Genomic DNA, 262010 nt, shown 5'->3' with positions numbered 1-262010 from the left:
AGACATTAAGAAGAGAGATAGGAGGGCAGGGACACAGGCCAGCACATACAGGCACAGAGAAGAAAACAAAGCCAGGAAACACACCAGAGAAATGGGGAACACACCACACACCACAAGAAAGAGGGAGAACTGCAAAATCACAAAAAGAAAGAGAAAAAGCAGTAGTAGAAGAAGAGAAAGGGAGCCAGAACAGGACAGAGAAACAGAGACAAGAGAAGCAATACAGGGAAACAAACAAACAGAAGCGCAGCAGTGTGAGAAACAGAGGGGGCAAGGGGAGGGACAGAAAGGGCGCAGGGCGCAGAAAAGCGGATTTGGGGCCCCGAGGGCCTGAAACTGCCCGCACCTCTTGCTGTCAGCCAATTCAGACGCTTCTTTCTCCTTCTCTCTTCCTTTCCTTTTCTCTAACTCCAGTCACTTGGCTGTTTGCCACCTAAAAGAGGGTATCTCACAGCTCTTCAGAGACAAGATGTCCTAGACACATGGCCTTGCTTGCTCACGCACTACACATCCGTTCCATGCTTTGCGTTACACGTACAGACCCTGCGCTGCATGCTGGGGGTCTAGGCTGCTGGACGCTACAGAGACAAATTCTTCATCACACGGAGAGGCAGCTACCGGACGGATAGCCTTTGGTTTCTTCTTTTTTACCTTTCTCTGGCCTCGCCAGCTTCAGCAGCTCCTATCCAGAGCTAACAAGCGTTCCGCCCGTCCGTCTTCATGAAGTGCCACAAAGACAGTGATACTGGACAGAGACAAACCATGCAAGCCTCAGGCGACCGCAGTCAACAGCATTCTCCAAGGAGGAAGCACGTCCTCTGGGAGAGCAAACGAATCAGCAGCAAGCATTACAACCACAGATTGACAGTACCCAAAGCCTCTCCTGCTGCAAGAGCATCTGGAGATGCCTCTCTTTCCACGGACTGCTGCTAACAGCACCTGCGCTAAGAGAGAATCCAACGCATTTGATGGCCAACTTAGAGACTTCAGGACAGGGCTTGTGAGCAGCCCAGGGCTACAGGACAGGATTCAGGGGAGGTGCTGGAGCTGGGGGCAGATGCACAGGACCAGCGGCACTCAGGGCACCTCAAGTGGAGCTGTGCTGTGTTGGGGGAAGCACCTGGCATCTGTGCCTGCAGTGGGGTCTGCCTCCTTCCCCTCTTCCATTCTCTCAGCTCTCGGGTAACTCCCCGGGGCTGCCCTCACCCGGCTCCAGCAGACCGGGACCCTGCCGTGGTGGGCGCTTGGAAGCTTCCCCTCCCGCCAGCCCCAGGCAGCCGGCGGGCAGGAGACAGCCCCGCACCTGCCAAAGGGTCTCCCTCACCTCACTGCTGCTCCTGGCCCCCACCCGCCCCCGGGCAGCGCCCCCCGCACACCGCCCTGCCGCGGCACTGGCAGAGGAGCTGCTCTGTCCCTGTGCAGGACTGGCACACCAGTTCTGTGCTTTGCACACCGAGCGCCCGCCAGAAGCGTGCCCGTGGGGCAGCAGCGGCGTTTCCTTACCGGGAGGCAGCAACGAGCGCGGCGGCACCGCACCGCAGCACCGCATTGCCGGTACCGGCGACCGGCAGCGAGCAGCACGGCAGCGCCTGTGTGGCTCGCACCTGCAGTACCGGGTTTGGTTCGCCAGGCGGCAGCACTGAGCACGGGCGAGTGCCAAACCCCGCACGTGAAGCGCCCCAGAGTGTCTCTGTTCAGTCGGCTTGAAGCGCACAGCAAACCACACAAAAACGAGAACAAAACTACACCGGGGCCGCAGTAGTAGCACATGCTCCACATAAGCCCGAGAGCAATGCGGCGGCGTGGCAGCAAAAACTAAACCTACCTGCACGCACTGGCAAACACAGGATGGGTGCTCGGCACTGGGTGCGGAAAGACTACACCTCCCAGGATGCTCCGCGGAGCCATCATGGCGGACTAGACGCCTCGTGCCTCAAGACTTCAGCTCCCGGCATGCTCTGCGAAGCCATAACGGCCAACCGCCAGCCCTGTACCCCAGGACTACAGTTCCCAGCATGCCGCACAAAGCAGCCTTTCCTGCGGGCACAGCGTTACCCCTGCACCGAGCGCCACTGCAGAGCCTCGCAACCCCCAGCGCGGACGCTGGCAGCCCCCACCGCTGACTGCAGCACGCCGCAGCACGGCCGCGCCCCCGCCACTTCCTGTACCCGCACACAGACCGCGCCAGCCCGGCTGCTGCGCTCCTCGGGGCTTTTTCCGAGACCCGCCGGTCCATTGCCCGGCCCCGCTCACCTTCTCCATCGCTGCAGGCGCAGCCGCAGCCCGGCGGCGCTCGGCGACCGCTCCACGCCCCCCGTGGCTCGCACTGGCCCCTCCACGGCCACCCGGGGCAGGGCAGCACCAGCCCCTCCAGCAGCACCCACCCCTTTACAGGGAGGGGCCGTCTCCATCACCCTCACTGCCCGCACCTGGGGCTCCTCCAGCCCCAGCCCACAGCTGGAGCCCGGCAGGAACTGGGGGCCATCGCCTGACCCCCACACTGCATCACCTCCTCCCCTGGGCTCCTCACAGCCCCTGGCCCCATACAAAGGGAGCAGAAACGCAGCCATGAAGTCAAAGGAGACAGCGAGTGTTTATTCAGTCACGCACATAAGTCCGAGCAGCGAGTCTGCTCTGGAGCTTGCAGCCTCTGATCCCCGCTCCATGTCCCCAGGACACCTTGGCAGTCATTCCAGGAGCCACGCTTGTCGGATCAGTGGGAAACATACGGTCAGTCGGCTGTCTCCTGGAGCACCAGGCTGCTGGGCAGACTTGGAGGCTGCCAAAAACAAAGAGCAGGGTGCAGAACACTACAAGAGAAAAGAAAAGAGGTAGCTTGCCAGATAGGGGGGTGTAGTGAGAAAGCACGAGGCAGGGAACAGGATAGCGAGAAAAGGATGGGGACAAGGAGCCTGACAGAGGTGGGCAAAGAAGCAGTGGAGAGAGAGGAAAAGAGGCAGCAGAAAGAGGGAGAGGGAGCAGAACAGAGACCAACAAAGAAGGATGGGGAGCAGGATGGAGATGCAGGAAAAACCTGAGCTGGGCAGCATGACAGGGAGGGAGGTAAAGACAACTATACACAGGAAGCCAAAGCAAGAGAGTGATGGAGAAAGATAAAGCCATAACAAGAACAGGGCAGAGAGGGAGGAATGAAACAACAGGGACAGGGAGCCAGGATGTCAAATGTTGGACAAAAAAGCTGAAAGCAAGGGGACAACACAAAACAAACCATACAGCTATATGCTAGAGGGCAGAGAGGGAAGAATTAAGAAATAGGGACAAGGAGCCTGAAAAAAAAGACAGAGCTGGAGAACAAATGCATACAGAAAGAACAGGGGCGGAATTGAAAATCAGGTGCATCGGGGAGCCAGAGACGGCAAGCTGGATAAAGGAGAAAAGCGACAGGCTAGAGGGCACAAAGGGAGGAAATGGAAAACCAGAGACTGGGAGCTGGACAGAGAGAGAGGCAGAAATTAAATGGGCAAGTGCGACAGGCCACAGGGCAGAGAGGAAGCAATGGATAAATACGGACAGAGGACCAGACAGAACACAATGTGAAATAATAGGAACAGGACCAGCCTACAGGGAAGAGGGAAGAATTAAAAAACAGGGACTGGGAAGCTAGACAGAGTGACATGGAGAAACAAAAAAATATCAGTGACGGCTTACAAGACAGATAGGGAGCCGCAGGCAGAGAGAGATGGAGGGGAAACAATCAAATAGCGTGCAGCTGCAAGACAGAGAATGTAGAATTTAAACTGAGCATTACAAGCAGGTGGGCTAGCTTTGTGGATTTAGCCCCTAGCACCCATCACTGTGCAGAAATTACAGAAGTAAATACCTCTGCTCTGTGCGTAAGCCTGGCATACTGCGCACTGGGTAAACAAACCCAGATTTGGGACAGCAAGAGGGATAGGGAGCAGGACAGAGAGATGGAATGGGAAAGGAAAAAATGCTGGAAGGCTGAACAAAGGCAAAGAGAAACAAAGACAGAAAGCAGGGCACGGGAATGGAAGCAAAATAAAAAAGCAATGGCCTGCAGGACCGAGACGGAGAAATTAAAAAACAACCATGGGGAGCAGCACAGAATGACAGAGAGAGAATAAAAGGACAGAGAGCAGGACAGCTCTGGAGGAAAAAAAAATCAACTGTCATGAGCACTGAGAGAGAAAGAGCAAGAAATAAAAAAGATAGTGAGGGAAAGAGAAAGGAAAGAAGAGACACCCAGCTGAACAGGGGAATGCAGTTAGAAAAGACAGGAGAGCAAACGGGACAGAGACAGAAAAACAGAAAATAAAGTGGGAGGAAGCAGGGCAACAGGACAAAACCAGGAAAAAATAGGAGTGAGATCTGGACAAAAAAGGGGAAAAAAGCACTGACCAAGGAAAAGAGACAGAAAGAGGGACAGGGAGAAGGCAGAGAAAAGAAACAGCAGCAGCAGGATGGAGATGGGAAAAAAAACATCAACCTTAGATTGTCAGGAGGACAGAGAAGAACGTGAATACAAGCAAGGATCGGAACAAAGGAACATAGCGAGAAACGACACGACAGGTCACAAGACAGACTGACAGACAAAACACAAAGAGAGAGACTGTGTACTCGTGAGAAGCACAGGGGCTGGAGAAACTTAGATCTTGAAAGGGCTACAAAGGCACATCAACTTAATGAAACAGGCCAGGGAACAGCATGAAGGCCCAGAGACAGCAAGGGATGAACAGGACGGAGTGAGAGGCAGAATGGAAGAAAAACCGCAACACCAAGCAAGACAAAGGATAAAGCAAGAAAGGGAAGGGAGGAGAGAGACAGAAAGGCAGGGACTCAGAGCAGCACATACAAGCACAGGGAGGAAACAAACGCCAGAAAACAGATCAGAGAAACTGCAAAGAAAAAAAGATAAGGATGCAGACCAGCATGAAGGGAAATACAAGTTTAAAACAGTGGGGAAAAGGAAGGAGAGCGAGGAGAACAAGAGCCCTGACAGAAAAAGAAAGGGAGAAGTACAAGAAGAGAGAGAAGGGGAAAGAGAAAGACGGAGAAAAACAGAAAAAGAGAACAAGAAGAGAGATACAGGGAAGCCAAGAAAAATCACAGCAGCGTGAGAAAGAAAAAGGGAAAGAGAGGCAGCTGGGGGAGGGCCAAGGAGGCCCTGAGATGGAGAGGAGGGGAGAAGGGGCCCCGAGGCCTGGGACTCACCGCAGCTCTCGGCGCTCCAGGGAGGGTTTGCCAGTTCAGACCCTTCTTTCTCTGCTCTTCCCTTCCTCTTCTGTCACTCCAGTTGCTTGACTGTCCCCAACCTAAGAAAAGAGGGGGATGCGTTACAGCTCTTATGAGACAAAGCTCCTTAGAAACGCAGCCTCGCTCACCCAGTACTTGACCGTGCCCACTTTTTAAATTATGTGTACAGACCCTGCGGCGCTCTTTGGCGATCTAGCCTGCTGCGGCCTTCAAAACGGGATCTTCCTCACCCAGAGAGGCAGGCTGTCTCTTGCACGCAGCACAGGCAGCTGCCGGTCAGACGGCCTTCAGTTACGTCTTCCGGAATACCGATCCACAGTGACAGGTGGCTGCCTTCGTCCGACCGGACTGTGCACCAGCTTGCGGCTTTGCCACCCCCTTGCCCTTGAGAGAGTGGCTACCTGGAGCGGCTCCACAACCACTGCTGCCCAAAACAGCAGAGGAAAAGGCACTAAAAAGCAACGACAAAGAACAAAGACAAACTGTCAAGACACTAGGAATGACATCGACAGCCTAAAGCATCAGCCAGGCAGGGCTTGCAGCTGACCTTGTGCCGCGGTTTAACCCCAGCCAGCAACTGTGCTCGCTCACTGCCCCCGACCCTGTGGGATGGGGAGAGACTCAGAAAGGTCAACGTGACAACTCTGGTGACTTGAGATAAAAACAGTTTAATATTAAGGAAAAGAAAAACAACCACCACTGGTAAGGAAAAATGGAACAAAAGAAAAATACAGCAAAAGAAAACCCAAGATATGCAACTGATACAAATGAACACACTTGTAAGTTTCTAATGAAAACATTTAGAGTGTTTTCATTTTAGAATGGAAACAATCTCCATAAAAGTTGGGGGTGGGGGGCACTGGGCAAGTTGGGGAACACAGGCAGCGCCCCAAGGATCCCGAGACAGAGGGGTTATGGGGAGGCAGCGCCAAAAAGGGGGGCGTCGAACAGGGACACAAAACAAGAGTGCAGGGCACGCAACGGGCAAAACACAGGGGAAAAAAAACTCACAAGGGAGGAAAACCTCACACGGTGGGGGGGGTGTTTTAGTGAAAAGCATTTGCAAGTGATACAGGGAATTAACGGTCTGCTAAATATTGCTTGATTTAGAAGACTGACTATCTGCATACTGCTTGATTTAGGAGACTGACTGTCTGCTAGACAATGCCTAACAATCCTGTTTGCCTCGAAACTCACTTAAGCTTATCAGGGACTGGTACTTGACAAGAAACTGGTATTCCTCAAGGACTAATATGTCAAGCAAAGGACATGATAACAGGAGTCGTTAAGAAACTGCTGAAATCCCCAAGTGAAAGGAGAGCATGGGTGAATGAAGTTCATCTAGAGGAAGATCAGACCCCTGAAGAAGTAAACGACCACCAGAGACAGATCTGAAATGCTAACGCAAGTGGTTTTTTAATAACCCCGCCTCGCTTATGCACATGTATGTCTGTATTGTGCAATCCTAGGAATGTGTGTACCTGCACCGGATACATTTTTGGTAAAATGTGCTGTCAGTGTGCGTGCTTTTGGAGAAGCAATCCCCCACGCACCCGGTGCCAAATAAACATGCCTGCTTTATAACTCTCTCCGAGTTGTAGAGTTTGATCCACGCGTCAGGAGGGCTGAGAAACACAGAGCGGGACTGCGGGGACGGATACGAGGGAGAGACGGACACGCAAGGACAAGGGGTACGTGTGGGAAGAAAGGTGCGTAAGGATGACCTATAGCAGGGAGTCCACGCAGGACAATCCACAGCATGTAACTCACCCGGCATAACCTGCACAAGATGACCCACACCGGACAATGGACCCACACTGCGTAATCCCCAGCGATAACCCCTCCGTCTCCCACTGGGTCACACCAACTTTCCCCAAATTGAGTGGCTTTTTTTTTTTTTTCCGTGTCCAGAATATACAAATTACTTTCCCATGGCCAGACCATGCTCCAGACCACACCTCATTTGATTTTTCTTGTGTCTGAATATTTAGTTAAAAGACTCCAGAAGGAAAATCGCCCCATCCTTAACGTTTACTTTAAAAATCCATGCGGCAAGTCCCTTAGGAAAAATGCAGTCACGCATCATAGACGTACCTCGTCCTTGCAGACCGCTACGGCTCCTTTCCATCCATCTCGTACTTTCACGGCCAAGGAAAGGGCAACCACGGTGAAACGCTGGCAGCAGACATTCAGCAGAGAGAGGGAAAAACCCCTTAGTTTAAAGCTAGGCAGGAATCTAAGTCTTCCTTTTCGGGTGAGGTTTCTCAGGACTAAAACCACGTGAAGGACAGAGTATTTTGCAGCACCTCTGGTACAGCTGTTGATACCGGCCTTTAAAGCTTTTGCATTTTTCAGACACCCGGGCCTTTTTTTGACTCATTGGCAGCTTTAGTTTCACTCGAACCGCTGTCCTACATACAGGCAGGGGACAGACGCAGATGCCTACATACATTTTCTCAACCCTAAGTACAGCCGAGATCTCCTCACCCTCTATGTGCCAAGTTGAATATTTGTTAGTTAAGGAGCACAGCAACACTTCTGTCCTCGTGAACTGCCTCCGAGCAGAGGAGGGCTCTGGGATTTCCTGGACGCCAGTGCTCCCGCTTTCACTGTCAACTCCGCACGGCCACCCACCGGAAAAAAGGCCTCAAAATAACGAACGTCAGACAATTGCTGCCACACCAAAAGTGCCAGCACTGAAAGCTCGTGCTGCTCCTCGCCAGCCCTTGCCAGCGCCTCTACAGGCCCACAAACATTATCCAGCCTAGAGACTGCATAAAAGGCAGACCGCCCCAGGCTGCAACACTCTTGCCCAGCGTACACTGACCAGTAACGTCTCCCCCTTCACCTTCCCAAGAGAGACTGTTCCCAGGGAGCCCTCTTCCTCCCATCAATTTACTACACCCTCCCTGCAGTTTTCAACCTTGTTCCCTCCTCGGCTGTGGTCCCTCAACTTAGCTCTCAAAGGGCCAGAAATCAGATTCCATCCTCAAAAGAACAACCCCACGCTAACTAAGACGGCGCTGTGCTCGCCCAGCTCCTCATCACCATCTCAAAAAAAAAAAAAAAAAAAAACCCCAAAATAAAACCTACCAAACAGCACCGCCCTTCAACATCACACCACTTACCACCAGTCTCTTCTGTGGCACTCTCCTTCTCAAAAGCGCCGCAGTGCTCTGCTCACCGGCTCCACTCATTGCCAAGAAGTCCGACGCCGCAACTGCCGCTCGTGGTGCTTCAGATGCTGAGAGACGCAAAGCTCAACTTACTTTTTCTGGAGTCTAGGTAGAAAAAAATAGGTGTCATACCAAGCTAACTAGGAAAGTATGTCATGACATGCAATAACATTATCAAAAACTACCTGCTTTAGCTTCCTACAAGAAAACAAATGCTCCAGGGTTACGCTTCATTTCCAGCAAGACCATGCATGCTATCTAACTTCTACCACAGCTACGTTCTGGACAGGGCTGAATGACAAATGTAGCAGAACGTGGTGGCTCGCACACGTGGCCGACAGAGGCACGGAGCTCCTGGCACTGCGTCCTGGTGTCTGCTCTGTCAGGGAGGGCTCAGATGGACCAGCCACTCCTTGCTGGAGGCACCTGCCTGTGATTCACTCCTCAGTCCCCTCCAGCAGCCATGCCCAGGCGGCCCCCTTTACAGCTGGAGGCCCCTCATACAGCAGGGCCAGGGCCAGCCCCACCCTCAGCCTCACTGGACCCATCTGGGGCTGCCCCACCTCCAGCCCCAGCTGGAGCCCATCAGGAGCAGGGGCCCTTGCCAAAGCCCCACAGCACATCACCCCCTTCCCTGTGCCTGTCCTCAGCCATCAGCTCTGCACCCAGGGGCTGCAAACACATCCAGGGGCACAGAGGAGGTCACAGACAGTGAGATACAGAACAGAAAAAAAAAAAACAGTGACAGTACGCAAGACAAAGAGAGAGAGAAAGAAAGATAAGAAAAGAAAGAGAGAGATAGAAAGGCAGAGGCACAGGGCAGGCATGCAGAGGCGCAAAGAAAAGCAGGCCAGAAAACAGGCTGGAGAAATTAGTTGGGGGGAGAATACGGATGCAGATCAGGACAAAGAGATGGAAAAAGGCAAAAACAGCGACGGGCTGCAGGACAGAGATAGAGAACAAAAAAAGGAAGGAAAGGGAGCAGAACAAAAGTGCAGGGATAAAAACAAAAGGAAGCGATAGAACAAGAGATTTAAAGTGAGAGAAAAAGGGTGAAGAGCATACAAGAATAGAGAGAAGAGGAGAGGTAGAAGGAAACAATAACAACAACAAGAAATCACAGCAGCTTGGGAAAGGTAGGGGTCACGGGAGCGGCAGGGAAGGACAGGGACGCACAAGAGAGGAGGCAGAGCCCCAGGGGCCGGGGACTCACCACAGCTCTCACTCCCGGCACTGCTGGGAGAATCTGACAGGTCAGATGCTGCTTTCTGCTTCTCTCCTCTTCTGTAACTCCGACCACTTGGGTGTCCTCCACCTAAGAGAATACGTGGGTGTCTTACAGCTCTTAGACAAAAAGCTTCCTAGACACAGTCTCGCTCGCTCATGCACTACGTGGCCGTACCGTGCTTCAGGTTCCACGTACAGACTGCAGTGCGCACTGGCGGTCTGGCCTGCTGAAGAGTACAAAGTACCTCTCACCCGGAGAGGCAGGCTAGGCTCTCTCTGGCCTGCAGCGGGAGGCAGCTCTGGCTGGCTGGCCTTTGGTTTCTTCTTCTTTACCTTTCTGTGGCCTCTCCAGCTTCAGCTGCAGCAGCTCCTCTCCACAGGCAGTAAGCGCTCCATCCGTTCATTTTCGCTCCCGCACCGCCAGGAGAGCGCGGCCGGGCAGAGACAGCCCACACAAGCCTGAGGCGAGTGCAGTCAACAGCATTCCCAGGGGAGGAACGGACAGCCACAGCCTCGGCACAGCCTCTGGGAGAGGGAAAGAAGAAGCAGCGACCGTTATTACCGCACACGGCCCCTGGCCGGAGCGCCTGCTGCCGCAGGGGATTCTCCAGATACACTGAGGTCCCCCCTCGCAGCCTTCAGGGCAGGGCGTGGCCCGGTGCTACGGGACAGGCTTCAGGGGACGCACCGGAGCGGCGGGCAGCTGCACGGGGCCGGGGGAGGCTCGGGGGGAGCTCTGGCGAGCTGGGGAGGTGCCCGGCGTCTCCGCCCGGGAGGGGGGGCCCCCTCCTGCCCCTCTTCCCTTCTCTCTGCTCTCGGGTCACTCCCCGGGGCTGCCCTCGCCCGGCTCGGCTCCGAGCGGGTGGCTTGAGGCTCCCCGGGCGGGCAGGAGACAGCGCTGCAGCCACGAAAGGGGCTCGCTCACCTCACGGGTGCCCTCGGTACTCACCCGTCACCGCCGCCGGGACCCGCCAGCCGCACACCGCCATGCTGCTCCCGGGCACAGCGCATGCGCAGTCCGAAGTCAGTGCCTGCCAGGAGAAGGGCAGAGCAATGCACATGCGCGGCCGGGGCCCGGCACCCGGGCATGTGCGTTCGGGCGGATGAAGCTGCCAGGAGAAGGGCGGGACAACGCGCATGCGCGCCCGGGGGCCAGCTCCCGAGCATGCGCATTCGGGTGGCTTCAGCTGCCAGAAGAAGGGCAGAGCAATGCGCGGCCATCAACTTTTGGAAGACCATGCTGGGCTTGGGTGTTTGGAAGGAAATTGACTTGAGTTTCCTCTTTTTTTTTTTTTTTTTTTTTTAAGAGAGTGAAAAATCTTGTTGCTGATGACTTCTACTGTCAAGTACATCATCTCTGAAGATCCACTCTGATAGGAAGTTCATAAAATGTAACTTCTTTGAATGAGAAAGATTTCCATTCTGGAAGATCTCTTTCCGACTGAAGTCAAAAGTTACACACTGCAGGTTAAGGAAAAAGGGCATCACTGAAGCAGCACCTCACCAAAACCACATCAAGACTCACTCTTGTCACTAGCGACAAGGCTGCTATCATTTTTTGGGAAGCCTGGGAAAACACATGGAAGCAATGCTGATTTGTCCTGGTTTGTCCACATCTCTTCTTCGACCCTGATTGCTTTTAGTACAGACGCTAGCATCTCAGTAAGGTTTGAGTACTACTACAAAGATATTTTTAAAAGTTATGGACTGAAATAGCATAAAGCTTTTATCATGAAAACAAAGTCTGTTTCTTCTGACCTCTATGAACAGTTTCTTTCCTCTTCTACTACAAAGTTATTTTCACAGTATCATTTAATAGTAAACACACAGAAACAGAAGATTACGCTTTCAGGAAGAGAAAATAAACAGAGGGAAGTAAGTTTTGCATAGGCACAACAGGCTCCAGGACAGACCTTATTTTATTTTTAGTACTTGTGTTAAAATAGTTCATAGAAAAACTACAGGAGAGTTGGCACATTAAGAATGTTAACTTAACCTGTCCACACTACAGGTACCTTCGGAAAAACGCTGACACACCTTGTAGATGTACCTTGTACTTGCAGACCACTATAGATCCTCTCCATCCATCTTGTACTTTCAGGGCAGAAGAAAGAGTGACCAGAGTGAAATGGTGGCAGTCAACATTCAGCTGAGAAGGGAAGAAAAAAAAAAAAAAAAAAAAAAAAACCACAACAACAAACCCAAAACTTTAGCATAAAGCTGGGTAAGAATCTAAAGCTTCCTTTTTGGGGGAAGGTTTGTGAAGACTACAACTGAGCGGAGGAAAAAGTATTTTGCATCACCTTTGGTACAATTGTTGATACCAGCCCCTAGAGCTTTTGCACTTTTTAGAGAACTGTGCCTTTTTTTGACTCATTGGCAGCTTTAGTATCACTAGAACCACTTTCCTAGATACATGCAGGTGACAGACACAGATACCTACACACATCTTCTCAAGCCTACATTTAGCCAAGATTTCCTCCCCCTATACAACCCAAGTTGACTATTTTTGTAGAGCAATCCATCTGTCCTTGTGAACTGCCTTGTTGCAAAAAAGGAATGCTTTTTGTCAGGCCATTTCTCCAAATGGTCAAGATCTTCTAAAACTGCAGTCGTGCCACCAAACCTGCTTAGGGTCCCCTCCCAGCTTTTGACTGTCCTTAGATTTAACAGGCTCATGCTCAATTCCATCTTCCAACAGCAACAAGGTGGCACGCTCTCAGACCTGGAGCACAACTCTACGGATGTCCGCACACACCTCGCTGTTTTGATGAGGAGCCACTGAGCGTCCCTGCGAGCACAGCCGCAGGCACCGCAGCAATTTCACCTACACCAATTTCAACAACCCCGCAGCAGCGACAGCTTCAGAATATTTAGACCAGAAACAAGGGAGAAAAATAAAACAGCTTCATCCTGTGCACAGGAAAGTAGCAGAGATGGAAAAGGGTCACCATTCATAGCACTTACAGAGAACAGGTATTCTCCCTCCACTCCTAAACCCACCTGTCAGCTCTAAACATCACAGCACTGCTGTGGCCACATCGAGAGCAGGGAACAACAGCCCGGCCACTGGGCATTCTCGTGACAGGACACGAGTGGAGGGGCCTGTTTTGCCACACACAACCCCGAACCTCCTGAAAATTTACGTTTACCAAAAATAGCCATTTGGAACATCTTGCCAAACAACATTTGGCAATAAAACTTTGTTATTTATGACACACACAAAAGTTTTTGTTAACTCACTATTTGATTCCTGTTATTGTTCTTCCTCCATAAATTCTACCCGTTGCATTCTACCTGCAGCCAACTTATTCACTACTGGTTCAAGCTTTTAAATGTGCTGGTATTACCAGCACTTTTACACAGCCAAGTAACTTAATTGCTCTTTTAAAATTATCCAAACAAAAATTAAAAAAGAGAAGCAGCAGCAAAGAGCTCTGCACACTGGCACCAGTCTACATTGCAGTCAAAAAAAAAAAACAAAAAAAACCCACACCACAACAAAACAACCCAAAACTCCACACCAAACCACATCACATACCAAAAAAAAAAAAAAAAAAAACCACCAAACCAGAAATCATGACATTGTATCTTTTTTTTTTTCTTTTCGAGCTCATCTCTGTCTCGGCACATTGTCTTGTCAGAGCATGAAGTCCAGATGTCCTGTATCTCGATGACATTTGCATGCAATTAATACATGTTCTCAAATAGTCCAGATCTGTAAGACTGGCATTATTTTTGTGGTTTTAATAATCATAACTCCATCTTACCAACTTACTTATAAATTTGTAAGGAAACTAACTTTTAAACACAGTCTCTCCTTGAGGAAGAAAATAATGATTCAACGCTCCCAACCACGCGGGAGTGGTGGGGAAATTGAAGAAAGTGAAGACAAACAGCAGCAACATTAAGTGAAATTTGGCTTTAATTCTGATGACGTACTCAAGCGACTCTCCAAGTCTACACCTCAGTCCTAAGAATAAGCAGTCCTTTTTTGGAAGGACAAGATTTTTTTTTTACTTAAAAGTCCTAAAATGAAGACTCCGCTGAATACAATGTGGATTGAGCCACAGGACAACATGCCATAAAAAATAAAATCCAAATAAAAATCAGGTTCAAATATCAGTTTCCATCATGTTTCATTCATCACATTCCTACTATCACCTAGCTGCTCAAAAATTAACCACACTGACACCAATATTACTAAAAACCGAGTTACACGTATAAAAATAAAAGGCTATTTCCACCTTGCCCATAACATCAGTGTGAAACAACAGGAGAGAGCACTTGTCCCTAAAGCAGGTAACGGGCAGCTCTTACAGCAGATGAAAGTTCATTCCTTTACCTGAAAGGAAAACATTCGTAACTACCAACGGGCCAATTCAGAAATGAGGCGCATGCTCTCTTACCTGCAGTTTCCACCAGCTTTTCCGCACCGGCAGCAAATTTGCCTTTTCCACGAGTTTGATGTGGAGCATCTGTGGTGCCCGAGCTCACAAGTGTTTCTCCCCGCTCCCCCAGCCCCACACGCGTGTGACCCCCTGGGCAGCACGGGCAGTCAGCCACGCGGGATTTGCCTCACCTGACGCAGAAGGCGACACTGGGAAAAGAGGAGGCGAAAAAGAGAGCGGCAGAGGCTGCCCGGCCCCACGAGGAGCAACCGGGGACGGGACGGGGCTGCCCCTGCTTCCCCCCAGCCGGACACGGGCTCGGCCCCAAAACCCCCCGAGGACCCCGGGGCAGCGCTCGGCCTGAGGCCGCTTTCCCCGGGAGGGCAGAGCCCGGCCCCGCCCGCGGAGGCCCCAACCAGGGGACCCCCCACCCGAGACCCGCCGCACCCGCAGCCCCTCACCCGCCCCGGCGCGGCTGCAGCTGCCCCACGGCCCGGAACGGGACGGCACCCAGGAGCCGATCCCGCCACCGCCCCTCTAGGACCGCGCTGCCGCTTCGGCCCCGGGCCCGCCCTCTCCCGGACCGCCCCCGCCCCGCCCTCTCCCGGACCGCCCCGCAGCCCCTCACCCGCCCTCTCCCGGACCGCCCCGCAGCCCCTCACCCGCCCTCTCCCGGACCGCCCCGCAGCCCCTCACCCGCCCTCTCCCGGACCGCCCCGCAGCCCCTCACCCGCCCTCTCCCGGACCGCCCCGCAGCCCCTCACCCGCCCTCTCCCGGACCGCCCCGCAGCCCCTCACCCGCCCTCTCCCGGACCGCCCCCGGCCCCGCCCCGCCCTCTCCCGGACCGCCCCCGGCCCCGCCCTCTCCCAGCCCCGCCCTGCCCGCCCCCGGACCGCCCCCGGATACGGCGAGGCGGGGCAGGACGGAGGGCTGGAAAAAGTAGAAAACTGAAGGGCAGAGAGAGAAAGAAAGGTGCAAAGAAAAGGACAGAGAGGGCAAGAGCGGCAGCGACGAGGAGCCCTGCAGAGATGGAGCAAGAGAGCGCAGGGCCGCGGAGCAGGCCGGGGCGGGGGAAGGGGAGGAAGAAGAAAGGAGCGATGGTGACAGGGCGCACACAGACAAGGGACGGGCAGGGAACAGGACAAAGGGCGTGAGAAATAAAGAAAGGGTCATCTCTGTTCCAAGAGACCAAGAACGAAAAATAAAACAAACAGCACCGGGCTGGAGGAAGACAGAGGAAGAGAGAAAAGGGCCAGGGAGCAGGACAGAGGAGCACAGAAAGGGAATCAAGGGAGAGCCAGCTAGACAGGGAGGTACAGCAAGAAGCGACCAGACAGGTAGTGGGACAGAAAAATAAAGACAGAAAAAAAACGGGACAGGGAGCAGGACAGAGGTGCAAAAAGAAGCATTGGGGCAGAAGGATAGAAAGATAAAAGAGACAGAAAGAAGGGAGATAGGGGGTGAGAGGGGAGAAGGACAAGGAGCAGGACACATTGTCAGATAAAGATAGGGACAGGGAGCAAGACAAGATGATACAGAGAAAGAAAAAAGGGACAGGGAGGCAGGATAAAGTGAAAGACAGGCAAAACCAAGAGACAGGTAGCAGGACAGAGATGGAGGGGGGAAAAGCCTAGGACAGGCAGCAGGACAGATAGATGGAGAAGGAAAAAAACAGCACTGGGCAGAAATGACATAAGGAAAAAAAAAAAAAAAGTGACAGGGAGCAGGACAGAGTGACAAAGAGGGGGGAAAAAAAAAGCCAAACAAAGAGGGAACCAGTCAGAGAAACTGAGGGAAAGACAAGAAGGACCGAGAAAACAAGAGAGATAGTTAGAGGGGTACGGAGAAGAACAGAGAGGTGGAACGAGAAAGGAAAAAACAACGAGATGCAGAACAAAAAGACAAGGACAGAGAGCAGGACAAAGGGAAGGAAGAAAAAAAAATAGCAGTGGGCTGCAGAACAGGCATGGAGGAATTTAAGAAAATAGACACAGGGAGCACAACAGGATGACAGAGAGGAAAAAAAAGAACAGAGAGCCAGACAGCACTGGAGGAAAAATCCAACTGTGATGGGCAGTGAGAGAGAGAGATATGGAGAAAGAAAAAAAGAAAATCAGAGGAAGAGAGAAAAGAAAGACGGGACAGACAGATGCACAGAGCAATACAGTTAGAAATGGTGGGAGAGGGAATGGGACAGAGAGAGAAAGACAGAAAAGATAGTGAGAGAAAGCAGGGCAGAGGGACAACAAGAGAAAAGAAAAAAAGGGACAGGGATCTGGACAGAGATAGGAGAAAAAAGCAGCACGGGCAGAGGAAAAGAGACAGAAAGAGCAACAAGGAGCAGGGCAGAGAAAGAAAAATCAAGGTAGCAGCATAACGGAGGTGGAGAAAAATCCCGGGATGGTCACCAGGACAGAGAGGAAAATGAATATGGGCAGAGAGCACAACAAAGGCATATAGAGAGAAATGTCATGACATGAGACAGCCCCGCACCAGCCAAAGGGGCTCCCTCACCTCACTGCTGCTCCTGGCCCCCACCCGCCCCCGGGCAGCGCCCCCCGCACACCGCCCTGCCGGCTGCTCTGTCCCTGTGCGGGGCCGGCGCTGCAGTTCCGCGCTTTGCGCGCCGAGCGCCCGCCGGCAGCGCGCACGTGGGGCGGCAGCGGCGTTTCCTTACCGGGAGGCAGCAACGAGCGCGGCGGCACCGCATCGCCGGTACGGGCGGGCGGCGGCGAGCAGCACGGCGGCGCCTGCGCGGCTCACCTGCAGTACCGGGTTTGCTTCGCCAGGCGGCAGCACTGAGCACGGCGGCACCGCGCCGCAGCATGGCACGGCCGGTACGGGCGGGCAGCAGCGCGCCGTCCCACGTGCAGTACCGGATTTGGTCGCTGCGCGGCAGCAGCGCCGCGCCTGGAGTTTTCCCAGCGGGAAGGCCCGCCCGCCCCCCGAGCCCGGGGTCAGGCCTTGGGGGAGCCTGCACCCTCCAACCCCCCTGCTTGGTGGGGCAGGGAAAAAGCCGTGTGCGAGCTGGGAGCCCCGCGGGGGTGGGACAGAGCCCCAGCAGGGAAGTCCAGGGGGGCCTGGCTACCTGTGTGCTCCCGCTATGGGAGGCAGCCCTGCTGCCGGGCCAGTGCTCTCACCTGATGGGTGAGCTCCAGCCTGGACAAACTGCTGTGCAGCTGCCTCCCAGAGGCGGCTACAGGTACACAGAAAGGCATCTGGTCCCTAAAGCTGCCTGGGAAGTTCTGTGAGCCCTGGCACAGGGCTAGGACCCAGAGGACACTGCAGTGCTGGGGGCTGCAGGGAGCCACTCTTGGGGAAGGCTTGGGTCACAGGTCAGGTTGAGCCAAAGGACCTGCCCCGCCGGGTGTAAAACCCATCTGGCTGCAGAAGGAGCTGATGATCTGTTCCTGCCACTGTCCCATCTGGGCGTGAGGCAGTCCAGGCTTTGGGGTGAGGCTGACCCCATGCTACATCTCTCTCAGGCTCTTGGAGGGATTCAGTCTCTCAGGCGAGCTAGAAGAGCAGCAGGTAGGGACACCTCGGTGACATCACAGCCCTGCATCACACCAGCACTCCACCCCACTGTGGGTATCAGCCTGGCACTGCAGTCACCCAGAGCAAGGGCCCCAGGGCTTTGGGCATCCTACTGTAGCACACCAGCAGCTTGCCATCCTTCTGAGCAGGTCAGGGATCTCAGTCCCAGAATTACAGATGGGCTGAGATTGGCAGGAAAACAAGCTGATCGACCCCTCCCTGCTCAACTGGGTCACCTGGAGCCCAGGACCACATCCAGGTGGCTTTTGAATAGCTCCATGGAAGGAGACTCTACAAGCTGCCAGGGCAGCCTGTGCCAGTCACTCAGTCACTGTCATAATGGAAAAGGGTTTCCTGATGTTCAGAGTCACCTGCATTTTGGCCTATGGCCATTGCAACAGTGGCTTTTCCCCAAGTGCAACATTTGAGCTTGGGCAGGACAGGGTGCCCCTGCCAGAGGCTCCTCCATCCAGGGTCACAGAGATGTCACTCAGGGTCTCCAGGCTGGGTGAGGCTCAGTTCCAGCTCTATTCTTAATGTATCATCATTAATCTAGATACAAAAGAAAATACAGACTGTTTTGGTAGCTTCTGTGAGGGAGCAGCAAAGACCAGCTGCTCCCCAAAGGATAGGGATGGCCAGGAGGCACCCCAGCACCAGCAGTACCCTCACTGGTAGGGTGCAGTCCCACAGGACCTGAGCACAGTGGGCAAAGCCAGGGCGGGTAACTGGGTCCATTGACGGCCACAGCAAGGGGTGAACCGAGTCCAGGGTCCATCAGGAGCGTGGGGCTAGGGGTAAGCCACAACATACACCCAAGGGGTCCACCCAGGAGAGAAGCTGCCTACAGCACAGATGCAAAGCAGCCATCCAGGAGACAAGGCTGCAGAGGAGCACAGCTACAACAGAGCTGAGAGGACAGAGGGCTCAGGGCTGAGCACAGCTGGGACTCCTGTGGGGTGTGGGGCCAGGTGAGGCTGCTCAGGGAAATTAAAGCCTATTAATGCCCTCCAGTTTCTGACAACTTTAAAATCAGTCTAAAAGTCAGTTTACACTGAATAAGCTCATTTATTACTCCCTTTCAATAAAGCAAGTGAGCTTACAGAAAACAGTGCCATTCCACACAGTCTGTAGCTAGATGACTATTATCCAGGGAAATACAATCTGAAGTTACCCTTCCTGAGATCTTCATGGCTTTAGAGCTACTCCCCTTTGCTCAAAAAACACTCAGAGGGAAAAAAAAAAAAACAAACAAACAAAGCATACCATGCAACCAGAAATAATGCTGATGACTACTTCACTGAGAAAAATACAGTTTTGATCAACATGAAGAAAAGTTAAACGCCCTGAGCAGAATTATCCGATATTGATTTCCCACCCATAATAACAGGGTTCAGGCACTGAGCAAGCCTGGCCTTATGGGTGCCAGAATCGCCCAGTGATTCCTACCTGGTTTCTCTTTCCTTCTTCTCTGAAGCTGGGAAAGCCCCTGTAAAGCCAAGTAAGCAAAGATGTAGGAACAGCCACAGCCAATACCTTTTCAAGAAACATTCTCCAGAAGAGCATGCTGGAGGTATCTGTGCGCCTCACCCGCCACAAGTGCCTCCAGCAGCCACAAAACCACACCCCCAGAGAGCTGGCTGCTGCGGGAAGGGGGTGTTACCGGCCCATTAAATGGTGGCACTCACCTGCAATTAGACCTGCTGGGAAATGTCCTCACAAAGGGGATAATTAGCACACCCTAATTGTTCCCACTCCCTCTAGTGCTATAAGGGTATTGCTAGAAAATGTCATTTTACTCTGCCCAGGAAGACAGTCTCTGAGTGCTTAAAGACTGTTTTCTACACCTTCAATGCTGGAGGTTGCATAAGCAACATGGGACAGAAAGAGAAAAAACCAGTGAGTTATAATTATGTTAATGTAAGAGCAGCTTAAAGCACTGGTCTGCATCAGGTGGGGCCAGGAACAGAAATAGCCAAAGCTGGCTCTGGGAGCACAGAGGCCAGGCAAGACCCACTCACTTCTCCCATCTGGCCTTGCCCCACCAAGTGCCGTCACTGGTCCCAGCGGCGTGCTGAAACTGTCCTCAGAGTCCTCCTGGGCTCCTCGCAGCTTTTGCATCTTTCTGCTGGGGAACAACCTGATCCGTCGAGATGGTCTAGAGCGCCCTAAGAATTTCAGATCACTTGTGGCAAAACAGGTTGCAGCTGGCTTTCAGGAGAAAGGGCCCTTCTCCCTGAAGGTGCCTTGAGTTTGGGTCTCTCTAGGAGGCAGGTCTTGACACTGGATTGAACCACCATCTTAATGCAGAGACGTTAATTAAAACAAGCAGCCAGGACCACACTTAAAACCACTCAAGTCATACCTGCCTCTGCACGGCCCGAGTTTCTGCTTTGTCTCTTTCATTTACCAGCGTACATGCCAGGCATAGAGCTTGCAAAATTGCTCAGTCCTGCTTTCTGCACAGAAATCCACAAATTTGGCTGCCTCCTCTACCAACTGCTTGGGAATAAAACTGAAAAACCCCACACAGTTGATTTTGATGGCTTTTAAACTTGCATTTCTCCATTTCTCATTGTGACAAGATTCTCCAAGCTTTGCCTAAAAATAAAATATCATTGAGGACAAAAGGGTTGTTTCTTGTAAAAGTATCCTCTCCCTCTTCAGGTTTCTGCACAGTCAAGAAAAGCTTAAATATCTATATGTGTGGGTGGGCGTATATACTCTCTCTGTATATGTATTTATTGACATGATATGGACACAGTTTTTCGTCGCTCCTAAGCAATTTCCATGCTTCGGTGACGAGCAGTGATCCAAGCCAGCAGCCAGCCAGCACGTGCACTGGCGGCCATAGGATACCCCATGCTTTTCTGGTTTAAGGTCAGCCTGGGGTGATCCTGCCAGCACTCAGGCTCACATCGCTTAGTGGTTACAATCTGTGAGTTTTCTGTTCACTGCGTAACCATCTCTAATTCCTCCCACCGGGAACTTTGCTGCAAACTGATTATTTATTAGTATCCTTTGGGCGTTTTTCTAAGGTCACCTGCTTTTTACAGCCAGAGCACTGAACAGCTTTGCCTTCCCAGCCTAATTTATTCTTGGCTTCCCCATCCAGGGAATGAGCAGCAGGACGATGGCATATAACACCCCACGGCAGGGAAGGGGTGGCAGAAGTCAGATCTGGCATCCAGCACCCAGAAGCAGTACCAGAAATGTTTTCCATTGCCTCCATCCATCCATCCCAGGCCCTGCCGATTTGGGTTCCATCAGCACTGTGGCTTGCTGGGAGCAGCATATCCACCCCTCGCCCTAGCCCCAGGCGTTTAATGGCTCTGCTGGTTTTGGAAGGAGGTCTAAACTGCATTTCCTTCTCCTGCTTCAGCACCTGCAGCTCTGCTGCTGGCCCTCCTCCCTCACTTCCCCTTCCTCACCCTCTGGATGGTGGCAGCAGCCCTGCCCAGAGCAGCACCCACCGAATGGCGAACATGGCTTGTTCTCCAGCTGTGGCATTTGCTCATTCCCCATGGCAGTCAGAAAGGAAATTTTTATTTTCTTTTTTTTAACCTCTCAGCTGGGTGCAGCAGACAGGTTTTGCCTTGCTCTGCCACATCTCGTTCACTGTGGGACGAGATGGCTCGCAGCAGCAGGCACAGCACAGGGAAGCCCTGGTTTCCATTTGGGAGCTGCTCCTGCATGGTGGAGAGCCACAGCAGATCTTGTCTGCCCCATGAGGCTTCTCTCTTCTGATCCCAGAGGCCACAGCTATCACCAGCCATGGCTCTCCACCGGGGGCCACCACTTAGGCTTAGAAGTTGGGTGGCAGTGAAACCTCAGGCTAGATTTTGGGTGAGGCGACCTCACAGCCTGCTCTGAAATGCAGATGGCTCCAGCTTGGTGTGGGAGCCTCCAGCACCAGGCTCCCCACAGCAGGGTTTTCCAGCTACTCCAGGGCCCAAGCCCCACACTGAGGCCAGCAAGGCCATCCTCGATGGTGTTCTTGCCATCCCTTCCACCTCGCTCCTGGTGTTATCCTGGCAAAAGCACGTGTGTCTATGCCCCGCCCCCCCCACTCCATCACAGCTCTCGCTTCAGGCTCATCCTGTGCCAGAACTGTCCTGCAAAGAGGAACTAACCAACAGAAATAGCAGAAGTGAGCCTGTCCATATGGAAAGAGTAACAGCTTTCACAGCAGAAGCTGCTTTAACTGTTTAGTCCCCAAAATCTGCAACAGCTGCCCCATGCTGCTGAGACTGGGGCCCAGCCACATGCCAGCATCCCTTGGCAGAGTCGGCTCAGTACTACTGGGACCAGCTACCCTTGGGGACCAGCAATCCCGAGCAGGAGGTGCTTTTCCCAGCTGGGGGCACTGCAGACCCTGGGGGGAGGCTGCACAGGGCCCTAACGTAGATGTCGGTATGGAGGACAGGGACACCTACACCATGGACTGGCCCCTGAGGGGGGACCTCCAAACCCACCAGTGCCTGCACCAGGGTCTCAGGCAGCCTCTTCCCCAAGAGAGAAGGGAGACCATCATCACACTGTCCCCCACGCTGAAACCACACTGCACCAGCTCCCCACTTCCTCTCCTTGCCTTTGCTGCGGAGGAAAGCCTTGGAGTCATCAGCAAAAGCCCACGTGACCAAGGCCAGATCTCATGCCGTCATGTGAGCGGGACCCCAAGGCCAGGGACAGGTCCCTTGCGTGGCACGAGGGAGCCAGGCCCACCCAGGGGCAGGGGGGGACTCATCTAGGGGAGTCACGCAAGCACTGACCAAGGGAGATTCACACGGTGAAATTCCCTGGGCACAGGGAAGAGCTGAAGGAGAGATTTCTCCCTGTCCCATCCCAAGCAGAGCAACTTTCATGGGGAGAGGGAGCTTTCGCAACAGGGAGGCCATAAGCTCGGGGCACCTCTACTTTCTGTGCCCCACCCACTTGTCTCAGGTCCACTCACTCATTTCTCACATTCATCAGTTTCACTTCTCCTTTCCGTTTTGTTTATTCAACACCCAAAAGGAGGAACCACGCAGCAGCTGCACCTCCAGCCAGCTCATTTCTCCAGCTGCCACCTTGCTGCTCAGACGTCTGGTGAGGGCTCTGTACCACTTCAGCCATGGGCTGGGTGTTTTGGGGGGTCCTGCTTGCCTGGGTGTTGGTGGCTTGGGTGAGAGGGGCTGAGCAGTTCCAGGAGCTGGCCTCCTCTGCGGGGTTTCCAGACTGCCAGAAAGCCCTGAAGCTCCCGAGTCTGGAAGTCTTGCCAGGTGGGGGCTGGGATAACCTCAGGAATTTGGACATGGGCAGAGTTATCAACCTGGGCTACTTGCTGTGCAAGACCACAGAAGATGGATCTTATATCATCCCAGATGAGATCTTCACTATTCCTCGCAAGCAGAGCAACCTGGACATCAACTCTGAGATCATTGAGTCCTGGAAAGATTACCAAAGCATCACCTCTGCGTCCATCAACCTGGAGCTGTCCCTCTTCTCCTCCATCAATGGCAAATTCTCCTCTGACTTCCACCGGACCAAGACCCACCAAGTGAAAGACCATGCTGTCACCACCCGAGTGCAAGTCAGGAACCTGGTTTACACTGCCAAGATCGACCCAGGGGCAGTCCTGGACAAGGGCTTCAAGAAGCAGCTGCTAACAATTGCCAGCCACCTGGAGAACAACCAGACACGGATGGCTGATTTTCTGGCTGAGGTGCTAGTGCTTAACTATGGCACCCATACCATCACCTCCGTGGATGCTGGAGCCAGCTTGGTGCAGGAGGATCAGATCAAGGCAACCTTCCTGAAGGACAGCTGGGCCACACGGAGTGCTGTCACTGCCTCGGCTGGCGTGGCCTTCCACAGCATCATCAGTGTGAAAAACGAGGAGTTCCTGGGCATCAGCTCTGGCTTCACTAAGCAGTATCTGGAGAACCGCACCAACTCCAGGGTAGAGAGCATCGGCGGGACCCCCTTTTACCCAGGCATCACCCTCAAGACCTGGCAGGAGGGGATCAAAAACCAGCTGGTGGCTCTTGACCGCTCAGGGCTGCCCCTGTACTTCTTCATCAACCCCAGCACCTTGCCAGAGCTGCCTAGCCCCACAGTGAAGAAGCTGGCCAGGCGAGTGGAGATGGCTATCCGCCGCTACTACACCTTCAACACCTACCCAGGCTGCACTGACGCCACCTCACCCAACTTCAACTTCCATGCCAATGCCGATGATGGCTCCTGCGAGGGTGCCATGACAAACTTCACCTTCGGAGGAGCCTTCCAGGAGTGTGCTGGGCTGGCCGGCCCTGACACTGGCACGCTGTGCCGGGGGCTGGAGCAGAGGAACCCACTCACTGGGGCTTTCTCCTGCCCCACCACCTACACTCCAGTGCTGCTGAGCGTGCAGGAGCGGGAGGAAGGCCACAGTCATCTGGAGTGCCACAACAAGTGTATCCTGGGCATCTTCTGCCACCGTGAGTGCCAAGATGTCTTCTGGCTCTCCCGCGTGCAATTCAGCACCTACTGGTGCGCTACAAGTGGGTCAGTGGGCCCAAGCTCGGGATACCTCTTCGGGGGGCTGTTCAGCACCCGCAGTGCCAACCCCATCACTGGTGCCCAGTCCTGCCCCTCAGGGTACTTCCCACTGAAGCTCTTCGATGAGCTCAGGGTGTGCGTGAGCCAGGATTATGAGGGGGGCAGCCAGTACGCGGTGCCCTTTGGGGGCTTCTTCAGCTGTCAGGCAGGGAACCCCTTGGCGAGGGGGCACCAGGGCACTGCCGAGGACCCTCATGCCAAGAGCTGCCCCCCAGGCTTCAGCCAGCACTTGGCGCTCATCAGCGATAGCTGCCAGGTGGACTACTGCGTCCAGGCTGGCATCTTCACAGGGGGCTCGCTGCCACCTGCCCGCCTGCCACCCTTCACCCAGCCCCCCACCAACCTGCCAGCCATCGACACTGTGCTGGTGAGCAGTGGGGAAGGGGACAGCGCCTGGGTCAGGGACAAGCAGAGCCGCACATGGCGGCTGGCCCAGCCAGAAGAGATCCGTCACGCGACCGAGACGGTAAGGGGCTGGGGGCTGACGGGGGGTGAGGTGGTTGGCATCACCGCAGCAGTCCTGCTGGGGCTGGCCACCATCCTGACGATGGTCTGCTACAGCCGCCGGAGGTACAAGGCGAGGGGTTATCGCTCAATGGGCGAAGGGGACAGCCTGGCCGCTGTGAGCCCTGAGGACAGCACTGTGCTGAGCGTGGGCGAGGCGTACCAGCAAGAGCCAGAGGGGCTGATGGCATGAGTGTGTGCTCGCCCCCGCAGTTGCCAGGCGATGCCTTGTGCCCCAAACCCAGGCAAAGCCTCCTGCCCACCCCCCGTTTCCAGAGGTAAAGCTGCATAGCACCACCATTCCCCTGCCCCTCACCCCCTGGAGCTGAGGGTCCCTGTCCTCACAGAGGCCCCAGGCTCACCCCTCTGTGGGGCGACACATCCTCTTGCCCTCCACCAGATCCCCAAGCTCCAGCCTCAAGCACCTGGCAGGCTCCACAGCCTTCAGACAACCCTCTTCCACTGACCTCAAAGGCAAACTCCCAGGGCCAGCCCATCATCAGGATGCACCACGATATCCTTCTGTCAGCCCCTGCATCTCCCCCCCTCCAACCAGTCTGGGGGGTCTGCTCCTTCAGAGAAAACCTAGTTTCCCCTCCACTGCAAGCCATGCCCCAAAACCAAGAAAGGGGACCCAACGCCCTTCTAACAAGCCTCTGGGAGAAGGAAATCCTGAGCACAGCCATCATCTTCCATCCAAGCTGCCCCCCAAAGCCAGGGGAAGCTGTGCAACACCCCCCCACACCTTCTCCAGCACACAGGGACACCAGCAAGACTCAAGCGTGTCCACGGTGGAGACTTGCTACTTGTAAAGACATTGGGTCAGGACGCACGCTGGCGCTTGACTCCTGGCAACAGACACGCAGCCCTCCACACCCAGAGAGCCCGCCCAGCTACCGCAGGCACCCAGGGCCAGCGCAGACACCAGGAACGCCTCCCCTCGCGAGAAAGGAGGGACGGAGGGGCCCCACGGAGACATACGTGGGGTTAGTCACTGATTTCTGCCCACTGTAAGCGGAGGGCAACACCTGTCCCCGTGTATATCTATTGCCATAGATATACACACGCATGCACAGAGGTACGGATCAGTTTTATTTCAACCTGCAACTAATTGCTTAGGCAACATGGCATTAAAAAAAAAAAAAAAAAAATCGTGTTGCTAAAGGACTCGATCACCTCAAGAGCCATCAGGCCGGCACCTGGGGAGGGTGGGGGGACCCTCTCCTTCCTCTCCCAGATCACAGGAGAATTTTGCATAGCTCCAGCCAGGCTCTTCTGCAGTGGGGGAAGCCTGGGGCTCAGGTGGAGGAGAAAGCACACTGCAGCAGCTACCCTGCCCGCAGAGCCACCAGAAAAAGGAGTTTTCCTGGGGAAATAGGTTCTCCCTTGAGGTAGAAAATAACATCCCATGCTAAAGACAGCTGGGGAGAAACTGGTACAAAAGGGCATCAGGGGGATGAGGGGGTGCCTCCTCGCTCACCTGGCCACACAGACGATGACAGACAGAAGACAACAGACAGGCCAGGCCGTGCAGGGACAGCGAGCGTCCTCTGCCATCCGCTTTATTTACTCCCATCCCCACTCCTCCGTGGGGCTGCTGGCTGGAGACGATGCACCCCCCAGGCTGGGGAGAGGAAAAACAGGGACAACAGAACGATGCACAGCAGGACAGGTCCCCTTCCCACACCGCCATCCCCTGGGACAGAGAGCAAGGTGATGCCCACAGGAAAACCAGAAGGGCAATGCAATCAAACAGGCTAGAAGGCCCCAGCCCCCACTCAGGGAGCAACAGTGCAGGGTGGGGAGCAGCCTGGGCAGTGGCGGGTGCTGCCTCCAACCCCACTCTCCAACCCCGGGGGGTCTTGTGGGACAGGGGCATGAGCTCAGTCAGCCCCCAGCAATGGGGAGAATGCCCCCAGGGCAGCCCCCAAAGCCATGGGGACTCCCTGGCACCTCGTCACAGATGGCTCCGAGGGACCCTGTGAAGTTCCCGAGGGGCTGGAAGGGACCCCAAGATGCTATGCAATGCCCTCGCCGCCCCCCCATCACCCACACTCCCCTCCCCATGCCAACCCCCCCTCGCCCCAGCCCAAAACCGCTGCACCAACCCACCGCCAGCCAGCCACCTCCCACCCCTCGCCCCCTAGGGCCTCCCTAGGGCGCTCTGGGGATGGTACTGGGACCCAGCAGGAAGGGGAACAGCTGCCACCCACACTTGTGCCTCCCCACAGGGACCCACAGGTGACAGCCCAACCACGGGGCACTGGCCACTTCTGGGGGGCTTCCCCACAGCAGGGGAGCGGTGCTGCCCCTGTCCTGTCCCATCCCGCACCTCGACTGCCCCTGGGCTCAGGCCCCAGTCTGGCCACAGCATCGCATTCTCCCAGCTCCCAAAACACCACCACCTATATACATATATACGACAAAACCCCAAAACACGAGGTATATAAAAATTCAACAAGGGGACACCCCCATACGAACAGTTCAAGGAACTCACTACGGGGTGGGAGGGATGGCAAACAGGCCAGAAAACTCACACCCCCGCCCCTTCCTACCATCCAGCAGCCCTTCCTTGGCATGGGCGGGGGGCAGCCCCGACGAGGGGACCCTGCAGGGCACAGCTCACACAGCCAAGAGAAGAAGGGGGCACAGTGCTGGGTGGCTGGCTGAGGCACAATGGGGTCCCCCTCAACTTCTGTGGACTCAGGAGACCAGTAGGAAGTTACTGGACAGGACAAATGAACAAACAGATGGTTGAGGGACGAGGCAGAGCGAGGGGGACTCCCATGGCCCCTGCTCTCACCCAAGAGCAGTCCCAGCCCCACGGGGGTGTTAGGGGTGTCGGGCCAGGCTGCGACCATTCGATGGATGAGGGAGGGGAGCCTGGCGCCCCTCCAAGCCCTCAGCACAGCTAGGACAGGACACCAGCTGGAGGGGATGGCCAGGCCAGCATGAAGCCCCGCAGCTCTGTGGGAGGAGGCTCCCTCCCCATGGGCGCAAAGGGGACGGCCAAAAGGACCTTCTCCCGCGTTCCCAGCCAGCCTGGGGATGCTCCCACTGGGCAGGTGCCACCGGGAGCAGAGGGCTCCAGGTGTCCCCTGCAAAGCCCCCAGGCGAGTTTCTCCAGCAGCCTTATCCTCGGGGTGGGGAGTGGGGAGGCACAGGCGCCTCTTCCCTTGGCTCTGTGCCACGGTCTCAGTCCTTCTCCTGCGCCAGGCTCTCCTCCGTGATGCCCTGGGCCGCAAGCTCAGCCAGGACATTGTCCAGGTAGTTGATGTCCGGGTAGCCGTGGCCGGTGAGGTTGGAGCCAAACTCTGTCTTGTGGTGGATCTCGTTCCAGATCACTGTGTCTGACTCGCCTGTGGTGCTGGAGGTCCCGATGGCAAAGATCAAGCGCCGGTCCCAGGCTACCAGCAACAACTTCAGGACCTGTGGAAGGAAGAGAAGGGGTAGGCAGCAAGGAAAACGTCAGAGGGAAGCACCCACTTCTGCTCTGGCAATGTGGGCAACCCACAGCCACAGCCAAGCCCTCCCACGGAGTTTGGGATCCCAGCATGGGGTCCTACTCCAACCAAAACAGCGGGACCAGGCTGCAGAACTCCCGCAGCACATGGGAACACCACTGGACTCCTGCAGAGCGTGCCAGATGGGCTTCGGGGGAACCTCCACCCAGATTTGCCTGTAAAAGCTCGTTCTGCTTTTCCTCGCACTCCAAATAGCTGCTCGCTCCCTCGATACGCCCCTCAGCATGCCTTGGCCAGCTCAAGCCACCCGGCTGAGCCCCTCACCTTTCTGCCCTTCTCGCTGTCCGGCAGGTAGCAGTGCCGGGGAAAGCCGCGGGCGGTGAAGCTCTTCCCGGGGTTTGGATGCTCCGGTCCCTGCAGCGTGTGGAGTGGGAGAGGAACAAAACCCTTTTGGAACTCAGAAGGATGCTGTGGGCACAAGGTAACCCCCCTGTCTCAGTGGACTCAGAGCTGCGCACTGCTGTGCTGGGTGGCCATGCTCCAGCACAGTGGCCCTAAACGCCACTGTCCTCCCTACCACCAAGCAGACGGGGCCAACGCTTTCATCCCCAGACCTCCCACAACATCCTTACCGACACAGAGATCCCAAGATACCATTGAACTCGCAGCCCTGAGTCAAGGCATGAGCTGGAGCATGACCCAGGCCACCAGCCCTCAGAGTGGACTGCCCATGTACCCCTCCTGCCCCGGGCATAGGACCAGGCCACACCTGCACCCCCGGGGGGATGTTGTAGATGATGCGGATCGTTTTGCAGTCAGAGTGGCCAGGCAGGGCGTGAGGGATGATGTGATACTCCATCTTCCCCGGGGGCTGTGTCCCAGTCTTCACCCCATAGATGGTTTTGCAGGTGGGACACTGCAGGCTCCCATCCTGAGCGCAGGAAAAGAGGGGAACGTAAGGCAATCAGTATCGCCCAGCACAGCCAGACGGGGCACTTGGTTCCTCAGCAGCACTGAACGCCGTTTTCATCATGAAAATGGTCATTTCAAAAACACTCAAGAAGCTGGGGGCAGAGCTGGGAGAATTTGCTATGGCGACCCAACTGTAACAAAAAAACCTGAGGTCTGCATTTCTTTTCCTCATCAGTTTTCTAGTCCTTGCTACTTTCCCTACCTCTGTTTTGGGTTTGTTTCCCCCCCACCCTGCCACGAGAGGGAAAGATAATGAGTATTAAAAAACCCCAAGCAATGTGAAACACATTTTCCTGGGAATGCCAAGCACAAGGGCCATTTGCAGGGGGTTCAGGAAAGCCCACCTGTGTTGGAAAAGCACTGCCTGGCACCAGATGCCAGGTAGCTCTGCTCAAACATGCAGGGATCAAAGTTCACCGCCACTAACCCTGGGAAGGAAAGCAAGGATGTAAAATTGGGCACAGTAGGGGGAAAATCTCCCACACAACCCTGGTTTCCGATTTAGCAGTCCCAAAGCGCTTGCCGTTGATAAAAATTAAACTCTCTGTCAGGGCAGGGAGGTCAGAGCCCTCTGAGGCAGGAGGACTTGAGCTCCGTCTCACTGAGGGCAGGCGGTGCTCAGCACAGGCTCCCAAGCTGGGGGCTCGGGCACCCCCTGGGGCTGCAGTCTGGCACCTTGTTGCCGTTGTTATACATGGCGACCAGGCAGTGGAGGTGGAAGACGTGGCCGCATTTCACCAGCTTCCCCACTAGGTCTGGCTTGATGGCCGGCTGGGGCCCCTTGTAGCCAGAGGGTGCAGAGAGGCGCTCCATGCAGATGGTGCAGTCCTGCGTGGAAGGGGAGGAGAGGGGTCAGACGAACAGACACCGCTGGAGCCTCGTCGAGGACACGCAGCCATGAGCTGCCCTTGCCCAGGGATCAGCACCCACTCCTGGTGCCGTGCCATCACCCTGGGCCACCGCAGGGGCTGGCCAACACATGCATGTGGCACACAGCCCCTTCTTTGGAGGGGGATGGGGACAGGGCACAGCCATGAGGGGCAGCAGCAGACCCCTGCGCAGCACAGGGGCGCCGCCTGTGCCCTCAGTCGCTCCTCCCACAGCAAGGCACCCCAGAGACACCCCAGCACAACCCCCACTGCTCGCACCTCATCTGGTGGATGCCGCACCTTCTGCAGGTATTTTTTCAGTACCTCCTCTGGGGTTTTACCTGTGGGATAGCAAGAGTCAGAGGGGCTGCAGGGGAGCACAGGGGGAAACCCACTGCTGGGGGCAGTGGGAGGGGACACACACAGATGAACCAGGTAGGAAAGGCAGGACAGGAAAAGGAGCCAACTGGCAAAGTGCCTCTCACCCTTCTTGGCCTGTTTCTTGGTGGTCTTGCGGCAGGTGTGGGAGATGCCAGGGATGGACTGGATCTCACTTTTGCTGACAGGCGGAGGGTGCAGCACCAGCTTGGGGGGCCGTGTCAGGCAGACGGGCAGCCCAGCCGCACTCATTAGGATCCCTGTGATCCCTGGGTGAGGGGGTTCAAAGTGGCACTGAGGAACCAGCGTCACCCCAAACCCCAGATGTTCCCCCAAGAACCATCCCGCTGGAGCTGACTCCCTCCCGGGGAGGCCAGCAGCTGCGGGCACCAGATGCTCCGCTGTGGGCCCATCCTCACCTGCCAGTGCTGGGTTGACGGGGCTGGAGCCAGTGAGGTTCTTCACAGGGACAGTGGGGACCCTACAAGGAGCCAGCAGAGACCACGTCAGGGCCAGCAGCAGGCACCCACATCCCTGAAGCCCCCAGGGGCCAGCCAGGGCCAGACAATAGTTGCCTGAGCAACTGCACAGGCCCTGGCTGGAAACAGAGAATCCCCTGACAGGGCAACGTGCCCCCTCCTCGTCCCACCACCGCCTTTTCTCTCACTCTTCAGAAACCGTGCCTGCATCTCCATTCACAGACCCTTTTTGTCACCACTTCCCGGGCCAGTCTGTTGTTTTTTTTGTTTTGGGTTTGGCTTTTTTTTTCCCCCTCTTTTCTCCTATGGCCACGTCTCTGCCACAGCTCTTCCCCCCCTTGGGGCTCTCTTCCATGGGAAAGTTTCCCGGCAGGTCAGGAGCAGAGGGAAGGGGGAGGATGGAGAGGGACAGGAAAGAGGCCAGGCTGCGACAGAAGGCTGACGGCAGAGCCAGACAAAGGGGAGAAATGGGCTCATTAAATGCCCACCTCCTCGGGAAAAAAGTGCTTTTGGAAGATGGGGATCTGGAGAGAGCCCTTCTCATAGGGTCTGAATGGCTTTTCTTTAGGCCTTTCGCAGCCCCCCAACCCATCCCCTGCCACTAAGAGAAAGAGCAGCCTCAGACTCCTCATTGAGATGCAGGAGCCACCCCATCCCTGCTCCAGCCCCCAGGCACCCACGGGTAGGGCAAGGGGCTCAGCAGAGCCCTCCGCCCACAGGAGGTCAGGGATTGCTGAGGTCCACCTCCCATCAGTCTCAGAGGTGACAGCACCCCCACAGCGGGAAGGCCCCCAGGGGCTGCAGCCCCTCTGTGCGCCCTGGGGCGGGGGGGGAATCCTGCAGGCTCTGTTCTCCCCCAACTACTCTCTTGCTCGTGCACGGCAGGACTCACCCAGCAATGAGCACGCGGGACTGGGCGATGGCCAGGCGCTGGAGGTGGTTGCGGTTCAGGGTGCCGAGGCCAGGACGGGATGCCTTGCCACTGCCTGCGCCAGGGGGGCTGGTGGTGGAGCCGGCCGAGCTCAAGGCGGGCGTGCTGGCCGCCTGTCGCCGTCCCCCTTGGGCTGCCAGCGGCTTCAGCGAGCCACGTACTGAGGCCATACCATCGGGCGCCTTGGCCCCTGGGGCCGGCACTAGGGCTTTGGGGGCGGTGGGTGGCACAGGGGGGGCTTTGCGGGGCTGCAGGGTGGCAGTGCCAGGGCCAGCGGCTGACACGGTGGCTTTGACACTCATGACCAGGAGGCACTGGGGACACGCGCAGGCAGGGACTGGGGGGGGCGCCGCTGCCCCAGGGCTGGTCGGCCAGGACTGCGACTTGGGCAGGGTGCCCGAGACCAGCGGGTAGACCATGTCAAGGCGGCGGCGGACGCGGCGCTTGCGCTGGGTCTGACGATTGATCTGGCCCATAGTGGCAAAGTCGATGACGTAGCAGAAGCCAATGGCGCTGAGGTCCACCCAAGGGTGCTGCTTCTCGTAGGCGCGCTGGATGGTGATGCCCACGTCCATGTCATAAGGTGTCCACGACCCGCTGTCGTTCTCCCACTCCCACACAACTCCCTTGCCTGGTGCTGACGATGGGTCATAGTAGCTGCGCCGGACAGGACGGATGGTGCCTGAGGGAGGGCGAGAGATGCTGTCAGACCCCGGAGCCAGCACCCACCTGTGAGCAGGGAGCGAAACCACCCCAGTATGCCTCGTCAATGCCGTTCGGCACGGGGACAGGATGGCTTCCCGGCTCAGTTGTTGTCCCTGTCCTGCCAGGGGACCAGAGTGCCTTAGGCTGTAGCCTGCAAGCTGCCCTGCCACCAGTGCACCCAACGGGCCGGGGAGCCCCTGGGCTGTATGTGCATAGCGCTGGGCCGGACCCTTGGCGTGACAGGGTTGAGGGAAGGGCAGATTTCACCCCCACTGGTCTACGCTGGCAGCTGCCCTCCCAGCCCCAGCATGTAGCCGCTCAGCCCTGACGGGGAAACACAGAGCGACAACCTTGGCCACTCCAGCCTGTTCCCAGGGACTCCCTGCGGGAGCCTGATGAAACCACGCATGTAGGCACCGGGCTCCTGCAGTGCCCACCACGGTCCTGTTTCCCTCTCAGCTCCGGATCGGGACGGGGGAATAACAGATTTAAGGGGCAGCTCTGAGCCCTGCAGCAGTGACATGCATAGGCACCTGTGTGTGCAAGGGAACATAGCTTGCACCAGCCCCAACGTCAGCAGCTGCTAAAGTGGCCCACGACAAAACCCCAGCCTGTAGCACAGGAAAAAACCCCGCAAGGCTGAGCAAAGGAGTCTGAGCATGGCCCTGTACCCAGCTCCTGCTCCCCATCAGCGAGCGTTAAGAGCGGGATGAGAGCACAAAGCACAAAGGCTTTGTGGCTCGCATCCTTGTTTTTGCTAGGCGTTTCCCTTCCCACTGCTCCCAGTTGACTAGGACGCAATCAAAGCATGGATGCAAATTTTGGAAACTCCTACAATGAGGAGAAAGCCTTCCTCTTTGGGATGTTTCACAGCACAGCAGGGCAGGCTGAACGTGGCTGGTGTCAGCCTCAGGGTCCCATCACAAGCATGCTACTAGCGCCTGGAATTGCTTGGTTCACAAGTGGGATGAGCTCACAAGCATCACTACCTCCACGCTGTTCTGCAAAACCCCACGGCTCGACCCCGCTGCCAGCGGTACGCACAAGAAAGCTCAAAGAGAAGAAATAATAAGCCTGCTTCTTTGGCTTTTCACCACGTGTCTTGCAAAGCCTGCAAGAATTTCAGTCCCTTTTCACCCCCACCTCTCCGCTGGGAGCAGCCACACCACCCTGTCCCCACACAGGACCACCTCCCACAAAAAAAGTGGGCTGAAAGGGAAAAGCTGTTTACTAGCACTAACAATGGGCACACATCGAGCACCCTGCTATCAAGAACGGGGCGCAGCTGCACCCCAGGCAAGCCAGGCCACTCCCTCCCATCCTGCGAAGGGGCACCCGGGGGAGAAAAGCCACCAGCGTTGGCAGCACAAAACGGGGCTGGAGGGTAGCGGAGCAGTGATTTATTCTAATCCGGCATGAGGTGGGGAGGGCAGCAGCGGTGGCATGTGGCATCTGGCGGTCCCCGGGCGGCGGTGTGGGAACGCGATGCGTTCCCCCAGCCCAGCGCAGCCAGCCGGCCTCCCATTCAGCAGAGGAAGAAAAGGGACAATAGCTATTCAGGGCCTGCCAGGGTCGCGACCCCCCCAAATCAGAGCTGTTTAATGACCCAAAATACCAACATCCCCAGCAACCCAGGGAGACAGAACAATCCTCCTTTCAGGCCTCCTTCCCCTGCAACAACAGCCCTCAGAGGCTGGCCCCCGGCCCTGCCGCAGAGATCCCTTGTCCCCACATCCCCAGGGCAGGGGAGGGTCCCCGTCAGCCCCCAGGGCTGCTGGGGGAAGGAGAACAAAGAAAGGTGTCCAGCACCCCGCTGCACCCAGTGCCCCTTGTCCCAGGGACAAGGGATGTTGGCTGGTCCCCTTCCCATGGCCATCACAGGGGTGTCAAGGGGGCACAAATCCCACGCACCAACCTCTCCCCCACAGGTGCCTCACCCCACATCCCAGACACCCCCAGGGCCATATATGCCCCATCACATGGAGGGAATCCCTTCACACCCCCACCACCCTGGGAACGTCCATGCCTGCTCACTGCCCCCCCCCCCCCACCAAATACTCCCCTTTACCTCTCCAAGTCACCACCCTGGGGACCCCTCCACCTGCCAGTGCCCGCCTTGAGCATCCCCCAACCTGCTTGTGCCCCCACCCTGGGCCACCCTCATGGGCTGCCATGACCCAGGGCAGGATCTGGCCCCCAAGCGCGGTACAGCACCGGGCCTTTGGGGTTGATGGCAGCTCAGAGGTAGCACAGAGGGAGCCAGACATGGTGAGGCACGGCCCCGACAAGGGTCAGCAGGGGATAGGCTCCACGCACAAATGGACTGCAGGCTGGAAAGAGGAAAAGGCCGCAGAGTGCAATAGGGCCCAGGAGGAGCCTGGGCAGCAGGACCGCCCCTGAAACACACAAGCAGGGTCAGGCAGCGTGGGATACAGCAAGCACCTGGGGACCGAGCAGGATGACATAATGTGAGCTGGGCAGCAAGGAGCAGAGCTGTGCGATTCGAGGGTAGGCAGAGCAGGGTGGTGCAAGGCAAATACAGATGCAGTATGGGACCAGGCAATGCAATCCAGGATCAGGCAGTATAATGCAGCGCGGCACCCAGCAGCACAGCGCAGTACAGCCAGCAACGAGACAGCAGAGCAGTGGACGGGATGTAACACAGGGCAAGGCAGCACAACGCAACATGGAACTGCGAAAGGCAGTGCAGTACAACCTAGCTCCAGACCAGGCAGTGCAATGCAGTCTGGGATCCGGCAGCACAGCATTGTGCAACACTGTGCAACGCAATTCCAGGTCAGGCAGCACTGTGGAACACCGGACCTAGCAGCACAGCTCAACCAGTGCAATGCAATAGGGGACCTGGAAATCCAGATCAGTCGCGCCAGGCGGGAAAGCACCTGACCGGGCAGGGCAGCACGGGGCCTGGCACCACAACCCTGAGCAGCGCGGAGCGACGAGGGACCGGGTCGGGGCAGCCCCGGACCGGACCCGGCGGCACAGCGCGGTGCCCCGCGAGTGCCGGCCAGCGAGCGCGAAGCGGCGCGGCAGCGGGCAGGGCTGGGCTGGGCCGGGCTGGGCGGCGCAGCCCGCTGCACCGCGGCTCTGGAGCGGGGAGCGCTGCGCGATGCCAGGCCGGGACCCTCGGGCAGCGGGGGCCCGGCAACGCCGCGCGGCGCCGAGCAGTGCCAGCCCAGACCGGGCAGCCCGGTGCGAGGGGCAACCAGGCAGGCCAGGCAAAGCGGCGCAAAGCAACGCAACGGCAGCTCGGGGAGCCCGGCGCAGGGCCCAGCCAGGACAGCCGGCGCAGGGGCCGGCCGTGCGGCGGCCGCCGCGGGCTGACTTACCGGTATCCTGGCGGAACTGGTGCATGGACTGCAGGTCGATGATGTAGGGCGCCAGGCGGCTGTCGGCCTGGCCCAGCACCACGCTGCCGCCCGCCCGCGGCCCGGCGCGGGCCACCGCCTCGATGTGGTGGCTGACGGCCGGGCTGTAGGGCCGCCACCGCCCGTGCTCGTTCAGCCATTCCCACACCACCACGGCCGAGGCCAGCAGCATGGCTCCGCCGCCCCGGCCCGCCGCCTCCTCCGGCTCCGGCTGGCCGCCGCAGACGCCCCGCGGCCGCTGCAGCCCGCCCCGCTGGCACTCGCATGCTCGGCGCGGCGCGGGGCTCTGCCCACCCCCGCCCCGGGGCCGGCCGCCGAGCGGGCGCGGAGGCGAGGCCGCCCCTCAGCGCCGCGCGGACCGCAGCGCCGCTCCCCGGGCGGCGGCGGCAGGCGGCTGGGCCCCGCCCGCGCTGGGAGCGCGGAGGGGCGGGACCGCGCCCCTGACGTCATCGTGCTCAGCCCCGTGCCCGGCGGCCCGGGGAGGAGAGGGTGGTGCGGCCGGGAGAAACCATTCCTGTCTTGCCGGGGGGGGAGAGCAGCGCGGCGCGGCTCGGCTCTGCGCACACCGCGGACCCCATACCCCGTCCCAGGACCGCCGGCGCCCCGCGCGCCCCCACCCGGCACTCCTGGGACTCCCTCAGTGCCCCCTGCAGCCCCACGCTGCCGCCCAAGGACCCCCCAGCGATCCCCGCACCCCTAACCGAGGCTGCAGCCCGGGTGCTGCAGGGAGACCCCCGTGTGCACCCCCCGCCCCACCCCGGCAGCAGCGGCGGTCAGGGTGCCGGGGGAGCCGCGTGCCCGACCCCAGGCCGACCCTCGGGCCGGGTCCCCGAGACAGGGGAGGGTGGCCCGGCAGCTCCAACCACCCCTTCCCGGGGCGCTGCAGGGACGAGCCCGGTGAGCTGCCTCTGGCCATGGCCTGTCACGCATAAAAAAAAATGGGTTCCAAGCCCGAAATCGCCAACCGCCTCGAGGGGCACCCAGACCATAACCCCCGCTCCAGTACCCCAGCTCTCTCAGCTGCCTGCCACAGTCCAGCTTCGCTGGGAAGTGCTTTTTGGGGAGATGTCATTCAGCTTCAGGCTGGTGTGAGGCTGCAGATCCTTCAGGACGTTCCTCTGACTTACACGTGCCTTGGCGGCACAGTGGCTTTGCTGCGCAAACCGCAACTGGTGCAACCAAAACCCACATGCACCCACTGGCGCTGTGAGACGGGCACCTCCGCTTTATGGGGACTCCCTGGGACCAGAGCAGCTGGTACTGGCCCTTCCCCACAGCCGCAAAGAGGTGTTAATCCTGAGCTGATTCTTCCACTGAGCCCCACGAGCAGCATCACAGGGCAGCCCTAAGCAGCAGGATGTCCGCAACAGGCCAAAGGCCAGCATCAGGTCTCATCTCATCTAGTGCTCCTGTGCCTGCTGTGCTCAGACACACAAAACACTTATCTTCTTGGATATTAAACAAAACACTCATCATTGCTTGGTTCCGGGAGAACTGCACTAATTCCATCCGTGTCCCACGCCCGTGGGTTTCTCAGCACTGGCAAATCCCCCGTTCCAGGGTCCGTATCAGCTCAGGGGGTGACTCATCCCCAGGACTCGGGATGCTGTGGAGGCAGGTGCAGCTCCTCTCCCGATAAACCTGTTTGCGAGGCACTGGTCAGCCTCTGGAGTGCCTACCAGCAGCGCTTCTGGTGAGAAACCATTAGGCAAGATCTAATCAGAGGGGAAAAAAGAAAAGAGGCAAAAAAAGAGGAAGATACCAGTGGGGACTAACTGAGGTGGTGCCAGCTGGTGAGTGCCGTGATGAGAGAGGAGGCAAACCACAGAAGTTCGAGCAAATCTCTCCTTCTTCCAGCTCGCCCTCGAGGGCCACGCCTGAAGCGCATTTTCCTGCAAGAAGGGAGGGCTCCCAGCCCTTCCCAGGAAGGCAGCATGATGGCAGAGAGCCACTCCTCTTGGTTTTCACCTGCCTCTTTGGGGCAGACAAGTGCATCCAAGGCCATGATGGGGAAACCCAGGGAAATCCTTTTTGCTGGCTCAGGAGGGAGGAAAAAGTTTTCCTGCTATTAAAAAGGAAAGTGTTGTTGAACACCCCCCCCCCCACCCCCCAGTCTGGCTCAGGATCAAAGTCAGGAGCCAGTGCTGCAATGCTGGTGCAGGACGGTGCAAGGGGATGGGTGAGCTGGTGGGACTGGCACAGCTAAACTCCACCTGTCCTCTGTGCACAGTGGGCGAGGGGTGAATTCCTTCTCTCCCAGCACCCGGAGCTGATGCCAGCACCCAAGCATGGGCATGCCTGAGGTCAAGGAGCAGCCTCGGTTGGCTTAAAACCTTTTCAATCCCACAAAGCGTGCCTAACTCAACCATGTGTTAAGCCCAAGCATTTATTCTTCAAAAGTAAATTAATCCATTAATCCAGATGGTTTGGGTGGCTTCTTCCCTGCTGCAATTCGGGAGCGCAGCCTCCCTCCGCCCCTTGCCCATTCTGACCAGCATGGCAAACTCTTTCTCTCTTCCCAAAGCACAATCTCGGATGACTTTTTGTTGCGTTTTTAGTTTGCAGGAGGCCATTTGGGGTCCTCAGTGGCGTCAGCCACATAGCTAACGATTGTCCTCCCCTCACGCTCTTCATCTCTGTCTCCAAAATCATCAGACGTCACCACCTCTCTCCTGCATGGTGGGAGCTTGCCGGCAGGGAAAGCTCAAGACCTGGAGCCTCTTGCTCAGCCAGACCGTGGAGGTTTGGATCATGGTTTCCTTTTTCACGTTGTTTTTGGTTATGGTAGCCATTTAAAAGCATTGCGGGTGCCTTGCGAACACAGACACGCCCAGTGCCGCTGGCAAAATAGCAAAGAATGAAGAAGGAAGGCTGTAAAAGTGGTGATTTATGCTAATCAGCACAGGCCAGGGAAGCCCCTGTAGCAACATCATCGTCCGCCTTCAATCCCCGTTGCTGCTGCGACTCCTGGAGCACGGTTGCAGCAGGCTGAGCTCAGCTCGCAGCACCGCCAGCAGCTGATCCGGAAGGATCGCATTGCAGGGACCCGTGCCAGGGCTGGGGCCGGCTCCCTGGCCATGTGAAGGTCACCTCGTACCCGGGCTGCTGTGGTGGGTTCTGTTCTGTGGGAAGGAGCCTGTTCCCGCCTGCTGGGGTTGTGAGGTTCGGAGACAGACATGCGGTGTTTGAGATGTGCTTGCCTGCCTTTGGGAAGGTGAAGGGCAGCGGGTGGGCGAGGATGTGAGCACCAGGCCGCTGCTGAGCACGAGGGTGCAAGGGGAGAAAAGCAAACCGGCTTCAAGCACACAAAGCAGACAAGACTGGGAGAGAGAAATCCTTGCTGGGAAAGGGACTCACTTTGACTAATCCTGAAAAAATAAAGGCCAAAAATTGTCATTCCCAAACACAGGGAAGCAGAAACATTGCAAATAATCCGGTCTGATCCGCAAAGCTGAGGTCAGGCAATAGGCGGCGATGAAGAAGGTGCACATTCTTACACTTGGGTGTCACCCACAAATAAATGGGCACCACCAAACCACCCTTGCCCCAATCCCACCGGGCAGCCCCAGCCCCGTGGCCTTGCTTGTCCCAATGTGGCGGGTGGGGTGGACACTGGGGGCCCTTCCTTGTGCAGCAGCCGCCCCCCCCACTCCGCCTCCCATGCCCGTGCTGACGCCACTGGCGCCAGGGCAGGCACTGTGCCCGGCCCCCCCAGCACCCGTCCAAACAAAGCCACTTTGTGCAGGGCTGGCCAGGGACGTCCCCAGCCTCCTCCCTACTCGGTGCCCTCGATGCCCCCCCCCCCCCCCCCATGTTGCCTTCCCTCTCAGAAGTCAGGGAGGAAGGCACAGCCACACCAGGACGAGGCACAACCCACCTCCTCCTCAGACTCCTGCCACCTCCACCTCCTTCATTCCCAACTCCTTCATCTTCCCCACGGCCTCCCAGCAGGCCCCATCCACCGCAAAGCTCTCACCCCACCAGGATCGACCCTTCCCCGAGGTGGGAATGGGGCAGCCCAGGCTCTCTGGTGAGGTTGAGCCCCACTGTCCCACCTCCCCCAAGAGGTCACGTCACCCTGGTAGATTTCCCAGCCCTTTTATTCGCTTGGCAGTCAGCGGCCATCACATCCATTCAGCAAGAAAACCACAGCCTGGGCAGCTGTGAAACCTCACGGCAGTGCCCTTCACAGGGTGAGTGATGTGATTGGGGCTGTTTAATCCACTGTGCTGGTTCCAGTCCCAAAATAACCCCTGAAGACACAAACCTTCTTGCAGAGGGTCTTCTGAATCACAGCCTTCAGTTAAAAGATCCCCTCTGTTAACCTTGTCTGAGCAGCTAAGAAATCCCCTCCTGATCATACGCCCACACCCCTCCCCACCCCGAAAAAGCCCCCAGACAGTTAAAGCAGAAATTCAATGTGCGGAAAATGTGAGCTGGGCAGGAGAAGAGAGTCCACGCGAAGGAGGCGAAGCCTTGCATCTTGCAGCTGGGGGGCCGGTCCCAAGACTCGTTTCACCAGACGGTATTTTTCTGTCCCTTTCTTGCCTCTGCAAGAGCCCCGAGGCAGCTTCTGTCTGCCAGAGGCAGCATCTGGCCATGGCAAGCTGGGCAATGGCTACATTTCACAGACAAGGCCAGCACCGCCACAGCCTGCTGGGGTGACCAGCAAAGCCGCTTCCCAGCGGGATCATTCCAACCTCCCAGCTGGCAGAGCCCCAGCCACCCTTGAGGGTCTCCCCGCCTGGGGATCCCCATGCCCTCTGAGGTGGAGTGCGGCCTGTGCCTCAGTTTCCCCACAGGGAAAGGGGCCCACAGGGAGTGGCATCAAAAGCATAGGGGGGCCAGGGGTTAATGACATGGTCATTTCCATCCACCCCCCACCCTGAACAACCCCCTTTGCTGTCAGCAGCCCTCCGCATGGCTGGGCAAGGAGCCCCCTGCTATGCCCCTGCGGGAGCCAAGCCCCCCCGGCCCCGCACCTGCCTTCAGGGGCTCTCAGCTGGGCCAGGGGCCGAGCCGCTGCCCAGGCTGGGCTTGGCGAGCTGCCGCAGGTCCCGCGCAGACCTGACAGCCCACTGGGCCAGCTCCCGCAGCACCCCCAGGCCCCGCAGCTTCCTCTCAAACAGGCCGAGGTGAGAGAGTGGCGGGGCGGCAGCCCCCTCCTCGCTTGGGGGCCCACGGCTCTCCAGCTGCAGCAGCTCCTCAAGGTGGTAGGCAAAGGCGGAGACCTGGAGCAGGACGGCCGCCAGCGCCGGGCCCAGGGCAGCATCGGCCTCACCCAGCTGCTCCTGCTGCTCCTCCAGCATCTGCGCCAGCAGGGCCCGGAAGGCCCGGTACGCCGCCAGGTTCTCCAGCAGCCGTTGGGTCCCCGTCTGCTCGTCCCAGCGCTCCACCGCTGCCGCCGGCACCCCCTCCACCGCTGTCACGCTGACTGAGGCATCTAAGCCCTGCCGCTCCACCTGCGGGGCGAGAGCAGCCGGGGATCAGCGGTGGCAGGAGAAACGAGGGGATCCCCCTGCCCTGCCCCTCCCAGCACTGGCTCCGGGGAGCCTGGCTGAGCTTCAGTGCCGGCCAGGAAGCATTTGAGGCAGCACAAGGCCAGGTGCTGGAGGTTCTCTGGCACCACCGAGGCCTGGATACCAGCAGCATTTCATCCCCGGTCTCTGCCACGGGCCAGAGCCCTCCTGCCCCGGCACAGCTGCCAGGAGCCCTCCAGACCCTGGTAGTGGCAGCCACCCCACCAGTGCTCCCAGCCCCACAGGCAGCTGGAGGGAGCAGGGCAAACTCACATAGGTGTCCAGGAGATCGACGACATCCGCGCGCATCTTCCCAGCCAGGCGGATGCCTCGGGTGCACAGGTCGTGGCGCCGGAGGGCGGCCGAGGAGCTGTCTGCTGCCGCCATGGCCCAGGCAGCTGTCACGGGCACCAGGCTCGAGGCACAGCGCCTGCCCGGCCCAGGGAGGACAATCCCTTGCTGAGCTGGTGCATTCCAGCCGGGAGCTCCGCTCACACGTCCGCTGGCCTGGCTCTCCCCCTCTTCCGCGCCTGAAGCCTGGCACGACACTGCAAATTCCCGCCTCTGGGATCAACAGCAACAGATTATTTCCCTAATTCCCCCATGCTTTGCTACTCCAAGCACCTTGCCCAGAACAGTCTTGCCCAGCAGCAACAGGATCCCAGCCCCAGCTCTGACCCATTCCTCCCTCTCAGCCACGCAGCACGCTAATCCCCCCGGCTCACGCCAGAGTGCGGGAAAACCGCTGCCGGGAAGAGGCAAGCAGAGCCCCAGCGTTGCTCAACGTCTCAGCCCAGGCCAGGCCTGCGCAGGGCAGAGAGCTGCAGGCTCGCGAGGGAGGGACGGAGGGGCGCCCCCGGACTGGAGATCCAGACTGGGCTGCAACCCAAACCACAGCAGAAGGCTGTAGGGGCCTGTCCTGGCCCGCTCCAGCCCTTCTACGCCCCCATAGCTGCATGGGGCTGGGTCCCCCAGCTCTAACACCCCCTTCCCACAGGGTGAGCCAGCCACCCCAGGGCAACGCCGGCCACCTGCCACGGGTGAGCTGCATGCCCCAAGACAAGAGCAGCCCTTTCGGTTGGTTTGTTTTTTTTCCTCAGGACATTTATTTTGGTTATGTATTACCCAGATTAAGAGAAAAAAAAAAAAACAAAAAAAACCAAACCAAAACAAAAAAAAAAAAACAACAAAAACCAAACCAAACAGGACCTGAAAAGCAGTTTCCCTTTAGTATCACAGCACACAGAGTCTTGCCCCAGTCTGGCTCAGGAACCGCCGCAGCTCCCCAGCCCCCAGGGCCGGTGGCCAACCCAACACCGCCGTTGCCACCTGGTGGCTACTACAGAAAGCGCTGCCGAGCTCCGGGAAGCCCCGGGCCCGGCTGGCGCAGCCCCGGGCCCAAACACTGCGTGCGCCCCAGGGCCACCGGAGGGCACAGCCCTCGCGCGCTCTCCGGTGCACCGAAGGCAGGTGAAGGGCCCTGCCCCCCCTCCCTTCTCACGCCAGGAGGGAAAAAAAAAAATAAATACAGGGAAAAAATACAAAAAAGTTTATTGCAAACTACTACAATAATTTATTGAAGCAAACTGCATGCGAGTGAAGGAGCAACATGGGGGGAGGAGGAGCTGCAGGAGCGCTGTGTCAGTTTTAGGGTTTCAAAGGGGAGTGGGAAGGGAGCTACACCAGTCTCTCCTGCACGAGGGGTTCACAGGCTGCGGTTAAAGGACAGACAGGCAACTGGCTGAAACCAGAAAAAGAAAAAGGAGAGCTAGGAGAGGTGTGCGCAGGAGAAGGTGGGGAGCGGCAGGGATCAGAGGTGTCTGGGCTGGGAAGCACATGAGCTGCTTGATCCTGCATCCCAGAAATGCACCTGCTGGCAAACTCTTTGCTCTGCTCAGGGCAGCTGGGGCAGACGCAGGACGAGGCAGCTTCTGTCACCTCCCAGCCAGGTGCCACTGCATCACCAGAGGTGAGCAAACCCTTCACCCAAATGCATTTTAGTGCCGTCCCTCAGAAAACAAAACCCCAAGTTCTCCGTTTAGTGTTCTGTGCAAGGCTCTGCCACTCCGCACCTCCCACGGGGCGCGGGGGCAGGACACACAAAGCAGCTCCAGCAGCGCTATCTGCAGTGAGCATCGGGATGATGTGGCCAGCCCTCGCCACACGAGTGCTGGGATCCAGGCCAGGAGATGTGCTGCCACACAACGTGGCTCGGCCAGCCCCAGGTCTCCTGGGACAGAAGTCCCACTCTGCTGGGGGGTGACACCATCAGTCAGGTTTGAACACTTCCCCTTGTGCCATTTCTCTTTAGTTTGCCAGGGGAGGGGACTGGCTGGCCACCTGAAAGCTTCCCACAGGCAATCACAATAATTCGATCCAAGCAAGAACCTGGATCGTCCCGACCAAGTAAACTGGTTTAGTTTAACACAGTACCACCGCAGACCTGACATGCACTGTCCCAGGAGACCCACGTTCAGGTATGCTGGGCCCTCATCCTTATCTCCTGGAGAGGCTCATGGCTGGACACATCTCCTGCAGGCACAGAAGCCAGACTGCTGCCACAGTGCAAGAACGTGGGATGCCCACACCCAGGGCATAAGACACCATGGTTGCAAACTGTTCACCCACAAACTGCCCTGTCACCAGAAGTGTTTCAACTTGCTCTGACAAAGATATCAGCGTAAGGGGGGAAGGGAGGGGGCAAATCAGGACAAATGGCCCAATAAAAGCTGTCAGGCTTGGGCCACAGCTGGATTTCCAGGCAGTGTAGGGGACAGAGCGGGTGTTTAGAGTCAGTTTCCTGTAAAAAGTTTCCAATTAAATTCCATGTTTTATTGTCGTTCTCCAGACCCCAGCAACCCAATTTTGCCTAGCTGCTGTGTGCTACAGACCAATTCAGCTGACCCTGTGCTCGGACAAGATGCTTCAGCTCTGCTCCTAACCACATAAACCCAACTGTAAAAACCAGCAAACAAAAAGCCCAGGTTATTCTTCACCTCTTCCAAAAATACTACGAATTCAAGGCCACTGAATCTCCACACAAAGTTTCAGATCAGAGCAAAAAGATCCAAGTCTCCATAGCAGACACACGTCCTATGTAAACTTTTCCAAGGGCTCAGAGCTGTCCTAACTACACCGGCAACACAAACCGCCACATTTCATGGAAAGCAGGGGTGGTTGGGCAGAAAAGAGCAGCTTTGAGAACACTCCCTGCCCCCAAAATGTGGGGAGAAGCTGACAGCCCCTTAGTCCCGCGTCAGTCTATTGCCTTGCATAAACAAGCCCGAGACAACCGTACCCAGTCCTCGCTTCTGTATTGCTGCTCAGACCTGGAGAGGAGAGGCAGACTTGGACGAGGAGCACAACATCCCCCAGCAGCAAGCAGCTCACAACTGACTTAGGTCATGAGAACAAGTTCCTGGCTAACGATGTTACTCCCTGAAAGGCTAGGGAGCAAGGGGGAGGCAAAAAGAGCACTTAATGCAAGGAGCTCACCTTGACCTGGGAGGGTTCCATCACTCACCTCATCCTCCTGCTAAAAGACCGCTGCAGAGACTTCCCCTGCAAACAGGCTCTTCTTCAGGGGCTCTCCCTCTACTCTGGAAAAGCTGTGAGAGACATCTGACTCCGGAACACTGCCTTCACCTCAGCTCTCCCAGCCACTGTTACGATGGCACAACGTGCACCCTGCAGCTCGCTAGTGCGAAGGAGCCTATGGAAAACAGCCTGAACCCCTTCTACCCCACCCCCTAAGAACACACCTAAAAAATAATCGACCCTTTTTTAATCAATAAATAAGGAATCTTGTTACCACAACACAAAAACGAAACATGTTCAAAGTGCAAATTACTGTCGTCAAACTAGGATGCTCCTCCTTGCCTCTCCCACGCAGGGCTCCCGTAGCCCCCGGGCCTCTCTAAGCAAACATGATCTATGAGCCAGGGCGTTCCCTCAACTTCCTGCCAGAGCTGGAGCAGAGGAGCGCAGTGGGGAGAGGGACATGCGCCATTTCACAGCTCACCCTGCTGAGGGGGCCTAAAGTGCCAAGCCGAACTCCCAGCCCTGGGAGGAAGAATGAGACTGCAAGGATCAGAGTGCAGCGGTGCATAGAAGTTGGGACCAGGGGCGAGACTGAGTCTTGAGAAACTTGTCTGGAGCACATCAAACGCTTTCTAGTGTGCGAGTCGGGCTACGTGAAGGTGCCAGAAAGGCATCTGCTTTGGGTAGAGTGAAGAGTTTCAGCAGTCCCCCCCTCCCTTGGAGAAATCCCTCACTCAGTCCAACTTGCTCTGGTAATGGCAGCACGTGCCCCTTCTACAAAGGAGCAGTGAGAGAGAGAAGTGCTTGGGAGAAAGAGGATGTGCTGTGATCGACACTGGCAGGGAGCAGACCCTTCGGTTATTTACTAGTATTGTAAGTTTTGTTTAGCTTTTCTCTCTTTCAGTAAGTGTCTGGTTTGTTGGTTTTTTTTTTTTGTTTTTTTTTTTTTAAACTCCTTTTAAATATAGAGTCCAAACCGTCCCAGCACCCACATGCTCCCCCACCCACTAGGGTCCAGTGGAGTCTGAATCTTCAACGAGCACCTCTGTGGTGGCTCCCAGGATCTCTGTGTTCATCACCAGCCCCTCCGGGTTTGTACTGCTGCCGCCGCCCACAAAGAGCTTGCCGTCAGCCACCAGGCTCACGCGCTCCGCCCCACCGCAGTATGTCTTCGGCATCCCCTCAGGGTTCAGCAGCAGGCAGTCTGCCGGGGCAGCACTTCCCAGGGGGTCGGGGAGAAGGGGGAGGCCCTGGCTGTCGGTTGGCGGTGCGATGGCCTCAGGATTAGCGCCCAGGATGTCGGTGCTGGTGATCAGGGCACCTGCGTTGGCAGCCAGAGCTTCAGCAATAAGCACTTCAGGATGGCTCTTGGCTTTGTGGGCCACGACGCTGTCCTTCTTCTCAAATTTCTTGCCACAAATGTTGCAGGAGAACTGGTAGAAGGAGTCCGCATCATGCTTTTTCATGTGCCAGTTGAGGGAAGCCTTCTGCCGGCAGGTGAATCCGCAGATCTCACACCTGGCAGGGGAGAAAGGGGAGGTCACGACAAAGGGACATTCCCACATGCTTGTGGGGACAGCAGTAGGAAAGAGATAGCCCAGGAGAACAGCATGGGCTCACTAAAACAGCATGTCACCATAGCTCCAGCTCTTCCAGTTCTATTTGCAGAGGGCTTACATACCTCAGATCTCTACTGAGATACTGCCTCAAGGAGCAGACGAAACAAGTGGCAGCTCAAACACTCCTACAGGTGTGCATTGAAGGAGAGCTGGGACAGCCAGAACAGGTTCCAGTCCTGACTTCAGAGCTGCCCCTGCTCTCGGTGCAGTCCAAGAACAGGTGCATCCAAGGGTCCCTCAAAGTAGGAGAGCAAGAGACAGGCAGAGGTACTCACTGCAAGGGCTTCTCGCCTGTATGGATCATTCGGTGCACCGCCAAGTTATGAGAACTCTTAAACGCCCGGGCACAGTACTCACAGATGTAATCCCTTTGATCTAGAAAGCAACACCAGTTGGAGCATTACTCTCCCGCAGACCTGCTCCCTTTACCAGCTCTCACATGTTGCAGCTAAAGCTGCCCAAGAAGTAGCAGAACTAGAAGTGCTGAGAGGCCAGCAGGCAATAGCAAAGGAGGAGGTGTCCCACACCACCACAGCAGCTGATCTGGAAACTCTCCTAAGAGCTAATTATCCATTCTGACCAGTATCGAAGGACTGGCAAATTAGGATGAATCTTGGCTTGGTTTATTTCTCTACAGAACCCCTGAGTGATACTTGCCAGGGGGTAAACTGAAAACTCCATAGGCTATTTCTTTCATTTCCTTAAAAGATGGTAGTCCAGAAGGAAATAATACCCTGCTGCTGCAAGTCTATGCCACCTGCCTTCACTTCACCCTCCTAGAGGCTTTGCCATTTTTTCCCCCTCTCTGTTCACTGACCCGAGAGGAGTTTCTATTTCCCAACTCCCTGTACCTGTGTGGTGTTTGGCATGCCGCAGGAGCTGCTTCTGGAGTCGGAAGAGCCGACCACAGGAGGGATGAGGACACACATATTTTTTCTTCAGCAAGTGCTGGTACTTTATGTGATGCTGCAAAGGAAGAGTGAAAGGTTGTAGACTCTCTCCTTACACGGTTAAGAGAACAGCTGAAACGCATCGATCCCAGATGGCCCTTCAGCAGGCCACCAGACCCCAATCACTGGCAAGACACCCTTATGTCACAAAAACAAAGGGTTTGCTCTCCATCGAGAGAAGAAAACCAAACAAAGACGGACATCTAGCAACAGGACAGATACATGTGTCCACAACTGGCCACAATTGATCAAGTCTACCAAAAAGACAGAGTGAGAAAGGAGTGCTTCAGTGCCAGTGGAGGACGCCTGTTCCAAGTGGCTCTTCCCTGCCCTCACATATGCCATTCAGGAAAAATCTCAACCAACCTGCAGGTAACGTGGGTGAGCTAAGACTGTGCCGCAGCCTTCCATCTCACAGCGGACATACTGTATCGGAGGCTTCTTCCTGAGAAGTCAGTAAGGAAACAGGCAGAGTGGTTAGCTGATGCACCTGAAGCCAGGGCAGCAGCAAGATAAATGAGTGCAAGTGCAGCTCAGTGACGTGAAAGCAAAGGGTTACTACTGCCCCAATATTCCTGTTTGGGCTATGCTGATAGAGACTCTGATAGAGACTCTCCTCAGAGCTGAGGAAACCCCAGGAGACAGAGTTCCCAGAACCTTATCACCGGGCAAGGCCAGGCTAGGGATCAAGTCAGAAATTGGTGGGGAGAAGGCTAGTTCAGTTGGAAGAAATCAAACCTGGAGAAGAGAGGAAGAAGGAGGAAGGAAAGGAGAGGCATGCCTTTTTTTTTTTTCTTTTTAAGGCAGATTTCTATACTGCAAGACAGATGGCTTTGAGACAATCAAGATCTCTACGTAGGACACAAGGGAAGCAAGTCTTCAGAAGAGAACTGAGTAGAGCGGATCACTTACCTTCTCTTGGGCAGCCTTGGGCTCTTGTCATCCTTTCTCCTCCTTCCCCTCCTGCAATAGGGTTATAAAAACAGAACTAAAAGAAGCTTCTTTACATTGGTAGCGGGCAGAGTTTTTGAAGTGTATACTATAAAGCAGGAGCATGCTATAAGAAATACTACAGAACTCTCTACACTTTTAGGCTGAAAGGTAACACCTCACCCAGCAAGTCAGCTGCTCTGGCGAAACACCTGAAGAGTTTCTAAGGAAATGCTCTTGTAAAAGACAGCAGGTTCCCTAAAGAAGTTAAGTAAACAGGCCTCCATGCAAATTGTCCCTGCACTCTGAAGAACTGCAACATCACGTGGCAGACTGCTCCCTGTGGAGCTGTGGTCCCCATGTTTCTGATACCTGGGTGAAACCTTTTTCTGCCTGACATTTGGTGGCATGTAGCAGACCTCAGATCACCCTGCCTCTGCCAACGTAGTCAGGCTGTGGCTGCATGACTACCTGCTAGGTCTAGTATACAACACATTTTTGAACACAGCTGCCTAGCTCGAGTGTGTCTCGGCCCACCATTCACAACTATGTAGATACCAGTAAACGGGTATCAGACAGCCACAACCCAGCAGGCTGCAGTCAGAAACTACTAACTCTTCTGCCACAATGGAGTGAGGAAGGGCTATTAAAAAAAAAAAAAAATCCAACCAGGCATCACATGCTTCATATTTTTCTTTGAAACCTGCAACTGTCCAAACAACTTGCAACCTTATAATTAAATTCATCCCTTTCCAGGCTGCACATCAGCACATTCTTCTCTCCTAAGTTTCTGCTGCAGACAGTTAGCAAGCTATTGCCTCATTAACTGCAAGCCCTAGAAAAAAATCAATCAAGCTCAAGCTGGAGGCAGATTCAGAGGAAGCAACATTCTTGAGAAATAAATGCTTCATGTGGTTTACTCTCACAACCTCTCCCATATCCCAACGCATTTTTTATAAACACTAATTTTGCCAACACAGCCCAGAATTGATGCTCTGCTCTGTTGGGTAATGTTTCACACCACATGAAAAACATCAATCTACAGGACTAGTGAGAATGGGATTAATGATCTAGCAGCTATTTTACAGTCCTCTGAATTAACTATAGCAGCTTATACACCTGTCAAGAAAAAAAAAAAAATTATGCTTTGGCTGAGCAGACCTATACTTACACGTAAAACGCAGCTCCCAAGCAACAGCTCTGCCCAGAACACTGTGCCTGCTTGATCGTATTGTGGCAGAGACACTTACAGTAGATTGATGGAAGTCTGCTCTGGACTGTACTGACGCACCTTTCTGACAGCAAGACCACGCCAGTAACATGCTGAACAGGAACTCAGCATTCAAGCCAATCCTTCAGAAGAGACCTAAGTTTTATTATCCACAAAAGTAGTGCCTAATCCAAACAACACAACCACAAGCCTCAAAAAGTTCTCAACATAACAGCATCCTTACCCCTCTCCGATGAAAGTCAGCTCTGCAGCTAATTAGAAACAGTAAGAGAAATTAAAAGGAAGGTGTGCAGAGCCCCACAGCACAGACCAGCAGAGGGAGCCCCCTTTGTTCCAGCTGCTCACAGAGGAACTCAAGTACAAAACCTGCTTTTCTCTTCCTCCCTCACACAACCCCAAAGAACAGGACATAAATCTGATCTACCGCAGCTGCCAGAAGGAACGCTTCAGTGTTCAGCTCCAGTGACGGCATATGCAAAGGCTGCAAGTCTCCACTGACATCACTAGTGACTGACTAAGTAGCAAAAGTTTGTTCTTTTATTTCTCCAAAATGAGGGAGAAGATAGACATTTTTCCTGAACTCTGGTATGCTAGTCCCAAATGTACAAAGAGGACACTTACCACACAACACATACAAAGTATTCCCGTGACTGCCTCTAGGCACGCAACAGAAGAGACTCTGCCTTCTCAGACTGGCTTTCTAATACAGCCCAATCCACTTCAGACACCACAATATAAACCAATTTTAAGAGTGCTCTAAAGTATTTCACACTGCGTGGCCATATCCAGGTAGGCTGACTAAACCATGGTATGGAGAAAACCCCCTCCACTTAAACTAAATGAAAATACCAACTCTTTATTTTTCCTTGCTGAACATACACAAGACACTAGGAAGCAGGACTTCTGTCAGAACAAAAGGTTCTGCCCTATTATCTTTAAGACCCAGAGGAGGGGGGAAGTCAACAACAAAACACTGTTGTACACTAGCAAAAACGTAAAACATACAATACAGACTGCTACACGTAACTGCAGAGTCTTACTCACTTCCTTGGCGGTTCTTCATCTTCCCGAAACTCACTCTCTTCTTTCACTTCTACTTTAATCTCTTTCTGTTTCTCTTTTTCCTCCTTCCCCTTGCTAGCTTTTCTCCTTTGCTTTGGCGCTTCTCTACAAAGATACAAATACAACGTATTACTTCAACACTCTTCCCGTTGTCTGCTTTTTACAAAGATTTAAGCAAGACCTGGATCAAAATTCAGGTCTACTGATCAAGTTCCACTTCCAAGCAGAAGTATCAACAAGGATTAAGGAAGAACCTGGCAGCCAGCAGGGCTCTAGAGGCTTTAGTCTGTTAGAGAAGAACAGTCCCGAGAACTGTAGGCAATATTTAGAAAACACTGTCCAATGGGAGCCATTCCACCTTCGCAACGAGCACAGGTTCTTTGGGTTGTATTAAGCTCATTCAACTAAGACATCACAATTTTTTTTTGGTCTAAAAACACACTAAGTACAGAATCCAGTATACTTCTCTAGATGGGGCTTGTAGGTTTCATCTTTCGGATCATCTTTGAAGGGAACTTCTTCCTCACTGATGAGCATCTCCTCCTCATCATCACTGCTGGGAGAAAAGGAGAACAGAAGGCTTAAGCACTACTGCAAGAATATTCATGTCTCACATCCTAGGATGGGAAAGACACTAACGCAGCACTTTCTCATCCAGCATGACTGGGGAAAGCTAACAGCTTGCACTGACTAAGGAGCATGACGACAGCCAAAACAGACAGGCTAGGCAGAGCAGTCTCCTCTTGTGAACCCCCCTAATTACAGCATCTTCTCCTGAAGGAATAAAGCCCAGATCAAATCTTACTATCAGTTTCTCCAAAACATCTCCTTATATCCACATTCCATCTGCAATCCAGACTAAAAACACAAAGATCTGGGTCTGAACAAGAACAGAGCTACTATCCATCCCACAGATCCTTCCACTGAAGCACTTATTTTGAAAAAACTCAGGCCCCTATTTTCTCTCCTTGAGACACTAAATAGTAAGAAATACAACAAAATAAAGAGTTTCCTACCTGACTGCAGCTGGGGACCGACGCTCTTCTGTGACCTCTGAAAGGAAAAGTCACCATTAGGTTTCAATCTGTGTGCGTTGCAGTGAGCTCATCTGTCTCATCAGTGCCAGGAGTGCTGGTGGCAGAAGGCACTCATGACCAAGTGGCACCATGCCTCTACCAGCCACAGTCTGCACGCAGCTCACAAAGTTACACTCACATCCAGCTCCCTTCAAAGGTTCCCAGGACCTGACTGTCTCCAGGCACTTTCATGCCAAGCTTCTCACGTACCGTATTCAAGCTGGTCTGTGTTTGGCTCTGACTTGCAGATGAGCTGCAGGGAACCGGTCTTGGATCTGGAGGCACGCGAATTCTCAGTGTCACGCTGGCGGGCCGCAGTGGCTGACCTGCTGCTGCGCCAGCTTCTGCTAGGCCTAGCTGTGCTGACAGGAGCGTCGTGACTGAGGACACTGGAAACTTCCTCCTCTTCCTTCTCTTCTTTGGGATCTGAAACACCCATTGTAATCTCTTTAGTAATAAAAAGCATAACACTCATCATTAATTCACACTCCTCTCTGTTGCACAATGTTGAATACATAACTGCCCTGTCTACTCTGACAGGGAAACCCACTACTTCCTACAGATTTGGAGCGTGGCTCTGCCAAGCCAGGCAGGACACCCCTTACCTCAGCAAGCCTTCACTTAAAACTCTCATCACATTTCCTACTGCCTCTAAGTAAAGACACAAATATTGTAAAACAGCTTACATTTACCTCTGATAAAGGCTTAGAAAATTATGACTTGTTGGCTCTGATCTCCCCTAAGCACTGCAAAATAGACACTCATATACCTCAGCAACTGCCTTATGAAAGACTAGCTGCAAAACTGGATCATGTTAAAAGCAGTGTTTGCAGAATCCCCCAAACACATATTTAATCAGAACTGTACACCTGGTAATAACCCCGAGGAATCTGAGCTGGATGTTTCCGGTCTTATGCTAGAGCAAAAAAGCATCACAAGCACTGTTCTCCTGAGGCCTCTGCACTCATTTATAGCTTCTACAGGTGGGTTTTTTTGGCTGATGGTTGATCTCCAAATGCGTTCTGGCAATGTAACAGAATTGGCTAAAATGTCTATGTGAGCAAGTTAATCCCTTAAAAACTAAAATGCTACGTACAGTTCACTCGATCTCACTTTTTGGTGCTTGCTGTGACACTAGGCCTTAATGAATTCCAGCGCCTTCTGAAATTTCACAAGTGGTGTGCTGAAGAAATTAATTCCAAGCAGCTAGCTATGCTCAGAGCTCCAGGTCTGCCACAGCACTCTGCAGGGCCTGTGCTCTAGGCCGAGCTTGGATGCACTCTTTTTACCCAAACACATTTACCTACTGTCTAGTCTCAGGGGTGTTTCTGCTGCCTGAACACCAGCCAGCAGTGCCACTGAGATGCCTGGGAGGTCATCAAGCACCTGCTGGCAAAGTCAGTGGACAGTCCTCTAAGGACTGGCTGGCTGGCAAGCAGCTCCACTACGCTGGGAATCCCCGTGAAGAGCAAACTGCACGCCCTGGCAGCGAGGGAGGTCCACAGCATCCCGGATGCCCCTCAGAGAAGCAGTCAGGAAACAGAGGAACACTGTTAATGCCCTTTACTCAGCACTCATTAGACTGCATTTGGATTCCTCCTCCAGTTTTGGACTCCCACCACAAGATTATCGTCAACGTGCCTGAGCAAGTCCAGAGGGGACCACCAGGAGGGCTAGGGACTGACACACACAACCTGTGAGATGAAGCTGAGGGAAACATGCTTACTCAGCCTGGAGGACAAAAAAACCTAGGGGGGCACAACAGCAGCCTTAAAATGTACAGGCCGGTTAACGAGCAGACCCGACCTCCTTGCTGAGATGCACAGCAGGGAGATGAGGGGCAGTGGTCATCAGCTGAAACAGGGAGGTCGATCTGGATACAAGAAAAGCATTTTTCCCTCAAGAGGACAGTCAAGCACTGGAAGAGGGGCCCAGCAAGGCTGTGCAGCCTCCATAGAACCATAGAATGGCTTAACTTGGAAGAAACCTTCAAAGCCCATCCAGACCAACCCCCCTGCCAGGAGCAGGGACATCTCCAACCGGATGAGGTTGCTCAGAGCCCCAGCCAACCTGACCTTGAATGTTTCCAGGGACAGGGCATCCACCACCTCTCTGGGCAATCTGTTCCAGCATTCCACCACCTTCATCGTAAAAAAAAAATATTTTCTATATCTAGTTTGAATCTACCCTCTTCTAGTTTAAAATCATTGCTCCCTGTCCTATCACCACAGGCCCTCCTAAAAAGCCTGTCCTCATCTTCCTTCTGAGCCCCCTTTAGGCACTGGGAGCCGCTCTCAGGTCTCCCCGGAGCCTCCTCTTCTCCAGGCTGAACAGCCCCAGCTCTCTCAGCCTGGCCTCACAGCAGAGCTGCTCCAGCCCTCTCAGCATCTGCGTGGCCTCCTCTGGACCCTCTCCAACTGGTCCGTGTCTGTCCTGTACTGAGGGCCCCAGAGCTGGACGCAGTACTCCAGGTGTGGTCTCACCAGAGCAGAACAGAAGGGCAGAACCTCCTCCCTCAACCTGCTGACCACGCTTCTTTTGATGCAGCCCAGGATGCGGTTGGCTTTCTGGGCTGCAAGCACACATTGCCGGCTCATGTCCAGTTTTTCATCCACCAGCACCCCCAAGTCCTTCCCCACAGGGCTGCTCTCAATCCCTTTACCCTCCAGTCTGTATTGGTACCCGGGCTTGCCCCATCCCACACACAGGCCCTTGTACTTGGCCTTGTTGACCCTCATGAGGTTCACGTGGGCCCACTTCTCAAGCTTGTCCAGACCTGACTGGAGAAAGCCCTGAGCAACACGATGTGAACTCTGTGTTGAACAGCAGGTGGGACCAGAGACATCCTGAGGTCCCTCCCAACCTGAAATCTCTAATTTTGCATCAAGCCTTTTGAACCAAATGATCCTTTTACTTCTAGTATATAGTTTGCTTGCGTGACTCATTCCCCAATCCTCGATTAACAGGGTGGGAATAATCAACATTTAACTGAAAAAAATCTGACTGGAATATAGGATGTGAGGCATCACAATTTCTTTGTAAAACAGCAACCAAATCCAATGTCTTCCATGTATAAAGCCCACTTCATCACCAGAGCAGGAACTATGCCTTCTTTTTGGCCTCCTGGCTTAGCAGATCTCAAGGTGAACTATGACTGCTTTACATTTTTAATCCTAATTGTGAACATCTTCAGTTTTTTTAAATGCTAAATTGTGTCCAAAGACACCTGAAACCATTCTCTAGAAACTTTCCCCTCAAATGCTGCCAGTGTTAGCACACACTGCTGCTCCTGAAAGAGGTTTCTTCCCTCGGAAGATCAGGCATTCAGCTGATTTCTTGCCAAGAACTAGTATTTTAAATATTAGACTTCAGGAGTTGAAATAGACTTTCCTCAGAATACATTTCTACAAAGTACACCACTCACCTAGCAATTTTCCTTAATTTCTCTGAAATGAAGGTGTTTAACACGCCTTTCCCCACAATTTCTCTTTACTTCTTCCTCTACTTCAGCACGCTTACCTAACAGATTCATTGCATTTTTATATGCTGTGAATACCTACATACTTCCAAAAAGCCCCACAGTTAGAAGCAGCATAAAATATTTGATATCTCAAAGGAAGGAAGGAATTAGGAGATGTCTGCCTCTCCCAACTGACTACGCAAGGACCTCACAGCTATTTTCAGCACTGTCTTGGGTACCACACTTCACCTGGTTAAACCCAGGTCCTCTGGATGAACACAACATCGCCCCCCTCCTCTCACAAATGTCTCTGTGCAGAAAGCCACACTCCTCAGATAGCAGGATTTGGATAATGGCAGAAAGAAGCAAGGGAAACAAGATAGAAGGAATAAACATTGCTATTATGGATAAACAGGCTCTGATTTTCCAAGAAAAAAAAGATGCTGCTTGATCCTCTTGAGACTGAAACATAGGAAAACTTAAAATTAGAAAGGCTGTAGTCAATTCTGCATTTAAAACTGTATAAACCTGTCAACACCACTAGCTCTGGCTAGCCACAATTTCTCTGGAAGGTTCCTGTCCTCCCAGAAGACACATGGAAAATGGATTACAGGCCAACATCCTGCTATGTCCTTGCAGGTGTCAACAGTGGTGATGGACACCACTCATGGAGAAGAACTCAGATTCCAGGAGGACAAAAGAATACAGGAGATACAACAGGTATCGAGGCACCCCTAGTGCAAAGCAAGAAGCAGCACCAAGCACCTGTTTTTCAGATCAGCTGCTGCATAGCGGATGACGTGCTTTCCTCCTGGCAGAGTCTGCTGGCCAGTTGGTACACGCAACCTCAGGTTAAGACCCAGCGCTGCTATCTTTTGCCTGAATAGCATTTCAGGGAGAGGGGGCAACAGAAGCCGTGACTTGGCAAAATGAGTCTGCCACAAAACGCCCAGGTGCCCTCATCTCCGACACTGACATTAATTATTATCCACCTGGCCCCACAGCCTCTGCAGAAGTTAGTTTCAGGAACTGCATGAAAGACACGCAGATGCCTGCATCCTACAGGAAGGCATTCAAGAGAGACATGGAAAATCCACTTTCTGAAGCGCTACCAAGCCTTTTGATCTTTTGGTTCCTGTTATTCTTCCTACCTTGAACTCCCCCGTAAGTAAGTCACTTCACAATACACAGCTTTCTTTCTGAGGTACTTTCACCATTCTGCTGACTCTTCCCAACAGCCTTTAAACATAACAGTGTCCAGGGCAGAAAACACATACCCAGCGTTTGAGTGACGATACACAATAGGCATCGAATTTCCTTTAAGATTAAGATTAGTGAAGAAAACACCAGTCACTGGAAGAAGGGACAAGAAAAGGAAGCTTGAGAGGAAACCAACTACAAAGTTGGTTTAATTGTTTAGACAGCCCAAAGACAAGACTCTGGGCACTGCTCTGCTCCCAAACAGAGCTTACCCCAGCACACTCCATCTTTACTCAGCACGCTCGTCAGCACAAATTCCCATTTCAGACATGCAGCAGAAATGTATTCTCATTCATACTCTAATTCTGCTGCTGGAGCACTGCATGCAGAGTTACCACACCAGCGAAAGTTTCTCTACCTTAGAGCCCACATCATATTTTTCTACATGTACCAGCAATGCTACAAATTGAAACAAAAGAGAAAATACCAAAGTTTGTTCACTGTCTCCCAGACCAAGAGATAAATTCATCCGCATGAGTCTCAAATTCCTCCCTATAGCATAAATCCACTTTGCAGGTGGGATACTTGCAGGAAGCCACGGAGACCAGCACTCGTGCTCTCTCATGCTTTGTTTCTTACCTCATCTGCAGCCGCATCACTCCCTGGTCCCGCAGCATATGCTTTGCAAGAGACTGTTCCAAGATCACGGTGCTTACTGCTTCATTTTTACATGTGTCTGGGTAACTGACAGCAAGCCAACGAGGGCCTGAGCAGTAAACATGCATATCCCACAGCTGACACCTCCCCAACCTTCTTTCCAAGCACTGAAGGAAAACAAAGTCCCAGGCACATATCAATTACTCATTGCAAAGAGCAGCAAGAGAAAGTCCAAAACCATTGCTTTTACTTCCTGAAGAAGCAGTAGTAGTGCCTTCATCACCGGACTTGCATGACCATGCTGTGCCTGTCCACCGCTCTCCTCCTACCCCTGTTCTGCTAACAACCAGTGGATGCAGTGGCTATGCTGCTCTGTATTTTGGGAAAGAAGCGGGCAGCCAGAGAACGGAGACCTAAATTCCCATTCCCTGCAGGAAGGTGTGCACAGAAGTAATGCCAATACAGATGCCATTTTGCAAAGTTGGTGGGACATACTGCTGTGGGCAGGTCTCACTGGGGACAAAGGATGGAAACCCTCTAGAAGCACAGCTTCTTGCTTCTGCTGCTTACGGCAAAACTTGTAGACGTGGCATACACCAGCCTTCTATAACTAGTCCATCGCGATGCACCAGTCCTGCCGTATTGGCAGCTCAAAGACCCACTCAATTACTCCCAGAGGTGGGAGTTGTTTGGTACTCCCCATCTACTTCTACCAGTCATACTTGTTCAGATGTCCAAGCTTTTACTGATCAACCCTCTTTCAACCTGTAGCTCAGAGGTAAGCTGGCTGCAATAGATTCCTCTATTTTTCTGACATCACAACAGTAAAATACCCACACCACTTTATCGATCCTTGATGTACAGAAAAATTAAACTTTTAACTGTTACAAACTAATAGTTTGTTGATTACTAACAAGAAATTTTCTAACCTTCGATTTTTAAAGCACTTGAAAGCATCTCACTAACCCTGCAAAGTAGACTGTCAGAAAATACCCATGTACCGTTAAGTGAAAGGAAAATAAACTATGAATTATTAAGTTACAGAACAACTTACAAAAACAAATGCACCACAGACTGCGATTTAGACTTCACATAGTAACCATACAACTGATAAGGCACTGAACATACAATTTGGTAACGGCACAGACGAAAACAAAACACAGGAAAAAAAATCCTAGCGTAAACTTCTATCCAAATACATTCCCCCTCCCCACCCCACATACAAAAAGCTGTGAAATCACACATGTGAAAGACAGGAAAATCCTCATAGGAGTCAAAGTAGGTCTGGACAATCAGAGTTATTTAAATTCAGGCCATTTTTATAAGGCTTGATTTTAAGTAATGAAATTTCCCTCTCAAAACACCGATAAGGGAAAGCAGTCATTACCAAAGAAGCATGAAGCTTTAAGAACACAAATAATGAGGTATAATGTGACTTATCTATGCTACAAAACCATACAACTAGTCTTAAAGTTTTCCATCTTTCCTAAATCTGTGGAATCTTAGTTTTTCTAGCAGTTAAAAGTGGACTGCTACAGAGCAAGCTTGTATTCCCCACTCGTTTCGGTACACGCTCATTGAAGAAACAGCTCTCTGGCCTCCCCTCTCCCCTGAGCCTTCAATCACAGCTTGAAAGCCACGGCGGTGGAAGAACGGCTGCAACACCAGCCACTGCAAAGGGCAGTCCGGGAGCCTCATTTGGAAAGATGGGGCAGGGGGAAGTATCGTGGCCCAAACCACCAGGATAGTCCTCTACATGCGTGAACAGCTAACAAAAGCATTCCACGTGTGACTGCCTCTCTAACACATGCTTTCTACAACCATGTGCTGAAGCAGTGTGTAAATAGTGCTGGTGTCATCCTGCAGCCCACGCTGATTCGAGAGCCAAAGAGGTGACCCTTCACGCACACGACACTACATCTCTCTTGAGCACAACTTCAAGTAAATAAAGGCTTCATGTGGCCCCATTTTACCTCTCCAACAAACTCTTATTTCCAGCTTTTAACAGCAGTGTACCTACGTGTACTTAAAGAATTATACTGGCTCTTGTTCTTATAATTGCAAAAAAAAGCATGAATATCAGTGTGAAGTTGCAAGATTAAAACATGCAAGAGAAATAACTTGCATAAACAAGTGTCCACAGCTGCGTGACACAAGCAGAGCAACGCTAAGACACAGAGATTCAGTAACCTGAGTGTTCACTCATAACAAATCATATTTGTGCAAACGCTTCCAAATCCACTCACTCCATTCTTCCTGGGGGAGAAATAATCTTGCAGCCTGCAGCTCTGAAACCTCAAAGACCAAGCACTTATGTTTTGGGAACAGAGTGAGGCAGGGGCTCTGCCACTAAGTACAAACCTGGCATCTCTGTACTCAGCCGCTACTCCAACACTGCCTCCAGAATAGCTATGCAGCCTGGTTTTTCAGCTTTAATCAATAAATTGAAAGATTTCATTCAAACTCTTGAAGAGGTTACCAAACAGCAGAGGTAAAATTCTACAAAAAATGTGGAGAAAGCCAGAAACCGGTTTGGGTGTAAAATTAAATTGGAGAAGCAAGTCTTGCTTGACCGCTAACATGACTTTAAGAGTCACAGCAAGCACTGTCTTTTCAGTTTGGTGACAGAAGGACATGAAATATATTCATTAAATCTATATTCAATAATTAAAATTATTCAGGCCTAATTAAAATGAAAGTTATTTCCACAAGAATATTCAGTGTCGTGGGAAGTCAAATGTGAATTACACTACGCAGTCTGACTCTAGTTACATGAATTCATTTTTAAGCTGAGATTAAATGTTCTACTTATGTAACTAATATTTCTACAGAAACACACTAGGGAAATACCGCAATTGCATGACTAAGCAGACAAGACAGGAAATACAATCGGTACAGCTGACTTTGCAACTGCGCTCACGCACACGAGGACAGTAACAATCGCACAGTAATTCTGACACAATGCACACCTTCGACTTTAACCTTCCTGTAATCTTCCCATCAGACCTGCAGTCAGACCTTTGTGCCTCCCCTCCCAAGTGAAGGAGCAGAAAAGCCCTCTGATCGCAGGGCACTACACAGACAAATGTAAAACTTGGCAAGACACTTCCACTGTTCCAGCACCTCGGTTAGAACCGATAGCACAAATTTAGCCGTGGCGGTTCCTGTCACCTCTAAGCTTTCTTTACCAACAGCAACACTAGTCACTTTACTTCAAAATATCATCCTAAACACAAGGCGACAAAACTCACCGAGCAAACTTTGGCACAGCAAGTTTTTCACTGGTCTGACAGACGCACAGGATGTGCCACCAGGTATCCCTCACTTCCACAGGCCATTTGCCCTGTGTACAGGGGCTAGCAGTAACGGCTGAGCTCACGCACATTCCATGTTCTAAATTGCATTTAGTATTTTACAGTAAAGGATAACAGCACAATGCAAATCACCACACAGAATTAAATTCTGTGTCAGAACTTATGCCAGTAACTGCTAGCACTAAATTCAAAGCCTTCACCAGAACAGCCCGGCAGTTTTACTTGATTTCTTCCTCAACTCAGCTCCACCCAGGGGTGAAACGGAGAATGGTATTTTAGCTTCCAGAATTATGGAGGAATCCTACCTACCAAAAACCCTGTCGTGCAAGGAAAGCTGCACTTCGCTTACACCTGATTGGGCTTCTTCAAACATTTCATGCTAAAAGCCAGAAGAAGGGGCAGTGAGAGGGAAGCTCCTCTCCTGCACACTGCATGATCCGTCTGAGAAAGACGCCATTCAGTTTCCCTGTCTTGCCCAATAAGCACAAGCGTGCAGCAAGGACTTCATCCAGTGCACAGCTGGGACACAGAAGTGCAGCGTTCTCACTTCCACGTTTTTAAAGAAGAAACGAACAAACAAAAAAAATCACCAAGGCAGATTTCCTTTGGACTAGAAGTAGTCATCACATCTCCGTGCCAATTTCCACGTAAACGTTCATGCCATCTGTTTTGGCTGCAAGTCTAATCGTAAGAAAGAGCTCAATAAATTCAATAAATACTTATTCCACTCTCATATTCAAGGACAGCTGAATCTCTCACAGCCTCAAGTTAAAGTCTAAAACAGCTAGAGTGTACAGAACCACCACACATGGGAAATTTCAGACTGACGTTTGCCATTTCCAAGCATGTCCTAAGAAACTGGGGTAAAAATGGGACTGTTCTGCCTGTTTTCCACCACTACCATGTAAGTATTTCTGCTTAAGAGTATCTAAAACCCTGAGAATCACCATTGAAATGTGATGTTAACACTATATGCCTATTGGCGACACCATGCCTTTTTACACATTTCAGCAACTTTCCTTTGGCCTAAAAGGCTGAAGCCCTGCCCACCCTTCACACAGTAAGGTAAACGCACACGAGTAGGGTCTGTGCTAAACACACATTGGTTAATTCTGCTTTGCTCTGCAAAAATACACCTTGCCAGCTAGAACTGTGACAGATTTCAACATCTACATGGAATAAAGCTATAGACTTGTAGGAATAAAGGTAAAGGGTTACAGAATCACAAGAATAAAGGCAGCCTTCAAGACACAAATGCCTGCAAGCAGGACCGGAACAGCTCTAGCAGAAAAGTGAATTAATTTGCACAGGTGTATGACCTTCTTTCCTCACTATTTCGTTCTGTGACAATTCTCTAGCTAGTACCAGATCAAAACCAACGCTACACAAAGCCTTTTACTTGGAACTGTTTCGGAAGTCATCACTGGCTAAGGAGCAAAGCCCTCTTTTTATTTTGTACAAGGAGCTGTTAAACAGATGCACAGAATTCACATAGTTTGCACTGCAAGAACAGAAGTTCTGCTCCTGGTCTCAGCTCCCTACAGCTGGAGCTACTCTCTCCCCTTCAGAACTTCTCTTTTATCTCTGAAGACATAAGCATAAGAAATTCACCATCCACTAAAGCTAGAAAAGGACAAGTGAAAATATTTGAATACTCTTATTTCCACGTTTTTCACATGTCTCTTCAGGACCTACACCTGTATTTATGACAGCAGCAGAACGGAGATGAGCCCAGCTTTTGCCAGCCACTCAGGAGGGGTGTGCAACAAGAGCTGTCAAACTGCGGTGCAGCGCAGTCTCAACTTCTGATAGCAAAGTAACACCCTAGTGGTTATTTGGAATAGTAAGTTTTTGCACACTGGGCACGTGCAAACTCCACCAGCAGCTTTTTGCAGTTTCACAATCTTGAGGGAGACCTTGGAAAGAAACTGCATGTCATCAAGCAACAAAACATTCTTTAAAAGGAAGATCCAACCCATGTTTGGCTACCTTCATGGGAAAGCCCTGACTTTCTGGATGGAATAGAACAGTAGGAGTAATTCAGCTCTTACCTTTACCAGCTGCTTTATCTGCGCACCTGAAAAAAACACAAAAGGCAAGCATAAGAGACAGCTTCTATGGCACGGTGGCAGAAACCAGAAACTGAATGACGTGGAGAATGAGCCCTAACTCCCAACTGTGGGCAGACCCATCGCCCTGTTTCTTCTCAAATTGTTGGTTTCAACCCTTCCATACCAACACAGATTATTTCATACACAGAAACCTTACGTGAACTAAAATAATATATCAGCAAAAGCCCAGTCTCGCCCATAATAGTTATGTCTAAATCAGAAGGACTTTGTCTTAGAACAAGGGTGCACATGGCTAGTTTCCTACTCCAGAAATAAACCAGCAGTCAGACGCAATCATCTCCTCATGGGAAAATAAATCCTATCTTCTCCTTCACTGAGACTTTTGGCATACGGAGCCAAAACAAGCTGGGGACCGAGCAGCACCGCAGAAGGCGGCAGCTATCCCCGAGGACGCTGCACAGCAGGAGGCTCGCACAGGAGGCACTTACGGTTTCGCTTACAACCGAAGGCACGCCTGCTGCAATCGCTGCTCTTCCTGGCAAGGGACCGGTGAGGCCGGCCACGGGTCGGCCCGGAACAAAGAGACGGAGGCGCGGGGTGCCCCGCGGCTGGAGGCGGGCCCTGGCCCTAGGCGCCCCTCGAGCGGAACGGGGGAGAGGCCGCCCGCCATTCCCCCCCCCGCCCCCGGCCCCGACCCCGCGGAGGGCAAGGGCCAAGCCCGGCGCCGCAGGGCACTCACCCGGCCCGGGGGGCCTTCTTGGCTGCGGGCGGCGTCTCGACGGCGGGCTGCTCAGCGGCGGGCCGGGCCCCGGGGCTGCTCCGCCGGCGCCGGGGATACTCGGCCTTACGGCGGCGGGAGGCGGCGGCAGCGGCTCCCCCTGCGGTCGAGGCTCGGCCCCGCTCCCGGCCGCCCCTCAGCACCCGGCTGCCGCCGGACTCCTCCCCCTGCTCGGCGGCGGGCAGCGGCGGACGACGGCGGCCCGAGGACGGCGGCCTCTCTGCCGCTGCCGGCGGGCCCTGGGCGGGCGGCTGCTCCTCGGCGCCCTCCGGCTGCTCAGTGCCCGCCGGCATCGGGGCGGCGAGCGGCGGGCCCGCGGCGGCTGCGCGCTGCTCCTCCCTCCCTCCCGCCTCAGCCGCGCCCAATCACCGCCCCCTTTCACGCGGAGCCGCGACGCGACCCACCCTCTCCGCGCGCCCGCCAACCCGCGGGCGGGAAGCGACGGGTGGCCCCGCCTCGCGGCCCCGCCTCCCCCTGCTCGCGGCCCTCCCGCCTTCCACGGCCGCTCGCGCGCCACCCGGCCAATGGGCAGCCCGGCTGCGGCGGGGCCCGTCCCCCTGCTGCCTCGCGGCCAACCAGCGGGCCGCTCCCCGCGCGCCCCGGGCGTGCGCCACGCCGCGCAGGCGCCGCTGGGGCCGCCGCGCTCGTTCTCCCGCTTCCCCGCTCCCCCCTCGGCCGGCCCCGCTGCGGCCCTCGCCCGAGCGCGGCTGCTTTGGCTGCCGCTCCGCCGACCCGCCGCCCGGCTCGCCCGGCCGCCGCCGCACAGCCCTTGGCGCTGCCGAGCTCCCTACCGCCGCCGCTGCTCTCGCCCCTCCGGCTGCCCCGGGTCCCCTCGCCCTGCGGGCGAGGCCTGGCAGGTGAAGCCGCTGGCCCCGCGCCCCGAGCGGCCGCTCCCTGCCGCGGGGCTGCAGCGCCGCTCGCGGCTCCGGCGAGGCCTGGCGGCGGGGCCTCCTTTTGGCTGTCGCTTCTCCTTTAAGAAAAAAAAAAACGCCCCGTCGGGCGGCGGGTGAAAGTCGGTGACAAAATGGCGGCCGGCGCAAATCGGGCGGGGCTTGGAGCCATTGCCCCGCCCACTTCCGTCCAGCCTCCGCGCATGCGCGCTGCCTGCCGGGAGCTGTAGTTCTCGCAGGCGGCGGGAGGGGCGCGGCCCGGCCCGACGCGGGGCGCGCTGGGAGCGGACACGGCCCCTGGCCCGGCGGGGGTCCGGCCCGGGCGGTGCCGCTGCGGCCGCAGCGTCTCGGTGACTGACGAGCTGTGCCAGGGAGCGGGCCGCAATCTCGTGTCCCAGTCTCCACTCCGTCCCCTCTGCCCGGCGTCAGGGCCGGAGCCGCGATGTGGGCCGTGTCAGCGGCTGGGTGTGCTCTCAGCCTGGCCGGATCTGTCCTCCCCATTGCTGAGGCTGCCTCAGGACCCAGAGAGCCACCTCCGGAACCTGCCACGGAGCCTTTGGCGAGCTCCAGTACAGCCAGGATGCTTTTGGAACCAAAATCTCGAGAGCTGCCTCTCTCACTGGATGCAGCAGTTACCTCAAGTCGAATGCCCCCTCTGCCAACGGTCCTGGAACAGCTGCTGTCACCGCTCTGTGAAAGAGTGGACCCTCACCCCACCCTGCCAACAACGATTGTGACTCAAAGCTCTGCTGCATAACCCAGCTTCCATGTCCACTGTTTGTTTCAAGGATGTGCAGTGCCCTTCTGGGAAGAATGTGCCACCACAGCAGCAGAACAAAGTGCTCTTTATGCCCTCTCTACAGACAGAAAAAATAAAAGGGAATTCAAAGAGTCTGAGGCATTTAGCTTGTAAATCACGTTTGGTAAACTGATACTCATCAGTGAGATGACTCTGTCTACTTTTTATTTCCTCTCTCTTTTGAGTTTCAAGTCCTAAGCTTTCTTATGTATGACTATAAAACAAGAGTGTGTCCAAATCTCCGTTCCTCAGTTCCTGAGAGCGCTCTGATAAACCATCTTACTGTGGAGAATTGCATATGGTCTGATCGCCCTTGGCAAAGGCACCAGGCCGGGAGGAGGAGGAGTACATCCTAACATGAAAGTTAAAGAATGAGAAAAGTTCAAGATACTCACACAGGGATTCCTCCTGTCTCTTCCAGACCAAGGCAAGAGGCTGCCGGTTCAGCCCGCTGCAGAAGCTGTGGCAGCGTGCCTTCTCAGCGGGGGCATTTTGTTAAAGGCAGTGTACACCCCTTCTCCGGAGTTGGGTACCTGAGTGATTGGAGGCTCCTTTTCAGCACAGAGACAGTTTGGCTGGCTCTTGCTTTTTGTCAGTCCAATGTGAATCTCTTTGTTTTCTTTCAATTGAAATGTTTTTCTCTCTTCTCAAGAGAGAAAGCTCAGCAAGAATTTAAGTAATGTCTGCTACTGCTGTTTGTAGTTTAAGTGGCTGAAAATATTATTTCTCTCCCCAAGGACTTGCATAGCTGGAAAACTGATTAATATCACTTTACAAAGTAACTGTTCTGCAGTTAATCCAAACTTTCTGCTGTGAAGTGACCTTGCATTTATTCTTACATAAAATAAATTTTATTTCAAGCTAGAGAGTCTCGATGTGGGAAGTTATTCTCAAGTCACTGTTGCGATTGATTTCTCCTGTGTAGACAAGGCATGGAGTTGCTTAGTTCTTGTTAAAATAGGTTGGTTAAACCACTGTGCGGAAATACAGCTCAGGTCAGGACACAGCTCAGTGTCGTGGTTTTGTTTAGTGGGGGGGGGGCTAAGGTGGTAGCTTCTGTAGGAAACTGCTAGAAGTCGCTCCCCTTTGTTCAGTGGACTCGGCCGGGCCTAGGGCGGACCCGCTGCTGGCCAAGGCCGAGCCGATTGGTAGCAGAATGTCCCGTGATAACGCCTCTGCGATAACGTATTTAAGAATGGGAAAACAGAAAAAAAAGAGAGAAGAGAAGATGTGAAGAAGCTGAGCGGGGGCAGAGGCGCAGAGGGGGAGGCGCAGGCCTCATGGGCCTTGCAGGCCTCACCCTCTGGCCTCTCGCCAGGCAGCCGACTGGGCCCGACTCGGTCCAGCCCGGCTGCAGGAAGTGGAGAGGAGATGAGAAGTGAATGAGATGTAAAAAAGATCCTGAGAGACACCTACCAGCCTGTTGTGAGGAACGGCTGCAGATGCCAAGGTCAGTTCAGAAGGAGGGGGAGGAGTAATGCGGCTCCTGGCCAAGATTCCCCTGCAGCCTGTGGTGAAGACCATGGTGAAGCAGGTTGTCCCCCTGCAGCCCATGGAGGCCCACGGAGGGGCAGAGATCCACTTGGAGCCCGTGAAGGACCCCGTACCGGGGGAGGTGGGTGCCTGAAGGCAGCTGTGGCCCGTGGAGGGCCCGCTGGGACAGCTGTTCTGGAGAGACTGTACCCGTGGAAGAGATGACCCACGCCGGAGCAGTTCCACGAAGGACTGTGGCCCGTGGGAGGGACCCCACGCTGGAGCAGGGGAGGAATGTGAGGAGTTCTTCCCCCGACCATGAAGCAGCGGCGTAGAACAACATATGATGAACTGACTGCAACCCCCATTCCCTCTTCCCCCCTGTGCCGCTCGGGGGGGGAAGGTAGTAGAGATAATGTTAAGCTTGGGAAGAGGGAGGGGTGGATGGAGGTTATCTTGTTCTCTGTCTCATTATCCTGCTGTTTGTAGTAATAAATGAATAGTTTTCCCCAAGTCGAGTCTGTTTTGCCCGTGACGGTAACTTTAAGGATTTCTCCCTGTCCTTATCTCAAACCTTGAGCCGTTTTTCCTTATATTTTCTCTCCCTATTCTCTCGGAGTGTGGGGGGAGTGAGAGAGAGACTGCGTAGTCTGGTCCGATCGGGGCTGAACTACGACACTCAGTCATTTGCATCTCTTTGGCTTGTGTTTTATACTGCAAACGTTTATTGTACAGAGTTACAGCTCCAGATACTTGTTTACACTAGGGCTCACATTATCATTGGAGGGGGAGAGTAAATCACCGAGAAATGTAAAAATAACCTGAAACCTACTGCGGACAGAAAGGTTCTCATATTCGCAGAAAGATGGTGTGTTTTAACCCAACCTAGCAACTAAGCACCATACAGCCACTTGCTCACTCTCCCCTGGTGGGACAGGAGAAAGAATCAGAAAAAAGGGAAAATTTGTGAGTTAAGAAAAAGACAGTTTATTAAGCAAAGCAAAAGCTGCACATGCAAGAAAAGCAAAACTGCTTCCCATCCGCAGGCAGGCATCCAGCCATCTCCAGGAAAGCAGGGCTCCATCACACGTAACAGCTACTTGGGAGGACAACCGCCATTGCTCTGGACATCCCCCCTTCCTCGTTCTTGCCCCAGTTTATATGCTGAGCATGACGCCGTATGGTCTGAGATGTCCCTTGGGGTCAGCTGTCCCGGCTGTGTCCCCTACCACTTTCTTGTGCACCCCCAGCCCGCTCACTGGTGAGGTGGCGCGAGGAGCAGAAAAGGCCTTGGTGCTGTGTGAGCATCACTTGGCAATAACGAGACATCTCTGTATTGTCAACACCGCTTCCAGCACAAATCCAAAACACAGCCCCACACCGGCTGCCATGAAGAAAATCAGCTCTCTCCCAGCCAAAACCAGCACAAAAGGGAAGTGTCTGATGCAACGATCTGCACTCTGACTTCCAGCCCAGAAGCCAAGGAGCTTGGGGGTTTGTACGAGTCAGGAGCTCCCTGGACAACCTGCTGGCCAGTTTCTTCCCTATCCAGCCCCAACTCGTGGTGGCTCTCAGCTCCCTTTGCCCCAGCCTCTGCCCCCGCTTTCCGCCACTGCCTGTCACACGTGGTGCAGAGCACACAACCCACAAAAGAAAAACCCCGAGCGACAAACCCCAGCCCTGGGCTGAGGAGCGGAAGTGAAAGCCTGCGCAGCTCAGCCTGCCAGCTCGCCACCCTGCAGGCGCTGGCCCAGCCCCAGGCCACCAGGACCTTGCGCCGAGGCAGGATGGAGGATTTAGGTAAGTGGGGCCCCTCCCGATCCAGTCCCGTGTCCAGGCTTGGCACAGGGGCGTGCTTTTGGTGGCTCAGAGGAGCCTTGTCCTCCCACTACCCCAGGGTCAGATGGGGATGATGCAGAGGGGCAGCAATGGAGCCACGCTCCTGCCCTGCCTCCTCCACCTCAGGGGACGAACGGGGCCCAGGTAGCCAAAGAAGTACTTGACCGAAAATGAAGAGTGCTTGAAGGCAGGAAAGGGGCCACGGCAACGATGCAATCCTGACTGCACGCACAGCGCCAAGCAGCCCAAGGGTGCAGCACAACGTCCAAGGGTGCTGAGAGTCATCCCTGGCCTGGGGTGGGGGAGGTGAGGTCAGGGAAGCTGCCACCCTGCGGGGGGCTTTCCCCTTGTTTCCTGACGTGAGGGCAGCGGAATGCTGAGGGACGGCCAAGATGGCGAGGTGAAAGCAGAAAGAGAGAGGCTTTGCCCTCTCTGCAGGAAGCACCGCCCCGGGTGTGCAGAAAGCATGGAGGTTTAGCTCTTCTGGTCCAGGGCTTGTGCCGGGACAAATTTAAGGACTGGTGGATGTCTCTTTGTAAGCTAGAGATGGCATGCAGGGGAAGCAGGACCCTTGGCACCAGCGGTCCCCCACGCTGTGCGGTGCAGCAGGTGCATCCTGCACTGGGGACGGGGGCTCCAGGCGAGGGTGCTCAGGGCCAGCGCAGCCCCCGGGGCCCTGGCACCTGGCCAGCAGAAGCTGCTGCGACGCTGCTTTTGCTCTTGAGATTGCAGGAGCAGCACGAGACGCCTTGGGAGGGGTGCAGAGCAGGGGTGGCAGCCAGTGGCGAGGGTGCCTGACCCACGTCTCTCCGTGCAGACGCTTTGCTAGCAGAACTGGAGCAGAGCTCTGGCCCAGCCTCCAAGGACTGCATGCTGCAGGTGCCAAGCCCCCGCAAGCAGGATCCGGCCACAACCCCAGCCCTCTGTGGCCATGAGCCACTTGCCTCAGCGACCCTGAAGGTAATGCCTCAGCACAGCAGGGCTGGCGGCTGAGACCCTGCTTGGCTTGTGATAGGAATGGTGGTGCCAGGCAGGCAGTGAAAGGTGCCAGGGAGCATCCTGTGGGCAAGGCCGCAAAGGTTTGTCCTTCCAGGTGCAGCTGCTGCCTCAACCTCAGCCAGTGGGAGAGAGTTTGAAGACAGAGTACAGGTAAAATGCAGCCATAGCGGGGCAAAACCACCTGGGGCTACCCTTTCCGTCGCTTGGAGTCATGCTCCCAGGTCACCTAGCCTCCTGCATGTCTCCCAGAAACCACGTCCTTCCGTGAGCTGAGGCAGGAGGCCGTATCCTGCAGCGCTGCTGGGGTGAGGCTGAGCTTCTGGCAGCTCCCTCCTCAGTGCGGGTGGCCACCCCTCACTGGCATGTCCCCTGTTGTGACCTGTGGGGAATGGGCAGCATCTGGAGGGGTCTCGGTCCCGGGCACCCGCCAGCCCCTGTGTGAAAGCTGCAGCGTCCCTCATTCTCTGCTGTGTCCAGCAGTCGCACACCGGCCCTGCAGCCGCTGCTCCCCTCGCCCCCACCCACGGCAGCCGCCCAGCAGCTGGATGAGCTCCTGGCTGACCTGGGCCACGTGCAGAGCAGGGTGAGCCTTGTCCCATGGGAAAGGAGGTCGGGGGCCTGGCCCCGACCCAGCCCTCACCCTCCTCCTTCCTGGCAGCTAGCGGCTGCGGGCCAAGGAGCTGTGGTTCCAGCAGAGCCCTCGCTGGACAACATGCTGGGCAGCCTCACCCGGGACCTGCAGGAGTTGGGCATCACAGCCGCCCCGACTGGGACCTGCGCTGCCTGCTGCAAGCCCATCGCCAGCAAGGTGAGCTCCCGCGCCTCCATCCTGGTGCCCCCTCCTCAGCTCACAGCATCCCCTGGAGCTGCTCTCACTGCCCCCCTCATCTCCTTACAGGCGCTCACGGCCCTGGGTAAAGCCTGGCACCCCGAGCACTTCACCTGTGCCCGCTGTGGGCAGGAGCTGGGTGGCCGGCCCTTCTTTGAGCGAGGCGGACAGGCGTACTGCGAGGAGGACTACCACCAGGCCTTCTCCCCCCGCTGCGCCTACTGTGCCAGCCCCATTCATGAGGTAAGCCCCCCGCCTCGGCCTCCCACACCACCCCCCACTGCCACCAGCCGCCTCACCTTGCCTCTTCCTGCAGAAAGTCCTCACGGCCCTGGAGCAGACCTGGCACCCCGAGCACTTCTTCTGTGCCCACTGTGGGAAGGTGTTTGGAGATGACGGTATATCCTGGGGAACAGGCATGGGGCTCCTGCCCCCACAGCGGGTGGGGTGTCCCCCCGATAGCCCAGCCCTTGGCCCCGCTGCCCCCACAGCAGGTGGGGTGTCCCCCGATAGCCCAGCCCTTGCCCCCGCTGCCCCCACTCCAGGTGTCCCCCCCATAGCCCAGCCCTTGTACCCGTTGCCCCATCTGACAAGCCCCCATGGTCCTTCCCTTGCCTGCCTTCCCTCCCGTCCTGGGCATTCTCATAGCCATGCCGCACTGTGAGCCTCCCTGGGCGGGTGCCCATCCCAACACCCTCCATGCAGGTTTCCATGAGCGGAGCGGGAAGCCATACTGCCCCCAGGACTTCTTGGCCATGTTTGCCCCAAAATGCCAAGGCTGCGAGCGCCCTGTGACGGACAATTACCTGTCAGCCCTGAGGGGCGTCTGGCACCCCGAGTGCTTCGTGTGCGTGGTGAGTGGGCAGCAGCCCGGCAGGGACACAGATGTGAGTGCGTCCCCAAGTCCAAGCCAGCCTTCCTCATCTTCCTCCTAGGAGTGCCTCAGTGGCTTTGCCAGCGGCTCCTTCTTCGAGCTGGAGGGTCGTCCCTACTGTGAGCTCCACTTCCACCAGCAGCAGGGCAGCATCTGCCACGGCTGTGGCCGCCCCGTGACCGGCCGCTGCATCACAGCTGCAGGGCGCAAGTACCACCCTGAGCATTTCATCTGTGCCTACTGCCTGGGCCAGCTGCACAAAGGCACTTTCCACGAGCGCGGCAACAAGATGTACTGCCAGGCCTGCCATGACAAGCTCTTCCTCTGATCCCTGGCCCCCCAGCCCCGACCCCCTCTCCCAGCCACCCTTTCCTGCCTGGCTGAATGCCCCCAGTTTGTCCCCACCATCAGTACCCCAGGCATCACCCCTGCTGAGCCAAACATGCCTTGTATTGTCCCACCCGTCAGCGTCCCTGGCATTGGTCCTGCTGAGCCCCATGGCCCCAGCCTCTGCCAAGGCAGACATCCAGGCCCTCATTCCTTGTCCCCCTCCTCCCAAGACATTCCTGGCATTGTCCCAGCCAAGCCACATGTCCTGGCATTGTCCGCTCCCCCTGAAGCAATAAAACACCTGGCCCTACCTTTGCTCGGCTCGCTGGCAGCTTTGGGGACAAGCGCAACGCAAAGTGGGAGGCCTGGAACCCCCACAGTCTCCAGCTCCCAGGGTGCTGCCAGCCAGGGGTGACCCTGCCCCAGCTGCCTTGCCCCTGCAGCCCAGCCTCCCCGGGGGAGCCGTTCAAACTCCAGCCGTGCCGCACCGCGCAGGAAACCAGCACCAGCCCTGCAGCACACGGGCCTGCGTCCCACTACGACAGGATAAAACGCTGCTCCACACCCTGCTGAAACCTTCCCAACAGCAGCTCAGCCTCAGTAAAAAGCTGGTTTGAAACAGAAGCCAGACAGCTGCTTCCAAAAGCTATTTCTACAACCTTACAGAATCTCTTTCTGTATTTATTCTCACACGCAGACACGGGTGAAAGCAAAGTGAGGTAACACGGTGCTCCAGCCCGGCTTGGCTGTTCCCCAGGAAGGGACGAGCATGCCTGCGGGCCAGCCGTGCTCTGCCGGGCAGTCCCTGCCCCTGAGGGCTCCCCAGCCCGGTTCTGAAGGACGCACTCAGCACTACAGAAGTTACGGTATTTCTTCACATACGCAGAGTCCACAAGCCACCAGGCAACATTCAGGGAACGGCTTCCAGCAGGAAGACCCCATGCCCCGTGAGAGGGAGGGCTCTCACAGACCTGCTGGGGAGCCCCAAGCTCCTCCTTTGGTGCATAAAAAGCAATGTTCTGGTGCTTTTACTATTTCCTCCCATCTTTTGCTAGAAAGAGGAGGAAATGTCACTCCAGCCCAAGAAAAGCTTTGCCACAAAGGGCATCGTTCAGAGCCACACACAGCCAAGCATCACTCCAGAGCACAGCCCTGCCCCTGGAAGACTCAGTCCCACCTGCAAAGCTACAACAGCCAGGGCGGCAGCCTCAGGTGGAATGCACACAGACACACTTTAAAAACTTTATTTATATAAAAAATCATTTTGTTTTAAAAGCGTTACAAGAGTGTGCACAGGAATCAGACAAGGAATGGCTTGTGCTCCCCGCTCCTCTCCTCCCGAGCCCCACTCCCTGCCAGGGCAGGGGAGGAGAGAAGGGGGAAGCTTTTTTTTTGGTTCATTTGGAATTAAAAATTAAAAAGGAATTAGTGTTTTATATATTTAAAGGAAAAGAGAAGAGTTAGACCCCAGAACAAAACCAAACTGAGCTGAGGTGGGGCTGGAGCCAGGAAGGCTCAGCCAGAGCCAGGAGGCGCAGCCGGAGCGGAGGAGCAGGCAAGAGCAAGGCACCAGTTCTGCCCGCTGCAGCCCCTCTGCTCCCCATGCAAGCCTGTGGTTCGGAGGGAGCCCCGGGCTGCGGAGGACTCCCGCTCCAGTTTGCGGCCTCCTACAGAGGCTTCCAGTTGCACAGGGAGCCCGAGGGCTCCCCAGGAGATCACAGCACTTAGATGTGCCCCCCCCACCACAGCGGAGAGGAGGAGGATGCACCCGTCCTGGCTCCTACCCAGCCCAGTCTCCCCAGGACGTGATGCAGACGAACCCTGCACCCTATCAGTGAGGGCAGGGGGGCTGGGATCCCCCCCCAAACAGGCTTCCAGCCCCACTGCAGACAGTTAAGGCCCCTGGCACGGGAGGGAAGTGCTCAGCCCTGCCAGAAGCCCAGGAAAGACCCCTTCCCCAGCAGAGAAGCCAGACAGTACGATTCAGAGCTATTTCACAGTGGCAAAAGAAAGGCACATGTCAAGAGAAAGTCAGAGGCGCACCGCCGCGGACAGCCAGTGCGCCGGGGTGAGGGGGGATCCTGGCTCCACCTGCTCGCTGCCCTGCTCCTCACGCCTGGCACACAGTGCACCCCAAGAAGCCTGCCTCTCCCCTAAAGCCCTGCCGCATCTCCTTCCACAGGGACCCATTGCCACCCGTGTGGGGAGGCCCATCCCAGGCCCCCCACGTAAGGATCCCTCCTCACACAGCCACCGGGTGGGGGACAGCGGCCCCACACCGACCCCTCTGCGGGATCCAGAGCCAGATCCCCCTTCCCGTGCCCCCGAAGCCTCATCTAGAGCAAAGTAAGAGAAGTTATTGCTGGTTTTCCTTCCCCTCACCCCCCATGACTCCAGCCTCCCTCACCCTGGTCCCGCCGCCACCAGGGAGGGATGATCCCATTGTCCCCATGGCCCTGGCCGAAGGGTGATCCCACACAAAAATATATCCTATAGGCAATAAAACAAAATTAAAAAAAAAGGCGACAAGTGAGGTCCCAATCTCTGTCCCTGCAGACGTCTCCAAGCAGAGAGAAGGCATGGGAGAGAAGGCAGTTCCTGGTCAAGGCAGAGTCAGTGTCCTTTTGCAGCATCCACGCCAGACGATCCGGCAGAGCCAGGCAGGAGGGTTTTACTCTCTGGAGGAAGGAGGCGATGGAGTACAGGGAGGAAGAGCTGTCAGGTGAGGTGACCCAGAACGTGGAGGTGCAGAGGTCTAGAGGAGGCAGAGTGGCCCAGGCTGCCCCAGAGGACCAGGTCCCGTTATTTGGCTGGCTAGTTGGCACAAACAGTCCAGCAAAAAATCCAAAAATAAGACAAGGTAAAAGTCGGTCCATCCCACCATGAAGAGTTATATATATATTTATATATATAATATATTATCAACCCAGACTGAGAGGAGGCAGGGACGGCAGCTAGATCTTCTGCTGTGGAGAGAGAGTAAGAGACATTAGGACACCCAGAGAGGCAGCGAGCAGCGCAGCGCAATCATGGCCCCGATGGAGCAGGCAGCAGTTTCAGGCAGCAGCTATCAGCAGAATTTGGCTGGGCAAAGCACCCCTAGTAGCGCAGCAGGATCTGTCACCGCTGTTCAGACTGGGCAGGACACTGCGGGACATACCGACACAGGGGAAAACACGGCCGCATCCTCCTCCGCCTCCTCTACCTCAGGCTGCGGTTCCTGCCCCTCCTCCTGCTGCAGACACACAGGGGTTAGTAGGGGGAACAAGCGGGGGGGCGTGTGGGGGGTGTTAGTTGTGGAAGCCCAGTTCTCCCCTCCTCCTGCCAGCCAGGACAGCGATGTATCGTCTCCTGCAGCCCAGTCCTGCTCACTCCTCCCTCGTTAGGAAGAGCTGCTCACCATCAATGGCGCTGCCTTCACCGGCTCCAGATCTCCGAGGTCACCAGATCGGTCCAGTGTCCTGCTGTGGTCCCTCTCGTTGAGTGTGGAATAGTTTTCTGGAGAGGAGAGAGGACAGTCAGCCATGTCACCTCCACGGGAGGCAGTACCATTCCCGTAGGAGATGCGAGCTCTGCCCCCGCCCCGCACACCAGGGAGGCAAGATGCCCCCCTTCCAGTCCCTCACCTACCTGGTCCCATGTTGCTCATCTGGATCTCTTCCCGGGAGGACTTCTTGTCTACAAACATCGGAGAGCAGATCAGACACAGCCCCCACAGCCACGAGCAGTGGAGGAAGCACTGCCCACCCCAGCTAGAGGAGCCCAGACCCAGCTGCAGCCACAGCACTGTTGACCCAAGGATGCTACAGATCCGTGTTAACGGCACGCACCGTCTCTAGCCCTGAGGGACCACCTACAGCCCAGGCTGGTGGCCTGGTGTGAGCCGCTGTGGCTGCCAAGAAAGCCAGGGCTGAAGAGCAGGGAGGGGACAAAGGCCAGCAGTTCTAGGTAGACACAAGGTGGAAGGATGACAGTGGGGAAGGTGCTGAAGGAAAGGCACATACCTGTTTTTTGGTTCCTGTCAATGAGAGGCAAGGTGCTGTCATCAAACGAGTTGCCTCCCTGGGTCCGAGAGGCATTGCTCAGGTTCACCTGGGACACACAGTGACCACTCACACCCTGGCCCAGACGCTCCAGACACATCAGCACACGCCTCCAGCCCCCAACACCAGGGCAGACTCAGGACCCCCCCCACAGCCCCCGAGCAACTGGACGGTGCTCCAGAGCCCATGGCTGCACCCACGGAGAGCAGAGGGGGCCTGCCTGGACTGGGCTGAGGCAGCACCCAGCCCAGATGCAAGAAGAGTCTAAGCTTTTGAAAAAGAAACCGAGCCCTGGAGAACCTTGTTCTTCAGCACTGCCACAGCGGCTTTTAGTGCTGGAAGCTTTCCTGCCTGCAGGTCTGCACGCTTATGTGTGGGACACAGGACTTAAACTGTTTCCTCCTTAGTAGAGGCTTCCTGCTGGCCACCTGCTGAGAAATGGCAGAGGGGACACCTTCAAGGGTCTCCAATCCCACCAGCAACGTTAAGAGCTGAAATCCAGTACTGCTGAGCTCCAGGAACACCCTTCTCCCTACTGCAGGGCCCCACCTACTGTCCTAGCCACAACAGGGCATCCCCATTCCCCAATCCTCATACCTGGAAATCTGACTTCTTCCAGCCTTCCTTCTCCAAGGGCTTCCGCAGCTCTTTATATCCCCAGACTGTCTGCAACACGAGGGCAGCTGCTCGCACTTCTCTCTCTGAGCGGTTCCTAGAAAGAGATGAAGGAAGAGGAAGCCTCAAGGAAGCTCCTGGAGAAGCTCCTCTCTGCCCTTTGCATTATCCTTCTAGTAGAGCCTACCCAGATTTGTTGATCAGCACCAACTTCTCAATCCCCTGCGTTTCCCGCAGCTTCTTGGCAGCCTCAAGGTTGTCTACAATTACTTCATTGATAGTGTTGAGGATTGACACCACTGTGTCCTCCGAGAGGTTTTTGGCTGGGGTCTGCTGGCCTCCAGGCAGGTTCTTCACTAGGTTGGGGATGGCGTGTTTACCTGGGAAGGGGAAAAGCTGGGCGTGAGCAAGGAAGGAAGAGGACTGCAAGAGTGAGGAGGGGAGGTGGGGGGAAAATCACTGCAGAAGGATCAGGGACAGGCAACCAGTTTTGATGTCCCTCTCAGTGGAGGTCAGCACATGGAACTCTGGGAGAGGAGCAGTACACAGATGATGGGCTGATGCCATGCCCACTCACCTCCTCAGCTGCCAAGATCAGGAGGAAGTTCCTGCCTAACCTGTATGGACACGGAGAGTGTGATGTCCTCTTCTCCACAGCACTCACCTATCAGCTCTTTGTTACGCAAGTCAACAGCCAGGTTGCGTAAGGCTCCAGACGCTGCTTTCACCACTCGCTCGCTGTCGTGGGTCAGGAGGTCAGCAATGGCAGAGAGTCCCTTCTCCTGGCGCAGCGCCGAGCGGATGTAACGGCCGTACTACAGGGGAGAGGCAGAACACCGGAGTGTAACCTGGGCAGGCGCAGTCTCTCCCTGCTTCTGAGGAACAGCTGGGAGCCTTGCCACCCCTCCTCATCTTGGGAACCAAGGTTCCTGGCTCCACCCATGCTGAGACAAACTGCAAAGGTCCCATCCCACCCTCCTGCAGGCCAGGCGAGCACGATTTCCCAGATTTCCACACACACCAAAGGAATGCAGGTCAAGGGGCTGGGGAGCAGTCCCTAACCTTCATCCTCTGCCCCCAGCCTATGGAAGGGAAGGAGCAGCAGGGAGCCATCTGCCAGCAGGGACACAGACAGGCAGCCTACGGGAAGACGCAGCTGGCAGGAGCACAGAGCCCTTAACAGCACAGGAGAGACCTGGTCCACACCTGAACTGAAGTGCTGCTCAGTGGTATCTTCTTGGGCAGTGAGCCACGCACGAAGTAAACAGCCTGGAACAGCAGAGCCTTGGCCATCTGCAGCTCCCAGCTCCCCCAGACCGCTCCCCGCAGCACAGCTGAGCGTGGGCACGGCCAGCCCCAGGGGCACTCACCGTCCAGCTGCCTGCGCACAGGTTCTGGATGGCTCCTGCCGAAGCCTCTAGGATGGCTGGAGTCTTGCTTTCCTTTAGAAGGGAGATGTATATGCGGACCACTTCTGGCTGGAAGAGGAGCTCGTAGCCTGCCAGAAGAACACAGGTAGGAAGGACTTACTCATGGGCTCTGCTAGCAGCTGACTCGTTCAGAGGCGCACCGCGGGGCAGACGAGGCTGAAAGCTTTCGCCCAGATTCACTGCTGCATCCTCGGGAGGCTCCATCCTCGGCACAGAGGGGCCAGGCTGCCCCACAGTACCAGGTGCCCCAGCATCAGCCCTGAGAAGGGCTGCTGCCCAGGCCCCAATGCACCACTGCCACTTAGGAGAGGTTTGGGCTGAGTCACAACATGCTGCCATCAGCAAGGAGATCTCAGTTTTGGTACAACACCTGGCTGAGAAGCACCCAACCCAGGCAAGGCACATGGTGGGGCAGCAAACCTGGCAGCCAGGCGCTGGGGCAGCAAAAGGCTCAGCCTGCACTCTCAGCAGGAGGAAGGCAAAACACCCCAAGCCAGTGCTCAACACCACATTGAAGCAGCTCTGGTTCAACTCATCCTCAGAGACTGTAAGCATCAGGTCTCCAGCTGCCCACCACCATAGAAAGGCAGGGATCAGGCCTTCAAGCATTAACTCTTTGGCATGAACACGTGTCCAGAAGTGCCCTCTAAAGCAGCAGTGAGACTGTAGTTACAGTCATGAGGCAAGGCTTTCCATCTTGCTCTTTCTCCTCAGCAGTGGTGAAGGATGTCCCCAGCTGCCAAAGACAGAGCAGGTGGCTTCTTGGGCTTCCACCACAGATGGGTGCTGACTCTTTCCACAGCCCAAGTCAGCCTGGGGAGCCACCACGGCATATCTGAGCTGCTCACAAGGTCAGGTATGTCATAAGTTCCCTTGCGATTCTTCTAGCTTGACTCTTCATACTCCTAGGAACCAGGGTCCTCCTAGGAGCCACAAGGTGTTTTGGGGCAGAAGGCGCTCAACTCAAGCCCTGGGCTACGACCCACCGCTTGGCCAGCCAGAGATGGGCTGTGACTCACAGCCCTCTAATCAGCGAGACGCTTGTCCCCAGAGGCTTCTTGCAATGACCCCTCCTCATGCTCACGCTGAGGACGCTTTAAGGCAAGGATTTTTGGCTTTGAGTCTTGTCTGTTCTTCATGCCCAGGAGAGAAGAGCAGGCAAGAGGGCAATTGTGCTGAGAAGTCTGAAGCCACCGTGGAGGGCTGCCCTTCCTAGGGACTGAGGGACAGCACAGTGACACAGCCCTAGGGCACAGTTCCCTCTGCAGCCCCAGGAAGCCTGTCTTGAGGCAGTGTTGATCTCCTCCAAGTGCAAGAAGCATCCTCACAACAGTCTGTGGCAGAGCTAGTGTTTTAACAGGCACGTGAGCAACCAGAAACATACCTCCTCCAAAGCAACCCTCTGCTCATTTGAGAGTCACTTCACGGGAAAGTCAACTCTGTTCAGTCCTCTCCTGGACTGCTTGTAGAGCAGCAGCCCTGCACAAACACCCCGAGGAACATACCTTTGGCTGGAGTTGTTCTTTTGGGAAAATCCACTGTATCAACACCCGGGTCTTCTGGGAGCTTTTTACCTTCAAAGGGCAAGCAGAGAGGCATAAGACACCTCCTGTCCTCACCCATCTCAGCCCAACAGCTCTTTGCCGCTTGCTACGAGGACAAGCTCAGAAGTGAGCTGAAGCTAAGCTACCAGCATGTCCCAGGAGGGGACAAAGGCGTTAGCCACACTGCAGGCAGTACGTGCCCAGCTGGGGAGGGAACAAAGAGAGCCAGAGAAAGCACCCAATCAAACCACGGAAAAATTAAAACCGAGAGCACACTCACCTCTGGAGAACCATTCGTCTATTGGCGAAGCGGAGAGAAGGACAGGAGAGAGGGGAGGCAGGAGGAGAGAAGTGCCGACAGCATCATGGGCCAGATCATTTGGCAAGAAAGCAAAGGGAAGGGGCAACACAGGAGAAAAGGGAAGGTGTGGAGTTAGTGGACATCTATCCATCACCGTCCCACCACCGCAGAAACCCACCATTAGCTTGTGTCAAATGCTTTGGGTAAGCCGAGCAGTAGCTCCCAAAGCCAGGGGAGCATGGACCACCGCGTCTCCAGAGAAAGGTGCAGTTTAGCCTTCACACAAGAGACGCCAGCGTAGCAGCACAGAGACTCCAGACCACCCTCAAGTTCCTCTGTAGCAGACATGCATTTATCCCACCTCCCTCCAACGCTGCTGCCACCCAACGAACCTTTGCCCTTCTTGGCACCAAAGCAGCTGGCAGCATGGGGCCCAGCGTTGTTGGCAGGAGCCAGAGGTGTCTCCTGGTAGCGCTCAGCATGGGGGATCTCACGGTGGACTTGGTAGGACAAGTTTCTCAGCAGGCACACACAGTTCTCCACCAGCTAGAGAGAAAGTCAGACAGTTTGACTTGAAGCAGCACGTGCCCATCCCGCGTCTCTGAGTGAGGGCCTCATCACAGTTTGCAAGCCAGAGCCAGGCCAAGTGGGGCTGAACTGGGACCAGGGGGACGCACCGCTCCATCTCAGATGGAGCTGGAGCACAGCCCCATCCCAAAGCAGGCATGGCCAGCTCTGCTGGCATGAGTTCATACTCTGCTGGGCCAAAAAAAAAAAAAAAAAAGAAAAAAATCTCTCTGGCATAGCACAAAAGGTGCAAGGAAAGTCTCAGGGAAAATTCAAGCCAACGCCTCATTAAGTCAGATCAGGGAGCCCTGAGCCAGGCGACACCAGGGTGGATATGAGTGACACCACCAGAGCCATGTTGGAGGGCCAACATTCCTACTGCAAACTGCAGGCTGAGTGAGGTCAAACAGGACCCAGATCACTCCCACACAGGCTCCTCCTTCCACAAACAGAGATCACGGAAAGGCATGAGCCTGGACAGGGTTTCCCCAAGCTAGTCTGTCAGACCAAACCCCTCCCTGGTGACGGTTCCCCCCATCCATCTGTCTTGGGATGAACCCAGAGCCAGCCACCACGAACAGCAGAGCACTGCTAGAGCTGGCTGACACGGGCAGAGCTCTACCTGTGCCCCAACAAAACCCTTACTGTGGTACCTTGCTGTCAGAGTCCTTCTGGCCAATCTCAGACTGGACGATGTAGATCAGGGCATCCACCAGCCCATCGCACTCCCGCAGCTTCCGACGGGCCTCACTCCGCTCCGAACTCACGTTCCTGGCAGGCAGGAGAGAACCATCACAGGAGAGACAGCTGAGGGCAGGCAAGGAACAGCCCGCACCCAGTAGAACTCAAACCAGAGAAAAGCTCCTGTAGCTCCCCTCCACTGAGAGGGACACCTCCAGAATCAAGGACTGTGTCACCAGTAGCTGCCCCAGGAGAGCAGCTCCTCTGCAGACCTCCCCTGGCAGCCCCAGGAAGCTCACTGCAGCAGCCAGGAGCACTACAGGAGCCCCAACCCACGCCAGCTCTCGGCCAGCAGCTGGTAGCCCACCCCCCGTACCTAAGGCAGCCAGCGGTGTTGGTGAGCACTGACTCCCACTCGATATGGCGGGGTTTTGAGTCTTCGTTGGGCTCTCGCTCCCAGCCCGAGCGGGGAATGACGACCTCATCGGTCAGCGCATGTAGTGCATGATCCACAATGGCCATCTTGATGGAGTCATGCGAGGACAGGTTCCACAGTGTTCCTGCAATGCCACAAGTGGAAGGTGATCAAACCATGAAGGCCTGAAAACCTGCACCGTGCACCCCCTGCCCAACAGATTAGCCCCTCCTCTCCTCCCTGGAGCTACTACCTGTGATGACTTCTGTCAGGTCCATGTCATGGGCCTTCCGCAACAGGCGCACCAGAGCAGGCACTCCATCGCAGTTCTTGATGGCAATCTTATTGTCTTGGTCCTTTCCGAAGGAGATGTTCTTGAGGGCTCCACAGGCACCATAGTGCACCTCTTTCTTGGGGTGGTCTAGCAATCCCACCAGCACGGGAATGCCCTTCAGCTTGCGCACCTCTGTCTTCACCTTGTCGTTACGGTAGCAGAGGTGCTGCAGGTAGGCGGCCGCGTTGGACTTGACAGCATCCAGCCGGAAGCTCAGCATGGCTATTACCTCCGGCAGCTCTGGCTGGCGCCAGTTACCCGGGGCCGGACCCCCCTTCCGCAGGCTGTCCAGGCTAGCCAAGCTGCCCCTCTCGTGCTGAGCCAGGGGAGCCCAGTAGTACCGGTCAGGGGCCACTTCATCCACCAGCATGTCTTCATAACTCCTAGGAGAGAAGGCAGCAGGCATCAGCACAAGCCCTAGACCCGAGGGGGACACTGTGCCCCCCCAACCCACCAGAAGAGGGGCTGAAGTGCACACAGTGTCTAGACACCACCACCCTGCTGGAGCGCGCCGGGCAGGCTGGCAGCAGAGCGGTGTCAGAGCACCCTCCTGCTCCCCAGGCAGGGTCTGGCTGGAGCTCACAGCTGCAGGAGGCCACCTGCCACGCGTCCCCTGGCCCGCTCAGGAAGGGACTCTTGGTCCCCAGGAGAAGACAGCCTCAACACTTTCCCACCCACCGGGTTTAGCCTTGGGTCAGAGGCTGGATCCTGATCTCCATGTAAACGGCAGGGATGCAGGCACTGGTCCCAGAGGCACAAAAAACCCATTTGGGCCAGCAGCCACTAGAGGGCAAGTTCATACCACGACAGATGGCCGGGAGGACAACTCCCCCGGGGAGCTCCCGCAGCGCTTTGTGGGCACGAGCGCCCAGAGCCCAGTTCCAGGCTACCCCGTTCTCCGCTGCACCTCCTCGCTGTATCCAACACGGCACCGCCACCCCAGCTGCCCAGTAAGCAGCCCGGGACACGCGAGCTGCTGCCAGACCAAGCCACTGCCGCTATTCCAGAGCATCATGGCTAGAGCAAAGATTTTTTTTCTCCAGGATGGGGCTCAAACTCTTTTGCGTGCAGATGCCCGGTGATACACACAAGCTGCACTGCTGCCTGGGGGACAGGCTCAGTCTGGCATCAAGAGACCCTCGGGCTCCAGGGAGCAGCCCCGCTGCTCCCAGCTCAGGCACGGGGAAGAGCTGTGTTCCCACACTCCCTGCCCTGGTGAGGAGCGGTTCACCCACAGACCTAGCAGCTCTGGAGTGAGCCCCAACAAGCACACAGAGATGTAAGAAAGTGCAATCAGTCCCCTGTGTGCCAAGGTGACATTTACCACCACACAACATCCTGGATTCTACCCGATTTTTGGAGTCACTGGCAACACAGTTCTTCCCGCACACAGGCAAAGGAACCCAGCGATTTCCAACAGAAGGGGATGGGAGATGACTTGGCCTGACCACTGCTGTCACCCCTGCCGTGCCCGGGCACTGGGGATGCACAACCAAGGTCCAAGATGAGGTAGCTCTGGCTCACACCTGTCCTGCGGACTGCTCAGCCACCTCCTGAGCTTCCAGATCGGGCGCAGGCAGCCCCCTGCCCCTGAGCAGGCGGGGAAGTTGCAAAAGACGGCAGCAAGTTCTGCTCCTTATGCCACCACCTCCCCTGCAGCCTCAGGTACAGCACTCGCCAAAACCACCAGCTCCACGCGGCAGCCGTTTCACAGCCACATCCCTCCAGGTGCCGCCGCACAATGCCCACATGGCATCGCCACGAACTGTGAGCCTGCCTTTCGGCACGTCCCAACGGGGAAACGTGCTGCTTGCCGCTCAGCCTGGCTACTAAGAGATGTCGAGGAGTCCGGCTGCTCAGGGTGGTTCTTCAACCACCAAGACAGCCCTGCAGCAGGACAAGGCCAGAGCCCCACAGCAGGACAAGGCCAGGGCGAGACCCAGCCCCGTGCCGGCACTGCCGACAAGCCACCCGACGCTCGTCAACAAAGCCGGCAGCCGACCTCACTCTCCTGCCAGGCCTCACGCACCCTGAAAGGGAGCTCCTGCCCAGCCAAGAGGGTCAGTGCTGGACCCCCCCTGCCCCTCCCAGTGAGGCAGGGCTGGCAGGGAGCAGGGAACACCCCCTGCGCTGCTGCTGAACCCCATTCCTCTCTTCCCTTGCAGAGAGGAAGCCCTGAGAAGAGCCACAGGAGAGGGGGCTCGCATGCTTTGCGGCCAATGGCAGCCAGCACACGCTGCGTCTCTCGGCTCAACGCGTTCTGTCTCCCACGTGCCTGGCAAGCTGCCTCCCTGAAGGAAGTCATTAACAGCCAGGCCCCCACTCAACACAAACATCTGAGACACAGGGGGTGCTGATCTCTCCTGTTCCCATTCCTGCATGCTGGGCACGGATGGTAACTGAGAAGGCAGAGGACAAGCCAAGCTCAACAGTGCCTGGATTCCACAGACCGCTGCGACCTTTATCAGTCTGCCTGGGGAGGAAGAGCCTGCTCACAGGCCACACCAACTCATCTTCCGTACCCCGCACGACAAGGTGACATCTCCGCCAGGGCTGCTCCTTGGCCATGCCTGGAAGCGGGACCTTTCCCTCTGCTGTGACCTAAGTCCCCTGGTCTCCCACACAGCTGCAGCTCCTGCAACTGGCTCCTGTAACCCCTGTCCTCCATGACCTGGAGGAGCAGAAGGACCACAGACACCACCCAGTCCAGCAGAGAGGACTCATGATCCCAAAGGCCAAGCAGTTCAGACCGGGCCATCCAGGGAGGGCTCCTGCCCCCATGTGCTGGGCAGAACACAAACCCAGGGAAGGTTTGCAAGCCAGAGCCTTCTGTCTTGACTGGCATTCGCTCCTCCACAGCCTCAGCTCGAGCACAGCAGCCACAGGTTGGACGTGCTTGCTTAACCCCTTCTGCCTAAGCTGCTCAGCGAGGGGCTAGCCACCATGGCCATGCGCCCAAACTGCTAACGCTGGCTTCTCGCAGGCTGCTGGAGCCAGTGCAGGCAGCGGGGCAGGTGCCTCGCCTGCCCTCCTCTAGCCAGCACAAGCTTCACAAGGCGAGGCGGGCCAGGGAAACCAACGAGGGTGAACAACTGCCCGGACCGGTTCGGCACAGCAACAGAAACACTGCGTTGGCACAAGCAGAAGAGCACAAAGCTCCTCCTTTAGTTCCTTCACCAGCCAGGAGCTACCCTGGATGCGAGGTACATGCCTCCAGAGGGGCGGATCTCCGGCAGAGGCTGGCAAGAGCCTCCCTCCCCTCAGGTCTCTCCACCTGCCTCCATTTTACACCTAGGAGCTTAAGCATCTTGTGCTCAGCCTCACCTGCCCCCACCCCGGCACTCAGGAGATGTACATCCACCCTAACCTGCGGACCCAGCCCCCTCCTCACCTCTGGGACCCAGGCTCAGCCCCTTGCTCCGTTCCTACCTCACTGCCCTGAGCCCTCCTCCAGCACCTCCCCAAACCCTGCAACAGCCCAGGCAGCGGGCAGAGCAGGCCGAGTGGCTTGAGCAGGCAGTGGCGGTGTTTCTGCAGGACACAGCTGGCACCAGGAGTCATGGCCTCAGGCCTGTAACACCCCAGGACGCCCAGCCCCATAGGCAGGGCAGGTACACCCCCAAGATCCCCGCTCCAGCTGCCCAAGGGAGCCACAGGCTGGTGGGCAGCTGCTCAACAGCCAGGCTGGAGGAGCTGCCGATCACCCGCAGACAAACCAAACGAGGGGAAAAGCTGCTGCTGCCAGACAGGTCGAGCAGCTTCTCCTGCCCCGGGGCACTGCAGGGCTGAGCCTCACTCCCCCAGCCCTCGCTCCCTGGGGCTGCTCTCAGCTTGGCGAGAGCACGATCATGAGGACGCGGGGCTGTGCCAGCAGCCTGCGCCAGGCACGGGTCCCAGCAGGGTAAGCCCGGCTGAAGCGCGGACGAGCCTGCCGTCCCACTGGCAGGACGGTGGCACAGAGAGGGAAGGCCCCGGAGCTACAACCAACCGCCCAATGGAACTTCTTGCTGCAGGACCACGGGCTCAATTAGCCCCGAGTTTTAACCACCAATTAAGCAGACAATTAGAAGCGGATGCAAGTTTTCTCCTGCATGAGCCGCATGTGACTCAGCTGTGATCCTCTTTCCTCCAAAGAGGGTGAAGTTAAGCAGACCCCACAGCCTGGTACCTCCTGGCACGTACCTGAGCCGCCGCCGAGGGTCAGACGGGGTCCCTGCCCGCCTGGCTGTGCCGTAGTCAGACACGAGCCCGTAGTCCACGTCTTCAAAGCCCACACTGCGCTGGTCATCCTCCAGGCCATACGGCTCAGGGTGGAAGTGGTTGAGGTCCATGTTGCTGCCCCCAACACGCACTTGAGGCTGGGGGCCGTAGATGTCCTGGCGGCTGGGGGCCCGGTAGGTGTCCATGGAGGGGCGGTAGCGCTCATCAATGCGGGTGACGCGAGACAAGCTGCCATAGCTGTGGTCGCTGCCCGGGTAGCCGTCCTCGTAGGGGCGGCCATAGCCGTCAGGGTAGTGGTAGTTACGAGGGAGCGTGGCTGTGCCCGGCTGGCTCAGGTAGCCACCGGGGCCCCCATTGCCGTTCTTGCGGAAGTTCCTGTCCATGGTCTGGACGTAGTTGCTGGTGACTGGGGAGGTTTCCAAAGGTAACCCATCAGGCCCCACTGGCACCTGCTGCACTGTCCGAGTGGTCACGGTCTTCACCACTTTCTTCACCTAGAGGGATGGACGCAGGACACACTCCCATCAGGAAATCCACCACGCCCCTGCATCCCCAGATTCCCTTTCCAGCCCAGCATCTTTCTCCAGGCAGATTTCACACCCCATTTCAGCTCACAGCATGGCAAGCGGGCAGACACCATGGCTGTAGCCCCCTAGCCACCAGTGTCCTTGGCCAGAGCCCTGTCCCTTCATGCTCTCCCCAGGTCTGTACCGTGGTCTCTGTACGCCGGGTTGTCCCATCATCTGACGTCTCCACAGACACAACTGACATGGCCCCTTCTGGGTCCTCTTCCATGGTGTATGTCTCCTCCACGATCTGGCCCGGGTCCTGCATCCTGGGGATCGTGCTGTACAAGAGGTGGCTGTGGTCCTGAGCAGAGCAAGGGACAGGCAGTCAGCCCCCCACCGCCACGGGCCTCCCTGGAGTCAGCTCACCAAGAGATCTCACCTCTCAGGGGCCCCCGATTTCCTCTTGCATGGGAGGAAAGGGGCTTTCCACCCAAAGCCCCTTCAAGCCAGGGCGGCCACATTAGAAACGTGAGTCTCCCCCTCCCAGCTAGACCGGGGACACTGAAGCCCCCTCCTCACACCCCCCACCTGGCAAGCAGGCTGCCCGCAGCCAGAGGGCTCAGCTCCCCTTACCTGCGGCCCGTTGAGCTTCAGATCTGGATATTTCTGCCTTTCCAGGTCAGCATCGCCCAGGAAACGGCCGTTCTGAAACACAGCACCACAGCAGGCCTGTTACTGGGCCGACCTCCTGCTGCTGGGATTCCATATATCCATTGCCCTCTTCCCCGCCAGGCCCCGAGCAGGCCATCCCCTGCATCCCACAGGGACACCCAGGGCATACCCCACACGTCGCTCCAGGAGAGCGGCACGCTCCTCAGGGGCCTGTGTGACATGCAGCAAGTCAACCCCGTTCTAGCCCGGGGAAGGGCTGGAGGACACACCCTTCAGCACCCTCCAGGCATCCCAGCTCTCCTGCAGTGCCCACACGATCCTGGTGGAACGGCCAAGACCCCTCCCTGCTCCCCAGAACGGCGGCCCTGGAGACCTTCCACATTTCCTGATGCAGGAGCCACAAGTGACATCCCAGAGGCCCCCCGGGATTGCAAGGGAACAGCGTGGATGCTCGACGGCTGATTCCAGACTGCTACCGCTTGACTCTCTTGCGTTCCTCCTCCGCCCACGCCTTCCTTCCCCCGACCCACACGACTCTCCTAGCACCACCACCTTCCACAGCTGGAAAGGCACCTGCCTTCCCACCTGCCAGAAAGGCACAACACCGAGCACCCCTCCCCAAAACAGAGCCTGGGAAAGTGAGAACAGGAGTGAGACCTCCGGCCAAGGCAGACAAAACCACATTTCCAGCCCTGAAGAGAAAAAGAGATCCCTCCCAGCCCTGGCCTGGCTGTTTTGAGGATAGACCGAGACTCCAGCGACCAGCCCACCGAGACACACGCTCCCCACAGCTGTACACCAACTCCTGCATCTGGGCCACCTTCCAAGAAGCTGAGGAGCAAAGATGCCCAGGTACTGAACACAGACAGCCTCAGACTTCCACAGAACCAAACCAGAGCTGACCTGGTAGCAAGACCCTCCAGGCTGGCTCCTCCTCCCCAGAAGACCCTGGCTGCCGAGGTAGGTTTGCACATTCCCCATCACTTTCAGCCCCAGCGCACATACGGCACCATCACTGCTACAAGGGCAGCCTGGCCCTCCTCCACCTCGCACGCCCAAGGAAGACCAAAGAAAGGGAGCCGGGCTGACCCCAGCGAGGCAGGATTGACACAGACGGGGGCTCGGGGAGCCTCCACACCCACCTCTGCTGAGGGGGTTTTTTACCTGGTGCCGCCGGGTGAGCGTGCCGTTGGCCAAGCCCGGGCCGGCGTCCTGTGGAGAGACCCGGACTCGTTCCAGTTGGGCTGAGACATGGCGCCGTTCCTCCTCGAGCGCCCGGGTCAGCTTCTCGAACTGTGCCTCCTGCTCCTTCACAGAGGCAAGGATGCTGGCGGTCGACTCCACTTCTGAGTCGTCCATGGGTGACGGGTGCCCAGGACGGGCAGGGTGGGGGCAGAAGGCACAGGGAGGCACAAGCGGAGGCGGCTTGGTGTCAAGGTGAGGGGAAGAAAAGTGACCCAGAAGGGCAGGAGCCCCTCTCTTCACTGCACACGATTTGGGGGAGGAAAGGAGGAGAGGAGAGCGGTCAGAAGAGACTGATTTTGTTAAGGCAGGTTCTCAGAACAAGAAAAAAAAAAAATCTTGTGTCATTAACACCCATTCCCACCCACCACCAGAGAGCTGGCAAGAGGGTCTCAGGGCAGCATGGCCCCAGGCATGACTCAGACGCTCCTTGCTCCAGCATTTAAGCTTGGAGAAGTACCACTCTGGGGACAGAAGGCCCTTCCCCATCACACCAAAGAGCTGGGGTTGAGCCAGGTTCAGAAGAGCTGCTGTGTGCTGGGAGCCTCCCTCTTCCCACACGGGCCCTCCTCAGGCTGCAGGAAGACTTCCCCCTCAAGGTAAAGCTGCCTGCAGCCAGCGGCAGGAGGGGAGGGTGCATCCCTGGGGCAGAACAGGGGACGCTCCCACAGATAGAGAAGTGGCCCACATCCCATTATTTCCTCCAGGAAATGGCTGAGGGAGAGGGGAGTGTCTCTTATCTGCTCCTTCCTCCCCAGAGTGATAGGAGGTAGGGACACAGCCCCAGGTCCACAGCTCCTTCCTACCCAGGAAAGGGGATGAAGTGGGGCAGGATGCCCCTAAGGGGGACCCCGTGAGCCCCTTTGCTGCCAAAACTCAGCACCCTCCAGGTTCTCACCAGGGCTCTCAATGCTGCAGTCACCCCAGGAGGTCCTCAGCCCTCAGATCTAGGGACAGGCGTCAGCTTGGACCCCTCCAACATCCCCTCCCAAAGGAGGACAGCGAAGGAGCACACCACAATCAACACATTTTGATAGAGAAAGGCAATGTTCTTCCATACAGACCTGTTAGAGGAGGAAGTTCGGGTTTGATTGGCAAAGGCGTGGGACAGCCAGGTCTAGACGCAGAGAGCCATGGGAGAAACAGCCCAGCCACCACAGTGAGGAAGCAGAAGGGAAGAGAGCTGCAGGGACAGCAGGAGGGGTGGGAAAAAAAATTACAGGAGTGAACTCAAAACAGAAGGCAGAGCAGGCAACAGACTGAGGAAATGAGCTCTCCTCTCCCACTCCCTCTTCTCTGGGACAGAGCAGTGTCCAGAGAGGGCCGGGGGGGGGGGGGGGGGGCCGGCAAACACAGCACCGTTCCTACAGCAGCCCCCCAGCTCCCTGGAGACCCCACCATCTCCAGCTGTTCTTCACCAGTGGGGGAACGGCACAGGCGGAGAAGGGAGGCGAGGGCTCAGCCCTCTGCCCCCTGCGCAGCCCAGCCGAGTCCCAGCAAGCCCGCCAGAGGTTTTCCCAAAACTGTGCAGTCACGGCAGGCATGTGGGGACTCGTTCAAGCCAGGCAGCCGGCACAGAAGCTGCTTTCCCACGGTCTCCAGCATCAGCTCTGCCCATTCCCCAGGTGCCACCGCCCCGCGCGGCTGTAACAGCGACCTGGGAGCGAGAGCATGGCAGCGTCACCCCTCGCAGAGCCCTGTCCCCTCTGCTCCCACAGCCCCGCTCTCCCTGCCGCTCCGGTCCCAGCCTGCAGCAGATGCTGGTTCAGAGCAGCTCTGAGCAGGGCTTTTGGTTTGTTATTTGGTTTTTTTTTTTGGCTGTTTTTTTTTTTTTTAAACAATTTCCCACACTATCTCAAGTGTATCCAGATCAAACCCTTCCTGAAATGCCTCCCCCATTCGCAGACAAGCCCACTCCTCCCCATGGCTCTGCCCCTCTGAAGCTTCCGTCGGACACAGGCAGCCGGGCGCTCCTCAGACCCCGCGGCACCACCGCACAGCCCAGCAAAGCAGGGTGGATTTTTTCCAAGTGCTCTGGAGGCCGCCTGCAGCACGTATGAACATCTGGTCACTGCCACCCTGTAATCTGCCTTCCTCAATAAAAACCCAGTTCTGCTCGTACCCAGGCGGCGCCCAGCAGGAGACGAAGCCGAGGCACATGCACACCCGCTCCAGACCACTGCAGCTCCCCGCGTGGGCTGGGATGCTCGCCGACCAGTCCACACCCCGAGAGGCAGGCAGCCCACTACTCTTGGCTCAGGAGCCCAGACACAACTCCTGGCTCACGCACGCAGTTCCAGTCCTCCCACCTGGCAACAGGTATGCCCTACGGCTTTTTCCAACAGATTGACTCCCAAGCCTTGTATGGGAATGCAGGGACGGCTCTGACCCTTGCTGTTCGGAGGCCTCCCCTGCCCCGCGGATTTGCAACGAGATCATGTGAAGGAGAGGACTGGTGCCTCCTAGAACAGTGCTGACACGTCCCAACTCTCACCCCGAGTCAAACACTCCCCATCTCTGGTGGGCACCTACCCACTTCAAGCATGGGCACGGATCCTCCGCCTTCTGGGACTCGCTGAAGGCCACTGCCAGCCCACGCAGACACCACACAGGTCTCCTCGCCACATCCCAGACATCTCCAGTTGGTCAGGGGATGGTCCTATCACCCACACACCCTACGCAACTGGAGCATCCAAAACTCCAGCCGGAAGCCCCACCGGCTTGTTGCAATTCGTTTCCAGAGTGGTATTTCACCAAGCCCTTTTAAAGAGAGGAACACACTACAGAGAAAAGATCCTCCATGACACGACCTTGCCCAAGTAGCTGTGCTGCTATGTAACAGCCTGTCCTCAATCTCTCTGTAGAGCAGGCAGATTTTTGGGGCACATGAGGATGGAGCCAACATCCTGGCTTCAAAAAGAGATTTAGCTGACCCCCTGCTCTTCTGAACAGGCTGGCTTGCCTGCCAGCAGCCTCAGTGCCGAGCAGCAAGCGCAGCCCAGCAGCATTCGCCTCTGCGGGAAGGCACGTAGAGGAGAGCCACCCCAGCAGATTCCTGCAGTCCCGCACGGCTGCCAGGCAGGCCTCGCGCAGCCAGCAGCGCCTCCCCGGCCCAGGGTCCCCACCCCCGCGTGTCCCCTGGGAATGCGGCCCGGAGAACATGGAAGCTAACAATGAAACTCGTGGGGCCGTGAAGGGCCCCAGATAAGGGGCGAGAGCAGCTGTGAGGCTGTTTCCTTCCTGTACCTTCCACAGGGAGTAAACACAACAGCAGGGGAAGGAACAGGACAGGTCCCTCGCGCGCCAGCTCCCCTTCTCTTCTTGCACTCACAGACGCTCCTCAGCCCAGGCAGGAGGGGCTGCAGGGACAGGCACAGACCCCGTTACCCCTTGGGCCACCATGCCAGAGCAGAAGGCCTCAGGGAGAGGAGGCAGCGAGGGGCTCCCAGGGAGCCTCCGGCAGAGGGCAGCCAGGGGAAGGGCTGGGCCGGGGTCCTGGCTGTGCGGAGCCCGTGGCTCTGCAGAGCCACGCACACCAACCCGCTGGTGCTCCGGAGTGGCCCCCTCAGCGTTTCCCACAGGACCAGGCCATGTTAAGCAGTGGGGCAGCAGCTCTCCGAGAGTCTGGAGACGGCCCTGCCTGCACGACTGCCACTCCTGCCCTGAACAGCGGGCACAGCTCCATCATGGGCAAGAGGTGCCAGCAGAGCAGGGAACCTGCTGCCCGAGGGGGCTCTCCCAGCTCTCCTCCTGGGGCCTCGGCCATCAGGACACCATCTCCCTCTGCTCTCAGTCCAGCCATCTCGCTTCCATTGATCCGGGGTCAAACACATAATTACCGGGAGGCAGCGCCAGGTCCAGAGCGGTTACAGCAAGCGCTGTCCCCAGCTCTCCCCGCAGACACACGCCAGCGCCATGGCTGGAGCACAGCCGTTCCCCTGCAGCTGGCTAGCACACAAACCTCAAACAGCCACTCAGCCCTGCACCCTCCCCTCCATGCAAAATCTGCCCCAGATCTCTCCCGCAGCGGCTCACGTGCCAGCACTTCAGGGACAGGAGCTTCCTGGGCACGGCACAGCCCCCCACGCCTCCTGATGCCAGCCTGGGGCACCAGTCACCTTCGGAGCAGGACAGGAGGGGAGGGAAGACGAGAGCCTCGGCCAGCAAGCTGCTTGCAACAGCTCGAAGCCAAGTACGCCAGATCCCGCAAGGGTGAAATTCCAGGGATGGCTTTGCGCCCGTTCCCCCCTCCTCCTCCCCAGCCTCTGAAGATACAGCTACAGAGCATTCTTCCAAAGCCAGACCCTGACCATCTTTGAGGATGGCTGCATGGAAGCCTTTTCATCATGAGAGAGGCACTTGCTGACACACCCATTACTTAAAAACCCCAGTAAGCCAAAAATATTTCAGCTGACTTGGTTCAGGGCAAAACCAAAAGCCTGAAGACAAAACATACCCCAGAGCAGCCCCTGCCCTAGGGCAGAAGCACCACCAGAGCACTTTCCCTGGGCCGTCAGCAGGAGGGGACCCCCATGGACCGACACAGCTGCCCAGAAAGCTTTACATCCAAATCCCTCTGGCCTTACCTCATCGCCAGCGTCCCAGCACCAGCACAACCCTGTGCTGTGCCCAGAGGCCCAGAAATCAGAGCAGGTCCAGAGACAATCCAAAGTGCGGCACCTTTGGAGAAGAGTCCTCTTGCTGACAGGGAGGCAGCCACGAGCTGGGCTGCACGCGCAGAGCTTCCCTCCGCAGGTACCCACCACAATCCTCCTGGCTGGACCAAAGGCTCGGTAGCAGCCAGAAAGACACCCCAAACCCTGACCAAGCTCCCCAGAGCTCTTTCACTGGGGGCAGCTTTGACATGGCACGTGTTTTCCAAAATCCCTTGCCCCTGCTTCTCAGGGAGACGGCCTTTCCTCAGAACAAATCCTTTGCCTGGAAAAAGGATTTCCAGGGCCAAGCCACAGCTATACCCACCCAGGTTCACCTGCACCCTCCTCTGCCAGGGATGGAGTTCAGGCCTCCGAGGCTCCCCACCAGAAGTACGTCCCTGCCAGACACCGATTAACCCCAGGTCCCAGACCAGGGCGGCAGACGGGGAATTGCACACCACAGGCCGGGGAGGACAGACAACATCCAACAGACACAGGCAAGAGGCTTGACAGGCAGGGCCCGCTGCCGCGCAGGGCATCTTCAGCACGCAGCCCTCTGCCTGGGTCTTTGCAAGGACCTGCTCCAGCCCTGCTCCGCGTCCCGACTCCCCAGAGAGCTCTCATCCAATGGTCCTAGGACCGCTGGAGCTAGGGATGGAGGACTTTGGGCAAAGCTCAACCCAAGCACCTACAAAGCCAGAAACCACCTCCGCCACATCAGCCCTGTCCCAGCTCCCTGCTAAGGGACACACCAGGCGCCCCCTCCCAAAGGCCTGTCCCGCCAGGCAGTGGGGACAGGGGCACGTCGGCTCTGTGAGTCCTGGCCCTCCCGCAGCTCTACTCCTTGTGTCCCCCCGGCACCTGCTAAGCAAGCAGCAAGGTCTGTCACCCAGCCTCCCCGCTGCTCTGCAGCAGCACAGCCCTTCTTCTCCAGCTCATCACCACCAGCCGTGACCAGAGCCCAGAGGGACCCAGCCCCTCACCTGGGCTGGCCGAGCCCCTGCGGGGACACCAGGAGCTCTGGGCTCCCAGGCCAGTCCCACCCCCTCGGCCAACAAGGGATGCACTGCCCAAGGAACTCGCCCTTGCTCCAGCATAGCCCCCAGTACTCACTAGACAAGAAAAATGGCAACAGTGCTCAAATAATTTGCTCTGCCTTATCAATCTGAGGGACTCTGAGGACAGCCAGCCAGCTGGCTACCCGCCCTTCAAAAGCAAACATCAACAGCTCTCGGCACCAGACCCCCTGTCCTCGAGAGACAGAGGAAGCAACAAATTCTCCTGGTTCCCGTTGCCCGTCATGGTGCACTTAGGAAAAACAGAAACCCCATCAATAATTCAAGCCTGCAATTGTCTGAGCACTTGCAGTACATTACACTTGCTTGCTCTGCACAGGTTCACAGCCCTGCTAATTCACCACAGGCTTCTGGTTAGTCTCAATTAGCTAAAAAATAAATGACCCAACATCTCTGGCATCTTTCCACCCCCTGAGCACAGGGTCCAGGCTCACACATCAGACCTCAGTCTGCCCAAGGCAGCAAGCACCAACACCAGCAAAAAAGGTGCAGCAAGCTAGCAGGCTACTCGAGGGAGAGCCCACGGGCCCACACTCACCCCCATCTCGTTTGCTTCTGCGTCCAGCTCAGGAGAGCACAACAGCCCTCAGGCCCCGGGGAAGCAGGAGAGCTGATGGTGGCAGCAGCTCCCGCGTCCCCGCGCGGGCCATGGGGAGTTTTGGCCACGGCTGTCTCTCCCATGACCCCAGAGGCAGCAGCATGCCCACACCGCCAGCTCCCACTGCGGACCAGGGAGGGACCCCCCGCCCGGGCAGATGCATCCCTACTCCCAGGTAGCGCGAGCCACCTTGCTCACGCTCCCCAGCCTGCTCCGCCCAGACCCCGCCAGCCCCACTCCAGGCGAGAGCTCTCCCACCTCCGGCCGAGAGCTTCAGCTGCCTCCCGGCCCAGCCCCGCCGGGAAGGGCTCTCCCCGAGGCCGGTCACAGAGCACGGGCGACACGGACTTTGGACAGGCTGGCGGCCGGGAGGGGGCTGCTCCCGCAGGCGGGTGGGACACCGCCTTGGGCACCGACCTGCCCCGGCCCAGCCCCACCTTTCTCGGGAGAGCCGTGCTCAAGGCGCCTGGCCCGGCCAGAGCTGGGCGGGCGAAACGACAGGAGCGGCTGCCTCGGGCGGCAGCAGGAAGGGAGCTGCTCGCCTGTTCGCTGCACCCAACTGGTTGGGCCAGCGCAAGATGGCCCCCTGGTCTACCTTGCCCACTGTTCCTGGCGCGGGGACGACTGCCACATAGCCCCGCTGGGACACCCCCCTTCAGAGGGGGGTCACCTGCCCAGATGCAAGCAGGACACGCACCCCACCTTGCGAGGGAGCGGGCCAGCAGCCAGCACAGGGCGATAAGGAGGGGAGATAAGGGCAGGGCGCGGCCGCTGCCGGCTGGAGGGGAAGCACGCTGTGTTGCTCCCCAAAGCGAGGGCAGGGGGCCCGAGAATGCACCATACCGATCGGATCTGGAGGAGGGGTCTGGACGCAGCTGGGGGTTGCTCAGAGTGGGCAATCCCCTGGGGAAGGAACCTGTCCCTGGCCCAGCCGAGGTCACCAGATCCGTGCCGTTCGCCGCGATGAAGAGGGAGAGGCAGCTGAGCAGGGCCAGCACAGGAAAGGAACAGCGCGGGGTCGCCACAGAGATCAAGGCTTGTTCTGCTGGTATGCTAGCAATCCGGCTGCGGGGCAGCTGTCCTCCTGGGCACGCAGAGGGACACTCACCCCTCTCCCTGAGCACGGCCGGGACGCAGCACAGGGGGAGCTCCTTCCCTCCTGCCCAGGCCGGAGCGAGACGTCCAGGCAGGCTGGGAGAGCTGCCGACCCTCCGCACCAGCCAGGGAAGCGCTGCCCTGCCCCACCGGCTAGAGGGAGCAGCTGGCACCACGGCGAGCAGAAGGGAGACCGAGCTTTCCACAGTGCTTTCGGGGAGGAGAGGACGGGCGTCCCTCCCAGCAGGGGAGCAGCCAAGCTGCCGGGCTCCTGACAGACACCGTCCACCCGCAGCCCCGAAGTGGGACGGCTGAGGGGCCAGAGCCTTCCTGATGGCAACGCCCCGCTGCATCCAGCCACCCCAGGACACCCCGAGAGCCCCCCTCCCGCTGGGCACTACTGCGTGGGTCCCCGCCACCCAGGGACAACAGCAAGGCAGGGGTCCCTGCCGCCCCTCCACACCACACAGGCACCAGCCCCGCGGCACGCAGCCCTTGGCCCAGGAGATTCACATGTTGGGAGCCCCTCAGCAGCACAAAGGCCGCTCTCTGCTCGCTGTGGGAATCCGCAGCTGAGCGCTCGGCGGGGACAAAGGGATTTCAGAGGCGCATCCCTAGCCAGCCGCCCCCCCCCCGGCGATCCCGCTTCCTGTCACAGTAGCCCAGGCCTCAGGGGCGCAGCAGCACAAACACCCAGCGCCGGATTCTGGGAACATGGCCAGAGCATTCCCAAGGCCAGCCGCGCTCCGGCGGCCAGCAGGCTCCCACTTCGCCCAGGCTGCTCCCGGCCCCGCGCAGGGATGGGCACAGCCCCCTGGCCTTGCCACCACAGCCCGGGCAGGATGCTGGGGCAGCTCCCCAGCTCCTCACTGTGCCCAAGGTGGGGGACCCGGGACATCCCCAGGCCCAGCGCTGAGCCCAGGCCGCAGCCCCGCCAGCGCCTCTGCCCTTCACCCTGTCTCCCGGCACCCACCGCCCGGCTGAGCTTTCCCATTCAGCTGCCGCTCTCCCACAGCAAAAACAAACACCAGCCCAGCTCTGCGGAGATAAGGCTGCGCTGGCTGAGCCAGGGAGCAAAGTCCCCCCTGTTAAATCGTGGGCCACGAGAGCACCTGGCCAAGCGGAGGGATGGGGGCACGGCCCCCTGTCCCGGGGCAGACCAGGCTCCCCAGGAGCTCACACCCGCAGCCCGGTGGCCGGCATTCCCAGCAGGATTAAGGGAAGCCCCCCCCCTCCATCAGGCCACAGGTACAAGCACCTGCAGCCAGCTGCTGCCCCAAACAGCCCCTGTCAGCACAGCCTGGGACACTGCAAGACGACCAGCCCGGCACCCGGCCACACAGATTCAGGCCCCCTCCCCAGCACAGAGCCCCCGCCACAGCCCCGCATCCCTCTTCCCAGGGAAGCCACTTGAGATCACTTCCTCTCCCGACACCTGCAGCCAGTGCACAAAGGCACGGGGACTGGAAGCGCAGTGGGAACCGCACGACCGGGCTCCTCCGGAGAGCCCCCCGCCCAGCCTGCGTTATCCGCCTTCCCCTCACCAGGGAACCACGCCCAGGAACATGCAGAAGGGCAGGAGCCCAGGGCCCCCCACCCAACCCAGCAACCCCACTGGGGCTCTCCCTGTCCAGGGCGCCCACCCCTCTGCCAGAGGGGCCACGCACCCCTCCCCTCCCCAGGCCGAGCAACCGGGCAGGCGAAGCGGCAAGGAGGGAACTACCGAGATTAAGCTAAGCTGCCCTTGACGCGCAGCCCGCAGGAGCAGCCCGGGAGAAGCGGGACCCCCCTGCCCTCCCCTTGCCCCAGCCCAGACTCCCCGAGCAGGTAGGGCAGCCGGCAGGCCGAGTCACGGCACGAACCACCCAGGGGCCGGGCTGAAAACCCCAGCGCCTTTCGGCATGACCTCATCAGGTGTCCTGCTCTAACTGCCTGCCTGCGTCTGCGCCCGGAGAGACCACGTCAAGGCCTCTGCCAGGAGGAGTAACAAACAGGCGAAGGAAAGCCACCGCAGAAGCATCACGCTGAATCACAGACAGGGGTGGGGAAGGGGGCTGCTGCCCTGTGGCCATGCTGCGGCAGGGTGACGGCGAGTCCCTCACAGCACTCTGAGTCCCCTCAGTCCCCGTGGCCAGGCAAGGGGCACGGTGGGCTGGCACGAGCCAGTGCTCCTGCACAGCAGCGAGGGACAAACAAGACAGCAGGCCAGGCCACGCTCAGAGCAATGGTGGGACTTCATCCTACCCCAGGCCCCTGCCCAAACTGTTTGCTGGTGCCACATCTGGCTACTGCTCCCCCAACCTGCTTGCTGAGAAGCGGCTTCCCAGGCTCCTGCGCGAGCCAAAGGGAAGGAAACCTGCATTTCCTGGTCAGACAGGAGATGACATCGTGACTTCCATTTCCCGTAGGCTTCTAAACACAACGTCCTGGCAAGGGCCGCTCCCCACCACCCCCAGCCTGCATCCAGACACCCTGGAACCAGGCCGGGAACACCAGGCACAGCCACCACCGCTCCCCCCGAGCTTCGGCCTGTTGTTCCAGCCAGGAGGCTGCCATGGTCCACCCAGGAGACCAGATGCCTGGCCAGCTTGCTGGAGGCGTCCTGCCCCCGGAGAATGCATGCAAGGGCCCCTTATGCATGGTGGTATCACATTCCTGTCCAGAGCTGCGAGTATCCTACAAGCAGAGGGTGGAAGGTGCTGTTTTCCAACCCCACGAGGACATGGCTGTGCCCACCGTGCCCTAGAGATGGGCTTGTTCTCTTGCAGAGCACGACATCTGCTCACCAAGACCGCAAGTGAGCGCGCACATGTGCTGCCACTCTCCGGTGTCCCCTCACACACCTCATCTGCTTGTTTGCACAACTTCACCGGCCAACGGGCACACACAGACAGGGCCACCTGACACTTTGCGGTGTTCCCAAGGCTCCCAGAGGCAGGACAGGGACATCTCTGGGAAGCTGAGCCACGAGCACCCCTCACGGTGCAAGACTGCTGCTGCAGCTTTGCTCCCCCGGCCCGTCCATCTGCTCTGTCCAGGGCAGCTCCTGTCACTACCCAGGGAAGGAGAATAGAGCAGGGAAGTGGTTTTCCACCCAAGCCAGCTGCTGGAGACCAACACTGAGCAGAGATCAAGGGAGAGCACGTTTCCCCATTTGCCACACCACTGTGCTCTGGAGGGGAGCCGCAGGGTCCCGGGAGCTCCCTCCCGCAGGTAAAGCGGAGATAAGAAGAGAAGCAGAGAGGAAGGAGGGCTACAGAGCCAGCCGCCCCACATCAGAGAGGATTTCTCCCAGAAGCAGCCCCAGGCTGTCCCCCTCCTCCCCCGTCAGACCCCGGTTAGCACGAGGCGGGATGACACCTCTCTTCCCCCAGAGCAAATCAGCCTGCCCGCAGAGCCGGGCTCGGCAAGCAGCGCTGCGTGCAGCAACACGCTCGCAAGAATGCGTTACTCCACTGGGCAAGGGGCCTGCCAGCAGCATGCAAACACGACCGGTGACCCACCCTTCCAGGTCGGAAAAACTCGTCTTTGCAGTTCGACGCACTCCCTCCCACCCATCGCAGCTACCCACGCGCGCAAGCTGCCCAGCACCGCCACCTCCCCTTTCCTACTGGGCCAGGAGAGGAGCTGGGAGCACCACTGGGGAAGCAGCCCAGAGATCCAGGAGCTCTTCTCAGAAGAGACCAGCCTGAGTGCCATGCGAGACAGGGGCAGGGAGAAAATGCGTCAGCTGAGGACAGCAAGACACCTTCCTTCTCCCAGCCAGGGTGGGAACTGGTTCTCCATCTGCTCTGAGGCTACCAGCTCCCACACTGGGCCACCTCGCTCCCAGGAGGGAGCCCACTCCCCTTGCCCCAGGTAATCACTCTCCTAACCAGAGGTGCTTCCGCAGTTGCAAAAGCTGCGCGAGATGAGTGGGGAGAGCAATTCAAGGAGGTGCTTCTGCAGTTGCCAAAGCCCCGTGAGGTGAGAGCAGACACTACCCTCCTCTTGCTGCCTGCTCCCTGCCATGTCCCAGTGGCTCTCCACACCCCACACAGGGCAGGCAGCCCTCCTCTGCACTGCCAGCTCTCAAGGAAGCAGCAGAGGCAGGCAAGGCTCACGCCACTTCCAGGTTCCTGGTGCCCAGGAGGGGCCGGCAGCAGGAAGCCGGTGAACTTTGAGCAGCGTTCGCTGTAACTGGGGCCAACGCCCAGAGGAGCAGGAGCAGTTGGGGCTGGGATGGAGGCACGATAACAGCTCCTGCCCTCGCATGCACGAACCCAGCATGCCGCTGCCACTGAAGCCAGCCCACCCAGTGCCAGTGCTGAAAGCCATGCCCTGGAGCTGCCCGTGTTTAAAAAGCACTCGCAGGACAGCACCACCACCCCAGCCAGGCTGTCAGAGTCGTTCTTACGGCTCGCCCCCTCACCCTGACCTGCTCAGACCCTTCCCTGCTTGTGCTGGAAAGTCAGTCGCTCCCGGCCCAGACTAGACCCCACCAGGACTGTTCTGCCAAGCACTGCAGCTGGCATGCCTGTCGCCTACCGACACCCCAGCAGCACCCCACAGTCTCAGGGCCACCTCCACCTTCTGCCACACCAAAAAGCCAGGGCTGTGGTTTCCCAAAATAACCACTGCTCACCCATCAGCACAACCATCTGGGCAATGAACGGTTAAAACTGAACTTACGGTGGCACTGGCATTTTTGGAGTGGGTAAGAGCTCTACAGCACAAGGTTAGGGACACGAGGACAAGCTCCTGGCATCCACTACTCCTCTGTCACTGTCCCCTTGCAGGGAAGCTCATCTCCCTGACGGCAGGGGAAGCTGGCGTGGAGGCTGCCTGCAGGGCAGCTGACACTGTTCATTCCCACCTCAGCCCACGGCCCATGCACGCCGGGCGTCCCGCTGCCAACCTCCGACCTACAGCTGCTCGCTGCTCGGGGCTGGAACAGCAGATGACAGTAGAGGTGACAGGCACGCTGGTTAAGGGTTCACCCTGTCTGGCAGCTTGTGCTCCTTAGTCACCAGTTTGCCCCTGCGCTCAGCAGCCACCTCATCACACCCCTCCAATGCCATGGGGTTTGCACAATGAGGAAGCAGTGTTCCTCCTGGGGAAAACTCTCGCTTCCTCCACGGGGAAAGGGAGCAGTACTGCCGCGGGATCACACAGCACCCACCGCCAGCCCAAAACCCACTCAACAGGCTGAAGTCACACGGGAACCTGACGGAGCAAATTAATCCACAGGTCGGCAGCCACTGGCCAGCCAAAGCACGGGGACAAGCACGCCTGTGCTGAACCAGCAGCAGGCAGTGCAACACCAGCAGCCTTCCTGGGCGGGCAGGAAGGCAGATTAGCAACAAGCACAAGACAGGCAGGAGCCAGACAGACTCACCAGCCTGCTGCTGGGAGTTTCCAGTACAAGAAGTGGCTCTAAGAAACAGCTCCCCCCACAAACAGCCTCCCCGGATGGTAAGAAGCAAGGAGAAGGCTGTGGCCACCTTGGGGAACTCGAGGACTTTGGTCAAGAGCCCATAAATCCAGCCCCTTTCCAACAGCCTCGCGCCGAGATGCATTCCTGCACTCTGTGCCAGAGGACAACCTCCTCCGCCGGCCAAGCCCTGTGTCACACACGGAGGAGCCACCTGAATCACCCAACAAGTTTGGGTTTTGTCACCGCATCCAGGCAACACCTGTTGCCTTTTATGGACTCAAACCAGCTTCACAGTTCTGCTTCTCGCTGTCAGCAAGGCAGGGACGGGGGAAAACAACCATGCTGCAGAGACCTGGGTTCGTAGAGCCAGGAGGAGAGCCTGTACCTCCCTGGAGACAGGACCACCGCAGTCTTGGGAAGGGCTCTGTCCTTGCCAGCAGTAAATGAGAGACAGCTACAAGGGGTTGTTGGGAAGAGAAAACGAGATTTAACCAGCACTGTCCCCTAAGGTCACAGACACTGGTGAGCTATTTTGAGAAGCCAACAGCCTTCCAGGCATGATCCAAGCTATGCTATTATATTCTGGGCGTCCTGAAGCCACCCCCCACACAGATACAATGGACCAAGGTCTTATCTCCACACCAGAGGCTGGAAGGGGGAAGAGATGAGAGGCAATCCACGGGCAGAGACACCGGCTGTGCGGTCTTGGCTTCACCACTCATCTGACTTCCAGCCCGTCTTTAGGGAAGGGATGGCCCCAAGGGCTCCTCAACCAGAAAGATCGGTGCCTGACCTCCAAGTCGGAAGGGAGGAGGCTCACCCCTCTGCGGCAGACCAGCACGCTCCACTAAGCAAGAGCTTTCATCCTCCCACCCCTTCCAGGAAGGCTCCACACAAGATTCCAGCAAATGCTGCGCATCGCAAAGGACAGTTGTTTGCGTGCAACAGAGTCCTGGCCAAGTTCAGTCAAGTGGAAGGAGAAAAGCTTTTTAAAAACTGCCTTTTCTTTTTTTTTTTTCCTTTAAAGTGCATGACAGGTAAGAGAATCTGTCCCAAGAAAGCACTGGGAGCAGGATGGAGCAGGCAAGGTAACCGTGGGGAAGACTAACAATTCCAGCTCTTCCCAGCACACAGCTTCCCACAGACCTGGGGAGCGCTGCCCTGCTCCTCCGACCGGACCCCGAGCAGGCTCTGCAGATCTGTCACGCAGAGGAACAAGTGCTGCGGGCACTGGAGACAGAAGTCAGCGAGTCACCAGCCAGCCGCTCACCCCCACCTCACCACATCCAGGAGAGCTTCTTGGAGAAGGAAGAGCAAGGCACAGAAATGGAAGCCTCAAATGCAAGCTGTGACCACTGACCATAGGATTCCCAGTATACCAGGGTTCCAGAGGTGCTGAGCTTTCCCTGCTCCCTGCAGAGCTCAGGACAAGGCCGTTCACAACTCCACACCGAGAACAGAGCAGCTGAGTCCAAAAGCATCCACACAGTGCAGGGGGAGATCAAGCGGAACTGCAGGCAGCTGTAGTTAGATACCACCACGACGCTCCACACGCACGCGGACACTCCCCTTCTGCTCACCCGTGGCCGGGCAAAAGTCTGCGCAAAGCTGGGTGCCACAGCCCGGGGACAAGAGCCTTCAGCGCTGCCACGGGCTCCCCAGGCCTCCCAGATAACGCCCTGTTACCCCCACGGTCACCGGCTCCGCGGAAGGGCCTGGGCAGCGAGCCCTTGCCGGAGAGGGAGGCACCTCCAGGAGGTCCACCCCTCTCTAACAATCAGAGGAAGCTTTGTTGTCCAGGCTCCCTCACTCAGAGCCCAGGGACGCAACGGAGGTGCCCTGCCACCCTTCTGCGCGGCGGGCAGCCCGCCTGTGCCCCCCAGGTGCCAGAGGCCCTCGTGGCGGGGAGCCACCCAAACTTTTGCACACTCACCCCAAGACACTCTGCTTCGCGGCGCTCCGAGGAGGAGCGGGAGCGCCCACGCTGCGGGACACGGCAGCGCCGCAGAAGGTGACCGGCTCCTCGCACAAAAGGCGCCGGGCAGCGGAGGGGCAGCCGAGCTGCTGCCAAACGTCAGCGCCAGAACAAGCGGCAGGGCCCGGCCTCGCCCAGCAGCGCGGCCCCGGCGGAGGGGGCTCCGGGCCGTGTCCGGGCTCAGAGCTGCCCGCTCCCCCCGCGCACACCAGCCCCCTCCCCGCCAGAACAAAGGCGCCGGCAAACGGGACACCGCGGGACAAGCCGGTGCTCGGCCGGGACGGGGCCGCCTCAGCACACCCGTGGGGCTGCCGCCGGCCCGCAGAGCCGGAGACCCGGGCCGCGCCCCGGCGGAGACGCCACGGAGAGGCCGAGTGCCGCCCCCCGTCCCCGCACAAAGGGAGCGGGGGGGCCCAGCCGGTGCCGGCCGCGGGAAGCTGGCACACGGGCTGCCTTTGTTCCGGGCGGCGAGAGTGGCGGGCCGGCACCGGGCGGGGAGCGGGGCGGCCGCCCGGCCCAGCCGCCTTTGTGTCGCTCCCCGCGGGCGCCCGGGCCCCGCCAGCGCCCCCGCCAGGGCCGGGCACCGCCACTCCGGCCGGTCCCGCGGGGCGCGGCCCCGCCTGGCATCGGGCTCCCGGGCAGCGAGGGGTCTCCAGGGACCCGGCCCCAACCGGCCGCGGCGGCAGAGTCCGGCCGAGCCTCGGCCCCGCCGGGAGGGCTGTGGGGAGGGCGAGGGCAGGGCCGGCCCGGCCCGCCTCCCCCTCCTTCCCGCCGCGGGGGCGTGCGGCGCCCGGCTGGCGCCGGCCCGCACCAGCTTCCCCCCCACACACACTTTCCCCGGGCAGGCGGCGGCGGGGACGCCGAGAGCGGGACTCACCGTGGCCGGGCTCCTCAACGGCTGGCGGGAGGGCGGTCCCGCCCCGCGGCGGCGGCGCGGCCGCCTGGCCGGCTCCGCGGGGACCTGCCGCTGCGGCGAGGCGCCCGGAGAGAGGCGGCAGGTGCGGGCGGCGGCGCGGGTCCCCGCCGGGCTGCGCGGTGCCGGCGCGGGTGGGAGCGGAGCAGTCCGGGAGGGTCGGGCCGGGCCTGGCCGCGCCGTGCGCCCCGCGCCGCTCCCGCACCTAAAATGGAAGTTGCTCCGGCGGCGCGGGGGGCGGGGCGGGGCGGGGTGGGGCTCCGCCCCCCTGGCGTCACGCGCCCCGCGCCACCGGCGGGCGGAGCGCCGTGGCGGCCGGTCCCGCAATGGCGGCGGCGTTCCCGCGGGTGGGGGGGAGCGGGGCTGTTCTCAGGGGGTCTTTCCCAGCGGGATTTGAACTCCGTGGGGTCTGTCCCGGTGGGATCTGTCCCCGTGGGATCTGTCCCTCGTTGGGTCTGTCCCGGTGGGGTCTATCCCTCGTGGGATCTGTCCCGGTGGGATTCGTACCCTGTGGGATCTGTCCCAGTGGGATCTGTCCCTCGTGGAGTCTGTCCCGGTGGGATCTGTATCCTCTGGAGTCTGTCCCCCATGGAGCCTGTCCCGGTGGGATTTGTCCCCCGTGGGGTCTGTCCCCCGTGGGATCTGTCCGTCGTGGGGTCTGTCCCCTGTGAATGCTGTACCCTGTGGGGCCTGTCCCGGCCCCTTGCGTGGCCGAGGCCGCGTGGACAGCCGAAGGACCACAAACACAGGGCAGGGCTGGCGCGAGCCGCGTGAAAGCATGGATAAGTGGGGGGAGGCGTGCGGTGGGGAAGGCGTGGGGGCTCAGCGCGGCCCTGCGTTAATGGGGCCTTTCATAGCAGACGGGGAAAGAAACGCCAACACAACCCAGCCAGGGCAACCTCGCTCCGCCTGACCTCCACAGCACCAAATCAAACGGTGCCACCATCCGTGCTGGTGCGGAGAAACAGCAGCAGGGGAACGGGGAGGAAATTTAAATGTGAGGTTTAATAATTGCAACTAATCCAGCTGGAGAAATGTAACTCCAGAACGAGTAGCGTCCCAGGGCCTGCTGCCGCCACTCCACAGCTACGGGATCAGAGCCGAGCTTGGGCGGGAGGCTGCTGCCAGCACCCTGGCACCTGCGCCTTGGTGCTGGAGGATTTCCCCTTCCCGAGGGAGGCGAGAAAGTGATGCAGACCCTGCCCCTTCCCGCGTTCTGTGCCACTCACCTGGGAGAAGTCCGGATCCAGGTGACAGTCCAGGGATCCACACCCCGAAGGTGACAGTTTTCTCCCTCGTCTCTGGCCTTGGGCTGGCGGGATTCAGGCGCTGCAGAGGATCCTGCCTGCTCCCGATTGCCAAACTATTAGTAAGATAATGACAAGAGGAAAAGAGTTGAGGAAGGTTTAGGGTGGGGACAGGTGATTCTTGGGGTAAATATGCATTGTGAGGTGAGGCGAGGAGGAGGTGGGGGAGATGTGATAGCAGCCCGTGAATGTTTGAAGAAGGTAATCCCCCAGCCGGGGGTGGGGTTTGCCAAGGGTGGCGCAAAAAGGTCTAAGGAGGAGAAATGGGATTCAGTGCATGTGAAGGGCACATTTAGGGAGATTATCGCAGCGTGGGACCCCCAAACCCTCCCTGATGTTTGATTTGTAAAGCAGATGATCCAACATGCTGGCTGTAAAGAGCAGGGAGAGCTGACTTCTCCATCCCACAGCGGGGAACTGAGACCTTCTCCCAGCATCCCTTCATCCTTGTTGTCACCCAAAATGAGCGAGTCAGGCTACTCTCAGCCCCATGCCTTGAGTGAGAACTGCTCCCAGATCACAAATAATCCTTGTCTGCCCTCCGCTCCTCTTCGCCCACACGAGAAGGAAGGTGGGTGCATCTCCTGAGTCTTGGGGACAAGGAAGGAGAAGAGGTGTTCTCACAATTTGTTCTGGGAAGAAGAGTCCTCACTTGCCTGTCCCAGGGGCTTCTGACACCTCCAAATGGACAGCTGTCCCTCGGGGAAAGAGCATCAGGGACACCTTGCTCCTCTGTCCCAGCACCGGTTGCCACGACAGGTCCTTAAGGATTTGGACAACCGGCTGTCGGTAGGGCAGACGCTCACACAAACCCTCTGCCCTTGGCAAAGCAGGGCTGAAACCAGCACAAACCTTGGGCGCTGGCACAGGGGAGTCAGCAGGCAGAGCTATTCCACATCAGCTCGGCCCGTAAGTGGATTCCAAGCATGGCCTCCAGTGCCCCTCCTTACCCTACCCTATCGCTGCCCGAATTACCTGGTCCCTCCGCCCCACCTCAAGGAAGGTGGGTGGCCAAGAGCAGGGTGCATGTTGTGCCGTGGCCTGTGCATAAAAGCGTGGGAGACGCAGGTCCCAACGCATGGCGGGGGAAGCGCAGGGCAGATGGCTGCCCCTGACACACAACAGTTAAGGGGCTGCTGGGGCGGTGCAGAAAGCCCGGGACAGCCTTCTGCTGTGCCTGGTACACGGCTGCATTGTTGCTATTTCAATCAGCCCAGAAATTGAACAGCCTTTAAAGTCGTTAGTTTCTTCAAAGATTAAACGCGCTGCTGCGAATGCGCCTCTCCTGGCTCCGGGTTGGAGCTGGAGTCAGACCTCTTTGAAGCCGGGCAGGTGCCTCTTGTCCCGAGGGCTGCAGGATGGAGCTGGACAGGGTCTATCAAGCGCATTGTCAACTCCAGCTCCTGATTCAGCTCTGCCCCGGCAGCTGCCAGAACACCCAGTAACACGTGCTTACTTTCGGAGGCCGGCTGAACCCTGGTCCTCTGGCTTCGGCTCACCCAGCGCCAGGTCACGCTCTTGTTTGACTATAGCGACAGTGGCAGAGTCGTCCATCCCACTGCTTCCTGGGAAGAAGAGATCTGTTACTAGCATGGGAAAATTTCCCCTCTTTTACAGTAATTACGTGTAATAACATCTCGCACATCCCCTTTTATCCTACAGCGCTGCTGATGCCTTATCCAGATGAGCGGCGCAGAAAACGCAGCTACCACCGGAACAGAGCAAGACGACTTGTTTACAAGACAGAGCAGTGCTCCTTGGCGGTGCAGGGCAGGAGGAAGGGGAGGCTGCCGTCTCCAGCTCCAGCGCAGGCGGTTCAGAGAGATGGCCTGCATTGTTCTAAATCAGGATAACAAGGCACTTCCGCAGCCCCTTTCCTATGGGAATCCCAACAGGTTGTTGTCTTCCCCCGCATGAGGGGAAGTGTGGCACCAGGGGGGTGAAACAACTCATCTGTCGGACGCAAGCGTTAAAGGCGAGGAGGGAAGTTGGGGCTGCTGGAACTTTTCAGCCCTAATTCAAAGCCATCGGGCAATAAAGCAAGTCCAGAGTCCACCCTGAGACCTTCCCGGAGCAGCGTCTGGCAGCTCCACACGCTCGGCATGGCACTGAGTCAGAGGAAAGCGTGGTGCCTGCCTCCCGCCTGCCTCCCGCTGTGCCCGGGCTCTCCCGCGCCTGCAGACCGGCCCGCTATTAACCTTTGACGCCTGACCTGGCTGCATCCCCTCGCGCCCCTGACTGCCAAATTCCTGTTACATCTTTTGCCCTGACTTGCAAATGACCGAAGCATGCATAGAAATCTCCTTCCCTCCCAGCCCCTCAACGATCTCCCTCCCTCCCAGCTACTTACGGTCTCTTCTCTCTCTCCACCTCCAGCTCTTTTCCCAGCCATGGGCCCCTGCTCTCATCCTTCCCTTCTGTGGCAGCTGAGCAAAGTACGAGAATGGGGAAACAGAGGCAGCTCCTGCACGGCACTGTAGCAACAAAAGCAAAAGGGGACATTGGTGGAAAACAGCCGCGACTGTGACTGAGACACAAGACAAGCGTTTCCTTTCTCCTAAAGAAACCAGCTCGGAATCTGCTGGTTTGAGGGCTTGAGGGACACTGGGAAGACATGACTTGTCCCGTGGGGAGGCCTCTCATCCTACCAACTGCAGAGGGAGCCCGGATAACCACGCTTAGGCTATCTCCAGACTGAGCTACCTTCCCTTCCCCTCCCCAGTGAATCCCACCAGGAGATAAACCTCGCCTGACATTCCCAATCCACTGAGTCACCCAGGGCTGTGCCCAGCCACCCGCCAGGCGCCTGAGTCCCCGCCTCAGCAAAGCAAGGGCTGTGCCTCAGGTAACCGGCTTCTGAACACCTGAAGGTGGACAGAAAGAGTCATGGTCTTACATGTTTTTCCGGTGTGGCGGCAAGGGCTACGCTCATGTATTTTTAGGCATCAAATATGGACGTCGGTGTTTAAAGAGAGGGGTCAATGGGACAAAAGGGTGTCGGTGCTTTTTCCAGTGAGGATTATTTGGCTTTGGGTGCTAGTAAAAGTCTCACTAATAAAAGGCCTCTTTTGTGTATCTACAAATGGGAGTGTTTCCTGGCATTGCCAGATCGTATATCAGTAAATTTTAAGGGCAGCCTTTCCGTCTCCCTTTGCAGCAGGGTTGTACTGGCACCGGCTGAGCTTGGACGAGGGGAACAAATCCTGTCCCCGAGCCAGCACCAAAGGTTCAGGCTTCTCCAGTACTTGGCATGTTGCCTCACCTGCTGATTGCAAGGGGAAGTCCTCTGATACCAGCGCCTTGCGATTCTGTAATTTTGCTTCACGCTGGCTCCAAGTCTTTCCCTTGACATCTCTGCCCTGGTTGGCTCACCCAGCTGGAAAACTATTTCCACTGCTGATGCCCCCCAACTTGCAGGCTCCCTGTCAGAGCACTCGCTTGCACCTCAGCCTTGGCTGGACAGGAAGGGGTTTTCCTCTCAGCTTCGCTTCTGATCCCCACTCAATAAACTCCCCCTCTGCTTACTCTGCCACCGCAGCATGGTTGGGGCCCAACACCAAATATTACACAGCAGCAGGGAAGTCCAGAGGGCTCACCATGTCCTAGGGACGTCTCTTCTGTAGGGCTGCTGAAGGTGCTTCCCATGGGGAGTTTTCCAGGGATTGGACCGAGGGCGCAGGGGCTGACGTGGACCCGCAGGCGGATCACCAGGCCGGGGACGGATTTAAAAACACGAGGCATCACTAACTGGGCTCTGAAATCAGCAGGCAGGCCCCTCAATCCGTATCCAATCCATCCGCTGCCAGTGAATTCAAGCTTTCCAAGTGAAAGCTCCAATCTTGTAATTCCAAAAGGTCGCAAGGGGCAGGGGCACAAACATCTCTATTTTTCTTCTATTTTTATGAGCATATGATAGCACTTTGATATGAAATGACTTGTTTTGCTGTCTCCCTCAGTATTTACGGCTGGGCTTGAAGCCACGCGAGGTCAGTGGAAAGACTGTAACTAACCTCAGCAGCCGCTGGCCCAGACCCGTCATCAGGCACTTTCATTCTTGGTTTGCATCCATTTTGCATGCAGCAAAAAGGGAGGAAAAAAACCCCACTCTCACATGTCAAACCAGATGAAAATCCATCTGCAAAGCCACGGAAAATGTCAGGGGATGATACTGCATTTGAAAACTTTGCAGGTTTGAAATCTACGGCGTCGTTTAGACTCCTATTCTTCTGTAGTTCTTGAAATTTCCACCCACTTTGGTTGTTTGTAAGAACAGCTAATATCTCCGGGCAATCGGGCTGGGATTATTATAATTGTTGTTCATGTCTGTGGAGTGACTGACGCAGATGTTTTTACAATGGATGCTTTATAAAATGACAAAATACTTCCAAACTAAGTAGGCAGCATCGCTTGCATGAAGGACGGCTTCCAAAATACCCACCATCAATCTTTCCTCTTCTGCCCGCTGTGTGTGTGTGCCCCACTCCTCCCGAGAGGCGTCAGCGAGCCGCGAAAATGCCATTTCTCACACACAAGGCCACAATAGATTTTGAAAATCCAAAACAAGGCCCGGCTCTGAACTAATGAACCCCAGTGCCACCCTGCCAGGAAGAGCTGCTCTGCACAGTTACTCATCTTGTGCGCTCCAGGGCCGTAGCGACAGCGACCAGGAGCGGCACAGAGCTCTTTCCTCAAATTACGGCTTGGCTGTCTCGTCTCTTCCCGCAGAAGCGAGGGCAAAGGCCAGGAGGGGCTGCGCCCCGGCCCCGTGGGGCGGTGGCACGGGCCCGCTCCTGCAGCCCGGCACCTTGCGTGCTCCGAGGCCAGGGGCTGCCCCCAGCGAAAGCCCTGGTGGGGCACCCTTGGCAACGAACCCCGGGCTGTTCCCTGCGGGCCGCTGGCCCGTGTGGAGGCACCGCGGCCGGCGGAGGGCCGAGGGACAGGACCGGCGCCCCCCCCGCCGGGCCGGCCGCGGTACCGGAGCTCCGCCTCGGGCGCGCCCCCGCTGCCGCCCCGCCCCGCTCGCGCAGCCGCCCGCGCAAGGAGCCCCCGCGCTGCGCCAGCACCCCGCCCTCGCGCCCTTCCCGCCGCAAGCCCTTGCCGCGCGGCCATTGGCTGGCAGGGTGCGATTGGTTGGCGGGACGGGCCAATGGCGGAGCCGCCAGGCCACGCGAGGCGGCGGGCGCGAGGCGCGCGCATGCGCGGAGGAGGCGGCGGCGCAACGGCCTACCGGCGTGGCCGCGGGTGCCGACCCCCGGCCTCTCCTCGGCCTCGGGCCCCCGCGGCGGCCGCCTCCGCACCCCGCCGGCAGGTAGGCGGCGGGCGAGGGCCGGGCCGGGGGCCTGCGGCCGCGCCTCAGACCGGAGGCGGGCTCCAGACGCGCCTGGTTTTCCCCCAGAATCGCCGTGGCTGGTGCCCTCTGGTGGCCGAGCGGAGGCCCGGGGGGCGGCAGGGGCCCGCGAGCCGTGGCGCAGCGCGGTGGAGCTCTGCGTGGCCGTTGCAGGGGCGTGGGCGCTGGATGGGTACGCAGGCAGCCCCGCAGGCGTGCAGGGCTTTGCACAGCCGTTGCACAGCAGTGTCTGTGGGGCACTGCAGGCACATGGGGCTTGGCACGCTGGCTGTGCAGCTGTGCAGACCATTGCGTGGCTGCATGGGTGATCCAAAACACGCCTGCACCCGTGCTCCTGTGCAGGCCCTGCGGCATGCCAGTCCCAAACCTATCAGGCCAGTCCAAACTGTGGCAGGTGGGTGCAAATGATCTCCATGTCCTTAGCGCTGTGCTGTCTCCGCAGGGTGCCCATGGGCTCTCCGTCAGCCACCCCCAGGCTGCTCTACCGCAGCACCCGCTTGCTCCGCACGGCCTTCCAGCAGCTCCACCAGCAGCAGCAGCGAGCAGACGTCTTCTGCGACGTGGTTCTGCAGGCTGAAGGTGAGAAGGCAGCATGGCCCACAGAGGTGCTGGTGCCCCCAGGGAGGATGGGGAAGAGCAGAGGGGGCTGCAGGGCGGTGACAGCCGCTGTTGCATTGCAGGTGAGGCAGTGGTGGCCCACTGCTGTGTCCTCTCCGTCTGCAGCCCCTTCTTCATGGAGCAGCTGGGCCGGGAGCTGCCCCCCCGGGGTCGCAGGGTGGTGCTGGAGCTGGGGGGCCTGAAGATCAAGGCGCTGCGTAAGCTGGTGCGCTTCCTCTACACCGCTGAGCTGGAGGCCACACAGGAGGAGGTGCAGGAGGTGCTGGCAGCTGCCCGCCGCCTCCGTGTCACTGAGCTCGAGTCGCTGCAGCTCCAGGGGGGACGCCTGGTGCGGCCAGGACCTCAGCGGCAGCTCAACCGCTCCTGCTTGCGCTCCCTCCAGCACAGCTCCCCCGTGGTGGCGGGTGGCAGGGCTGAGCCCGGCGGTGCTGGCGTCCCCCCTGGGAGCGCTGGTGTCCCCCCGCAGGGGCAGCCATGGTCTCCAGGGACCACGCACCCCAGCCCCGGCCCTGTGGGGCGGGTGAAGCTGCGGAAGTTGGACAGCGGGGGCTGCTGGGAGGTGGTGCGGGAGAGGCAGCCCCCCACCGCGCCCGGTGCTGTGGCAGCAGGCAATGAGGGGATGACGGGACGGCAGCCCCCAGCGGGTGCGGGCGCAGTGAGGGGAGCGGGCAGGCGCTCTCCACCCCGGGCAGCCGGGAGGAAGCAGGGGCAGGTGCCTCCCCCGCCCCAGCAGGGCTGTGCGCAGGCGATGCCACTGAGGGTCCCCCCAGGTGACCCCGACGAGGAGATAGACGTGGGGACGGTGGAGCCATGCCTGCCCCCCAGCGCCGTCTGCGTCAGGCCCTGCCCCTCGCCCGAGCTGGATGAGGAGGTGGACGTCCTCACCTAGGAGGGGGCCGCCTCTGCCCCCCTGCGGCTGCCCGCGCTCAGGGCGATGCAGGCAGGGCTGCCCTCACCCCAGGCTGCCTGGCAGTGAAATAAAGCACTGGAGGCGGCAGAGCTGCGCTGTGGGGCTGCCAAGCTTTATTGGGGAACAGCGGGGGACAAGGGTGGGTGCAGGGGGAGCCAGGGGGTCCGGCGGTGGCTGCCCGCAGCAGAGCTGCAGCATCGGAGACGGGACTGGGGCTGGCAGGTGCCCCCCACTTCGTCTCGCCTCTTCATGGACGCTCGTGCCACGGGTGCCGGTCCCGGCTTGGCTGCAGGAAGAAGGCAGTCGTTCTGTGGTCTCTGTCCCTGGTCCCCGTCCCTGTCCCGTCCCCGCTCACCTGGCCGCCGCCTCTACGCCAAGCTGCTCTTCAGGGCTTCCACCACGGCCTCCGGCTGGGGGAACTTCAGCTTGCGGGGGGGCCCCTTCCTAATGCCGCTCCACAGCTCCACGGCTGCGGAGGACGGGGGAAGAAGGGTCAGGGGTGCCGGGGAGCCCCCCCGCCGGCCCCCGGCCCCAGCACTCACTGCTGCCGTCCTCCTTCACCAGGGACACCTCGAAGCTGTTCCTGCGCGGCTGCCGGGGGTTGATGTCCACGGGGAGGTGGGCCACGGCCCCGCGCAGGGCCTCGCTCACCGCCGCCGCGTTGCGCCCGAACACCCGTCAGCTCTTGCTGGGGGGACGCAGCGGGGCTCAGCACCCCGGGGCGCCCCAAGGACCGCCCCCCCCCGGCCCCCCGGGGCGCAGCCCGGCTCACCAGTGCTCGATGACGACGCGGGGGCCGGTGCCCCCCGGGCTGCCCTCGCCCTGGGCGCGCGCCCGCTTCTGCGGAGCGCCCGCCTGTTCCGGTGCCTCGGGCGCCGCCGGCTGCCGGGCCCCGCGCTTCCTCCCGCGGGGAGCCATCCTGGGGAGAGCCGCCACGGCGGTGTGGGGCGGCCTGCGCACGGCGCGGGGCCCGGGGACCCTGCCGCGGGGCGGGACCGCAGGGATCGCGCTGGGGGGGGAACCGCCGGGGGGTGGAACGGGGAGCGGGTGGGGAGGGGGCGAGGGCAGAGGCTGGTGCGCGGCAGGAAGGGGGCCCTGCGTGCCGCTCCGGGGGGACGGGGCTCGGGGCGGCCCCGCTGCGTCCTACCTGCCGCGCCGCGCCGCGCCGACCACGTGCCGGGAGCGCGGGACGCCGCGCCGGCCCCTGCCACTGGGGCGGGGGGACGGGGTGCGGCGGGGGAGGGGAGAGGCTCAACGACGCTCTGGAGCCCACGGGCCGGGGGACCGGGACCCCCCTCCCTCCTCCCCGCCGCGCGGCTCCGTGGGAGCCCCTCGCCCTTCCTGGGTCCGCGGTGGCAGGGGGCCCGGGTAACTCCCTCCCCCCCCAGGCGAACTCAGTGGTTGCGCCCGCCGCCCCCCCTGCGCCGTGCAGCCAGCCCCGCGGTGCTAGCCAATCATAGCGCGGCGCCGTCACAGCGGCCCCGCCCCCGGCGGGCACGGGCACGGGCACGGGCACAAACCATTTATTGTCAGCGATGAGGATGGGCGATAACCGGGGCAGGGTCTCTCCTACTGCCCGCACCGGGGCCCTGCTCTCCCGGGGCTCGCCGGCACCTTCCTCCGCCGGGAGCGGGCCCCGGGCAGGGCCAGGGAGGGGGGCAGGCCCCGCGGGGCCGGTGCCACCAGGCTGGCGGTGACGTGGCGATGGGTGACAGCACGGGACAGCTTCTACTTGTCCTTCTTGGTCTCCCCATCGGGGTGTCCGGCGGCTGCCTGCATCCCGGGGGGCTCCTCGGGCGCCTCCTCCCGCGGCTTCGACTGCTTCTTGGCCTTCTGGTAGAGCTCGTTGAGGTTGAACTCCCGGATCACGTTCTCCTGCAGCCGAGGGGCAGTGTCAGCACCCCTGGGGACCCCTGGTCCCCTCCTCCCGAGGCACAGGCGGGCTGTCGAGCCCTATCCTGCCATGGAGGCAGGGGGGTAGAGGGCTGGAACGTCCCACTCACCTCAGAGAAGGTCCAGGACACTGCCCGGCCCTTCTTGTCAATCTGTGGTCGGCGCATGATCTCTGTCCCGCCCTGGAAGAGGATGAGGGTGGGAAGCTGCTTGGTGAGGGGCGAGGTGCTGACCTTGTACCTGTGGCAGGAGTGGGAGAGACCAACGATGACCCCCAGGCAGCTGGTGGGGGCCAGGGGGCTCCCAGGGACTCTGCCCCAGCACAGGCTCTGCTGCCCAGACCATCTCCCCCCAGACCTGGTGCCGACGTCCGTGTACCGGCCGACGTCCACCTTCCCAAACTGCAGCCCCGAGCAGTTGTACCTGGGGAGGACGGGGACACGTGGCTGCGAGTGCTGGGGGCAACCGTGGGGCCGGAAGCAGGCCCTGGCCCCAGCCCCACAACTCGCCGAGGCCCCCCCGCAGGCGCCGCTCACTTGAGAGAGAGGTCGGCAAAGATGGGGGCGAAGGACTGGCACTCGCTGGACCAGTTGGCGAAGAACTCGACGATCCAGGTCACCCGCTTGTCCCGGTCCAGCTCTTCCTGCCGCAGGGGCATGGGGCTTACCGGGGCACGGCCGGCAGAGCCGCCCCACGCGCCCCGGGAGGCGATACTCACATCTATGGTCTTGTCGCTGAAATACTTGATGTACTCGGGGCCCATGTAGAGAGGGGGCTTGCAGGTCATCAGGAACACTGCAACAACAGCGCCCCTGAACCCCCTGCCCCCACAGCACCCGGAAGGCCCAGGCTGGGTTTGGGACGAGGCTCCTCCCCGCCCAGAGCAGCCCAGGGGAACCAAGGCAGAGCGAGCCCTGGGACAGGCAGCTTCCGGAGCCCCCCCGAGCCCACGGAGACTCCTTACACCTGCAGCCTCCTCCAGCAACGGAGCCCCAGGCCAGCCCCACGGCACGAGGGAGCTCTGGAGCACAGGACAGGCAGGGGCAGCGGGTGGCCGAGCCATGCCAAGGGGGCACTGCTGCCGGCCCCGGTGCTACGGGGCCCCCCGGGCGGGTCTCACCTATGCAGAGCGTGAGGTAGAGCAGGCCCATGCGGATGTCGAGGCGGAAGAAGAGGATGGCATTCGCCACTTTGCTGAACATGAAGATGTTTCCGATGTGCTGCTCCACGGTGACTGGGGAAGGGAGAGAGGGGCGGGAGAGAGGGGCAGAAGATGGGGCCGGATCCCCCCAGAACTCCGGGGCGGATCCTGAGAGCGGGACGGATCTGTTCCTCCAGATCCCAACCCATCCAGCTCCTTGGGATAGGAGGACCCGTGAGCAGCCCCTCGGCCCCTCGCACCCACCCCACCGCACAGGCCCCAACTCACTGGAGCGTCGGTTCTTCATCATGACGATGGCGCTGAGGAACATGAGGATCTCCACCTCCCGCTGGGACAGGAGAGACGGGGTCAGCGGCAGGCACCCACGGGACGCTGCAGCTGCCCAGCGCCGCCGGGCTGCAGAGCCTGGGAGCAGCCGCCAGCGCCTGCTGCAGCCCTGCCGCGCTCGGGCGGCCAGGCGGTGCCCGGCCCGGCCTGGCACGGGGCCGAGTGGCCGCGCCAGCTCCCGGCCTCCTGGCGCTCCTTGCTCTCCCAACTCCCGCGCGGGGACCAGCAAGGAGACGGGGCTGCCCCTGCAACGGCGGGCGCGGCCTCCCATCCTCGCCGGTGCCCGGGGAGGCCCTCAGCGGCGGGACGGCACCGGCACAGCGGTGCTGGCTGCCGGGCTTCCCCGCTCCCTCCGCGGGGCCGGCGCCGCGGGCCCAGAGGAGGGCCCGGCCGGGACCGCGGCGGGCAGAGCCAGGGCGCGGGCCCGGGGGGCGCCGGCCCAGAGTGGGGCCAGGCCCGGGGGGTGCGGGGGAGGCCGGGGCCAGGCCCGGGGCCGCGCCGGGACAGCCTCACCCAGTCGAAGTCGCAGGGGTTGCCGTCCTCCCGCTGGGAGGGCAGCCCCTGGCAGAGCGGCGGGACCTTGCGGACGAGCAGGAAGGCGGTGGCGAGCAGCGCGGACAGCGGGTAGTACGGCCGCGCCAGCCAGCGGCACAGCCCCGGCACCGAGTACAGCAGCGCCAGCAGCGGCGCCACCACCGCCATCTTCGCTGCGCCCGTACGGCCGCCCCCTCCCGTTGGACCGCTCGCCTGCGGGAGGCGGGACGTCTTTCCCGCTGACCAATAGCGAGCGGAGGCGTCAGGCACCTCCCACGCGCCGGCGGGCCAATGAGGGGGGAAGAGAGACGCGGCCAATCGAGAGGCTGGGACTGAGTCTCCCGTAGCAACCGGGGCGGAGGGCGGGGCCTGGGTGGCGTTCGGCCAATCGCGGCAGGGCGGGGCGGTGGGCCGGCCCCGCGCGGGGCACGCCGGGAAGATGGAGAACTTCTCGGCGCTGTTCGGCGGGGCCGAGCCGCCGCCCTCCGCCGCCGCCGCCGCCCTGGGCTTCGGGCCCGCCAAGGCGCCAGGTGCCGGAGCCGCGCCGCCCCCAGCAGCCGCCGCGCCGCCGCCGGGCGAGGACGCGGCCCGCAAGGCCGCCGCCGGCCCCTTCTACTTGCTGCGGGAGCTGCCAGGTGCGGGGCGGGACCGCGGCGCGGGCGCCGCGCGCCGCGCTCGGCCAACCGGCGTGGCGGAGCGGCGGCACGTCGGTAGCTGGCGGCGCGACGGGCCAATGAGGGGAGAGAGTGTGGGCGGTGAGGCGCGAAGTGACAGCACGGCGGGCCAATGAGTCTCTAGGGGGCGGGGCCAAGCGGCTCTGTGGCGAGTGGGGAAATGGGGCCTTAGGGAGGCCGGGCCGGGCCGAGCGATCCCCAGGGCCGCGGTGGGGAGCGGGGCCGGGGTGGGGAGGGCATCGAGACGGGGGCGGGGGGTCCCGGTACTTGGGCAGGGCAGGGGAGCGGGGCCCGGGGGGGCCCTGATGGGGGCGAGGAAGGCGAGCGGGGCGAGGGGCCTGGCAGGGCGGCAGCCCCGCCCCACCCCACCCCCTCCCCGCGGCGGGTGGCTGGCGCAGGCACCACGGAGCTGACCGGCAGCACCAACCTGATCACGCACTACAACCTGGAGCACGCCTACAACAAGTTCTGCGGCAAGAAGGTGAAGGAGAAGCTCAGCAACTTCCTCCCCGACCTGCCCGGCATGATCGACCTGCCCGGCTCCCACGACAACAGCAGCCTGCGCTCCCTCATTGAGAAGCCCCCCATCTGCGGCAGCTCCTTCACCCCCCTCACCGGCACCATGCTGACGGGCTTCCGCCTCCACGCTGGCCCGGTGAGCCCGAGGCTGAGAGCGGGGGGGCGGCCGCTTGGGCCGGTGGCAGCGGGCTGCGAGGTGCCCGGCCCGGCCTGACCAGCCCCGTCTCCTCTCCCCAGCTGCCGGAGCAGTGCCGGCTGATGCACATCCAGCCGCCCAAGAAGAAGAACAAGCACAAGCACAAGCAGAGCCGCACCCAGGATCCCGTCCCCCCAGGTAAGGGGCTGCACCTCGCTGCCGCAGCCGCCCCCGCTTCCATCCAGCCCCAGGGGATACCCAGCTCCTCCAGCGCTCTCGTTTCTCCAGAAACCCCCTCGGACTCTGACCACAAGAAGAAAAAGAAGAAAAAAGAGGAGGATCCGGAACGGAAGAGGAAGAAGAAAGAGAAGAAGAAAAAGAAGGTGGGTGGGGAGAGCTGAGGTCTGACTGTGCCCACCCTCGGGGCCGTCTGGTGGCGAGCTCGGTCCAAGCAGCAGCAGGCAGGGAGCCACTGAGCGGCCGTTCCCGGGGGTGCTCTGTGGAGCAGGAGGTCTCACGGGGTGCGCGTCTGTCCTTCCTCCGCAGAACCGGCACAGCCCGGAGCACCCGGGAGTCGGCAGCTCCCAGGCCAGCAGCAGCAGCAGCTTGCGGTGAGGCTGCACCGGCGCCGCCCCAGGGATCCCCCAGCCGACGGGAACGGCCCTGACTGACCTGGGAGGGACTCGGCCCTCCTGCAGTGCTCGGCAGGGGGGCTCGGGCTGGCCTGTCCCCCCCGGCAGAGAGGACACCCCGCAGCCTCCTGCTTGCAGCGTGCAGCCAGCCGGGACCAGGGGACAGGGACTCCGCTGGCACTGGAGTTGCTGACCTCGGCCTTTTATACCAAAACAACCTGGTGCAGCGGGGCCTCTCTTTTTTAGTCACCTTTTAATTAAAGTCTCTGCTCTGAGGAGGGGCTGGTGGCAGTGGCTGCTGCAACCCTCGGCCGTCACAGCAAGGTGTGACGCTGAGACTGCGGGAGCCCATGGGGCAGGTGGGATCGGCGCGGCCCCGCACGGCGCAGCCCCGCCCACCGTGGCCTGGGACGGAGGGTCGTGGCTGAGCCCCCGCCCCAGCTCCCAGCCGGTCCCCTCCCCGCTCCTGCCGAGCAGGGCTGAGGGGGAAGGGGCAGAGCCCAGGGCAGGGGGCTCCTCAGTTTTGGCTGCTGGGCTGTTGAGGGGCTCTGTGCTCGTCTGCCCCTCACGTCCCAGGCCTGGCGAGGACAGGAGTGACCCTGAAGCGGCACTGTGTCCCCACACAGTGGTGGCTACTGACAGAGCGCCCGGGGCTGCTCTCGTGGGCACCGGGAGGTCACGGCGCGGTGCCAAGGTCGTCCTTTTGTCCCAGCGTCTTGCGCAGGAGCCTGAGCCTCACCAGCTACTGCGACACCTTCCCCAGAGCCATTTTCCTCACACCCTGAAAAAAAAAAACAAAACCCACCTTACCTCTGTGGGAGCAGAGTTTTCCCAAAAGCACCGTGAGGCAGTGTCTCCCCAAAACGGGGCCAGGCTCAGCTCTCCCTGGGCCCGTTTTCTTCTCCCCCTTGAGAGGAGGGCAGGAAGGCCGAGACCGTGAAGGACAGGGCTCCGCCGTCCCTGGATGCTAAAGAAAGCACACGCATGCCTGCTGGGGTGGCTCATTAAATATCCTTTTATTCCTCGTTTTTAAAATGGCTAATAATAATAAAAAAACAATGGCGTGGCTCTGCGGAGGCCACAGGAGAGATATTGCCGTAGAGAAAGAGTCAAGTAGTGCCTGAAGTTTCGCAGGCCCCCACGCGGGGTGGTTTGCCCGGGCAGGGGTGGGGGACAGGGAGCGCTGGGCTCCTTGGCTGCGTTATTTTTTGGCATGTGATGAGAAAAATATTGCTTTACAGGGATGCGCCCTGCTGGCCTTCCTCTTCCCCGAACGGAAATAAAAACAACCGCATGACAGCAAGAGAACCCTATCAGACCCATTTAAAAAAAAAAAAAAAAAGCAACAAAAGCAACACCCCCCAACACAAACCCTGGGAAACATGACAAAAAGAGCAAACAGGGCAGGTGGGGAGCGGCCGGCACCCGCGGGTGTCTCCGTGCCCGCCAGCACCCGCGGGTGCCAGCTAGTGGTTGCCTGCGAGCCCTTCCTCAGGGCCTCCTCCTCCCGGGCTGCGGAGGCCGCAGGAGGGAGGGCTGGGCAAGCAAAGAGCCGGGGAGCAGCGCGTCCTCGGCCGAAAGCACCTTGGCCTTTGGTGGGGGCCAGAGCACCCCAGTGGGGCGCTCGCCGTCCCACGGCCCTGCTTCGGGTGGGAGAGCGGCACCAGGCACCCGCCCCAGCTCACCCCACGGATGCAGGAGGCGGCCCCGGCCCCACAGCCCTCTGGGGACGGGGACGAGGTAGGGCCCAGGCCCGGGGCAGGGAACAGGTAGTTTCTTCCTCTCTCTGGGCAAGATATATAATTTCTGGGTTTTTTTTTTTTTAATATTTATATTTTTATATATAGATATTTATATATACACACACCTGGTAACTCAGAAAGAGAAAAAAAATAGAATCCGTAACAATAATAATAAAAAAAAGTATTCTGGTTTAAAAACAATCCATTCCTACCATGCTAGGCGAGCGATTGATTGCACAAGGCCCACGAGCGGCCGGCCCAGCCGAGACGGAGCCCGGGCGCCAGGCTGCGGCCCTCCCCGAGCCCCCCGTGCCCGGCCGGGTGGCTGCCCACCGCAGTCCTCGGCGGGCGGGGGACAGCAGCCCCGCTCGGGTGTGCGTCAGCCCCCCCGGTCCCAGGGAGCGGCGCAGAAAGAGAAGCAGCGGGGGCCGCCTGCCCGTCTCCCCCGGAGTCCGCAGAGCGCCCGGCCGCAGAATGTCCCCCAGGGCCGGCGGCTGCCAGCGGCTCTGCCCCTCATACCGAGATCTCGTAGGTGGTGCCCCCCACGCCGGAGACCTTCTTGACTCCTCCACGGGTGGGGCTGCTGAGGGACACCTGCCCCGGGCCCGGGGGGGTCGCGCCCAGGCTCTTGGGCTGCCCGTTGGACTTGCTGTAGGCTGTTCTCATCTGCACCTCGTCCCTGGGAGGGAAGGAAGGACGGACACGGGGCATGAGGAGAGGGCGTGGGGTGCGGGGCAGGACGGGACCGGGGCGCTGCCGTCACCCCCAGGCGGGGGCCCAGCATCCAGCGCAGCCACAGCCCTGCCCTCCCCATGGACTGCAGCACCCAGTGCCACCCAGCTCCCCGAGCGGCCCGTGAGGCGCCCCGTGGGGGCGCGGGGGGCACCAGCTCTGTTCTGGGAGCTGGAGGCGAGGTTCCTCGCCCTTCTGCAGGCTACGCGCAGCATCGCTCCCCAGAGAGGGGGCGTTCCGTGCTCCCGGGGGGTGGGCAGGGGAAGGAGGGCTGGAAGGGGTGCCAGGCAGGGAGGGGACACGACAGGCAGACCCCCTGCTCGGCGCTGGGGCGAGGGCCCCTCTGTGGGGCCGCTCCGTGCGCGAGGCAGCCGCGCCAGTACTTACTTTGGTGGCAGTAAGGGCTGCAAGGCCACCTCCTCCGTCTCGGGGACGCTGGCCTGAGACGCTGGTTTTTGGCTGCTGTAAGACACGGATTTGCCCAGGTGGGGGGCGGCGGGCTGGTCGGGGGAGCCGAGGGAGCGCACCCGCAGCGCGTGGGGGGGCTCGGGCTTGCCGAAGCGCGGTGGGGCCGGGCGGGTGAGTGGGTTCTTGCCCAGGGGCGAGCGCTTCGAATCGTCCGAGGAAGAGCTGGTGCGCGGGGCGTTGCTGGAGCCCGGCGTCGACTGGATGCCCGAGTCCGCCAGCCCCGCGTCCTCCTCCCTGCCCGGGGCCGGCGGCTGCTGCAGCAGCTTCTCCCGCTCCTGAATGGAGGCCACGATGTGGCGGGAGAGATTGTCATAGCGCACGGGCGAGGGCTCGCGGGGCGGCGCGTGCTTGGGGGAGAGGGCGCCGGCGAAGCGGCCGTGCAGGTCGGTCTCTCTCTGCTGGGCGATGCGGGCCGAGAGGAAGGGCGAGGTGTAGCCCACCGGCGGGTCGGGCTCCGGGCCCGCCTGCACCGACTCGAAGTCGGGGCTGTCGGAGGGCGTGAGCAGGCTGTCGTACGACAGGCTGCCGTTGCGCGTCTGGTTCACCAGGCTCTTGTAGGAGGTGGAGGTGGTGCCCTCCGAGCGGATGGACTGCAGGTGGCCCATCTCGAAGCCCGTGCCCTGGGCTGACTTGAGGCTGGAGGAGCGGGAGCCGCTGGAGAGCGGGTCAAAGTGAAAGCTCTTGCCGAAGGTGGGCGAGCGGAAGCTCTCGGGCTCCAGGCTCGGCTCCGAGCGGTAGCTGGGCTTGCGGCTGCTCTCGCAGATGGAGTTGGGCTCCTTCAGGCTGTTCACTCGGCTCAGCTGAGGGGCAGACACAGCCGTCACCCACGGGCAGATGGGGTCCCTGCAAAGCCGCCAACGCCCACCCCGAGCTCTCCCCCAGCCAGCAACGTGGCGGCATCCCCTCGCGGCCGGGCACGGGCTCACCTTGGCGCTGGTGGAGTGGGGCAAGGCTGCCGAGCTGCTGCTGCTGCTGTAGCCGGGCCGGTACTTGTACATGGTGGGGGTCGGGGGGCTGTCCTTGCCTAGCAAGCTGCTGTCTGCGGGCGGGGAAGAGAGAGAGACGCTCAGACAGGCGGCAGCTCTGCAGGGCTGCGCAGGGGAAGGGACGCTGCGCGGAGCCCTGCCCTCCCTTCCCAAGAACCGGCTCTGAGCCTGGGGCAGACGGACCAGGGAGGCGGGGGAGAGAGGGATGGGCTCAAGGAGAGGCGCACCGGGGGCGGACGAAACGGAGCGGGATGGAAAACATGTCCCCACGGCAGCGTGCTCGGGGCTGACGCTCCCAGGCCGTGCAGCGGCCCCGGCTGGGTGCCACCCTGAGGTCGGCAGGGCGTGCGCCGCACGGAGGCGTCAGCGGGGCCAGGGCCGACAGACGTGCCGCAGCCCTTCTCACGCAGCAGGGCCAGGCAGTGCCGCGTGCCGCCGGGGCACAGGGAGAGCTGCAGAGGCCTGCGCGCTGCTGCGGGAAGCGGCTGCTTCCAAGCTCTGCCCTTCACATCCCACCTCTCTTGCCAAGCCCACGCAGGCGGCTCCGAGCGCTGCTCCGGCGGCGCTCAGGGAAGCGGGGAAAGCGAGTCATGCAGGCTGCCGCAAACGTGCTCTCTGCTGCCAGGCACGGCCTGCCACTCCTTCGCCTCTTTCGTCCGGGTGATGCTCCTGCCTGCAGCACGGCAGCCCGCAAGCCTGCCCGTCGCAGGCCGCTGCGGCTCACAGCAGCTCCGGATGAGCACTGCGCTGCCTCGGCTCGACCTCTGGCTCCTCTCCGACGGAGCAGAGCCGGCTGCAAGCATCCCACAGGCTTCTCCGAGCGACAGGGGCCACAAATACCAGCCCGGAGTGGTGCTGATGTGCTTCGGGGCTGCCCTTCAGCCTGCTCCACCTACGGCCCCGGCTCCTGGTCCGCCTGGCGCAGCTCTGGGCTCCCCTCCCAGCGGCTGCCTGGGCCCGGCGTGCCCTCCTTACCCTCGGTGGTGGCCAGGGTTAAGTGTGTCCTCAGGCCCGTGTAGCGGCTGAGGTCTGGCTTAGGTGGGGGGGGTGGTTCGGCGTCAGCAGACTGGCTCTCCGTCACCTCCAGGCTTCCTTTGGACTGCAGAGACAAAGCGCAGAGGGAGGGTCAGAGGGGCGCCAGGGCCCCGGCCCCCCCTTGGCAGGCAGGGAGCGGGCAGCGGCATTCGGGGGCTCCCGCTGCCTCCCGGGCCATCCAACCTACTGAGCGCGGGAAGGCGGCACGTGCCTCAGGTGCTGGGGAAGGGGGACCTCCGAAGGACGCTGCAAGGGGGAGGGATGGGACGGGGAGGGCAATGGAGGGTGCAAAGCCTCATGCAGTCACTGCCGCATGGGAGGGACGTGGTTTCCGTCCCGTGGGGACACAGAACGAGATGACACAGAGTGGGGTGCGGGATGCGACAAGGCTCACTCGGTTCTTTACTCACGGATGCAGGCTCGCACCCCTGGGCTCCAGGGAGGGCCCCCGTGCAGGGCCCGCCGATCCCCACCTTCCTCACCTTCGTCCTCTTCAGCTCTGTCTGGATACCGTTGTCCATGATCTTGACAGTGATCTGACCGTCCGACACCTCGGGCCGCAGGAAGGGGGGTCTCACCAGCACCGTCTGCTCGGCCTTCGGGCGCCCGAGGTACCTAGGGAGCAGGGCGGAGGAGGGTCAAGGCCGGGAGCCCCGGCTGGGGCGGTTTGCCCGGGTGCTGGGGGGCACCGCCGCGCTGAGCCAGGCTCACCTGGGGGCCGGGGAGCTGCAGAGCACCCGGCTGACGTTCTTACAGCAACCATTGGTGAAGGGGTTGACACCGCCGCGGAACTTGCCCGTCACCTGCGGGAAGAGGAGAGTCGCAGCGTGCGGGGGCAGCAGGGCAGCGGGTCAGGGTGCTCAGGGGTTGTCCAGCTCAGGGATTGTCCAGCTCGCTCACGAGGGTCTCCAAGGACAGAGACACTTGGCGATACCCCCCCTTTTCCAGGTCCCCGTTCCGGTGCCGAATGACCCTCCAAGGAGAACAGCCTTTCCCCAGCGTCTAACCGGAAGGAGCCGTGTTTCGAGGCCTTCCCTGGCCTCAACCCAGCCCGTCCGTGTCTGCCTCGTCTCGGGGAGCCCCAAACCGTACCAGGTGTGGCCTGGCAGGGGCTGGCGGCCCCGCAGACGTACCTGTTCGTTGGTAGTACGGCCCCTCGCCACGAGCACCACGTGGAACCCCGTCAGGCCAGCGACAGGGATGAAGAATAAGCCGGCCACGCACATCACCACCATCCTGTCGGCAGACAGCTAAGGAAGAGCCGCAGCCCCGCTCCACCGCACGCCATCCCCAGCCCCACCAGCGCCCTCCCTCCCTGGCCCCGCTCCCGCAGCCTCCCGGGGGATACGTGACTGCCATGCGGACGCCGGAGAGCTCCTCCACCTGGTAGAGGACGTAGAGCAGGCCGAAGCCGAACACCCCCATGATGTGCGTGGTGAGAGACAGCAGGAAGAGGAAGAAGTAACGGTAATTGCGCCGCCCGATGCAGTTGTTGACCCAGGGGCAGTGATGGTCAAACTCCTGTTGAGGGGAGAAGGCACAGTGAGGGGCTCGGCTGCCAGGGCCTCCCGCCAGCGCTGGGCACTGAGCTCCACGGGGAAGCGAAGAGGCCGAGCCCGGCAGTTCCTCACCTCCACGCAGTTGTCGCAAACGCTGCAGTGGGAGCAGCGCGGCGGCCGGTAGAAGCGGCAGGTCGCACACCATTTCATGCGCACCTGAATCCCCTTGATCTCCACCGTCTTGTAGAGCGGAGCTCGGAAGTCGTCCTCCTTGTCCTCGTCCTCCTCAGCTGACGGGAAACCCCAGCACAGCCAGGCGTCAGGGCTGCCCGGCACCGCCCCCCCGTCACCAGGCCCAGCTCACCCAGCACAGCGGCCAGCCAGGGACCCCCAACACAGGCGGAGGAGTAGGGGCGCTCCCAGGCCCTGCTCCGAGACCCCGACACCCGCCTGAGCCCCCGGTACGTGACATGGGGGGCCAGGATTCACGCTGCTCCCGCCGCCTGCCCCTACGGGCCAGGTGCTGACCCCACAGCTCTCGTCCCTGCAGCGTGCCACCACCCCACCCCACCCCACCCGCACGGGGCAGGGAGGGCTCTCCTCCAGCCTTTTGGGACCGGGTGACCCTCTGCACCTCGCAGAAGGGTGGGAGGAGGAAGCTCTGGCTGAGGCGCTTGCCAAGCAGAGCCGGACTCACCTCGCGGGAATATGCCAGGGTCCATGAAGGTGGCCATGCTGAAGTTGGCCAGCACGAAGAGGAAGATGACGGCATTGTAGACGGGAATGGCCGGGGAGACGTACAGGCTGAGCCCCGGGCACCTGCAGGCATGCACGCACTGAGGCAGCAGCCCTGCCCCACGGGCCACTCCTCCGGCGCCCCCCGCTGCCCCTGCTCCCGCAGGGGCCCCGGCAGGCACCACCGAGCCCCAGCGGCGGCCTCGCAGCGAGGGCCGCACGGGTGCTAGCCGCCCCCCTGAGCCCCCCAGCCGTCCCCACCGTGCTCGGCGCTGGCCGGGCCGGGCAGCCCATGTCCCCTGCTCTCGGGCCGTGCTCCCAGCTCCTGCCCAGGCAGGCGGCTGCAGAGTTTCCCTGCCATAAACCCTTCCCTTCGCTCCCACCCAGTGCCCTCCGTCCCAAAAGTGGAGCTGCACCCAGGCCCACTTGGCCCGGGCGCGTTCAGGCACCCTCCGCAGACCAGCCCGGCCCTCGGCCCCAGGGAGCACCCGCAGGGGCTGGTGTGGGAAGTGTCTTCACGGAGCAAAACCACCGCTCGCCTTGTCACATCCGTGAGCACCGGGGCAACCCCGCAAGGGAGGGCAAAACCAGCAGCGGCTCCAGAGCCTCCGGAGCTGCTCCGGCTGCCCACATCCCAGAGCTGGGGACACCGCCAGTGGCGGGCGGGGACCCCATCGCCGTGCCGGCCTGCCCTGGCCAGCACCCAGCTCCCCGTGGGCCCGCACAGCGAGGGAATCACCACCATCCCCCCTGCACCGGGCGGGCACGGGCTCACAACAGCGGGCTTCCCCTCCGAGGCGCCAGCGTAATTCCCTAATCTGCTTTGCTGCTGGGAGTTTAATCCCGCAGATCTAGGCCAGCATCTGTCCCTCTTTCCCCCCGCAGCGCCAAGCGCAGACGGATCTGGGCAGCGGGAGCGGAGGGGCCGAGCGTGGGGCCGGGCGGGCGGGGTGACATATGGTGCCAGCGCCGTAATCCCCCGCGGCCCCCGAGCAGGCAGAGGTGAAGGGGCAGGCGCTGGGCCGGCCACCACCCGGGGGGACTGCGCCAGGAGACGGGTCCCACCAGCAGTCCCTGTCCTGGTCACGGCAGCCCTGCAGCCCCAGCGAGGCTCCAACTGGAAATGGGGCTCTGCTCCCAGTTCCGCCCAGTCCAGGGCTGGCGGGGCCCCAAGCGAGGGCGGGGGGCACGGCGCGGCGCGCGAGGGGACAGGGAGGGCGCCAGGAGGAGCGCTGCCTCGGGCAAGCGGCAGGCAGGAGGTCCGGCGGGTCGCACCGGCCTTGGCACCCACCTGGCCGCAGAGAGGGAGCGGGAGGGCACGCCCAGGCAGCGGCACGGCTCCACGCCGCCGCCCTTCCCTGCACCCCGAGAGGGTGGGAAGCAGCAGCGGAACCTCCCCTCCGCCAGCCAAGGACACGGCGGTTCCCATCCGGGCACAGCGAGGGGCCAGGAGAGCGGGAGGGCGGACGCCCTCGGCTGTACAAGACCCTGGCTAGCAGGAGCGCCGGCGGCCAAGCCCTGCTCTGCCATCCCGCGCGCTCCTCCTCCTCTCCCGGAGCGGGGTCCGCACCTCCACCCCCAGCAGCCCCTCCAGGCCCCAGCCCTGCCCACCAGGTCAGGCCTGTGCTCCCCAAAATCTCTTCCAGACCCCCTCCTCGTTCCTCCGCGCTGCTCAGGAGCCCCCCGTGCCTCGCTGGGGTGGGAGCCTCACCTTTCCGGGCACGCTGGGCGATGCCTCCCCAGCTCCCCGTATCTGGGGCGGCGTCCCACGGCATTCACCGAGCTCTGCTCCGGGGCGGGGAGCGGCCGCTCCACAGCCCGCACAGCACCCGCCCCGCCGGCCCCGCCGCCTCCCTTGGAAGCCAGCCAGGCAGATTCGGGACGGGCTGGCAAGGAGCACCTCCCTCCAACCTGCACCCCAACACCCTCAGAGCGCAGGTGACATCGCGAGGTCATGAGTGGGGGAAGGACGTGCCAGCCGCGTCGAGCCGCGCTGGCCCAGTACGACCGGCACCGCCGGGAGCTGCCCCGCGACCGGGAGCCAGGGCAGGAGCAAGGGGCTCACACCCCGCCCAGCCTCCCCTTGCCCCGGGACGGGCGGGCTGTGCCCGAGAGAGGGCTTGCCCCCCCCGCCCCAGCACCGAGCTGCTGCCCCCAGCCACCCCCCGAACAGCACCGGGAAGAGAGGGGCAGGCGCGCCCTGACCGCAGGACAAGCCCTCTCTAGGCAGGGAAATCCCAGCCCCGGCCGTTCCCCGGAAGGGTCGGAGGGGAGCCAGGGGGACGCACCGCACGCCAGCCGTCCCTGCGCAGGGGAAACGCCAACAGCGAGGCTGAGCCAAAGCTGCAGCCCGGAGCCTCGAAGACAGACCCTGGCACGCAGGGAGAGCCTGGGCCGCCAGCGAGCGCTGGCACAGAGGAGAGGCTCCGGGGCAGGCGGAGAGAAGCGCCGGCCTAGGGAAGGGAATGCCTTCTGCGCCGCCCGCGCCCTGAGCCTTCCCGGGGCGAGCAGCACAGCTCCCGGGGGCAGGATGCCGGCCCGCAGACCCCCGGGCACGAGAAACACCGACCCCTCAGCCAAAGGAGTGCGGGCAGGCGGCAGGCGCCGTGGCACCGGAGCCACAGCTTTCAAAGGGCGACCGGTGACGCCAGCGGGACGGCCAGTGGACGTCAATCCTCCGGGAGGACCCCCAGCTTGCGAGGGCAGGCTGAGCCCTCCCGGGAGGCAAGCACAGGGCCGGGGTTCTGCTCCCTGGCGCTCCCGAGCACGGCCGCCCGCCGCCCTCCCAGCTCTCCCCAGCTGCAGGGACCCCTCGGCACCACAGGAGGGGAGCGGGAATCCTTGCAGCACACACATCACCTGTTGCGCAGGCCAAACCGCCTGCTGGCGCCCGTGCTCCTTGCCCAAAACACAGAGGAGCCACCGCCCACAGCCCAGCCCCGCTCTGCGGGAGGGAACCCGGTCCTGGGCAGCTCGGGCAGCAAAGGGGCCGCCGACCCCGAGGGGAATCCTCGTTATCGGGGCACCGAGGGGTCCCAGACGGGGAGCACCAGGCTGCGGCGCTGCCCCGACACCCCCAAGCTCCGTCTCCAGATGGGACGCAGAGCATGCCCTTCGCCAGAAGAGCTGTCCGGGCTTGTCTCTGGCAGCACATCAGAGAAACCAGGAACCCCCGGCAAACCGAGTCACACCTGGCCCGAGCCGGGCCTGTGCCACGCGTCACACCAGGAGGAGCCCGTCGCTCCCCAGCCCGGCTTCTCCCAACCTCCGCGGGCTCCGAGCCGCCCTGCGGCCCCCGGCCCCTGCCCTCTCCCGAAAGAACGGCACCCCCAGGGACGCCTTCCCAGCCTGCCTGCAGCCCTGCACTCCCACCCGCTGCCCAGCGAGCGAGGAAGGGCTGGCGCGTGGCCTCTCCAGCTCTCTCCAGCCTTCCTGCAAACGCCGCCCCTGCTCTCCGCGACGGCCACCCAAGTTTGGGTTCAGCCAGGAGCGTGCACGCCACCGTGTGCCAGGGGCACTGCCGGCTCCAGGGACCACCACATCCCACCCCGGTGTCCCTGTCCTCGTGCCTCTCCCTCCTCTCTCCCCCGCCAGCGCTGGAAGAGGTGAGAGCTCCCTTCCCAAGCTGGGGCAGCTCCCTCGCAGCCTTCCCAGCTGCAAGAAGTCAGGGCCAGAGGTTCTTACAGACGGACTCACCCAGCTGCGAGGAAGTCTCTGCTGTGTAGGCTTTCATACAGCCCCGAAAGCCGTGCTGAGCTGCAGCCAGGAGCGAGCGTCGAGGCAAAGAGAAGGAAGGGGCTGACTGCCCGCACGCTCTCCACAGGCTCCCTGCCAGAGGGGAAGGAGACGCCGAGCCCTGACTGCACAAGGAGCAGGGACCCAGATCGGCCAGGAAGGGACAAACTGACCTGGGGGGAATTTCGAGCCTCAAGTGGCACCAGCTTGAGAGCCCGGCAAAGCACAGACCACCACTGCTTCCAGAGGGTGGATGGGAGCATGCCGCTCCCTCCAGCACAATCGGCCTCAGCTCTTCTCAACTGCCACGTGTTCCGCAGCAGCTCCTAATTAAATTAATCAATTAAATAGAGTTCTTGACCCAGAGATACAAACTGGGAGCCACTGCGGATGGACCAAAAGGTGCCCGGCAGATACCTACAAACAACACAGCTGGAGCCCCCAGGAGAGCTGCGCCCAGCCCCAGCTGCCCTCCGCCCGGGGAGGCCCCGCGAGGGCCGTCTCGGAGCTCCGCCGCCTCACGCCCTCCACTCCACTTCCAAAGCAGGGGCTTCGCGTCCAAGGCCAACGGCGTAACCCTCGCGAGCAGGTCTGCAGCAGCACGCCAGCCACGGCGCGTGCTGCGGAGTGCGGCCCTGCTCCGTGTGGGGCGGGGGCCGGCACCCAGCACGGCCGGGGGGGCCGGCAGCGCCTCGCCTGCCCTTCGCCGGGCAGGGAAGAGGGGCAGCGCGACGCGCAGGAAACCACCCGGCGGCTCTGGCTCCGGAGCCAAACCTCCCCGGTTCTCTGTGTCTCTCCCACCCCGCTCCAGCAGCCACGCAGGAGGGGCCCCGAGAGAACTGTAACGCAGTTCCCCGCCCGTCGAACAACTTGTGTGAAAGCGCGCTGTGCTCCGCCGCGCTGCGCTCTGTTTGAGATTTAATTTGATGTTTCAAAGTAGGTTAAGTAACATCCACTGACCCACAATTAAAGCAGCCCTGCCCAGGTGTTCCTGTTCTGAACAAACCTGCTCCACGGCACCGGCGCCGGCTCCCGGCGATGCCTCGCACCGCGCCGCTCGCTGATAAGCGGCTGCTGCGATGGCTACAGCCAGGCACCGCGGGCTCGGCCACTGCAGCAAGGACGGGGCTGGGGGGGCTGCCCTGCTGCTCCCCCCTCAAAGCGCAGCCCGCCGCGACAACGCAGAGGCACGCCTGTCCCCTCAAGTCACCGTGCGTGACGCGCAGCTGCTCAGAGGACATCTCCCACTCCCTCTCCTCCTCCGTCCCCCCGAAGCAGCAGCACGGGGTCAGACACTTCCACAACCGTCTGACAGCCCGGAGCAGCAAAACCTCCAGCGCCGGCCCGACGAACCGCCAGCGGCTGGGCGCGGGGACTGCTGCACGCTGCTGAGCGACACCGCCAGCTGCCCCCCGTCGCTGGAAGGGGTAAAGCAAACCGGCTCTGTCCTTGAGTCCTCAAATTACTCTTTTATTGCCCAGTTGTTGCCAGGCGCTAAAGCTGCGGTGACCTTCCAGCCGCCGATGGCTCCATCCCAGGGAGCGGCAGCCCAGCCAAGGCGGGAGCACAAAGAAATCCCTGGCTCACCTACAGATCTCTCTGCTGTCCCCCAGACACATCCCCCTCAGACCCCGGCCCCAGGAACGCACGGCAGGATTCGGCAGCCTGTCCCAGGTGCCAGGCGCCAGCGTTCCTGCCCAGCACACGCACGCCTCGGCACAGCCTGGCTGCAGCCGCTCGAGCGGGGAGCGCAGGCAGCTCCTGGCTGCCGCTCCGCCCGCTGCCAACCCAGAACCGGCCCAGCTCGGCCCCGAGCCAGTGTCCATAAGCTACCTGTCACCCAGGAAGGGAAAATGTTAACCCGAGCAGCAGCCCAGCCCTCTCCCAGCCCAGGGAACCCCGACGGTCCGGCCCTCTCCAGCGACCGGTACCATTTCACACCCTGGCTTTTCCCCGCCGGCTCCAAGGCAGGCGCAGGCAGCTGCCCCAAGCGGCAGTGACCTCCTCTCCAGAGACACCAAACCCCTTTCCTCAGGGCACGGCTGACAGCAACAGCAGCCAGGGACCCACGCAGGGGGCACAGTGCTTCTCCTTGAACTCTCCTTTGCGGCTCACAAATCAGTTACGAAACTCTAAAAATAACAGGGAGCCCCAGCCCACCAAGCCCTCTCACTTCGCTCCAAAGGAGAGAATTATCTCTGCCATTTTCCACCTACAGGCCACAAAGCGAGGCCCAGCCCGGCTGATCTGCGAGAGCTGCCAGCGAGACCAGCGCGTTGTGCAAACACACCAGACAGGAGAGGAGCGGCTGCCAGGAACCGGAGCCGAGCGGGGGCAAGGGGCCTGGCTGGGAGCCACCGTGCCTCGCTTCCTTCGGCTCGCCTCACGGCAAAACCGAGTGGAACGCGTCCAGCCGAGGCTGAATCGCTCCGATGGATCCATCGTCCCCCCTTTTGCCGTCAGAGCACAACCTGCACCCTTTAGCCTGGCAAGGAGTCACAGCTCCTCTGCCAGACAATCCCCGTGCGGCCTGTGCCCCCCGCCACGGCACCGCACGGAGGGGGCCGGGTCCCCGCGCCCCCCTTCTCCCTCCCCGCTCTTGGCTGAGCAGCTGGGACTCACGTGAAGGCAAAGAAGAGGGTGGTGGCTCCCACTAGGAAGATGGCAGCAGCCGAGACCGGGACGTATTTGCTGGGTTTGAATCTCTTTCCAGATGCTGCTGGCATGTTGGAGCTGTGGTGGGGGGTCCGCCCCGCAGCATAGCCCAGGCCCAGCGGGAGTCAGAGCACCAGGAGAAGGGGAGGGGAGAGGGACGGGGGCAAAGCGCGACCCAGCCTCCGGGCTTGCTCCCAGGACAGCTCTGACCCACGGACAGTCCAGAGAAGTCCACGGCGGTCTCTGGGGTGCGAGGTCCAGGAGAGCAGTCCACGCTACGCCCTGCCCCGCAAGAGTTCGCGGGCACGAGGAAGGCGGTTTAAAAACATTAAAAACTCAGAACGGAGAACCGGATTTGGATTTAAAACAGCTGTTGGGGCAGGAACGCCGAGAGTCCGTAGGAGCTTCCCTCAGCTGCAGGGCCCCGCAGGGCTGACAGCGGCAGCCAGGCTGCGAGGGGAAGGGAACCCCTCCAGGCTCGGGCACGGGGACGAGCGCGGCGTGCGAGGCGAGGAGCTGCGCGCCCCGTCCCACCCCGCGAGCACCCTGGGAAAGAGCGAGAGAGCGGTAAACTTCCTGCGAAAAAGCCACTCCGGGAGTCCCAGGGAAGCGACTTCTCCTTTTTAATCTGCCCTCGGACACGCTGCAGCCCCCTCCCGTGCTGCTCAGGAGGAGGTGGGGGGTCTCGCAAGCAATCTGCCCGGCTTCCTCGCAGCACCGCTGTGCCACCGCCTCCCCCTCGCGGGAGGGAGTCACAGGAGCACTCTCCCTGATTTCACCAGGATCTGGGACCGGCTGCCCGGCGGTGGCCGTTTAATTTTATTTATTTCTCTCTTGACTGTTAAAGCCGAGGAACAGCTGGTGCGAGGTTGAGCCGTAAATCCTTTCTTTGCAAGGGGGGCGGAGGGGAAGGTCCAGCGGATCGTGTGCTTTCGTCCTCTTCCTACTCGTTCCTTTCTCCTGACCCTCCCGGGCTCAGTATCCACTCGGTGGTTGGGAGTCGACAGGAATTTCATTAAATCTTTTCTGCAGCAACGATTTCCAAGCAGCACAGGGCAGGTTAGTGGCGAGATCTGGCGGGGAGCTTTCAGCGAGTGCTTTTACAGCCCCAGAACACCACTGATGGTAAAACCGGCGCTGAGCAGGTCTGCCTCACCCATGGCCCAAGCGGTGTCGGGGGAGCTCTCAGTTGGTTCCAATTTGCTCCATTTTTTCCTCCCCTTCCTTCACTAAAATTCTTTATTAATCCATTTGTCTTTTAAAAAAATTGCATAAAAGCATTAAAACTTGACATCTGGTACGCCACACCTCACCTAGGAAAAAGAAAAAAAATAATTAACAAGGCAAGAGAAGAGACACAGTCGTGTAAAAATCCTCACTAGAACAGCACCGAGTCCCCCAGGACGCGGGGCGGGCGCTTGGCGGGCGATGGAAATGGCGCCCGGTCAATCCAAACCCTGCTGGCAAGCCCCAGCCAGTCCGATGCCCGTCTCCCAGCCCAGCTCTGGCACAGACGGACACCGCGGCCCCAGGTCTATCACCTAACATCAGCGAGACTGCAGTAACGACCGCTCCGCGGAGGCTGTGATTAGCCAAGGGAGCGCGGCCGCAGCCCGCGTCTCCCTTCCCACCCCCAGGCCCCGCCGCATTTGCTGCAGAGAAAGCCGAGCCACCTAACCCCCCCCCCGAGACCACCTGAGACATCCACGCCGAGCCCCCGGTAAGACGAGGGACCCTACGAGTTCTCGCCCAACGCCGCTGTGCGGTTACAGGTTGAGGCCGAACGCCAGAGGAGGCCTGCTCCCCCGAGGTGAAGGGCTGATCAGAGGCTTGGAGACTGAATGCGAGGGCGGAGACCGCGGGAGGAGAAGGGAGCCAGGAATCCTGTCCCCTTCCCCTGGAGGGCAGGAGACGGGAGAGGCCCCTGGAAAACACCTCGACTGGAGGAGGAACTCACTCGCAGCTCCAGACGAATAAGAGCTGGGCTGTCCCCAGGCAGCCCCCACTGCTTCAGGCTGCCTCGGGAACCGGCCACCCTTGACTGATCCTGAGGACGCAGCGCCACAGAAAATACAGAAAACGAAACCTTTCTGGCAATGGAAGGAGGCACCAACCTGCCCAAACGCCAAACACCCGAGAGCCCGTCGCAGCTCAGGGCGAGCCAGACACCGATCATTACCGCCACAGCAACCGCTCCTCAGCTTGTCACCCGTTCCCCACGCGGCTGCCCCGTGTTCTGTCGCAAGGTCCAAGGGCAGTGCCCTAACGAACCCGAGCGCCCTCTCCTTCTGGGTTTCTCCTCTTCCGCCTCTCAAAGCTTTTTTCTTTGGGATGGACAGGAGAAGATGTAGTGCTGACTAAACACTGGTGAAGGTTGAGAGAACTACAGCTCAAAATTAAAGGCACATTAATGACAAGAATATGTTACAATTACATCGGTTCAGTCACTAAACAAGGCGTCAGCCACCTGGGCTGACTAATGAAGAAACCGCTCCCACTGCAGAGCAGCTCTTCCTTTGCAGAAACGCAGCTCCATTTCCCAACCCAAGTGCTCTGCCCCCGTGACCAGGGGGACACACTGGGCTGATGCTCGTAAGCCGGCGGGGAAAGCTCCGGCTTCACCTGGTAGCAGCTCTCGACCCAGGCTGAGCTTTGACGAGAGGCACGCGCGAGCCCCAACGCACAGGATCCGGGGAAAAGCCCGACGCCCCGCAGAGGTGAGCCCTGCCGTGCCACCGCCCAGGGAGGGAAGCGCTCCTCGTCCCAGCTCGCTGTGGCTGCGATACGGGCGGGCAGCAGCTGGAGGGATAGGTTACTCGGAAGTTTAAAGATGACATCACTGCTAATTACTTTAGCAGCAGCAATCTGCGAACGCGCTCGTCTGCTGTAGCAGAACACCCCGGCCCCTTGAGAGGCTCCGCCATGAAAACAAAGCCACACCTCGAACTCAAACAGATACTGCCAACTGAAGGAGTCTCTTCCAGTGACATTCCTCCCCCGGAGATCTTCTCCACCTCCTTCCTCGCACAGCGCAATCGGTGTGCTCCTCCGTCAGGGCGAGGTGCTGCCCCAAGGTTGCCCCTGAAATCCAAGGCTCAGTTCTGCCTCAGCTCTTCCGCCCGAAGAGGGGGGCACGCACCCAGGCGCTCCAGCCTCCGCCCAGGGTGATCTCTGGAAGGGTGCGCGTGCCGCCCCAGTGCCGTACAGACACCAACGCAGGCAGCACAGGAGCCAGCTCCTCACCAAACACAAAACGTACGAGTCGAGATAACTGCTTATGGGACAGTCTTCCGAACACGCACCCTGTGTGGGGGAGAAATCCCCACCGCTGTCACCAGCGACACGCCAGCGAGATACCGCGCAAACACAACGCCCGGCTCCTCACCGCCTTCGCCCAGGAGCAACTCCAGAACTCACAAACTTATGAAAGGCTGCTGAGCCGTCGCGCCCGGCTCCCAGAGCCACCGCCCAGCTCGGAGCCTCCAGCCTGCCGCCCTCCCAGCGCCCGAGCCACCACCAGAAGCCGCGGCCAGGACGCCCGCGTGCCCTGACCACGAGGCAGCAGGTCCCGTCCTCCCCAGTCGGCAACACCCAGGTTGCTGAAGCCATCGAGGGTGCAGCACGGCACGGGGCGCAGGATCTCTGCTGTGCAAGCTTTCTCTCTTTTTTAGGGGGCTAAACTACACGGCTTACCTCACCCCGACTGTCCTTGTTGTTCACCCTGCTGTCCAGGAGAAACACAAGCAGATTCCACCCTGACTTCCCACAGATCATGCCGATTCAGGCCACGTTCACACTGATTCTCCCAAATACGCGCTTTCTCCCTCCCCTTCCCCTTCTGCAGCCCTGCAACCTGCCTTCCTCCGGCCTAACAACCCCTCCTTCCTCTCTGCCTTCCTTCCAGACCCTTTGTCCCTCTGGCCGCTCTGTCCCCATCCGCAAAGGCCACTCACAGACCTCCCCACTCGTCTCGCTCCTGCCTCCGATCCCTTTCCCTCTGACACTTCCAGTCCAGCAGCTCCTCCCTCCCAGCTTCTCTGGACCTGCCCTCAGCTCAGCCCTACTCCTTCCTCCCTCCGTCAAACTCTACCGAGCGTGTGTGTCAGCAGCAGCTCCCCTTGCCTCCTCCCTTGGGAATTCCAATCTCAGCACCCCCTTTTCAGAGTATCTTCCCAGCTCCGCTCTACTCGGCCACCTCCAGAGCCCTCCTCCCCTGCCTCAAGGGCTTCCCTCTGCTCACACGAGGGGCTGCTTCCACTGCCCCTCATCTCCATTTCTGGGCACTTTCTTTAATTTTCAATTCCTTCCCTCAGGACGTTTGCAAGCACAATGCCTGCCGCCTTCTGTCTTTCAGTCTGATCTCCTTTTCTTCGGCTAAGGCCCTGTAAAGTCCCACTCCAATTTCCTCCTCTTCCAGCACGTGCTCCCCGTCTCCTTCCTACCCCGCTCTATGGTCTGCCGCGAGCCCCCTTCTCGCTGTCCTCCCCAGCAATCTGCCCAGACGCAGCCCGGAGAGCTGGGCGCTGAGCGGCTCAGTCTTTGGAAGCATTAGGCGGGACACACGAACACGCTTCAGCGGGCCCTCCCCACTTTGCTGGGTGGGGGAAGACACGTGTAACCGGCTCACAACGCTCCCTTCCTTATGTCAGCCGCTGTCAACAACCGCTGCAGCTCCTCGGCGCGCTGCTACCCGGGAGGAGGAAACGCGCACACCGTGTCAAACTTCCCTGGAACACAGTGCCTCTCCTCGCTGCCCGGGGACAGAGCGTAACGGCTCGGGGAGGAGAGGGTTCACTCTCAGCTACTGGTTCCCAAGCGTGCGTCACCTCACTGCGATCCGCAGCCACCGACCCACCCACCCCAAGCCAGCCGAGTTTCCACGGCGCAGGTCAAACAGACAAACAATTCCTGCCACGTGAGGCAACTCCCAAACGGGGCAGATCCAGGATCACACCAAGACGGGATGTGCTTTACCTGTTCCCACGTTGTTCCGAGTGCCCACGCCCCGGCGTCACGCGGGGCAGCCCGTTCCAGAGCTCGCTGCTGTCCTCGGCACCGCTGAGCCCGAGCCCAAGGACCCCCCTTTTCTCCCTCCACAGGCTCTCTCCGCTAATTTTGATGTTGCACCTCAGCTCTCACCTACCGCTGAGATTTAAGAGTCCAAAAATCAGCAGGGAGAGCAAAAGCGTTCTCAAACCTTCCGGCAGCAACGCAGCTGAACCGGGCCAGAAGCCTCGCACTGCAGAGCACCACCAAGGGAAGCTCACTGATCTCTGCCGCCCTCCAGCACGGAGAGCTGCCCTGGCGATCGGGAACGGGCTCCCGCCAGCACCCTCTGCCGCGGGGGTCCCTGCGACCACAGAACCCGGACGGCGAGAAGCCAGAGGCGGGTTTTTCCAGTCCAGACCACGGGACTGGGCATCGACTGCCGAGGTGCGGACCACAAACCAAAGGGCAAAGCCGCCAGCGTCGGACGGCTGGGTGTCCCGGGGAAGGGCAGGCCCCAGACTGCCACAGCGACGCGAAGCTGCGGGGTCTGCCCGCGGAAGACGACGTTCCTATCGCCCACGCCACGGTAACGCAGAGTGAGGCCTTATCACGCTCCGCGCTGTACGCGAATGGGAGTCCCTGCCTCAGAGAGGTGATTTGGTGACACTTCCCGGGTTCTAATTCAGGAGGAGGATGCACAGCAACGCGTACCGGATGCTCCTGCTCTGCAGGGAAGCCTGCAAACCTGGCCAGACCTAGGCTTCCGCAGCTGTCCTCCTGGCTGCAGGTGGAACGGCCCACATCTCACAGAACCGCTCTTCTCTGCGGTCACATGGACAGGATTTTTAAGGAGAGTAAGACACAGAAAACACACAAACATTTTGCTGCAGACAACAGCTAGAGGCTGGCATCCGCGCAGTGCTTATCTGCTGGCCTGGCTTACACCACTCCCATCCTCCTTCCTCTGCCCGCCCCGCTGGTTTACACGGGATTAGCCCCATTTTACGGACAAAGCAGGGAAGAGCAACGGCTCATCCATGGCAGCCGTGTCTCACTCCGTGCACCGCCGTAAGCGAGGAACAAATCCAGCCCCACGCCACTGCCTTACGAGACGCAACGGCTGGCGAGGGAAACAACGGGCACAGCGACGGACGTGAACGTCCCCGGCCAGGCCTCGGAAGGAGCGGGTGAAGGTCTCCCGTCAGACCCCGTTAGCTCCACCTAATTACCACTTTCTCCGTCTCCAGTCGGGGCTCGTACCTCAGAAAGAAGCAGGAATAAAGCGCGCGGCTAAAGAACAGCCGCTGCCTCGACCGGCAGTAGCGAAGGTGATAATTAGATTAAGCCCGCTAAGACGCTCGGAGATCAACTCTCCTCGTTCTGATCGAGACAAGGCTCTAGTTGCGTTTTACACCTCCCCCAAAAAATCAGCGGCACCTAGTACAGGAAAGCCTGCTTCCCTAAACACCCAAATCCGGATCCGTGCTGGAATGAAAGCCAGCGGATCCAGGGAAAACCGCTCCCCAGGGAGTCACTGGGCAGGCGGCACGAGGAGCACAAGAGCGGCCGATCACCTCCTGAGCCGGCGAGACGAAGGGGGCAGAACACCGGGGTTTTATCTCACCTCGGGGAGACGCAACCAAATACGCGGACGCAGTAATTTGGGATTTGCACACCTCACATTTAGAACCTGGGAGTTCTGAGGGGAAGCCAGGCTGAACACCTGCCAGCGCAGCCCAGTACACTGCCAAAACCAGGGAGCACAGCGCGGAACCGCGCTTTGAGGAGGAATTAGGCTTTGGACGCGCGGGACAGGACTGTGGCCAGAGAGCGGGGCTTTAGCTTCTGGTCCTCGGCAGGCCACCGGAGTCAAACCGCAGGTTCAGACTCCAGGCCTCCAAAGCCCGAAGCTACCAAGACCTTCTCAGAGGCTGTGGGACGGTCCCGGGCGCCGCAGAGCGAACGCGGCCGCAGGAACGGTCCCTGCGGCGGCCCGCAGCCGTCCCACCCGCCCGGGCAGGAGGCGGCCGCGCTGCCCCAGGAGCGGGGTGTCGGGGTGCAGAGGCGCCGAAAAGCGAAGCCACGCGCGCCGCGGCCGAAGGAGCTCGGTGCCCACCTCCGCCCGCCTCGGGGGGCGCGCCCAACGCAGACCCCGCGGGAGCGAGCCCCGCTCGCCCGGGCGGCCACAGTCGCGGGGCACTTCTCCCTTCCCAGCCCCGCACCGCGACTCCCGCTGCCCGGGGCTCGCTCGGGGCCGCCCTCCGCTTTCCTCGGCAACGCCCAGCCGTCCCGGACAGGGCTCCCGGGAGGGAGGGGCGCGGGAACGGGGGTCCGGGCCAGGGCACGGGGCCGGCAGGAGGAAGCGGAGCTCCCGTCCCGGAGGCGGCGCGGGCCGTGAGGCACGGCCGGGTTTCGGGAGACGGCGGGCAGGGGCGGCCGCGCGGAACGGCGCTGCTGCGGGGGGGGCAGGCACCGCCACCGGGGACGCCGGAGGGGCGGCCGGAGGGACGGGACAGGCCAGCGGGGCGCGGGGGGCTGAGCCCTGCCTCCGCGGGGCGGGCCGGGAAGGGGCCGGGCCCCGCCGGGGCGCGGGGGGCCGAGCGGGAGGCTCGCCGCCGAGGGAAACCGGGGCACGGCCCGAGCGCGCACACGGCAGGGAGCCGCGGGGGCCGGCCGGGCCGGCGGCGGGCGGGGGCAGCCGGGCTACGGGAGACCGGCCGGCTGAGGCGGGGGGCGGCGGGGCCTGCGCGGCCGAGCCGGTGCCCGCGGGAGGAGGGGGCGGCGGCCGGGCCGGGCCGGGCCGGGCCGGGCGCGCCGGCGGGAGGGGCGGGGAGGGCCCGCGGCCCACGTGACTCACCGGCGGCGGGCGGCAGGCCGCGAGCGCGCGGCCACGGCTCCCGGGCACGAACCTTCGCCGCGCTCGGCGGCTGGGCACGACGTCACGGCCGCGCCTGCGCACCGCCCGCCGGCCGCGCACCGCCCCGCGCGCGCCCCCGTCGCCGCTCCTCATTGGCCGCCGCGCCGGGAATGGCCTGGAAGGCGCGATGCGCACGCGCAGGAGGCGGCGGAGGCCGACGGCACGCACGCGTCACGAGGAAGTGGGCGTAGAGGCGGCGCTCGCTATGGGAGGACGCATGCGCGGAACCGACCACCGTGGGGCAGGGAGGAGGGGTGCGAGGCGCTGCTCACTGCGCGGCGCGGGGGGAGCCCCGGGCCCGGCCCTGCCGCCCCCTCCCCAGCGGGTGGCCCCCGCCCAGCCCCGGCCCCCGCCAACGGACGCGCACCCCCGGGCAAAAGGCTTCGGGATTTAATAGCAAACGTTACAAAAGGGCTAAAACCGCGGGGCGGCGAGGCAGGGCCGGGCCCCGCGGGAGCTCTACTTGAGGTCCATGAAGCGGATGTCCATGATGAGGAGGAAGTTCTTGGGCAGCGGCCGCGGGGCCGGCGACAGCACCGTGAAGACCTGGCGCTCCAGGTCGACGCCGGTGACGACGATGAAGCCGGCCACGCTGGTCTCCGAGATGTTGTCGTCGGGGCCGTCGGCGGTGCTGACGCTGAGCAGGTGGTGCACCATGTCCCGCCCCGGCGTCACCGGCACCAGCTTCAGCTGGTTGTCCTCCTGCGACATGCCCAGGGGCAGGCAGGAGTCCGGGATGGTGGGAGCCCCCACCTTGTAGATCTTGACGTCGGAGAACTTGACGTCGAAGGCGTGCGGGTAGAAGCAGCCCCGGAAGCCGTAGAAATACTCCCGGATGCGGTCGTCCCGGCACTCCCGCCGGAAGTCCTTGGAGCGCTCCACCACCCCGCCGGACTTGGGGAGCAGGACGGTGCGCACGAAGTGGGGCAGGTCCCTCTTCAGCTCGTTGTAGAGCCGCTCCTGGTCCAGCACCACCACCACGTCCACCTCGAAGGCGGAGGCAGCGTGCACCAGCGCCTGGTAGCCCGAGCCCTTCACCCAGCCGCAGGTGTTGATGACGCAGCCGCTCACCGAGGCGCGGCGGTTCACCTCGCAGCGCTGGTTGAAGACGTCGGCCAGGCGGGACGTGATCTGCGGGGAGACAGGGCGGAGGCATCAGGACAGAGAGGCCTCTCGGGGCACCCGCGTCCCAGACCTCAGCCAGCTCTCTCCAACGCCGCCTCCTGCAGCGCCCCCAAAGCCTCCGCCCCCGCAGCGGGACCACGCTGCTCCGACCGCGGGAGAAGCTCAGGGGGCGGGCAGGTGGGCGAGGGGGCCCCGAACAGCATCGGGAGGGCAGGATCGCCAGGCCCTGTCCCGCTCCGCGGGGACGCGGCGGTGCTCCGCGCTGTTCCTAACGCGCTCGGTTACGCACTGCTAAGGCGCAGGAGCAGCGCCCGGCTCCTGGGCAGCCCCGGGATGAAATCCTTTCCTCCCCACCCTCACCCGAGAGCCGCGAAGGGGCGATTTGCTGCGCAGGAGGCTGAAGCCATTCCTAAACCACATTATGAGCGCGCGAGGGTGCTCAACAACGGCGGGGGAGCCGCTTTTCTGTGCCAGGGGCTGCGTCAGCCGAGCAGGGGCCTCTGTCACCACAGAGCAGCGGTGGGAGGACGCTGGGGATTCGACTCAGCTTGCTGGGGGTCCTCAGCTTTTTCGGCTGCGGGGAGCAGAGGGGGGTCCCTGCAGGGGAGGGACGCCGCACGGTGACGCCACCACGCTCTGGCTAACGCCGGCTCCGTGCGACAGCAACCAGACCCTGCCTGGGGCTGCGCTCCGCTCCCCTCTCGGCTGACGAGCCCTGCGGGCGGAACTGGCTCCGGCTTCGCCCTCCGTGGCCAGCCACGACTCACAGCCCGCGAGGGGCCTGGCGTGGGGGCTCACGGGCAGCAAAGAGCTCAATCCTGGTCCCTCAGCCCCTCTTCTGGGGGCTGAAGGGCTTCTCCCCTCCTCGGGGGGCTCCTCCAGCCCCCCCTCACCGCTGTTACGGCCCTCCCTGCACGCCTTGGCCCTCCCCACCCCTCTGCTGAGCTGCAGCGCCCAGAAGCCGCCACGCAGCCTTACACGGTGGCACAGGCAACGGGGCGATTCCGGGAGGGCGGGGAGCTGCGGAGCCCGTCCCGGGGCCGGGACCGGGACCACCCCCCGGGCCCCCGCGCTCACCTTGTTGTAGAGCTTGATGTTGGTGCCGGGCGTAGTGGAGCCGAAGTGGTAGACGAGCGGGGCCTGGAGGGAGAAGCCCTCCTCCACGTCGGCCGGCCGCTCGATGTAGAGCGCGCCCATGGTGCCGGGGATGGAGACGGAGCCCTGGCCCACGTCCAGCTCCACGAAGGTGGGCCGGCGCCCCAGCCGCACGGCGTAGTTCAGCAGCAAGCGGCAGACGGTCGACTTGCCCACGTCGGTGGGTCCCACCACCATGACGCGGGGCCCCCGCTCGTCCTCCCGCTCCGCCTGCCGCCGCATCTGCTCCAGGGCCGTGTGGGTGTTGAGGTAGAGCAGCATAGGGGTGTCCTTGGAGACGTAGGCCACCTCGGTGCGGCCGCTCAGCTGCACGGTGCAGCCGTGCCAGGTGAAGACGGCCACCTTGGCGCCGGCGTCGAACGTGAACTTCTTGTTGCGGGTGAGCTCGGTGCCGAAGACCTCGGCCATGCCGGTCAGCAGCTCCAGCTGCACCGTCTGCGAGGCCTCCACCTCGAAGCGCAGCTCCGTCTCCCGCTCCAGCTCGAACTTGGCCACCTGCTTCTTCTCCTCGCCGCCCTCGTCCGCCATGGCGGGGCCGCCGGGCCTCGCCCCGAGGCGCCCGCCGGGCCCCGCCCGCGCTCCGCTCCCCGCCCGGTGTGGGGGTCCCGGCGCCCCCGCCCGCTCTGCCACCGACCGGGGCCGCGCGCTTCCGGGCCGGCGGGGCTGCGCCGGAAGTGAGGTCACGAGGCGCGACCGGCCCGCTGGGCGGGGGTTGCCATGGCAGCCGCGCGGCGCCGCCGGGCCGACGTCGTGACGCAGGCGGGGTCCGGGGGCGGCGCCGCTCCGCGCGGCTCATTTGCATCTCATCTGCATATCGCCCCGCCCCCGCGGGCCCGGGCTCGACCGCATCTCATTTGCATCTCATTCGCGTGCGCCCGGGGGGGGGCAGAGGGCGGGGGCACCGGGCGTGCCGGGAGCCCCCCGCCCGCAGCGCACCCCCGGCGGCGGGGATGACGTCACGGCGGCGGGGATGACGTCACGGCGGCGGGGATGAGCAGCCCCCGGGCACGCAGGGCACCCCCGCCCGGCGCCCGCCCCGGGGACAGCGGCAGCGACGCCCCCCGTCCCCACTCGTGTCCCCGGGCTCCCGCGGGCCCCTCGCGGGACCCCCGCAGCCCCCGGGCCCCCCGCCCCGCCAGCCCGCCATCGCCGTCAGCCCGGCAGCCATCGTCACTGCCGGACCCCGTCACGCCCCGGGACCCCGGCCCCCCATTGTCCCCCCGGGACCCCCCACTCCCCCCGGGACTCCCGGACCCTCTCAGGAGCAGCCCCCGACCCCGCTTAGGAGGACCCTCCCCCCTCCAATCCTCTCCCCAGCCCCCAGGGCCCCCCGGGAACAGCAGGGACGGGGCGCTGCCCCTCACTCCTGCGATGAGCCGGCCGGGTCTCGGCTGCCGGCGGGGCTGCGCTCGGGGGCCGGCGCTGCCCGAGCTGCGGGACCGCCCCGGGCTGGGGACACGCGAGTGCCCCCCCCGCGCCGGCCCCCAGCCCCCAGCCCCTGCTCTGGGCACCCCAGCCCCGTAACGTGGGCGCCCCCCGCGCCCTCGCGGTGGGGTCCCCCCCGGCTCCCCGGGGCCGCGCTGCAGGCAGCACCCCGGGCCCCCATCCCCACGGCCGGGGCGGGGGCGCGCGCACCCCGCGGGGGTCCCGGGCCGCGCCCCCCCGGGCCGGGCCGGGCCGTCCCGGGCAGCAGCAGCGCAGGGGGGACGCTCCAGCCCCGCGGTGTCACCCGTGGGCACGGGGACCGGCCGGACCGCTGGGGGCTGGCCCCGGGTGCCCCCCGCCCTCGCACCTTCCCCGCCGCCCCCCGGTGCGGGGGGGGGCTCGCAGGGCAATCAAGGGTCTGTGGTTTTTTTGGGAAGATGCCGAGCGTCACCCGCCCCCCGCGCTGCCGCCGCCTGGCTCAGCCCTGGCCCCCCGGCACGCGGCCGGGACCCCCGCGGGCACTCTGCCTTGGATGGGGGGGGGGGGGGGGGGGGCGGGTGTCCCTGACGGCCCCCACTTGCACGCGGGCTGCCCCCCGAAAATCCACAGGCAGGAGCCGCGCAGCGTTCAGTGCGTTTATTGGGGCCCCAGGCCCCCACCGGCGGGGAAACTGAGGCACGGGGGGGCCGGGCCCCCATACTGCCCTGTGCGGCTGGGGGGAGAGAGGGAGAGGGGGGAGGAAGGGGGGCAGGAAAGAGGGAGGGAGGAAGAGGAAGCAGGGAGGGAGGGAAGGAGGATGGAGGGAGGGAAAAGAGAGGGAAGGAGGGGGAACGGAAGGAAAGGGGGGGGGGGTAGGGGCAGGAGCCAGGGAGGAGAGGATGGAGGGAGGGACGGGGAGGGAGAGGGAGGGAGGGATGGAGGGAAAAGGAAGGAGGGATGGGGAGGGAGGGAGGGAGGGACAGGGAAGGAGGGATGGGGAGGGAGGGAGGGAGGGAGGGACAGGGAAGGAGGGATGGGGAGGGAGAAGAGGAATCGGGGAGGGCACGGGGGCGAGATGAGAGCGGGCAGGGTCCGGGGTGCAGGCAGGGGTCAGGGCTGGGGGTCGCTGAGGCGGCCCACGAAGAGGGGCACGCCGCCAGCGTCGTGCCAGAGGACGAAGAGGAAGGGGCGCAGGGCCTCCAGCTGCAGGGCCGTGCGGGCCACCGAGATGGCCATGGCGCCCGACGCCTCCACGCCGGCCTCGTCCAGCGCCAGCACCGCCCGGTGCCGCGCCGCGTCCACCGCCACCGCCGGGCCCCGCGCCAGCCCGCACAGCTCCGCGTCCAGGAACAGCCCGTAGTCTGCGGCACCCGTCCTCGGCGTCACCCCCGTGGGGACGCGGGCACGCCGAGGGGCGCGCGGGGGACACAGGAAACCAGAGGGGCTTGGGGCCACCGGGGTGTGGGGGACACCGGGGACAGCAGGGGCACTGGGGAGCACCGGGGGATGCTGAGGGACACGGGGGACAGCAGGGAGATGGGCAAGCTGGGGTCAGCAGGGCCACCAGAGACAGCAGGGCTATGGCGACACCGGGGACAAGGGGGACATGATGGGCACCGGCGGCACGAGGGGGACATGATGGGCACCGGGGGGCATGGGGACAGCGGGGACACCGGGGTACTGGGGACAGCAAAGGCACGGCGACACGGGGAACGCTGGGGCCCTGGGGAGGGGCCAGTGACATCATCACGCATCACCTCCCACGCAGCAAGTGACGTCACCCCAGCCCACCCAGCACAAGCAGTGACATCACGGGCCGGCCGCGGGGCGGGGCCGGTGGCCTTACCCATGTCGTGGACCAGGGCCACCACGTCCAGGGCGAGGTCGAGGCGCAGGCGGGGCAGGGCCAGGGCGGTGGCCTGGGGGGGGGTGCGGGCCGCCCGCCGCAGCAGCGCCAGGAAGGCGAGGGGGTCCAGCGCCCGCTCCAGGGTCCCCAGGGCCCCCGGGGGCCCCTGCGGCACCAGCACCACCAGGCTCAGCCCCCCGCTCAGCTCCAGCCGCCCCACCTGCGGGACCACCCGGCCCTGAGTGCTGCCGCAGGGGCCCCGCGGTGGCGTCACAGCCCAGCACACCCCGGTGCCACGGCAGTGACGTCACAGCCCGCGCCCCCAAGGCCGGGCAGGGGGGTCCCGGCCGGCGGGGGTACCTGGACCTGCAGGCGGGAGTCGAGGAAGGAGGCCACCGGGTACTTCTTGCTGGTCATGGTGGGCACCAGGAGCGGGGGGCGCCCGGGGCGCAGGAAGGGCAGCGGCACCGTGGACTCGGCCTCCAGCCGCGTGCGCCAGGAGGCTGCGGGGACACGGCACCGGGGCTGCGGGGGACCGGGGGGTCTGGGGGGCCACGCGGGGCCACCTCAGGCTCGGCCGCACGCTGCATCCCGGGCAGATCCCCGAGCCAACCCTGGATCGGCGGGGCCCATCCCGTCCCCGGGGCCGTACCCTGCAGGTGGACGGCGCTGAGCAGCAGCAGGCGCGGCTCGGGGGGCAGCGCGGGCAGGAGGCCGGGCAGCAGCCCCCGGCTGGCCTCGCGCACCCACTCGTTGACCCGCAGCAGGTCCAGGCTCTCGTTGCCGCTCAGCGCCCGCGGCTGGGCGCCGTAGAAGTGCCACGACTCGTTGAGGAAGCGGGGCCGGAGGCGCAGCTCTGCCCGGCGGCACGGCTGGCATCAGCCCCGTGCCCGCCCGGCACTGGCGGCCCCGCGGGCGCCCGCTTTACCTGGCTGGTGGAAGATCTGCGTGGCGGAGAAGAGGCCGGGCGCTCCGGCGAGCTGCCGCAGGGCGCCGTGCACGCAGGCCAGCTCTGGCGGGTACGCCAGGACGGCGCCCAGGCGCTCACGCGTCTCGCCGCGGGCGCCTGCGGGCAAGGGGGAAGCTCAGTGGGGCGCCCGCAGGCGCGCCCGCCGCTCCGCGCTGGGGGGTCCGTGGGGACGCAGGGCCCAGGGAGGTGCCCACAGCGCTGATGAGAGCGGCGCCCGCCGCTGCGCCCAAAGCGATGCCGACGGCGGTGCAGGTGCCGGCGGGCAGCCCCTCACCCAGCAGGAGGTGCGAGAGCCCCATGGCCACGTTGATGGGGGAGAAGAGCAGGTTGTCATCGGGCTGGGCAGCCTCTGCCATGCGCTGGTAGAAGCGGAGCGCAAAGGTGCCCAGCGCCTCGGCCACAGCCGCCCGCTGCTCCTCCGTGGGCGCCCTGCAGGCCTCGGCCGGCTCCTCGTCCCCGGGGCACGGCGGGGCGCTGGTGCCCGTGGCGCTGGGTGCTGCTCTGCTCCCGTCAGCTGTGGCGCCCAGCTCCTCGGGGCTGGGGGAGTCTGTGGCCTTGAGGGGGGCACCCGAGGCGGGCAGCCCCTCGGGGGTGGGCACAGGCGGGTCGGGTGCCCCCACATCCCCCATCAGGGCAGGATAGGGGGACACCAGCATGGCCAGGTACTGCCTGAGCCACCCCAGCCAGCCGGGAGAGGCCTCCAGCGCGGGCGCCTGGGTATGGGGAGCTGGGTGAGGGCGGGCCGGGGCCAGGCAGGTGGGCGCTCAGGCGAGGGGGGCACTTGGGAGCAGGCAGCCCGCGTCACGGGGCCACACTTACCGGGGCGACAGCGGCGGCGGCCACCAGCCACGCCAGCCACAGCGTCACGGCGGGCATCCTGGCGGCAGGCACGGGTCAAGGGCTTGACGGGCACCCAGCGCCCACCCCGGCCCCCTGCGCCCCACCCAGGGGGCCTCCGCCCGACGCCCCCGGGGAGCCGGCTGTGGGGGGCAGGAGGAGGCAGCGCCCTGGGCCCACCTGGGCGCCCGCGGGTCGGGTCCCTGCCGTCCGGCCGGGCGCAGGGGGATCTGGCCGGCTCCGGCCCTGCCTGGTTAAAGATTAAGGAGGGCGGCGGGCGGCCGCCAACGCTTCCCGTAAATCAGCCGGGCCGGCGGCCGGGGGGGCCGGGGCAGCCGGGAGGGGCGGGCTGGGTGCAGGCGCCCAGCGCGGGATGCGGCCCCTCGGCCCCCGCGTCCGCTCTGCTCCCGCTGCCGGCGGACCGAGCCCCGCGGGCGGGCTCCCGGGGGGAGGCGGGTGGGGCGCTCCAGCCACCCCGCTGCGCCCTCCGCGACCCCGCTGCTGGCACCGGGCCGCTCCATGGCCGCGGGCCCGCCAGCCCCTGCCCGCCCCGGCTCTACGGCCGCGAGGTCCCGCTCTAGCCCCGGTCCTCCCCGCCGTCTCTATGGCCGGTGGCGGCGCTCTGGCCCCCGACTCTATGGCCGGTGGGTGTCCCGCTCTAGCCCCGGTCCTCCAGGCCGTCTCTATGGCCTGGGGCGGCGCTCTGGCCCCCGACTCGATGGCCGGGCGGGTCCCGCTCTAGCCCCGGTCCTCCAGGCCGTCTCTATGGCCGCGGGGGGGCACGTCCCCGCGCTCGGGGCGGGGCTGGGAGCAGCTGGCTCCGCCCCCGGGCGTGTCCCGGGGTAACCCCGCCCAGCGGCACGGGCAGCGCGGGCCATGGCCGGGAGGATCGCCAAGGTGGGCGGCGGGGCACCGGCACCGGGGGGCAGACCGAGGGCTGGCGGTACCGGTGCCGGGAGTCTTGCTGTCAGCACCGAGCGGCGCGAGCACCGGGAGGCCGAGTGGCCGAGGGGTGCGGGGGGTACCGGCGTGCGGGGGTGCCGGTACCGGGGTGCGGGGTCGCGGGGGGTGCCGGTAACGGTAGCAGGGTACCGGGGGTGCCGGTCGGGCCGGTGCGGGGCGTTCCGGTATCGAGGGTGCCGGGGGGTGCCCGTGCGGGTGGTGTCGGTACCGGTACCGGTACCGGGGGGTGCCCGGCCCCCCCGCGGTTCGCGCGCTCCGGTTTCGTTTCCTCGGCTGGGGCCGCCCCGCGGCGGGGCGTGGCTCGGAGCTGCCCCGCCCCTGGGCGCGCCCCGCAGTGAGGCCCCGCCCCGTGCCCCGCAGGAGCTGGAGGAGGCGCGGCGGTGGGGCGGGGCCCGCGACCTGCGGCCGCTGGACGGGAACGTGCTGCGCTGGGGGGGGCTGCTGCTGCCCGTGCGTGCGGCGGGGGGCGCGGGGGGGCCCTGGGGAGAGGGGAGGCCTGAGGGCGGGGGGGGGTCCCTGGAGAGTGGGGGGCTGGAGTTGGCCTGGGGGGGTCCTGGGCATGGAGGGGTCCCTGGGCACGGGGGGGTCCAGGGGGCTGGGAGGGTCCCTGGGGAGCGGGGGGCTGGGGTGTCCCCTGGGCACGGGGGGAGCTGGGGGGGGCCCTGGGAAGCAGGGGGTCCCGTGTGGGCTTGGGGAGACCTGGAGGGGAGGTGGGTCCCTGGGGGCAGGGGGGGTCCTGTGGGGGGCACTGGGCAGGTGTCCCAGTCAGGTGACACAGGGGTGTCCCACTGAGGACACCAAGTGGGGCCCATGGCTGGGGGCACTGGGTGGGGGCGTCCCCTCCTGAGGGGGCTCAGGCTGACGGGGGGCAGTGTGCACAGGGGTCCCAGGTATCGGGGCTGGGACAGGGCCCCGTTGAAGGACACCGTGGCAGGGGGGTCTGAGCTGTGCCCCCTCCCCAGCAGAACAACCCCCCCTACAATGCGGGTGCCTTCCGCTTCGAGCTGACCTTCTCCCCCCACCACCCGCTGGAGCCCCCCCGCGCCACCCTGCGCACCAACATCTACCACCCCGGCGTGGGCCTGGATGGCCGCATCTGCCAGCCCCTCACCGCCACTGAGCGCTGGGTGCCCACCACCCGCGCCGTCCAGGGTGGGTGCCGGGGCTGGGGGGGGCACCGCGGGAGGGGGTGCTCGCCCTGACCCAACCCCCCCCCACCCCCAGTGCTGCAGGACCTGCTGCTGCTGCTGGACAGCCCGGACCCCCAGCGGGTGCTGCGGCCGGACCTGGCCCAGGAGCTCCAGACCCAGCCTGAGGTTTTCTGGTGCCGGGCAGAGGAACACACCCGCCGCCACGCTGAGCCGCGTCCGGGACCTCGACTCGCGCCCCTGAGCCCCCCGGCCCCTGAGGCCCCTGCGCCCAGGGCCCCTGGCCCCTGAGCCCCCCAGCCCCGCGCCAGCCAGGCTGGCCCTGGCATCACCCCCGCCTTGGCACTGGGGCCTGGGCGTGGGGCTGGCACCGCAGGGGGGTCCTGGCACCCCGCGCTCTGCCGAAGGTAATAAATTTGCTAAAAAATAAATAATTGATTTGGTGTGGTGACGGCTCATTGGGGTGGGGGGTGCTGCCCACCCAGTGCTGGCTCCTGCCGCTCCCCCCGACACTTGCTTGGTGCCCGTGTGTCCCCCGCAGTGAGAGACGAGGCCGCCGCAGCCTGGTACCGCAAGCCTTTACTGCCAGGGGCCGAGGCGTGGGGGGGGCACCCGCGGGGGACGCCCGTGGGGCCCCCCCTCAGCGCTTCTTGGTCTTCACCAGCCCCTTGGCGACCAGGCAGCGGTACAGCTCCTGCAGGTAGGTGTACACGCACTTGGCGTCGGGCACCGCCAGCCGCACCATGTCCTCCACCGCCAGCAGCGGGGCGCAGCCCGCCCGCGCCCTGCGGGGACAGCGCCGTCACCGGGGGGCGAGGCGGGGGGACAGGCGGGGGCACGCGTGGGGGACACGCGGGGACAGGCCCTCACTCGGCGGTGGCGAAGGCCAGGGCGAAGTTCTGGCGGCGGGCGGTGGGCTGCAGGCTGTCGTAGTCGAAGGCGTCGGGGAAGAAGCTGTGCAGGAGGGCGCAGAAGGCCAGGCCGCTGCCCCAGCTCCCCGAGAAGTTCTGCACGTCCACGTGCTGCCGGGAAAGGCGGGGGTCAGCCCCGCGGCCGCCCCGCGGCCGCCCCCCGGCCGCCCCCCCGGTCCCCACCTGGTAGCCGCGGGTCCTGGCGCGGCACCACTCCAGCAGCATGGCCTTCACCGAGGCGGGGCCGCCCGCCCGCCGCAGGTGCGGGGCTGGCCCCGTGGCTGCCCTGCGCGCGACGCCAGGCGCCGTGGAGCCCCCCGCGCCGGGCACCGGCTCCGCGCAGAGCTCCGCTCCGGCCCCAGCCTCCGCACGGGGCCCCCCCATTGGCCACTCCCTGCTCCCAGGGGCCTCCCCATTGGTCCGTCTCTGCCTCCCGCGGCCTCCCCATTGGTTTATTCTTGATCCGCTGTTCCCCATTGGCCCATTTCTGATCCAAGCGCCGCGCATTGTCCGCCGAGCGGCCCTGACTCCCGCTGCCCATTGCCCCCCGCTGCCCCCGGCCCCCCAGTCCCCCAATTCCCACCATTGCCCCCCATTTTCCCACGGCCCCCCGTGGCGCCCACTGCCCCATTCCTCCCACAGCCCCCCACTGCCCCCGCGCCCCGCGTGGGGCCGGCCCCGCTCACCCTCCGAACTTCTCCAGGATGGCGCTGCGCCCCTGCGCCCGGGCCCCGGCCCCGGCCCGCGGCCGCCCCCCGGCCCCCTCCGGCCTCGGTCTCGCCGTCCCGGGGGGCTCCCGACCCCGCGCCCCCCCCGCCGGGCCGCCCCTATGGCGGGGGGGACGGCCGGTCAGCGCGGCCGCACGAGTGCCACCCGTGACACAGGCGGGCGGAGGACACGCGTGGGGCCACGCCCTCCCCCAGCCCACACTCACCTGTTGCTGCCCCCCGAGCCCCCGGCGCCGCTGGCTGCGGGGAGAGAGGAGGGGTTGGTGGGGCGGGACGGCGCCCCGCCGTGGGGGCACCCACGTGCCCTCCGGGCATCGGCGGGGTCCTGCGTGGGGGGCACCCGTAGGGCGCGGGGCTGGGGGGATCTACGGGGACACACACACCGCGTGGGGCAGGGGGACCCAGGGGACGCGGGGTGCCGTGGCCGGGCCCTCCCCAGCGCGACCCTCACCTGTGGGGGACACGGGGGACTCGGGGGGGGAGCACGGGGGGAACTCGGGCCAGAGCTCGTCCTCCCCGTCCGGCAGCCAGGCGGGGTCCTGCGGGGGGGCGGGGGGTGTCTGTCACCGCTGTCACCGCGGCCACCCCGCCGCCCCTCCGCCTCCCCCGCACCTGCCGGCCCGGGGGGCTCCGCGCCGCCGGCCGCGCCCCGTCACCGCCTGCCGCCCGGGGGTCCCGCACCCCGCGCGGGGCTCCGGATTCCTCGGGGGGACCAGGGGGGGTGTCCGGAGTGTCCGGGGCAGCGGTGTCCCGGGTGTCCGGGGTGTCCGGGGTGTCCTGTGTCGGGGAGGTGTCCGGGACGGGGGTATCGTGAGCGGGAGGGGCCGGGACGGGGGTGTCCGGGGTGTCCCGGGTGTCCGGAGCGGGGGTGCCGGGAGTGGGGGTGTCCGGGGTATCTCGGGTGGGGGTGTCCTGGGCGGGGGTAGTGTCCGGGGTGGGTCTGTCCGGAGTGGGGGTGTCCGGGGTGTTCAGGGTGTCCTGAGTGGGGGTGTCCGGGCTGGGGATGTCCGGGGTGGGGGTGTCCTGGGTGGGGGTGTCCTGGGCAGCGGGGGTGTCCGGGGCGAGGGTATCCGAGGTGTCCTGAGTGGGGGTGTCTGGGGTAGGGAGGTCCCGGGCGGGGGGCGTGTCTCGAGTGGGGGTGTCCGGGGTGGGGGTGTCCTGGGCAGGAGGGGTGTCCGGGGTGTCCCGGGTGGGAGTGTCCGGGGCACGGGGGGTGTCCCGAGTGGGGCTGTCCGAGGTGGGGGTGTCCCGAGTGGGGGTGCCGGTCTCTCCCGGGAGCTCCATGCCGCTGCGGTGCCGCTGCAGGGGCACAGAGCTGTCACTGGGGTGCACCCGGACTCCCCCAGCCCTGCTCCCCCCGCCCTGCCCCTGTCTCCGTGGCCCCCCAGCCCGGACCTACCCATTTCCCCACCCTGCGCCCCCCCGTGCCCCTTCCCGACCCCCCCCGTACTCCTCCAGCCTCCCTTGTCCCGTTCCACACCCCAATTCCCATCCTCGCCCCCCAGTTCCTTCTCCCGACCGCCCAAACCCGACCCCCACCCCACATCCCCCCCCACCCCCGCGTCCCCTCGACCCGTACCCTTCCTTGCCGCTCCCGCTCCCGGTCTCGTGCGCGCCCCCCCCGCGGCCCCGCCGCTATTTTTATCCGGGCAGGTGCCGCCTTCAGTCACCGCCCACCCGGGGCCGCGGGGCGCGCGTGGGGACAGCGGGGACGGTGCGGGACAGCGACAGGGGCACGGCTGGGCGGGAGGGACAAGCCGAGACTGCCAGCCGGACAGGGGGGACAGCCCGTGGGAGCCCACGGGGGACACCCGGGGACACGGGCGCCTCGGACAGGGGCAGGGAGAGTTGAGGGGGCAGAGACAAGGGGGACGCGGGGGACGCGGGGGGCACGGAGACGCGGGGGGCGCGGGGGGCACGGGGACGCGGGGGGCGCGGGGGATCGCGGGCACAGGGCCACGCGGGTCACACGGGTCACGCAGGGACACACCCGAGTCACGGCCCGGGGGCGGTGCCCGGTGCCGGCCACGCCCACGCCCCGCGTTAGCCCAGCCCCCCGTGGAGCAGCGCGCCCCGTCCCCTCCCACCGCTCCCCGCCCCTCCGCGGCTGACGCGCCGCCACGCCCCCTCCCGCGGCGTCCTATCAGCGCTGGGGGCGTGCGCCCGCTCCCCTGCCCGCCTGGCTCCTATTGGCCCGGCCGGGCGGCGGGGCGGGGCGGGGCCCGGTGAGGGCGGAAGCGCGGCGCCCACGTGGTTCCTGCCCGGAGCCGCCGCGGGGTCCCAGGCGAGGCGAGGCGGCCCCGGACCCCCCCCAGACCCACCCAGGCCCGACCCCATGGACCCGCTGCGGGCACAGCAGCTGGCGGCCGAGCTGGAGGTTGACATGATGGCCGACATGTACAACCGGTGCGCCGGGGGTGGGACACGGGGGGGCCGGGGCCGGGGGGCGGTGGGTGCTGGGGGCGCTGGGGGTGCCCATGGCTGGGGACCACTGGGGAGGATGGGGGAGATGAGGATGGGGGGCACTGAGGGGGTCTGAGTGTGCCTGGGGATGGGGGGCGTTGAGGATGCTGGGGGTTCTGGGGATGGGGGGGCAATGGGGGGCTTTGGGGGTTCTGGGGATGGGGAGGCACTGGGTGAGTCTAGGGGTGCCTGGGGATGGGGGGCACTGAGGGTGCTGGGGGTTCTGGGGATGAGGGGGCACTCGGGGGCTTTGGGGGTTCTGGGGATGGGGAGGCACTGGGTGAGTCTGGGGGTGCCTGGGGATGGGGGGCATTGAGTGTGCTGGGGGTTCTGGGGATGAGGGGGCACCGGCGGGGTCTGGGGGCTCTGGGGATGGGGGGCACTGGGGGCTCTGAGGATGGCGGTGACGCTGGGGGGACAGGAGGTGCTGGGGTGCCGAGCTGTGCGTGGCAGGGCCGGCGCGGGGCTGAGCTTCAGATGCCGTGCAGGATGACGCAGGCGTGCCACCGAAAGTGCGTCCCCCCCCACTACAAGGATGCGGAGCTGTCGAAGGGGGAGAGCGTCTGCCTGGACCGCTGCGTGGCCAAGTACCTGGAGGTGCACGAGAGGATGGGCAAGAAGCTGACGGAGCTGTCGCTGCAGGACGAGGAGCTGCTCAAGCGCATGCAGCAGGGTGCCGGCACCGCCTGAGCCCCGCTCCCCCCGCCCCAATAAACTGGAGCCTTTGGGCCACCCGCTCTGCTTCCTTCGCCCCCAAACCCGCCCCGCGGTGACACGCGGGGCATACGCGCGATGGACCCGGCAGGTGCTGCCGGGCAGCCCCCCGCCTTGCTGTCCCCAGCCGCCTCCTTGAGAGGGGCACCCCGGGTCCCCCCCTGCCCCCGGGCAGGCCCAGCCCCTGTAATCCCCGGGATTAGGCAGAGCCGGGCTGAGCCCCTCATAATCCCCTGCAGGGTGGGGACGGGGCTCTGCCCCTCCCTGTCTGCCAGGCGGCCCAGGGACACACGGGGGGGGACAGCGGGGGAGACCCCGCACAGGGACACAGCCCTGGAGCGGGCCAGGTGGGGACGGCCACACAGGGACACCAGCCCTGCACGGGGAGACCCCAGGGACACCCGCGCAAGGACAGCCCAGGCACCCACATCTGGGCAGAGCGGCCCACAGGGACAGGGACACCTGGCCCCGGTGAAGGACAACCGCAGAGGGACACCCCTGGGTGACACCCACCCGAAGGGACCCACGCCACGGGTGGGCAGTGCCCATGCGTCTGCCCGCGGCCCGGCGGTGCTCGCGCCCGCAGCCTGCGCGTCGCTGCCTGTCGGGAAGTGGGTCAGGGCGTGCGGGGCGTGGGCGGCGGCTCTGTGGCCCCGCGTCTCCCGTTACAGCCGCCTGCTGTGCCAGCACCCTGCCAAGGGCGCGGGGTGCCAGCGGCGCGGGTGGCGGCGGTCGCGTCACTGGGCCCCGCGGTGGCGGCTGCCGCACGGTGACGGGTGCTCGCACGCGCACGCCCTGCGGCTCGGGGCGCAGCGCCGCGGGGGCGTCTGCCCAGCCCCCCGGCCATCCCTGCAGCGAGCTGCGCAGACCTCAAGCGGCGCACGCCTCACTGCCCGCTGGCCATCAATATTTCAGGAGGAGCGGGCAGTGACCTGGAAAGGCAGCGGCCCCCCCGCAGCAGCCAGGCCCCGCTCTCCCAAAATAAGACCATTTTTAATAAATAATTTCCTGCCTTTCGGTTCCTGTTGGGGGTTTTTCCCGCTCAGGATGGGGGGGGAGCCCCGTGCATCCTGCAGCCCCCTCGGCCACCCTTCACAGTTCTGGGGGCCCCCCTGGGCAGAAGGGGGGCACAGGCACCCTGAGGCGCAGGGACCCCCCCGGGGTCACCAGGGAGGGGTCTCAGATCCAGGCCAGGAGCAGACCCAGGAGGGGCAGGAGGACGGGGAGCTGGCGGGGGGCGGCGGCGGCCGCGGGGGCGCAGGGTGCCCGGGGGCAGAGGGCATCCTCGGGGGGGCCGCGGGAGTCACGGGAAGGGGGGGGCGGCCGGGGCTGGGGTCCCCGCAGGTCGTGGGGCGGCAGGCCGTCGCGGTAGAAGGCGGAGGGTGGCGCGGCCGGGAGCGTGCCAGGGCGACCCAGCGCCCGCCCGGGGGTGCCCATCACTGCCACCCCGCCGCCGCCACCATCTTCCTCCTCGGCCTCGTCCTCCTCGGGGCAGGAGTCGAAGTCGCGGGGTCGGAGGTGGCGCAGGTCGGTGCCGCGGCGGTGCGGGGGGCTGGCGCAGGGCACGGGGGAGCTGGAGACGCGGGTGCGCTGGAACCAAGCCCAGAGCGGGCGAGCGCGGCAGTCGCAGGCCCAGGGGTTGGCGTTGAGGCGCAGGAACTGGAGGGCGGGCAGGGCGGCCAGTGGGTCGCCGGGCAGCGCGGCCAGGCTGTTGTTGAACAGGTAGAGGATGGTGAGGCGCGCCAGGCCGCGGAAGGCGCGGCGGTGGATGGCGACCAGGCGATTGGCGTGCAGCAGCAGGCGGTCCAGGCTGGGCAGCCCTCGGAACACGCCCTCCGACAGTGCCCGCAGCCGGTTCCCGTGCAGGAAGAGGTGGCTCAGGTTGGCCAGGTCGGCGAAGAGGTCGTCCTGCGGCGGGAGAGGCGGGTGGGTACGGGCTGTCACCCAGAGACCTGCCCGTGTCCCTGCTCCATGGCTGTGACCCGTCGCCCTGTGTCTGTACTGCACGGCTGTCACCCCTGACCTGTGTCCCCGCTCCACGGCTGTCACCTATCACCCTGTCCCATGGCTGCCACTGTCCCGTGTCCCTGCTCCGTGAGCATCACCTGTCATTCTGTCCCATGTGCTGGCTCCATGAGCATCGCCTTGTCCCACAGCCTGGCTCCACTCCGCCCCATGTCCCTGCTCCACAGGTGTCACCCGTGTCCTGTGTCCTGGCTCCACGGGTGTCACCCATCACCCTGCCCTGCCTGGGGTCTCCCCCTGAGCCCGGACCCCTCCCCACGCCCCGAAGGCGTCACCCACCACCCCACTTCCAGCGCCTCCCCTGTCTCCGGCCCCGTGGGCACATCACCCACCGCCACCCTCCCTGCCCCCCCGGGTGCCCCGCAGCCGGGCGGGGGCCGCGGCGGACCTGGAGGTAGAGCAGCCCGTTCTCCTGCAGGTAGAGGTACTGGAGGCTGCGGAGGCCGCGGAAGATGGCTCCGGGCAGGCTGGCCAGCTGGCACCGGTAGAGGTGCAGGGCCTGGAGGCGGCGGAGGCCGTGGAAGGTGTCAGGGGCCAGGACGCGGAGGTGGGGGTTGTCACCCAGGTCGAGCTCCTCCAGGGCGGGCAGGTGGCGGAAGGTGCCCGGCTGGATGGAGGAGATGTTGTTGGAGTAGAGCCAGAGGGTGACAGTGCTGGGCCCGAAGGTGCCCGCCCGCAGCGCCCCGATGACGTTGTTCTGCAGGAAGAGGCGGCGGGCGCCGGGCGGGAGCCCCGCGGGCACCGAGGAGAAGTTGTTGGCCTGGCAGCTGACGGTGGGCGGCGAGACGTAGCAGGTGCAGAGCGCGGGGCAGGCGGGCGTCCCGCCGGGCACCCACGCCAGCGCCGCCAGCAGCAGGGCCGCCAGGCGCCCGCCTGCGGGCACAGCAGGGCGTCAGCGCGGGGCGTCGTCTGGGGCGCTGCCCCTGCTCGGCCCCGCGCCCCCGCCGCCCCACAGCCAGGCCCACCCACGGGGCCGTGGGCCCCCAGGAGCCCCCCAAGGCCATGCCCACCCCCAAGAACTGGGCACCCCAGGAGCCCCCCCACGCCCACATCAGCCCCAGAGGGCTGTGCTCCGCAAAGACCTCCCCTAGGGCCATGCTGTCTGCAGGGCTGGACACCCCAAAAAGTGGCTGTCTTCCCCTGGGACCCCCGGGGCCGTGCCCGCCTCCCAGGACCCTCCACGAGTCCCTCACCACTCCACGTGGCCACATTCCCACGGGGCCGTGCCCACGCCGCGGGGCCACGCTCCCCTGGGACCCCCCCAGGACTGAACCCGCTCCACATGTCCACGCGCCCCCCTGGACCACCCCACTCCCAATTCGGGGTGGTGGTGGAGATGGGGGTGGGGGGCAGGGGTCCATACCCCACGCACGCCCCCGGCAACGACACGTGCGCGCGTGCCGCGGCCACGTGCGGGGCGGGGCACGCGTGGGCGCGGGCTGACGCTCTCGCCGGTGACACGCGCCGCCGCCGCTTCCCCCACCCGTGTCCACCCTCCCCCCTCCTTCCCACTCCCCACCAACTCGGCTGCAACCCGAGAGCTTCATCCATAATTCAGCCCGGCGGCCTGGCCCCACGCCCGGGGATGCGTGGATGCTCCCAGCCGCCGGCACAGGGGGAGGGGAAGGGGGGGGCGCGTGGGGGGCCCCCCCGGTGCACCGGGCGCCCCCCCCACAGCTCTCCCCCTCCCCTCCCCCGGTAGGCCACGGAAGGGGGAGGGACACCCGACCCACCCGCACCCACCCACCCACCCACGGAGGCGTCCGGCGCAGCTGCTCAGCGCCGCCCCCCTCCCCCGGCGCCCCGTGCCGGCGTGCGCCCCCCACCCGCGTCCCATCTGTCACTCCCCCTCGCCGCGGGCTGACTCAGTGGGGAGCTGAAGTCACCGGTTCCCGGTGGGTTTTTTTTTTTTTTTTCCCAGTCCCCCCCCCCCCCATCACCCAGGTCCGGTAATGGAGACGTCGCGCCACTCGTGGGTAACCCACGGAGCCCGCGGGTCTCATGCGTGAGGTGACCCGGGAGCTATCTGCACCCTCACGGTGTCGTCGGGTGCCGTGTGGGGCGGCCACACGCCGGGAGGGGGGTCCTGAGGTGGCACCGGATGCCTCGTGGGGCACTCACACCCCGGGCTGGGCTGGCACTGGGTCCCCCGCGGGTCGTGGGGCACCCACAGCCCGGGCTGAGGGTCCTGAAGTGGCATGGGGTCCCCCGCGCGTCGTGGGGCACCCACATCCAGAGTGGCGCACCCCAGGGTGGCACCGGGCACCCCCGTGGGTCGCGGGGCACCTCCACGCCGGGCTGGTTGGTACCGGGCAGCTCGTGGGTCGAGGGGGGCTCACTGTGGGGTGTCCCGCGGCTGCGGCCCCATGCCGGGCTCTGCGCCCTGGGGCCGTACCGGGCTCCCCACGCACCCCGCGGCACCGGCACCCCGTGGCACCCAGTCCCCACGCACCCCACGCCGGCACCGCGCTCTCCAGGGCGGCACCCCCGGGGCTTCCCCCCGCTCCCGCGGGGTTCGCGGACGCCCGTGGGCCCCCTCGTCCCCGTCCCCACGCCTACCTGGGGGCAGGTCCCGAGCCGTGGGGGGCCGCATGGCAAGGCGGCCGCTCAGGCGCTGCCGGCTGCCCCGGGGCTCATGGCCGGTGCCGGGGGGGCCGCTCGCCCCCTTGCCCCCCGCCGTCGCCCCGGGGCATGGCACGCGTGGGCGCGGGCGGGCGCGGGCTCGCACGGCTCTGCCCGCGGCTTCGGTGGGGCTGGGCCCGGCCCCGCGCCGCGCCTTATCCCGGGGCGGCCGCGCTCCGCCCCCCGCCACCGGCCCCGGCGCTTAACTCCTCCCGGGCCGGCCCGCCCCGCCCCACGCGCGGGGGGGCCCACGGGGGACACGCGGCGGCTCAGGGGGAAGAGGGGGCCGCGCTGTGGACCCCCGGGGGGAGGTGGAGGGGGGCAACCTGGGCGGTGGGGCCCCCTCGGGGGGCGCGGGTCTCAAGTGGGGGGCGCAGTGAGCGCAGGACAGGATGTGTGGCATGTCCTTCCCCCACGGTCTCCGGACTCGCGTGGACCTCGGCGACCCGGTCGGGAGCTGTCCACGGGTTGGTGCCGCGGGGCCGGGAGCGCCGCGGGGACGCCCCCGGGCGCGGGGAGTCGAGGCCTGCTCCACATCCACGCGGGACCGCGGCGCTGTCTCTGGTCCTGCAGCCGGTGCTGTCCATGGTGCCGGGCGCGCCACTCCCACCCGGGACAGCGGCCAACTCACCCCGTGTGGGGCCGCGCCGACGGGATGCGGGGTGTCTGTGCCCGCGCCTTGCAGCGGGCCCCGTGCGGTGCCCACGTGGGGTGGGGAGGGGGCACGCGTGGCCGCGCCAGGCTGCGGCGCGCAAGCTGGCACCAACGGCGTGTTTGCGGTGCCGTCTCCGGCGCAGCTCCCGGCGAGCGAAATGCCACAAGCTGGCGCGGCGGGCACGCGTGGGCGGTGGGCGTGGGCTGCGCGGGGCTGATTCAGGGGCCGCCATCCGCTCCTCCCCCCCGCCGGGCCCCCCAGCGTGCCCGGCACCAGCCCTCGGCCACCCCGGCCAGCGGAGAGGGGCGCACGCCCACCCGCAGAGTCTGCAGGCGCCCGGGGCGTGCGCCCACCCGTGGGGGGCCCGTGCCCGGCCGGCCGTGGGAGCCGGGGGGCGGGGTGGGCCAGGGAGGGCTCTGGTGCCAGTGGCCGGGCCTGGACAGAGGGGAGCTGGATGGGGGACGGGTGGGCGGAAAGGAGGGATGGATGGAGAGGACGGATGGATGGACGGGTGATGGACAGACAGACGGACAGGCGCAGGGACAGACGGGGCTGGGGTTGGAGGGGGACGGATGGACGGGTGATGGACAGACAGATGGAGAGGATGGATGGATGGACGGGTGATGGACGGAGAGATGGACGGGCTCAGGGACGGACGGGGCTGGGGTTGGAGGGGGATGGGTGATGGACAGGCGGATGGACAGACAGATGGACAGACAGATGGAGAGGACGGATGGATGGACGGGTGATGGACGGGCAGATGGACGGGCTCAGGGACGGACGGGGCTGGGATTGGAGGGGGACGGACGGACGGGTGATGGACAGGCGGATGGACAGACGGATGGAGAGGAAGGGTGGATGGATGGGTGATGGAGAGGATGGATGGGCTCAGGGAGGGACGGGGAAGGGGTTGGAGGGCGACAGATGCGCGGGTGACAGATGGACAGACGGACGGGTGATGGACAGAAGGCCGGATGGGTGGCTGAGCAGATGAGCGGCTGGAGGGGTGGGGATGGGACGGGCGGTGCAAGTGCTGGTGGTCGGGTGGACAGGCGGGCGAGGGGCGGCGGGGGGTGACGGCGGTGGCGGGAGGACCGACGGCCGTGGGCAGGCGTGAGAGGGGAGGCGCTGGGAGGGCCGAGGCTGCCCCGGTGGGAGGCACGGCCCGGGGCACGGCAGGTGAGGACAGGCCCGGGGCGGGGACGGGGACGGGCGGGGTGCCAGCAGGCAGGGCCCAGGCGGGACAGGATGGCCGGGGGGGTGCCCGGGGGGGGGGACGGAGCGGCTAAAGAGTGACTCAGGGCGGCCCGGGGGCCAAGGGTGACCCAGGGGTGGCCCGAGGTGGCCCGTTGTTAACTCAGGATGGCCCAGCGCTGATCAGTGTTGACTCAAGGTTGCCCAATGTTGACCCAGGTTGCCCAAGGGTGGCCCAAGGTGGCCGCGGCTGGAGGGCACCGCGGGGACACGGGTGGGGCGGTGCCGCAGCCGGGGATGGCGCGCGGGGCGCCGGCACGCGGGGGGCGGGGCCCTGGTCCGGGACCGCCCCTCCCGGGGGCCCCACGCCGCGACCACCGGGGCCGCCCCTGGACCCCCGCCGCGCCGGGGGCGGGGCCGCGCCGCTCCCTGCTCCTCCCCCTCCCCGCGCAGCCGGCGAGCGGCGGCGCTGGCACGGGGAGCGGCGGCCGCACCGGGGGCACCGGGCCGGGCCGCGGTGAGCAGCGCTCGGGGGCGCGGGGGTCCTGCGTGGGGGGGCCGTGGGCGGGGGGCCGTGGGGCCGGGGCCGTGCGGACGCGATGGGGGTGGCGGGGCGGCGGGTGCGGGTGCGTGGCGGCGGTGGCCGGGCCACGGGGCTGTGGCGGCCGTGGGGCCGCGTGGCCGAGCCGCCCTGGGACCCCCGCCTGCCCCCCGTCCCCCCGCGCACCCTGGGCCTTGCGGGGTGCCCGAGGCCCCGCGGCGTGGGGCAGGCGCCGCCACGGCTGCGCCCCACGGCTGCCCACCCCCAGGGGCACGCGCGTGTGCCCCCTCCACACGTGCACGGGCAAAGTCCCCGCGGCGGGGGCTGCCACCGCCCGCCTGCCCCACACCGCTGCCCCTTCCCCTGCTCCGGGGGGCGCCCCGCACGGGAGGGCAGCGGGGCGAGGAGGGCGCCCGTGGGGCACCTGCACCCTCCCGCTCCCCCGTGGCCGGCTCACGGGTGGGGGGCTCACCGGCGTGGCCACGACACGCCAGCACGGCTTGGTGGCAAGGGACACCCGCAGTGGGTCCCGTGCCGGAGTGTTGGGGGTCCCGTGGGCAGTGACACCCGTGACGGGGTGCTGGGGGTCCCGCAGTGTCACTGGCCGTGTCAGGCAGGTGACGTCCCCCGCGCCTGCCCCCGCGCCGAGCGGCTAAAGATAGCAGCCCCCCCCCGCGGGTTAATCTTTACCTGCCAGGGCCGGTAATGAGATGTCATTACAACGGCCGTTACCGGCCCGAGGGGCACAGGCCCGGGCAGCGCCTGCGCGCGTGGGCCGCGGGACACGGGTGACCGCGGCCGGCCGGGGGGCGCGGCCCCCACGCCTGCGACAGCCGGCTGCGGGTCACGCCGGGGACAGCGAGGGACGGGAGGCCCTGGCCGCGGGGGTTGGGGTTGTGAGGGGTGGAGGGGGCGCCCGGGGGGCTCTGTGTCCCCTGGGACGGGGGGGGGACAGCATCCCCATCGCAGTGGTGGGGTCCCCGGGACATGTCACGGGCCCCAGCACCGTTCAGGTTCCCTGGGGGGGCTGACAGGGTCCCTGGGGACATGATGGGGTCCCTGGGGGGGGTGTCAGGGTCTCAGGGGACATGATGGGTCCCCGGGAGGGTGTCAGGGTCTCTGGGGGGGATGTCAGGGTCCCTGGAGGCATGATGGGGTCCCCGGGGGGGTTGTCAGGGCCCCCGGGGGACGCGCCAGCCTCCCCAGGGGCTGTGCGGGGGCCCCAGGGGGTGTGCCAGCGTGCGCGGCGGTGTGCCAGCGTCCCAGCGAGCGTGCCAGCGTCCTCAGGGAGCCAGGCTGGGCCCCAGCCAGCCTGTCTGGGCCGTGAGGTGCGCCAGGGCCCCGGCGGGGGGGCCCATGTCCCAGGGGCTGTGCCGGTGTCCCGGGGGCTGTGCGGGACCCCCAGGACACACCGAGCGCACGGGGGAGCAGCCGCCCCTGGTACGGGCTGACGCAGGGAGATAAGGAGTCCGCGGGGGGGGTCCCGGTGCGGCGGGGGGACCGGGCCGCTATCGGGGGCCGGCAGCCCCGGGGGCCCGCGGGTGCTCCCAGGAGATGGGCGGGGGAGGCCGTGCCGGCAGGGGCGTGGGGGACGGGAGCACGCGGGGCGCCCCGTGCCAGGGTCCAAACTCCGAGGTGGCGGCAGCGGTGACGGCGGGAGGGCCTGGCCTCGAGCAGGTGGGTGAGGGGTGCGCCGAGGGGCGGGTGCCGGCACATGTGTGCATGCGTGTGAGCACATGTGCGTGTGTGCGTGCATACGTGTGAGCATCTGGGCATGCGTGTGAGCACATGGGCGTGCGTGTGCAACGCCCCGACCGCAAGCAGGGTCCTTGCCTGCGCCCCCATGCACAGGGGGCGGGTGCCAGGCGCCGGCAGATGGGGACGAGGGACAGGGCCAGGGCCGCGGTGGCCTTTGCCCGTGTGGCCACATGCGCCCGTGTGCCCCAAGCTCCCTGGCCTGGGCACTGGCGGGGTGTGAGGCCCCGGCATTTGTCACCCCGCAGGTGCGGCGCGGGCGCCCCAGGCCGGTGACATGGCGGGGGGCGGCGCGGGGCTGGCCAAGCGCCTGGCGACCCTGCTCTCGGGGCTGCTGGAGTGCGGCGCCTTCTGCGGCATCATCTTCGGCTGGGCCTCCCTCGTCTTCGTCCTCAAGAAGCAGCGGTACTTTGAGGAGCTGTGCCACTCCGCCGCCACCCCTGTCTCCAACCAGACCGCCCAGTCCGGTAGGGTCCCGTCCCCCGGCCACCGTCCCTGTCCCAGCAGCGGCCCCGCGCTCGCCCTGCCTCGTGTCCCCGTGTGCTTGAGTCCTGGGGCACCGCTGGCCTGAGGTGCCCCGCTTCCCTGCGTGGCCATTGTCCCCACATCCCTGCTGTCCCCATCCCCGCGTCCCCGCTGACGGTCACCCCACAGGCTGCAGCCGCCAGGACGAGCAGTTCTCCCTGGTCTTCACCATCGGCTCCTTCATGAACAACTTCATGACCTTCCCCATGGGCTACGTCTTCGACCGCTTCGGCACCACCGTCGCCCGTCTCATCGCCATGTGAGTGGGCGCGGGGGGCACCCGCGGGTGCCGGGCCAGCGGCGGCCGTTATCACAGCAGCCAGGCAGGGTGGGGCGCAGGGCCCAGCCTGCGCTGAGGGGCATGGGGGGCATGGCCCATCCTGGCGCCGTCCCCCACTGCTGCCAAATGCCCCCAGCGTGTCCCGTGCCCCCAGCCCCCCACGCGCCAGTGTCCCCGGCACCCCCATAGCCACAGGGGCCCCGTGTCCCCACGTCCCGTGGCCCTGGGGATGGCAGTGGGGCACCCGCGAGGCGTTGGGGTGCTGGGTGCTGACGCGGCCCCGTCCCCACGCATCACCGCTCCCTCTACGGCTCAGCTCCCTCTATGCCGGCGGGACCCTGCTCGTCGCCTTCTCCACCCCAGGTGAGACCCTAGGCGCCCCGCCGGCGATGGGGGACTCGGCAGGGCCCCCCCTCGTCCCTGCTGAGCCCCGTGTCCCCAGAGCTGGCGGTGCTGCTCTTCCCGGCCATGTCCATGCTGTCGGTGGGAGGCATCCTCCTCATCCTCACCAACATGCAGGTGGGTCTTCCCAGCGCCCCGACCCCCACCCGTCAGCCGGAGCACCCTGCCCGGCGCTGGGGGGCCCTGACAGCACCGGGCGGGTCTCTTCGTGCCAGGTGGGCAACCTCTTTGGGAAGTACCGCTCCATCATCATCACCCTCTACAACGGGGCCTTCGACTCCTCATCTGCCATCTTCCTCATCATCAAGGTGGGCGCAGCGGGGCGTCGTGGCGGTGCCGGGGGGCAGTGCTGGGTGCCCCTCGGGGCCCACTCCTGGCACGGGCACGGCAGGAAGGCCTGGGGATGGGGCCAGGACAGTGGGGACACGAGCGGGGCGGTGGCGGGCGGTGTGGCCCGGTGGCAGCCCGTTGCCGTCCCCAGGTGCTGTTTGAGCGTGGGCTGTCCCTGCGGGCCATGTTCCTCTTCATGGCGGCCTGCAGCGCCTGGCACCTGCTGCGCACCCTCTTCCTCATGCCCCGCACCCGCATCCCCTACCCGCTGCCCCCTGCCTACGACTACGGGTACGGGGCCCTGCCTGCGCCCTGCGGGGCGGCGGTGCCCGTCCCGTGGGTGGTGGTGATGGCGATCGCTGTCCCCTGGGTGGTGGTGGGTCCGTCCCATCCCGTGGGCAGTAGTGGGTGCCATCCCGTGGTGGGTGGTAGGTCCATCCCGTCCCATGGGTGGTGGATCTACCCTGTCCCCTGGGTGGTGGGTCCCGTCCCGTGGGTGGTGGGTTCCATCCCGTGGGTGGTGGGCCCTGTCCTGTGGGTGGTGGGTTCCATCCCGTGGGTGGTGGGTCCCGTCCTGTGGGTGGTGGGTACTGTCCATGTTGCTGATGGGTCCGCCCGGTCCCACGGGTGGTGGGTCCGTCCCGTGGTGGGTGGTGGGTCTGTCCCGCGGGTGGTGGGTCTGTCCCATGATGGGTGGTGGGTCCGTGCCGTGGGTGGTGGGTCCGTCCCGTGATGGGTGGTGTGTCTGTCCCGCGGGTGGTGGGTCTGTCTCGTGATGGGTGGTGGGTCCGTCCCGTGGTGGGTGGCGGGTCCGTCTCGTGGTGGGTGGCGGGTCCGTCCCGCGGGTGGTGGGTCCGTCCCGTGATGGGTGGTGGGCCCGTCCCGTGGTGGGTGGCGGGTCCGTCCCGCGGGTGGTGGGTCCGTCCCGTGGTGGGTGGCGGGTCCATGCCGCGGTTGTCCCGTCCGCGGGCGGTGGGCGGGGGGTGACGGGCGGGCGGTGCGGCAGGCTGCGGTGCCCGGGGCGGTCCCAGTCTTACCGCACCTACGAGGAGAAGCGCCCGCCCGGGGAGGGCGGCCCTGAGGAGACGGAGACCCCCCCGGAGCCCACCGCCCACAGAGGTGCTGGGGAGGGGCTTATGGGGGCGGGGCTTGCCGGCGGGGAGGGGGCTCGTGGGGATGGGGTAGGGATGGGCTCACCTCGAGTGGGCGTGACCGTGCTGATGATTGGCATGGGGGTGACCCCAGGGACGAGATGTGGGCGTGGTCGTGCAGATGAAGGGGCGTGGCTGTGTAGGTCGGTGGGGCAGTGGGCGAGGCAGGGCGGGGCCGGGCGAGGGTCTGGGGTGGGGTCTGGGGCGGGGAGGGGCCGGGCGGGGGTTTGGGGTGGGGTCCGGGGCGGGGCAGGGCCGGGCAGGAGTCTGGGGTGGGGTCGGGACAGGGTGGGATGGGGCAGGGCCGGGTGCCCCCAGCCCTGACAGTGGGGCGCAGGGGGCGGGGACCCCCCCGTGCCGTTCCGGGCCTGCGTGTGCTCGGGGCTCTTCGCCTGGCACGTGGCCTGGCTCTCCGCCATGCAGCTGCGGCACTACCTCTTCATCGGCACCCTCAACCCCCTGCTCGCCCACCTGGCCCACGGAGACGCCCACCTGGGTAGGGCACAGCGCGCGGCGGGGCGGGGGGCACGCTGCACGGGGCACGGCCCTGCCCTGACGCCCCCTCCCCGCAGTGAGCACCTACACCAACGCCTTCGCCTTCACCCAGCTCTGCGGGGTGCTCTGTGCGCCCTGGAACGGCCTCATCCTCGACCGGCACAAGCGGGGCCGGGACCCCCGCCCCGACGGTAACCAGCCGCGCCCCCGCCCCACCGTGCCTGGGGATGGGGCGCTGGGAGGCCCCGGGGCCGCCTGCCCCCTCCGCGCGCCGACCCCTCTGTCCCGCAGGGGCCCTGGCGGCGCTGGCTGACCTGCGGGCCTCGGTGCTGTCGCTGGCGGTGACGGCGACGCAGTGCCTGCTCTTCTCCATCTGCGCGGCCGTGCCCGTGCTGCCCGTCCAGTTCGCCACCTTCGTGCTGCAGGTGCTCAGCCGCTCCTTCCTCTACGGCGGCAACGCCGCCTTCCTGGCCATCGCGTGAGTCCTGCGGCCCCCGGCGTGGCGGGGCGGTGGTGGCGGGGTGGTGGCGGCAGGCTGGTGGTGGCAGAGCGGTGGTGGCGGGGCGGTGGCATTGGGGCGGTGGTGGCAGGGTTGGGTGGTGGCAGGGGGTGGTGGCGGGTTTGGGGGGTGTCAGGGGATGGTGGCAGGGCAGGGGGGTGTCAGGGGACAGGGCGGGGGTGGCAGGGCACGGCGGTGACGTGGCGCGTGGCCGGCAGGTTCCCCCCGCAGCACTTCGGGAAGCTGTACGGGCTGGCCATGGCGCTGTCGGCGCTGGTGGCCCTGCTGCAGTACCCCTGCGTCGCCCTGGTGCGCGGGCCACTCCAGGGGGACCCCTTCTACGTGAGTGTCTGTCCCACGGACGGGAGGGGGTCCTGCTCCATGGGAAATGGGGGTCCTGCTCCAAGGAGGGTGGGGGTCCTGCCTCATGGAGGGATGGGAGTCCTGGCCCTGGTCTATGGCAGGACCAGGGTGCTGGCCCACGGGAGGGTGGGGGTCCTGCCCCGTGGGGAAGGGGGTCCTGCACCTAGCACAGGGAGCCAGGGGGCTGCGGGGCCTGCCCAGGGGTGCCCTTCGGGGAGGGGCAGCCCCCCGGCCCCATACCCTGACACCCCCCCCACCTCAGGTGAACTTGGGGCTCATTGCCGTGGTGCTGGTGGCCTTCGTCAGTCCCGTGGTGGTGGCCCGCGAGTGTCGGCGGCGAGCCAAGGAGCTGGGGGCTGCTGGCACCCCCCTCACAGCCCCCGCAGGCGCCGAGACCCCCGCCGAGATGCCCCGCTAAGCCCCGCGTCTGCCGAGCGCCAGCCCGGCTCCCGCTGCGCGCCCTTTTCTGTTGGACTTGTGGGGGTGCTGGGCCGGTGGAATGGGGTGTGGTTGGGGGGGAATAAATATTGATGGCCCCCCCGCTGTCTGTGCTGCTCGCTCCTAGAGCCCCCAGCCGCTGGGGCTTCGCCAGTGTCTGCTATGAGGTTGGGCACCCCACCACCTCCTGGGACTGGTGGGTGCACACCCCCCCATGGCCCCTGGCACGGACACACAGCCTTGGGGCACCTCCAGTTTACTGGGGGCAGGGACAGGGGCCACCGTGGATCCCCAGGGTCCGGGGGGTCATGGCAGCACCCCCCGGTGCCCTGAAGGGCGCAGCTGGAAGCAGAACTTGCTAGTCTGGAGCCCCTTGGGGACAGAGGCCAGTGTCAGGGGGGTGGGCGCCAGTGCCCCCAGTAGCCCAGCGCCCCCTCCCAGTGCCCCCAGTAGCCCTATGTGCCCCCAGTAGCTGCACCCAGCCCCACTCCTGTGCCAGCCCCGGGGATGGCCACCCTGGTCCCCAGCCCAGCACCTGGGGGCTGAGCCCACCCCACTCTTCCCCTGGGGCTGGGGGCTCTGCCTGCTGTCACCTTACGCAGGTGACGGGGCCACGTGTCGCTGCCGCAACCTTGTGCCACCCCCCCCCCACCAGCTGCTGGGGATACCAGGAGGGGGGTCCCTGGGGGTGTGGGGCACCCACCGGGCGATGGGGGCAGGGGCTGTGGGATGGGTGTCGTGTGGCACAAGGGTGGGGGGTATGTGGGGTGGAGGGGGTGCTGTGGGGTGCTGTGGGGTGGGGGGATGCTGTGGGGTGCTGTGGGGTGCTGATACCATCTCCTGCCGGGCAGCCCTTGCCCAAGGGCCGCTTCCTGCCCAACGGCCGCGCACCCAGGGTCCGGCCCGACCGTTGGCCCACAGCCCCTGGCCTGGCCCCCCCGGGGGGCTCCCAACCCCTGCTCCATGAGGCTTGCAACTCAGAGCCCCACAGCCCCCCCGGGCCCCTCGCACCCCCCGTCCACCCCAGACAACCCATCCCCATAGCCTGTGTACCCCAAACCCCGATATCCCCCATCCCCATACCCCCCAGCCCCACATCCCCCAGCCCCACATCCCCCATCCCACCCCCACACCCCTCATCCCCATGCCCGGCACACCCCCGGCCCCATACCCCCCCTCCCCAGGGCCACATGCGTGCCAGACCCCAGCAGCCCCCACCCCATGCACCCCCCACTCCTCATCCCTGGCCCCTGCACACACCACGCCACACAGCCCCCAGGCCCCTGCCCTCCAGCAGCGCCCCCCCCGGCACCGGGCAGGGCACGAGCAGGGCCCCCCGGGTGCCCCCCCACCGTGCCCAGCGGTTAGGGGGTGGGGGCCGCAGCAGTGCTGGGGCTGGGGTGGCGCAAGGCCATGGTTGGGGACACGTGGCCCCGTCACCACTATAAGGGTGACAGCAGGCAGAGCCCCCAGCCTGCAGCAGGCAGAGCCCCCCGAGTCCCAGGTGAGGAGCGGGGACAGGGACAGCGGGGTGGGCTCAGGCCCCGGCTGCGGGGCTGGGGACCGGGGTGGGCATCCCTGGGGCTGGAGCAGGGGCTGGGCTGCTGCGGGGAGATGGGGCAGCCCTGGGGATGGAGTGGGGAGCCAGGGCCACGGGGGTCTGGGGGCCATGGGGGTGGCAGCGGGGGCAGAGGGGCCAGGGCACGGGCTCGCACTGGGGATGGTGGGGGGACAGCAGGGACACGGGGGGGCAGGATGGGGATAAGCAACACAGGATGGCACCGGGGTGGCAGAGGGACAGCAGGGACACGAGTGGCACGGAGGACGAAGGGAAGATGAAGGCGCTGGGGGTGGCAGGGGGGCACGAGGTGATGCTGGGGGTGGTGGAGGGGCACGGGGCCGTGGAGTGGCCCGGGGTGGCAGGGGGTGACCCGGCCACAGCGTCTCCCGAGGTTGTCCAGGCGCCAGCGTCCCCGGCCCCGCCATGCAGCCCTGCCTGCTTCTCGCCCTGGCCCTGGCCCTGCTGGGCACGGCCCGCGCCGGCCGCCACGGTGAGTGCCCGCCGCGCCGCCCGGGACAGCTCGGGGACCCCCCGCGGGGACACCCTGCGGACCCTCCCCCGGGGACGCCGTGGGGAGCACCCTGGGACACCCCGGGGAACACCCTATGGGGACACGGTGGGGAACCCCCCGGCACACCGCGGGGACCCCGCGCCCCCCGCGCCCGCGGTGACGCCCGCCGTGCCGCCAGCCCCCGGCAGCCCCGAGGCGGCGGGCGCGGCGCTGGAGGTGCCGCAGGACGGGGACGACGAGGACCGGTGCCCGCTGGAGAGCGAGCAGCACGCGCTCAGCGTCCCCGACCCGCTGAGCGCCGCCACCCTGCGCTACGTCATCGTCACGCGCTGCCGGACCTTCCTCAAGGCCGAGGTTGGGGGGCGGGGGGGGCGGGGGGTGGGTTAGGGGCCGCGGGGGGGCACCGCCGCCCCCCGCCGCCCCGCTGACGTCCGTCCCGCCGGCAGCGCGTCTGCTCCCGCTGCTACGGGGGGCGCCTGGCCTCCGTCCACAGCCTGCGCGTGAACCTGCTGCTGCAGCGCCGCGCGCGCGGCTGCACCAACCAGCACCAGCTCTGGATCGGGGCCACCACCCGCCCCCTGGTGAGGGGCCCGCGCCCCCCGCCCCGCGCCCCGCCCCGCGCCCCGCGGCTGGCCCCCGCCCCGGGCCCACCCGGCTGTCCCCGCATCCCCGTCTGAGGGTCCCAGCCCCGTCCCCGTGTCCCCCGTGCCCACGCGGGGTGTCCCCGCATCCCTATCTGTGTGTCCCGGGCTTGTCCCTGTGCCCATCCCTGGGGGTCCCAGCCCTGTCCCCGTGTCCCCAGTGCCCACCCTGAGTGTCCCAGCCCTGTCCCTGTGCCCATCCCTGGGTGTCCCAGCCCTGTCCCCGTGTCCCCAGTGCCCACCCTGCCTGTCCCAGTCCTGTCCCCAGTGCCCACCCTGCCTGTCCGAGCCCTGTCCCTGTGCCCATCCCTGGGTGTCCCAGCCCTGTCCCTGTGCCCATCCCTGGGGGTCCCAGCCCTGTCCCCGTGTCCCCAGTGCCCACCCTGAGTGTCCCAGCCCTGTCCCTGTGCCCATCCCTGGGGGTCCCAGCCCTGTCCCCGTGTCCCCAGTGCCCACCCTGAGTGTCCCAGCCCTGTCCCTGTGCCCATCCCTGGGGGTCCCAGCCCTGTCCCCGTGTCCCCAGTGCCCACCCTGCCTGTCCCAGCCCTGTCCCTGTGCCCATCCCTGGGGGTCCCAGCCCTGTCCCCGTGTCCCCAGTGCCCACCCTGCCTGTCCGAGCCCTGTCCCTGTGCCCATCCCTGGGGGTCCCAGCCCTGTCCCCGTGTCCCCAGTGCCCACCCTGAGTGTCCCAGCCCTGTCCCTGTGCCCATCCCTGGGGGTCCCAGCCCTGTCCCCGTGTCCCCAGTGCCCACCCTGAGTGTCCCAGCCCTGTCCCTGTGCCCATCCCTGGGGGTCCCAGCCCTGTCCCCAGTGCCCACCCCGGGTGCTCCCAGCCTGCCCCCCGCCCCGCCATGCCCCGGGTGCCCCGCGCCCGGTGTCCCCACACCCTCGTCCCCGCTGCACAGGGTTTCAAAGTGCGGTGCAGGTGGGTAGACCAGAGCCACTGGGACTTCTCGTTCTGGCTGCAGGGGAACCCGCTGCGCTCCCACAGATACTGCACCTCGTTCTGCACCACCAGTCCGTGGGCCGCGCGGCAGCGGGGCGGGGGGCGGCCAGGGTGCGGGGGGCTCGGCCTGGGGAGGGGCCGCCCGGGGGGCTGCGGGCTGGTCTATGGCAAATTGGGAGCCTGGCACTGGGGGTCTGGGGTTGGTCCTGGGGGTCTTGGGTTGGGTCCTGGGGTTTTGGGTTTGGGTTCCTGGGGTCTGGGGTTGGTCCTGGGAGGTTTGGGGTCAGGTCCCAGGGGGTCTGGGGTTGCTCCCTGGGGTGGGGGGTTCGTCCTGAGAAGCTGGGTCGGGTCCTAGGGCTTGGGGTTGGGTCCCTGGGGTCTGGGGTTGGTCCCGGGGGTCTGGGTGCTGGTCCTGGGGGCAGTGGGTGCTGCTGGGTGCCAGGGCTGACCCCCCTCTCCTCCCCCAGATGGGCGCTGGAGCAGCCAGAGCTGCCACTTGAAGCTGCCCTTCATCTGCGAGTACTGAGGCGCTCGGCCGTCCACGGGACCCCCAGGCACCCCCCAGCTGCCGCCCCGCCCCGGACCCATGGCGAGGGGCTCCCCCCATCCCCCATGTCAATAAAGTGTCAGCTGTCAGCACCCAGCTCTACGTTTGAGCCCCAGAGTGGTGGGTGGGGAGACCTGGGGGTCCCAGCGTGGGTGCTGGGGGGCAGTAGGGGGCCCCCTGGGCTGGGGGCGTTGGGGACAGGGCTGTCCCTTGTCCTGCATGGGCACCAGAGGGCACAGGGTCCCCTCCCCAGGGGCCATGGTGGCACCCATGGTGACCCCAAACCAGCGGCATCACCCTGACCTCCCCCGCCCCTGCACCCCAGCCGTCCCCACCAGCCCCCCCCCCGCCACCCTGTGCCCCCCGTGCGGGCCGGAGATGGGTGGGTGCTGCGTGCCAGAGGTTTATTGGGGGGAGGTGGGGTGGGGGTAAATGGGACACCCCAGGAGGGCACTGGGGACACTGGGACACTCCAGGGGGACGTGGGGACACCGGGACAGCACTGGGACACCCCAGGGGGACGTGGGGACAGGGCGGGCAGTAGGAGCCCCGTGGGGGTCCCAGCGAGCCCCCCGCCCGGCTGTGGGCCACGGCCCCGGTGCAGGTGAGGGGCTGCGGACAGGGCTGAGTTTCCAGGGTGGCCCTGGGTCCCCGTGTGCCGGGGTCATGGGGCGCCGGGGGTCAGCAGGGTGGCAGGCGGGGGGCTGCCCCACGGCGCCCAGGGCTAGAGGCCGAGAGAGAAGGTGCCCGAGTCGGTGGACTGCTTGTCTCGGCTGCAGCCCCCCAGCGCCGCGGGAGCACAGGCTGTGGGGCTGGCGGGGGGCGCGGGCACGCTGGCCTCTGGCACCTGTGGGGCAGGGGGTGGCCGCTGGGTTAGTCCCTGCCCCACAGCCAGGGCACCTGGGGGGCACAGGGGCACCGGCCAGCCCCACGCATCCCCCAGCGTGGCCTGACCCGGCCTCCCTCAGAGGCGACCTGGCGTGGCCCCGTGGCAGCCCCAGCCCCACGGCGGCTCCAGCCCCACAGCAGCTCCAGCCCCACGGCTGACCTCCTCGAACTTGCAGGCCTTGTAGTGCTCGGCTCCCTTCAGGAAATTGAGCAGGATGATGTCGCACAGCACCGTGCCCTGGGGGTGGCAGCGTTGGGGTGGGGGGGCCCGTGCTATGGGGCACCCCCTCGACGCCCCCACAGTCCCCCACGGAGCCAGGCTGCAGTCAGCTCAGGGCTTTGCCCCTCTGCCCCACACCTGTGGGGTGTACAGGGCCTTTCCCAAGCCCTCTCTGCCCCAGGGAGACGTGGCCACACAGGAGCTGAGACCGGCCACAACTCACCACACCGATGGAGGTGAAAGCTGCCACCGTGTTGATGAGGGTGGGGACGATGCCAAACTTCCCAGCCTGGGGGTGCAGAGACCCCCGTCGGTGCAGGGTCCCTACCCCCCTGGTCCCACGGGGTCCCGGAGGCCCCGAGCCCCGCACGTACGTTGCCGTACACCAGGACGTCGAAGCGGATGCCGAAGGCCTTGGTGAGGGTGCGGCGCTCCGTGCCGTCCTGCCAGCGGTAGTACGTGGCGTGCCTGCGTGGGACGGGGGGCTGGGGGCCGTGCCAGGCTGTGCACACACGTGTGACACGCGTGTCCCCGTGCGGCGGCGTGCGCGGTACCTGAAGTTGTAGCCGGCGGCGGGGGCCGGGGCGCGGCCGTCCAGGCGGGTGAAGGAGTAGCGGGGCAGGCAGCGCTCCCAGGCGCGGTCCAGGTCGCACACCCACCCGATCTTGATGCCCAGGACCCCCCCCTGCCCTGCCCGTCAGCGGGAGCCGCCCTGCGGCCCCACGGCCCGCAGCCCCGTGTCCCCACGGCCCCGTGTCCCAGGTCCCCTTGTCCGTACGTCCCTCATCCCCACACCCACGTCCCTGTGCCCACACGTCCTGCACCCCCGTGTCCCCAGGTCCCACATCACCACATCCCCGAGTCCAACATCCCCGTGTCCCCAAGGTCCCATGTTCCCGTGTCCCCTCCGTGTCCCCATGTCCCCACACTCCTCACCCCCACCTCCCATTTTGTGTGTCCCTATGTCCCCACGTCCCACATCCCTGTCTCATGTCTCAAGTCACCACATCCCATATCTCTCTGTTCTCATGTCCCTGTGTCCCATGTCCCTGTGTCCCATGTCCCCAGTCTCCGTGTCCCCACGTCCCCACATCCCGTGTCTCCCTGTCCCCACGTCCCACGTCTCTCTGTCCCCACGGTCCCACGCCCTCGTGCCCCACGTGTCCCGTGCCCCGTCCCCTGCCCCCCGCCCCACCCGCCGTGTCCCCGCTCACGGTGGCGGCCAGCGTGGGGAAGTCCTGCCCGGCGAGGCGCGCCACGTCGCCCAGCCGCAGGATGGGGCAGAGGGGCTGCTCCTCAGGGTGGAACCGGCACCGGCCCAGCTCCTGGCCGCTGCCGGGGGGCGGCAGGTTCGCCCTGGGGGGACGCGGGGGGACGCGGGGGGCGTCAGCCTGCCGGGCTGGGGGTCACGGCCCCCGCCCGGCCCCGTGTCCCGCTGCCACCCACTTCTCGAAGCCGAAGAGCGGGAAGCGGATGCTGTTCTTGATGAAGAGGGTGAAGTTTTCGGCCTCCAGCATGACGGGCCTGGGGGAGAGGGGGGAGTCCCTGGGGCCAGGGCGGGGCACGGACCCCAGCTCCCGGCCCCCCCGCCCGCGTCCCCCCAGCCCCACTCACACGTCAACGGTGTCCACCTCCGGTGGGCACCAGCCCCGGATCTCGCAGGTGCGCAGGGTCCCGTTGTAGGGGACGCAGCGCCCCGTCAGCACCCCTGCCAGAGCCCCCGTCAGCGCGGCAAGTGGGGGGCCTGTGGCCCCCCGACCCCCGCCCTGCTGCGGGAGCCCCTCACCGCTGCCCGTGGCGGGACCCTGCTCCTGGCAGTCGCGGTCGGCCGTGCAGCGGTACCGGGCTTCGCTCTGCGGGCGGGCGGGCAGGTGGTGGGCACGGGGACCCCCAAGGAGCCCCCCCACCCACCCCCCGCCCCGTACCTCCGGGCAGAGACCCTGGGCTTGGTTCTCCGTCAGGATCCGCTTGGTGACCACCACGAACACCGAGGTGCCCTGGAGGGGACGGCACCGTCACCCCCCGCCCGCCGCCCCATCCCGGGGGGACCGCGGCCGCGGGGGGCCCCGCGCCCCTCACCTGGTGGGGGGTGATGTAGTCGGCGGTGTCCAGCACGCGGCCCGCATAGCGCCCGACGCCCTTCACCTTGGTGACCACCGAGGACTCGATGACGCTGTCCCGCACCTGGTAGGCCTTCTCGTGGAGGAACACCCAGCTGGGACGACACCGGGGGTGACGGGGGGACAGCCACCCCCGCGGCACCGCCCGCGCCCCCGCCGCCCCCCGCCCACCCTGAGCCCCCGAGGCTGCCGGGCCGTGCCGGTCCCCAGCGGGTACTCGTCACCCGCCCGCCCCCGCCGTCGCCCCCGGAGCACCCGGGGTCAGAGGGACCCCTGTCACCCGCGGTGTCACCGACACCGTCCCGCCCCCGTTCCCCGCAGCGGGATGCTCTCCTGGCTGTTCCCATCCCGTCACCCGCGACGTTCCGGGCGCTGGCACCCTCGCCCCGTCACCCGCCCCATCACCCATCCTGTGCCCGCATCCTCGCCCCCCGCCCTGTCACCCGCCCCATCACCCACCCTGTCCCCCCACCCTCGTCCCCCGCCCTGTCACCCGCCCTGTCCCCCCACCCTTGCCCCCCGCCCCGTCACCCCGTTCCCGCGCCGGGCGGGGGTTCCCGGGGGTCTCACCCGACGAAGTAGGCGAGGATGAGGAGCTGCACGCCGCGGTTGACGACCCCCACCACCCAGCTGCGCACCACCACCGACTTGGGGGTCTCGTAGGAGAAGAAGGCGGCGACCCAGGGGGGGCCGGGCCGGGGGGCGGGCATGGGCAGGGCGGGGGGCTCGGCGGGCAGGGCTGCGGGCACGGCTGCGGGCACGGCTGCGGGCGGCGGGGAATGGTGCGGGCAGCGTGGGCAGGGCCGGGGTGCGGGCAGGGGGGCGGGCGGGGGGCGGGGGCAGGGCGGGGGCGGGGGCATCGCCGGGAGGAGGGGAGGGGTCGCACCCCAATGCGGGGCTGGGGGGCTGTGCCGGGTCCGCCCCGTCTGGGGGTCCCTGTGATGCCCCCTCGCGTTTCGGGGGGTGCCCGGTTTTGGGGGGGTGCTCATGTGGGGAGTGCCCCTGTGGGCGGCCCCCAGGTTCGGGGGTGTCCCCGTTTTGGGGTGTCCCCGTTTCGGGGTCCCCCACCCCTGAGGTGTGTACTCTCTGGAGTGTCTCCGTTTTGGGGGTGTCCCCGTTTTGGGATCGTCCCCTTTTTGGGGCTGTCCTCTTTTTGGGGGTGTCCCCTTTCTGGGGGTGTCCCCGTTTCGGGTGCCCGGCCCCCGAGGTGTCTGCTCTCTGGGGTGCCCCTGTCTAGGGGGGTGCCCAGTTTTGGGGTGCGCGTGCTCATGTGGCGGGTGCCCGTGTGGGAGGACCCCAGGTTCTGGGGTCGCCCCCGTTTTGGGGGTGTCCCTGTTTCGGGGTCCCCCACCCCTGGGGTGCGCCTATTCGGGGCGCCCCCGTTCTGGGCTGTTTCCATTTCGGGGGTGTCCTCATTTCGGGGTGTCCCACACCTGGGGTGTGTGCTGTCAGGGGTGTCCCCCGCAGCGGCACCGCCCGCCGCTCTACGGTGCCAGGCGGGGCAGCGCAGCCGGCGGGGGCCCGGGCAGCGGCCGCTGCAGCCCCTCAGCAGCCCCTCAGCAGCCCCTCAGCAGCCCCTCAGCAGCCCCTCAGCAGCCCCTCAGCAGCCCGCGGGCGGGGCGGGCGCGGCGGGCGGGGCGGGCGGGGGGCGCCGCGCCCTCTCTAGCCGGAGTCCTCCGGGCGCTCTATGGCCCCGCGCGCGCCGCCGCCCAGAGCGGCCCTTCTCTATGGCGGAAGTGGGGGCGGCTTCCGGCGGCGGCGGCGGCGGCGGCGGCGGGGGGAGGCTCCGCGCGAGGTTCGTGTTGCGCAGGCGGGAAAAGTGGCGGCGGTGCGGGGGGGGGCCGGGCCTGGCGAGCGGGGGGGCACCGGGGGTGGGGGGGCGTGAGACCCGGGATAGGGGGGGGCGGCAGGCCCGGGATGGGGGGGCGGAGAGGCGCTTGGGCCCGGGGGGGAGCTCAGGGTGAGGGGGATTTGGGGATGGGAGCAGCTGGGGGGCGAATTTGGGGTGCGGGGGGGCAGGGCTGGAGGGACCGGGGGCGGCGGGGGGGACACGCCGGGGAGGGGGGCGCGGGGGACGGCCCTGGGGTCGTGCCACGGCCGGGGAGGGGGAGAGAGGGGCCGGGGGTGCCCGGGTCCCCCCCCCCCCGGCAGCGGGCCGGTGCCGTCCCAGGGGGGCGAGGAAAGCGGGGCTGGGGGCAGAGCTGCGCTCGAGGGGACCGGGAGCCGCCTTCCCCAGGGCGACCCCCGCTCACCGCCCCCCGCTGCCCCCGCAGCTGCTGTGTCCCGGTCCTCACCAGCCGCTGGCCCGGGGCATGCCGGGCTGGGGGGGCGACTGAACGGCTCCCGGCACTCGGCCTCCTTCCCCTCCCGAAGCCCGGGTGCCGCCGCCTTCCCCAGCCGCCATGGCCGACACGCTGGAGTTCAACGAGATCTACCAGGAGGTGAAGGGGTCCATGGTGAGCGCGGGGGCCCGTCGCCTGGGGGGGCCCGGTCCCCGGGGGTGCCCAGCGGGGCCCCGGCGCGTGGCGCAGCCCTCCAGACCTGCTCTCCCAGCCGAAACGCTGCTGGGTGCTTCCCCCCGCCCTGCCCTGGCGTCTCTTCCGCTGCCTGCTCCTGGCAGAGGGTGTTTTGCTGATCTCGCCTGGAAGCGGGGAGCGGAGGCGCCTCGGTTCTGGAGCTGAAGTGTTTTGGAGCGTCAATGGGGGCTTTTAGTGCCAGCCCGCTGCGGAGCGAGCGAGGCTGCGGTTGGGAACGCTTCCAGGAGGAGGGAGCAGGATGCCAGCCCTGCGCGCCCGCCGCGGCTGCTGCGAGAGGGTTGTGTCGGCTGCCGGTCCGTTCCAGCACCGGGGAGCGGGCAGGGGGCTTGTGGTGGTGTTGAGCCTTTCTGGGTCACTGTAGTCCTCTGGCTTGTGGGACGTTGTCCCCGAAAGCCCGCCGGAGCTGCGGGACTGTATGGCACCAAGGGCGCTGGTGACCTTGTGCCGCCCGAATCCCAAGTTCGGGTGGTGAGGAGCGTGTGAGGCTGAAGCTGGTGGGCGGTCGGGGAAGCCCCCTCGTTTCGCCCGGACGGGCTGCGCAGCCGCCTGTTGCGCCTGAAGGGCGGTGGTTCCCCAAAGGGCGGCAGGTGTCGCTGGGCTGTGCCCCGGCGCGCGGGGAGCCGCCCCGCCTCACGCCTGCCTCTCCCGCCAGAACGACGGGCGGCTGCGCCTGAGCCGCCAAGGCGTCATCTTCAAGAACAGCAAGACGGGGAAAGTGGACAACATCCAGGCCTCGGAGCTGGCCGAGGGCGTGTGGCGGCGCGTGGCGCTCGGTCACGGCCTCAAGCTGCTCACCAAGAACGGCCACGTCTACAAATACGATGGGTTCCGGGAGTCGGTGAGTGCCCCGGCCCGTCCGTGTCCCTGGCTGGCGTCTCTTCTCCCGCTGGCTTTGCTTGTGCTGCGTGGAGCTGTGCTCCCTGCGAGTCTTGCAGCGCTGACCCCCCCAGCGACAGCGCTGACCCCCGTTTTTCTTGCCACTGCCCTTGCACTGGGGGCGGTGTCCACGTGTACGCAGTGGTTTCTGACAGGTGTTCCCTCCTTCTCCGCCCCTTCTCGCCCCGGCACAGGAGTTTGACAAGCTCTCAGATTTCTTCAAGGCTCACTATCGCCTGGAGCTGGCGGAGAAGGACTTGTGTGTGAAGGGTTGGAACTGGGGGACAGTGAGGTTCGGAGGTGAGTCCTGGTGACGCCGTTGCTGGGGGGAGGGAGCCTCCCTGCCTGGAGCGGGACAGTTTCCCACCAGCGCGGCTGTTCCTGCAGCGCCCAGCTGATCCCCTGGGCCACAGCCGGACTTCTGGCGGTGTCCTCGGGGACAGTGAGGATGTTAGCCATCCCGGGAAAACAGGAGGCACCTGTGGGCCCCAAATCCAGGGGGAAGGTTTTGCAGGCAGGGAACGGTCCCTGAGGGAGCTGGGAGCAGCTGGCAGAGCCTGCCGGTTCCTGAAGGAGCCAGAGGAGCTGGTGGATGCTTCTCCCCAATTGGAGACCAGGGGAGCGGGGAACGGACGGTTCTGCCCAGTTCGGGTGCCGGTCTCCGGGGCCGTAGCCAGAAGGGGAGAGCCTGGAGCTTTGGGAGGGAGCGTGGGATCGCAGGAGGGGACACTGCTGTGTCCCTGCGCAGGAGTTCTGCCCCTGCTGTGACGGGCTGCGTCTCCCTCCACCCCTGCAGGGCAGCTCCTCTCCTTCGACATCGGGGAGCAGCCGGTGTTCGAGATCCCCCTCAGCAACGTCTCCCAGTGCACGACGGGCAAGAACGAGGTGACGCTGGAGTTCCACCAGAATGACGACGCCGAGGTCTCACTCATGGAGGTTCGCTTCTACGTGCCCCCCACCCAGGAGGACGGTGTGGACCCCGTGGAGGTGAGTGGGGGGCCAGTGGGTTGGGCAGAGGGGCTAGCTGGGCGCCGTCGCCTGGCTGTAACTGCCTTCCCTTGCAGGCCTTCGCTCAGAACGTCCTCTCCAAGGCGGACGTGATCCAGGCCACCGGAGATGCCATCTGCATCTTCCGGGAGCTGCAGTGCCTGACGCCTCGCGGGCGGTACGACATCCGTATCTACCCCACCTTCCTGCACCTCCACGGCAAGACCTTCGACTACAAGATCCCCTACACGACCGTGCTGCGCCTCTTCCTGCTCCCGCACAAGGACCAGCGGCAGATGTTCTTTGTGGTGAGGAGGGGACCGGGGGCCTTCCCTTCCCAGGGACGGGGCACGGGGGACTTCAGGCCCTCGCCTCCTCTTCTCTTTTCAGATCAGCCTGGACCCCCCGATAAAGCAAGGCCAGACCCGCTACCACTTCCTTATCCTGCTCTTCTCCAAGGATGAGGACATCTCCCTGACCCTCAACATGAACGAGTGAGTTCCTCTTCTGCCGGGCCACTTCCTTGACCCCCTCCCTGGATCGGGGGGGCTGCGGGGGGCTGGGAGGGAGGTCACCAACCTCCCGGGCTCCCCTTCTCACCGTTGCCCTCTGTTTCGGCCGTGCAGGGAGGAGGTGGAGAAACGCTTTGAGGGGCGGCTCACCAAGAACATGTCGGGCTCCCTCTACGAGATGGTCAGCCGGGTCATGAAGGCGCTGGTGAATCGCAAGATCACCGTGCCTGGCAACTTCCAGGGGTGAGGCGTGCTGCTGCCGGCGGGGGGTGTGGGGGGCGGAAGGTGGGCGTGCCGTGGGGAGGGGGAGAGGTGCAACGCTTGCCTTATCCCCCTAGGGCAGAGAAGCTGCTGCTTTGGTGGTCTGAGGCCGGCTGTTTGCCGTTCCTCCCTGCCTGGCAGCCGGACCGGCCCCGCTCTTTCTCTCTTGTTTCTGTGGTCGGGGAGAGGGGGCCCTGCAAGACCGCGCCTCGTGCCGGGGGAGCGGCTGGCGGGCTCGTCCGGGCTGCCGGGTCCTCTGCCTCGCCGTGGGGATGGGCATGGGAAGGGCATTGGCGCCCCGCGAGCCTGAGACGGCTGCGTTTGCCCTGGCAGGCACTCCGGAGCCCAGTGCATCACCTGCTCCTACAAGGCCAGCTCGGGGCTTCTCTACCCGCTGGAGCGCGGCTTCATCTACGTGCACAAGCCGCCCGTGCACATCCGCTTCGACGAGATCTCCTTTGTCAACTTTGCCCGCGGGACCACCACCACGCGCTCCTTTGACTTCGAGATCGAGACCAAGCAGGGCACGCAGTACACCTTCAGCAGCATAGAGAGGTGGGCTGCTCTGTGCGCCGCGAGCCGGTCCCCTTGCTGGCGCCGCGATCGCCGCCGGCCCTGACTGCCCCGCCTGTCCTGCAGGGAGGAGTACGGGAAGCTCTTTGACTTTGTCAACGCCAAGAAGCTGAACATCAAGAACCGAGGCCTCAAGGAGGTACCTGCTGAGCAGGGCCGGGTCCCCGCGCCCCGCTGGAACCGCTGCCCCGCCGGCTCGGGTCGGGAGAGGGCTGGGGGCTGTCTTCTCTCCAAAATTCTGCCGCTTTTCCCTTCTTTTTCACCTCTATTTTCTCTCCTTGCCCTTGTAGAGGAAAAAGGTCCGTGCGATATCCCTTCCTCTTTCTCCTCTTCCTCCTCCTGGTGCAGGTTTCCTCTGCATGGCCGTGGTGGTCCCTGACTAAACCCAGTAACTCTGGCATGGTTTGCAAGAGGAGCCCCCCCTAACTCTGATAACTTTTCTGCCCCTCTCTCTGGAGCCCGGACGGGGAGAAGGAGGGGACGTGACGGGCGCCCCGTGCATGCGTGGCGGGCTGTGCCCACCCAGGAGCACGCCAGGAGCTGGGGTTTCCTGAGGGGGGGTGTGTGCAGGTGCGGGGAGCGCCGGGGGCGGCTCTCACGCCGGCTCTCCCGCAGGGCATGAAGCAGAGCTACGACGAGTATGCCGACTCCGACGAGGACCAGCACGACGCCTACTTGGAGAGGATGAAGGAGGAGGGCAAGATCCGGGAGGAGAACGCCAACGACAGCAGCGACGGCTCTGGGGAGGAGACGGGTGAGGGATGGCTGAGGGGGGCTGCCTGGTGCGCGGGCTTCGTCCCCACCGCTCTGGTGAAGTCCTGTCCCTCCTCGCCTCGCTGTAAGCTGATGCCTGCGCTCTCTCCTTGCAGACGAGTCCTTCAACCCCGGAGAAGAGGATGACGACGTGGCCGAAGAGTGAGTAGAGGCTGGGCAGGGCTCTGTCCAGGGGGGGATTTGGGAAGGTGCCGTTTTGGGGCGTCGCGTGGGGGCAGCAGCGGCGCGGGGCTGTGTGAGCACTGGGGAATGCTCCAGCGTCGCTGCAAAAATCCCTGGGCTTAAAAGCGTTGGGAAGCGGGTGCAGTTCGGGGCGCGCTCCGCGGTAACGACGCCACACAACCTGAAAGGGGGAGGAGAGGGGACTGGGGGTCGGCAGCTCCTGCCCCAGCGCGGAGGTGGGAGCCGCGTTCAGCCCCAGGCGCAGGCGGGTCGTGGGGCAGCGGAGCCGTGTGGCGGGGCCTAAAGTTTACAGGAAGTGAGCAAATGGGCTGTGTTCGTGGAAGGAGAATCCCCTGAGGGCCGCTAAGCACAAACACAACCGCTTCGGCTCAGGAAGTCTCCGAATTATGGGCTGCTGGGGGAGTTCAAGGGCCAGCCTTGCGGCTGCTGCGCCTCCCCCACCTTGTGGTTCATCTTTCTGGGGTGGGGGTCTCGAGCTGTTGCTGAGGCCGGGTACCTCCACGCAGGTTTGACAGCAACGCCTCGGCCAGCTCCTCCAGCGGGGACGGCGACAGCGACCGCGACGAGAAGAAGCCGGCCAAGAAGGCCAAGATCGTCAAGGACCGCAAGCCCCGCAAGAAGCAGCAGGAGGTGGGAGGCTGCTGCTGGCTGGGCCGTGGAGAGCAGGGCCTGTCCTGGCGCGGGGGCCGCTGTGCGCTGTCGGGAGCGATGCTGGGGGGCTGCGGGTCGCTGCCCGTCCGCCGAGCCGCTTCAGCGCGGCCTCCCGCTGCCGCCCGATCTGGTGCCAGCGCCTGGCTGTGCTGTGCGCTGGCGGAGCCGCCCGTCCCAGCCTGGCTTCGCCGCCTCCCGCAGAGCGGCCGGGCGCGGTCCCTCCCGAAGGGGCCTTGTGCCGCGCCCAGCCCGTCCCTTCGGCTGTTGGAGGCCTCGTCTCCCGCCGCCTGCCCTTTGGCTCCCGTGGCTGTGGCCCGGCAGCCCGTCTCCCCGGACGGTGTGGGCGGCAAGCCCCTCGTCTTGGGGCACACCCAGGTCTTTGGTGAGGGGTGCCGTTCCGGGCTCTCATCCTGGTTTTCTCTGTTCCCCCGCTCCTAGAGCAAGAAGGGGAAAGACCCCAATGCTCCCAAGCGGCCCATGTCAGCTTACATGCTGTGGCTGAACGCCAGCCGCGAGAAGATCAAGTCGGAGCATCCTGGCATCAGCATCACGGACCTGTCCAAGAAGGCGGGGGAGCTCTGGAAAGCCATGTCCAAGGAGAGGAAGGAGGTGAGGGACGGGGCGTCGGCACTGCTGTGCAGAGCGGAGCCTGGCCTCGGCGGGCTCTCGCGGGGCCTGTGGAGCCTCCCGCTGCGCAGCTGGGAGCGCGGCGGTGGGGAGGTGATGTCTTTGGGCTGCTGAGCCCCTGGGTGAGCGCAGGCTCGCTCCGAGGAGGCGAAGGGACATGGTGCGGGTGGGATCGGCGTCGGGCTCTGCCGGAGCAGGCAGGGCCCCGCTGAGCCCCTGCTTGTGCTGCAGGAGTGGGATCGCAAGGCGGAGGACGCCAGGAGGGACTACGAGAAGGCCATGAAGGAGTACAGCGTGGGCGGCAAGTCGGAGAGCTCCAAGACGTGAGTGCGCCGAGCGGCGAGGGCTGGCGGGGCGGGTGGCAGGGCTGCGCCCCTCTGAAATCGGGCTGTTCCCCAGCTGTGGCTGTGCCTCGGCCTCTCCGGGGCTGGGGGGCGCGAGGAGCGTCCTTGGCTGTCAGCGGGGTCACGCTTCTGCTGTCCCGCCCTCCGACACGCAGGGAGAGGTCTAAAAAGAAGAAGAAGAAGCAGGAGAAGCAGGTGAAGGGCAAAGCGGAGAAGAAAGGTGCCGCCTCCAAGCCTTCGTCCTCCAGCAAGTCCCCTGCCAAGAGCGTGAGCGAGAGCTTCAAGAGCAAGGAGTTCGTCTCCAGCGACGAGAGCTCCTCGGGGGAGAGCAAGAAGGAGGTGGGGCTCCTGGGGGCTGGCTGGGGGGTCCCCCCCGGAGCGCTCCCCTGGTCTCGGGAAGGCCGTCCCGTCCCCATCCCATCACTGTCCCCATCCCATCCCGTCCCTATCCCGTCCCATCCGGGCTGGGCCCCTCGGGTGTCCTGTCGGGAGCGCTGGGCGTGGGCGGCCCCTCCGTGCTGCGCGTGTCCCCGTGTCGCCGCTGCCGCCGCGGGCACGGGAGGGGAGGGGGGATGCTGAGCTTGCCCCCCGTGCCCTGATCGCGTCCCCTGCCCGCAGGACTCGGAGGAGGAGGGAGTCGCCAGCCTGCCCCCCAGCTCCGAGGAGTCGGCCTCCGGCTCGGATTAGCGCTGGCTCCAGGCCGGTTCCCAGGTCGGCGCGAGGACGGGGTGGGCCGCCCCGCGGGGACGGGGGTCCCGGGCTCCCTTGCCCCCACCTCCCCTCCTGAGGCCGTGGGGCGGGGGGGCGCCTGGCCCCCTGCGCCAGCCCCCCGTGCCTGGCCAGGGGAGCGGGGCCCCGTGGAGGAGGGAGGCCCTGGGGGTCTCGGCGCCACCTCAGCCCTGTTTTGCATCAATTTATTTTTTTTAAATACTCGGGTTTGGTTCCTTTCTTCCTTTCCTTGTTTGTTTTGGTTTTTTTTTTTTTTTTGTATTTTGGGTCCGTTCACATGGCAACTTGGATTGAATAAAAAAAAACCCTCCGAGGGCCTGCGCGTGGGTGCGGAGCCGGGGGGGAGCGGGCTGGCTCCCCTCCCCTTGCTGCCCCGGCCCCGGGCGTGCAGCCGCCCCCTCCCCGCGCTCGGCTGGCCCCCGGCCAGCGGCTGAGCTCGCTCCCTGCCGCCCATTACCGGCCCCGGAGCTGCGCTGCTGATGGAGGCCCGGTCGATGCTGATGCGATCGGGGCTTCCGCCGCGCGGGGGGAGCGGGGGCCTGATCCGATTAACGCCGCTTCCCCGCTCCCGCGCTGCGGCCGCTTCCCGGCCTGCCTGGGCCGGCCGGCCCCCGGGGACGGGGCGAGGCCCTGGCTGCCCCCCTGCTTCCTGCAGCCCAGCCGCGGAGCGGGGGGCTGGGGGCTCTGCCCTGCTGTGGGGCCGTCCCGAGTGCTGTGGGGTGGTCTCAGGGTGCTGTGGGGGTCTCTGCCCTGCTGTGGGGCTGTCCCGAGTGCTGTGGGGTGGTCTCAGGGTGCTGTGGGGGTCTCTGCCCTGCTGTGGGGCTGTCCCGAGTGCTGTGGGGTGGTCTCAGGGTGCTGTGGGGGTCTCTGCCCTGCTGTGGGGCTGTCCCGAGTGCTGTGGGGTGGTCTCAGGGTGCTGTGGGGGTCTCTGCCCTGCTGTGGGGCTGTCCCGAGTGCTGTGGGGTGGTCTCAGGGTGCTGTGGGGGTCTCTGCCCTGCTGTGGGGCTGTCCCGAGTGCTGTGGGGTGGTCTCAGGGTGCTGTGGGGGTCTCTGCCCTGCTGTGGGGCTGTCCCGAGTGCTGTGGGGTGGTCTCAGGGTGCTGTGGGGGTCTCTGCCCTGCTGTGGGGTGGTCTCAGGGTGCTGTGAGGGTCTCTGCCCTGCTGTGGGGTGGTCTCTGCCCTGCTGTGGGGGTCTCTGCCCTGCTCTGGGGTGCTGTGGGGCTGTCCCGGGTGCTGTGGGGTGGTCTCAGGGTGCTGTGGGGGTCTCTGCCCTGCTGTGGGGTGCCGTGGGGCTGTCTCGGGGTGCTGTGGGGTCCTGGGGGGCAGTCCTGGGGTGCTGGGGGTGGCTGTGTCGTGCTGTGGGGATGTCCTAGAGCGCTGTGGGTGGCTGGTGCTGCCGTGGGGTGGTCTTAGGGTGCTGTGGGTGGCTGTGGAACGTTCGTGGGGTGCTGTGGGGCGCTCCCATGGTGCTGTGGGTGGTTGTGGGGTGCTGTAGGGTGGTCCAAGGGTGCTGTGGGTGGCTGTGTCCTGCTGTGGGACCCTCGTGGGGCGTTCCCGTTGTGCTGTGTCCTGCAGTGAGGTGCTGTGGGGTGGTTCTGGGGTGCTGTGGGGCGGTCCCGGGGTGCCCAGGGGTCCCACGGGTGGCGGGGGAGGACCCAGCCGCCTCGCCGGGTACCTCCCATCCTGACGGCGGCGCCACCACCAGCAACCCGAAGGGGGCGCCGTTCTAGCTCTCCCTCTCTGTGGTAAAGCCCCCCCCTCCCGCGGCGGGCGCGGCGCGGCGCCTCTCTAGCCGCTCCTCTCCGTGGTCCGCTCGGCCACGCGGCGCCGGGGGCCGCTCCGGCCCGCCCCTCTCGCTCGTTGGCACAGGGGGGGCGTGGCCAGCGGGGCGGGCACGCGCTCATGAATATGCAGCGGCGGCGGCGGGTGAGCGGGGGTCGCTCCGCTGGGCTGGGCGTACGGGGAACCGGTATCCCCCCCCACTCCACGGGCCCGTTGTGCCCGCCGGGGCCGAAGCCGCGGGGGACCCCGCGGCTTCGGCCCCGGCGGGCACAACGGGCCCGGGACGTTCCCCCTTCCCCAAAATCGAGCGGGGGGCTCCGTTGCTATGGCGACGGGGCCTAGGCCCGCTGATTGCGGCCTACCCACCTACTCGAGCGAGGGCTTCGTTACCGTGGCAACGGGAGTAGGCCCTGCCGGAGGAGGCCTTGGGGCGAGGGTGGGGCGGACGCGGACCCCGTCCCGGAGCGGGGCCCCGGGGGCTGCCGAAGGGCGCGGGGACACGGGGCGGCTGGGACGCCGGTTCCCCCGTGGAAGTGGGTGGGTGGGGGTGTGGGGAGAGGGAGGAGGTGGACCCCGGCGTGGCAGGAGGGAGCGAGGCGGGGAGGGGAGGGGAGGGCCGGGCCGGGAGGAGGCACCGAGCGGGTTTTTCCTGTCCCCGCAGCCCCGGTGAGTCACGGGAGCGGCGGCGGCAGCCTGAGACCCGTGGGGACGGCAACCCCCCACCTCCCCGCCCGCCCTGCGCCCCCCACCCGTGTCCGCGACCCGCCCTGGACATGAGGCCGCTGCGGGGAAGGTGAGTGGGGCACCCCAAGGCCCCTGTGCCGGGGCGGCGGGGGCTGGGGGGCGTGTTTGGGGGTGCTCCCAGCCCCGAGAGGGGCCTGGCCGGCACCCTCGGGGCTGACACCCACCCTGAGGGGCTCAGCACGGGGCTGGTGCGTGGGGGAGAGGGCTGGGACGGTTACTGGGGGAAACTGGGGGCCGGCCTGGTATTCGGGGGAGCTGGCACCGGTCGATGCGGGTGCGTGTGCGTGTTGGGGTGCCGGGACAGGCTAACGCGGGGCTGCTGTGCGTGCACGAGGAGCCACGCGCTCTGGGGGGGCTCACGGCCGGTCCGGGGTACACATGGTGACCGGCGCGTTGGAGGAGCGGGGTTCGACGTGGTGTCTGGGGGGCTGCACCGTGCCCGGCTGGTGCGGGGGAGCCGTGTACAAAGGGTGGTGCTGGCGGTGTGATAGCGGTTTGGCACACTGGCCCGGTGCCGGCACAGGTGGACGCCAGGGTTTGGCGCAGGGCCGGGAGGTCAGCACCGCGGCACAGTGTGGTGGGTCCCGCCGGCCTCAGAGCCGGGGGGTGAAGGAACGCTCCCTGAAACGCTTCTCCCTCCTTCCTCTCTCCCCAGGGGCTGACCTGCACTGCGTCCGCCAAGCTCTGGCCCCGGTTTCGCCATGGCCTCCCAGCCGCAGCCCCTGCGCCCTGCCTTGCCCTGCGCCTCTGCTGCAGGCGCCGGGGGGCCTGGGCTGGCAGCTGGCAGCCTCGAGAAAGGTCTGTACCCGGGGGGGTGCGAGAGATCGGGGCTGGGGGCTTTGCCGGTCTGGTTGGTGCTGGGAAAGCCCCTCCTGGTGCCCGAGATCTGTTCTGGGCCCGGCGCGTCCCGCCGGCCTTCCCCCGGGCAGGCTGGGGGGCTGCGGCGCTCCTCCAAACACGCCTTCTCCTCTCCTCGTTTCTCTCGCAGGCAACGCTCGCCCCAAGCCGCCGGTCCGGCCCAAACCCCGGGTGCTGCCCAAGCCGGCCGTGCCTGCCAAGCCCTCCCTGCCGCACCCGCCGCCGGGGCCGCGGCACCCGCGCCCGGAGCTGCCCTCCGCCGAGAAGATGAACCGCCTGGCGGGGCCCCAGCCCTACAGTGGGGGCGGCTCGGGGGGGCCCCTCCGGCGCCCCTCCTTCACCCTCAAGTCTCCCGAGACCCCCAACGGGAGGGGGCTTCCGTCCCCTCCGGTCGCGGCTGCAGAGGACCCGAGTTCGGCCCCCGGTGAGGAGGCGGCCCCCGCCCTGCCGACCCCTCCTCGCAAAGGCCCCGCTCCTTTCAAGGTGACGCCGGTGCCGGTGGCGACCAAACTGGAGCGGTTCCCAGGCACCACCGTGGAGGAGATCCTGGCCAAAATGGACAGCAGGGAGGGCCCGGGGAGCCCGGACCGAGCCCGGCTCTCGCCCTTTTGCCCCGATCCCTCCTCTCGCTTCGGCTCCAAGACCTTCGCTGCCTTCCGGAGACGCCCCAGCGGGGAGGCAGATGGAGCCCCCGCCGGTGAAGCCCGCCCGACACCCCAGCCCGCGGTGGGCGAGCTGGGGGCGGGGGACGACGGCGGCCCGATTGCCGAGACGAGGTGAGGGCTGGGGACCGACCCTGGCGGGGGGAGGCTGCGGGGACAGGGGATGTCGCTCTGAGCCGTCCCGGGGCCGCGGATAACGGAGCTGAGGTCTGGTCGCAGCACGGGGCCGGCGTTCGCCCGAGCAGGCGGCGCCTTGAGCTGCCTCCGCGGGAAGGCCGGGCGGCCGCCGCCGCGCCGGGCGGTTTGCGCAGACCGCAGGAACGGGCCGGCCCGGTTGAGGAGCTGCCTCCGCGCCTGCAGCCCCCGAGGGCCGGGAAGCGAGCCAGCCGGCCGTCCCGCTGCCTGGCCAGGGCCCGCCCCGAGGCTGGGAATAGCGGGGAGGGGGTCGCTCCCCCAGGGAAACGCTCCCTTTTTCCCACCCTTGCTATTTTTTTTCCTGGGGGGCCATGCCAAGGCGGAGAGAGCAGGCAAATCTGCGGGACTCCTGGCTGCAGGATGTCCTGGGTGAGAGCCAGCGCTTGGCCTTGCTCCCGAAGGCCGGGCACCTCTGGGAGAGCGAGACGGGGGCTATTTTAAACTAGAGTGTGAGAAACTTGCTCTCCGAAGGACTGAAAACTTTCCGGAAAGGGGATTGCGGCTGGTTTGCCGGCTCCCTCCCCGCTGCAGTGAGAACCCTGCCACTGGTCCGGTGCTGGTTTTGGGCACGGCTTGCCGCCATTGAAGGGCCTCTTGCGGTTCACCCGAGCCCATCCTGCGGCCGGAGCGGGTGGTTTGGGGCCGGGAGAGGAAAGCGAGGCACGCGGGGGGAACTTACGCTCCTTCCCCTTTCTCTCTGGCAGCGGCTCCCCCCCAGCCGGCCTGAGCTGTGCCGGGGACCCCCGCGGACGCCGGAGGCCGCCTTCCCCCCCTGACGTGAGTTCTCGCCTCGCCCTCCTGCGCCGCGGCGGCTCCGCTCCTGGGCTCTCTCCTTTGGGGCTCTCCTGTCTCCTCCGGGGCTCCCTCTCTGCGGGGTGCGTCTCTCTCCTTTCTCCTCGGGGTGCCGACCGCCCCGTTCTCCGGGGAAGATGGGTGCCCCCTGTGCCGAGTGCCCGGGCGCGGGGCCAGGGCCAGGCCTTTGGAGGGGGTGGCGCGTGCCCGTGCCGCTGCCGAGGCGTGGGCCGGGAGCAGCCGTGAGTCACCAGCCGGGGTTTGGTGACCCGGCAGGTATGTGGCCGGGCAGGCCCTGGCGGGCTCCCCGCCAACCCCCTACCCTCTGCCGGCGCTTGGGGCGGTGACCGGGACACCAGGCCGCGGTGACACCGGGGTGGCAGCCGGGCAGCGGCACTGGCTCACCCCGGTGAGCGGGTCTAACGCCGCCGGCACTGGCGGGGCATGGCCAGCCCCGCGCGGGGGGGAGGGTGTCTGGGCTGGGGACGGTTTTACTTCCTCCTGCTTCGTTTCTTCCTCTCCATCTGTCTCGGCGCTGCTGGAGGGGGGGCGCTCGGGGGGAGCGGCAGCGGGGGGCTCAGGGCGTGGCCCGGGGGGCACGGAGCAGGGCTGGGGCTGGGGCTGCTGGGAGCCGCCTGGGCTGAGTCACGCAGGATGCAGCCTGGCACTGGCAGGAAATCCGGGCGTGGATTTGGGGAGGGGACAGGGTGGGTGCCGGCACGTGGGACCCTCGCCAGTGAGGGGGGCTGTGATTTTGGGGGTGGGGGATGCCTGGGAGGTTCCTCTCGAGTGACGTGACACCCCCCGGCTCTTTCCGCAGCTCTCCTCTCTCCAGCCGGGCGCCCCCGGACCCCCTGGCTCCCCAAGGCCCCCCACCTGCCCAGCCCCAGGAGCTCCTTTCCGGCCCGCCGAGCCCTCTGCCTCGGCCCCCGGCTCTCCCGATGCCCCCCTGGAGCTCCTGGCCCCTGGCTCCCCTGAGACCCCCGCTTGGCCTCCAGCCGAGGTCTCGGCCGCCTCCATCCAGGCCCCGGGCGCTCCCTCCTCCTCCGCAGCCGAACCCCGGCTCGACACCTCCCGCTCCCCCGGCTCCCCGCACACTCCTGGCGAGGGATCCCCCGATACTGCCAGTCCCCCCGGCACTCCCAAACTGCCACCCAGAGTCACCGGCCCCCCTGGCTCTCCCGAGGCTGCTGCTGGGTACCCCAGCCCCCCCAGCCCACCCCCCGAGCCCCCTGCTAAAGCCTCTCGGCCCCCAGGCTCCCCAGAGGGACCCGATGACTCCCCGGTGTCCCCACAGTTCCCCGAGGGTCCAGATTTCAGTCCCTTTCCCTGTCCCAGGGACTCGGGGCTCCGGCGCTCTTCCGAGGGGGTGTTGCGGCCCCCGGCTGTGGGACAGGGCATGGGGGAGCTGGGGGGCTCGCTGAGTGCCCTGCCCCGGCCCGGGGCCCCGCTGTCCGAGCTGTCCCTGGGCAGCGAGTCCGGCTGGAGCCTTTCCCAGTCCTTCGAGTGGACGTTCCCTGCGCGGGGGGCTCGGCGGCTGGCATCCCCCCCCCAGTCCCCCATCCGGGAGACGGCCGATTCGGGGCTCTCTGAAGAGAGTGAGTCGGATGGGGGGGATCCAGCCCCCTGCCCCTCGCGCTCCCGGGGCGACAGCGGATCTGAAGGGCCCGGCCCCGCGGTGGCCGGCAGCCGGAGTGCAGAGGGGGCTCCGTGTCCAGGGGGTCCCATGGCCCAGCGAGAGGCCGAGGGCTCGGAAGATGAGGAAGAGGACGAGGCAGAGCAGGATGCCACCGTGCCCTGCTCCCCTCTCTGCGTGACGGAGCCTGACCAGGACCCAGCTGAGCCTGAACCCCCGGCCCAGGCCAGCCTTCTCATCCAGACTGCCCCACCGGACCTGGCCACCGCGGCCGACTCGGCCTTGGCTCCGGCGGGTGACTCCCCCGTAAGCCTGCAGGGCCCCGGCGGGCCGGGCCAGGGTGAAGGATCCTCGCAGGGCCCCAAGCCCCACGCCGACCCGGGCTGGCTGACGGAGCTGCTGGCATCACCCAGGGCCCACGCCAAGGGGCCGGAGGTGAGGGGGCGTGGGGAGCCGTGCGGCTCCGCGTGGCGAAGGTTAATGCCGGGCCGTGGTGCGGTGTGGCGCTGGGCTCCTCTCCGCAACGGCCGGGCCTCGCTGGTGCGCATAGGGCGGTGGGACGGGTTGGGTGGCGGCTGAGCGGGAGCGTGCCGTGCTGGCAGGGAGAGCCGGGGTGCGGCTGCCGCCACGTGTGGGCCCCGCTGGGGAGCCATGGCCGGCGAGCCGGGGCTTGTGGCCATCCTCCGGTGGCTGCTAGCCACCCTGGAGCTGCGGGACGAGCTGGGGAGGGCTCGGTGGGCCCTGGCTGGGGTGGGCCCTGGGCGGGAGTGGGGGCTGTGGGTAGCCGGGGCAGCCGGCAGCTCCCAGCCTGGGAACAGGGCCCCGCAGGGCGGGGAGGGCAGGCGGCGGGATCTGGCCTCCCCTGGGAAGGGGGGACCTTGCTTCTGCTGTGGCCCCAGGCACCTGGGGTGTTTCCCCCTCTCATTTCCTCTCCAGCTCGCGTCTTTGCTGCGCGTGCTGGGACTGCGCTCCCCTTTAACACCCTCTCCCCCTCTCGCCCTCTTCCCCCAGGACCTGCTCGGCTGGTCGCGGAAGGACCTGTGCAGTGAATTTGGCATCGGCAGACCTCACCAGGCCGGCACCTTCGACTGGAGCCGTGAGGCTGCAGCCAGGGAGAGAGACTGGCCTGGTGAGACGGAGCAGGACCGGGAATTCGGGACCATATCAAGCTGGGACAGCGCCCATGGTGTCAGGGATGGGGACCGGCAGGATGAGCCCTTTGGCACCTCCAGGAAAGACTGGGGCAGCGATTACAAAGGGACGGAGCTGACGGGGGAAACAAGACCGGGCTGCAGTGACTGGCCCAAATCCCGCGGCACAGGGGAAAGCTGCCTGCAGGATCAAGACTTCGGTGCCGGCAAACCCGAGTGGGGCACAGGCTACGGCTTGGCCAGCGCGGGCAGCAGGGCGGAGATCGGCTCCGGGAAGGCCGACTGGAGCAGCAGCTACGGCGTGGGACGTGGCCAGCAGCAGGACGAGGAGCCGAGCTCCAGGCAGCCCAGCTGGGCGGGCGGATATGGCTCCGGGGACCCGGAGAGCCGGGATGGGGAGATCGCACCTGCCTGGGCTGGTGAGTTCGGGACCAGTGATGCGGAGATGAAGGACAGGGAGCTCGCCCCAAGCTGGACCAGTAAATACAGCAGTAGGGATGCTGAGACCAAGGACGAGGACTTTACACTGGGCTGGGCTGGCAGATCCAGCACTGGGGACACTGGGAGCCCAGACAAGGAGTTCGGCCCCGGCCGGCCAGCCTGGGACAGCAGCTACAGCACCAGGGACATGGAGAGCCAGGACCGGGAGTTCAGCCCCAGCAGACCAGCTTGGACTGGTGAGTGCAGCACCCGAGACATGGAGAGCCAGGACCGGGAGTTCAGCCCCAGCAGACCAGCTTGGACTGGTGAGTGCAGCACCCGAGACATGGAGAGCCAGGACCGGGAGTTCAGCCCCAGCAGACCAGCCTGGCGTGATGAGCACGGCACCAGGGACACAGAGAGCCGGGACGGGGAGTTCAAACCCAGCAGACCGGCCTGGGAGAGCGAGTACCACAGCAGGGACATGGAGAGCCAGGACCAGGAGTTCAGCCCCAGCAGACCGGCCTGGCGTGATGAGCGCAGCTCCAGGGATGTGGAGATCCAGGACTGGGAATTCAAACCCAGCAGATCGGCCTGGGATGATGAGCACGGCACCAGGGATGCGGAGAGCCGGGACGTGGAGTTCAAACCCAGCAGATCGGCCTGGGATGATGAGCGCAGCACCAGGGATATGGAGAGCCGGGACGGGGAGTTCAAGCCCAGCAGACCGGCCTGGGATGACAAGTGCAGCACCAGGGATGGGGAGTTCAAGCCCAGCAGATCGGCCTGGGTCAGCGAGTACAGCAGCAGAGAGATGGAGACCCAGGACAGCGGGTTCAAACCCAGCAGACCAATCTGGGATGACAAGTACAGCGCTAGGGACGTGGAGAGTCAGGACGGGGAGTTCAGCCTCAGCGGACCAACCTGGGCCAGCGAGCACAGCTCCACGAACACCGAAAAGGAAGAGCAAGAGTTTAGTCCTGGCCAGCTGAGCTGGGCTGGTGAGGGCAGCATGGGCCAAACCAAGCTGGTCGATGCTTTTGGTGTCAGGAAAGACGACTCGCCTGGCTCCTGCGTGCCCGATCCCCCGGCCCGAGAGCCCGGCTGGGGCCGCACCGACTGGGGGGAGCGTGGTACCACCGATGGCAGGGACTGGGCTGAAGAGCTTGGAGGAGCTGAGTGCCGCAGCCAGTTTGGCGTCATTGGGACAGAGCGGGTGCCGGATCCCTCCAGTGCCGGGGCGTCAGACGGCTCCGTGTCCTGGTCTAGAGGCTTGCAGGAGCCCCTGGGAGACTGGCACAGCGATCTCTCCTTTGGCGGCTGCCTGGGCACTGGTGATGCCGGCGAGGTTGGACCAGGCGCCACGGCCTGGGGTCAGGGCCTGGGCAGCCCGCGCGCCCCGGACAGCTCTGCCCAGCGCCAGGAGGCTGCGGCGGAAGAGCCAGGCTGGAGCCGGGACCTCGAGGCAGCCGGCTGGAGCGTGGAGCTGCGCGACGCCGAGGCCAAGCGCCGGGAGTGGGCTAGCGCCTTTGGCGCCCGCTGCGCGGCCCGGAGCCGGGACTTTGGCGCTGGGGAGCAGAGCCCGGGAGGCGACGCCGACTCGCTGGACGGGTAAGGAGGGCGCTGGCGGTGGCAGTGTGGCCCCGAGGAGGGATCCGTCCCCCTCGGCTGCCCACGCTGTCCTGCGGCGGGGACTTCCGACGCTGTGGGCCTTGTGCTGGCGTCCTGCCGTGCCTCGCTCCTGGCTGGGGCCCTGCTGCCTCCAGGCCTGGGCTGCCGGAGCTCCTCTTCCCCAGCCTTCTCGTTTCCTGCGTACCCTCCAGCCCCGCAACTGGAGCGGAAACTTTCTGAGGGACTGGGTTTGAGCTTGTCCCAGCAGGATCTGCCGTCTTGAGCTGATCTAGGAGGGGGCGATGCCTTCGGGGCTCCTTGTCCCAGTTTCCCTCTGACGTGGGGAACCCTGTACCAAGTCTGGGGGGTGCTGCTGCTCCCTCAGCCTCCCAAAAAAGCGCCAGAATTAGCCCCATGCACTTACCCACTTTGCCAGGATGTGGGAACCTTGATTTCAGCCAGGCTTACAGAGCTGGGGATTCCCGAAATGACAAATTCCCTCAAGCTGCCAGAAAATAAGGATCCCAGGAGGAGTGGGGTGGCCCCACGGGCCTCGGAAGGGCCCCAGCCTGGTCGGCCTGTATGGAGTGGCGGGGACCCCCCACCCCCTGCCCCGAGGGCCCTGTGATTTCCTGCTGCCAGCGCCTTCTTGCACCCCGGGTGGCCCTGACCCTCCTCCTCCTGTCCCTTGGGGCCACTTGGTCACCTGATGTCCCCCTGGCCCCCTCCGGGGTCTGGTGACCCTACTGAGGGGTCTGACCCCTTTCTTTGCCCCAAGGGGGAGAGTTGGCCTGGGTCTCCTACGAGTGTGGCAGCCTCCTTGCCGTCCCCAGACCTCAAATTCTGCCCCAGCCTTTGGGGGCACTTCCCAGAGGTGCCAGCTGCAGCTGGAGGAACTCTGGGGTCTCGTCCTGTCTCCCCGAGCAGAAGCATCCAGCTCCCGGACCCCAGCCCACCGATGGGCGACGCTCCGCCTGACGCCCCAGCGGCCGAATCCCCCCAAAGCGAGCCACCCAGCCGCACCGAGGGGGAGCGGGGCCTCCCCGAGCCAGCCGCTGCTCCGCGGAGCCCCAGGGCCTCCCCTCCGCTGCCGGAGGCTGCTGGTGGGACCCCACTGGACTCGGAGAGCGACGACCCCTCGGACCACCCGGATGGGAGGAGACCACCAAGCTGGGAGGAGAAGCGGCTCTCCCTGGACACCCTGCAGCCTGAGGGACCCGCAGACGACGCCGGGCAGGAATTCACCTTCCTGGAGGTGAGTGGGGAGGGGGCAGCTTCCAGCCCCCTCGTACGGCCCCGGGGGTGCCCGGCCATCGCAGAGGCGCGTGTTTGGGGGCCCTGTTCCTGTCCCCCCCAGGATGGGGGTTTTACCCTCTGGCCCTGGCATCCCCCGCGGGACGTGCTGTGGATCCAGGCCCCCCGAGCTGCTGTGGGGGTCCACGGGCACTCTGAGTGGGTGGGGCGGGGGTCCCGGCGCTCCCCGGTGCTGGGCACTGACCCGTCCCGTGCGCTCCGCAGGACACGGAGGTCCTGGACAGCAGCATGTACCGCAGCAAGGCCGACCTGGGCCGCAAGCGCAGGCACCGTGCGCCGGCCCTCCGCCCCGTGGCTGCCTCTGAGGGGGACAGCTGGATCTTCCGGGACTCCACAGGTGAGAGCCCGAGGGACGGTGACAGTGGGAGAGGGACCGAGAGGGACCGCGGGCCCTCTGTCCTCGGCAGAGGTGTCTTGTGGTGCCAGCATCCCCGTGTCCTCCCCACAGAGCCGCAGCCCGCCCGCCCGGCAGCGTCCTCTGACGAGGAGGCAGCGGAAGAGCCCAAGAGCCGGAGAGTGCGAGCATCCCCGTCGGGCAAGGGGGTCAAGGTGCCGCTCTTCCCCGGCCTCAACGCGTCCGCCCTCAAGGTGAGGCCCGCCGGGACCCCGAGCGAGCGGGGTGACGCCTCCCGGCTGGGTGGAGGGGAAGGGAAACTGAGGCAGGTTGGGCCTGGAGGCTTGGCAGGAGGCGATGGGATTTGGGAGGGGGCAGAGCACCCTGTGCCCGCCTGACTTCCCTCCTCTGCGCCCAGGCCAAGCTGAGGGGCCGAAACCGCTCGGCCGAGGAGGGGGCGCTGATGGGGGACAGCAAGGTGACCCCCCCTAAGGACCCCCACGTGCAGCGCTCCAAGTCCTGCAAGATCCCCGGCTTGAGCGGGAAACCCCTGGCGCTGCCCCCCAAGCCGGAGAAGCCGTCGGGGTGAGTGCTGGGGGCGCGGGACCCCCGTGAGGAGGGGAGGGCCAGGCTGGGGGAGCACATGTGTGGGTTTGGGGACGGGTGGGGCCAGTGCCGTGGGTGTGGGTTTGGGGATGGGGCGCAGGAGGGTGCGGCTTTGGGGCCGGGGTGCGGGTTTGGGGACGGGCGAGGCCGGTGCTGTGGGTGCGGGGAGGTTCTGGGGGGCTGCTCCCCACGTCCGTCCCCCCACAGCAGGACTGGGGATGGGTTTTCCGGAGGCGCGGGGGCTCTGGGGTGCTTTGGGGATGTAGGGGGACGCTGAGGGGTGCGGGAGTCCCCGCGCTGGCTCCGGCGGATCCACAGGCAGCAGGAGGCCGGGCCGGGCCCTTCCCCGGAGCGGGGAGCGGGGCGCAGGGCGCGGGGGAGGCTTTGCTGGGCCCGGCTTTCCCGGGCCGGTTGCCTGGGGAGCGGGGCTGCCCCACCCAAAACAGCGCTTGGGCCGCAGCCGTTAAAGCTCCAGCCCGCGCTGCGGCTCCCTGCCTGCCCCCCTGCCCGGCCGTGCCCCTGGGGTCGCGCTGGGCTGTGCCCCTGGGGTCGGGCTGGGCCCCGGGCTGGTTTTGGGGGATGCATGCTGACGCTGTGCCACCCCCCAGGTCTGACGCCTCCCCCCCACACTGGCTGCAGGCGCTGAAGCTGAAAAAGAAGAAACCTTGAGCGGGTGAGTGGGGAGCTGGGGGGGCGCTGGGGACGGACCCCGGCCCACCCTGGACCCTCCCAGCGCCCAGGGCAGGGCATAGCTGTGGCCTCCCCCTCCCCACGTTTCCGTGTCGCGGCGGGCTGCGGGGGGACGTGCAGGCGGAGGGGTGGCCGTGGCCCAGGCAGGAACGTGTCCCCACGTCCCTGGGCTCTGTGCTGCCGGGAGGGGCAGCTCCCTCCTGCCTGCTCGGCCGGGACCCCCCGTGCCGGGACCCCCCGGGGTCCTCACCCCCTCTCCCGCTGTGTCTCTTCCAGGCTCGCTCTCCGGCCAGCGCGGCCCCAGGATCGGGCCAGCCCGCTCTCCGTGGCGGGACCCCCCCTCACACACATCTATGCACTTTGTACGATGCTCGCAGGGTCCCCGGTCCCTCCCCGACACTTCCTCCCCGCTCCGCGGGCCTCCCCCAGCGTTCCCCTGCCCCTCAGTCTCCCTGTCCCGGGGGCTGGGGGGTGGGCGCGAGCCCCCCGTCCCTTGCCCTCGCCCCCTGCTCTTGTGCCGCCCTCAGCCAGCGAGCAGCAGGTCAGGATTTTGGTGCCACTTTGACAGGACAATAAAACTTCTTTGGTTGGTTCGGGGGGGCCCCGGTTGTTCTCTGGGCGCCCGGCAGGCCCCTGGGGGGGCGGGGGGGGGGACACGCCGGCGCGGGGACTGCCACCAGGAGGAGCTGTCTGCCCGCGGTGCGCGGGGCCGCGCTGCGACCTGCCCCACGCGTGGGTGCGCGCAGGGGCAGCGTGCGCGGCCGTGGGTCTGCCCCACGCGTGGGTGTGCGCGGCCGTGGGTCTGCTTCTACGCGTGGCGGTGTCAGGCCCCCTTGCCCGGGCCCACGCAGGCGCCCACCCACCCCACTGGTGACGCGCCCACGCTCCTGCCCACGGCGCTGTGCCCCTGTACCTGCACCCCGCGGCACCCCCCTGCAGCAGCAGCCCTTTGCCTTGCGCACCCCAACTCCTGCGCACACGGCTGAGCACACGCGTGTGCGCCTCTGCCCATGTGTGTGCGCCTCTGCCCATGTGTGTGCACCTCTGCCCACGCGTGTGACCTGGCCCCGCACGCCCACCCTGGCACCCAGCGGCGCCGTGCAGCCTGCTCCCTGCCCGCCCGCGCGCTGGGGTGCTGGGTGCCGGGGTGACCCTAGGCAGAGCCTGCCGCCCGCCGCAGCGCAGCCCCCCGGGAGAGGATTGCCAGGCCCCCCCGTGGCGGTGGCTGCGTGGGCCGCGAGGCTGGGCCACGGAAGAGGGGGATCCCCGGTCCCCGCGGCCGGGCTGGGGCTCAAACCCCCGACGGAGAGGCGCTGCCCGTGCCACGTGCCTCCTTCCGGTGAGCCGAGCTGCCGCCGCAGCCCCATTTTGGGCACGTGCTCCTCCGAGGCCGGGGCTGGCGACCCCAAGGCTGCTTTTTCTTGGCAGAGCCCAAGGGAAGCAGGGAGAGCCGGAGGGAGAGATGTGGCCGAGGAGTTGTTGCTTCCCTGGTAGGATGTGAGTAACTCCAGCTGGCTCCAGGGGACGTTGCCAAATCCCACCTCGCGGCACAGCCGAGCGCGTTCCTTCTGGCAGGGGTTTGTGCCGGGCCTGGCGCGCGTCGCACAGATCCGAGCCGAGGAACCCGGTGGGCGCTCGGGGGGCTCAGCTTTTCCCCGGCAAGGCTCTGTGCGTGAGCTGGTCGCAGGGCCCCTGCTCGCCCCCGTGCCCTTGGCTTCATCTGCGTGCTGTAGCGAAATCTCAGCCTCCTGCCTCCGAGTGCGTCCCAGGGCTGCCGCTCCCGGCGGGCGGGCGCGGGCTGGGTTCTGCGCTGCCGTCTGGCTGGCAGCTGTCGCCCGTGGGGACACGGCTCTGCGCGGAGCCCTCGCTGGTGGGCTCAGCGCCCCGAGCCCCCTGCAGCCCCCTCCCCCCGTTCCCCGGCCGCATTCCCGCTGCCTATCGGCCGGACAGATAACGGCGTTCGTTATCAGCCCCCCGCCCCCACCCCTGATAACCCCCTGCTGCCGCTCCCCTTGGCCCAGCCCTGGCTGCCGACCCACCGCCCGCAGCTGCCGCAAACCCCAGCCGGGGGTCCGCAGCCGGGGGGCCTCCAACCGGCCGACACGCTGCTTCCCACTGGAGCGGGCTGCGCCTGGCGACCGTGCCGGGACCCCAGCGGGCGGGGGCAAGGGCGTGACCGGGGACTCTTCCCCCCCCGACATCGCCGGTGGCTTTTCGGGGAGGCATCGCCGTGGCGGGGCTGGAAAGGGTTACCTGTTCTCCTGCCTGCCCACGGAAGGCAAAAATAGCCGAGATCGTTATTAATAGTGATCTTCGTTACCTGGGCTGGAACAGCCTTTGTAGCCGTTTCTGGCGATGCCGAGGGTCTAATTAACATTTCTTTTATTTCCCTGTTTTATTCCATTTATTAGCTAATGGGCTTGAGGAACGTCTTCATCGGGCTCGGTTTGTGTGGGGAGCCGTCATTCTTTAAGCAAACTTTGGGTTTTAATTTAAATCAGCAGCTGTCACGTTTGTGCGCCGGTTTTTAGCAGCTTTTTGTTTTAACTCTCCAGAGAGGTGCTGGCCCTAGCGCCTCACCCTGCGGGTTGACGCGCACCTTTCCAGGCCGGCTGTCCCGGGTCGTGGCTCCGTTTTGTTGTCTCCAGCCCCCTCAGCCCTGGTTTGCGCTCCCAGGCGATGGCTTTGGGCCCCTCCTGGGCGCCGGTTTGGTGGCTGCGGCGCCCGCACCCCCGGGGCTCCCACTGCTCTCCGCCCCCCACGTCCCAGCCCCTCTCCCTCCCGTACTGCTCGTTCCTCTCTCGTTTCGGAGCTCCCTTTGAGCTGCCCCCCTGTTTCAGGCACCGAATTGCCCCGCCACCCCCCTCCTGACACCGCGTTGCCGGCTGCGCTGGTGGGGGGTCTCTGGGGGTTTTGCCGTCGCGTTGGCTGCACCTGTCCCCGCTGCCCCTTCACTCTGCCGGCGCTTGGCTTTTAACTTTGCTGTTTTCGGAGCCCGTTCCTCTCGGGATTCTCCTACTCTGGCAGCGTGGGGCACCTCCGCTCTGCCGGCCCCCTGGCCCAGCCCAAGCCCCCAAGCGCTTCCCCGGCCCCCGGGGCGCTCGCAGCTTCTCAGGCTTCACTTTGTGCGAAGTCCCGCTCAGCTGCTCCGGTGCTTTTCCCCGAAGCTGTGACTGCGCGTTCAGCCCTGGCGGGACAGCCTTGCCCCGCTGCCGTGCGGAGCTTCCTTCCTCTCCTGCTCCCTCCGAAGAGTTTATTTTGGGCTGGGAGCGATTTTCCTTCTCTCTTGGCTCAGCTGAAGGCGTTGCTGCGTTCGCTGGACAGCGAAGCCTGCACAGAGCCGGACGCAGCCAGGGCTCCGCAGCCGATGCCCGAAAGTGGTCTTTGCGTGGGCTGGAGGAATGCCGCAGCCCCCTCGCCCCGCGTTTTTGGTGAGCGCATAAAGGTCCCCCAGCACGTCAGGCTCACAGCCGGGTGTTTGGGACCCTCCCGGTGCCCCCGCTGTTTGCAGAATGCAAAGCCCTGGAAGCAAAATGTCAAATCCCAAGCGTGAAATGCCAAATGCAAAACGCCAAATGCAACATCCCGGACGCCAAACGCAAACGCCCCCCGCCAAGGGCGACACCCTGCTGCAAAGCGCCCGGCGCAGCGCTCCAAACGGGACCCGCAAAGCCCCCGGCGCGGCACCCCGCTGCAAAACGCCAAACGCAGCACCCCGAGGGTGGAATCCCTACTGCACGCTTGGGCTCGCGGGGTGGTGGGCCTGTGCCCCCCCTGCCCGGCCAGGGCCGCTTCCCCGAGCCGCAGCACTGACCCCCCAGCGGGGTGGCTGAAATCCCCCGGGAGGCAGCGGCCCTGCAGCGGGGGGACGGGCGTTCTGCGAGGGGCTGAGGCGTTGACACTTGGGTGAGAGCTCGGTAACCCCCCAGGAAGGAGCCGATGGAGGCGGAGGGGCAGCTGTGAAATTTCCCACGGGGGCTGCCCCCATCCATCCGTCCCTCCCGCCCGTCCCACCAAGGAGGAGGGCGGGGGAGGAGGAGGAAGGGGAGGTAACGCGGTGGGATTCGTTGGGCTGGGCTCAGAGGGCCGGAGGAGCTCGGTGAGCCGGGGATGAGCTGAGCTGAGCTGAGCCCAGCGGCCGGCGGCATGGAGGGGGTGACGGACGCCTACCCCTACGGGGACAACGACACGGAGTGCGAGTACGCGGAGTGGGGCCCCTCGCTGGCGCTGCTGCCCACCATCTACCTGCTGGTCTTTCTGCTGGGCACGGCGGGCAACGGGCTGGTCCTCTGGACCATCTTCAAGGGCGGCCGGGAGCGCCGGCGCTCGGCCGACACCTTCATCGCCAACCTGGCGGCCGCCGACCTCACCTTCGTGGCCACCCTGCCGCTGTGGGCCGCCTACGCCTGGCTGGGCTACCACTGGCCCTTTGGCACGGCCGCCTGCAAGGTCAGCAGCTACCTGGTCTTCGTCAACATGTACGCCAGCGTCTTCTGCCTGACGGGGCTGAGCTTTGACCGCTACCTGGCCATCGTGCGGCCCCTGGCCACCGCCAAGCTGCGCTCGCGGGTCAGCGGGCTGGTGGCCACGGTGGCCCTGTGGGTGCTGGCGGCTCTGCTGGCGCTGCCGGCCCTGGTGCTGCGGCGGGCGGCCGCCCTGAACGGGGACACCAAGATCACCTGCTACATGGACTACAGGGACCTGGCCGCCCCGGGGACGGAGGGCGCCTGGGAGGTGGGGCTGGGGCTCTCCTCCACCGCCCTGGGCTTCGTGGCCCCCTTCGCCGTCATGCTGACCTGCTACTTCTTCATCGCCCGCACCGTGGCCAGCCACTTCCGCCGGGAGCGGGCCGAGGGGCCCCGCAAGCGCAAGCGCCTCCTCACCATCATCACGGTGCTGGTGGCCGCCTTCGGGGGCTGCTGGCTGCCCTTCCACCTGGTGAAGACCCTCTACGTCCTGATGGACCTGGAGGTGCTGCCGTGGTCCTGCAGCCGCCACGCCTTCCTCAACAACCTCCACCCGTACTGCACCGGCATCGCCTACGTCAACAGCTGCCTCAACCCCTTCCTCTACGCCTTCTTCGACCCCCGCTTCCGCCACGCCTGTGCCACCCTCCTCTGCTGCCGGACCCCCGGCCCCGGGAGCGAGCGCTCCGCCAGCTACTCCTCGGGGCACAGCCACCCCCCCGGCGGCAAGGGGGGGCCCATCCCAGGGGGCAAGCTGGACCCCGCCACCCAGGAGACGCTCTTTCGCGCCTAACCCCCCCCGACCCGCCGCCGGTACCCCCCGAGCTGGTCTCCTTGGGGGGACCCCACCAGCTCCTCCCTGCCCCAGAGCCTGGCTTGCTTTGGGGACCCCCCGCTGGAAAGCTCTGCTCGTGGGAAGGGGAAACTGAGGCAGGGGCCGGGCAGGCCCTGGGAGCAGCCCCTGGGGGGCTCGGGGAGGGGCGGCTCCCCTCGGTACCTGCAGGGCTTTGTGTTTTGTGACAAATAAATCAAGTTTGGTAAAAAAAAAAGGAGCAGGGTGTGCACAGTTCCCTCTGGGAGAATGGGGAGGGAGTGGGATTGGGGATGGGATGCGGTGTGAGGTGGCGTAGAGGGGGTGGTGGGGTATGGCTGGGTTGGGGGGTATGGCTGGGTTTGGGGGGGTATAACTGGGTTTGGGGGGGTATAACTGGGTATGGCTGGGTTGGGGGAGGTATGGCTGGGTTGGGGGTTATGGCTGGGTTGGGGGTTATGGCTGGGTTTGGGGGGCTATAGCTGGGTATGGCTGGGTTTGGGGGGGGTATGGCTGGGTTTGGGGTATGGCTGGGTTGTGAGGGATGCAAGCAGACGGTGTTGCTGTCCCTGCACCCCGTGGCTGCCTGCAGCCCCTCCTGGGTCCCCCCCAGACTCCCCCCGGCCCCTGCTGGGGCTCAAGCCTGGAGCTAACTCTCCAGTCTCTTCCCCGGCACACACTTTGGGAAACGCAAGGATTCCCATCCTGATGCACCAGAGCATCACGGCGCACCGGGATGTGGGTGTTTTAACACCAAAAAAAGCGCAGCTCCCCCAAAGTGTCCCGCCGTGGGGTGGGCGCCTGCCTGTCCCAGCCCCCAGCAGCTCTGATTGCATCAGGCGGCCGCCCTGTCCCACCAAATCCCATTTTCGGGCTTTTCTGCTCCTTATCTGTGGCCAGAGCGAGCCCGGGTGACCCACCCCTGCGGCTGAAAATGGGCCGCTGATGCTGTCAAATGCCCGACACCCGGGGCCGTCGGGGGGTGGGGGGAGCGGGTTTGGGCGCCAGGCAGGACACCGGCCCGCGCTGCCCGGGACGCTGATGAGCCACCAAATGGCTCCTCTCCCATTTCCCTCCCGGCCTCGTCGCTTCCTGAGCCTTCGCTCTAAATAAATCTTCTCCTATTTGTTATTTACATCCTTCATTTACTCCTGATGGACTAGCGCAGCTCCGCGGCCTTTGTTCCCGCTTGGAAAGGATGCGCGATCGTTACTGGGATCCTTGGGACGCTTCCCGTTGGGGGGGGGCTGCAGGAAGCTTCCCGCTTGCTGCCACCTAATTCTGGGAGCCATCCCGGCCAGAGTCCCCCTGCGCGGGGTCGGTCCCTTGCTGGGGGCACCGTGGGGCCGTGCTCCAGGCAAACTGCCCGGCGCAGGGGCTGGAACCCCTTCGCCCCCCGTGTGGTTTCTGGGGATTTTCCCGTGGTGCTGGTTTGGTCTGAGCGCCAGGAGGGCTCGGGGGGTGGAAACCTGTGGCCACGGCCTGGGGGGAAATTTGGGGGAGAAACGTGTTTATGATCAAGGTGCCTTCCAGGCTTGCTTGCCCTGGAGAGACGCCCTGGTGCCGCTCGTCCGTCCGTCCGTCAGCCCATCCATCCTTCCCTGCCGGCCATCCATCCATCCCTCTACGCCTCCCTCTGCCCCCCCTCTACCCATCCCTCCATCCCCCCTCCCCCAACAACCCAGCACTACAGGGGGTGACGGGGACCCCGTTTTTCGGCGGGGAGCTGGCGAGGACGGTTTCCTCCCCGGCCGGGCGCGGAAATGGCTGCAGGGCTCCCTGCCAGCGGAGACGGGAGCCGCCGACTTTCTATCCGCCTCTTGGAGATTTCCCTTTCCCTTCCAGGAGGGAAATGTTTGGCTGAGGAGTCTCTGGGGGGAAATGCAGGGACACTTCAGAAAAAAAACACAAGGTCTGAGCCGGGGGAGGGGAAGGGGCAGCGGGGGCCCGGACCACCCGTCGGAAGGAGATAAGGAAGGTGTTGTCTTCCGCAGCGCAGCGGAGGAAAGATGAGGAGGGAAGATAGAGGGGGACAGCCGAGGACCGCGGGCCGTAGGGGTGGGGAGCAGGACCCTCCCGAACCTGGGAGCATCCTCGGAAAACCCTGGGAAGGCCGGGGAGCTGGGGGCGTGCTGCCCCAGGGTGAATCCGGGGACCCTCGGTCCCCACAAAGCGATGGCTTCCTGCAGCTGGCTGCGGGTTTGGGCTCGCCGGGGCCTGCGGGGCACTGCCGGGTGTCCCCAAACCGTGGGACATGGGGACGCGGCACTGGGAAAAAAGGGAATTATTCCACGCAGGGACATTTTGTTGGAGCTGAAAGTGTGTGTGGGCTCTGATGGGGAGAGACGGGGTGAGGGATGAGCTGGTGTGGCCAGCGGGGACGGGACAGGGACAGGGACGGGACAGGGATGGGACCGGATGGGGATGGGATGGGATGGGGACGGGATGGGACCCAGCTCCCCCACGCCCCAAGGAGCCCCCCCAGCATCGAGCTGCTTTTTGGAGGCACCAAACGGCCAAGCAAGAGGTTCAAACACACCCCCCGCCCTGCCCCCCCCCCGCCCTGCATCCCACCCAGGGGGCGCCGAAATAATTTGGTGGTGTGCTAAGCCAGGCCGATGTCCCCAGGCGTCCCCTTTGAAGTGACCTTGTTTATGGCCCGGCTTTGCGCTGCCTTCACACCTCCCACCCCAAAGCAAACGGAGCGGGGACCCCGCATCCCTGCACCGTGGCGGGGAGGGGGCCCAGCTCCGGTTTGTGTCAGGAAAACATGGATCTGCCGAAGCCGCGCTCCCTCGCCGTGCAGAGGAGCTTTTGACGGCCCTCAGGGCTCAGAAATTGCTGAGAAAGTAACGGTGGGGCGAGAGCTGAGGGCGTTCGGAGGAGGCGATGGAGAGAGGTGGGTGGGTGGACGGACGGATGGAGGGACGGGAGGGTGGACGCACGGATGGATGGATGGACGGATGGACGCACGGCTGGACGGACAGAGGGCCAGGAGGGGGGATGTCAGGGCGGCAGGGCAGCGTTGGCGACGGGTTGCTGGCCGCAGCAGAACGGGAGGACGCAGGGGGTGCAGCCAGCACCCCACAGCCGCGCCGGCGGGTGCTGCCAAGGCCACGGCCGGCGCGTGGGCAAGGGGGTGGCCGCTGTCCGGCAGCTGCCCCCAGCCCGCGCCCCCAAGCCGCCCGCACGGGCCGGACGTGGCACAGCTGCCGCCCGACCTCTCAGCTCCGAAATAACGCCCGCGCCCCCCCTGCCTGCTCGGCCCTGGGCCAGGAGGGGGGTCCCGGGGAGCGAGGTGACAGCGAGGTGACCCGGCTGCCGGCAGCTGGGCCCCGCCGGGGCCCGGAGATGCTGCCGGAGGAATAACAGGAAGCTTCAAGAGGGGAAAAACACGGCTGATGCCTTCTGCAGGTTGTGGGCCTCCGCCTTCCTGGCCCCGCACACGCGTGTCCCCGCCGCACATGTGTGTCCCCGCCACACGCGCGTCCCCGGCCCTGAGCCGGGCTGCACTGATGCTCTTTATTGTTGAGGTTCAGCTCTGAAAAAGTGCTCGCCGTCTTACAAAAGTCTGCGGTTATAAAATGTGCTCCATACAAAGACCGGGGAGGGGATTCGGCTCTTCCCCACCCACCCATGCGGGGTGTAGTGTGGGGAGCGGGAGAGGTGGAAGGGAAGGGAAAAGAAAAGGGAAAGGAAAGGAAAAGGGACGGAAAGGAAAGGAAAGGAAAGGAAAGGAAAGGAAAGGAAAGGAAAGGAAAGGAAAGGAAAGGAAAGGAAAGGAAAGGAAAGGAAAGGAAAGGAAAGGAAAGGAAAGGAAAGGAAAGGAAAGGAGGAAAGGAAAGGAAAGGGAAAGAAGAAACAATAAAATAAACAGACAAAGCAAAACAAAAGGAAAATAAAAAGAAAAAAGAAGAAGAGGGTGAGGGTGAGGCCGAGGGTGCGGCAAAGGGGAGCAGAAGGCAGGAGGAGGGCAGGCGGCTCCTCGGTGGCCGGGTGCTGCCCAGCTCGCTGCGGGGCAGGAGGTGGCCCTGCCGCGGGGACGCCCATCGCGGGGCCCGGCACCGGCGCCCGCCGGGCAGAGGCTGGCAGAGTCCAGCACCCAAGGGTGGGTCCCTGCCCTCCCCGCAGTGCGACAGAGCGAAGCTTTGAAAAGCATTTTTGCTTTGGAAAGAGAGAAAAGGGTCTGGCTGGAGAGCCGGGGCTTGGGGCTGCAGCCACCATGGGGGTGCAACCTCGCCGTGGGCGCAAGTTCACCGTGGGTCCCACCTTGCCGTGGGTGCAGCCCCCACCTCGCCGCAGCTCAGGGTGGCCGGGCACGGGACATCGCCTCCCGACTGGGCGCAGGACGCGGCGAGGGGCCCGGGACCCTGAGCGCGGCCACGTCCCGGCACTGGCACCATACGGGGTGACGCCGAGTCGCGCTCCCAGCCTTCCGCCTCCGCGCCGCTACCGGGGGTCCCAGCCTGGGGCGGGACTCGGCAGCGGGGATGGCATCGCCGAGCCAGCACATCTCTTCATTTTCCCCTGTTTTCTCCTTTTTTTTTTTTTGGTTGGTTTGGTTTGAAGCTGCACCAACCTCTACACTCTACCTGCATGCGGCCGGGGCTGCAGCAACAAAACAAACCGACTCTCGGGCAGACCCTCCTCAGCCCCGCTCCTGCGCCCGCCACACACTGCCCACGGCGACGGCGTGAAACACACACGGGACGGCCGCCGCCCCCGCCGGACAGAGGGGCAGTTGGCTTGTTTGGGTTTTTTTCTTTTTTTCTTTTTTTTTTTTTTTTGTCTTTTTGTTTGGTGCTCCTTTTGCCTCCCGACCTTCCCACGTTGGCAAGCAGGGACGAGGCGACGGGGTCCGCCAGCCGCCGGGCGAAGCTCAGCGTCCGGTTTGGCCCTGGACCTGCGTGAGACTTTGGAAGAGAAAGGCAAGGACGGAAGCGAGGCCGGGAAGGCTGCCCCTGGGAGACCCCCACGACGGCCCCGCTCTGTCCCGGCGTGGCCCGGTGTCACCGGCAAGGCGCGGGGGTCCCCCGGGTCCCTTCCGTGGGAACGGCAGTGCCAAGCTGGGTGCAGGAACCAGGTCCCGGGCTTGGACCCCCGCCACTTTTTGGGGAAGCTGGAGAGTGTCGGGGGCTCCACCGGTGCTGCTTTTGGGTTGAAAGCGGGAATTTCCTCGGTCTTCCCTTGAGGTGGGCGGCTGGCACCCCCCGAGGCACACGCACACCACTTTTGGGGGTCTCTCTCCCAAGAAGAGGGGGTTGTGCCCCAGCTGCAGCCCCTGGTCCCCACTGACCGGCGCTGCACTGAGGCTCCCATGGGACCCCCATGGGACCCCCCCCCGTGCCACTGCTGCCACTGGCTCCAGGCAGTGGGAACAGGGAGGGGCTCCAGGCTCACGGTGCTGGGAGAGGCAAATTGGGGGGCATCAGCAGGGGCAAAACCTCCCCATTTTGTGGCAAAAGGAAGAGGATCTGTCTCCCGGTCTCCCCTGCCACAGCCAGGTCGGTGTCTCAAGGGCCACCCCGGCACGGGGGGGCGGCGGGAGGGGACGAGGACAAGGCACAGTCAGGCATCCCCGCTGGGGCGGCCGGGGCGGGGGGCCGTCGGCGATGGCAGCGGTACCTAAACGTCCTCGTCCTCGCTGGCCTTGCTCCAGCGGTGGCAGCAGTTGGCGGTGATGCCCAGCAGGAAGTTGGTGGCCACCGAGGCGATGGAGACGACGAAGCCGACGAAGGCGATGAAGAGATAGTCGTCCAGCGTCAGCGTGAGGTGGCAGGCCTGGAAGCTCTCCTCCGTCAGGGAGAGCAGGGGGGCTCCCGCCACCTCGGGGGGAGCCCGGCACTCGGCCAGCTGCGAATCTGCCGGGGGAGCGGCGTCAGGGCCGGCCGCCGCGCCCCCCCCAAGACGCGGGGCGGGCGGGGGGGGTGTAGGGGGACGCGGCACCCACCCGAGGCGCAGCGCTGGATGCGCCCCCGCAGCCACTTGAGGAAGGGCTCCATGGCGCAGCCGCACACCCAGGGGTTGCCCCCCAGGCGGAGGCCCACCAGCCCCGGCAGCCCCTCCAGCGCCTCCAGGCTGATGGCCGACAGCCCCCCGTAGCTGAGGTCCAGCTCCCGCAGCTGCGCCAGCCCCCGGAAGGCCTGGGGGTGCACGCGCCGCAGGCCGGGGTTGTGGCTGAGGTCCAGGCGCAGCAGCCCGCTGGCCTCCAGGAACATGTCGGCCGGCACCAGGCTGAAGTTGTTGTAGCTGAGGTCCAGCTGGGCCAGGCGGCGGGCGCCCAGGAACAGCCCGGCCGGCAGCGCCGCCAGCGAGTTGTTGCGCAGGTCGAGGGCGCGCAGCTGGCCGTAGCAGGCCAGGTAGCCGGGCGGGATGCTGGCGATGCGGTTGTGGGCCAGGCTGAGGTTGCCGGTGTCCAGCGGCAGCTCGGGGGGCACCGAGAAGAGCCGCTGCCCGCTGCAGTCCACCGCCTGCCCGCGGCACGTGCACAGCACCGGGCAGCCCGCCCCGCCGCCCGCCGCCACCGCCGCCGCCGCCGCCACCAGCCAGGGGCCCAGCAGCATGGCGGGGCGGCGGCGACCCCCCGCCCGGAGGCCCGGACCCTCACGGGGCGGCGGGGGCCATCGCGCCGCCGGGAAAGGGCCGGGCGCTCGCTCACGGCGCGGGCGGCCGGCAGCGGGGTTCGGGCGCGGGGCCGCGCTCCGAGCTAGCACAGCGGTGCTCCGGGCATCCCGGCGGCATTCGGGGGGCACGCTCAGCCCGGCCCCCCCCACCGGCGGCACCGCGGTCTGCGAGCCCCCCCACGGGCCGCGCTGGGGCCGGCGTCGGGCTGGTCGGGGTCGCCTGCGAGGAAGAGGGGCGGGAGAAAGCCGTGCGGGGCACCCGCAGCCCCCCCCCGCGCCCCCCGCGCCGGAGCCGCCCCACTCCCGCACGCCCCGCCGCGGGGGTGCCGAGCCCCCCACCCCGCTGACCTTGGTCAGCTCGCCCAGCTCATCCCGGCCGGCGGCGGCCGGAGCCGGGGGGGTGCCCGCTCCCCGGCCCCCCGCCGGCCCCCCGCCAGCCCCCCGCCGCCGCCGCCTCAGCCCGCTGCCGGGGGCTGCCCGCCCGCGGGCCCCCCTCCCCAGCGCCCACCCGGGGTCCCCCTCAGCACGGCATCCCCCCCGCTCGGCCTGCTCTCGCCCCTCGCCGCCCGGCCATCCTCGCTCCCTCCTCCCTCGCCCGTGCCCTCCCCGGCTCCATCCGCTCCCCACCGCCCCACCGCACCCGGGGGTCCCCGCCCCCCGGCCCCCGCCTTTCCCCACAGGCCCCCGCTCCCGCCGGCGGTGCCGGGGTCCCCGGGGTACTCACGCCGGCCGGGGATGAGTGGGGCTCGGCTCCCCACGGCCGCCGGGCCTGGGCGGGGGGGCGGGGGTCCCCGGGCGGCCACCCCGGCCCCCGAGGCCGCCGAGCTGGGAGAGCGGCTCCTGCAGCCACGGCCAAGGCTGCTGCCGAGCCTGGCAATGGGAGCAGGTCTTTCCCCACCTCCTTCCTCCCCTCCTCCTCCTCGTCCTCCCTTGTCTCTCTCTTTCTCTGTCTCTTTTTTTTTCCCTCTTTTTTTCCTTGAGGGCCAGATACTGACGTTTCGGTGTCTCTTAGCAACTGCCTCCACATCTCTGAGCAACAGGAGAGCGGGATGCGGAGCCGCCGGAGCGATGGAGACGGCGGAGGGTAGAAATGCCCCCGCCCCGGGGACACCCGGGCCAGGGTGGGGGGACCAGCACCCAAACGGCCGAGGTGTCCGGACGGGACGGAGCAGGAAAGGGGTGGCATCCTGCCCCCCACGCCGGGGGCTTGGCCGGTGCCCAGCCCTCCCCGCACCCCCCGGCCCCGGGAAGCGTCCCCATGGGATGAGGTGAATCAGGGTTTCCCGGGCTCTGAAAACAGAAACAAATTAGGTACTGGCACGGGGAGAAATATGTCAGCCCGGCTCGGCGCGGGAGCGACGTTCCGGGCCGTTTTCACCCCGATGCGCCCAGGCCGCAGGGCCCCGCTGGCGGCTGCGGTTGTTTCGAAGCCTGCCCAGCCAGGCCCGCTGGAAGCTGAATGTGGGGTGCTTTGTTTGGTTTCTCTTTTCCTGCTCGCAGACCTGGAAAATGCCTCAGGTTGACAGCGATTGTTTTGCTCCGCGTGAGATGAAAAATTCCGTTTCCCTTCTCCTTCTGGGCGGGGAGGGGACAAAGCAGGTTCTAGCGAGCGGCTTTTTGCCGTGAAGACGGCCCTTTGGGGTCACCGGGGTGCCCAGGTTCTGCTCTGGGAATGGCGCAACACCACGGCTACGGCATTTTTGGAAAGGAGGCCCTGTCAGAACCCAGCCTGCCCGCACTCAGGGGGGAGGTTTCCTCGGTTTAGTTTTCTCCTGCTGTTTTCATGGAGTCGCTCCTTTTCCCTGCTGAAACCGCCAGCCCTGGATCCCGGTATTCCAGCAGTGTCGCCTGGGGGCTGTTTGCTCCCCGCATCCCGCGGGACGGCTCCTTCTCGTGTGGCGGCGTGCGGCCGCCTCTCCCGTGGTGGGAATTAATTAGTGCTGCTCATAGCCCAGGCTGGCAGCGGGCGTTGAGGGACCCTGCAGGAGCCGGATGCACCCAGACATCCCAGGAGCCAGCCGCAGCTCGGGCAGACACGCAATTAGAGATAAGACCCAAGCCTGGCTGCAGAGCTCTTCCCGGCATCTATTAGCGCCGGTTTTTTTCCATGCTCCCAGCATTTCGGGCTACATTGGCAGTAAATAAACCAGCAAATTACCCCGACTGGGGCTTGTTCGCAGCGGCCGTGGGGGGGCAAGCGGTGCAGCGGGGCTCAGCCCGTGGCCCCCTCGCCATGGGGCCACTGTGGTGGCGCTGGGCAGCGGCCCTGGAGGGGCTGCGGCCGGTGGTCCTGGAGCCAGGGTTGGGATGCTCGCCTTTGGGGCGGGAAGGAGTCAGCTCGCCTGCCGAACCCCTCGTGGGCGCCCAGCCCCATGGAAACAGCATTTCTGGGACAGACCCACGGGCGGGAGAGCGCTGGCTTTGGGATGTTTGTTCCCAGCTTTCTTGTAACCCCCCCATTCCAATTTTTCTCCCTCTCCCCAACACGGGCTCTCGCAGCCCCTGGCCGAGTGGCTCGGCCATGGTGATGTCCGGAGCAGTTGCCTCCAGCCCCCCCCAAAAAACCAAAACATTTTTCTGTGTCCACCTCCACTGCCAGCACCTGAGCACATGGAATGGGGCTGCGGGCAGGGCCGGTGGCCGCACGCCTTCCCGTGCAGGGAGCGACGGGGAGAGCCGGGGAAGGAGGGCTCGTGCGCATCACACGTGCTCTCCTGGCCCCAGCGCAGAGCGTGCCCGTGGGCTCCGCCGGCTTTTGCCGGAAGACCGAGCTTGGCCAGCAGCACGGCGAGGGAGGAAGCGGTTTTGTTTCAGGGCCCATCCCCGTGCTGGCGCGGGCGGCACCTGTCAAACCGCAGCCCCGCTTCCCACAGCGGGGCAGGGAGTTCACAGGAAAGGCAGCCGGCGAGAGCCAGGGGCTGTGACCGTGCCGAGGAGCTGGCACAGCACCGTGCGACCCCTGTGCGCGCAGCTGGGCAGCCCTCCAAGCAGGGTGAGCCCCCGTCCGCCCCGCGAAACCGCGCGGCACCCAGGATGGGCCCGGCTTCTGCGCCACCGTCGTCTCAGCAGCGCAGTGGGTGCTGAGCAGGACTGGCTTTCGCTTTCCCCAGCGATGCTCTCAGGCGTTAGATCAGCCCCGGGTGCTTTGTGTTCGGAAAACGCCCCGTGGCCGTCAGTGAGTGCACCCCACTCTGACCCAGCCTGACTGCCTTCGCCGTAAGATGGGTAGAACACAGGGAAATGGGACCGCGCCAGAATCCGGGCAGCAGCAGCCTTCCTTTGGCCTCTGTTGCGGTCTTTCCCGGTGCGTGATATACTTCTCTGGCCAACGCTCTTTGTCGTTACGAGCTGGCAGCAGAAATCCCAAACCCGATGAGGCTCTCGGAGCCGAGTGCGGGCGCAGCCGTGCCAAGGCGGGGCAGAGCAGCTCCGAAACGCTCTGCCATGGGCTGAGCGGGCTTTGCCCTCGCAGGGTTTGTCGCCGTGCCGCGCAGGATGTCGCTGCAGCACGGCTGGCCGGCGCGCTCCCCCGGGACGCCTCGGTTTCGCTCTTCACGCGCTGTTACCAGCTCCGCTGCGCAGCGGCTGAGGGTGCGCAGCGTCTGCTCCGTTTCCCTTCACACCCTACGCGTGGTTATCTCCGGCAAAGTCATTTCGGAGGTGTTTTCGCAGTTTCTGTCTCAGAAAGAGCTGAGGTTTGTTTTTTTGTTTGCTCTGTACCCTCGTACTCCTGCCCTCGTCCTGCTCGTGGCCGCAGATGTGTTTTCTGGGTGGCTCGGCAGCCTCGCCCCCCGCCCACCCGAGAGACTTTTACCCCCTGATCCGCGGGCCGGCGCCCCGCTGGCGGGCCACGTGCTGACCGGGCGGCTCGTTTTGCGTACGGCTCGTTTTCATTACCAGGAGCTTGCAAACGGCCGGGGTGGGGGGATGGCAGCCCAGATTCAGCCTGAATTTCCTGCGCGATGGGCGGCAGAGCAGATCCTTCCCTTGAGGCGGGACGCCGGGACCCGTGCGGCAGGATGGACCTCAAACCTGCTCTCCACCTGGCCCAACTGAGCAGGACGTGAGAGCAGCCAAGCCGCCGCGGCCGGGCACCGCGGTCGCTGTGCCTCCAGCACGACCCTCCGCTGCAGCACGAGAGGGGAGCTGAGGGGAGGGGAAAAGAAGTGAGGCGCAGAAAGGACACCGAGTGTGAGAACGTTGACCTGGGAGGGAAGGAAACGGCGGTACGTTTCGAAAGCAAAAGGGAAATCGGGGTGCTTGTGCCGCTCACCGCCTCGGGTTTGCCCATGTAGGGAAAGTTTCCAGCATCTCTGCAGATCTGCCCGGCGCAGCGGCACTGCTCGGGCTGGCGTAGCCTTGCTCCGGACCAGGCGGGACATCGCTGTGCTGGTGGGGACACCGCTCTCCTGGTGGGGACACCGCTCTCCTGGTAGGTGCACTGCTTTCCCAGCAGGGACATCGCTGGTGGGGACGCGGCTCTCCCGGTGGGCACGCTGCTTTCCCGGCGGGTATGGCTCTCCCGGCAGGGACACCTTTCTCCCGGTGGGCTACGGCTCTCCTGGTGGGGACACTGTTCACGCGGCGGGACGTGGCTCTAGTGAGGCTGCGGTGGCAAGCCCCGGGACCGCTGCCCCACTGCTCCTCGTGCTGGTGGGGTGGTTTGGGCTGGGGCAGCAGGGGAACGGCCGGCAGGACCACGGTGCCCGGTTGGGGGGCAGCCGGCCCCACAGCCCCGTCTCGGGGAGCGGAGCAGGGAGGATGAGGGGGGGCTGGGAGGGGGCACAGGCAGCACGACCGGGACGGGGCTGGGCTGCGGGCCAGGGAGGTTCCTTACAGGAAGGTTTTCCAAACCTCACCGTCCCAACACAGGCACGGGGCCGGGTGTCAGAGCTCTCCCCATGGAGCTGCACAGCAGCAGGAACCCTGCCCCGAGCACTGTTGGGGGGCTGCTGCTCCGGGCCCTGGAAGAGCTCTCCAATTACGATTTTAAAAAATTTCGGGATGCACTGGCACACACAGAGCTGCAGGGCAGGAGCCGCATTCCCCAGGGGCGGCTGGAGGAGACCGACAAGGTGGATGTGAAGAACTTAATGCTGAGTTTCTACGGCGAAGACGACGCCCTGGATGTGGCGATAGCCGTCTTAGAGCACATCGACCTCCGCGACCTTGCCAAGCGGCTCTCGGAAAGCAGATGGAAAGGTGGGAAGGCTGAGCGGCTCCCGCGGGGTGCCGGGCGCTGTGTCCTGGGGGCTGTGTCTGCAAGAGCCCGCGTTTGGGGCCAGGAGGGTGCGGTGGGGAGGGCAGTGGGCTGGGGGTCCCTGTGGCAGGGTGCGGGGGGCTCCTCCACAGAGGAGGAGAGGGAAGAGGATCTGGGGCTGTGGGGGCTCGGTGATGCTGCCCACTAACACCGTTCCTTCCTGCAGGCCTGGGGCCCTCTCCTCTGCTGGGTTTATCGTCAAAAGGTAGGCGCCAGTGGGGAGAAGCGCGGGGGGTCTGCCAGTGCTCGCCTCGCGGTCCCCAGACGCGTAAGGTGGCTTCCCACCCTTCCAGATTACCAGAGGAAATACAAAAAGGCCATACGTGAGGCGTACAAGTGCATAAAGGACCAGAACGCCCTGATGGGCGACAACGTGAGCCTGGACGCCAGGTACTCGAAGCTGGTTATTGTCAACAAGCACCTGGATGAAGAGCAACGGGAGCACAAGATCACGGCCATGGGACAGAGGCACGCGGAGATCATGAAGGAGCAAGCCAGCTCCTCCATCGCTGTCTACGACCTCTTCGAGCCTGGCCCCGACGGCTGGACCCCCAAAGTGGTCGTGCTCCTGGGAGCCGCGGGCGTGGGCAAGACGATGACAGCCAGGAAGATCATGCTGGACTGGGCGTCCAACAAGGCGTTCGCAAAGTTTCGCTACGCCTTCTACATCCACTGCCGGGAGGGCAACCTCCTCGCCAGCCGGGCCAGCATGGTCGACCTGATCACCCAGTGCTGTCCCGGCCGCTCTCCGCCGCTTCGCCAGATGCTGGAGAAGCCGAAGAAGCTCCTGTTCGTGATCGACGGCTTCGACGAGCTCCGCTTTTCCCTTGATCAGCCCGAGTCCGAGCTGTGCTCCCAGCCCTGGGAAGAGGGGCCTGTGGACGTCATCCTGAGCAGCCTCTTCCGCAGGAGGCTCCTGTCCGAGTGCTCCCTGCTCATCACCACGAGGCCGGCCGCCCTGCAGAAACTGGGCAGGTGCCTGCGGTGCGAGCGCTACGCTGAAATCCTGGGCTTTTCGGAGGCGGAGAGGAAGCAGTACTTCCACAGGTTTTTTGAAAATGCAGAGCAGGCGGCTGCCGCCTTCCAGGTCGTCAGAGTGAACGAGACGCTCTTCACCATGTGCCTGGTGCCCATCGTGTGCTGGATCGTCTGCACCGTCATGAAGCAGCAACTCGCCCGCAGCAGGAGTCTCGCCCAAAGCCCGAAGACGACGACGGGGATCTACATCCTCTACCTTTCCTCCCTGCTCCAGTCTCTGAGCAACCAGCTGAGGCAAGGCATGCCCGCGGTGCTCAGGAGGCTGTGCTGCCTGGCAGCTGACGGCATCTGGAAGCAGAAGGTCCTCTTCGAGGAGGAGGAGGTACAGGAGTATGCGCTGGACCAACGGGAAGCCCTCCCGCTCCTCCTCAACGAGCATCTCTTCCAGAGGGACATCTCCTGCGTCAGCACCTACAGCTTCATCCACCTCAGCTTCCAGGAGTTTTTTGCGGCACTCTTTTACCTGCTGGAAGATGAAGGGGAGGCGCAGGAACTCCCGGCCGGTCCCACCAGGGACGCAAAGGAGCTGCTGAAGAGCTACGGCAGCTCCAGGAACTACTTCATGCTAACCGTGCGGTTCCTCTTTGGGCTCCTAAATGAGGAACCCAGGAGGAAGCTGGAGAAGGAGATGAGGTGCAGAATCACACCCAGGATTACCCAGGAATTACTGGAATGGCTTCAAAACAGCCAGAAAACGCCCCTGGCTCTTCTGATGCGGGAGACGGCGGTGATCCGCGAGCTGGAGGTCTGCCACTGTCTGTACGAGGCCCAGGACAAGCGCTTTGTGGCAGCCGCCTTGGATCCTTTCACAGGGGTGTGCCTGCGAGGGCTGAACCTCAGCCGCTTCGACCAGCTGGTCCTGTCCTTCAGCGTCGAGAACTTCCCCAGGCTGGAGTCGCTCGACCTGGGGCACTGCTGCTTTCTGTGGGACGAGCCCGAGGACTGTGCAGGCCCGCAGCCGGCCCAGCAGGCGCATCGGTACGGAAGGTCCCGAGCCACAAAGCGGCAAATCCCTTCCAGCCCAAAGAGCTGTGGTGAGCCCGCGGGAGGGCTGGTCCTCCGGCCACACCGGGCACGCTGGTGAGGGGTGAGGTGTGACCTGGGGACGCAGCCGGAGGCCGAGGGGCAGTACTGGAGTAGGGACAGGAGTAAGAATAGATTGAGAGTAGGAGAGGCGTGGAGTAGGATAACAGAGTATTGCAGGCAAGGGAACAGTAGGAGTGGGAATAGGATGCATCTCCTCTTTGTTTTCAGGGAAAACCAGCAAGAGGAGGGGAAACAGTCGCCCGTTCACCAGCTTTGTCAAGCCTTGGAAAAGTCAGGCTGTAAATTGAAGAAGTTGAGGTACGTCGCTCTCCGTCGGCCGAAATGGTAAAACGCGCAAACCCCAGCCAGCCCGGTCGGGTCTCCCGGCTGCGCGGGGAGGACGACGCCGTGCCGCCATCGCTGCGCGGCGGGCCGGGCTCCTCTCCAGCCGGCGGGAGGCCATCGTGAGGACCAGCCCGGCCGGTGGGCATCGTCAGCGGTGGCTGCCCCCGCGCGGCAGGGCGGCTGTGCCGGGCCCCGCGGCTCCTATCCGCGTCGCTCTCGCAGGTTTGACCGGTGCCGGCTCACACGTGCCTGCTGCGGGGCTCTGGCCTCCGTCCTCAGCGTAAACCCCACCCTGGCGCAGCTGGACCTGGCTGGGAACGAGGAGCTGCGGGACGGCGGCGCGGAGCTGCTGTGCCGGGGACTGAGGCGCGGCGCCTGCCAGCTGCAGGTGCTGCGGTAAGGGACGTCGCTGGCTGCGGGACCGTTTGTCTCTTCTCCTCGCAAACCTAAAAGGGGGAGGAAAAAAGAAAAAGGAAGGAGAAAGGCCCATTTACTGATGCTGCCGTTGTCACAGACAGCTGGAGGCGTGGCAGACCTGCCTATGGCGGGAACCTGACCCTTGCCGTTGCCTTTGCCATCAGTGTAATCCAGCTCCACGTCGTTAAACGCAGCGTCTCTGCGAGGATACTGTAGGGAAGCGGGAGAGAGAATTGATTTCCTGTGCCCAGGGCAGGTGGAGGAGTTGAGGAGCGGTCTGCGCGACTGGTGCTGCCGTGTGCTTGGCTGTGGGTGTCTGTGCCCCCCAGGCACCCCCTCCCGGGCTCTTACCCCACACCTACGGGTGTTTTCGGGTGCCTGTGTGCCCAGGCAGGGACAGGGCAGGCCACGCACCGTGCAGGAACGTGTGATTCCAGAAGGGGATTCACCCCACGGACCATTTCTGGGAAGGGGATGAACTGTCCCTTGCTGGTGTCTGCATTTTCCTCTCTGGTTTTTTTTTTTGGTTTTTTTTTTTTTTTGGTTTTTTTTTTTTTGAGGTGTTTCCCCCATTTTCCCCTGTTAGAGATTGAGCCTGGACAGCAAGGTTTGAAGGGGGATCTCAGTCATTCAAGCAATAGGAATTGTTCGCCCACAGCCCGTTAGCCCCTGGCTGAGCGGATGCTGTCTGGTTGCTGTACCTCTCCGTCCCCGCGCTCCAGCACAGCGGGGCTGCGGCCGGGTGCCGTCTCACAGCTGCGCTTTGGCGTTTTGTCCCTTAGAGTTCGCAGATGTGTGTCGTGGCTGGGGCCGCGTTTGAGCGGAGGGCCGCAGCCTCACCCCCCTCTGTCCCGCAGGCTGAGCTGCTGCAACCTCACGGCTGCTGGCTGCAAGGCGCTGGCCACCGCGCTGGGCGCCATGCCCGGCCTGGCCGAGCTGGACCTAAGCGACAACCCCTTGGAGGACGGCGGTGTGCGGGAGCTGTGCGGGGCGCTCGCGGGGCCTGGCTGCGGTGTGCAGAAGCTCTGGTATGGGGCATGGGGCTGGCGGGTCCCTCTCCGTTCCCGGGAGACGTCTTTCGGGTGCGCAGGGTGCTCTCTGCCCGCTCTGTGCCGTGCTGGTTGAGCAGCCTGACGCCGTCCCCGGGACCAGAAAGCAGCGGGCGGTTTTGGGAGAGCAGCGGCTGCCAGGGGGTCGCACCCCGCTTAGCCATGGCACCGTCCCCTGCGCAGGCTGTGGCAGTGCCGGCTGACGAAGAAGAGCTGCAGGGCTCTCGCCGCGGTGCTCCCCGCCAGCCCCAGCCTGACGGAGCTGCACCTGGGGGACAACGCGCTGGGGGACGGAGGCGTGCGGTGGCTGAGCGAGGGCCTGCGGGATCCCGGCTGCCGGCTGCGGGTGCTGAGGTGATGGGCTGGCGGGGCATCGCTGGGTGGGTGCCGAGAGCCTCTGCGGGTCCAGCGTGGAAAGCAATGAGGGTCTGGCACTCGGAGCACGTAACGCGCTCCTGGGCTACGCAGCACGGCGCGGGCTGCCCTAAGACCACAGGGCAAAGGTGATGTGCCGTTTTTTGCCGGGGCCGCCACCACCGCGGCAGCTCTGCTTTTCCCAGCTACTTTTAAACCCGAGCTTTTTAGCCCCTTTTCCCCGGAGCCGCGGCTGTGCCCCGTCTCAGCCATCCTATGAAAAGCCAGGCAGGAGAACAGGCTGCGCAGCAAGAGCCCTAAAACTGGAGCCAGCGGCGTCTCCCAGGGCTGGGGCAGGAGCTCCGCACCCGGACAGACCCCCCGCGGAAAAGGGGTCTGGGCTTGGGTGGCAGAGGCGCGGACGGCGGAGCAGCTGCCCGGGGGTGCTGAGCGGCACCTTTGCTCTGGAGCCAGAGAGGAGGGAGATGGGGGACGCAGCCCGTCCCGCTGGCGGCTGTTTGGGGCTCCCGCGCTCCAGCAGCGGTGCTGGGCCAAGGGCAGGGGGCTGCAGTGCCCTGGGTGGGAGACGTGCTTCTGCCGGGGCAAGTGGTGGCTCCCGGGTCCCGAAGGACCTGAGAAACCCCTCGCCAGTGCCTTCGGAGGGCTGTGGGTGCTGCCCACGCCTGTAACCGCAGGAGTCAGAGAGGAAAAACCCACAAGATTTGGGAGGAAATAGAAAAGCGAGATACCTTGAGAGTGGGTCCGGTTTCTCCACATTGAGATCTCCTCCCCGTCAGCGCTGGGGGGCACGGGCAGCGTCCTGGGGGCTGTGGGCAGCCAGGGTGATGGGCTGCTGGGGGGGTCACGGTGATGCCCCTCTCCTCTGGCTGTCCCCTGCGCAGGCTGTGGCAGTGCCGGCTGACGAAGAAGAGCTGCAGGGCTCTCGCCGCGGTGCTCCCCGCCAGCCCCAGCCTGACGGAGCTGCACCTGGGGGACAACGCGCTGGGGGACGGAGGCGTGCGGCGGCTGAGCGAGGGCCTGCGGGATCCCGGCTGCCAGCTGCGGGTGCTGAGGTGAGGGGCTGGCGGGGCTGGGTGGGTGCTCTCTGCAGGGACCATCCGCCTGTGCTCCCCCCGTGGGTGTCCCTACGGCCGGTCACCGTCCCACCCCGGGGCCGTCTGGACATCTTCGGGTAGGTGCCAAGAGCTTCGACGGGCAGGGTGCTAACAGCTTCAAAACATAAAATTATTTATTTATTAGCTAGATGAGGTTATTTACCACCGCCCAGGTGACATAACCAGGATTTGAAGCTCTCCTAGGCGAAGCAGCGCTACGCTCGCTGCCCCAGCTGCAGTTATTCCACCCCCCAGCACAGTTCATGTGCACATACACAGACGCTTGGCCCTTGAAGTCCACCCCGAGCGTGTTTTGTGGCTGCGGGAGGGGATCAGGGATACCCCAGCCCAGAGGAAGCCCAGTTCTGCCCATGTTCCCCGTGCTGGGGAAATTACACCCGGTGTCAGAGACCTCCCCGCGAGAGGCCCGGCGCAAGGCTTTGGAGCGAGCCCACCCTTGGACACTCTCCCGGGGCGCGGGGCAGGTGGACGGGCAGCACGGGCGAGGTTTGAGCAGCGAAGGACCGAACGTCTCCTTTCTCCCAACGCCTCCCCACAGCCTGTGTCAGTGCCAGCTCAGCGGCGCCTGCTGCAAGGACCTCTGCGCCGTGCTCCGCGCCAACCGGAGCCTGGAGTACCTGGACCTGAGCGAGAACGACCTGGGAGACAGCAGCGTGCGGCTGCTGTGCAAGGCGCTCCGGCGTCCCGCCTGCTCCTTGCAGAAGCTCTTGTAAGGGACTTTCGGCTCCTCCGGCCACAGGGCTGCTCCCCACGGGGACCGGGACAGGCCAAGCATGGCGTGAGCCCCCCCAGGCCGCAGCTCCCAGAGAGGTGGGAGAGCATTTTCTGTGAGGCTACGGCTGCTCCAGGCGCCCTTCTCCAAAGGCGTCTCGGGACACAAGGTGCTGGGCAGCCAGGCCTGGAGAGCGTCGCAGGGCAGCCAGAGTGGGCTCTGCCTCCTGCCTGCCGGCAAGCAGCTGCCCCGCCATCCCCCTGCTGCTCTACCAGCAGCTCACTGCTGGACGCAGCGTGCTCAGACCCACCGCCTTCCCAGAGCGGCCGGGAACCCCTCAGGACATGCTGCCAACGCACGTGGCCGGGGGACGCGTCTCAACAGCCCCAAAGCAGGCAGCAGGGACGGTCGCTCCATTTGACGGCGCCTTTCTCGCCGCAAGACCGGCCCTGCCAATGCCAACTCCTCGCCCAGCGCGGCGTGAACCCACCCAGGTCAATGGTCCTGGGACCGCGGAGCCCAGCTCTGGCTGCCGGGGCAGGAGCCCGCCGGGTGCCCAGGGCTCGGTGGAGCTGCGGTCACCCCACGGACCAGCTCCTGTCTCCCCACACTCTCTGCTTGCTGAGGCAGAGGAAGCTGGCTAGGCAGGGCCAGACAACACCAGAAAAACTCACGCTGCCTGCTTTTTGTCCTTTTTTGGCTGTGCCACGTCATGGCAAACAGCCCGCAGCCTGGGTGGATTTAACCTCTTTCCTTCTCCTCTCCAAAGGCTGAAGAAATCTGGATTAAGTGAGGAGACGTTACGGAAGCTGGATGCTCTGAAAGAAGTGAAACCCAGCCTGCACGCAGGATACGTCTGAGAGGCAGGACTCGCTTCAGCGAGGGGCTCGGGCCTGGCAGCTCGCTGACAGAGCCTGCACGCGTGTTCGGAGGAGACGAGGGGTCTGGGAGATGTTTTCCAGTTGTGACAGGTCCTCTCTGTGCTGAAAGCGCCTTCCAGCAGCTGCAGCCAGGCGCTGGCTGATCCTCCCAAGGAGCTGAGATGTGTCCGCTCATTACGGATCTGCGCAGGGCCTCTCCAGGGTCCCGGGGTGGTCAAAGGACCAGAGCTGAGGCCGTAGGAAACAAGGGTGAGGCAGCGGGTGAATGCAAAAGGTCAGCGTTGGCATCGGAGTGCCCACCACGCACCGCAGCTGCAGAGATTTCTGTTCACTACCCACCCACTAACTGCGAGGTGTACATTGATGAGGATTTCTGCCCGACCTCACCTTCCAAGGTGGCTTTCTCCCTCTCCTTTTTGGCCCCATGTTTTGTGTTGTACCCCTGTTAAATAAAGATCCCCTCAAATCCTGCCGTGCTGTGACATTTCCATTCGCTCCTGTGCCAGCGGCAGTGTCCCAGGACCCTCCCCGGGTCCAGGCAGCCCCCGGGGCCGGCAGGCAGGGCGGGGGTCTGGGTTCTCTCCCGTCATTAGGAGCGCTGCTACGGAGCTGAGCAGAGAGTAAATTAACGAAGCACAAACTTGTTCTAACTCCCCAGTCTCTGGGGACCAGCGCAGCTCTCACTGTGGCTAAGAACGATGCTGCTTCTCATCCCCCATGACCCAGTCCTGGGCTCCAGCTCCGCGTCTGCTGAGGTGACACGTGGGACAGCCCTGTCCCCGTAGCCGGGTGCCGCTCAGCGCACAGCCCTTGTCAGAGCCGCAAAGCTCATCTCAACTACTGTCCCCAGTTCTGCAGAGCTCAAAGCTCTACAGACCCCTCAACAGCTCTAACTGCCTCCACAACACTTCCGCTGAGACACTCGCCAGCTCTTCTGAACTACTCCAAACCCTCCAAGCCCACCACACCCCTCCACAAAACCACTGCGAGCAGCTCAAAACCTCCTCTGACTGGAGACAAGCAGGCCCAGGGAGCTCTGCCTTCACCCGAAGGCCAGGGAAAAGGAGAGCGCAGGGCACGGCCCCGTGCTGGGGCCAGCGCAGGGCTGCAGCGGCCAGGGACCCTCCTCTGCAGGGAGGCAGGCTGCCAGCCCTGGCCGCACAGGGGAAGCAAACGGCCCCAGCCCCGCACCTGCACGAGGGACCCCAGAGCACCACCGCCCCTGGAGCGGCACAGTCCCCCCGCTGCATTCGTGTTTGCGCTAGACAGTGCAGCCTGCGGAAGGAGAACTGGAGAAAGAGGAAGCAAAGGTTATTATGGCAAGTGCGGGACTTGGCTCCCACCCGGGACTTTCCCTTTTCATCTCAGTATCTTCCTCACCACGACTATCAGCGGGGTTTGGCTAGAACCGCTCCTGGAACGCCGCTGGCTGCGCCAGCTAGCCTTCCTGGGGCTGTCAGGGCAGCTGGGACGCAGCAGGGGCGCACGGTTGTGCCCACGCAGCTCCGCAGGGCCTGGGGACGCTCCACGGCCGCCCCAGCACGCCACAGCCATCCCCAGGCAACCGCTGCCAGGGCCCGGAATGCGCAGCAGGAGCCAGGAGACGCCTGCTGCCCAAAGCAGGCCCCAGGGTGTGCACGGGCAGGGGAGCGGGCAGCAGGCGATACCAGCACAGCCCTCAGGAAATCAGCTTACTGCTTACCATTCCCAAGCCATGACTTCCAAATAAATCTGCCTCCTGCCCAAGCAGGGCTGTACGGAAAAGGCTCCTAGAAAAACAGGACCAAGAACTGAGCACAAGCTTCATTTCTGTTAGTAAAGGAGAGAACACTGACAAGACACTTCGACATTTCTGAAACTGTCCAAGCAAGTTTTCCTAACTGCAGGAAAGAGATCCTGGCTCAGAGTAACAAGAGGTCACAGGAAGGCTTCAAGGAAAACTACTGGCAGACAGAAGCATTGTTAAATACATGAGATAAATACATAAGTATTTATAGTAAATACATAAGTACAGAAGGGGATATGAAAACATCATCCCCTCGAGCTGATTAAAAAATTTGATCTTCCCTACAGCAATTGCTTCCTCACTTAAGCTCCCGCGAGCGCTCTGAGGGAACATGTCGTAGTGCTAGATCATATGCCCAGACATCCGCAGGAACCGCAGCCAGTCTCAAACCAGCCCTCCAGGAGCATCGCCCCGCCACGGTGGGGGGAAAGGAGAGAAACACTGATGGAGTGTTTACTGGTTTTATTCAATACTTTAATTTCTGTACAAAAAGGCTTAAAATAGTAAATACGCTGCATGCTAAGAAAACAACCTGATACACCACGTTGTCATAAAACACATTTGAGCCCTCAGTTCTTGAAGCTGCAAGATGGGCAAGAGGTAGATTTAGTCCCAGGTGGGGAATGCCACACTGCTGAGCTGGTGCGCTTGAAGTATCGAGGCTTGCTCTTGCCAAAGATATCCTCCAGCTTCGGGCTCGGAATGAGCCCAAAGAGCTGGTCAGCATTCACAGGGTGATAGTACTGGTGTAACACGGCTTGATTGAGCTGAGACCCTACGGAAACACGCGTGTCAGAAGCGGACTCACTCCAGTATGTCCTCAGCGCTGTTTAGTGTGCCTTTCCCTTACAGCCCGCAGGACCGCCACTCTTCTTCCACATCTGAAAAACCTACTACCTGTACAGTGAGCGTGATAAAAGGTTTTCCTGCTCATTGCAAAGTTTTGAGCCCCACACCCATCTTCAGGTTGCCAGCAGTGCTTGTTTTGGGTTACCCAGCACACTAGACACATCCCAGCCCCACCACACCCTGGTTTCCCTCAGAAGGATGGGCTGCCTCGCTACCAGCAAGCCCCCGCCACTCTTTTCACACCCTCAGACCCAAACACATGCATGGAGAACTTTAACACTACAGCAGTTGCAGGAAAGCAGCTCCAGTCCCCTCACCGCTCGGAGCCAGCGGCTGCCAGCACTGCTGAAGTCTCACGTGCTCCTGCACTGCACTTCGGGGAAGCTGAGCTTGCACCAAGCGGAGCTGGAGAGCTCCAGCTTCCCAGGAAAGGGACTGAAGGAGGCTGAACCAAACTTGGCACCTACCATCAGCCCAGGCAGGGACAGGCTTCCGAGGTTCATTCTCATCGTCTGTGGAGTCGTCACTGTTAAGATCCATCCCATAGTTATTTTCATTTGCCTTTGGCGGTCTGGGTTCCTTTGCGCCCTTCAGGGCCCCTAAGCAGGACGTGGAGATAGATTTCTGAAACCAGAGACAGGCTGATTAGAGCGGGAAGCAGGCCCTCCAGTCTGGCAGGAGAGCTGCCTCTAACCCTTCTCCCCTCCTGTTTTCTGCAGAAAAGCCTCAGAAGACACACTATGGACGTGAGCACCTGGCCTTCACACACATGGCTCGACCACTCAAGCCCTTCCACGTGGCTCATGGCAGCCCGGCTTTCACTGCGCAGAGCTCCGACGGGAGTCACAGGGCAGACGCTGGGCAGCAAGAGGAGCCAGTCAGCCCCAAGACAAGAGTCCACCGGCAGAAGCAGTACTCGGGTCTGCTCGACTCTTTGAGCAGCTTTTCCCCCACCCCTCCCGCTCCCGGGTCCCTGCAGCTCCAGTTCAAACAGGCTGCTGGAGAACAGCAGCCAGGCTGCAGCCGCCGCAACCAGGGCCGCCACGGGGCCGCGCCAGGCGCTGCAGGCTCAGCCGCCGCCCCATGGTGTGCTGCCATCCTGTGGCCGTTCCCAACATCTTTTCCAGGATAAAACGCGGTTTTTCCTTCAGGTTCCCCCCAAGCAGCTCTCAGCCAAGCACCGAGGAGATCTCATCTTCTCACAGATGCCTGTTAAACCCCAGCCTGCACCCGAGGACTTGGCTTCCTGCTCCTTCACCGATGGACAATAAACCCGCAGCTGCCTCCAAACCACAGGGGCCAGTCAGACACCACAGCCCCATCTCATCCGAGGGCTCTGATGAACCAGGACTCACCTTTACAGCTTTGCTCAGCCACGTGCCAGCGGTAGCGGCCAATGCTTCTGGTTGCTTGATTTTCTTCTCCTCTCCCAGCTGCTGCTGGGGCTCCTGCAGGCCATTCTCCTCCTGTTAGGACACAAGAACTAAGTCATTCTTCATTCACATTCACAACAATCAGATTATCTCTGGAACTGAGCTATATTTTCTGGGGCCCTTGCAAAACAATTGTCAGTCCCTCCGTGTCCTCTTCCGCAGGAAAAACCACAAAAACAAACCCAAGACTCAAAGATAAAGCAACTCCTGTCTTTGCCCAGATCCAGATCACCAAGGTCTCCAGAGCCCACGCTCACCTTCACTGCTTTGAGCCAGGTATTAGAAGTTACGGCAATGGGTTCTGGTTGCTCGGCTCTCTTCTCCTCCCCAAGCAGCTCGTGCAGCTCTTTTGGGCTCTCTTCCTCCTAAAAGAGAGAAGATATTTTCACTGCTTAAGCTCTTTTTCAACCCAAACCTCTTTTTCCAGGAGTTTACTCTCCCATACTGCTCAGTAGGGAAGAGCTAACAGGACTGCAAGAGCTGCAGGCACTTGGAGTTGTACTCAACTTCTCTTATCCGAAGGAGCTCTGATATGGCCCGCTCCAGCCCAGCTGCTGGCAGCATATGGAGAATTTAGAGCTTCGTTAAGATTACAGAGCACAAACAGGAGTTTGAATGCCGTGGACCTACTGAGGAAGAGCACCAAGAGCAAATACAGGAGGAGGAATTTCTCCTTAGGAGGAGCAGCATTTGGGGGTTTATTTTTTGCTAATGAAGGAGGCAGAAAAGTGATGTTAGGAGTAGAAAGAGTGAAGAGAAATGTTGCTGCGACATTGAGACAAACTGCCTTGACTTTAACCCATAACATTCTTTGTGTAAGTGCAAATGGAGTCACACAAAGCCGTACGATAAGCCGTACGATACCTGGTTTGTTATGAGGGGATCACATCCTCCAAATACAGTGAGTGAATGTTGTAGGAAAAAATATCTTACTAATTTCAGATTGATTTAAGTATCAGTGAATGCCATTTGGGGGTGCTCTTCAAAGTGCCATTGCATGGCTGTCATCCATCTGGAGACGGGGCTGAGGAGGCTCACCTGTTGACAAGAAAACAGTCAACCCCAACTTCGTCAGCAGAGTAAGCTTATTCTTGCACAAACCCCAACTCCCTACAGCTCATCATTGGTTCGGCTCGTCACCGGTTTTATTGTATTTGTTCCTCCAAACAACATAACAGCGAATGTCAAAAGCTTAAACAGTAACACAGTACTCTGGAAAACAACTCTGACCTTACAATAAGCCTGTGACGCTAGGTCTCACTAGTCTATAACAGAAGCGGTTCCAAGATCTCTCCAACTCCCCACCTTTATGTTCTTTTCAGCAAACACTGCTGACTCCAGCTGCGGTTGAGGGGCCTTCTCATTCCCTCGCTGTCTGTGATCCCTGGGGAAAAAACCTGTAATTCAGTTACAGAGGAAAGCACGTCCACCCACCTCCCCCAGGCATCCTTACAGCCTCTTGCTTCAGCACCCAGACCTTTCGGTCAGCCCAACAGCCACACCAGTCTCCCAGTTTCCGCAGCACTATTTGTATTTACTGCTCCGCCGTGGCTGTTGCCAAGTCCACTCCCTCCAGGACAGAAACAAACCAATACCTCTCCTTCACTTGTTCCACCTGTTGCTGCTCAACAAGATTTTTCAGTTCCAAGACTTTCTTTCCTTTTTCTTTCACTTTGTCCCCTCTCCCTCTCTGCAGTGGTTCTTGCTGCTGAAATTCATCTTCCTCCTGCAGAAGAAAACCCTTGTAACCCTCCAGCTCAAGCAGGAAAAGATGGGATATGAAGCAACTGCTTTGAGATTATCTGTGCCAGTTCTCTCATTCTCACCTTCCACGGCCTGCCTCCCAGTCAGGTGGTCTCTCCCTTCTGTCCCCACAGGAACCCGTGTGTTCAAACCCAACACCAACTGTCTAGACAGAAGTTTTGCAGCACAGACCTCAGAATCGCTGCAGCAGGAGAGGCAGTAACCTTTCCCCATCCCCCAGACAGAACAGTGCACAGGTTCCCTGCTACTCCTTTCCTTTTCCACATGCAGGAGGGATCGAGAGTTGCCCTTACCACCCTCAGCGCTTTCTGCTTCCGTGCATCAGCTTCCTCATGCTTCTTCAACAGTCTTCTCTTGCTGCGCTCCTCTGCCACCTTTTCTTCCCGCACTTGTGAGAGGCACACCTAAAAAAGCCACATGCATCAGCTCTGCTGCCCCTGGGGACACACCTTACACCTTGTCCAAACGGAGGATGGGGACTGCTGCTGAAGTCTGAAGCCTGTGATATTCCAGGCCCTAATGAGACTGAGAACCCAAAACCGAGCAAGAGGCACACACGCACTGGATTTAGTGTCAGCCTCATACAGCAAGTCCACCACTTACTCCAGGCCACGTGAAGAGACACCCGTTGCCTGAAGTGACAGCAGAAAGGAGCACAGAGACCACGACATAACCCCAAAACACATGCCTCCATCCTGTAAGGGTTCTCTGCAGAACAAGGGGATCTAGCATCTGTTCCTGCTTTGCCCGCAGTGCTGCTGCCAACTAACTGAACTAAAGTACGAACTGGGGCTGTGACAGCTGACTGGGCACGAGAGACGCTTCCCTCACCTGAGCTGTGTCCCAGCAAAACCACGACACATCCACAGCAGCAGACTACCCAGGGCTGGCTATGCTTTTGGCCCTCAGGTTTTGGGAAAGGCTGAAGGGAATATGCTCCCTTTGTTTTCTAAGGCTGACCCTTTCCAAAGGTCAAATGAGCAAGCGTCTTTCTCCCAAAGGCTGCCAGGGCTCTGGGTCAGCCAGGCACAGCCTCCTCGGTCCCACAGAACCCGCACAGCTGTGCAAAAGCGGCAACACAATCTGCACGCAGCTGTCCACAGCCCATCCTAGCAAGCTCTTCATCTTCTACCTGCCCTCAGAAGAGGGCCAGACAAGGCTTTCAGGAAACAAACAGGATACAAATACACACACAGCCAAGTCTGTGCTACGAGCACCCCTTGCACGCCTGGTAGCTATTCTGTTCCACCGCATCCTTGCGACACTCTGCAAGCACCACAGCCCCGCTGTCTGTAATGCTCTCTGCAAACGGCTCCCCGAGTGCGCTGTAAGCTGGGTAAGGCTGGCTCGTCCGCAGGGCCTGTTCACAGGACAGCCAAGGGATGCTGCCACATTCCTTGAACGCAGAGCACCATGAACACGGCATGTCAGAACAGGAATGCTTAGAATCACTGCAGGCACGGAGAACAAAAGCCTCCTGTTGTCAGACAGAATTTCATTGTCTCCGATGCAGACTTACCCACCACCTGATTAGTCACCATCGCAGCAACCTTGTGCTTGCACATACCACGCCAGTGGCCCATTTGCACCCTCTTGCTCTCACAGCTCGCCGAGACAATGTCACTGTACCGAGGGGCCCAAAGCTTGGTCAGCTGCCTCACCTTCTCATCGTTCTGCAAAATCTTCCGCTCCATCCGCTTTTTCTTCTCCTCTTCCATCTGTTCCACCCGCTCCCGAGCCTGCAATGCTTTCTTCAGACGCTCTTCCCTCTTCCTGGGCAGTGCGTGTGCAAGAGGGAGCTTGTTAGCTTTGTCTGCTCTAGCGCAGATGACAGGGGAACGGGGACTTGCCACAGTAATTGGGGAAAACTGAATTTGCTGGACTTGCTCTGGCTGAGCCTCGCCTCAGCTCGGTTCTGGATTAAGTTCAGATACCAGCAGGTGCTGTGCACCAGTGCAGTTCCTACTGCTACAAGCCATGAACAGCCGGGCTCGGGTGCCCAGGCAGCATCATGCAAAGTGCTCCTTCCAAGTGGGAGGCACAAAGCACGGTGCAGCAGTGCTGCCTGCCTGGCAGGAAAGCCTCCAAGGCAATTCTGCACTGAACCAGGGAAGGAGCAGGAGGTAAGGGACCCAACTCACTGCTTCATTTCTGCCTGCCGCCGCCTCTTCTCCTCCTCCACTTTCTTTTTCCTCTGTTCCTCAGCCTCCTGCTTCCTCCTGAGGCTTTCCAGTCTCTGCCGCTCCTTCTCCTAAAGGGAGATGAGTTATTGTGCCAATTGCTGGTTCCTGTTTCCACCCTCAGGCTGCCTGTGCACAGGCCACTAGAGGCTAGGCAGCCCGCTAAACAGAGAAATCACCATCAGAGTCATTCACCCACACACCAGGATGGGAAGTGAACAGTAGGGAAGAAAACACAGGTTTGGCAACAGTGCTCATTCAGCTAAGGGCAGAAGAGTCACAGGTGTGAGGGAAACACCTCAGTCTGTCAGCTGCAGAGAACATGTTTAGGCAAGGAACAGCACGCTCCCGCTGCAGATGACCTGTAGCAAATGCTTCTTGCCTGTGTCACCATAACCTACATCAGCAGGGGGAACAACAGGGGGAAGGAGCATGGTACAAGTAGCCTGGCCTAGAGGCCAAGAGGTTTCCTAGCAGTTCCCAGCCCCAGAACACACCTGAGAGATCCTGCCACCTCACCACTGGTGTGGCCAGTTTACTTATTCGGACAGAGCTGCACAGATGCCAGTGTGAGGGGAAAGAGCTGCCAGTGCTTGTGAGGCAAGAAACACAGCTGCTATAATCCTCCAGCCCCCACGGTTAAGGGTGTCACTACTTACGACGAAGTCTCCCTGTAGAGAAGAGACAAATTGTTAAGGGCTGGGCAGTAACACTGGACTCTCCCCTCGTAGCACGCCCACCCCGTGCTTAGCCGCAGCTCCTTGCCAGCTCGTACTAGACAGCCCATCACCTGACCCCACAGCACCTGTCTGCAGCCCTGCAGCAGCCCATTACGCAGGACACAAGGGCAGATTCCCACTGCCAAGGGAAAAGCTTCCCACTTTCCTGTGGCTCAACAGTCCCGGAATACGAAGCGTTTCTGCTGACTACAGACAGAGCTGAGGTTTGCCTGCATGAGGCAGGTCTGAGGAGTGACGCTGCAGACCCCTGGCCAGTGACACTGTGTGGACAGACCATGCAAGGCAACCCCAGTTTCCCTTCCCTGGGGAGGCTGAGGTGGAATCGTGAGGCCAGTTTGCTATAAGGACCTGCACTGATCCATGGCAGCAGGCAGAACTAGAATACATTTCCACTTTTGTAAGTGGACAGTCCCTTGGGCCACTGCCCCAAAACATAATCCCCCCCCTCCAGCCCTGTGAGGGAAGGCGGGACTGACACACCTTGAGACAAAGTCGGGTGGGAGTATTGCATTTGATGAAGTTCTTTATGATGCCCCCGCGTCCTGCGGGCCCGGGGCTCGCAAGCAGCTGGTTCCGCTGCACAGCCTGCAGGAAGTTTTTCAATGGTCTAACAACCTAAGAGGAGAAGACATAAGGAAATCAGTACCTGCCAGGGAAAGGGAGGCGCAGGGCCACGGTACCCACTCACCTTGCTAGCTGGAGAGGAAGAAGGCGGAGCCTGGTTTGCTGAATTCTTGTGCTTGTCATCCAAAGGGGAAACGGTACGACCCTCTGGCTGCTGCCCGCTCCACACAGCGCCCATGGCTTGTTTATAGCTTCTTGTCCTAACGGCATGAGCAAGAGGCACGTCAGGTGACCGCCACGCTCCCCAACCGTGCCAGAAGCATCTACTTGTGTTACACACTTCTCTGCCTGCTTGCTGCCACCAGAGGACTTGGGCCTGCTGCGCGCTCAGTGAGCCCTGCAGCAGGTGTGCCATCCAGCCATGAATGCGGGCAGGAAAGGCGCACCACAGCTTGGCAGGGGAACACCCAAGTCCCAGAGCTGTAACACACATCAGGCTCTCTCATTTTCCACTCCAAGCCCCAGCGAGCAAGAAGCCTTTGTTCTATCTGGCATTAACAGCACAACAGACAGTTCGCAGCTAGCCAGCATGGCTCACCTCACTGGCACAGCCTCACACGCTTTATAAATGCTTTGGCTGCTCAGTTACCTGTGTCAGAAATGACTTCACTTGCATCCCCAAATTCCAGGGAAACAGAGGGGACTGCTTCACTGCACAACCAGCCCCTGAGAAAGGCTGCAGATCGCACAGCGCTAGGCACCCACGTGAGATGAGAGGTTGCTGTTACTCCCTTTCCCATCCACTGCTCACTGCAAATTCACCCCAGCAAAACCAGGACAGGAGACTGAGGGCAAGGCTAAAAGTAGTGAAATCCCACCCGAAACACCAGCAATACAAGCAGTGAGGAAACAACTCGGGTATTTCAGACACTTGCATAAGACAAAAATAAACAAGTCGGTCACCTACTCGCACTGCCTTCGGAAACCACTCCCACACCACCCCTTGGTGAGCCACTCAGTCAGCTCCAAGCTGGGAGCGAACTGCGCTATCTTAGTCACCTTGCTGGCGTGGGCATGAACTCATGCGTCTGCTTCCCAGGACAGACCTGGGTCCCACACCCAAACGGGGCTCAAGAAGTCACAAGAAACTCCTAGGGGTCAAGATTTGGCCAAGCAAGATTTTAAAACCACATTGGAGGGAGGGGGAAAGGGAGGGAAACAAACAGCCAAAGCTTTTTAAAACAAACTACTTAACAGGCCAGGCCTGAATCCTTCCACACCACTGGCTCATTCCTCCTTGCACTGTCTCATACCAGACGCGTGAGTGATCCTCCTGGGACTTGGCACAGCGGGGTGGCTCCTGGTTCCCATTCCGGTGCTCACTGTTTGGATTTATGCAGCTTCCTGAGAAGAAACCTGCGGTTAGCACCACGTGCAAGGCATCCCGCAGGGCTCCAGCTCTGCTGTGCACAGAGCCCTGTGGCACAGCACCGAACCAAGAAACCAGCAGCCTGGATGGCCAGCGAGAGTCAGCGCTGTACACATAGGCTGAGAAGCACGCTGCAGCGTGCAGCCTGTACGCGGCCTGCACAGGCACAGCCTGTCTCACAAAAGGCCTCCAGCTACAGTTCCCTCCACTCCAGCTACAGCAGCTTGTCAGATCCTGCAGCTCACACAGGGGACAAACAAAGCCTGAGTCTCTCCCTCTCCTTCTTTGAGGCACAGTGAATGAACGGGACCTGTAAATCCTCACACAACGTAAGCCCAGAGGAAAGGGATCCAGGGTGCTCTAACAGAGCGTCATGCTGTGTGGGAGATCCCAGGCCTGAGAGCAACCTCCTTCCAAAGCGTCCCCACTCACTCGTTATGCAGATTGAAGCTGGATAGGACAGCGCTTGTCTCCAGGCTTGGACACACTTATATGTCCTCGCTTATCTAATTGCATGACTTGCCTCTTCCAGAGACCAAGAGTTTACCTGGGCAGAGGTGGTTTTGTTTCAACACCAGTCCCAGATTTTCCATACCCCCTCACGTTGACTCTCTGGTCTGCGTGTCTCTGAGGCTTTGTGCAAGAAAAGGCAGATCAACTCAAAGTTACCTTCCTGGCTCCCTGCCTGCGGCTCAGGAGGAGGCAAGCGCTGTGCAGGAGGGCTGGCAGCTTGTACGATTTTGCTTGAAACGGGGACATCCTCAGGAGTCTGCGGGAAAAGGAGACAAGCGTTCTCTTCGCACCCTTGCTCCAAAGAACAAGGCTACCAGGGACGTGCCGCCCCGAAAAAGCCGGTCACTTCCAACTGCAATCTGACTGCTAGGCTATGGCCTGCTTCTCTCTCAGCTAGAGCTCTGCACATGGACGCGACCGGCTCATTGCAGTAACAGGGAGTCTGCTCACAGAACACCAGCCTCCACAGGAAGGAAAGCTGCCCAGCACTGCTCAGTCACAGCAGCTTTACTGAACCTGGACTCCAGGTTCAGTGCCTTGAGACTGACAGGCAGCTTCTACGCACCTTGGACACATCAATTTCCAAACTGCAAATATCCTGGTCCTGAAAGACAAGTCCCCACAAAGTGTTTGAGGTTACAAGCCCACTAGGCACCTGAAGTAGCATTACGGTATATTCACAGGAGAACAAGCAAAGAGTCACTGCAGCACAGTGCCCCAGCGTGCCGCGAGGCTGCTGGCACACAGGTCGTGCTTTCCCCTACCTGCTAAGCTACCACCACCATCGTCCAGAGCAGAGCCCCCGCCCATTCCCGCCGCTGCTTCCCAACAGCGCCAGGGCGCCATGGTGAAGCAGAGCCCACCGCTCTCTGCTGCGCTAGTTTCCACCGCAGCTGGTTTGCAGCACAACCACACAAGATGTTTTTGCCAGCTCAAAGAAGACGATGTATTTTTTTGTCCCGCTAGCACCACAGGCTTACGCTAGCTTGCTGTGTGCGTAGCCTCAGTGGTCAAGGAAAGCACATTTACTTGAGCTGCGCTCCTGACTGTTGTAGCTCAAACCAGCCATGCCACAAACAGGCTAAGAGTACACGCAGTCAATTACCGTGCCCAGCTGACAGGCAAAAGCTCGCTGTCTCCTGGGAACCCGGCCAAGCACCTCCAAACACTCCATCTTGAAGAGGCCTCATCAAGGCACAGAATGTCTCTGCCCAGCAGGAGCCAGAGCGCCAAGCGGCTCCGCTAGCTGCCCAAGCATCGGAAGGGCAGCACTGCCCAACGCAGCAGGACAGGGACACGACAGGATGATCCTTGGCCACATTCCCCACTGCCAGCAGCAATGCTCAGCAAAAGGCGTCATCAGCTCAGGCAAGGTGTCTGGGCCGATAGCCTGTAGGTTGTTCCTTGGAACTTACCTTTTCACCTGGGGGATCCAGCTCCAGCTCAGGTCTGGAAAAGAAGAGCCATTTTCATTATTTCAGCTCTCTGAAGGGCGAGTTACAGCTGATAAAAGTGCAATGGAGACAGCATGTGGGACCCCGAGGAAGAGGCAGACAACTAAGTACACGCAGAGCCACAGGGCTGTTTCAGCCAGGCCGCACAGAGGTGGAGCTGTACATTCTGCCGATGGCCTGCTCCGCTGCATTACTGAACACCACACTGAGAAGCTTTGTCCCCTTCTGCAGAACTTCCACACAGCAAGTGAAAAAGCAGCTCTGTGAGGGTCTTACCTGTCCAGCTCTCAATTCAGCCCACAGCTGACCAGCCTGCCACACCAGCAGGCATTCAGAGGCTGGTTACAGCCAGGAATCCCAGGCTGGACCCCCACCTAGCGCAGAGATTAACCTCACCGTGCTCCAAACAGGCTTCTGGAAAGGGGCTGTGCCTGAACAGCACCAACTGAGATAGCAACCAGACAGGCGACAACGCCACCTAAACCAGTCCGTTACAAAACCAAGCCTGTATCTGTAACATAAAAGCAGCCCCTAGAGCTTCCCTGCAGGGTTTCTGTGGTTTCCTCCTGCCTGCTTTACGTGGTGGCCTCACCTCACGCTGGTGGTCACATCTTCTTCCACAAAAGCCTCCAAGGAGCTCTGACCTGCAGGAGAAAACATAAACGAGCTGGGGGGTTTCACTCTGAGGCTTCCCAACAGCAGCGTGTGCGTGGTAGCGCTCAGGCCCCTCTGCAGGCTTTCCTCCCAGGGAAGGCGCCGATTGCTCATCTCAGCTTTCCACACCAGCACTACCACCGCCCGCAAGTGTCACCGACAAACTGGTGTAGGCTGGGAAGGCAGGGAACTGAAGCTGCAGCTCCTCTGCCTGCAGACTGCTCCAGCTGCACAAACATGCTCTTGCCTGTGTCAGAGACAGCATTTCCCAGTCAATTGACTGCAGCTCCTGCCTCCCTGCACGGTTTTGCGCAGAGATTGGGTGGGTTTGGGCTGATTTCTTTCCCCTCATAACATCACTTAGCTGGAAGTGTTATAACAAATGCCTAGATACAGCATGACTCAAAGCTGACAAAACTAAATACCAAAGGCCTCCATGCTTTATTAGATGCCAATCTGACTTCAGAAGCTACGATTTTAGAAAGTCCAAACACAAAATCTTCCCAGGAGTAGCGGGAACAGAGGAGATGAGGAGTTCGGTGCTACCAGGAATAGCCTGGGCTTCTGAATCTTGTTTTCTCCCATGACTGTGCTCTTTGGGTCTCTCCCATCTTCGCCCAGAAAGCATTTAAGTTCCTCTGCCAATTTAAGGGCTGGAGACATTCAGTTCCTATAGATTTTTTTGAGAGCTGGCAGACTACACAAAATTAAAGCCCCTCCCCAGATACTTCCTTCTGATCAGCCAGACCACAAGCACGGCTCAAACCAGCCAGGATGCTTTTTCCCTTTCACTCTTGGGGTTTTTTCACCCATCCAGCCTACATAACCCAGCCGCCAATCCCTGTGCCTGCGCCCCAGCAGACACTTCCTTCCCCTGCTGCAGCAAACCCTGCCTGCTCGCACCCCAAACAGGGGGAGCCGCAAGGCTGATAAGGAGCCAGAGGTAACACAGACGAGCTGCTCCGCAGCTGCTCACTCCCCACACCAAGCCGAGAAGTTGACTTAGCCAAGCGAATGCACTTGACAACTGGAAGAAACTTACAGCTCGCTCTGCTGGAGGCAGGGGACGATTCCTGCGCCGCCGCCTTCCTTGAGATGGCCCTGCTGATGGATCTCTGGATCATGCTCTCTCTTTTGCCGGCCAGAGAGTACTTTTTTGCCAGGGAAGCCCTATGGCTCTTGTGGGGGCCACCCACAAGGCTCCGGCGTCCAGAGCAGCGGCGTGCTTTGGATCTCACTGCAGTCATTTTGCTGTCAGAGTCCTGGAAAAGCACCTTTTCGAGGCCCTGAGGAGACCGCTCTCCTTGGAGCACGGCAGGGTCTCCATTTCTAGCAGCCTTGGGAGTGGAGGTACTTGCTCTTCTTTCGGTGGCCTCCTCTCCCTCCCCTGCCTGGCCACCAAGGGTTGCAGTGACAGAAGACACACCGTGCAGTTCAGTGGCTGCATCCTCCTGGGGCAGCTGCTCCCCTGCAACAGCCTGGCAGAATGTGTCACCGCCGTCAGCACCGCGAGGGCAGTCCTGACGATCCATCTTCACCACGGGACCTTGTGCCTCTGCCGGCCATTTCCCAGTCCGTGCTGGGAGCTCCGCTTTAGCGCTGGCCTGAGACCTCACTGCACAGTCGGGCACGGACGCCTCTTCCCCCTGGCAGCTGGGGTTCTGGGGTTGCTCTTTGCTGCAGCGCCTTTGGGAACCCGGCTTGGAAGACACTGGCTTGATGCTGCTTCTCCTTCTGGACAACCTTAAATAAAAACAATTTGCAATAAAGCAGTGAAGCAGTCTCCTGCTCCCAAATGATTTTTAGAAAAAAGAAAGCTGATAGCAAGTTTTGAAGTGAACCTGCAGGCCTCTTCCCTCCATCATTCCCCCTCACAACCCATCTCATCACTGGTGAAGTGCAGGAGCTGAACCCTGAGAGCTTGCAGATGTGTTCTGGCAGATTTAGCTGGAACAATTTAGACGTTACTGCTCTCTGCTGCCTGCAAGATGTTTCTTTTTGCTGGACACCACTCTACACCACAGGCAGGGATGCAGGGCACACACTCCCACTCCCACCGTGCCAGCGGTCAGGCCGGCAGGCTGGGCTGACTCACAGGTACAGGCTGTCCGTGCGGACACAGACTGCAGCAGCGGAGGTACCTGGCCACTCCTTGCTCTCTGCAGACAGGAACCCGCAGCCCCAGGCAGAGCGGACACCAGTAACGGCAAAGCCACCCTGCTACAGCCACCTCCGCTGTCTGCCTTGAGCAAAGCACAGGCATCCACACAGGGAGGGACTTAGGATGTAGGATACCGCAGCCTCCCACGAACAGCTTCACGTGGCAGCCTCCCCTGCAGAGACCTACAAGATCCCAGCTAGAAACAGCAGGCTCTGCCGCTTTGTAAGACACATCCCAGGCACTGGCAGGCAGGGACAACACCCATGGCTCTAGACGTTTGTAACAGGCTGGGAAACAGCGACGCCACTGTACCCGTGGTACCCGGCAGGGCGATCCCGAGGAGTGCAGCAAAAACCACCTGCGCAGCCAGGGCTCAGAGTTCTCCGAGTTCCTGCTGCTCGAGAGAAAAGTTACCAGGCACAGTAACTGCCTCTAGCTCTGCCACTTCAGTTAAACCTGACCAAGCACACAGAGGCTTGGGCAACGCTGGCCACGGAATCCTCTTTGCTGCATTAGGTAACTTGCCACGAGAGAGAGGATGGAGCCACGCGCTGGACTGGCAAGTCAAGGAGATCAGGCAGACAAATCCGAAACCGCAGGCCAACTTCGGCTGTCCAGAGAAATGCAGCTTCCCGCGCCACAGTGCCCCAAGGCAGCCAGGTAAAGGGTGGAGACCGGAGACAAAGGCAAAACGAAGAGCTAACGTGGAAGCACGCAGCAGCCAGAATAGGAGCCGAAAAACCCCACTGCGGCGTAAGAACACGGTTCTACAGCCCCTGAGGCCAGACCACCAGCAAGGAGCAGCTTGTCCTACTGCCGGTACTCAAGTCGATACGCTCTGCCCTCCCTCCAGCCTCATTCTCCTAAATTCTCATTTTGACCTCTAGCGACAAGGGGGACTTTTTGTTAGAATTGGCAAAAGAGACCACGAGGTGGGAAACGTGTAATTAACGCTGCACTAAGAAATGGGTATTAAGATACACACTGAGGAAACCAACAACGGCCCGGCCCCGCAGGACGGAGCACAACGTGCACACTGCAGGAACCGCAGTGTGAACTTCCTGTGACAAAGGACTGCCCAGGCATTCTGTCGCATCAACAGATCCTCCTCAAAACTAAGCTTAGGTGAGGAAAAATACATGCAAGACTTTTCTCCAGGGGAGCAATCCAGCTGCTACCTGAAAACTAATAGTATGTCTTAAGAGCTCTTCCCATTTAGATCTGCAACACTTCCTTCTCCTGCCCTCCTTCACCACACACGCGCATGGGCTTCCCACGCTTCCGTACTATTCCGGCTGTTCTCTCCATCCTCCATGTCTGCTTTCTGACAGTCTTTTAGCTCTAAGTCTTCCTCTCCAACTCCTGCGGGATTTTCACCACCGTTATAAAAATTTCAGTGCGGTAGCACGTAAACAATTTACCTCTGCACGCCCAGCGAGGAGGCCTGGCTCACGCCACAGCGGCTGTCAGTGTGCCCACCCTCAGCTCAGAGCACCCGCTTCTCTGAAGGGAAGGTTCCTTAACCGCCCTGCGCCGGCCGCACGCGGAGAGCGGATACGGCCAGCGGCCAGGAGGCACCAGTACCGAGGAAGCTAATTAGCACCGCAGCCATCCCTGACTACAGGCAATTAAATCGTGCCCTGCACCAGCCTGCCTTAGCATCTGTTTGCAGGCAACTGTTGTCTACTTAGGACTGGTTTTAAAAATCTCAAGTATGGTTGGTTCTAAGCAAATCGCTTGGAATTTCCACTTTGGTTTCACCGCTAATCCCTTTGAGCCTTTCCGCCTGCCAGTTCAAAGGACAACCGTGGACACGCCACTGCTGCGCACCACTGCTAGCAAGTTCCATTCTCAGGCACCGGCACGAAGGCTTGGGGAACCAACACTCATAGCATCCTCAGGTCAAAAATTGTGTTAAGACAAAAATCAAATCAAAGAAAACCCAAATCCAAGCAGACAAAAAGCCAGAATATTTATTATTCTTTGTTTCTAACCAGAAAAAAAAAACCTCACCAAAAATGAAAGTAAAAGAAACCAGCCAACTCTATCCCAAACTTTCACAAGAATCAAAGTGTGGATTGACCTTGATGTGCCCTTGTAAGTGTATTTGCTAACTCGGGGAATAAAGCGGCCATTTTATCTTTGTGTACATGGAAACAGCTGGTATTGTTCCACTCTTAAAGCGCTGTGCAGCAGAGCCAGAACAAACCGACTCACCTACCTCCTCCTGTTTGGCTCCTTGCTTTCATCTTTCAGGCAGGAGGACTGCCTTTTCCTGGGCCGCCTCCTCTGTGACGGCGTTTTGGGCATTAATTCAGGTTCAGCCCCAAAGTTGCTGTTGAGCAAACAAACACACAAGATGGAGTCTGCTCCCCCCCGCTGCCTAAACCAACCCTATCCCGGGCCCGGCCACCAAACGAGGGCTGCGCGCTGAGAAGGACGGGCGCCGGGCGAGGAACGGGCGAGGGAAGCGCGCCAGCCACCCGGCGCCGAGGCCCAGCCGCAGCTGCCGGGCCCACAGCCCCGTCAAACGCCGGCGGCTCGGCGGGGAAGCCCAGCAGGGCCCGGTGCAGGCTGCGGCGCCCGGAGGGCCGCCAGCTCCGGGGGACGGAGAGCTCCCCGGGGGCAGCCCCTACCTATCCAGCAGCCTCATGCCCTGCTCCTCCGCCTCCCGCAGCCAGGCCAGGTGCTTGTGCTGGGCGTCGCGCAGGAACCGGGACAGCCTCTGCCCGCACACCTCCAGCAGCCGCCTGGGGCCCTCGGCCTCCGCCATGGCCCTGCCTGCAACACAGAGCGCGGGCCTAAGGCCGGCCTGCCGCCACCGGGGGCGCCCCACGGGCGGGAGGCGCCGGGCCCGCGCCCAGCCGCAGGGCGGGAGGCGGGGACAGACCCGCGGGGCCCGGGCCGGCTCCCGCACCGCAGCCCTCGCCCCGCCGCGCCCTCGCGGCTACGATTGCCCCTCTCCCGCCCGCCCCGAGATCTTCTCCGCCTTCGCCAATCACAGCGGGCACCCCCCGGAGCGGGGCCTCTTATTGGCCACTGCCCGCATCCATCACTCCCCGCCGTTAAAGCCCCGCGGCCTATTTGCCTGCCCCTTCAAGCCCCGCCTTCCAAGCTGAGTCCTCCGCGACCACAGAGACCGGCGAGCAGAGGGGAGCCGTTTTTGAGCGCTCCCGTGTCGCCTCGCCAGCCAATGGGGAGGGCGGGCTGGCGGGCGGCGCGGCGGCGATAGGCTGGCGCGGCCGTGACGCCGGCGGGGCGGAAGGCGGGCGCTAGGTTTGAATTCCAGGCGGGCGGGCGGCGGGGCCGGGCCGGGGGCGCGCGCGCGCGGGCGGTTGGGGCCGGGTCCGGGGCGGCGGAGATGATGATGATGGCGGCGGCGGAGGGCCCGGCGCAGCTGCTGGCGGTGTGCAGCCGGCGGCTGGCGGAGATCCTGCGGCAGGTGGACGACACCGACCTGGTGTGGCTGCAGGAGATCCGCGAGGAGGCGGCCAGGATGTTCAGCAGGTACCGACCCGCCGCCCGCCGCGGGCGCCGCCCGGCCGCTCCCCGCGCTCACCGCCCGCCTCTCCCCTTCCCCCAGCAGCCACTACCGCGACGAGCCCGAGCTGATGCCCAAGACGCCGTCGCAGAAGAGCCGGCAGCGGAGGAGGCGCCTTTCCGCGCTGCAGGACGGGAGCCCGGAGCTGGGCAGGAAGCGGTAGGCCCGCGGGGGGGTGGGGGGGGCGCGGCGCGGAGCAGCGCCGTCCCTCGGCGCCCGGGGAAGGGCGGGAGCTCGGGGAAACCGGCAAGGCCCGCCGCCAGCAGCCCCTCCCCGCAGCGCGCCCCCCTCCTCCGTCCGCGAGAGCCCCGGCCGGGGGCTGTGCCCCGCAGCGCGCCCGGCCTCCTGGCCCGAGCGCCCGCGGACAGCGGGGCTGTGCCGGCCGGCTCCCTTCTCGATCGCCGGTTTCTCCTCCCTCTCGTCGTCCCTTCCGCTCTGGAGCGATCGGGCGCCCCAGCCCCGTCCTGCGGCTCTGCGTGTGCCGAGCGCTCAGGGGGCTCGACCCACGCGTGTCAGCGCTGTTCCCCTGCGTGCCCGGTGCGCGCGGAAGAGCCGTAGTGCGGGGACGTCCCGGGTCGGGATGCAGACACGGCGTTTCTGCGTAGTTGTGCTTTCCGTCAGGGATCTGCAAAGGGACGGCTTTGACAGCAGGTCGGTCTCTTCCCCAGTCCAGCTCATCTAACGCGCTGTTTCCTTTGTTAGATTATCTCGAAGGAGGAACAGCAGTCTCAAACTGGCACCCTCCATGCGATATTCTCAACGACTCCGAAATAAAGAAAACTTGGAGCTAATCAGGGCTGAGGTCAAACAAGTCACTCCACCTCAACGTGTGACAAGATCCCAGGCTGCAACGTTATCTAAAAGCTCAGAGACCCTTCCCGAGACCCTTCCTGTCCCGCAGGTAGAAGGGAAGCTTCCCTTAGCAGAAGCTGATGTGAGCAATCGCATTAGCACCGAGCTACACCTCAGGAAGAGCGCATCTAAGCCAGCAGAGAATCTCTCCGTAACCACTCTCTTGAGCTCAGATGATTCTCCCAGGGTTGCCAAATCGCCGCCTGTGCCTGCAGCCTCTGAGCTGATGGTCCCGTGTACCCCCGAGGCAAACGATGCAGGAGAAACCGAGGCCGCATCCAAGCTGAAGACAACAAAGGCGGCTAATACTACAGTCATTCTAAGTGAGGGGCCTGGGCTGGAGGAGGCAGATGACTCTGCCCAGGTTCAAGAGAGGTCTGATAGGGAGCGTTCCCAGCGCATATGGGATAGCCCAGGGACCCCGACGGGCTCTAGGCTCAGCCGTCGCTCCGTGCGCAGAAGTCTGATGGGTAAAACTTCCATGACTCGCCGAACCTCCCTGGCAGAGAAATACTCGCTAGCCAGCAGGAGGGAAAGCATGATCCGGAAATCTACCAGGACAATGGTTAAGAGGAAGGCAGCTCGGAAGTCATCTGTGTCTTCCAGTCGCATGGATGGTAAGTTTGAATGTCACCAGATGAGTTTGCTCGGCACCGTTCCTGCTGTTTTGTTGATCTACCGCTTTTTGCTCCTGAAGGAAAACTATGTTACGGGGCTAGTTCTTCAGTCTGGGTGCAGCAGCTCATCTTCCTAGGCTAGACGAGCTGCAACTGAGCATGGGTGCCCTAACTGACTTTCTAGGGACGTGCGAACAGAGAGACCCAGGTAACTGTGCCAGTTCGTGGCCGATGGAGTCAGCCTTGTAAGTCATGTGGGAGAACAGCTTTAACGTCTGCTGAGTTTCCGTGGTGGCCCGCGTGTCTGCTGGGAAACGAGGCAGCTCGCACAAATTCACCGCTCCTTAAACAGAATCTGGCTGCCAGTCGTGGAGCCTCTTTGGAGAAGGGAGTTTTGAGGCTCAGCCTCATAAATTTATTAAGCATTCCAAACCTTTACAGCTTGCAACACAGGCGGGTTTCAGCAAAGGACAAACTGATTTAAATGCTCTTCCGTGCTGCTGGAATGCAAGCACTGGATTTAGTGCAGGAGAACACAGTGATGAATACAATATCTCTTTTTTTTTTTTTTCAAGCTGAGTGAAAGAAGTGGGTAGTAAATGGCTCCTGAAATGCCCATGATGCAAGAGAGCCTCTTGCACGCAGTCTGACGTTGAGAAAAGGCTGGCTCTTTCGCACAGCGTACTTCGTTTGAGGGGAGAACTCATACAGCTGCAACCACGTTACTGTAACCTGTTAATCTGCAGTGCTCTAGCCGTGTGGGATTTGTGCTGTACAAAACTGACCTTTCTTGAAGAGTCATCCTGTTTTTGCAGTGGAGGGGTATACTTGGACAAGCACTTTGGTATTTTCTTCCAGACTAATTTAGCTGTCGCAGTTGTATGTTTTTCCAGAATCAGAGCACCGCGATCCTCAGTGAGGATTTCCTGTGCTGGTGCTCGGGTAGTGGGGAGTCTGAGAGTTTCTAAGGGCATTGTTGAGGGCTCCCTGGTAAAAATGAAGCCATAGGGAAATGTTCTCGTCTGTAAGGTGGAAGAGGCACTGAAGTGGCTTTGTCTGCCCCGTTTAAATGATCAGTCCCTATTGTCCGGATCTGGATTATCCGGGAAGTTTATTTCTTCCCTCTGCACTATCTCGTGTAACTGTTGTTCTGCCTGGTCGAAATTTGCAGGTGTGAGGAGAGGAACAGAGATGTTTCGGGCAGCTCCAGTTGAGCTGGTTAATGCCTGAAAGCCCAAAGCTCGTTAATCGAGTACAGAGCGCGTCTGCTGTGTCTCTGATGCAGCAGGCCTTGCACTGGACACACGCACAGCAGGCGTGTTTGCGCTTCCTTCGTACCATCTGTGGTGGACGCAGGGGAGCGGGCTGCAAGCTTGCACGCCCCGACTCTGCAAAGTCTGCGCTTGCGTGCTCCGCTCCGGCTGAAGCTGCATTGCCGTCTTAATTACTGACAGCAGTTTCTGGCTGTGCTGGTACGTAAACGCTTGCTACCAGTGAGCCAGCCGGAAGGCTCAGCCGGAAGCAGCGCTCGGACTGTAAGTAATGCTGGGTTTAACTGCTGCTAATGTCTGGACCTGGCCCTGCAAAATGAACCTGAGCCCAAACCTTGTCACTCTTAAGGCAAGCTCATTGCACGGCGCTTTGAACTCATCTATAATTGACAACATCTCTTCTCTTACATTGAAACTGCGGGCAGTGTTTTCTCTAGTGCTACTCGGGTGTACCCAGCTGCCCTTACTGGCAGCGGCATGCGCTTGAACTGCAGGCAGCAACCCGGCAGGCAGAGCGCGTGCCTCTGCATGGGCGTGAGCGAGCTCCCCTCCTGCAAACAGGCTGGGCCTCAACCTGTACGGTACAGCTCTGCGTTTTTTTCTTTTCCTGCAGTCTCCAGCTCTGGAGAGGTGCCAGAGGATGAAGAAACAGTTGTCAAAGCTGGGTGAGACTACTTTAAGATATTTCGTTATCCTTAACGTCCTGCTTGGAGGACGCTTTTGCAGTGGCATTCTTGCTATAAAATGCACTGCGTGCAGGTAACGAGTGGCTTCCCGGTTTCCTTGGTGTTATTAAACATGGCTGCTTCTTTTTTTTTTCTAGGCCTCCTCCTGGACCTTGTACCCCCTCCAAGTTGGTAAGATTTGAGCAGAGCAGAGATTAAAAGCATTTTTGTTTGTGTGGACTTGTGAGCAAAGCGTGCTGAATGCATCTCTCATTTGTTATTGGGGAGCCACTGCCTGCTCTCTCGCAGGCATAAAACACCATTATCATCACAACAGAAGAAATTTGTGTCGGTATAAGTGCGAAGGCAGCAAATAGCCGCGCATATCACATGTGTAAGAGAAACAGATACATCAAGGAAATGAGCTGTTTGCTCTCTCCCCGTTTGTCCATTCATCACTGCTAAGGAAAACGAGCACTGCCCGACTCTTTGCCAGAAGCCCTGCAAGCACAAACCGATTTCCAGCCTGAAATGCTTTTGTCCTTAATAGTTTATGAGTCTGTTCGGTTCAAGCGGTCAATCCTTCATTGCAGATACTTGTGTTCTGTTGATGTCTGTGCTTCTAGTGATGACACGACATCAAGGAATTTACCAAGACGCTGTCGCGAGGTATTTTTCACAGCTAGAGGTCAGGACTTTGCTCTGGGCCCCAGTGCCAACGCTTTATGCTACGCGTGTGGTTGGCATTCTCTGGCAATATTGCAGACAGCGTCCTTGTCAGAATGACATCGCAATTTGAAACAGTGGTTGGCTGTTTCTGTGTGAGAACTGTGCTGAAACCCATTTGCTTTTCCTACAGAATCCCCAAAGTCCGCGAATGTCGCTTCACTCTCGAACCATCACCAGAAACGAGCCGCCGCAAGAGATGAGCAACAGTGGTAGGTGCCAGAGGATCTCTGTGCCAGAATTGTAAAAAGTTATCACTTTGTTGGGAGGCTGACTGGGAAGTTTGAAATATTGGCTAGTTAATTTGAGAGCCCATTTTGAAAGACTGATCTAATCTCTGACAAGTGAGGATTTGTTTCAAGGGATTAACAGGAAATCCTGTGCTGAATTATTTTCCACCCCGGGAAGCGGAAGCACATGGAAGTAGATGCAGTGAAGACGGAGGGATGTGTGTTCTCGCGGTTAAGGGAGGCCTAGCTGAACCCCGTTTCTGAAGCAAGCAGCTGCTCCATATCTGTGCAGAACACAATAGCATTGCATCGGTGCAAACTGCGTACCGCAGATTACTTTAGACAGCTTTACTTCATTTTGTATTTCTAGGTTTGAATGGCGCTGTGCGGTTACTCGCTGAAAGCAAGCAAGGTCCTGCCGTGCATAATTCATGGCGGGGCTTTTGCTGTTTAGTGAGCCGCTCAATCTGTTGTCTGCTTTCAAAGCTGTGCTGGAAGGGATTTTTTTTCTGCTGGAACTAACTGTGTGACTATGTTTTCTTTCAGAAAGCAACTTAAATAAGAATGAGCAGACCCAGGAACCACCCCAGAGTGCCAGGTATGTTTGTGGAATCATTCCAGTTAGAGGGTGCCTCTGGAGATCTGTAGTCCAGTTCAAAGCAGGTCCAACGCTGAAACACTGTGAAATGGATTTGGTGTTTTGTGGTTATGACACTTTTTCAGTAAGTTTTCTCTGCCTCTATGAAAAGAGGATTTAATTGCTATCGTCTGTCACATTAAAATTTTTTAATTGGATAACGACTTGTGCATGCACAATGCAATACCTTGTAAGCTAGGATAGTTTTGTGACCTTTTCAAACCTGGCTTTGAGACAGTCGGGAGGATCTGCCGTGTATGGTGGACTGTATTTTCCTCCCAGGAGAAAGCCAAGTTACAAAAGAGCTGTGGATGAACGCTATGACAATCAGCAAGCAGAAGATGGAGGGCTTTCTCCTCCGAGAAGAAAGACCCCATCCCCTAGCTTTCCGGCCAGCAAGGTAAGATCCTTGTAAGCCTAACGTACCTCACCAAGACCCGTTTCTTACTCGCGCTCCTGAGGGTTGTTTTTGGCATTCCTCTCATAGGTTGTACGTCCTTTCAAAACATTTTTGCACACTGTGCAGAAGAACCAGCTCCTCATGACGCCAAGCTATGCGGGGAGAAATGGAGTAATAAGGTCCTTTATCAGGTACAACACTCCTCTCCAATCTGATCCCAAGGTAAGATGAGACTGTTGTAAGCTAGTACATGATGAGTGTCTAACTTAAAAGCACAGGCGTGAAAGAAACTTTTCAACCCATATGAAACTAAGAATTAACTTTAAGCTGTCTGTTTACACTTACATAAACCAAATAAGATTGTGACTAGTCAGCTTCCTAGAGAGTTCCAATTTGGACTCTAAGCTTTATTACGGCAGCTGTCCCTGTGGTATTAGCAAATTAGCAGTTGGGAAGGAAAACTGGGAAACAAAAACCAAGGGGATTTTGAATGCTGCAGTTGAGGTATATGTATAACTGAACTTTGCACATCCAAAGTCTCTTTTCTAGGACTTTTCTAATGAGTGAGATCTGAGCAAATGCCTCTTAAATTCAAACTTCTGATGTTCTGAGTTTTTTCAGACCTTTGAGGCAGGAAAAAACATGAGGCTACTCTGAATAGGAGACTTGCTGAGACAAGTATGCCAGTGTCCAAATCTAAAAACCATTGATATAGTGGAGTTGTTGCAACCAGCAAAGACAAACAACACACCTTTGCCTCTACCACAGTGACAATTACACACTAAAAGCTGGCACGCCGAGCATAGGTTGCTCATACCTCTGATACCCGATATCTTGCCTGCAAAATAAGGTGGTTCAGGGCTTGTTTTCACTTGCAGGAGAGCTGTGGAGGGAGAGGAGGGCATACTGCAGAAACTGGTTTTCCTGCATCTAGCTTTTATCTGGCAACTTAATGTCAGAACTTCGTTGTACTGCTTCAGGCTGCCCTGGTTGTACGGCTTAGACAGTCCTGCTGCGCGCCAGCAGATGAGAGAAGTCTGTCCTTAGGAAGCAGTGAAGGGTTTGAGCTTCAGTCTTGCTGGTGTTCCTGCTGACATTAGTGTCTATACTGGCAAAGGAGCTAACGTGATGAGAAGAGAGTCCTCTGACTCGTGCGCCCTTTGCTGCTGTCAGTCCATCCAATGGTTTATTTCAGGTCTCATTCCAGTGCCGGCAACTTCCCTTCGGGACTTTCCCTGTGTGGGGTTAAACATAACTAAATAGCACCGCAGCAATAAGATATGATCGTTAGTTTTAAATTAGCCGGTTTGGATACTAATAACACCAATCATTTACAACATGGAGCCCAGCATAAGGTAATCACTTGAATATTGCACCATGCTTATCGACATGTTTGTACTAAGACCAGGCCTTTCACAATGAGGCATCTGCAGTATCAGTCTGGCATTAAATTAGTTTGTCTGAATCTGTTTGCGGTGACTGTAGCAAAGGATGGATCTTGCTCTTCTAATTGACCGTATACTTAGGCTGTTAGCTGGACTGATTGGGAAAATGAGAAAAAAGCCCCGCGTTTCTGTCTAGATGACATATGAGGCTGAGTGCTCGAAACAAGCCGCAAGTGCTCTGTCTAAATGGTGGTGGTTTACCACGAGATAAAGCTCTGTGGGAAGCAAAGACTCCAGTGGGAGCTCTGAGCTGAAGCAAGGTGTTTCCTAGAGCACCATCTGTCCTCGCTGCAGGAAGTCAGTGTGATTGCCAAGCATTAGCACTGCTTCTTTCGGTTCTTTTTACCAACATAAATCACAGTTCTGCTTGTCTGCGATCTCTGCGGAAGCTGCCTGGACTTCAGGAGCTGATGCTTCTGTTTCAACTTCCCACCTTCTCCTGCTCTCTAAGATTAACACCGCTGCCTTGTTTTCCATCGCATCTGTTCCCAGACATCCCTGACCACGTCATGGGCTACTCGAGCTCTGTTTCAGAGCTGTTGCCATCCCTTGGTCCTAGCTGCAGTTCCTCGGCGTTACCTCTGGGCCCTTACCTAACCATAGCAAGCTGAGGGAAAAGGGAGATCTGGCAGGTGGGTACAATCACGTTTCAATCCCTCAGGAAAAGGAGAGACAGAAGCTAGAGGCTCTGAGGAAAAAGCAAGTAGCCGAGCAGCTGAGAAAACAAAAACTGGACGAAGAGAAGAAGCGGCGGCTGGAAGAGGCAAAGCTGTGAGTATATGCTTTCTGCCTTATCTGGGCTGCTCTCTCTGTGCGTCTGGGTCTTTTACCTTGCAGAGTCCATGTATGCACCAAAAATTCTTGCTGGCTCGCTCTCGCGCTGCAAAGACAGGATTTGTTCTCATAGTATCTATCTAGAATGCCAATAAGAAGTTAACTTTCCAGGCTGACTGCTTCTTTAGCTTTCTGTCTTCAGTCCTCTGTCTCAGACGGAGCTTAAAATATTGCTGGTGTTTAAATGAACATTGTATTGGGTTCACTGAATTTCATGCTGCCCAAGAGCCGTGTCTGTTGGCCTTGTATTTGAGCTGTAAGGAACTCATCTAGCTGGACTACAATGATAAAATTGCCCTGTGTCCTACAGGAAGCGTGAGGAGCGCCTGCGCAAAGTGTGGCAAGCTCGGGAACGGGCAGAGCAAATAGAGGAAGAGAGGAAAAGGCGCATTGAGCAGAAGATAGCTCTGTTTGAGAAGAATGAGAAGGTAAGGCCCAATAAGCCTATAAAGTTTATTTGGGAGAATAAATAATCTGTCGCGGTAGATGATGGCACATGAGTGTGCCTTCCAGAAAGAGAGGAACTGAGGCTGCTTGAAATCTAGAGAACGAACTGCAGAACAGCTGAATAAAGAACTTTCCAGAAACTTGGTGATTCTGAGTGACTGCCTTTCTCTTGGTTACAGCAAATGGCAGATGAGAACCTTATTTTCCAGAATTATGAATCTAAATGGGCTTTAAAGGCTCTCTTAGTCAGATGGGAGAAGAACTTCCAAGGAGATAAAGCCAGCCTAATGGCCCTGAGGCTTTATCGACTTGAATTTGTTCTCCCAGCTGACTAAGAGATGAAGAGATGAAAAGAAACATTCTTCCTCCAGACCCTTTCTTGTATCTGAGACTTTCAGAGAGCTTGCACATGTGCCCATAGCATTCATTTGTCTGCTTTAATGATCTCCGTCTGCTTTTCTTATTTCATGGTTCTCAGAATATATTCTGATGGCTTTTGTGGTATTGGACGTGTATGTGCCAGAATAGGATCAGCTCTTCCTGTGGAGGTGTAAAAGGAGGTCATTTCCCTACCTATTACCCTTCTAAAACAAAGCACAGGTCCCGTTGGCTTCCGGTGTCAAAAAAGGGAGCTTTTGCCCCGTGAGAGGGTGGGAGCTCTGCATCCTTGAGACTTCCTGCTATGATATTTCACCTGCACAGAGAACTGTCCCATCTGAGGCTCAGGTATTGAGCTAGCTCTGTGTGCGTCTTAGGTGCGGGAAGAAAGGCTGGCAGAGGAGAAGATCAAAAAGAAAGCAGCTGCCAAGAAACTGGAAGAAGCAGAGGCCCGGCGCAAGCATGAGGAAGAGGCCAGAAGACAAAAAGCGCTGCAGCAGGTCTGTGCTGGAGCCCATCCTGTCGTCCTGCATGCAATTAGAATGGCCGCCAGCAATCTGCCGCGGTCTTTGTAAGCAAGGAATCCAGCGGGAGCAATAACACAAACCAACTGAGTGAGAAGCAGTGCAGCAGAGAGGCGTTGTCCTTAAAGCTCTGCAGTGTTGTGCTTCCTCTTGCCATATGCTGTAAGCTGTTAGTAGTGGTTGTGACCCACATTTCTTCCGCAGTTCTGGACAGATTCTTACTAAAGACCTTAATCTGTGGATCAGCAAGTATTAAAATCTGAGTTAAACCTGTCTCAGAGATCCAGAGCATGGTGGCCATCAGGCCCTTTGGGGTACGTTGTGGGCAGGGAAAGGCCAGCGTGGAAATAGCTGGAGAGATGATGCACCTTCCTTGAAAGCACGGGCACTTCAGCCCTGAGCTGCTTCCCTGCTGTGCAGTGACAGGTGCTAGAGACTTGGGTCAGATAAGGTGTTTCCGCTCCTTTGTTCTGGAGCCTGTTCTGTACAATGTAAGGTGAGTAACTGCCTCGTTGGACTTACCAGGAGGAGGAGGAACGGCGGCAGAAAGAGCTAATGCAGAAGAGGAAGGAAGAGGAGCAGGAACGTGCCAGGAAGCTTGCTGAGCAGAGACAGGCAGAGCAGGAGAGAGAGAAACGGCTGGCTGCAGAGAGAGAGCTGGAGAGGAAGAAGGAACAGGAGAGGATCCAGGCAGAAAAGTAAGACAATATCCATCTATGTACTGAATTCTGTGCTGGGACTTCAAAAAGAAGCAGGAACAGAGGGCACTAGTGAAAGGCCCAAGCAGTGAAGAGCTGCTTTGTGCTCTCAGCGCAACTCTGGACCATCAGAGTTGGTACTGAGCTGCCAAAAAGAAATTCTGGGCTTAATGATGCAGGAGCGTGGTGGGGAGCACCCTAAAAAGTGGTGAGAGAAAGAGGGGTTTGCAGCAGGCACTGGACGGGTGGGTACCCCTGCGTAGTTTTTAGAGTAAAGCTCTGTTGCTTTGGTTCTCAGGCTACGTGAACAGCAGGAGAAGGCTGCTCGCCTCCAGAAGGAAGTGTTGGCTGCTAAAGAACAGCTCCAGAAGGAGATGGAGAAGAAAGAAGTAAGTACTCTCTTGTAGATGGGTAGAGCTGTGTGGATCTGACTTCAGCAGCCGTTGCTGTTCGGAGGAGCTGAGCTGGGAGGCCATCGAGAAGGCTGATGAGTGAGTTACGGCACTTCTGAACTGCAACGGTCAGGCCAGCATAGATTAACTAATCAGGTGTCTTTGCTCGTGGTGTTGAAGAGGAAACTGCTGATGCCTGGCAGTCCACACTATTTGAATAAAGCAACTGCAGCGGGACAGGCTCAGGTTTTTGCCTAACTGGCAGCATGCATTTTCACCGGAGCAGAGATGAAGCCCACGGGTGTTGTTCAGGTAGCTTTTGGAATGTCCCTTCTGAAGGACACGTAAATTGCTGGGAATTGGTAGCAAAGCCTTTGCTATTTGGACTGTTGCTTTTTGGTGTGTATGAGATCGGAGGGAACCTGCACTTTCAAGATGATTTGTGAGGAAGAACAGAAGCTTGGAATGGTTGGTTGGAAATTGTCCAACGTTTGCCTGAAACCATTGTCACTCCGGTTAGCAGAGCCGTGGCATTAGCACACTGACAGCAGTCAGCTGCCTTCAGGGAGGTGAATTCCTCGGGGGGATCCCAGCGTGCCCAGCAAGCCCCTCGCTGGCAGTTAGCTTTATGAAGTTGACAGGCAGCTGGCGCTGGACCTCTGTACAACTTGTCCCGCTGTTAAGACTGGGTGGGATTTATTTCACTTGATTTTAGATGTCTGCTGTTTGAGTTAGCAGCCTCTTGGTTTCCTTTAGGTTCAGCAGGAAAAACTAAACATGCGCTAAACATGACTGTTTGTGATGGGTACTGTCCAATGGGATGGCTTGGCCTCTCAAAATACCGTTTATTAGTGCAAAAAGAGATCAGTAGCATAGACCTGTCCATCTGCAGATGGTCGGCTGGTTTCTGATGTTTATGTCCTGAAGATAAAGTCAGTAGCAAGTTTTTAAAGCATGAGGTCATTGCATTTTCAGAGGAAGGCAACTAATGCGCTTGAAAGGGAAGGTCAATTTGTTTGTGCCGCTTTGTGAGGAATGCTCAAACCGTTGCATTGCATTTGTTCGGTCTGGACTGTGTTCCAAGTGCTCTTTAGCAGCACAAGCAACAAGAACTTGCAATTAGAGGGTTAGATTTATTTTTTGCATTAACAGCATAACTTGGTTTGTAAGATTAATTCATTTGTGACACTGGCTTGCCAGCAGGAGGAGCAGAGGCTGGCAGAGATGAAGAGGTGGGAGCAAGAACAGAAGAAACTGGCAGAGGAACAAAAGGCTAAAGATACAGCCCAAACTGAGCACCTAGAAAACAAAGAGGTAATTTGCTCTCTCTCGTGAAATTTCTTTGAGGGCTGGCATGGGAGAACTTTGATTCTGGCACTGACGTGCTGTTACAATAGGCAGTTTTACCCGTTGCCTTTCAATAATGAAGGGGTTTCGTTCACGTTTTTTCCTGGTTATCTGAGGTGAACTCCTGGTGGCCTTGAGTATTTAAATGACTTTTGGGGAGTGAAAAGGAGGGAAGGGAAGAGGCAAGTGTTTGCCAGGGTTTCCCTGTGGATAAGGCAGTGGCTGTTCAAGTTGCCTTGCCTTGCTGAGCTCCTCCTGGACGAGCCTGACAGGCAGAATTGCTGCAGAAACAGTTATTTCAGCTCAAAGCTGCAAACAGCCACAGGATGGCAGCAGAGTCTATGGCACAGTACTGCTGGTGGACCTGGAGAGGAACCTGCAGGTGAATGTACGCATCTTGAACACTGAAAACAAACGTGGATCTTCATCTCCTTGCAAAGCAATATATTTTAATATTGAAATGCAAAGCCAGTGAAATATGAGGTAACATTAATGGACGCAAAGCCATGAAGTCAGCCTCTTACGGGAAAGAAAAAGCTGTTCCCAGCTCTCCAGAGACATGTTTCACGGTTGGTGACATGTGGAGTTTTAAGGTTTTTTTTTTATCACTTGCACTTCTCAGTCATGGTGTTCCCATAAAAATTACAATACAGTTTGTCCCGAGCTGTTAGGTGCATATTCTCTACGTGGGAATAACCAGTTTAATATTATTAAACACGCCCAGAAGTTTGATTGCAGAGTGTTTAAAGCGCATTACTCAGTTCCAGCTTTGAGGCCCTAACAACTCCAAGCCTTGCTTGAACTGAGTGGAACTGCTGTATGTATATCGGATGCATCTATTGCTGGCTTGTCCATGTCATGCGTAGCCAATTAAGCAGCCTAATTAAAAAGAAGGCAATGCAAAGTCATAACTGAGTCAAAACTTCAGAACTGGGAACAAGTTCTTTGGTCAAAACTTTAGAACTGCCAAACTTCAAGGCTTGCAATTCTGCAGTAAAGCAAGAGGTGGAATACTGAGGTATTCCTGTCTGCAGGCATCCCACTGCAACTCAGAAGCGTAGCAGTGCTGTCGCATCTAACGCCCGTGAAATACATTTGCCTTCTAGAATTCGCCTGCCTGCAGTTCATACCAGATGACTCCGCAGGCCCATAAAGAGCCAAAGCCCCCCACGATAAATCCAAACAACTACGGGATGGATCTGAACAGCGATGACTCTACCGATGACGAAAGCCAGCCTCGCAAGCCCATCCCTGCCTGGGCCACTGGTATGTGTTAGCTGGCTAGTGTCTGTCCCCCGATGCCCCAGCAAGCCCTACTGCAGCTTCGCTCCAATGGATGATAAGACCTGGTGTAAGATCTTGCCCAGTTCCTCCTGCTTGCACGCTGTAGTTAAAGTACTGATCTCCAGCAGTGTGGCTGGCGTGCTGAGGCAGGGGCTCCTCTACCACCTGGGGGTCTTCTTGTGACAATGCTGGGGAACAAATTCTCTTTTATGCCTTAATGCAACTGCTAGCGTCATTTTGCCAATGTGAAAGGAATAATTTTGTACTAGTGCTCCGGCCTTCGGCCTGCTTGACGCTGATTTGGCTTTAAACAGCGAAGTAACGCCAGTTGTCGTGGACCAGGCTTCAGACCAGCTGTGGTTCTGGCTCCGAGATACTCAGTTCTGTGATTCCATACTCCACCTATCCTCAGGGAGCTAACAAGTTGCAGGGAAACTAATGGTTATTGCAGGAAGAAAAGCTGAGAAACCTTGCCTCTTGCAAACTTCTAGTTCCCAGGCAGAATTCAGTACGTGCAATATTTGCCCTCCAAGTGATCTATGGTGAATCTTCTGGCTTAAACAGGGTGCTTTAAAACATCAAAGGGTGCGGGATTTCTCCCATTTGAGATGTCTGCGTGATCTGAGATGAGGAGAGCAGGGACACATTGCATACAAATAGCACAGCAATTTTAATTTTAAAAAATTAATGAAAATTTAATCTGTTGTTTTTCCAGGGAATCAGCTTAGCCAAGCTGTAATCCGCCAGTACTACAACCCTCCCAATGTTGACGCGCTCTTTGGGGTGATCGCGAGCCCCAAGCTGGAGGACATCTTTTACAAAAGCAAACCGCGCTACTTCAAGCGCACGAGCTCTGCTGTGTGGAATTCCCCACCGTTTCCAGGTGCCAAATCGGTTCTAGGTCTGCCATACAGCCTGAAAAAGTACTGAGGTGGGCAGCGGCTGTTTCTCGTGGAGCAGTGGGTGTGCATTTCTCTCTCTGTAGGTGAGGAAAGAGTTACTGTTCAGTATCTGTAAATCCTTAGGTATTAGCATTGACTCAGTGTCAGCTCTTACTGGGCCTCTTGCATTTTCTGTTTTTGGGGCTTATTTTCTCACTGTTAGGCAACACAGCAAGCTTTTGGGAGATACCGCCTTGGAAAGACACATCTCCTTTTACCCTTAGCTTTAAGCTGGCCAAGATTTAGCCCCTTTAGGTCATGAGAGCGCATCACCTAAAGCTCTGTGACCCTCCCCTCCTCAGCCAAGCAGGCCTGGTGGCAGCTGCCAGCAGACGATGGAAGCTGTGTGTCTGTGCCGTCCCTGCCCACCTCGTGGCTGAGGCCACAGTACTCGTCCAGCCCAGGACCACCGCGCACGTCCTGGGTAAAATCCGGCTACGCGCTACTGATCTTCTCCAGAAGCAAGACATTAGCAGGTGTGGTCTTCGTCTCCTGCCAATTGCAAAAGGATGTCATTGTTTTGTTTTTCAGTAATATCTTTATGGCAACACCAAGTGCGATATGTGCATCAGCTAAACTGATAGTGATGTTACTGCAGGTCAGGGTGAAATACCCTGGGGATTTTATTGCCTTTCTTCAGGTGTTGGAGAGAGATGTGGCCCTCAGTGTAGTCTCGTCTCCAGGAATACCCAGAGTAGCGTAAGCATGCTTTGTTGTTCTAGGCTTGGTTAATAGAAATTGTACAAAGGTTCTGATAGAATTTTGTTTCTCTAAAGTAAATTCCACGTCTGTGACACACTGCATTGAAAGCACGAGTTTAACCTTAATCCCTGCCTTTCTCTTCCTCCCCTTGGCCGTTTGATTTGTTCAGCATCAAAGCTAGTGTTTATTTCTAGGCCGGTTTTGCACTTCATGTTCAATAAGGCAGTGTCAAATAGACTGATACCAAAACCGTTTCCTCTGAACAGCAAAATATCAGCTCAGAATTTTAGTTCCCAGAGCACTTGGTGTTTTAGTCGTTCTTTCTACGCCTGACTTGCAATCAGCACAGACACTTGTGTTTCCTCTGCAACAGCTCCTGTATAGACGGAGCACAGCAGTACTTACTGGAAGATTTTAAGGGAAACAGCTACAACAGTTTCTGCCGGTCGTTGTGGAAGTCCGTCTTCTGCAAATTAGGCGACCTACATGGTTCTTACCTCACTCATCTTTTCCTCGCGGCTTGATTTTTTTTTAAAGATGGGCAAGTGTTCATGGCTGCAATTTCAGTAAGCAAAAACTGAAACACCGTTCCTGTGTACATACGACTCGGTCCTTTAAAAAAACACTGTACGGAGATGATACCATGTGTAAGGAGACTTCTACCCTTCCCTGTGCGTATAGTTAACGGACTGTTTGCAAGCAAATGTTGTTCAAATATGTGGGGTTTTATATTTAAATACATCAACCGCTAGATGCTGTGCTATCGATCAGTGTTTATATCTGCGAGACGATTTACTTCGATAGATGCTCTGTAGAGTGGGTTTTATATCGTAGAATGAATGTAACCTTTTGTAAGAAAGCTTGCTGAAATGGCAAAAACTTTGAAGTTGAGTGCTGTTTGAATGTCTGAGTTTGATAAAAGTGCATTAAATCATCTCCTCTGGGCTCCTTCTGGACTCATCATAGCTTTTTATTAGAAAAATCCACAGTATTTTGGAATCTGTCCTTTTGGGTTGCTTTTTGCACCGTTGCCTTAAAACAGAAACGTTCTGCCTAGGAAGAACTTCCTAACCCCTCCTGCAGCAGAAAATAGTTGTGCTTTGGTAACCCTGCAGCACTCGCTGACTAGTTTTACTTTCTTTTGTTTCTGGAAATTGGAAGAGGGACAGTTTGGCATGGTATGTTCCCAGAAATCTTTGATAAGGAATATATGACTTGAATTCACCTTAACCTAACCTACAGCCCTGTAATGCCCTACATGTATAACTTCAGAAAATATGCAGAATTGCTACCACCAGATGGAGCGGGAGCTGTAGTCACAGCGTACAACTGGAGCACTGGTATTTAAAAACACACACACAAACAAACAAACAAACAGTCACAAGTAGAAATGCCAGAAAATTGCAACCTTGAGACTTTAAGAAAGATATTTTCACTCGTGATTTCAGGTATTTCTCTGAATTTTTATTCCTGCTGGCCCAGGCAGCCTCTCCCGAGCTCTGAGTGCATGTCCTGCCTCTGGGTCTGTGCCTGACCCCGAGCTGGGCCGCCCTGCAGATCCCGCTCCACGGCAGTGTCCTGCCCTGGCCTGAACTGCAGTGAATATCGCACAGGCAGATTTTCCAAGCTGCTCCCTAGGGAGGACAGTCTTAACCACAGACCCCCAGTTATTCTGCCATTGTCCAAGGCAGATTCCTGGTTGTGTGCAGAGATTATTCCGCCCCCCAGCTCTCAGTCAGTTCTTGTCTTCTGTTGCATGTTCTGACTTAGATAAAAGTTTGATAAAAGCATAGGTGACAGAATGGAAAGATCCATCTAACCTGTCACAGCAGCTAGTGCCCAGCAGACACCTAGAAAAGTGTAACAGGGCAAGCATAAAGCAGTATTTCCCAAGGGAGTGAACCTGGCTGTCAGTAATTCACAACACTTCATTCCATTGGGGGGAAAAATAATGTGCCATATATTGTCTTTTCTAGACTGATAGTTTCCCTGGAGTCACAGAAAGTCTCTGGAGCCAAATTATACCAAACAGAACAATGGGGTCGCTACCACATGATGAACCTGTGATTCTGTAAAGTAAGGTGAGGTCTCAAACCTAAAACCGCTCCAAGACAGAACAAGTAAAAGCAAAGATGTTTCTGGATGAGAATATTAAAGGGCAGGTAGTGCCTGGCTTTGGCTCGATGAACAAAAAACCCTGCTGCACCTGAGGCTTTCCAGACAGCAGGCAGATGGCCTCCGTTCTCACAGGGAGCTAGCAGCAATGGGGTTGTGGAAGTCTCTGTCTTCTGCAAATTGGGCAGCCTGTGTGGGGAACGAGCAGTAATGGGCTTGTGGTGCCTTGTCCAGCACGCTGGTCGTCAGACCCAGGCTGGGAGAGCGCAGAGCTCTGCAGGGCTGTACGACTCCAGGGCCTCCAAGGACACGCCAGGCGGGTGCCAATGAATCCGTCTGGGATAACAGCCTGCCTGGCTTCCTAGTCCACCTGGCTTTAGGATACTCATGTATGGATCTGGGAAGCAACAGCTGGCGCTGAACAGCCTTCTCTGGACAGCTGTTGGCAAGAGCGCTCTAGTTAGCCTGAGGGCTCAGAGCGCAGGGCGGTCACACCTGCAGGGAGGTGTAGTACGGGCACAGAAAACAGCACGCTCCTTCACTGAGGGGACGGGCTCGGGCGTTTAGGACAGTCTGTCTTCACCGTAGGCCTAGCGTCTAAGGAATTGCAAATGCCCCTGGGCTACTTGAATCTTTTCCAGTACCTACCAGTTTATTGCAAGCTACTGACAAGTCCAAAAAAAGAGGGTTGAGTGGTTAATAGTCTCTTTAATCACGATGAGTGTTAGGTACCTTGTGAAAAAGGTACCTAGGGAATTCAGAGAGCCAAGCAACAGGCTGAGAGGGCAGACTCGGCCAAGAGAGAGGCCACTTCCAGTCTCCAAGGACCACTTAAGCTTAGTAACAATGGTAAAACCTGTAACTGATTTTTGCCGTCAGATATTACTTGCAACAATGAGACAGTCTGGCCTCAGGAAGGCCTCAAAGCAGCTGCTCGTAGTATTACTTCTAAGCCACTTAACTCTTATTTTGTACCACTGGTCTCAACAAAATTACATGAGATTTTTGCTTCTGTCAGATGCTCCTCCCTGAAGGGAAGCAGAGTGGGATGACATCTCACAAACTTCAGCAGGTATGTAGAAAAAGCAGCTAGTCCCTCTGAGCCAAGCTGCCACGGTTCAGCTTTGTTTAGCACTCAGGGATGATCAGGACTAGGAACACGAACCAGAGCCGCTCAGCTGCCTGGGTGTCAAACACGCAAAGCACGCAGCCCTCAGAAGAGAGCGTTGCCACAGGCCTCGCTTCAGGGGCTGCATCCCTCGGGGGGTTGGCAGGGATCTGGGAAGAGGACTCCCCGCAAAGACCTGAATGCGGGTCCATCACCTCCCCCTGTTGAAATGACAGCGGGAAGAAACCGCATGCTCTGGTGAAATCCACTTCTCTAATTTCTCCTTGTAACTTTCCATTTCCACCTGCCCAGAGTACTTTCTCCACCTCCCCTGCTACTGCCTTTGAGTCCAGGTGGCACTTGTTTGCCCTGCACAAAACACTGGCTCCCGGAACAGCAAACAAACGAACAATCCCCCTGTGGCAGGTCAAGCCAAATTCTGCTGCGTCTTGCCTTGAGAACACTGTGTTTATTGAGCCTTTTTCTGTGCACCCTTAGCCTAAAATGCTCACCAGTAAGGCGGCTGTAGGTCTTTGCCTGTGCCCTGTAGGAAGGTTAGGCTGCGAGTTCTCATGAAGAGATGTGCCCTCAGCTACCTGCTAGATGCGGCCTCAGACCCACAGCCAACGTCGCTACCTGCGGCCACAGCCCTGCCTTGTACCCCGGACTAGGGGTGAGTGAGCTGTGGAGGATGAGCAGCCTGCAGGGTACCAGAGAACAGCGCACAGAGTGGCTGCATAAGAGGAAAAGTCACATGCACCTGGAAACAACCCACCGCAGCCCAGAGGTGGGAGGGCACTGCACAAAGCAGGGCTTGGCCCCACCACCCAGCACAAACTCTCCCACCAGCCTTTGCCCTGGCACCCTAAAGACAAGAAACAAAAACCCGCAAAGAGGAGCTGCACGGCTCATTGCGCACAAGCAAACTCACTTCTGTACTGACCTGATGTAAGACAAGCCAGTAGTGAAATCGCTCAGTGGCCGGATGGTGAGAATTACAGTTAGGACTTCGAGACACAACCCAACAAAACACCGTTCAGCGCCTGCTTCCACATACCAGTGTTCTCAACAGCAAATTTGTTAAAGCTTGCCTATGTCTTAACAGTAGGAACACAGGAAAACAAATCTGTTCCATCCAGCCATAATCCTTCCATGCCACCCTCTCTTTCTACCAGACACAGAGGGAGAGCCGTTACTCGTTCCCCATCCCGAAATGAGATCTGCCTTCTCTGTGGACAGGCTCTTGGGTGCTCAACATCGGCACCGCCTGCAAACGGACGCGGTGGAGCTGGAACGACCAGCATGATGGCTTTGTGAGCACACCAGTGCTGAGGGAAGGGAAACAGACAGCCGAGAAGCTGGCGGGGGGAGGTGAAGGCATCGTGTGTATCCCAGGAGATCCGTACCTGCATCCTCACTACATCTCAAGACTTATTGATGGTGGAAAGACTGAAACCAAGGCTACAGGACTGTCAAAACAGCACAAGGTGCTGCTCATGATTTATAACCCTGCCAAGCCTTTCTTTGAGCTGTCATCATCCCCTCCTGCACAGGCAGCAGCAGAGCCCGCGTGTCCCAAACGCGATACCCCCCGGGGAACGTGGCCTCGGCCTGCAGCGGCACTGCAGGGACCTCAGCAGCGGCCGAGGGGTGGCACAGCTGCACTTGCCTCAGGCAAGAAAAGCCTGCTGCCCTTAAAAGGAGCTTTGCTGGCTCAGAGGAAAGGCTGTATGACAAAACAGGCGCCAAACCCTGTTGTTTTCACATCTTCCTCGCGGTCCCCGATTTGTCACCACCTCTGTGCACCCAGGGAGAGAGGCCAGCTTCCCCTGAGCTGGCACACCACGCGACGCAGTCCACAGCACGTAAGGGTCTTTCCAATAAAGTCTGGACCCAGACTTGATCTTTTGATTGCTCAGGGATTACCCTGAAAACATTACTATTAATTAAAATGGATACTAGCAACCTGATCGCTGACAATATTGCCATCAGTAGGAAAACAAGAAAAACAAACACTTGTAGACAAATCCCCAAGTGACACTAAGTAGCTTTCAATGAAAATCCAGACCAGCAGTCCTCGCCAAGGGATACGTATTTCCAAGTACTGTTTCCTACCTCCAGGGCCATCATGGGTCTTTTCAAGGACTCGAGAAGCTTTTTTTCATCCAAATACATCTTTTAAGGGGAGTTTTCTTCTTTTTTGGGAGGTAATGGGGAATAGGACAGCTGATTTTTTGCAGCCTTCCCTTCTGAGAGCACTGAGCCCCTCAGTAACACAAGCACTCAGCACTTACACACCCGGTGCAGGAATAATTCCCCAAATCGCAGACGGGCTGAGGTGGGAAGGGAGCTCTGGAGTCAGCTGCCCCGACCCTCCCTGCTCAAGCCTGGAACCACTTGCCCAGGCAGCCAGGCACTTGCTGCAGCTTTTCGGTTTCTCCCGGGAGGAGACTCCACAGGCTCTCTGGGCAGCCTGTGCAGTGCTCAGTCCCCAACTGGGGCAAATCTGAAATTCCTGCTCTTTTAAAATAGAATTATGTACAGTCTTGGTTTAAAGCAGAACAACACAAACAAAATACCCGATTTGCAAGTTCACTCCCAATGGGATGAGCTCCAGAACGCAAAAATCAGGACAAACTCCTGCCAGGACAGCTGGTGCTAAAACCTCCCTGGAGCTTTTCAAATGGAATTCCTTAACTTGCAGCTGAGAAACCGAACAGCCACTGCATGAAGTTCCCAGGACTTGGCCTGTGTCCTGGGAACCCTGCAATACCCTTTTGTCATTTTGCTTTCCGGCGCCAGGCCTCCGAACTGAAACGAGCTCAGAGCTGGGCTGGGCGGGGGACCGCGCGGCACGGCGTCCGTGCGCAGGCCGCCTCCTGCGGGGATGCCGGGAGGGGAGCAAAGCCATGGGTACGGGGGTACAGCAGCTGCCTCCCGAGACTGTATTTATTATTTCAACAGCCAAATACTTCTTTCTTTGAAAGCATGATGAATAAGCAAGAACACTGAAGCCGAGCAGCAGCCTTGGAGCTCCCAGCAGAGCTCTGGCACCTCTCCCGGGGCTCTGCCACAGGCAGTCTGATGGCTGCTGCCAGGCTCTGCTTGCTAAACATCACAGCTTGCTGCTAACCCTGCTAAACAGGATCCGTTTTCTAAGCAAACAGGAAAATAAACCCCCTTTTCCCTTCTCTGGAATTCTCTGCCAAGAAGTTCCATGCATACAACAAATAGAAACATCTTGAGGACTGTGTGGCTCCCACTCGTGCTGCTGCGAAACGCCGTTGTGGATAACCCAGACCACGCAGCGCAGCCTGCCCCAGACCGCGCTTCGCGCGCTCGTTCCTGTGCGCAGCCTCAAGAACTGGTGACGGACCTTTTCCGTGCCCTAAGAATTCTGGCTGTCATATCGACATGTTGGAGCACAAAACGGAGAAGCCCTCACTCTCCTAATTTAAACTGGAAAAATAACCCTAAGCAAACAGACGCAGCACCGAGGGGAAGAGCACAAAGGCAGCCTTCGCAAAACCCTTCCAGCTGAGCGTTGAAGCAAGGACAGGGAAGATGTCTCCAGCTGCCAACGCTTGACAACTGAAGTCCAGGGGAGCAACGGCTGACCACGTTTGTCCAAATTGTAGGACGAGTCCCTACACTCCACGTACCCTGTGGGTACTGCTGATTTGCTAGCCCCCACGGCTGCCACAGTTTCTTACAGTCCACAGCGCTTTGATTCGAGCTCCTGACGCACCCACGCTGCGCCCTTCTCTTAGTGCGCGTTAACTACCGCCCCAAAGCAGTCCGGTCCCTCCTCTGCACCCCTTCTTCGTGGCCAGGCCATGTGTGGCGAACAGCCTCCCACCAAATCGCAGGCGAGGGAAAACCCACCCCGAGACTTCGTTAACACGCTCTAAGCCAGTTTACAACTCGAAGTTCTTTGCCGCCAACCTGTCCCAAAAATGGTGTGAAAAATTAATGAGAACATTTTCAGGAAGGAATTTTATGTTATAATTTCATATGTGAGTACTTTAGTCACCTAGACAATCAACTTCACACTATTAAAAGATTAAAATTATGTATTTCTACAGTCCTAGGTGAAGGTCTCCAGATATTCAGTTTATGCAGTTTATTTAAAAATAAACGGTGTTCTCCAATAATCCCTTGAGGCCCTGGACACCCCTCCACAACCCCTTAACACTCTGAGAGGGGAGCAGCGGGACCTGTTATCTTTCAGGCCCTCCACTTCTTCATCACGTTCTACTTAAGTGCTGAGGGACTCCGAAAAGCACTGCTAAGAACCGGGGGTAATGACAAAACAAGAAACTGAGATATAAAGCTAGTCAAGGCTCACAGACAGATGCAAGAGGGAGATCTCAGAAGACCCGTTCGGCACAGACACTAAGAGGGACCGAGCAGCATAGCAGGGCACACTGCCACTACTGCTTCCCTTTGTCAGGGTAATTTTAGATGTTAGCAGGTCAGCAGAACACAGTGCCACATCACCAGTAATAGCTCGCGTCTTACTGGGAACGTCCACGGATCTGATCTTCACTCTCCCAACCGCCTTCCCCTGGGGTCCTGTGGGATCCACACGTGCGCCAGGAGCTCTTCCAGCCATGCGAGGCACCGGGGAGAATGAAAATCAGTTGGGCTTTCCCCAGCTGGGAGGAAAGGATAAGGATCCTTCCTGGCTGCCAGCTAGCAGAATTAGGTCTGTAACTCAAGAATTAGCCACCTGTGCTGAACATTGCTTCAGCTGCCCAACAGTTCGTTAATTTTGACATGCCTCGCTTTTATTTAAGTTCAGGAGCGAAACTGTGATGTTATTCCAAAGACAACACCCTATCTGGTTCAGCTGCCAGTTCAGAGTGTATGGAGGCAGTTTCTCCGTGCCTCAACGGTGCATGCTTGGCTAAGAGCAGCTGAAAAGCTGTGTAGAAGAAGCTGTTAAAGATGTTCTTCCTCAATGTGTGGTTATTTTCCTTCGTGCATCAGCCTACTCTTTCATATATATAGATATATAGACACATACGTGTATTTCTGGGTCACAGATCTGATAGACATGTTAGTCCCTGCAGAACTGGAATTACAGAAGAGAAGCAGGGAAAACAATAGAAGAGTAATGATGTAAGAAAAGCAGTAGCAGTTCTGCATGAAATCACATCAGAAGCTTGGAATAAATGAGCTTGAAAGTGCCTTGGATAAAATGGCTGGATGCAGTTTGCTGGCCGCTGATTTTGCGGTTCTCCATCTTACAGGGACAG

The 262010-nt window shown here is 61.8% G+C and overlaps 27 protein-coding genes and 1 long non-coding RNA gene across 62 annotated transcripts; 13 read left to right on the top strand and 15 right to left on the bottom strand.

Moving 5' to 3' along the window:
- Positions 1-2574: 2574 nt before the first annotated feature.
- On the bottom strand, positions 2575-10605 carry LOC147600745 (uncharacterized). 8 transcript variants are annotated; one of them, XR_015258742.1, is made up of 8 exons: positions 10564-10584; positions 9972-10163; positions 9625-9726; positions 8364-8509; positions 7330-7410; positions 5407-5686; positions 5194-5294; positions 2575-2810 (listed from the first exon to the last, which is right to left on the bottom strand). It is a non-coding gene; the product is annotated as an uncharacterized LOC147600745 (long non-coding RNA). The 8 variants fall into 8 exon arrangements; XR_015258745.1 differs by having other exon boundaries at positions 5407-5659; positions 8420-8509; positions 10564-10583; XR_015258744.1 differs by lacking the exon at positions 7330-7410 and having other exon boundaries at positions 5407-5659; positions 10564-10582.
- Positions 10606-22641: 12036 nt separating this feature from the next.
- MPEG1 (macrophage expressed 1) lies at positions 22642-26678 on the top strand. Its single transcript, XM_086749699.1, has one exon. The coding sequence runs from the start codon at positions 22681-22683 to the stop codon at positions 24841-24843; it is 2163 nt and encodes a 720-aa protein (XP_086605825.1). The 5' UTR covers positions 22642-22680; the 3' UTR covers positions 24844-26678.
- A 390-nt stretch (positions 26679-27068) lies between these two features.
- DTX4 (deltex E3 ubiquitin ligase 4) lies at positions 27069-36172 on the bottom strand. The gene is made up of 9 exons (XM_086749531.1): positions 35796-36172; positions 31705-32425; positions 30753-30814; positions 30441-30602; positions 30235-30296; positions 29762-29914; positions 28884-29045; positions 28439-28528; positions 27069-28079 (listed from the first exon to the last, which is right to left on the bottom strand). Exons 1-9 carry the CDS (start codon positions 36004-36006, stop codon positions 27846-27848), a joined length of 1857 nt encoding a protein of 618 aa, XP_086605657.1. The 5' UTR covers positions 36007-36172; the 3' UTR covers positions 27069-27845.
- A 4088-nt stretch (positions 36173-40260) lies between these two features.
- Positions 40261-42114, bottom strand: CNTF (ciliary neurotrophic factor). The gene is made up of 2 exons (XM_086749350.1): positions 41627-42114; positions 40261-41296 (listed from the first exon to the last, which is right to left on the bottom strand). The coding sequence occupies exons 1-2, from the start codon at positions 41738-41740 to the stop codon at positions 40823-40825; spliced, it is 588 nt and encodes a 195-aa protein (XP_086605476.1). The 5' UTR covers positions 41741-42114; the 3' UTR covers positions 40261-40822.
- Positions 42115-42887: 773 nt separating this feature from the next.
- ZFP91 (ZFP91 zinc finger protein, atypical E3 ubiquitin ligase) lies at positions 42888-63680 on the bottom strand. 3 transcript variants are annotated; one of them, XM_086747979.1, is made up of 12 exons: positions 63204-63680; positions 62444-62469; positions 53837-53902; positions 51972-52187; positions 51702-51738; positions 51149-51241; positions 50668-50790; positions 48375-48425; positions 47829-47907; positions 47364-47478; positions 46788-46887; positions 42888-46411 (listed from the first exon to the last, which is right to left on the bottom strand). In XM_086747979.1, the coding sequence occupies exons 1-12, from the start codon at positions 63533-63535 to the stop codon at positions 45901-45903; spliced, it is 1749 nt and encodes a 582-aa protein (XP_086604105.1). In that variant the 5' UTR covers positions 63536-63680; the 3' UTR covers positions 42888-45900. The 3 variants fall into 3 exon arrangements, with proteins under 3 accessions (XP_086604105.1, XP_086604106.1, XP_086604107.1); XM_086747980.1 differs by having other exon boundaries at positions 51149-51238; XM_086747981.1 differs by lacking the exon at positions 53837-53902 and having other exon boundaries at positions 63204-63678.
- A 3843-nt stretch (positions 63681-67523) lies between these two features.
- LPXN (leupaxin) lies at positions 67524-71585 on the top strand. The gene is made up of 9 exons (XM_086748676.1): positions 67524-68204; positions 69061-69203; positions 69337-69392; positions 69720-69825; positions 69901-70050; positions 70141-70314; positions 70388-70469; positions 70777-70925; positions 71007-71585. Exons 1-9 carry the CDS (start codon positions 68192-68194, stop codon positions 71271-71273), a joined length of 1140 nt encoding a protein of 379 aa, XP_086604802.1. The 5' UTR covers positions 67524-68191; the 3' UTR covers positions 71274-71585.
- A 918-nt stretch (positions 71586-72503) lies between these two features.
- Positions 72504-103787, bottom strand: CTNND1 (catenin delta 1). Of its 10 annotated transcripts, none has more exons than XM_086749440.1 (21): positions 92436-92458; positions 88914-89032; positions 87772-88091; positions 86569-86640; positions 86138-86296; positions 85388-85920; positions 81125-81588; positions 80833-81016; positions 80429-80546; positions 79601-79754; positions 79188-79205; positions 78869-78937; positions 77304-77431; positions 76598-76748; positions 76121-76313; positions 75916-76030; positions 75280-75367; positions 74906-74953; positions 74676-74773; positions 74436-74510; positions 72504-74241 (listed from the first exon to the last, which is right to left on the bottom strand). In XM_086749440.1, exons 1-21 carry the CDS (start codon positions 92438-92440, stop codon positions 74230-74232), a joined length of 3123 nt encoding a protein of 1040 aa, XP_086605566.1. In that variant the 5' UTR covers positions 92441-92458; the 3' UTR covers positions 72504-74229. The 10 variants fall into 10 exon arrangements, with proteins under 10 accessions (XP_086605566.1, XP_086605567.1, XP_086605570.1 ...); XM_086749441.1 differs by having other exon boundaries at positions 72504-74238; XM_086749444.1 differs by lacking the exon at positions 74436-74510 and having other exon boundaries at positions 72504-74238.
- A 6337-nt stretch (positions 103788-110124) lies between these two features.
- On the top strand, positions 110125-111848 carry BTBD18 (BTB domain containing 18). Of its 2 annotated transcripts, XM_086748995.1 has the most exons (3): positions 110125-110192; positions 110674-110810; positions 110912-111848. In XM_086748995.1, the coding sequence occupies exons 2-3, from the start codon at positions 110681-110683 to the stop codon at positions 111736-111738; spliced, it is 957 nt and encodes a 318-aa protein (XP_086605121.1). In that variant the 5' UTR covers positions 110125-110192; positions 110674-110680; the 3' UTR covers positions 111739-111848. The 2 variants fall into 2 exon arrangements, with proteins under 2 accessions (XP_086605121.1, XP_086605122.1); XM_086748996.1 differs by lacking the exon at positions 110125-110192 and having other exon boundaries at positions 110671-110810; positions 110955-111848.
- A 2-nt stretch (positions 111849-111850) lies between these two features.
- Positions 111851-112747, bottom strand: SELENOH (selenoprotein H). The gene is made up of 4 exons (XM_086748997.1): positions 112532-112747; positions 112302-112447; positions 112115-112228; positions 111851-112045 (listed from the first exon to the last, which is right to left on the bottom strand). Exons 1-3 carry the CDS (start codon positions 112675-112677, stop codon positions 112128-112130), a joined length of 393 nt encoding a protein of 130 aa, XP_086605123.1. The 5' UTR covers positions 112678-112747; the 3' UTR covers positions 111851-112045; positions 112115-112127.
- A 519-nt stretch (positions 112748-113266) lies between these two features.
- On the bottom strand, positions 113267-115860 carry TMX2 (thioredoxin related transmembrane protein 2). Of its 2 annotated transcripts, XM_086748702.1 has the most exons (8): positions 115655-115860; positions 115082-115142; positions 114773-114886; positions 114371-114447; positions 114189-114295; positions 114010-114075; positions 113763-113892; positions 113267-113634 (listed from the first exon to the last, which is right to left on the bottom strand). In XM_086748702.1, exons 1-8 carry the CDS (start codon positions 115841-115843, stop codon positions 113488-113490), a joined length of 891 nt encoding a protein of 296 aa, XP_086604828.1. In that variant the 5' UTR covers positions 115844-115860; the 3' UTR covers positions 113267-113487. The 2 variants fall into 2 exon arrangements, with proteins under 2 accessions (XP_086604828.1, XP_086604827.1); XM_086748701.1 differs by having other exon boundaries at positions 113763-114075.
- A 227-nt stretch (positions 115861-116087) lies between these two features.
- MED19 (mediator complex subunit 19) lies at positions 116088-117914 on the top strand. Its single transcript, XM_086748233.1, has 5 exons — positions 116088-116310; positions 116748-117004; positions 117106-117202; positions 117293-117387; positions 117551-117914. Exons 1-5 carry the CDS (start codon positions 116115-116117, stop codon positions 117617-117619), a joined length of 714 nt encoding a protein of 237 aa, XP_086604359.1. The 5' UTR covers positions 116088-116114; the 3' UTR covers positions 117620-117914.
- ZDHHC5 (zDHHC palmitoyltransferase 5) lies at positions 117871-139187 on the bottom strand. 4 transcript variants are annotated; one of them, XM_086748228.1, is made up of 13 exons: positions 139070-139187; positions 131191-132536; positions 124796-124917; positions 124231-124388; positions 123948-124120; positions 123733-123835; positions 123311-123402; positions 123010-123214; positions 122540-122663; positions 121505-121617; positions 120498-121378; positions 119898-120057; positions 117871-118417 (listed from the first exon to the last, which is right to left on the bottom strand). In XM_086748228.1, exons 2-13 carry the CDS (start codon positions 131292-131294, stop codon positions 118379-118381), a joined length of 2274 nt encoding a protein of 757 aa, XP_086604354.1. In that variant the 5' UTR covers positions 131295-132536; positions 139070-139187; the 3' UTR covers positions 117871-118378. The 4 variants fall into 4 exon arrangements, with proteins under 4 accessions (XP_086604354.1, XP_086604357.1, XP_086604356.1 ...); XM_086748231.1 differs by having other exon boundaries at positions 123082-123214; XM_086748230.1 differs by lacking the exon at positions 117871-118417 and having other exon boundaries at positions 118629-120057.
- A 395-nt stretch (positions 139188-139582) lies between these two features.
- On the bottom strand, positions 139583-141954 carry CLP1 (cleavage factor polyribonucleotide kinase subunit 1). The gene is made up of 2 exons (XM_086748994.1): positions 141332-141954; positions 139583-140260 (listed from the first exon to the last, which is right to left on the bottom strand). The coding sequence occupies exons 1-2, from the start codon at positions 141935-141937 to the stop codon at positions 139589-139591; spliced, it is 1278 nt and encodes a 425-aa protein (XP_086605120.1). The 5' UTR covers positions 141938-141954; the 3' UTR covers positions 139583-139588.
- A 1919-nt stretch (positions 141955-143873) lies between these two features.
- SERPING1 (serpin family G member 1) lies at positions 143874-146876 on the bottom strand. Of its 2 annotated transcripts, XM_086748908.1 has the most exons (8): positions 146647-146876; positions 146449-146506; positions 145904-146342; positions 145588-145725; positions 145312-145515; positions 145020-145162; positions 144660-144879; positions 143874-144174 (listed from the first exon to the last, which is right to left on the bottom strand). In XM_086748908.1, the coding sequence occupies exons 2-8, from the start codon at positions 146503-146505 to the stop codon at positions 143924-143926; spliced, it is 1452 nt and encodes a 483-aa protein (XP_086605034.1). In that variant the 5' UTR covers position 146506; positions 146647-146876; the 3' UTR covers positions 143874-143923. The 2 variants fall into 2 exon arrangements, with proteins under 2 accessions (XP_086605034.1, XP_086605033.1); XM_086748907.1 differs by lacking the exon at positions 146647-146876 and having other exon boundaries at positions 146449-146607.
- Positions 146877-147240: 364 nt separating this feature from the next.
- UBE2L6 (ubiquitin conjugating enzyme E2 L6) lies at positions 147241-149011 on the top strand. Of its 4 annotated transcripts, none has more exons than XM_086750032.1 (4): positions 147241-147363; positions 147790-147879; positions 148392-148581; positions 148654-149011. In XM_086750032.1, exons 1-4 carry the CDS (start codon positions 147343-147345, stop codon positions 148866-148868), a joined length of 516 nt encoding a protein of 171 aa, XP_086606158.1. In that variant the 5' UTR covers positions 147241-147342; the 3' UTR covers positions 148869-149011. The 4 variants fall into 4 exon arrangements, with proteins under 4 accessions (XP_086606158.1, XP_086606159.1, XP_086606161.1 ...); XM_086750033.1 differs by having other exon boundaries at positions 147243-147363; positions 148395-148581; XM_086750035.1 differs by lacking the exon at positions 147790-147879 and having other exon boundaries at positions 147258-147363; positions 148395-148581.
- Positions 149012-149138: 127 nt separating this feature from the next.
- SMTNL1 (smoothelin like 1) lies at positions 149139-151819 on the bottom strand. Of its 2 annotated transcripts, XM_086750030.1 has the most exons (8): positions 151796-151819; positions 150829-151515; positions 150668-150755; positions 150423-150456; positions 150175-150315; positions 149672-149774; positions 149448-149599; positions 149139-149362 (listed from the first exon to the last, which is right to left on the bottom strand). In XM_086750030.1, the coding sequence occupies exons 2-8, from the start codon at positions 151498-151500 to the stop codon at positions 149218-149220; spliced, it is 1335 nt and encodes a 444-aa protein (XP_086606156.1). In that variant the 5' UTR covers positions 151501-151515; positions 151796-151819; the 3' UTR covers positions 149139-149217. The 2 variants fall into 2 exon arrangements, with proteins under 2 accessions (XP_086606156.1, XP_086606157.1); XM_086750031.1 differs by lacking the exon at positions 149672-149774.
- A 616-nt stretch (positions 151820-152435) lies between these two features.
- On the top strand, positions 152436-153411 carry TIMM10 (translocase of inner mitochondrial membrane 10). Its single transcript, XM_086749790.1, has 2 exons — positions 152436-152622; positions 153168-153411. Exons 1-2 carry the CDS (start codon positions 152552-152554, stop codon positions 153367-153369), a joined length of 273 nt encoding a protein of 90 aa, XP_086605916.1. The 5' UTR covers positions 152436-152551; the 3' UTR covers positions 153370-153411.
- A 954-nt stretch (positions 153412-154365) lies between these two features.
- RTN4RL2 (reticulon 4 receptor like 2) lies at positions 154366-158135 on the bottom strand. The gene is made up of 3 exons (XM_086749789.1): positions 157978-158135; positions 155807-156291; positions 154366-155301 (listed from the first exon to the last, which is right to left on the bottom strand). The coding sequence occupies exons 1-3, from the start codon at positions 158009-158011 to the stop codon at positions 154573-154575; spliced, it is 1248 nt and encodes a 415-aa protein (XP_086605915.1). The 5' UTR covers positions 158012-158135; the 3' UTR covers positions 154366-154572.
- Positions 158136-160285: 2150 nt separating this feature from the next.
- SLC43A3 (solute carrier family 43 member 3) lies at positions 160286-166770 on the top strand. 6 transcript variants are annotated; one of them, XM_086749597.1, is made up of 13 exons: positions 160287-160406; positions 162434-162652; positions 162840-162969; positions 163307-163353; positions 163433-163509; positions 163608-163700; positions 163874-164013; positions 164729-164841; positions 165211-165369; positions 165446-165559; positions 165660-165846; positions 166086-166209; positions 166493-166770. In XM_086749597.1, the coding sequence occupies exons 2-13, from the start codon at positions 162463-162465 to the stop codon at positions 166646-166648; spliced, it is 1530 nt and encodes a 509-aa protein (XP_086605723.1). In that variant the 5' UTR covers positions 160287-160406; positions 162434-162462; the 3' UTR covers positions 166649-166770. The 6 variants fall into 6 exon arrangements, with proteins under 6 accessions (XP_086605728.1, XP_086605723.1, XP_086605725.1 ...); XM_086749598.1 differs by lacking the exon at positions 160287-160406 and adding an exon at positions 162025-162107; XM_086749599.1 differs by lacking the exon at positions 165211-165369.
- Positions 166771-168443: 1673 nt separating this feature from the next.
- Positions 168444-170970, top strand: LOC147600731 (uncharacterized). Its single transcript, XM_086749665.1, has 4 exons — positions 168444-169094; positions 169187-169321; positions 170287-170398; positions 170795-170970. The coding sequence occupies exons 1-4, from the start codon at positions 168444-168446 to the stop codon at positions 170851-170853; spliced, it is 957 nt and encodes a 318-aa protein (XP_086605791.1). The 3' UTR covers positions 170854-170970.
- Positions 170971-171380: 410 nt separating this feature from the next.
- On the bottom strand, positions 171381-174812 carry P2RX3 (purinergic receptor P2X 3). Its single transcript, XM_086748724.1, has 12 exons — positions 174673-174812; positions 174062-174197; positions 173908-173979; positions 173769-173835; positions 173597-173690; positions 173429-173506; positions 173197-173338; positions 172537-172667; positions 172357-172450; positions 172206-172271; positions 171923-172000; positions 171381-171721 (listed from the first exon to the last, which is right to left on the bottom strand). Exons 1-12 carry the CDS (start codon positions 174810-174812, stop codon positions 171599-171601), a joined length of 1221 nt encoding a protein of 406 aa, XP_086604850.1. The 3' UTR covers positions 171381-171598.
- Positions 174813-175805: 993 nt separating this feature from the next.
- On the top strand, positions 175806-183384 carry SSRP1 (structure specific recognition protein 1). The gene is made up of 17 exons (XM_086748259.1): positions 175806-175897; positions 176376-176558; positions 177292-177477; positions 177710-177815; positions 178312-178502; positions 178580-178810; positions 178893-178996; positions 179129-179257; positions 179609-179830; positions 179915-179987; positions 180464-180602; positions 180718-180763; positions 181312-181435; positions 181895-182065; positions 182315-182406; positions 182583-182766; positions 183046-183384. The coding sequence occupies exons 2-17, from the start codon at positions 176505-176507 to the stop codon at positions 183112-183114; spliced, it is 2121 nt and encodes a 706-aa protein (XP_086604385.1). The 5' UTR covers positions 175806-175897; positions 176376-176504; the 3' UTR covers positions 183115-183384.
- A 1622-nt stretch (positions 183385-185006) lies between these two features.
- Positions 185007-196543, top strand: CNOT12 (CCR4-NOT transcription complex subunit 12). The gene is made up of 13 exons (XM_086748258.1): positions 185007-185081; positions 185599-185730; positions 186337-186479; positions 186670-187315; positions 188101-188173; positions 189009-190259; positions 190836-193006; positions 193934-194261; positions 194525-194657; positions 194769-194908; positions 195073-195239; positions 195869-195933; positions 196227-196543. Exons 3-12 carry the CDS (start codon positions 186383-186385, stop codon positions 195927-195929), a joined length of 5067 nt encoding a protein of 1688 aa, XP_086604384.1. The 5' UTR covers positions 185007-185081; positions 185599-185730; positions 186337-186382; the 3' UTR covers positions 195930-195933; positions 196227-196543.
- A 3472-nt stretch (positions 196544-200015) lies between these two features.
- Positions 200016-201465, top strand: APLNR (apelin receptor). Its single transcript, XM_086749355.1, has one exon. It carries the CDS (start codon positions 200097-200099, stop codon positions 201207-201209), a length of 1113 nt encoding a protein of 370 aa, XP_086605481.1. The 5' UTR covers positions 200016-200096; the 3' UTR covers positions 201210-201465.
- Positions 201466-204714: 3249 nt separating this feature from the next.
- On the bottom strand, positions 204715-207820 carry LRRC55 (leucine rich repeat containing 55). 2 transcript variants are annotated; one of them, XM_086749357.1, is made up of 3 exons: positions 207178-207820; positions 206853-207088; positions 204715-206140 (listed from the first exon to the last, which is right to left on the bottom strand). In XM_086749357.1, exons 1-2 carry the CDS (start codon positions 207788-207790, stop codon positions 206853-206855), a joined length of 849 nt encoding a protein of 282 aa, XP_086605483.1. In that variant the 5' UTR covers positions 207791-207820; the 3' UTR covers positions 204715-206140. The 2 variants fall into 2 exon arrangements, with proteins under 2 accessions (XP_086605483.1, XP_086605482.1); XM_086749356.1 differs by having other exon boundaries at positions 204715-207088.
- A 3992-nt stretch (positions 207821-211812) lies between these two features.
- On the top strand, positions 211813-220047 carry LOC104480664 (NACHT, LRR and PYD domains-containing protein 3-like). The gene is made up of 10 exons (XM_086749664.1): positions 211813-211913; positions 212380-212552; positions 212723-213052; positions 213404-215126; positions 215742-215915; positions 216794-216964; positions 217169-217339; positions 218242-218412; positions 219014-219184; positions 219957-220047. Exons 1-10 carry the CDS (start codon positions 211813-211815, stop codon positions 220045-220047), a joined length of 3276 nt encoding a protein of 1091 aa, XP_086605790.1.
- Positions 220048-222301: 2254 nt separating this feature from the next.
- LOC104481486 (inner centromere protein-like) lies at positions 222302-238434 on the bottom strand. Its single transcript, XM_086748901.1, has 18 exons — positions 238232-238434; positions 237817-237930; positions 234477-235177; positions 233373-233424; positions 232742-232775; positions 231483-231582; positions 230698-230788; positions 229509-229644; positions 229301-229435; positions 228042-228151; positions 227562-227673; positions 226194-226304; positions 225732-225862; positions 225442-225520; positions 224394-224501; positions 224059-224169; positions 223171-223327; positions 222302-222629 (listed from the first exon to the last, which is right to left on the bottom strand). The coding sequence occupies exons 1-18, from the start codon at positions 238366-238368 to the stop codon at positions 222424-222426; spliced, it is 2625 nt and encodes an 874-aa protein (XP_086605027.1). The 5' UTR covers positions 238369-238434; the 3' UTR covers positions 222302-222423.
- Positions 238435-238965: 531 nt separating this feature from the next.
- Positions 238966-254454, top strand: INCENP (inner centromere protein). The gene is made up of 17 exons (XM_086748723.1): positions 238966-239102; positions 239182-239295; positions 239839-240605; positions 242490-242541; positions 242700-242733; positions 243401-243479; positions 244044-244095; positions 244417-244534; positions 244622-244756; positions 246641-246750; positions 247124-247241; positions 248016-248138; positions 248688-248860; positions 249159-249249; positions 250453-250566; positions 251706-251865; positions 252599-254454. The coding sequence occupies exons 1-17, from the start codon at positions 238966-238968 to the stop codon at positions 252811-252813; spliced, it is 2592 nt and encodes an 863-aa protein (XP_086604849.1). The 3' UTR covers positions 252814-254454.
- Positions 254455-262010: the final 7556 nt, after the last annotated feature.

Source organism: Chlamydotis macqueenii, chromosome 5, assembly GCF_036417535.1.
Source record: "Chlamydotis macqueenii isolate bChlMac1 chromosome 5, bChlMac1.mat, whole genome shotgun sequence".
In the NCBI taxonomy this organism is placed as follows: Eukaryota; Metazoa; Chordata; class Aves; order Otidiformes; family Otididae; genus Chlamydotis; species Chlamydotis macqueenii.
The sequence above is the reverse complement of the archived record's forward strand: the minus strand, read 5'-3'. Positions and strand labels throughout refer to the sequence as shown.

What these genes read in the sequence shown, in the direction of transcription:
- ZFP91 (XM_086747979.1), bottom strand. Translation starts at nt 63,535, where the DNA reads ATGCCGGCGGGCACTGAGCAGCCGGAGGGCGCCGAGGAGCAGCCGCCC. An exon ending in CTCACCCACGTTACCTGCAG is followed by an intron (nt 47,479 to 47,828) that starts GTTGGTTGAGAT and finishes CTTCCTTTGCAG; the next exon opens with CATCACATAAAGTACCAGCA. An exon ending in ACAGGCGAGAAGCCCTTGCA is followed by an intron (nt 46,412 to 46,787) that starts GTGAGTACCTCT and finishes CTCCCCTGCCAG; the next exon opens with GTGTGAGATCTGCGGATTCA.
- MPEG1 (XM_086749699.1), top strand. Translation starts at nt 22,681, where the DNA reads ATGGGCTGGGTGTTTTGGGGGGTCCTGCTTGCCTGGGTGTTGGTGGCT.
- P2RX3 (XM_086748724.1), bottom strand. Translation starts at nt 174,812, where the DNA reads ATGCCCGCCCCCCGGCCCGGCCCCCCCTGGGTCGCCGCCTTCTTCTCC. An exon ending in ATCCTCGCCTACTTCGTCGG is followed by an intron (nt 174,198 to 174,672) that starts GTGAGACCCCCG and finishes GTGTCGTCCCAG; the next exon opens with CTGGGTGTTCCTCCACGAGA. An exon ending in CCGCTCTTCGGCTTCGAGAA is followed by an intron (nt 173,339 to 173,428) that starts GTGGGTGGCAGC and finishes GCGTCCCCCCAG; the next exon opens with GGCGAACCTGCCGCCCCCCG.
- SMTNL1 (XM_086750030.1), bottom strand. Translation starts at nt 151,500, where the DNA reads ATGGAGCTCCCGGGAGAGACCGGCACCCCCACTCGGGACACCCCCACC. An exon ending in ATCCTGGAGAAGTTCGGAGG is followed by an intron (nt 149,775 to 150,174) that starts GTGAGCGGGGCC and finishes CGTCGCGCGCAG; the next exon opens with GGCAGCCACGGGGCCAGCCC. An exon ending in CTGGCCTTCGCCACCGCCGA is followed by an intron (nt 149,363 to 149,447) that starts GTGAGGGCCTGT and finishes CTGTCCCCGCAG; the next exon opens with GGCGCGGGCGGGCTGCGCCC.
- TMX2 (XM_086748701.1), bottom strand. Translation starts at nt 115,843, where the DNA reads ATGGCGGTGGTGGCGCCGCTGCTGGCGCTGCTGTACTCGGTGCCGGGG. An exon ending in GATGAAGAACCGACGCTCCA is followed by an intron (nt 114,887 to 115,081) that starts GTGAGTTGGGGC and finishes TCCCTTCCCCAG; the next exon opens with TCACCGTGGAGCAGCACATC. An exon ending in TTTGCCGACCTCTCTCTCAA is followed by an intron (nt 114,076 to 114,188) that starts GTGAGCGGCGCC and finishes CGTCCTCCCCAG; the next exon opens with GTACAACTGCTCGGGGCTGC.
- CLP1 (XM_086748994.1), bottom strand. Translation starts at nt 141,937, where the DNA reads ATGGCGGACGAGGGCGGCGAGGAGAAGAAGCAGGTGGCCAAGTTCGAG. An exon ending in ACATCAAGCTCTACAACAAG is followed by an intron (nt 140,261 to 141,331) that starts GTGAGCGCGGGG and finishes GTCTCCCCGCAG; the next exon opens with ATCACGTCCCGCCTGGCCGA.
- RTN4RL2 (XM_086749789.1), bottom strand. Translation starts at nt 158,011, where the DNA reads ATGCGGCCCCCCACGGCTCGGGACCTGCCCCCAG. An exon ending in GGCTCGGGACCTGCCCCCAG is followed by an intron (nt 156,292 to 157,977) that starts GTAGGCGTGGGG and finishes CTGTGCCCGCAG; the next exon opens with GCGGGCGCCTGGCGGCCCTG. An exon ending in ACGGGCTGCTCTACCTCCAG is followed by an intron (nt 155,302 to 155,806) that starts GTCCGCCGCGGC and finishes CTCCCGCCGCAG; the next exon opens with GACGACCTCTTCGCCGACCT.
- LPXN (XM_086748676.1), top strand. An exon ending in AGTTTGAAGACAGAGTACAG is followed by an intron (nt 69,393 to 69,719) that starts GTAAAATGCAGC and finishes TGCTGTGTCCAG; the next exon opens with CAGTCGCACACCGGCCCTGC. An exon ending in GCAAGCCCATCGCCAGCAAG is followed by an intron (nt 70,051 to 70,140) that starts GTGAGCTCCCGC and finishes ATCTCCTTACAG; the next exon opens with GCGCTCACGGCCCTGGGTAA.
- UBE2L6 (XM_086750032.1), top strand. Translation starts at nt 147,343, where the DNA reads ATGGCCGGGAGGATCGCCAAG. An exon ending in TGGCCGGGAGGATCGCCAAG is followed by an intron (nt 147,364 to 147,789) that starts GTGGGCGGCGGG and finishes CGTGCCCCGCAG; the next exon opens with GAGCTGGAGGAGGCGCGGCG. An exon ending in CACCACCCGCGCCGTCCAGG is followed by an intron (nt 148,582 to 148,653) that starts GTGGGTGCCGGG and finishes CCCCACCCCCAG; the next exon opens with TGCTGCAGGACCTGCTGCTG.
- MED19 (XM_086748233.1), top strand. Translation starts at nt 116,115, where the DNA reads ATGGAGAACTTCTCGGCGCTGTTCGGCGGGGCCGAGCCGCCGCCCTCC. An exon ending in CTTGCTGCGGGAGCTGCCAG is followed by an intron (nt 116,311 to 116,747) that starts GTGCGGGGCGGG and finishes TGGCTGGCGCAG; the next exon opens with GCACCACGGAGCTGACCGGC. An exon ending in AAGAGAAGAAGAAAAAGAAG is followed by an intron (nt 117,388 to 117,550) that starts GTGGGTGGGGAG and finishes CTTCCTCCGCAG; the next exon opens with AACCGGCACAGCCCGGAGCA.
- SSRP1 (XM_086748259.1), top strand. Translation starts at nt 176,505, where the DNA reads ATGGCCGACACGCTGGAGTTCAACGAGATCTACCAGGAGGTGAAGGGG. An exon ending in AGGAGGTGAAGGGGTCCATG is followed by an intron (nt 176,559 to 177,291) that starts GTGAGCGCGGGG and finishes CTCTCCCGCCAG; the next exon opens with AACGACGGGCGGCTGCGCCT. An exon ending in CCCGCAAGAAGCAGCAGGAG is followed by an intron (nt 181,436 to 181,894) that starts GTGGGAGGCTGC and finishes CCCCGCTCCTAG; the next exon opens with AGCAAGAAGGGGAAAGACCC.
- ZDHHC5 (XM_086748228.1), bottom strand. Translation starts at nt 131,294, where the DNA reads ATGCCAGCAGCATCTGGAAAGAGATTCAAACCCAGCAAATACGTCCCG. An exon ending in CCCTGGCATATTCCCGCGAG is followed by an intron (nt 124,389 to 124,795) that starts GTGAGTCCGGCT and finishes GTTTCCCGTCAG; the next exon opens with CTGAGGAGGACGAGGACAAG. An exon ending in GCACCACCTACGAGATCTCG is followed by an intron (nt 118,418 to 119,897) that starts GTATGAGGGGCA and finishes TTTTTTTTTCAG; the next exon opens with GGTGTGAGGAAAATGGCTCT.
- DTX4 (XM_086749531.1), bottom strand. Translation starts at nt 36,006, where the DNA reads ATGCTGCTGGCCTCGGCCGTGGTGGTGTGGGAATGGCTGAACGAGCAC. An exon ending in TCCCGCGTGCTCATTGCTGG is followed by an intron (nt 30,815 to 31,704) that starts GTGAGTCCTGCC and finishes GGCTCCTTGTAG; the next exon opens with GGTCCCCACTGTCCCTGTGA. An exon ending in ACATCCCCCCGGGGGTGCAG is followed by an intron (nt 28,529 to 28,883) that starts GTGTGGCCTGGT and finishes CACACGCTGCAG; the next exon opens with GGACCGGAGCATCCAAACCC.
- CNTF (XM_086749350.1), bottom strand. Translation starts at nt 41,740, where the DNA reads ATGGCGGCAGCAGACAGCTCCTCGGCCGCCCTCCGGCGCCACGACCTG. An exon ending in TCGATCTCCTGGACACCTAT is followed by an intron (nt 41,297 to 41,626) that starts GTGAGTTTGCCC and finishes CTCGCCCCGCAG; the next exon opens with GTGGAGCGGCAGGGCTTAGA.
- SERPING1 (XM_086748908.1), bottom strand. Translation starts at nt 146,505, where the DNA reads ATGCCCGCCGTGACGCTGTGGCTGGCGTGGCTGGTGGCCGCCGCCGCT. An exon ending in GCTCTCGCACCTCCTGCTGG is followed by an intron (nt 145,726 to 145,903) that starts GTGAGGGGCTGC and finishes CCTTGCCCGCAG; the next exon opens with GCGCCCGCGGCGAGACGCGT. An exon ending in GCAGATCTTCCACCAGCCAG is followed by an intron (nt 145,516 to 145,587) that starts GTAAAGCGGGCG and finishes GCCGCCGGGCAG; the next exon opens with AGCTGCGCCTCCGGCCCCGC.
- LOC104481486 (XM_086748901.1), bottom strand. Translation starts at nt 238,368, where the DNA reads ATGGCGGAGGCCGAGGGCCCCAGGCGGCTGCTGGAGGTGTGCGGGCAG. An exon ending in AAGGAGCCAAACAGGAGGAG is followed by an intron (nt 235,178 to 237,816) that starts GTAGGTGAGTCG and finishes TTTTTATTTAAG; the next exon opens with GTTGTCCAGAAGGAGAAGCA. An exon ending in TTTTGCAGAACGATGAGAAG is followed by an intron (nt 226,305 to 227,561) that starts GTGAGGCAGCTG and finishes TGGCTTTTTTAG; the next exon opens with GTGTGCCTCTCACAAGTGCG.
- LOC147600731 (XM_086749665.1), top strand. Translation starts at nt 168,444, where the DNA reads ATGGCACCGGGGTGGCAGAGGGACAGCAGGGACACGAGTGGCACGGAG. An exon ending in GGACCTTCCTCAAGGCCGAG is followed by an intron (nt 169,095 to 169,186) that starts GTTGGGGGGCGG and finishes TCCCGCCGGCAG; the next exon opens with CGCGTCTGCTCCCGCTGCTA. An exon ending in GGGCCACCACCCGCCCCCTG is followed by an intron (nt 169,322 to 170,286) that starts GTGAGGGGCCCG and finishes CCCGCTGCACAG; the next exon opens with GGTTTCAAAGTGCGGTGCAG.
- LOC104480664 (XM_086749664.1), top strand. Translation starts at nt 211,813, where the DNA reads ATGGGCGGCAGAGCAGATCCTTCCCTTGAGGCGGGACGCCGGGACCCG. An exon ending in CTCGGAAAGCAGATGGAAAG is followed by an intron (nt 213,053 to 213,403) that starts GTGGGAAGGCTG and finishes CCACCCTTCCAG; the next exon opens with ATTACCAGAGGAAATACAAA. An exon ending in TGCCAGCTGCGGGTGCTGAG is followed by an intron (nt 218,413 to 219,013) that starts GTGAGGGGCTGG and finishes GCCTCCCCACAG; the next exon opens with CCTGTGTCAGTGCCAGCTCA.
- INCENP (XM_086748723.1), top strand. Translation starts at nt 238,966, where the DNA reads ATGGCGGCGGCGGAGGGCCCGGCGCAGCTGCTGGCGGTGTGCAGCCGG. An exon ending in GAACCACCCCAGAGTGCCAG is followed by an intron (nt 244,096 to 244,416) that starts GTATGTTTGTGG and finishes TTTTCCTCCCAG; the next exon opens with GAGAAAGCCAAGTTACAAAA. An exon ending in CTCTCCAATCTGATCCCAAG is followed by an intron (nt 244,757 to 246,640) that starts GTAAGATGAGAC and finishes TCAATCCCTCAG; the next exon opens with GAAAAGGAGAGACAGAAGCT.
- LRRC55 (XM_086749356.1), bottom strand. Translation starts at nt 207,790, where the DNA reads ATGCTGCTGGGCCCCTGGCTGGTGGCGGCGGCGGCGGCGGTGGCGGCG. An exon ending in CATCCAGCGCTGCGCCTCGG is followed by an intron (nt 207,089 to 207,177) that starts GTGGGTGCCGCG and finishes CTCCCCCGGCAG; the next exon opens with ATTCGCAGCTGGCCGAGTGC.
- CTNND1 (XM_086749439.1), bottom strand. An exon ending in CGAACTTCCTCCTCTAACAG is followed by an intron (nt 88,092 to 88,913) that starts GTCTGTATGGAA and finishes AATCGTGTGCAG; the next exon opens with TGAAGAGAGGGGCTCCTGCC. An exon ending in GCGTAACAAAGAGCTGATAG is followed by an intron (nt 76,314 to 76,597) that starts GTGAGTGCTGTG and finishes TCCCCTTCCCAG; the next exon opens with GTAAACACGCCATCCCCAAC.
- BTBD18 (XM_086748995.1), top strand. Translation starts at nt 110,681, where the DNA reads ATGGGCTCTCCGTCAGCCACCCCCAGGCTGCTCTACCGCAGCACCCGC. An exon ending in CGTGGTTCTGCAGGCTGAAG is followed by an intron (nt 110,811 to 110,911) that starts GTGAGAAGGCAG and finishes GTTGCATTGCAG; the next exon opens with GTGAGGCAGTGGTGGCCCAC.
- TIMM10 (XM_086749790.1), top strand. Translation starts at nt 152,552, where the DNA reads ATGGACCCGCTGCGGGCACAGCAGCTGGCGGCCGAGCTGGAGGTTGAC. An exon ending in ATGGCCGACATGTACAACCG is followed by an intron (nt 152,623 to 153,167) that starts GTGCGCCGGGGG and finishes GATGCCGTGCAG; the next exon opens with GATGACGCAGGCGTGCCACC.
- APLNR (XM_086749355.1), top strand. Translation starts at nt 200,097, where the DNA reads ATGGAGGGGGTGACGGACGCCTACCCCTACGGGGACAACGACACGGAG.
- CNOT12 (XM_086748258.1), top strand. Translation starts at nt 186,383, where the DNA reads ATGGCCTCCCAGCCGCAGCCCCTGCGCCCTGCCTTGCCCTGCGCCTCT. An exon ending in AGCTGGCAGCCTCGAGAAAG is followed by an intron (nt 186,480 to 186,669) that starts GTCTGTACCCGG and finishes TTTCTCTCGCAG; the next exon opens with GCAACGCTCGCCCCAAGCCG. An exon ending in TCAACGCGTCCGCCCTCAAG is followed by an intron (nt 194,909 to 195,072) that starts GTGAGGCCCGCC and finishes CTCTGCGCCCAG; the next exon opens with GCCAAGCTGAGGGGCCGAAA.
- SLC43A3 (XM_086749597.1), top strand. Translation starts at nt 162,463, where the DNA reads ATGGCGGGGGGCGGCGCGGGGCTGGCCAAGCGCCTGGCGACCCTGCTC. An exon ending in CGTCGCCTTCTCCACCCCAG is followed by an intron (nt 163,354 to 163,432) that starts GTGAGACCCTAG and finishes CCGTGTCCCCAG; the next exon opens with AGCTGGCGGTGCTGCTCTTC. An exon ending in CCATCTTCCTCATCATCAAG is followed by an intron (nt 163,701 to 163,873) that starts GTGGGCGCAGCG and finishes TGCCGTCCCCAG; the next exon opens with GTGCTGTTTGAGCGTGGGCT.